This window comes from Phyllostomus hastatus, unplaced genomic scaffold (genome assembly GCF_019186645.2).
Source record: "Phyllostomus hastatus isolate PE091 unplaced genomic scaffold, TTU_PhHast_1.1 phas_scaffold_55, whole genome shotgun sequence".
Lineage (NCBI taxonomy): Eukaryota > Metazoa > Chordata > Mammalia > Chiroptera > Phyllostomidae > Phyllostomus > Phyllostomus hastatus.
Genome location: NW_025334035.1, coordinates 8403419 through 8691776, shown reverse-complemented (window position 1 = coordinate 8691776; position 288358 = coordinate 8403419). Strand labels below are relative to the sequence as shown.

Sequence of the window (288358 nt, the reverse complement as noted above, 5' to 3'; positions counted from 1 at the left end):
CTGAATGGCCAGCATCACCATTCTTTCTCCTTGAGGCCATTGTTTCATTACCTCTACAAGCAAAACAAAACATATCGTATCTTGCCTTTGCAATTATATAAATAAATTAGACATTTTTAAAAAGCAAACTCTATGAATGATTGGGTCATTTTCAACTGCATTGAATCAATTGAAGCTCACCTTAAAAATAAAAAACTCCCTTTCCACTGCCATTCAGATCCTGCCATGTTTCCCCTTCTCCTTCTCAGAGACCTGCTGAGAGGGTGAGACATGCTCATTTTCTCACCTCCATTCTCAAACCCTCTCTGATTTGCTTTTATCTCCATCAGTCCAAGAACTGTTCTTGACAAATATGCTGATGATTTCTATTTTGCCAAACCTAGTGGACAGTTTTCTGTTCTCATCTAACACTCTAGAAATACCAGAGAGGTTAATCATGCTTGCCTCCTCTTGGACTCTGTGTTCCTACATTATCCTTTCATTTCCTCCTTCCTCTTAACTTACATGGCTCCTACTCCTCTATGCAATCTCCAGATATATAAGCCCTTCTTCATTCTTTCTCTGTTCTCTCTTCCTAGAAGAGCTCATCAATTTTCATGGTTAAAATTATCCATGTGCTATTAGTGTCAAAATAGATCTTTTCATCTCAGAGCAGTCCTCTGAGATCCAGGCTTGAATATATGACCAGCTCTTTGTCCACTCTAATATATTACAAAATCAAGTATGCACTACCAATCATATGCATCTCTTTAAATGACACCACATTCTACCCGTACAAAGCCCAAAGCATATCCTTGGTTCTGTTCAGACTCTACTTTTTAATATGAAGTACATTAGTAAGTCCTATAGAGTCTAACTCCACAATATATCCTAAATCCACCTTCTCATCTCTATGTCCACTGCCTCTGTGCTGGAGAAGGTCATCAAGAGAAAGTGACCATCAGCTCACCCCCTAGCTGAACCCAGACAATGAGAGGCTTTTTACTGCCTTCCTCCTAGAATGGACATTTTTCCCACCTGCCCACAGCAGGAAATCCTCTTTTCAAGGAGGTACCCTTAGAGAAGAATGTGTTGCTGAGACCATCTGGGCCAAACACATGACTAAACCCAGGTAAGACCTCTGTATAAATTTCTAAGATGCTGGCCAGTGGGTGCAGAGATCTACCAGTCCTGCAGTTGCCTAAGACAAGCCTCCTAAGAGTTCCCTTGTCATTAAATCTGCTACCTCTTAATGTGGAGTGGGCTGCCTTTTTCTGTCTCTCCTTGCAGGGACCCTGCACATGCAGGGACCAGTTTCACATTCCATGCGGGGAACTTGGGTTTTGAAAGAACACCTGGGCTCAAGACTGATCTTCCCAGTTCCACCCTTTTCCCTTTCCATCCTTTCTCCACATAAGAGCAATAGCAATTTTAAAATGTAAATCAGATTGGAACACTCCTTCTCCATAGAATTCTTTAGTGGCTTTCCATTCATTTAGAACAAAAATTTCAATTCTTCGCAATGGCTCTACTTAACCAGCTCCCATCTGTCCACACTCTCCAGCTGCATCACACCCATTGTCCTCCAACTTGCTAAGCTTCATCCCTCTGCTTGTTTGATTTCTTGACTCCTCAACTCTCTTTCCCACCTGTGGAAATAAGTGAAGAACAACCAAATGAGAACAAGCGAAGACTATTAACTCAGAACTTCCTCTAGCAAGAGGGTCAGCCAACTGCACTTGCATTTTGGCACAGGCTCAAAGACAGACAGAGGAGTGAAAAGGACTTACAGTGTGAAAAGGTTCAGATGTGCTCTGATTGGAGGCTGTTGGCATAGAGAAGAACAGCTAACTACAAGTAGGACAACCATAGTGATTGGTTATGGGCTCATGTTCAGTTTTCTCCAGTGGATCCTAAATTGGAAGTAGGGACAAAATGTAAGGGAGATGTTGGTTATTAATCAATTTTGGACCAATTATTATTGCTTGGCTTCCTATTAATTTGCTAGAAATAGTAAGTGCTCTGATTTCCTACATGTCTGACTTCTAGATAGCAGGCTGGCATCCTGGGCTGGTCACTGGTATTGTAGGGGTTGGTTTTCTGGGCTGATTGTTGCAGATTGTAGATCAATTCTATTTTTATATACCGTCTGGCCATCATCCATTTGTACATTCAGTCTTTCATGCCCCAAAGCCTTTGCACATGTTACTTTCTTTGCATGAAGCTCTTTTCTCCCATTGCTTATTATTTGCCCCTCCCCATGTTTCAGGTATCAGCTTAATGAAGGTGATGACCTACTGACAGTGGCTGTCCCAGACCACCCTGTTCAAATCATACCCCTTGTTTTTTCTCTATCTATCTCTTGCATATACTATTGTTGTTCCTCTTGTAAAACTTGCCAAATTTGTCATTATTTTATTTATTTGTTTATTTTCTTAACAGTTTTGTTCTGCTTAGAACTGAGGGTTATCAAAAATATGCCACCCAAAAATATGCCATTTTTTGGCATAAGTATTATTTTTAGTGGAAGGTGACTGAGAATCGTTAGATGTAGAAAGGGTTCTCTGCCTTCATTTTTTTTTCCAGACAGCAAGGTATAACTCCCTTTTGTCACCAGAAAGGAACTGGGACTAAGGCAGGTATGCCGTGGCACAGTCTGGAAAGTGTGGATTCTTAATTGGTGCAGGAAAGATTTCACAAACCAGTCCAGATGGTTTTGAGATTATATTTATTAAAATTGGGGACAGTGAAACAAAGAAAGGGCTTAAGATGGAAGAGGCAAGATCACAGTAACAGGAGTGAGCCTGGGTGAGCTGCCTTGGCGCTTTAGAAAGAAAGTTATGGAGGCAGGAGAAGTTAGCCAGCTGGGCTGTGGGGACTTAGGAAACAACTCACAGAGGCAAAAGGAGGGCCTTGGACACAAGTTCAAGGGGTTAGCCTGGGACAAGCTACTGCTGCTTGCTGCTCCCCTGGTTGCAAGTCTTGTGGGGACTTTTAGAGCATAGGAGAAAGAAAGCAAAAATACACACCTGAGGAAGGAAAAGTGGGGAAAGGTGCAGGCATGCTCAAGGGAGAGCACACATTGGGTCCTTTGTGTTGAGGGTTTGTATCAGTTTTATAAAAACGAGAATTTAAAGGTCTCAGTCAGACTATTCATCAGCTTCCAGGTGTTATATTCTGATGCATCAAAATGAGTGTATAGAGTGATCAGGGTCATTCCCTGGTCAGTTTCCACTTCCGAGAATGCACTGGAGAGGGACTGGGACCAGGACCAAAGCATATCTGCCCCAACACTGTCTGGAATGTGTAAATCATTTGCTCCTAAGCGTCCTTGGATAGCGAAGATAAGATCTTGCAATTTATTAGCTGGCTGTAAATTGCTCAGCTGTCTGGTCAGTTATCTGTCTCAGTTTCCCTATTCCACCAGAGAAGGAATTTTTCTAACTTCTTACTAACCTGCTGCACTTTGATTAATGTGTTCCCTATACCAGAGAGAAAAGTGTGACTCTTATCATTGAAGACACAAAATTGACAAAAACATAGATTTACATAGTAAACTTTATTAAAATATCCCTTACATTTAGTTGGGGTTCCTTATATTTCCTAGTCACTTCCCCATAATTTATCATCCCTGCAAGCCCAAATCTTCTTTTCATTGTCAAAAAGGCATATCAACCTCTGAGTCTAATCTCTTTTTTGAGTAACATTTATTTTCTGTGAACTCCTATGCATGTAAATATTAATAAAAATGATGTACTTTTCCCTTGTTAATCTGTCTTTTGTTTAATTCCCAGGATCTGAGGAACTGAACTTAAGATGGGAAAGGAAAGATTTTTTTCTTTCCAACATAATGTAAGGATTTTCCAAAGATTAAGGTTGGTTGGGAGTCAGAAAAGGGAGGCAAGAGTCAGACAGATTACAGAGAATCTTGTGTGCCCTGCCCAGGAGTGGGAGCCTTATCTTGTGGGCCAGCAATTTTCATTTTTCTCAGAAGGCTGTCTGCAGCTGAATTATCTAAGTTCTGTTTGTTATGCAGCTTCCTGGGCTTCCTTCCAGATCCATTAAATCTAAATCTTTAGACAATGGGGAGCCATCAAAGCCATTTAAGATGACAGGGTCACCTTTGGGATGAAACTTTAGATCAACATCATCCAGAGTAATGGAAGTAGTTGTAAAAGTTCTGACCAGAAGGAACAGTCCTATAATTTGCCTCTCGGGGAGAGGAAATCTCTTCAGTACTATTAAACACTGTACAAGGAAGGCTTACTTGAGACAGGGCATTCGTTTCTTTCTATTAAAGGTTATCGCCAGCCTTCTATGTTCAGTTGAGAATGTTAACAAAATGTTAACTCTGGCCCCTATTCTCAAATTCTGCCCTAGATAAAACAGTTTGGGGAAGGCCTTGTCTCCAAGGCCTTTATTTATCTTAACTTGAATTGGGAGATTTCCTCCCCACACAGCCAAGAGAAGAAGCTGTTTCTATGAGGCCCACGCATCACCCTCCTTCTGTCTGCTTCGACCTGGTGTGCCTTGTGCCCAAGACTGAGAACTAAGAATTCCCAGTTCAGTCAGAAAAAATGATCATTTATCTTTCAACAGCACAGTGCAAATTTATTTTATTCATTCAATAAATATTTACTGAACATCTACCAAGTGATAGCTATGGGTAAGCACTGAACATATAATGAAAGACACTGTTGCTACTGGAACCATTTTAAAGTCATTTGACGCGCACTCACTGGCCTGCAGTGAATGTGGAACGCTGTGGACGGCTCGTCGACACACGAGAAAAACATACACAAAGACAACCAGGTCCTGTGGGAAAGTAGGAACTGAATGGCCACTCTCTCTAGTGGGGAGCACCCCATATCTATTCCCAAGCAGATTTTCATTGAGAATACAGGCTTAGTTTGTGGAATCACAGTCTGGCAGAAAAGATCTAAAGAAGTAGGTGACTTACAAAGGTGCAGACAGAACCCCCACTGTGATTCTGGGCAGAGCTTGGAATTTTATCATTTGAAAGTTCTAACAGGGCTCAAAGGGCTAGTTTTGGTTTCCTGTTTGTGCCTTCAAGTTCTAATCTAATAACATCCTCCAGCAAACAGATCTCACAGGATCTTGCATATTCTATGTCCCAGGCCTTATTACCCCTGGGGTCTGCCATTTCTGGTCTGGGCTTCACTGCCCCTGCTATTTCTGCAGGCCTGAATTAACAGAGGAGACAAAGCAGCCAGGAGACTTGGATTACTCACTTCTAAGAACAAGGACTCAGGCTTTGACAAAGCCAAGGGGGCAGGGGTTGATGTCCATTACCCCTTCATTTCCACAGCCCTGAATCTCTTCCCAGAAGCATCCACGTGATCATGCCTGTCTTAGGCAATTCCCTCCATGGGAAATCTTACCCGTCATTGGCTAACTGATCAAGCTTAGGAGGTTTAGGCACAGAACAGGCAGCGTTCATGCCAGGGAAATAAGTTTTTTCTCCTTAGTGGCTCCTGGTCTGGAGGTCTCTCACTCAGCCTAAGTCACAGGGCGTTACAGCTTCCTGAGACCAGGCAGGACAGTCACCAACAGTCATTTACCATATAGATTGTCAACTGTCAGCTCCCTAAAAGACCACAAGGGAATCCCTAGTTTGTTAGATCTGGGGCAGATCCTGGTAGGGTTGCTACCAATTTCATTTGCCCAGGCCCCTACTGTGGGAATATGGTCCCTCAAAAGGACTCTTTGTCCTTCCAAGGGTCCTTTCTCCATTCAGCATCACTGTGCCAACAGTGAAACTGAAGCTGAGTGTTCAGCAACATTAGCTTTTATTCAATGGCCAGAGAATTGAGCAGCCAGAGGCAGACTCCCAGATCAACTGCCCATTCTAGAGAAGTCTGGGGGGATGACTATGGAGACAACATGAGGGGTACACATGTGCATCAGTTTTCAGGAATGGGTTGGTCTCTTCCCAGTATTGGGGCACCACCATTTCCTTCCCTATACGGTCCTTGTCAAATCTGTCACGGTGCCAGTAGGAATGTCAGACAGCATGATGATGTGTTATAATTGGGGTGAGATAGCCAGATCCAGCACCCTCTTGGTTCAGCCTGACTCTGGCTGGTTCTTCTTATTGTAGCTTTCTTCTGTCTCTGGCTTTTCCTATAACTGAAATGGAAACATAAGTACACAAGGTTTAAACAGCCAAAGGCCAGTGGCCCTGGTGACAGTGGAGAAAGGAGAGAAGGATATTTATGGAGTTTTAGAGCCTAAGCCAAGTGATTTTAAAGGGACTCTTTCCAGCAGAGAATAGGTGGGGATCAGGCGGAACTTTGGATTAGTAGGCATGGCAAAAGGAAAGAATTGAAGCAAGTCTTGATGAGCAAGCTGTTACTGCAGATAAGGACATGAGAATGCTGTATAGTTGGCTGTCAGTTACCTTGAAGGACAAGGTATTTTCTAGAGGAAGCAGTTGGGATATTTTTGTTTGGTCTCTATATTGTTTAACACTAGAAGAAGGAATTATGTTGGTTTCAATTCTCAGCATAATAAACTAAATTAAAAAGGTATCTAAGTGTTGGGAACTGCCCTGCCTGGTTTCAGAAGCTGTAATCCCCTGTGGCTAAGGCTGAGTAAAGGCCCTTGGGACCATAGACCACTTAGGAGACAAAGCTTATCTTCCTTGTAGGAGCACCTCTGCCCCCTTTCTCTTCACCCTGATTGGCCCCGGGTGGATGACTGGTTAGCCAATGATGGGTAAAATTTCTCGAAAGAGGGATGACCTAAGATAGGCACGGTCACAAAAGGGTCCTCAGGGAAGGACTTGAGGGGCTATAGAAAAAAGGGTAATGGACCCTCACCCCTGGGCTTTGACATAGCCTGAGTCCTCATTCTATCTACAAAAAGTCTCCTAATCTCTTGGCTGTCTTACTCCCCCTGCCCGACTTAAACCTGAAACAATGCCAGTAGTGGGTGCAGCCCTGTGCTGGAAAAGGCAGGTTCCTTAGGGCAATCAGGCCTAAAAGAATGCATAAAATCCTATGAAACCTACTTTGCTAATACCCTCAGTTTAAACGATAAAGGTCCAAGTAGGATGTGACTTCGTTCCCCAAAGTTTTATGGCCCTTTAACTATCTGACCCTAACTCAGAATAAGCCCTCAGAGTTCTTTGAATGTTATCTACTGTTTGATCATTTCTGCCTGACAATGATTGATGAGCTTTACATATACACCCTGTATTCTTATGTAAACTAAATTCAATAAAAGCTTGTAGAGGCAAGGGTGGAGGCACTTTCCCCTGGAGAGAGTGGCTGCGCCGTTCTTTTTCCTCCACAGGACTCAGTAGTCCATGTGAATTTGTCTCGTGTCTCATCCACAATGCCTCGGACCCCAGGAGCCAGGATCTGTGTCATCTAAGAATATACTCTGACCTATATTTGGAGATGTGCTTAATTATGTTAATGGTCCCATTTTTCACTCTTCCTGTATCCACACCCTTTGCCATATTATCTTCCACTATGTGCAGGACCCATTTTCCTCCTCTGAGCTTGTTTTGGTCATTGGAATGTTAGTAGTCATAAGCAGCATCTTGGGAAGGACTTACATGGTTGAGTTTGTTCACTTTTTCACTTCTGCCTACTGTAGGAAGGACATGCCCAGGCTAGCCTACCAGTCCCAGGAGAAGGAGAAGCACATGGATTGGAGCTGTTCCAACGATGGTGCCCCCACCTAGCAGCGTAGGCCAAGGACCTCAGCTGAGCCCTGAATGACTAGCCAGCCCTGGCAAGGCCAGCAGAATTGTGTACTGTGCCAACCCAGCAGAGCTGAACCCTGCAGACTCTCAGGAAATAGCTACTTATTATTGCATGCCACTGAGGTTTTGTAGCTGTTGTTATACATCAAGAGATATACAAGTGGCCTCCAGGAAAAAAGGGATACAACTTAAGGCTTAAGGAAGGGATGCCAGGAGGAGTGCCCAGACCGGGAAAGAACAGCACGTGCCGAGATGCAGATATCAGCCAACAGTGTACAGAGGAGACAAGTAACGCAGAGTACCGAGTGCTGTGGGAAAGTAGAGTTCCAAGTGGAGAGGAGGCAGTTGAGGCTGAAGGATAAGCAGGGGACAGATTAGAGTCTTAAAAACCAAACGAGTGATTTTTCAACTGTGCACTGCAAGAATTTTAAAACGTGCGATACCTAACTGTTTAGCTCAGGGCACTGACCTTTTTTTCTGTTAGATTGTCAAAAAAACAAATGACAACAGCCAACACAACAAAGCCACCCAGTGTGAGTAAATCAAAATTATACTTATTTTTTGTCAGATTGGCAAAAAATATATTTTCTGGTGTACTGCAGAATTCTAGTAGTTTATGTGTGCCATGAGATGAAAACTGTTGGAATTCTCTGAGCCACACTAATGCAATCTACCACTCACTGTCTCCCTAGATGGACCATATTCACACAGCCCCACTGCCCTGTTGGTCTTGTGCCTTTCTCCTGCTCTCATCCAGCCCCTGCTAGGGAAACTGGCCCATGGACTGGCCCCACTGTCTCAAGATTTTTGAACTAAAAAATAACAGAGACTGGGAGAACTGGTAGCTTGCCACATGAATACAATTAGGTTGTGTTTAGCATCCAGCTCTGGGAGTGGTGATGAAGTGGTGCAGAATCCTGATTTGTAGCATTGGCTGATTTCGTGATGTAAATTCTCCCACCATGGCCAATGTCAAGCTACCAACATGACCTCCCTAAAAATTGATTTGGGAAGAGAAGTGCACAGTCAGCTCTGGTGGGCCAGTGCAAGGTGGTGTGAGCTGGTGGTGATATATTCTCCAGCATATTTGGAACAGGTTACCAAGTTATTGGCTCTGGATGTGACAACCAGAAACCAGATACTTGACCATGTGCTGGGAAGATAGAAGACTGAGCTGAAGAGGTGAATGATGCCATCAGCTGCAGGCTTTTGGGGAAAATGGACCTTTGGGAAGCATGTGCCAGAGGTTGAGCAGATACATGGAGAGGTGAGGTGGGATGTCACTTCTTACCATATCGAGGGCGTTAGAAAAGGTTACTCACCATTGGTGTCAGAATACCCCTCTCAGGGGATATAGAAACACCTGAGGGAAAAACCTCCCTCTCTAGAGATAACAGGCTCAGACTGCTAAAATCCAGGTTTAAAATTCATCTTCCCTGTTGCTTGGAATTTTAGTGACTAAACAACTGAGCCAAGATTCTTCCTCAGTAAAATTTTAGGAGACAGTGAATTTTGACCAGTGTAGTGGGGGAGGGGTGTATCTTCTGGGAAATAAAGGCTGGGGAATCTGATCCTAACCTCATTGAAAATACTTTCCACTGTACCCTCATTACCTGCTCTGACCTAAACTCTCACTAGGATACTTTTAGGGGCTGAATTATCTCTCCACAAAATCCGTATGTTGAAGTCTTAACTCCCAGTGCTTCAGAATGAGATCTTATTTGGAAATAGAATCTTTACGTGGGTACTCAAGTTACAATGAGGTTATTAGGATGGACCCTAATTTGATACAACTGGTATCCTTATAAAAAGAGGAAATTCGAAAACAGACATACACACAGAGAGAACACCACAGGAACACCACAGGAGGGAGAGATGGAGTGATGGATGCTTCTACAAGTCAAGGGAGGACCAAGATTGCCAGCAAACCACCAGAAGCTAGGAGAGAGGATGGAACAGAATCTCCCTCCCTCATGGTTCTCAGAAGGAATCAACCCTGCTGATACCTTATCTTGGATTTCTGGCCTCCAAAACTGCGAGACAATAAATTTCTGTTAAAAGCCATTCAATGTTTGGAGCTTTGTTGCAGTAGCCCTGGCAACCTAATACAGTTACCAAAGCATGGCCACAGGGGTTCTGAGCCAGGAACTTGGGATACCCATAGAGATTTGTGACTGAATACATGAACCCAAGAATGAGAGGACCGAGGCTCTGGGTGACCCAAGTCACAGAATGTCTGTACATAATTTGTACTGGATATATGCATTGCTTCCTTTGCTGTGAGAAATAATCCCTTTCCCACTTATTGTGTTCCCAACAGTATGGAAATCATGGTACCTACTTTCCCATATACTGCAGTGTGCCCTGGGCTGGTAGATCAGAGAATCGTGGGCTTTAGGGATTAGTTCAGAACAGGTATCTGTTGGAGCTTAGCGAGAAAGTCTTATTCTTGTCCTCAGGATTTTGACATGGGGAAGATGGGCAGTTAGAGCCAATGGTAGTCACCTAACCCAGTCAGTGTTCACGCAGGTTGTTCATCTATAGGATAAGGGAAATTGTTTAGCACACTTGTCTGTAACTGCAACCTCTGGTCTTCACTGAGCCTGGGTCAGATCAACCACTGCTTCTTGCTTATAATAATTAATAAATTTCCTGTTCTGCTTAAGCTAGCTTAAGTTATATTCCTGTCACTTTCAGGCCAAAGAATACTGGGAACACATTATTGCTTTTAATTTTTCTGACTTCAGAAAGAAAGAGAGAGGGGGAAGGGGTAGGGGGCATCGATTTGTTTTTCCACTTATTTATGCATTCATTGGTTGATTCTTATATGTGGTCTGACCAGGGGTCAAACCTGCAATCTTGGTTTATTAGGACGATGCTCTAAGTGACTGAGCTCCTCAACCAGAGCATGATGTTGCTGCTTTTAAGAACAGCTGTCAGTAGAGTGAGCACATCTATAACTGTAGGTTTCTTAGTAACCCCTTCCAGAGGCATACAATATACCTGAGTTACTAACTTTTTTCCCTTCCAACTATTTCCACTTCACATGTGGTTCAAATGATATACAGAAACATTCCATTGTCCTGTGCCACACACAGTTTATTTTAACCCTTACTGTCATCTAACTAACTGTCATGTGTTGGGAATTCATGCAAATTTGTGGCCGGAGCGAAATGGTTCCACAAAATGGAAGAAAATCCTTTTTCTTCTTTGGCCCTTCTTTCCAGTCAGAATCAACACCTCTTCAAACATACATGGAAAACTATTGATTTGAAGATGCCCGCCGGCCTCAGATGAGCCCTGCTTGAACAGGGCCTCGGGGGGCACCTCGAGAAGAGGTATGTTGTGGATTCTGGGCCTCCACCTTCTATTCAACCAGGGAAGCTCTTCTTTAAATTACTTTATATATCGGAAAATATAATTACAGTACTTAATATTAATATATTGGAATATACTATAATACATTAAAAGAAATAACTGTTAAAAGAGAGTTTCTTAAGACCCCCAAGGGCAGCAGACCCTAAGAAGATATGTACTGCATTAGTAAGTAAATGGGCAGGCCTTTGAGAACTGAGGTTAAGGCCCATAGTCCCACGTCTCCTGCCCATTGTGCCAGCAGAGTGGCTGTCGCTGCAGGTCTGACACACGCTGCGCAGAGGCTGGTCACAGGGGGGTTAGGGGAGTAACACGCCTGCTGAATCCAGCTCTGCTATGAACTACTTATGTGACCTTGGACAAGTTACCCAAGTATTATAGCTTCCTCTGCCATCAAGTGAAGGATAATAATAGCAGCCCTGACCTAAGACCATCAGCAGGACTGAATTCCTCTAAACGTATAAAATGTTGACAATGGTGCCTGGCACTCGCAAGGCCTGAGGGAGACCCACAGCAGCCAGGATCCTGGCCAGCACACCACCGAAAGCACTTTGCACCCCGTGTGTGCTCAGAAAAGGAACGCTGAGAAACCAGAAGGAATGCCCATCACACACACATCTGTGATCGGGTAGTGTGGGACTTACTCCCCTGCACACATTTCCTATTAAAAAAGAAAAGAAAAACGAAAAGCTCTGGCACCATCCAGTGTGTCCATCCCCTGGGTTTTGGGTAGGGAAGGGTTAGCAATGACTAATCTAATATCAGAGGTAGCTTGACAGCCAAGGACTTAATTTATGAAGTGTTTAGTGCATTCCTGACAAAAGTTGGCTCCAAAATATGGACACACGTTCATTCATGCCTTATGGTTCCCAGCTGCAGAGCTGTGGCCATAAACACCCGTTGTTGGGAGGCTGGTGGGGACTAGGAGTGGATTTCCAGGAACGACTGTTTCTTCGCAGTGGGCTGGAGAGCAAGGCTCCCCCAAGAGCCCAGGGCTTAGAAGACACCAGCAGCCCACTGTCAGGGGCAGGCCGGAGCTGGAGACTGGGTGTGGTCTGTTGGAAGGAGCTCCTCACAGTTCACTATCTCTGGAATTCCACTGCTGACAATGGGGGCAAAGGGCAAAGGTGATTTATTTCTCTCCAATTTGTAGAAAGAAATGCAAAGACCTAGGACTTCATGGAGGAAATTTGTACAACAAAAGGTGTCAACCATTTAACAGAAGGCAAATGCATAAAACGTGTTTTGAAGGCAGAGTGGGATGGAGCCTTGCACGGGCTGGGGAAAGGTGGCTGTAGTGGAGGAGTGTTAGCTTGAGCTACCTGAGTGGAAATAACTGTTGAGTATCTGGTTAATAAGTGAGTAACTTAACAGATCTGTGCAAGTTGCTGTTTGCAAGGACACTGAAGTGTTATGGAAAGCCTACTAGGCTGGGAATGACAATATATGAATTCTCAGATTGCCCAAGACATGTCCTTGTTTTGTGATGTGCCAAACTTCCATTTCCTTCACTGTGGAATAAAGCAACGTATCCTGACTATTTCATAGGTTATTGTTTGGCTCAAGTGAAATAATGTGTATGGAGCCCTGGCCAGTGTGGGTCAGCTAGTTGGAGCATCCTAACTCCATGGTCATGGGTCAAAGGTCATGGGTTCGATTCCCAGTCAGGGCATATACTGAGGTTTGGGTTTAGTCACTGGTCTGGGCACATATAAGAGGCAACAGATTGATGGTTCCCTCTCTGTCTCTCTCTACCATCTCCTCTCTCAAAAATCAATAAGCATGCCCCCCAGTAAGGATAAAGAAAAAAATGTAATGTGTATGGAGGCACATTGTCAACTATGATGCCAAATTCCAATGTGAGGGAATGTGATGCAGGTCAAATCCAATCCAATGCCTGGGTGAAATTCTGGGCCGGCTGGTGGCAGAGGCGGGGGAGCAGGCAGGGGTGGCCACACCAGCCAAGGGAACTCAGGACACTGCCAAGGGCAGAGTTAAGCTCAAGTAACAGTGAACCCATGATCAGGTTGAGTAGGTACAAATGAATAGTTTTAATTTAAAAATGCAAGATATCTTACTGGCCTCGCGTGTGTTGAGTGGGCATCTGAAATATAAGAAATTGTATAAATGATAGAGAGATTGTAAGGTTGTGATTAAATCTTCCTTGCTTTTTACCTTCTGTTTTTTCCTAAATTGCAGTAAAGTAAATTTTTATTGTGCCCTGACTTTTTTACTTGTCAGGGATCTTGGTGGCACTAGAGAATTTATGCAAGGCTACATGGAGCATTATAAAGAATTAAAATGAGGCTGGGCAAAATGGGTGTGAGATCAAAAAGTAAACATTTCCAGTTACAACAGGGATGGAATGGACAGCATGGCGGCTATGGTTACTACTCTGTGGCGTATTTGAAAGTTACTAGGTACAAGATCTTGAAAGTTCTCATCACAGGAAAAAAATACACTTGTAAGTATGCATGGTGATGGATGTTAACTAGACTTACCGTGGTGATATTTCACAATATATACAAATATTAAATCATTACACCTGACTTTTTTTTCCTGGCAGGGATCTTGGTGGCATTGGAGAATTTATGCAAGGCTACAAGGAACATCATAAAGAATTAAAATGAGGCTGGGCAAAATGGGTATGAGAGGTCAAAAGGTAAACATTGTATACCTGAAACTAATTTAATTTTATGTTAAATATACCTCAGTAAAATAAAGGAAAATAAATTATTTTTTAATTGAAAAAAGAAAAAGAAAGTGTCTAGTGTGGGTTCCCCTCTGCCCCAAGTTGAGCCTGAGATGGCATGTAGGTGTCAGTGGTTTAGTTGGGGGGCGACTCTCAGGCAGTGTGAGAGGGCAGGGCAAGTGGGGCTGGGGAAGGAGAAAAGCCAGTCACTGAGCCCACAACTGAGAGTGTTGCTGCTGTGGCAGAGGGCTGAGGGCCTCTAACAGACTGTGTGGAAGGCGCTCCCAGCCTGTCCCATCATGAAGTGAGAAAGCGAGGCATTTATCCACCCACTCCCATTCATCACTACTTCAAGTAGTCTTCTAAGAAGTAACTCCTGCTGCTCCAGTTACCTCTAGCATAAACTGAGAACACTCCAGAAGCCAGATGAAACCCTCAGGCAGAAAAAGATAGGGTCTTAAGGAGGAGGCTTGAAAGCTATCCAAGAACCATCCACGGATGATGCAGGTAGAGATGTAGAGATTTCCAGGGTGGGCCACAGTCTATGGGAGGGGCAGCAACAAAGTCTCCCACACAAAGGAAACAAATAGGGGAGGGGGCAATCTTAAATTATCAATGAGACTGATAACCTAATAACAACTCCTGATCCCAACTGTGACTTCCCCTAGAGTCTAATGGTTCTGTGCAACATAGAACCTAAAACTAAAAACTGCAATTTAAAATACCCAATAGTTGCCCTGGCTGGTTGGCTCAGTGGAGTGAGCATGGGCCTGCAAAACAAAGGGTCACCAGTTTGATTCTCAGTCAGGGCACATGCCTGGGCTGCAGACCAGATTCTCAGTAGGGAGCACATGAAAGGCAACCACACGTTGATGTTTCTCTCCCTCTTTCTGGCTTCCTTCCCCTCTGCCTAAAAGTAAATAAATAGAATCTATGAAATAAAATAATGAAATAAAAATAAAATAAAATAAAATAAAATACCCAATAGCCCTGGTTGGTGTTGCTCAGTGGATTGAGTGCTGGCCTGAAAACCCAAGTGTCTCTGGTTCAATTCCCAGTTAGAGCACATGCCTGTGTTGCAGGCCAGGTCCCCAGTTGCAGGTGTGCAAGAGGCAACCAATCAATATTTCCCTCTCATATCAATGTTGCTCTCCCTCTTTCTCTCTCCCTTCCCCTCTTTCTGAAAACAAATGAATAAAATCTTTTTAAAATAAAATAAAATAAAATAAAATAAAATACCCAGTTAATGACAGTTTCTTCCCTTTCAGCTCAGGATCTCCTGCTTCAGAATCACCTGGAGGGAACCTATTGAAAATCGATATTCTTGGGCTCTACTCAGTCTTGTCAAATGTGACTCTGGGAGGTGGGGTGCTGTGTTGTCTGCACTTACAACAAACACTGAGTGATTCTGATAAAAACTATCTTACAATCTTTGGTCCAGCTCTCCATAAACCTTTGATAGCTCCACAATCACTTGACATTTCACCTGAGCAGTGGAAGATGACGTGTGTCCAGAGACACAGCTTCAGGGACTTAACCCCAGGAAGGATGCTACAGCCTCCCAACAGCCCAGAGCACCTTCCACCAGACAGATGTGATGCTCTGAAACCCTCCTTCACACAATGCCTTCTGACCTGCCACATCACAGCCAAGGCCTTTGTGGGACCTTCCCAAGCCTCAAACCCCGCTTTGCCCCATCCATGCCTTGGTGGGGAGAGGCTGGAGAGGTAGCCCGCAGGGAAGGGCCTGGCACAATGTGACACATAAGGCGTGCTCAGTAAGAGTCTGGTGAATAAATGAATGAGTTTCTATGTGCCCTCTGTCTTCTCTATCTCCTTCTCCCTCTTAGTCTCTTCACCTCCCCTTGACCGCTCTCCTGCGACATTCCTTTTCATTCCACCCCTCATCCTTCTTCTTCATATGACGATAATGTACTCAAACTATAGGTTGGTGTGTTTTCTTGTTAAATGCAATTTTCTCTTTCCTTAATTTACAAAGTGGATGTGACATTTCACATGTATGTCTTTCTCTCAAACAAGTCTGCTTTGACATCTTAGTTCTGAAAGGTTTTCTTTTTAACATATAAAGTTCTCAATATATTTCCCCCCAGTCACTGGGCATTACTAGAAATGCTTCTGAATATATTACTGGGTGAAAACACACACACACACCCTGAAAGGCCATGGGTGGCACCTATGTGGATCTCGGGTCAAGAAACATGAACTCTTAGTCTTGGTCTCACCAACTTGTTTTCGCATTTTGTCTTTCACCCTCCAATTTTACATTTAACTGAAGATGAGTAAGAGATCACATTGAAGAGATTTCTGTTAAAAAACAGAAGAAACTGATACTGCTTTTAATTTATGTGGGGAGGTAGAGGAGGGAACATAAGGATCAAGCTTGATTCCATATTACAAGCTTAATCTCCTCTGAACCCTATCCCAAGCTGTGGGGGAATTATCCTTTACTCGTGTGATACTGCTGCTGATTTGAAGATTAATGTAAAGAACGGAACATCATTCAGAAATGTCCATTTATTTATAGCTCTCCTTACGTAAAAGTCTATAAATTAAGAGGAGTTGAGGAGGAAAAGAGGGATCTGGGTGGGAACATAAAATGTGAGTCATGATGCCATTTAGACATCACTTTAGAATCCAGTGCTGAGTCTTTGGTGATTTACAGCTTATAAAATAAGAAAACAATAGAGCCAGGAGGGTTTAAAAAGGTCCTGTTGACCCACTGCCTGTCATTTGAGGCACTTAGGAACCCAGAAACTCTGGAAACAAGACAAAAGTTCTCCCAGGTCCACCCCTCTCTTCCACGGTGTTATCTGTGGGTGCACCTATTTTAGAGAAGGGGAAACGTAGGATCGTAGGATCAGGAATGGCTGTGGGAACTACCTGCAGGAGGTCCCCTTGGCTTTAAATTCTTGGTTAAATTTGGAACCTAAAACTAGCAGTGCTTTGGTAGCCAGTTTTAAGGGAGCAATAAAAAGACATCCTAGATGATGGGAGAGAAGATCAGGAGTCGTGGGAGGTGACATCGCCACTTCAAGTGGGGAGCTCAATTCACCTGGAACATCTTAAACCGTATCCACCCACTCTCAGCCACCCACCTCAACAAGGGGAAAAACAGGACATGCGTGTTAGCAAGACCCCTCCTTCCCATGCAAAGTCAGGAAAGGGGGCAGGAAAGGGACCTTATTGGACAAGCAGTGGTGACACGTCTATGGCACTAGGGCAGACAAGGAGTGGGGAGACTCCTGGCCTGAGGCTTGTCCCTTGTCTTTCAGGAGGAGGGAAAGGACATTTTGGCATAGATGCAATTGCACTCATTTTATTTTATTTATTGGTTTAGACATTCATTATATTATGCTGCTAAAATTTATTATTTTTTTACTTGTACTGAATTTATTAGAGTGAAATTGGTTAATAAAATTATATAGGTTTCAGAGGTACAATTCTATTATGCATCACCTATATATTGTACTGTGTTCACCACCCCAAGTCAAGTTTCCTTCCATCACCAGTTACCCCCTTTACCCTCCTCCACCTCCACCACCCCCCTTCCCTCCAGTGACTGCTATACTGTTTTGGTTTTTGGCTTGATCCCTTTACCTTCTTCACCCAGTTCCCCTACCCTTTCTCTCTGATAGCTGTCAGTCTGTACTTGGTATCCATGAGTCTATTTCTATTTTGTTTCTTAGATTCCACATATGAGTGAAGTCATATAGTACTTGTCTCTGTCTGAATGGCCTATTTCACTTAGCATGATATGCGCTCATTTCAATACCAGGCCCCATCCACTCATTTGGCCCTCAGAGCCACACTGAGAACACACACACACAAACCATTCACACATCCAGGACATTTAAAAAGGGGAATGGTGGAACAGAAGCCAGCAACATGGAGCTGATTCACAGGTTACATTGTCTTATGTGACACTTCGTGCAAATCAGAAAAGGCACATGGGCACATCTTGGTGAGCAGCAGTGTCCCCTGCTCGGAGAAGGATGCCTCTTTCTCCATGTGGCCAGGGCCCACAGCAGAACACAGGGGTGTCAATAGCACAGGCTGAATTCTAACTGCAACTCCCCTTTGCTGGCACTCTTTACAATGTCCAAACTGCACATCTGTACCTGCAGCCTTGAGCATCTGGGGACCAGATCCAAACTTCACCCGGCTGTCTAGCCTTGCTCTTTTCAACATTGCTCTGTCTGTCTCTGCTTTCCAAAGGGCCTCAGCCTGACAATACTTTTGCCTGAAATCAAGTCATCCATTGGTCTGTCAATGTACCTCTGACCCCAGTGCATGCAGTAGGGAGGTAGAAGGGAACCAAGGAAGAGGGCAGGGACTTTGCTAATGTTAGAGAGGCCCTCGCTTCCATCCTGCTTCACCGTGAAGTCCTCTGGGGTTTATTACACTAAGGTCAACAGATGCACATGTGTGCATCTCACCCACGGGCTGAGAAAGCTTGTACTTGAAGCAAGCCACAGCCCCAGTCACTCCCTCACTCACTCCACAAATGGGCACTGAAGCCCAGCACTGTGAGAGACCCCACAGAAGGAAAGGGATGCTGACGCCATCTTTGCTTCTAGAGTTGGCCTCAGGTTTAGTGTGACCCTAGGGTGGACCAAAGAACATTTCTCTGCCCTGGACCACAGTGCACACCTTTCCTGGTGTGGACTCCAACCTGAGCCACGTGATCTAGGGCAGCTCTGGGCAGCTCTTGACGAGGATTTCTTTGCCGACCCATTTCCCATCCCACCAATAATGAGGTGGGAGATGCCAGAGCAGAGTGGAGGAATCAGATGGGTGTGGGAGGATGTGGGAATGTTCCTATAAAACATCAAAAACTTATCCCAGCCAGAAACAAGAATGGGTGTTAGGGGCCTTTACTCTGATGTGATGAAGTGGTCCTCCCCACCGGGAAAGATGTTATTTTTCCCCCAAACGAGAGTTAAAGGCATCTTGGGAGCCCCTTCCCTTTTCATTTTGAGGAATGCTGGATACTGTTCAAATCAAATACCAGACCAAGAGGAACACTTATGAAGGCACTGGGAAAGGTGCTTGGTCCCTGTCCAGAGGCCAGGGTCAGGGACACTCCAGGTCTGAGTTCAGTTTGGGTTTCCTGTGTCTCTGCTTTGCTTCCAGACTTAAGGCTGCTGTTGCTACCTCCTACCAAGAATCTTTCAAACACATGCACTTACCATGTGGCAGCCAATTTTCCAGTAAACAGCAGGCAAGTCTAGGAAATAATTCACACAGCTGCCCACCCAGTCCCTTCTCACGGTACTCCAAGTTCACAGCCATCGGGCTGCGGGAAAATCAATATCACATGGCCCTGGATGTGCATTTCACCCCAAACACCCCAAAGCAATCACTACTTGGGTGCACACACACATGCACACTCTCACACATAGAATGTGCCCTTTGTGTACATTGGGTCCTTGGCTATTCCTTAATGGGAGGAGTGGGTGCTAAATTGGATCCTAGTTTCCCTGATGTTTTATTCTTGGTAAATATCCAGTGGCTCATAAATAAGACACACTAGATTGAAAGGGAAAGTCCACGAGGAAGAGAGGCAGGGAGTCACCTGAGCTGCAGATGCACGTGCTGATTCTGGAGATGCCTCACTGACTTTCCTCCACCACACCTTTTTTCTTTGTTGGACAGCTGTCCCGAGAGCCCACGTGCAACCACAAGAAGCGCATTAAGGCTGACCTGGCTTCCAGCCCCAGTCTGCCCACTGTGTCAGGCGGACTTCCAGTGGTGCTCGCTGAGATCCCTGCCAACGCGTAGGTTTTACGAGCCTGTGATTACCTAAGTTTCGTAAAACTGACAGTGGGTCTTTTATGCACATAAAAAGAAACAGAGCCTTTAGTTCAACAACCCCACTCCTAGGAATTTATCCTAAAAAGATAATCTACCATGTGTGCAAAGCTGTAGGTGCAAGAGTGTTCACCACTGTGTTATTTATGGCAGCAAAGATTGGGAAACCTCAGAATTCAGCAACAAAGGACTGGTAAACTCAGCGTGTCCCAAAGTGTGTTCTAGGATGTAAATGGGTGTAACTAGGGGGAAAAAAAGAGGGGGCTGTGACATTCCATGGTCCAAAATTTTAAAGAAACATCACCTCAAAGAACAAAGTTAAAAAAATATGTCTTTGATGTAGAATTTCATTGACCTGTTATGCAGCACTTAATAAAATCTGTTGAATGATTGAACAGAAAATAAATGTTTATAGTGAGAATAAAAAGCTTTTTCCTTCATTTTTAAAATCATGGAACATTACGCCTCCCAGTGTGGCCATTTATACAATATAAAGAATAGAGGGTATATGTTTATTTCTGTCTTTTTTTATTTTTGGCTTTTTTGCCCCCAGGAAAACAGTTGGAGTTGATGAGCAGGGGATACACCGTATAAAGTTCCTGAGGTCAAGAGGTCCTGCCTTGGGCACTCTTCAGTTGCAAGACCCAGGCCTAAAGGGCAGATGAGCAACAAGGGAATACTGTTCATGCACCTCTCCAAATAACCCCTTCTGTTCCCTATAAAAATGACTAGTTTAAACTGAAAGTATATGTTTGTTTGGAATCCCTGATCTCAGAGTCTTCAACTAGCACCTACTGACACTGCAACTTTTTACAAGCTATGTGGGCATTCTAAATAAGAGGAGGGGTGTTGATGTTATTTATGACTACAAGCCTTCACTCCAAGACTCTTCCCCAGAACCAAACTTGTAGTGAGCCAGGCTGGATCACGTGAGTTAGAATGACTTCTTTGTGCCCTGGCCCAAGATGGAGCCTGAAAGTGAACATAATGTATGGCAGAATCAAGAGTTTATAATCATCTTCATAAGCTGAGCAAAACACCTAAAGCAAAAAAGTTATTGGCCACAATAATAATAGCTAACATTTATTGAGTGCTCAGGATTTGCCAGCATTGTTGTAAGTGGCTTTATGTGGATTAGCTCATAATTCTTACAGCAATACTACAAGGTAAGTACTATAGTTATCACCTGTTTTACACTTGAGGAAAGCTAAGGAACAGAGATGTGAAGCACCTTACTCCAGGCCACACAGCAATGATAGAACTAAGTTTTACACATAGCAATCTGTGTACAGAGTCCATGTACTTAGCTACCATATGATGCTGTCTATTAAACAGCATTAATTTTTTAATTGTATTATAAAAATATGGAAGATTTACAGTAAAACTTGATGACTTTCATAAAATGAACACATCTTTTTAGCTACCACTCAGATTACAAAATAAAGCATTTGCTGCAGCCCAGAAGCCTACCTGATTATGACCTCTGTGATCATCATTATTTTGACATTTATCATCATAAATTAGTTTTGTCTGTTTTTGATATAAGTAAAATCATAAAGTATATATTCTTTCTGGTATGGCTTTTCTTCCACTCACCATTATGTCTATGAAGTTAATTCATGTTGTTGCTTGTGTGGCACTTGTTAATTTCTCATTTCTCTCCTGTTTTTATATAGCCCATAAGCTAAGAATAGTTTTTAGATTTTCTTAATAGTTGAAAAAATTCTAATACTTTGTGATGTGAAAATTTTATATGGGATCCAAATTTCAGTGTCCACAGATAAAGCTCCAGAAATGTGGCCCTGCTCATCTGTGCGTGGGCTGCCCGAGACTGCTCTCTCAGCACCGCAGCAGAGGCGCGTGGCAGTGACAGAGGCTGCAAGGCAGCGAAGACTCAGACATCTGCTATCTGACTCCTCAGGGAGAAGTTGTGTTGCATTGTTACTTTTGTCAGAATGTCTGTGTTGCCTAGATTTCATATGTGAAATTCTCGTGCTCAATGTGATGGCATTAGGAGGTAGGGCCCTTTGGGAAAGGCTTAGGTCCTGAGGGTGGAGCCCTCCATAAATGGGATTAGTGCTTTTATAAGACACCTCACAGAGCTCGCTACCCTCCTGCCATGGAAGATTGCAGCAAAAATATGGCCACCTGGGAAGTGGGTCCTCACCAAAGATGGAATCTACTGGTGCCACGATTCTGGACATCTCAGCCTCCACAAGTGTGAGAAATGTGTCTGTTGCTTATAAGCTACCTGTCTGAGATATGTTGGTCTAGCAGCCCAAATGCACCAAGACAACTGCTATGTAGTGTTACACAGTCTGAATTTAATCTACACTAAAGTTTATTACCCATTCAATTGTTGATAGGCATTTGGATTGTTTCAGTTGGGGAGATAATTAACCATAGTATTAGGTGCATCCCTGTGCATATCTTTTGGTCTGCATATATGCACATTGGGGTACCTAACTATGGAACTGCTGGGTCATTGAATAGTCAGATGTTTAATTTTATTAGATACTATGTTTCCCAAAGTGGGTGAACCAATTTACACTCCAACCAGGAACATAAGCAGCAACTTTGTTATAAGTTAGGTGATGGAGTATGTGTGAATCTGTTTCTGGACTCCATTTCATTGGTCAGTGTGCCTCTCCTTACAGTAGCAAATCACAATCTTAATTATTATAAGTTTATATTATCGGTATCCTTCTCCAACCTTGACTATCTAAGAATAGCCCTTGCCATATCCATGTAAATTTTAGAATAAGCTTATAGATTCCCACAAAAATAAAACCTGCTGGGATTTTGACTGGCATTGTATTAAACATATAAATTGATAATAAAACAAAATATTGTAACAATTTTGAATTTTTTAATCCATGAGCATGGTATTTCCTTCTGTTTATTGTCAGTAGTTCTGTGTGGCGTGTGTGTGTGTGTGTGTGTGTGTGTGTGTGTGTGTGTAGAAGTCTTGAGGCATTTTTCTTTCTTTAGGCATTCCCTAAGTATCTGAATTTTTTATCCTTTTTTGAATGAGATCTCTGCATGAATTCTCCAATTCCAAACCTTTCTGATAATCACCATTTTGACCTATAATCATCCATTAGTTTTGTCTGTTTTTGAAATTTAGATAACTAACAATGTGGTCGGCCCTCACAGATACAATGGTGAGTCGGGGAAGGGCCAGAGGGGAAGAGCATGTACTTGGAGTCCACGGATGTGAGATTCAAAGCAGCTGTCTTCACTGGTGCCTGGGCTGCTAGGCCATCCTTCCCGAAGGCTTCTCAGCCTTTCTCTTCTGAGATTCCCTCCTTGCTTTTCCCACCTAAGGATTTAAATTATGCTTGAAAGTCATGAAAAAATTCCATCTTTTACTTGAAATCCTCTAAGGTCTCTCCAGTTCTTCAGTAATGCTGCTGCCCTCAATTAGTGCAGCTGTTATCTATATTGCTTATTTACCAATTAATGATCCTCTGCACCTTGGCCTCCCTTGGGAATAAATACACACACACACACACACACACACACACACACACACACACAAACTTTTGATGTCTTGTTTCCCAGATAAAATGTAATTCACTGAAGATAAATATGCATTCTCTTTCCCTTAGCATTCCTCAAATACTCCTGCAGAGTGCCGTGTTCAGAAGTGCTGTGTTTCAGAGTGCTGTGTTCTGTGACGCCGGCTCCCTGTTTGATCCGTCCTAAATTCATTTCCCTGAACGTGCTTTAGCTGGAGATTGATGTGAGCCGGTTAGCCATTGCCTCTTCTTTCTGTAATTGACTCATACATCATACACATAGTAATTTATGTGTTTAAAATCTTCTAATGCTTTAAAGCTAAACTTTTCAGTGAATTAAGAGGAAAGTAGTTTTATTTTTTCTTTTTGTTTCTTCCTTTTTGAAGAAAGAGGTAAGCAGCTAGTTCAAAACGGGATTGAGAGGAACTACCATATGTTTTTGTTTTTGTTTTTGTTTTTTTTTAACTTACAAAATACTCCTACTGAATGAGGCCATGAAATGATAGAAGATGCAAATCTGTTATCCATATTTTGCAGTTGTTGACATGCAAGACCCCCTGTGTGTATTAATAAATCAGTTTTCAAAATGCTAAGAAGCATTTTTGGTTCATAAATAGTGATGGTGGCCTGTCTGACCCAAGTAATTTGTTTCCTCAATTGGGAAATCCTTAGATGTAGCCAAGCAAGTTTAGAAAAGAAGAAAGCAGAAATGGAGGGAGGAGTCAGAGGAAAATGGCCAGATTGTGACGGGAACCTGTTGAACCCCCACATGGGCGCACATGCATTGAGATCGCCCCAAATAATGAGGGGATGAAAGTCAGAAAGAATGAGCTTCTGACAGAGGGGATTTTGTGGAAAGTCTCTACACAGATCATTTGGGGCCTATGTTTTGTTTTTTAAGAAAAATCACACCGCAGCCACCAGCCAGAGCCCTCCAAGCGCTCCCAGCAGCTGTCTCCTAGAGATAAGACAGAGGTATTTCACAGTCAAAAACTAATCACATCGCAGCATTTCCAGTAATACTGGACCACACTTTAAAAAAAAAAAAACATACTGTTTATATTTAAGTTCAAAGCAAGAACTTATTATACATGTAAAAATTCACTTGAGTCTAAAATACAAAACAGAGGGAGAAAGAGTGAAGACCCAGCATGAGGTGGGGAGGAGAAGTTAGAGGGAGGACTCAGTCTCCTTCCCACAGAACCTGGTCACTGACATTGGAAAACCCCAGGCCACTCTGGCTGATACCCGCAGGAGGCGAAAGCCACGTGAACGTTGCTGCCAGGCTGCCAGGCTGCCAGGCCCCAGGGGTAGGGAAGTGGAATTCAAAGGCCAACAACCCCCTAGGATGTTCTAGACTCTCCCAAAGAGGAGGACCCAAGGGGGAGGAAACAGATACTGATCCCGAGGAGCAGCTTTTCCCTTGACCAGCCCTCCAGGCCACACCCCCGCCCTTTCAGTGAGCAGCCCCACAATGCCACTCTGTGCGTGCATCCTTTGCTTAGACCATCTTTGGAAAAGAAGCTGTAGACTGACAGATGGCTCATTACTGATTAACTTCTTCCCAGTCTTGTTCATGCTAGAGGTCTCACATCTTTTCCTTCATATATGTTAGATCAGGTATAAATCAGTGCCTTCCAGCTGAAAACAAACATCCTTAAATTAGGTCAGCCTGCAGGTAATCAGCAGTTGGTCATCTTTAACTCTACCCTCTCCCACTATTCCAGCTTTTTCTCCCGAACTATTTCATGAAACCCCATTTCCCAATCGAGAATCCACCTGGGATCAAAGGATGGAAAAAAACCTTCTCTGCTAATCCACTTTCTTGACACACAGACAAAACTTAATGCCTTTCTACCTTTCTCCATTGTGTTCCTTCAGAGGTCTGAAGTGCCTTCATTTCTGTCTGCTTTTTGAATTTCTGGTTGTTTTATTCAGAGCTGTGCCAACTATTATCTTGCCAGTGAAAATGTTCCTAATTCCTAGTAAGAAAAATCTCTTTCAGCCCTCACCGTACACAACAATTGGGACACTTGGCAAATAATCAAATAATTATGAAGCCATTCAATGTCCATTCCTACTAGACAGTGAGCAAAACAGGAGGAAAATTTATTTCAGGAACAACACTGCACTCATAACATCCAGCTGTGGTTGGCACAGAGTGCACGCCCCTTAAAACACTGGATGGATGGATGGATGGATGGATGGATGGATTGTTGCTTACGTGGAATAGAGGTGTGGCAGGAAAAGAAAATCCCATAAGAAAGTTTGCTCTTTGTATCACTTGCAAATGTTACAATGCCTTTGTTTTTGTATGACGGGGAGCTGAGTAGGAGCTGTCACCAAGGTTAACAGTTATCTCAAGGCCAAAACACTGACCTTGGCTTCTGCTTTCGTATGCCTGCTTCTGCAGATGACTTACCCACCCCCCTTTCTGCCTGTGTATTTAAAGAAAGCCCCAGCCCAGCCTTTTTGGGGCTCAGAATTTGGGATTCCCCTCTGAGCCCCCCGGGTAATAAAGTTTGTGCTTCGTCATCTCTCCGCGAGTGAGTGATATTCTGCAACAGAGGAAGATTGCTGTATTAATTTTCTACTTGGGGGGGAATAGAATGTGATGCCATTTCTTGACATGTGACTGCCGACAGTATTTGAGCATCAGCCACCTGTTCCTTGTCTGCCCCACACCTGGGCAAGCTGGTAACAATGTCTGGGAGCCCTTTCCATGGGTGTTAATGGTAAGATCAAATCATGCACATGAACTTTCACCCAGTTCCCACCTCCTAACCACCACAAATCCTCCAAGGCAGTTTCCTTGCCTGATTTCTCAAGCCATTTTTGGACAACTTGGGAGCCACCCTGAAAGTCTCATTATGTGGGTAACAAACATTTTCATACCATTTTCATGTGTGTATGACATTATCAGTTTCAAATTGGTAGTGGGGGAGAGCTACCCTATCTCTGAGGGGTACCTATAACATGCTATAATAAATTACCACAAACTTATTGATTCAGCACACAAACGTATTATCATATAGTTCTATAGGCCAGAAGTCCAGCACAGCACATCGCTGGCCTAACATCAAGGCATCTGCTTGCTGGTCTGCCTCCCTTTCCGGAGACTGTAGGAGACAATCCACTTCCTTGTCTTTCCCAGTTTCTAGAGGCTGCCTGGATTCCTGGGCTCTCAGCTTCATCTCCCATCTTCAGAGTCACCCAGGTAGCATTTCTCCAGCAACGCTTCCATCATTGTTAGGTCTCTTGCTCTCTCTCTCTGACCACTGTTGAGGAAATTTCCACCTTCATGTGATTAGATGAGGCTCACCCAATAATCTAAAATAATCTTACAATCCCATGGTCTATACCCTTAATCACATTGGCAAAGTATTTTTCCCCATCTATCATAATGTATTCACAGGTTCTGGAGATTAATGTATAAGCATCTTTTGTGTGGTGACATTTTATTCTACCTACCACACTAAGATAGATAGATAGATAGATAGATAGATATAAGTACTTGTTAGTCACGTGCTCTGGCTATTAGGTTAATCTTTACAAAAATAAAGCAAAATTGGGATTGAAAGAATCCAGGCCAACAATAACAAAAACTCCAAGAAACCAGTAGGACAGATATATAGAAATCTGCTGCAAGGAATTGGCTCCTGTAATTATGGAGGTTGAGAAGTCCCAGGATCTGCCATCTGCAAACTAGAGATCCAGGAGAGTGGGTGGCGGGACTCAGTAGGAGCCTGAAGTTCTAAGAACCAGGGGAACTGATGGTGTAAATTCCACTCTGAGGACAAGAGATGACTACTGTCCCAGCTGAAACAATCAAGCAGAGAGGCGGAATTCACACTTGCTCCACTTTCTGTTGTGTTCAGGCCCCTGGTGGACAGGGCGATGCCCACCCACACTGAGGAGTAGTCCTCTTCACTCAGTCTACCAACTCAAATGCTAACCCCTTCCAGAAACACTCGCAGACACACCCAGAAATAATGTTCAGCCAAAAATCTGGCACTCGGATATTTGTTCTCTAGTCAGGTTGTCAATGAAGGTAACCACCACAGGCAGCATGATGGAGTTGGGTTTTCAGGTTGTTACATTCTCTTAAGGATAATAGGTTTGTCCTGGCCAGTGTGGCTCAGTTGGTTGGAGTGTCATAAACTAAAAGGTCACAGTTCAATTCTTGGTCAGGGCACATGCAGGAGGTAACTGATCAATGTTCCTCTCTCACATTGGTGTTTTTCTCTTTCTCTCTCTCCTCTTTTCTTTCCCACTCTCTACGTATTCTTGGGTGATGATTAAAAAAAAATGTTACTTCTCAGCCTCTGCTTCCTGGGATCAACATATGAGGTCTGTCTGGAAAAATTCCAGCCATTGTTAATATAATGAGAATGATTTGCACTACACTGATGTAACCTGGCAACCAAGGAGAGTGGACTGGTATGCACATGCGTGAACAATGACAGCTTCACTGTACTAGTCAGTGGGGGCAGTAGATGCCATTGAGTGAGCATGTGTACTGTGTGGCCATTCAAAATGCATTCAGAATGACTGAGCAAGTAGAGCAATGAATCTGCTTCAGTTTTGGCATTAAGCCTGAACGTTCCTCTGTGGAAAACTACTTGGATGATTCAGAAGGCCACAGCTGTGAGCAACTGATGATTGGCAGTTTCATCAGACAATGTGCACCCTCATGCATCATGTTTCATGCAGAATTTTCTGGCAAAACGTCAAATCACCCAGGTGACTCAGCCCCCACTACAGCCCAGATTTGGCATCCTTTGACTTCTGACTTTTCCCAAAACTAAAATCACCTTTGAAAGGGAAGAGATTTCAGATGATCAGCGAGACTTAGGAAAATATGACAGGGCAGCTGAGCAATTGGGAGAACTGCGTGAGGTCCCAAGATGCCTACTTTGAAGGGGACTGAGGCGTCATTGTTCTATGTACGTTGTTTCTTGTATCTTGTATCTTCCTCAAGAAATAGCTCTATTTTTCATAATACATGGCTGGATACCTTCTCGACAGACCTTGTATAATGTGAGAAAGGTGAAGGGGTGAGGGCAAAGTCTTTTTTAGGGACTTTATTAATTTATTTTTAGAAAGATTGGAAGGGAGGGAGAAAGTTGATGGGTGAGAGATACATCAACCAGTTGCTCTCACACACCCCCCATCTGAGAACTTGGCCCACAACCCAGGCATGTGCCCTGACTGAGAATAGAACTAGCAACCTTTCAGTTCATAAGCCAGCACTCAATTGACTGAGCCACAGAAGCCAGTGTAAGGGAGTCTTGTTTGGAAAATTATTGTGTAGCACTTGCATCAAAGTAGTGCTCCTGGCTTGAGAGTTCTCATGGTCAGCCAAGCCAAAGGCTCTGCACACCTGGCTTACAGAATGCCTACTTGCTGGCAAACAGTGTGTTGCCAGGTAAATATGCATGGCCCCTCTTCACCTCAGCAGCCCCATGAGTCAGATAGTCTAACATGCCAATTTTACAAATGAAGGCACAGATTAGAGAGGTTAAGTAAACTGCCTAAGCTTACTCAGCTACTAAGTGATGGTTCCAGGGTTCAGACTAAACCCTCTGACTGCAAAGATGAATGCTTTTCCCTACCCGGCCACAATTTTGGAAGACACTTTGAGCACTCCACAAGGCTAAAGAGTGATGGATGCTTTTCACACCACAGCGCTGAGACTCAGACGCAGTGTGGAACAAAGTAGACTTCACAAGGAGACAGGAAATCAAGGTTCTTCTTGCTCTGTCCCTTTTATTTATAAGATCTTGGGTGGCATTTTTTTCTAGAGGTGAGGCCTTAAGACATGGACACATCTCATATTTCAAATCAGAAGGCCATGTTAAATAGAATATGTCAGTTCCTTACAGCTCTAGGCTTTGCTTTCCAGAATAAGATACTGTATATTGAAGGCCCTAAATTATGTTTTTTTAATAGTACAATCTCTATCTGTAGAACTTTTTAAAAAAAGGCTTAGAACAAACCCTCACAGGGACTCACCCAGTCTGTTTCAGTGCAGGAAGGAGGTCAGTGTGCTGGGTAAGAAAGGGTACTGGCCGTAAGCCAGAAAACCTTGGTTTGAGTCTGTCATTCCTGCACTATGTGCCTTTGGGCAAATCACGTAGACTCTCTGTGCCTTAGCTGCCTCATCTATAACGTGGGGGTAATGTTGGCCTTATCTCTTCTTAAAGTAAAATATAAGATCCTCATCAGTGCTGTAAGATATCCACCTGGCCATGAAATCTGCTCCTGGAGGGGGTCTAGCAGGAGAGGACAGGGATGCAAGGAGAAGAGAAAAGACTGAGCGAACATGGAGAAAATCAGTCGTGCCTTGGTTTTTTACCTAAAAGTATAGAATCTTTCAGTTCCTTATTTTGTTCCCAATCTTTTCCCAGTGAAATCTACATTAACTTTGCTTTTTATTTCTCCCCAGTAAATATCATAACTATGAATACTAACAAGGCACAGTTGTTTTCCGTCTTTACTCTGTTGGCCTCATTAAACCATCCAAGGCTTTTCTACTTAAAGAACCATACAAATGTAACCCATTGGTATTGTTGTTGTTGTTGTTGTTGTTGTTGTTGTTGTTGTTGTTGTTAGAATCAGAACAGTGTGATGGAGTAGAAGGAACTCTGGACCAGGCATCAGGAAACCAATCCTGCCAGTAACTAACTGGACGATCTTGGACAAATCAACTAACCTCTCTCTGCATCACATCTTCTGTATCCAAGAGGGAGGTTAACCACATGATTTCTTGTAGTCTCTTTTAGCTCTAAAATGTTAGTCTTCAGCATTGAGTAATTTTCAGCATGTGTGGTCGCCCACCTAAAGTGCTGGTTCTCTGTCTTGCGTCCTGAACGCACTTGGTGCCACACCTGTTTTTAGTTCTGGTGGTCTTTCTGATGTGCATGCTCAGCAGAAGCACAGGGCAGCAGCAGCTGCTTTATCCCCAGGGCTGGTTACGCGATCAGAAGACCTCATCCAGCACCTGCAGATCTTGGTAACCACCGTTTCATGGCACTGAATGCTTGTGTTCAGAAAGGCAGACCTGGCCACTCCCAAAGACTATTTCTAGAGAATGTCAGCATAATGGGCAAAGCAGAGGGTAGGGTATGAGCTACATCCCGACTAGGACTCCTCAGGAGATCTGGGATTTGGGACCTCCATCAGCTCTGAACCAGGACCACCTTCAACTCTGGACCCACTTCTCTTCATCTAATTTAATCTCTCAATTGCCCTATGTGGGATTTATAAATTTTTACCATAAAGATGAAAGAGATAGAGGAGGAAGTGGGGGAAGAAAAGAAAGAAAAAATGGAAAGCCAGCTTCCACTGTTCCCAGCCACAAACACCTGACCCACCGTTTGATGGGCTCAGTCCCACTATTTAGTGTGCCCCCTGTGCTATCTACAAGGTAATGAGCCTAACACCTTCCCTCAAACTGGGCATACGTATAAACATTCTAGAGAGCAGAGCCCTGTGGTTCACCACTGCAGACAATCTCCCAAATTGAAGATAATCTTTGTTCTCCATCTTTGGACCCAGGTGCTCGATAAGGTACAATTCTTCCTAGTTGTAATATCATTCAGTCTACAATTTTTTACCAATCTAGATAGAGAAACAGGATACCTTACTCAAATTCAATGAATTAGTTAACCAAGAAGCCAGTTAAGATATACTAGAAATGGTGAGAGGTGAGAGGTGGGAGGAGGGATTGGTTGAAGGTGGTCAAAAAGGTACAAACTTCCAGTTAAAATGTAAGTTCTGGGAATATAATATAGAACAATAATGACTATAGTTAACAAAATTCTATCCTATATTTGAAAGTTGCTAAGAGAGCAAATTTTAAAAGTTCTCATCGTAGGGAAAAATTTGGTGAGTAGGTGAGGTGATAGATGTTAAAATTTATTGTGGTGATCATATTGCAATATATTCATATATCAAATGATGATGTTATTCACCTTAAACTTACACAATGTTATATGTTAATTCTATCTCAATAAAGCTGGGGGGTACCAGAAAAAAATGTTAACTGAATATACATTAGAATTGCAGTATATCACTGATGGATCTAGTCTAGTATCCCATCACAAACAAAGAGCAAGTCCAGACTGGAGTCACAGTCATAATAGTACTTTATCTGTATGTATGTCAGTCCAGTCCAGGATCACACTGGTAATGAGTATTTTACCTGTATGTATGTCGTCTGTGCCTGTGAGCATTCTCAATACCGCCCAATGGACTGGCAGGCCTGATTGAAAGCCAGGTGCATTTTAGGCCATGCCTGTGATCTGGGTCTTGGGGCTGAACACTGTTTGAAGCAACCCCTCTTGAAAATTGGGCACTTATTTCTCTCCCGTTTTCTACTTTCTACCCATTTTCCACAATCCATCAATGTGCACTGGGAGCAGCTTTGTTCCACACACCTCCATGAAGTTCAGGGGAACAGGCTGAAGTTTCAGAACAGGATCAACCCTAAATTTTTACTAGGCCTTCAGTCAGGAATTTTGTGTATAAGGACTGAGGATTAAGCTATTCAATGTAGAGGTGGAGAGATGGCAATGAAATTTCTAAGAGATTTATTTGGTACGAAATGCTTTTCACAGATGTAAATATTGATCAAATTCACATGTGAAGGATCCAACTTGCCATTTCTGTTTGCCTGAATCTTCTCGAGGTGCCGCCAGCCCCTGGAAGGAGACAGAATTGCCTGCAGCTTGGCACACACGGAGCTGGCTCCCAGGATAGCTCAGGGTACAGCTGGCTCCTGGGTGATGTTAACCAGAGTTGGCTGCTGGGATCTTAGAGGATCAAAAGGAATTCTTAAAAATTGTACATGAGCCCAGAAGAAAGCCCATAAAATCATTTCCTTGTGTCTGTGGGTTCCACCCATTAATAACCTGCCAAGCCCAAATACCTGAAGAGGAAGCAGGCTGGAGAGAGAAAGAAGGAAAAGCTCACCCTGGTAGACAAACGAATCCATCTCCAAATTCTGGATTCACCAGCACATAACAGAAGCCAAGGCAATACATCCTTCCTATGTACACCATTTGTGTATGATTTTAGGGGGAATGTTAAATAATCTTCTTCTATGACCCCTCGCTAATATTCCTCATCAGTATTATAAGAAATTCACCCAGCCTCGCCCTGACCGGTGTGGTTCAGTTTGTTGGGTGTCATTCCCCCACAAAGTGAAAGTTTGCAGGTTTGATTCCTGATCAGGCCACATGCCTGGGTTACAGGTTCAGTCCTTGGTTGGGTGCATGTGAGAGGCAACTGATTGATGTTTCTTTCTTACATTGATGTTTCTCTCCTTCCCTTTCTCCCTCCCTTCTCCTCTCTCTATAAAATAAATAAATATAAATTTAAAAAGAAGAGAGGTGGGGAGAGAGAGAGAGAGAGAGAGAGAGAGAGGGAGAGGGAGAGAGAGAAAGTCCAGCCAGCCTAGAAACCTGCTGTTCAGTGAAGGTTTGGAGAGAAAGACAAGGATAGAAGGAGAAAAATAGAGACCAAGCTAATTCAAAGAAAATTAGTATCTCCATTGTTTTCACCAAAAAGCAGTAGATTCTTTCAGTCCCTCATTTTGTCCCCAGTTTTTTCCCAGTGAAAGCTACATTTACTTTCTTTATCTTTGTTTAGCCCCAATAAATATTATGACTATGAATATTAACAAGGCACAATTGTTTTCCTTCTTTATTCTGCTGTCCTCATTAAACTATCAAAGATAAGCTCCAACTTATAGACAGGCTACTTCAAGTTGAATTTAATCACAAAGTCCACCTACTTTCAGTTAAATGTCACTGTAGAAGAACAAGTTATTTGGCAAGTTAGGCCCGGGCCTTGGGTGTGTGCCCCAATCCCCTTGTGTGAGTGTCCCCCCACTGCATTCCTTTTCTCTCCTACCCACCTCATGCTGTGACTCAGCCAGTCCTAACTCCAACCACCCCTGTGGGCCTGTCTCCTTCCCACTCCACAACAGCCCCAGCCAGCAAGCCCCCTGCCTCCCTGCACAAGTACTCCCCTCACTACGGTCTCATGACCTTCACATGTTCGTCTGGGATAATGCTCCTTACGCTTCTGGTTTTCTCAACTATAACTGACTCAAGGGTAGATTCCTCATCTTACTCATCTCTTCATTACTAGTATCATTTACTAGTATTACTAGCATGCATTTCATTTAAGTGATGGTTGAAAGAATGATCTTTCATCAGAAAGCCAGCTCCATCCTTTATCCCATTACAAATGCTGGAGTGGTAAGAATTGAGGCATATTAAGTAAGAGATTCAATTCATTCTCAATAAGTGATTTTGAGTGAATTCATTGAATGATGGCATGAATGAATAAAATCAATATGATTAGGAGCAAGTTTGCAAGATATTGGAGTAGTTTTCTGCAATTGTGATGATAAATGTGTTGCGAGGGGCACAAATGCTTAATAAATGTTAGTCACAGTGATCACCTTCACCATCAACATTGTCATCAACAGTCTGGTGTTTCTGTTTAGCAATGACTATGTTACCATTACAGCCCGATGTCCACGTGACAGTGCGTGTTTGAGGTGCTGGGAGTTTCAGCGAACGCAACCACACAGCAATGATAGCGGCTGTCTGTGTCTCACAGGATGCATTTCATTTAATCCTCAGAGGATCCTTCTACAGTACGGATCCTTACCCCTTTTTCTAACTGAAGACACTGGGCCTCAGAAACTGGGTGAACCACAGGAAAGTTTGAGTTAATACACAGTGCAGTTGGACTTTACTCCAAGTCCATCTGTCTGTCTGAAACAGCTATGCTTTTCTAGTATTGTGCTATATAATATTGATCTATATTAAGAAAAAAAAATGAAAATTCTACATATTAACAAACATTTCTCTAGAATAATATGAGTATTTCTTGGCAAAGCCCAAGATATTCAACCTAAAAACTATTATAGCAAATAAAAAACATAAAAACTATTAAAGCTAGTTTCAAAATAAATATTTAAAATTTATACTCTATGTACCCCCACTAGTATGTTCAAATTATTATGGTATTTGAAGATCTCATTCACAACAATTTTTAATTAAATTATTTCATTGCACATTTCAGTCCAAGGGATCTGCTTTCTAGTGTGGCTCCCAGGAAGTTCGCCCTCTGACCCCACCCCTAGAAGCCAAGGCCTGGTTCACCTCCATGACGACAACTCAGCCGAGTTCTTGGCAAAGTCAGTTGAAATTCATATGTGATATCTAAGGCCTATATGAAGGAAACAACTAAAAAACTTGACCAAGACACACACAAGGATGAGAATAAATTAAAAATATATACCATGTTTCTGGATAAGATTTAATACTGATACAGTATTTTTTCCCCACAAATTTAGTTTTACATTAACAATGCCAGTAAAAACTCTACCAAGATTATTTCTGAAATTCCAAAAAAATGGTTTTAATATTCATATGGAAGAAATAGGTACACTAGAAAAGTAAAAAATATTTTGGAAAGGAAAAAGTTACACAAAAGACTCACCACACAAATATTTACATATGATATATACTACAATAATTAAAGCAATATGTTTTTGTACCAAATGGTAAAGACAGAGTAATAAAATAGAATATGAAGTATAATAGGAAGCCCAAATATATATGTGTAATTTTGATAAGGGTGAAACTTAAAGTTAGTAGAAAAAGAATAACTAATACCCCAAATGGTTTGGGGAAAAGTGTTTAACCATTTAGAAAGTACCTGGAAATATTAAGCTCACACAACACCCTAAATAAACTCCAGATGTACTAAAGGTTTGTGTTTTTAAAAAGTAAAATATAGAATATAAACACTTATGTATAATTTTTAACAGGGTAAAGATAGCCTGTCTTATTAGCAAAGGCAGAAATCTAAAAGAAAAACACTGAGAGAATTGACTAAGTACAATAATTCACTTGTAAATTTTAAAAATTTAAAGCAAATGACAAATAAAAAAAAAGCTTTTGTAAGTCATGAGGTAAAAGCCTGATCCTCCACATATAAAGATCTTCTATGAACCAATTTAAAAGAAATAAACACATCCATTAAAATCTCAGCCAAAGCAAGTTCCAAAAGAAATACAAGTGGGTGTAAACCCTACTAAAAATCCAAGAATAGCAAAGCAAAACATCCTTGAGGAAAATACTGCTTTGACTATCAAAATGATAATGATTTTCTAAATTGTTGCTTAGATTAGAGTAAGAGGCCCTTTCATGCCTTATTTGTGAGGAGTATAAATTTATGCTGAGTTTCTGGAAGGTAATTTAGTAAGTATGAAAAAAGCCTAAAAACTATGCAAACTGCTCTAGAAGTAATAGTAAAAAAGTAACTGTACATTCAGATAAACATTCAGATTTTAGATGGTCTGCTGAGTCGTTGTTACCGTCGTGACCACATGGAAATAATGGGAATTTTGAACTTTAGAGGAATGGTTGTGGACAGTGAGTGTGCCCCGCAGGATGGAATGCCACGCTGTCGTTGGAAGGGAGACAGTGCAGCCACAGTTTACTGCAGGAAAGACATCGACAACCAGCGAGAGGGAATCGCAGGCTGCAGCTACCATGGGGCTGTCTGTGGAGCTTCCTGTGTCGACGGAACTGTTGAACGTCTGCACTCCTCCGTACACTGTGTGATACTTCAAATGTGACTCGTGCAAGTGAGAAACTGCTTTTTTCTCTTATTTTAGTTAATTCTAATTTTAACAGCCGCATGTGGCTGGGGGCGGTCATAGGGGACAGATGGATAGTTTGATCCTATGTTTGTCAACAAGGCGTGTGTAGCAGTGATACACAAACCTCAGCGTGTGCAGTGGCTGTCACTGAGGAGTGGGTGTTTTGTTCAGGTATGTTTAAATTCATTTGAACATGGGTGGGGGGGTGTTGTCTTCCAAATAGGACTATAACATGCCATGAACTGTTCTGAAAACACTTTTGTGTGGGGAGACTGGTAGAGACTCTGGGCCTCTCCCATGGTCCCTGATGCATGTGCCTGCCCCCAGATTGAGTCATGTTTCATGGGAGCCCCCATTATATTTCCCAGGACCATTTCAGATGTCACTGCTCTGTACCCCAGCACACCAAGAGTCACTTCCCCAGAGTCACAGCCCTGGATTTGGTCACTGTTACTTTCCTAACCGCTCCCTTAACTGATGGGCAGAGATGAAGAAAACCTCATGTGAGGAATGGGGCGGGAGGCCTGGTTTTAATAGAAGCCGTGCCGCCAGTGTGCGGACCAGCCCTGCTTGCTTCCACTTAGCACTCCTTATCTCATCCACTGTCAGGGCTTTTCATCACATCCTGCTTCCCAGTCAGGCAGCTTGGCTTCTATTATGGCTCCAGCCCAGCTCCCTGTCCCAGGAGCCAGGCCTAGGCATGCCTCCAGGATGGCAAGTCTCCTAAACTGCTGGGACAGCAGAGAGCTAATACCCTCCCTGTGGGTAGTCAATGCACTTAAGAGCAGCTCTGACCCTGAAGGGACCACCACAAGAGGGGTTCTGCCCGATGCTTGGATCTTGGGCTCCTCCAGAACCCTGGGGGGGGGGGGCTCATATAATACTCCTTTGGTCTTCGTTTGTCTCTGCTTCACCCCAAGACCAGCACAGAATAATCAGGCATGACATAATCTCTCTTCCACCTTAACTGTGACATTGATCAGTCCAACAGGTCCAGGGAGCCCTCAGCATCCTTCTCGACACAGGACAGCCAGCAACCAGCAGTCTGAACCGATGCACCAAGAGGAAACCATGAGGCCCCCAGAAATTAAAGTTGTCTCATTGTCTCACAGCAGAACCCCTATCAATGAGTACTTTTGGATCTGAGACCAAATAGCAATTTGCTGATAACATCTTATATCTGAGAACTGTTCTATAGTGGGTGACGTGCTCTAAGTGACATCTGAGTATCTCAGTCACCCTGTGAAATAGGAAGGGCCAGTCTCAGTTTCCTGACAAGGGGTAGGCTCTTATTCACTAGCTACTACAGAAATGTAGGTTGGTGTACTCTCATTAGGGCCCTTATCTTAGGTTACCTGACTGAAAACTGTGTTCCCAGCCACTGTGGAAAGCAGTGTGGAATTTCCTCAAAAATTACAAATGGATCTGCTTTTTGACCCAGTAATCCCTCTGCTGGGAATATATCCAAATGAGCCCAAAACACTAACCTGAAAGAACATAAGCATGCCTATGTTCATTGCAGTGTTATTTACAATTGGCAAGGTATGGAAGCAGCCCAAGTGTCCATCAGAAGATGAGTGGATAAAACAACTCTGGGACATTTATACAATGGAATACTACTAGGCTGTTAAAAAAGAAGAAGAAAATTTTACCCTTTTCAACAGTTAGGATGGACCTGGAGAACATTATGTTAAGTGAAATATGCCAGTTAGAGAAAGACAAATACCATAGGATTTCACTCATGTGTAGAATCTAATGAACAAACTGAACTAACAAGCAAAACAGAGACAGACTCATAGATGGAGAGCAGGCTGACAGCTAAGGGGGGAAGGGCAGGGGGTGAAGGGATTGAGAAAAATGGAAAGAGGACTCACAGACATGGACAACAGTATGGTGATTGCAGTGGGGGTGGGCATAAGGGGACTAAATGGTAATTGAAAAAATATAATAAAAAATGATATTATACCAGGAAAAAAATTAAAAAATAAAAGGTGTTCTTTCCATCCAAAGGCACTGCCCGCACTCATCCCACAGCCAACAGCCCCACAGCACCTCAGGCCACCGTGTCCAGGAACATAGTAGGGGAGTGATGATTAGCTGGTCACTTTCTAGCCCTGGGCTCAAAACTTGGCTTTACCACTTACTAGTGTGTGACCTTAGAAATTTCTCAGACTTTGTAAGTACCAGCTACCCCAGCTATAACACGTGGATAATAAAATTATTTCCTTCCCAGAGTTGTTGTGAAAGTAAAATAACATTGAGCACACAGCCTGAGCACAGTAAGTGTGTGGTGAAGGGAAGCTCCTACCATCAGCCCAGTTACTGTGAGAGGAGCCCCGGCAAAGGGACCTGTCTTATAGAAAAGGAAGAGGATTTTTGCTTAGTGACACCCCAAGTGCATTCCAGAAGAGGCTGATAACCACCTACAGGAGAAGGACCAGGGATTTGATCACAAAGAAGGACATAGCTTCCTAGACTGAAGTCACTTTTCAGGTACCTGCTAAGGATTGGATGTACCTGTTACCTTCAGATCAGGGCTCAGACCTCAGCAGTAAAAGGGGACCCAGCGTGCTTCGAGGTGTGTGTGATGCACAATGACTGCCTCAGGAAAGCTAGTCTTGACTTACCCTCCTTCTCACTGGATTATTGTCGGGAGCCCTTGAGTGTTGTATTGTATCTCTGCATTGCATTCGGAGGCAGCAATTTTTTCCCAGGAAATTGGGACTTTTGACAGTGTGCCACCCCATGGCCACCACTGGTAATTGCAGTCTTACAGTTAGCTGAAGCATTTTCATTCCAGGAGGCCAGCAGGCAGGAGAGCAAAACAAAATGGACACTCTTTAACTTTTTACTCTTATAATGATGACATTTCCAGGAAAACTTTGTGGTAGCAAGTACAGGTGATTTATATCCTAGTTATTGTCTCACTGAATTCTCTTACGTTTACATTTGGCAAGAAATGTACTGCTGTGAGAGGCAGTGCACCACCGCCAGGGGCCCTGTGTCCCTGCACACACTCACTGGGAACGCCAATGGTGTAGGGGCCTGAGCACTTTGTGCCTGGTCCGTGAGTCAGAAAGCAGCCTTGAGAGAGGACATGCCGCGTCCTCCTGCCCAGAGAGCTGGTGTGCTTACCACTCACAAGGGAAACAGCCATGCCCCCAAGCTCTGTGTTCTCCCCCTTAATTCATCCCTCTGCATGTGAAGTCCCCTGCATCAGGCCTAGGGGACCTGAGGGTTGTGGGGAACTGACATTACACCAGAGGCCTTTGTCTCTGACCCAGGAGGCTTCTGCCAATACCCATGAACTACTAACAGATTAGCTTACTAGCCTACAAAGAGAATAAACGTGCAGACCCTTTATACTTCTTAGTACATATATATTGTCTCAAACAAAATGGCTTTCTCTTTGTGGAATACTGTCCTAGACAGGATTACCACGGTGCCTCTAACCCACAGCCCCTCCTAAATCAGACTGTCCAGTGAATATGCACCAAGATACAGGCCAGGTGACAGTGCCCCCCAGTGGTGACAGCTGACTAGACCTGAAGTGGGCGCTGGCATAAAGGGATAGCCCATTCCTGAACTGTCAGCACGGTGTGTGGCAGACTGGCACAAAAGCATGGGCTGGGCACGTCCAGGGCATCCAGAAACATGCAGTCAGCCATGCCAGCTGAGCTGAGGTAGAACTGTAGCCACCAGCTGAAGCTATAAGGAAGCAGATGCTATGAGTGAACAAAAGCCACAAGTTAATGGAAAGATATGAAGAATCAAGGGTTGGAGTTAAATAGGAGACATCAGCCATGAGAAAATTAGCTGTTTTAGGATTAGTGGTGAGAGACTGAGCAAAGTTTCACCAGCTCCAGCCATGAAGTCCACTGTGTCATGTTGGGGTCAGAACTACCCACAGCTTCCTGTTCTTGGGGACATCTTGTTTGGCCTTTGCTTGAGTTCTATGCTTGGGTACACTTTTTTAAAAAAAAAAACTCACATTTTTTCATTGCTTTTAGAGAGAGAGAAAGGGAGAATGAGAAACATCAATGGGAGCGAGCAGCACTGATTGGTTGCCTTCTGTATGCACTTGGACTGGGGATTGCACCCGCCTGGACCAGGGACTGAGCCTGCAACCTAGGCATGTGCCCTGACTGGGAGTCAAACCTGCAACCACTTGGTTACAGGATCATGCTCCAACCAACTGAGTCATATCAGCCAGGGCCTTATGTACCTTCTAATAAACCACCATTACTTGACATAACTGAAGTCCCCAGTAAAACAAACATGCATCCACCCCCTCACCATTCCTTTGCGTGGTTTTGTTTCTAGAATGAGGAGAGCTAGGCTAAGCTAACAAAATGCCTTGGTTGCTGAGAGTGCTCTCCCAGCATGGGGTCCCACCTCCCAACTTATGCTTACCTATGTGCCTGTCTCAGGAATCCATCAACACAGGTCCCCAAAGGAACCAACAAACTCTGAGGCCTTCTAAATGCCTTCATTATTTCATGGTGAACCCTGGACACCAAACCTCAGACACAAAACAATATGGTACCAATTTAAAGGTATATTTTTGTGGGACTGTTTTAAGCAAATTTTAGAATAGAAAGATGGAAATTACTTAGTTATAATGCTATCTCTCATACATGTTTTTCAAAGGATATATAGTAAGTTTTTGTGTACATGTGTATGATTCTATGAATTTATATAAAAATTTGTGCCCTGGCTGGCATAGCTCAGTGGATTGATCACAGGCTGTGAACCAAAATGTCGCAGGTTTGATTCCCACTCAGGGTACATGCCTGGGTTGCAGGCCATGACTCCCAGCAACCGGACATTGATGTTTCTCTCTCTCTCTTTCTCCCTCCCTTCTCTCTCTAAAAATAAATAAATAAAATCTTTTTAAAAATTTGTGTAAACAACTCTACAATAATGATACAAAATGATTATATCCTCTCAAAAAAACTTTCATGTTGGGAATCGCCCTGACTGGTTTCAGAAGCTGTAACCCCCCCATGACTAAGGCTGGGTGAGTGACCTTGGGACCATAAGCCACTGAGGAGACAAAGCTTACCTCCTTGGCAGAAGCACCACTTCTGCTCCTTTTACTTCATCCATAACTGGTCCCCAATGCTTGGGCAGTTAGCCAATGACAGGTAAGATTCCCCAAAGGGGGGAATGACCTAAGCCAAGCACAATCATGTGGGAGGTCCCCAAGGAAGGACTTGGGGAGCTACAGCAAAAGGGGGTGATGGACCCTCACCCCTCAGCTTTGACAAAGCCTGAGTCCTCATTCTGTCTGCAAGAAGTCTCCTAATCTCTTGGCTGCCTTACTTCTCTTGCCTGACTTAAACCTGAAATAATGACAGAGGGTGGTGCAGCCCTGTGCTGGAAAGGGAGGGTTCCCTGGGTGATCAGGCCTAAGAAAGAATATGTAAAATCCTGTGAAAACCTGCTTTGTTTAGAATGCTCTCAATTAAATGATAAGGATCCAAGCAAGAAGTGAGTTTGTTCCTCAAAGTTTTATAGTTCTTTAGCTATCTGACCCTGACTCAAAAATAGGCCCCCAGAGTTTTTGTTATCTATTGTTTGATCCTTACTGCCTAACAATGATTAATGAGCTTTACCTGTATTCTTGTGCAAACGAAACCAATAAAAGCCCATTGAGAAAAAAGCTCTTGTCCCTTCTCCTTTGAGAGATTGGCCACCTTTCCTCCCCAAGCAGATCATGTCTTAGCAGACTTATTCTCATCCATGGTGGCCAGGGGGGCCCTGTGGGCGGAGCCCCCCCTCACCCTCAGGTTGCCACTTCAGTCAGTCACATCTTTACCTCAGTCCTCACCTGTTGGTGACCACTCCTCTGTTGTCCTGTAGTTTGCCTTTTCAGACTGTCATGGAAGTGGAATTACATAACATGTTTGTGACAGGTGTCTTTCACTCAGTGTAAGGCCTTCTAAGTCTGCCCACGCTGTTGTGTGTGTTGTCCATTCATTCCCATCTGTTGGTGAGCAGTGTTCCACTGTGAGGCTGTACCAGCGGTTGTCAACCTAGTCACCTTTGAGGGCTTCCTTCCACCTTCCCTCTGACACGGTGGTGATGTTTTCTGCCATCCACCCCTCCTATCCCCTCAGGCAAAGGGAGAACTAAGATGGGAAGCCTCAGGGTGTCTGAGCCTCCGAGAGGCACTGACTGGGCCCCTAGAGCTTGCTTCCCCATCCCCCACCCCAATCCCGAAGCACTCCTCCCACAGAGAGGGTGGTAGGCTGCCCAGCCACTGTACTGGAGCTCTTTGTCTGCTGGATTCTGTTTGTTCCTGTAAATGTGAACCCTGTAGTGGCTTCTCTTGTTTCTGTGTCACTTCCCACCTTTTGGATCATGTAATCTAAAACAAACAGACAGCCCTGGCCAGGTGGCTCCAGTGGTTGTAATGCCATCTCACACACCAAAGGTTGCAGGTTCCATCTCTGCTTGGGGTGCATACAGGAGACAAGCAGTCGACGTTTCCCTTCTCTCATCAATGTTTGTCTTTCTCTCTCTCCCTGCCCCTCTCTAAAATCAATAAACATATCCTTGGGTGAAGATTTTTTAAAAAGGGAAATATTGATTCAAACAGTAGCAGCATGTGGCACATTATTCATGGCAGCCATAGCAATGACTGGCATTCTTTTTCAATGGTCTCATTTTCATCCGCTGCAAGCTTCTGTCCTACATGCAGCGTCATGTATGACAAACCACATCGGCACAGTTCAGTCCAAACCACACATCACTTGAGGGCAAATTAATAACAGCCTAAAGTAAAATAATAGCAGTGTTGAGTACATAGCTAAGTTTAAAATAATTTTAAATCATTTCAATTGAGAAAGTCAGCAAACCATCATGTGAAATCAAGCCCAGGAGGCTGTGAGGAATTGGAGTAAAGGGTTTTGCGATCACTTTCTCAGAAACGTGGACAAACCTTCCGGGTTGATCATAGGCCCTCCTGGTTCATAATGCAGGCCACACCCCTTGAATATGAAGTTCCCTCCCAACCACCACAGAGCACAGTTGGCATAACATTCCAGGGCCAATGCTAACATCTCCCATTATGCTGTAACCACCTGGGCTTGAGATTTCCATCATTCTCCAGACCCCCTAGACCCTCTTTGATGAGCCACTGTCAAGGGACACTGTGTGCTTTTCTGTGTCACAGTGTCTCCAAGGCTGTAAATGTGCCTGTGAAGCACATTTTCTCCTCCAAAGGAATGGCTAGCAGGCTTGACTGATTGTGGAACCAAATCAACATTTGATGGACTGCTGTATCATCACAAAACAAAATGAAAACTGCTATACCCTTTATACACACCCACAGATCAACAAGGGAGGGGCGAAATCATTCTTTCAAACCCATGCCACCTCCTTAGCATTTTAATTGGGATTAAACACTCTGGTTTAGTGTCACTTTTCTCATTGCAAGGGATCCCACTTCTGGAGGAGGAAGTCTGTGTTTTACAAAGTCTCCTCTCCCCAAGAAGCACTGCTTATTCTCACTGATATTAGGACTAGGCAGTATAGTAGAGGAGCATTCTACTCAAAAGAAACCATTGAGGATTAGCAATTGAGAATTAGCCTCTGGAGCAAAATAACCTGGGTTTGAACTAGCTGTGTGACCCTGGACAAAATATTGAATCTCTCTGGGCCTCGGTTTCCTCAGCTCTAAAATAGGGATAACACTATTTGACTCACAGGACTGGGGTGAGGATGAAGTGAGCTATTAACGTAAATCACTTAACTGAGTACGTGCAACATGGGAAGCATTTGGTTGGTTACACACCACACAGAACACCCTCTTCTGGTCTTACCACCCACACTCGGGCATGTCCAGGTCTCAAGAGATCACAAAGAACCATCTGCCACTTAAAGAAAGTGTCTCACCGGCTTTTCCCTCTCTCCTGTGCAGGTCTAAGGACCCCGGAGTAAGAACCACCGATGCAGACAGAGAAGAGAACCCCCAGAAGGGCCGAAGCCCACTGTGTCTAGACCTGATGATGCTGACGCCCCAGGGGCAGCGCCAGAGCTCGGCCTTGCCTGGTTTCCGGTCACAGCCACCCCAGAAACGTGCTCTGTAACACTGGCCAGACATCAGGGTGCTGCCAATGCCACTTAACCTGACCTCTTGTACACTCTACTTCTTAATTAACCTTGGACCAGGGAAGCAATATCTGTTCTCCAAATACAGTCATATTTTATGCAAGCAGTGACAAGCTAATTAAGTTAATTATTATAACACCTATCTGTATAATGAAACTAAGGTTGGATGATTCCAGCTGCTTCTCCTTAAAGTGCGTCGCAGTGATGATTAAAAAATAATTAATATTTCACCAAAGACAGGAACAAGAAGTTAATTAAAAGATGGAGATGCAGCCTTAATGAAACATGTCCAATTGTGTCCGCCACAAAGGTTTACAGCCAAACCCTCCTCAGAATGCAGATGAACGTCCTGAGCACCAGGGCGTTCCTGAGAGCTTTTAGAAAACACTAACATCTTCATCTGCCCCATCCAGCAAACATTCTGGAAATTTCTTTTTGCCTTTTAATGAGATAAAAGAAACCTATTTATTTGGGCAAAGTCAATTGGCTACAATGAATCCAAATGTGGACCAGGAATTGCCCTTTTGGGGAGCTACCTCACCTACACCATCCCCTCTGCTGGTATCAAAGACACCCCAACTGGTCTCAACTCCACAGGAAAGCTCTTACTATTGCCCTCTGTATCCAACTAATCGTCCTGTCTTCATAAAGGAAAGATTACATTAATTGTCATGGTTGAGAAAATTCAGAACTGTGCTTTGCTTCAGCTAGTTCAACTTACATCTCCTACATTCCAGACTCTGGCTCTCATATGGATGCCTCCCTTCCCTGACTGGCCGGGATGCCCGGGGCCATGTCTCCAGCCTGCAGAGTGGTCTGTTTGCTGGGCACGTGGGACAGGCAAACAGAGGCGCAGCAAACAACTGAGAGGAGAACTCCAGGGCCCCAGCCATACTCTACACCAGCCAAGTACGTTGCTCCTTAGGGAGGTGAAGGTGGAGTCGCTGGCCAAGGGGTGGGTCAGAAATTCGTAAAGGTCTATTTCAGCCAAAATCGCAACCAACAGCCAGTGCCTCGCACAGAGGAAGAGCAGTGTTCCCATCCTCATTCAGTCTTCTGTTCTCAGGACACTGCATCTTTGAGCTTCTGCATTCTAGTCAGTAACAAAAAGTGGGGGGACCTAAATTCTAACTACAGTTCCTTTTAATGCTCTTATTCTTTGGATCTAAGATACCACCTTAGAGAGCTTTTTGAGGTTGAAATGAGAGAGACTGATATTATTAAACCTAATTTACAGATGAAAAACTACTACTCATAGATCTCCCAGAACTTTGTTCAAGTTTCTTAGTCTCCTTCCTCTGAACCTCAGATTTCAGACTAAGCCCCCGATATTCCAGTTCCTCACGGAGGGCCCGTTGTTGATGCTTAAAGCAATGCATCTACTCACAAAGTCCCCAAGTTCTTCCCTCTGCAGATCCCCGCCCTACACTGTCACCCAGATGCCTGGGTAACCCAGGCAGCAGACTGCATTCCTGCAGCAGAGCAAAGGGTGGGGTTTGCTTTGTTTGTTTTGCTTTGTTTCCTTTCCTAGGGTGGGATGCTCCCTCACAAAGGGGGAAGGGACCCCACTAAGGGCCACATCCCCATAAAAAGCCACTTAATGTAGTCAATCCAGATGGGACTCTGCTGTAGTAACAAATCCTGGGGCGCTCATCATTAACACCTCATTTGCAACAGGCTCTCTGGATCTTCCTCTCAGGAAGCAATTACACACACATGGGCTGCCTGGAAATTTTATCCTGGCTTCGGTGGCCGGGGCACAAGCAAAACCTGGAGGGAAAGGGTTTCTTTCTCATTTGTTTGGAATGGGGGATTTGAGTGCTGGTGTTCTGTGAAAGGCGAAGACATTTTAGAAAGAGCTTTGGTGACTGAAGAGGGATGCCTATGGAGGTGGGGGAGACTCTTCAGTGGGGCCACCCAGCAATCTGAATGGGATTCTATTTAAATCCAGGCTGGGAAATGCCATCGTTTTGAGGGCTGGAATGCAGAACAGCTTGGCATCCTTCAGGAGCTCTCTGCTCCTGGTCTCCCAGGGCTGACGGCCCTGGTTCTTTAGAAAGTCCTATCACAAGGACACAAGGACAGTGAACCTGCGTCCTGTGGTCCACATGAGATGTTCTGCCTGTGCATGCATCCTGGAGAAGGAAGCGCAGTGGGACTCAGGAAGGGTAGGCATCTTCTCACGGCCTCCCACCCTCAAAGCTCACAGTGGTCACAGCCAAGGACACTGGACTTTTGAGACATGACGTTTTGTGTGTGAGGCACTCATAGCTGCCAGCTCACCTGGGCCCCACACAAATGCAGCAGCTAGCATCATTATCCCCCTGTTACAGATGAAGAAACAGAGGCTTAGAAAGGGTAAGTGGCATACAGCCGATGTTACACTGGTTCTAGGTGCCCAGTCCTGACCTAGATGATGGCTCAAATTCGAGCACCTCTCCAGGAGCCCCAGCCTGCAACGCTCCTCTCCCCTCACTGCACTAGTTCCCCGCTGACGACCCAGGAGTCTGCTCCATCTGGTGCAGGAATTCGAGACACTCAGGGGCCTTTGGAACCAGCAGTGCTGAGTAGATTTGGCACCGTCCCTGTATCAGAGATCAAGATAACCAGATCTATTAGGGTGCTGGAAAATTCATTTTTTGCTTACCTAAGAAAATTACGTTTTCCTTTCTGCAGGAAATCCAAGCCCTCCCTACTCCCCTAAGCAGCTCTCTAGGCAGACATTTTCCCTCCTTCATATCTTAGACCTGTCTTCACGTGGTGCACGGAAGGGTCCAGATCGGCAGTCAATATAGTCAGCATGTGCCCAGGAGCAGAGCCCGCTGAGGAAGAGCCTGGGTTCTGGGTCAGGGCCAGGTTCACAGCCAGCCTCCCCAGGTGGTACATTGGCTCCTCTCTCTGTTCCTCAGTGTCTTCCTCTGTGAAAGGCAGGGAATACTGGTCCCTGTCCCCAAGGGTTATTCTGAGAATAAATGAGATGAATCCCAGGACACCGTCTGGCTACAGGAGGAGACCCATCATGTTAGCTGCTGCTGTTGGATTTCCACAGCAGCACCTCGTGCAGTGCATCGCTCATGGATGGATAAGGCAGAAGTCCTGCCTGCAGGGAGCTCACAGTCCAGGGGCTGAAACAGCACAGGGCAGGGCACTAGGCTGGTGGGGAAGACCCACCAGAAGCCCCAGCGGGGGAGGTAGGAGAGGTGTTAAACACAGGCCCTCCTGCGTTTTGGTTTTGATGTGCACATTGGGCCCACCCCCAGCATTTCTGATCCAGTAAGTCTGGGATGAGGCCTGAGAACTTCTATTTCCAGAAAATTCCCAGGTGATGCTGCTGCTGGGGCTCCAGGGACCGCACTTTGAGAACCGTTGGCATGAAGAAAAGAACAGGCTCTCGGAGCCCCAAATCCTGGTCTGCCCTGCGCAGCTGCGTGACCTTGGGCACGTCCTCATGCGATGCAGCTTAGCTCCCATTTCTGCTCTTATAAACATGCCTGAAAGGGTTAATGGGGAGAATGTATGGGACTGAGCAGTCAGCCTATAGGAAAGAGGGACCTCGCTGTTGGCCCACACTTGTGTCCCTTCAGCCTGCAAGGGTGGAGACACTAACCCCTGCTGGGAGGAGGCCTGGGGAGGAAGTTAAATTTGAGTAGGATCCTAAGCAGCTGGGAGTCACAGTGAAAGTAACATAAATGCTTTGAACCCTTGAGCAACAAACCCTGGGCTATTGTGTAGGGCAGCGATTAGAGGCATATTCAACAGTATTTTGATTGACTTTGACCCTTCTGAACCTTGAAATGTGAATGATGGCAAATAGCCAAGAGGCACCCAATTTTTTCCACCCATGATCCACATGTAAAGTCTTCCATATACTGTGACTTCACATGACATCAGATTTATACTGCATGTGGAAAAGCACCAGGAATTGTTGTACCACACCAAGTAACTTTTTAAAATTAAAAACTGTTACTTCTCTTACCTAAGCTTGCTCAGCATTGGCACCACAGTCCATTTCACTCACTCATTGTTACAATTCAGCACTTCACTCACTGGCAGTTTGAGAATGTTGATGTAAAATGTGGCAGACATTTCCTGAACACACCAGAAATTTGACAACCGCTTCCCAGGAGAGTCATTTCAAATCGCTCAACGTCCCTGCCCACCACAGAATCCAGGGCCCCAGGTTCACACTGCATTTCGGTGGCTGCAACCCTCTCCCTCGTGGACATTTGCCTGGATCCTGAAGCCACAGAATAAGAAGCAATTTGACATCTGGCAGCTCCTGCGGAAAGCAAAGATTCAGGCGGAAAGAGTGGGGTGGAGGAGGAGCGGGCTTTCAGACCCAAAGACAAGAAAAGGGGTGGGGGTGGGGAGTGGTCTCTGGCTGTATAGATTATAGATTGTGAGCTTCCAGACGGCCCAGAGAGCACAACCCAGAGGGAGGTCCTGACCCTGGAAGGGAGCCAGGGTCGCACACCTGGGACTGGGCGGCAGACGCAGAGAGCGAAGGAGCCCAGACAGGAGTGGAAAAGATAAGGTTGTCTGCCTCCAGCCCACACCCCCTTCGGCAGGTCACTGCCTGGAGGAACGGTCAGCCTGTGTCCCCCTCCAGGAGCAAACCAGGCTTTCTAGGGATTTCCCTAGTGCTCATGAGCAAGAAGTATTTGGAGCGCCTGTCATTTTAAGAAATCAATATCACTGTCCATTTCCTTGAGACCACAAACCAGATGTCTACAGGCATCTATGGGCAAGTTCCTCTACGTTTGCAAACTCTTCTCTCTGCACTTGTTACCCATTTTGGTTTTCCTCCTTCAGTCCTGAAGAGAGGTAATCATGTGGGTAGGCATGATCTGGTTGGTCTCCTCCTCTCCTTACTCGTGAACCCCACAGCTCTCTACGTGCAACAGGTAGGGCTGAGCACAAGCATGAGTTAGAGACGCAGCCCTCCCAGCTCCTGGCACGCACGTGAATCACACGGGGCTCCTGTTGTAGCCCAGACTCTGGTTCGGTGATCTGGCATGGGCCTGAGCCTCTGCCGCTTGGACACGCTCTCGGGAGATGCTGGCTCAGCTGCTCTGCAGGTATGCTTGAGCTACAGCACGTGGTAGAGGAGCACAGGACCTGCACTGATACCAGATCTTGAGTGCGCTGTTGCTCTGGGTCATCCACGAGGACACGGTGTGTGGGCCGGGCTGGGAAGAGGTAAATGTGTGAATCTCATCTTAGTGATGAGTGAGTTTCACTTGTGCAGTAGCTGCCAGTTATCATGTTAAATTTAGGGTTTATGGATTAGACTCTGAATTATACTGACAACAAAAGGAAATTATTAGAAATGACCTGGGTATGGCAGGGCAGGAACCTGCACTGGCCTTGGACGTAGAAGACGTGGTGTGAATGTCAGAATATCAACCTTTTGCCATCACTAGTGGGTGCTGAGCATGCTGCTTAACCATTCGAAAAATGGCAGGAAATGGAAACTACCCTACTTCACCTCACTGGGCTGCTTTGAAGATCAAACTAGATTAAAATGGGGGAAATTTCAATGCCCTTTAAATGATAAAGTCTTGACAACTGGGCTCAGCGGAGGATTAGCAAATATGGGAGGCAAACTGACCCTTTGTAAAGAAGGCCACACATGTCTCCACTGTCCCATACAGTGCTGCTCGGCCCTAGATTGTACTTTAATGCACTGCCCCCATTTTATTACCCTTCTTACAGGATAATAGTGGCTCTTACAGCTAGAAAAGACTTTGTATTATCATAACAACACTCACGTAAAACATAAAGTGATCAAAGAATCGGGATCATTTTCTTAATATCATAACAGTGAAATTACTAGAAGTCTGCTTAATTCAAGCTTGGCTGTGTTTCCAGAAGAAATGCCCCCGGAAAGTGGCCCTTTTGAAAAATGGCTCACTTTCACCTCCTGTGACTTCCTTTCTGATGTCAGCCCTTAAGGGAATAATTACTGAGAGCACACCAGCCAGCACATCCCAGTGTCCGTCTCTGCTTGCAGGATGTCACATTCCTGGAAACCTTCAAGAGGACCTTTGGGAGAATGTGAGGTGATTCATTTTTGGAACTGGCCATCTTAAAAGAAATCTGGCTCCATGACACTGAATTAGATCTCTTACCCTGGCTGGTGTGGCTCAGTGGATTGCGTGCTGGCCTGCGAACCAAAGGGTTACTGGTTCAGTTCCTAGTCATGCCTGGGTTGTCCCCAGTTGGGGGCATGTGAGAGGCAACTGTTCCTCTCTCACGGAATGGTATTTCTCTCCATCTCTGTCTCCTTCCCTTCCCCACTCTCTAAAATTTAAATAAATAAAATCTTAAAAAAAAAGAAAAATTAGTTCTCTATGACAATAAAATAATAATAATCCCTGAATAAGCATTTGGGCCCAAGATCCTGCGTCCAATTTGTATCACATTTAGACAAGTGATGTTACAGCACCGGGCCTGTATATTATGCAATTACAGAAACGTGATTTTCATTATGTTATTAAAGTGCTAGTTGTTCGCTGGCCATACTCTCCGCAGATGTTCCTCTCAGTGGCATGGCTGTTGCTGTCGCCACTGCTGCACCAATCGAAATTTCCCGGTCTCAGTGCCATGCATGCCCTGCTAATAGAGAGTTCTATTGGGGTTAACAGGAAGCCCTCCTTGGCCCCCTGGATTGTTTTTGATTGGGCTCAACCTCTGGGAGAAACTGGACTCCTGCAAAGCCCAGCCAAGTAAACAGAACTCTCCTTCCCTCTTGTCATTAACCCTTTTCTCAGCAGGCAGCAATTCCCACAAATGTAAACCAGATGGGTGAGAGTCTTTGCAAGGCAGGGGAATATGCGTTTTTATAGGCTCCACATGGAAAATGAGTAGGGTGCGTTTCATGCATCAGTCCTATGTTTCAGGAAATCTGCACTGAATATCATGAGAAGTTGGAAATGGCTGAAGGTTCAGACCTGGTGGGAGAAGGCAGATCTCTACCAGCCTTAGCTAATGCTGACCCCCTTGACCATCCTAACAGCCTTTGAGGCCAGGATGTTGCAGGTCAGACTGGGTCGGCTACAAATCAAAACTTTGGTTGATAATATCAGTTTAATCACTCAGCAACTATTTATTGTGTATATTCAGTGCAGAAGGGTCAACTGGCTTCGGACATGGTTCAGCCCCAGAATATGAGGACAAGGTCAGGAAATGCCACCCTCTCAAACTGAAGCTAATAAGAAGTAACATGCAATTGAAGCAATTAGCCATCTGCAGGGTAAACGCCTTTCAGCAATGTACTGCAGATGAGACTGGGGTGTGCCCTAAATCTCCACCAAGAATGGAAACCCATAGGCCTTCATAGCTGGTCAAGAAGAGTAAACTTAAGGAATATAATGCAGATGTTTTTGTGAGCCTCTCAGAACGGCGGCAAGGGGCTGCTCCAGCTACACCCATGGCAAATGGTGTCCCGAGAGAAGTATCACAAATTAAGAGGGGCAATTCATTTAGTTACCCAGCCTTAAGGGGGATAGCACCAAAGAACAACCAATGCCATTTGATTAATTCTATACTCAGCAAGCGAACTATCCCCACTGACTGATACCCCGCAAACAGTTCTGTGATGAACTAATAAATTACCACTCCAGTAGATGTGACTTGCCTGCCTTTGAGGAACAAATTTACACTAATTAAGTCTGACTGTCCTGGATAGAATCATAAAACTGAAACCTGAGCCAGGGAGGACCATGCCCCAAGTCAGATAACTTTATTCATTCTCTCATAAATTCCATGACATGATAATAGTGCCATCTCTGCACTGGGTATTGTGTTAGACACGAGGAATGCCAAAGTAAATGAAAATGTTCCTGCTTTTAAGAAGTTTCTAGTATATTGAAGAGTGCATTTAAAACTATGAGTTCTGATCAAGTAGAGTGTTATGGAATCAATTTAGTTGGTTACAAATAGCACTTTAAAAAATTGAATATAGTATAAAAACAAATACAACAAAAATTTAGAAAAGACTATAATAATATAAAAACTGTTAGTGTTTGTTGCTGTTTGTCAATTTTACACCAGCAACAACACCCACTTCTCCCTCTCTCTGACCACCAACTGGTGTCCAATGATTCAGTTCAATTCTCACACTGAATACCTGGAGTTACACAGATTCCATAGGTGAAGGGCTCAGTTCCACAAAGCCCCCCACTGTAGATGCCAACCACAAATGGGGTCCCCCGACACCTGCACTTCAAATAGCCAACTACAAATTTGGACTTTCCCATGATGTCCCTCAAGTTTGATCATTTGCCAGAAATGACTCACAGAACTGATTAAAAAAAAAAAGTATGTGGACGAAAAAGGGGTTCTGTGGAAAGTAACCTCACAGGGTGATCTGATCATAAATTCCTACCTGAACAGATCTGGTGAGGGGGTTGGGGGGCAGTCACGCCCAGACATTAACTTCTTAAAAGGCTTATATTTGCTTTAAGCAAGTCCTGTCCCTTGTTTCAGTGCATCTAGGTTAATACACCTTAGAAATGAGTCTTTTTTTGTTTGTTTGTTTCTTCTTTAAAGAAAGGCAGACTGCCACGTGCAGCCCCTCATTTGGATGTGTCTGGAGTCTTGGAAGCTTGACTGCCCTATGTTCCCTTTCAAATGGACCTTGAGAGCTTGTTTGGAGGTTCTAGCAGGGGAGCACAGCTGCTCGTATACCTTTGACTGAAGAACAGCCCTCTCCCCTAGTTGGGAAGGTCGTCCTCTTCTACTGAGCACAGCTTCGGGAGGGATGCACATGGATCGGTGAGGGAGGAAGGGGACACCTGCCTAGCCATCCAGATCAGCCGAGCCAACACTGGCAATCAATGGGGTGACAGGCGTCACAGCCAGATCACCCTCACATCCAGAAACTCGTCTTCTTAGACCTTTGTTCTAAAGTGTGACCGCCCTCAAGGGACTACATAATCTTATTAATAATCCTGTAATCCAGGGGTCCCCAATCCCCGGGCCACAGATCAGTCCTGACACATGGTCTGTTAGGAACTGGGCCGCCCAGCAGGAGGTGAGGGGTGGGCAAGCGAAGCTTCATCTGTGTTTATAGCCACTCGCATTACCACTTGAGCTCCACCAGTCGCTGCTGCCAAAAACGTTGGGGACTGCTGCTGTAATCCTATCCCCACCTTGCTTTCTACAACCTCCATGTAGTCTTCCTTTTGCTCCCTCCTTAATTCCAAATACATAAAAAAAACTATAAATCTGTTATTCCCCAGAGCATTTAAGATCTTGTTTCCTAGTAATTGTTTTTGGTTTGGCTCAAATAAATGTTTATAAAAATTCCTTACAGGTTTGGATGCTTCTTATATCGACACTTACTATTACAGTGAATTAGGAAGGGTATAAATACATAGCCAGATAAGGAAGTTCGTAGGCTGAGGTCTGGGGGGACTCCAAGAGCAGGAGCCCCCTTCCTTATGGAGCTGGTATGCACCTCGCTCCTGATACATGGATGTGTTCACCAACCCAGAGGCTCCTCCAAACAGTCGTTCTGAGTTTTGTATCAAGGTTCCATTAGGTAGGCATGTTTGATTAAGTCATGGGCCATTGGTGATTGATTCCATTTCTAGCCTCTTTGCTCTCCCAGGTCCCTGGAGGTCAGACGTTGGAGGTGAAAGTTCTAACCTTCATTTGGTTCCTATGGTAACAAATCCCCATCCTGAAGCTATGTAGACGTGCCAAGTTCCCAGTAGCAGCATAAATTCAGGTGTGGTTGGAGGGGCTTCATGTCGAATAACAAAAGCTACTCCCACCCTGGCTGGTGTGGCTCAACAGATAAAGCACTGGGTTAACTGAAAGGCTCCCAGTCAGGGCACATGCCTCAATTTCAGGGCAGATCCCCAGCTGGGGATGTGTGAGAGGCAACCAACCGATGTATTCTCGCACACTGATACTTCTTTCCCTCTCTTTCTCCCTCCTTCCCCTCTCTCTAAAAATAAATAAATAAAATCCTTAAAACATTATTGAAAAATTCTAGCATTCAGACATGGCTGCCTCCCAAATTGCCATGTGGCCAGTTCTGTGAACTCTGCCACATGGGCTGTGCCAGGGCTTCGGAAATGTTGGCAGTTCCCTGACCCTTCAGTGTCCCTCTGCAGACCTTCCCCTCCTGGTTCCCCTACAACATGCAGAGTCTGGGCCCTATAACGAATTCCGTATTTCATTTGTATTGACCTGTGTCCAGTACTAGGGGTTTTACTAAAACATGTAAAGCACACGAAGAAAGCCCAGGCAAGAAGTGGCTTTAACAGGCAGGATAAGCTTCTAAGATCTTAAGAACTAGATCTTAAATGACGAGCAGCCCCCCACCATGTTAAAGAAAAAACTATGACCCTTGTTAGATACATGAGGACAACTTTATCGAAGGGACCATCCTGATAGGCGTGGGGATGCTGTGAGGGGTTCTGCTGTGGGGAAAGACGTGGGGCTCAGCTCCAAATCTGTCCGTGTAAGAAACATTCAGACTTCTAGAGGACTTTTGTGAGTTCGTTTGGGCCAAACTGACAATTGCCGGCAGCAAAACATCAACAGATTGAGGAAATGAGAGGGAAACTCAAGAGTTAAAGATTTTATCTGTAGTTGTAGTTGATAAGCTTAAGTGATTAATGCAAGGGGAAAGCTGTTATTCCCTGTTCCCAAAACTGGAATGCTCCACCTACAGGACTCCAGGTCCACAGGCAATTTAACCTTGTGCCCCAGGGCATCTGCAAGCCATTGATTGAGATGGTATCTGAGCCATTGTGCTCTAGGGAGGGATGCAGATAAAGAATTGTTGATCAACAGATAAAGAAGTACTAGGAAAATCCTTTCTGGGGCTGCAACTCTTATTTAATTAACCTTTTTTCCCCCCAAACCTCTTACCTACCCTTTCTTCTCTGTATAGAAATGGCAGCTTGCCCTGGCTGGTGTGGCTCAGTAGATTGAGTGCCAGTTCTGTGAACCAAAAGGTTGCTGGTTCAACTCCCAGTCAGGGCACATGCCTAGGTCACGGGCCAGGTCCCAGCTGGGGACATGCGAGAGGCAACCTATCCCTATTTCTCTCACACATTGATGTTTCTCTCTCTCCATTCCTCTCTCTCCAAAAGTAAATAAATAAAATCTTTAAAAAATATAAATAAAAAGGTCTGCTTGAGATGAAACGTCAAGATGGTTTTTGAGGACACATAACCAGCCATCTTCTCAGATCACCAGCATCTGAATAAATCACCTATAAAGATTCACTCCCTGCCTTTACTTGTTCATGGTGGTAATGACAGGCAGCACAGGCACCGATTTTCCAATGTCAGTTCCTCAACATTAAAGGCTTTAAAAACAGACACTGATTTCTTTTAGGGCAACAAGTCTACTGACCATAGAAGAGAAAACTGGATGTCTTAGCTTGGCTCCTCCATAAACAGACTTTGAGACGGGGAGTTGTGTGCAAAAGGTTTATTGGGGAAGGCAGGAATGAGCAAGGGGGAAAGTTGATACACAATGTGGCTGCACCTGAGGCTTCCGTCAATCTAAGGGGAGCTCTGCATTTGAGGTTGCCAACCCATGTCAGCCAGCCATTGACTGTGAGCTCAGCCTTGGGAGGGCATATGACCTTTGTTGAAGCGGGTCCCTATAGTGCAGCCATTGGCAATGCTCAGTGAGACACACAGCTGTGAGCCATCACAGCCATACACAATATTCTCAGGAGCTAAGAGCCAGGTACCTAGGTCTTGAAAAGGGCACCTGAACACTATATTCTGGGATCCAACACAGCTTGTGCTCCTTGTGGAGTTTGGTTCTAAATTGGCATGGGGCTTCCTGGTGAGCTGGCCTGGACACATATAAGCTGCAGGTCATGTTTTGCAAGGCTAGACTCTATACAGCCCATGTGATTCCTTTACTGTCAGGACGCAGAACTCAAGGAGTATGAACAAAAGAAATATAGCCTCCCAGGCAGGGATATATACAAAACCCTCCACAACAGAAGAGGTGTATATCAAAGGCCAATTAGAAAACAGACAGCTGACCTCAAAAATGACCAGTGCCAAAGAGAGTTTATGAAGAATCATCTATCATTTTTGGATGCCCAGAGGTCATTTCCTCCTCTGATGGTAACATCCTCTTGATTTTCCTTTGGAAGACCATTATTCCTTTCCCACCATCAGTCTATGAGTTTCAGATGGGCTGACCCTTTCCTTTTACTCTGTATGTGGGCCAGTAAACCAGTTCCGACAAATGAGAGTGGTGCATTCCCAACCCTGGGATTGGCTGAGAGCTGAGTATGTGATTAAAGCTGAGCCAATTTAAGCCAATGAGCATCAGCTCCAGGATTTTTATTGGAACCTTTGTGAACAAACTATTCTTTTCCTGTGGGGGGTCGCTAAGATAATATAGACCATCTGTCTAGCTGTGGGTGGCCATCCACTTCCTCTGGGTAGAATCCATCTGAGAATGAGGCCAACAAAGGGAAGCATGATGCTCAAAAGTAGAGAGTGAACCAGGTGTCCATGACACCTTTAGGGCACCTAAATCCAGTTCCAGCTGAAGATTTCTTACCAGATCTGACTCTGGACTTTGCTGGTAGTTGTGCTAGTAACTGTGGTTTATAAACTAATCCCTGAAAGAGAGCTGGTCCTCTTGCCAACTCCTCTCCCAATCCTCTCCTGCCTCACCCATCCTAGCTTTCCACCCTTTGTATGAATAATCCTCTTGCCCTTCAGGGCAAGTGCAGATGGGAGGGGAGCCCACAGCTTCCTCAGGAATTGTTAAGAAGGAGTGTAGATCTGAATGTGGTCTTTAAAAGTAGCCTGGGTAAACAGGGAGGAGATGAAGAATAGAACATGTGAAAACTGTAGAGAAAGACTTTTCCTCTATTCTCTCAGGTTCTGTGGCTAGGCCTGATAATTAAATTGACAAATGACAGATTAACAAGAGAAAAGCATAAATATTTTATTGATGTTAATATTTTTATTTGTACACAAAGGCCTTCATATTCTGTAAGAAATGAGAACTCAAAGAAGCAGGCAGGCTTGACAGCTCATATACCATTTCAACCCTTTTATTATGGTATAAATGCTATACCACAATAATACGGTAAAGTGGTATAAAATATACCATTTTATCCAGTGATAAATTGTGGAGACATGCATGAACATCTGGCTGTTCATTTACAGGTTTACAGGCTGACAAAGATACAAGATACAAGAGACACTGTACATAGGATAATGATGCCTCAGTTCTCTTTGAAGTAGGCACCTTAGGACCTCACATAATTCTCCCAACTGCAGCACAATGTTCCTTCTGCTCTAGTAGCAGAAGCTGCGGAACTTTGCCACACCATGTTTCACACCAAGATCCTGTGTCAAAATCTTAGACGCAGTAGTTTCGGGAACCCCCAGATGAGTTTCTAGTTCTCACAGTGCCAGTCCCTGATTGTTGTTGATTGCAGCCCATACATGTTCAACATTCTCAGATGTTCTGCTTGTTGCAGGCCTTCCAGAACGTGGTCACTGTCAACAGATCCTCGACCATCTTTGAAATGTTTGTGCCACAATTTTACTTGCAGTGTACTCATTGCATCATCCCCAAAAGCCTTCTAAATAATACAAATAGTTCCCGTGGAGGAATGTTCAAGCTTAAAGCAGAATTTGATGCAGATGTGTTGCTCTACTTGTTCAGTCATTTTGAATGCAAAGTTCACACAGCACACATGCTCACTCAATGGCAACTACCACCCCCAGTGACTAGTACAGTGAAGTCGTCATTGTTCATACATGAACATTCCAGTCCACTCTCCTTGGCTGCCAGGTCACATCGATGTCATGCAAACCGTTCTCATTATATTAACGATGACTGGACTTTTCCCAGATAGACCTTGTAGTTTGGCCATTATACCAGGCTCACAGCTCCCAAAACTTTATGAGTTTTCTAAGCAATAAGAGCAATGAGAGCATCTTTTGTCATATTTGGTCTCTTGTACTGAAATCACTTCAGAGCCATAAAGGTCAAATTATTTCATAAAAATCGCTTCTCAACTACAACTCAGTCTATGTTAATGAGGTGACTTTTGGAAATTTCATAAAGTTTGAAGTCTGTTTCCCTGAGGAACCAACCATTATTTGAGAGTATAGCATTCAGTCCCAATCCCTGACCTCTTGGGAGTCCATCACCAGCAGCCAATAGCTGACTCAATCGTGCCTGTGCAATGAAGTCTCCATAAAAACCCCAAAAGAGAGTTCGGGGAGCCTCCAGGTGTGTGGGCCAGAACACGTCCATGTGCTGGGCCTCAAACTTTATAGAGACAGAAGTTCCTTCGTTCCACATTAGACCCCACCCTCTCTATCTCTTCATCTGGCTCTTCATTTACGTTGTTTAACATCTTTTGTAATAAACCAGTACTCTATTAAGTAAACTGGTTTTCTGAGTTCTGTGAGCTGCTCTAACAAATTAATAGAAGCCAAGGAGAAGGTCACTGGAATCTGTGACTACAACCTGTTACTCAGAAACACTGGTGACAACCTGAACTTCTGATTGGCCTCTGGTATGGTGGGGGAAAGGGAGGTAGTCCCTTAAAACTAAACTATCTCTGGGTATATAATGTCAGAATTGAGTTTAATTGTAGGATACCCAGCTGGTGTCAAAGAATTGCTTGGTGGTGTGGAAAAATGAAACACATCAGAATTGGTGTTAAAATCATACTTTCTCATGGGAAATGTATGGTCTGCCTTAAGGTTGAAAGGGGGTAGGTCAGCAAGCCCTTCCTGCATCTGCTGATTCTCAGTTGCCTTCAGGTCAAAATTCTCAATGTGCCAACACAGCATCTTTGTGGTGCATGGTCTGATCCCCTCCACAAGCAGTGAGGAAACTGGTCCCTAGGGCAGTGCTAAGAGTCCTGAAGGAGTGTTCTGAAAAGGCCATATGAGTTCGTGCAGTGGTTGGCTGGAGGCACACCAGCATTAGCTTCCCAGAGGTAATCCCTGCTCTGCTTTAGCTGTGTGACCTGGGACACTTCTGCACACATTTAGGGTCTCCATTTTCTCAACTGTAAAAGGGGGAAATAAAGGACACTCACCTCATACAATTGCTATGAGGGTTAAGGGAGGTAAGGGTGTATAAAGTGCTTAGAACATGCCTGGCACATACCAAATGCCAAATTCATATTAGCTGGCATAATTTTTTATTTGAACAGGGAGAAACCCTCTTTGGCTTGTGTAGGAGGAGTGGAAAGGCAGACATGGCTGAGCAGGTGGACATGGGCCTAGTGATGAAGGGCCCAACCTGGAAAGCTTGGTTTTGGGCTCGAAGTCCCTCCTGTGCCATGTGAGGGTGATGAGCTGGAGAGTAGCCCCCAAAGATGTCCATGTCCTGCTGCTCAGAACCTGTGAATGTGTCACTTTATGTGGCAAAAGGAACTCTGCAGAAGCATTATATCAAAGACCAAAGAGATAAGATTAGTCTGCATTATCCCAGGACCTAACAAGAGGGAGGCAAGAGAGTTTGAGCCATGAGAGTCAGGGCCAGAGATCTGAGGGCTGAAGCAGAGGGGAAGGGTGACACCAGCAGATCAACCTAGGCCAGCAAGCAGCACTTGGAGGCTGTCAGAGGCCAGGGAGGGGATGCCCCCTGGAGCCTTCACGGAGCACAGCTCTGCCAACCCATTTTAGACACTGACCTCTGGAACTGTAAGAGCATAGACGTGTGTTGTTTTAAGCCAGTAAGTGTGGGGCAGTTTGTCACAACAGCAATAGGAACTGATATGGTGCAAACTGAGACCTGAGATTTGGTGCACCAGCACCAAAGATCACCAGGGATCAAGGGCAAGTGTCCCACGAACAGGCACAGACACCCACTTAGGGGAGGTGAGCACACTCTACGTCCTCACCGCAGTGCATACTCAGGGGTGTACCTGTGCGAAACCTCACTAACTTGCATGTAAAGGGGTTAAGATGGGTGACTTCCTGTATGAAAACAATACCCCAATGAACTTGAAAGCAAGTGTTTTCAAAAAGAAAAGTCCCTTCAGCTTCTCAAAGTCTCTAATTCTCCCGAGGACAAAGGCAAGAGCACTGGCTTCTGATGTTTCATGGGGACTTGTTGGGAACCTCCCTGAATGGTATCAGAAGCTGAAACCCCCACCTAGGTTAAGGCTAAGGGAATGCCCTTGGAACCGTAAGCCAGCAAGGAGACAAAAGCTTATCTCCCTGGCAGGAATGCTGCTTCTGCTGCTTTATTCATAACTGAACCCCAAAAAGCTTGGTCGGTTAGCCAAAGATGGGTAAGATTCCCCATGGGGGGAATGACCTAAGACAGGCACGATCACTTTGGGAGGCCCCCCAAAAGAAGGACTTGGGGGGCTGCAGCAAAAGGGGGTGATGGACCCTCGCTCCTCGGCTTTGACATAGCCTGAGTTCTCAGCGTCTGGGAAAAAAACCCTCCTTGTCTCCCAGTTGCCTTAGTTCCCTTGCTCCACCTAAGCCTGAAACAATGACAGGGTGGTGCAGCTCGGTACTGAGAAGTGCGGATTCCCCGGGGTGATCAGGCCTAAGAAAGAACATGTAAATTACTGTGAAACCTTCTTTGTTTAGAATGCTCTCAGTTGAATGAGAAGGGTCTTAGGAGGAAGTTATTTTGTTCCTCAGTCTTACAGCTCTTTGACCCCCAACTCAATAGACCGGCAGAGTTCTTTGTTTTCTATGGTTCCTTACTTCCCCCTCCCTAATGAGTACTGTACTTTACCTGAATTATTATGCAGAATGAGCCCAATAAAAGCAGGTATGGACGGTAAATCGGCACGCTCCCCACTAGGGGGGGTGGCCATTTCGTCCCTACTTCCCCACAGAAACTAGTCTGTCTCTGTGCATGTGTTTTTTCTCGTGTGTTTATCGTCAAGCCATCCACAGCGTTCCGTGGTCACTGCTAGCCAGTGACCCACACATCAGGGACTCAGCCCAAGGACCTCACTTCACAGGTACGGCAATGAGGCTGAGAGGTGAGGAGGCTGCCCAGGTCACACCTTGGTTCTTCCTGAGTGGGAACAAGAGTTGAGGGTTTTATTTCCTACCCAGGGTTCCCCCTGTTCTCAAAGAGCCTATGTGGTCCCAGACCAGCATCCTAGCATCACCTGAAACTTGATCGAAAGGCAATTTCTCTGGAATCAGAAACTCTGGCAGAAGGGTTGGCTATCTGCATTCTAACAAATGCCCCAGAGCAATCCTAGCAACCGAGGCTTGAAAAACTGAGGGACAGGTTTATCTTCCCCCTTTGTGAGCTACAGGTCCCTTCCAGAAGCTGACTCAGGCCAGCAGCTCTCCCAAGAAGAATATACAAGCAAAGACTTTTGCATACAATTGAGGGGGAAAATGTTCAAAGGCCTCCATGAAGTTCATTTAAGAAAAATCTTGCCCTGGCTGGTGTGGCTCTACAGTAGATTAAGTGCTAGCCTATGAACTAAGAGGTTGACAGTTCGATTCCCAGTCAGGGCACATGCCTGGATTGCGGGCCAGGTCCCCAGTTGGGTGTGTGTTGAATCTTGTGTACATCGAGGTTTCTCTCTCTCTCTTTCTCCCTTCCTTCCCTTCTCTCTAAAGTAAATAAATAAATCTTTAAAAAAATTTTGAAGAGTTGGGGGTCATCTCAATAAAGAAGTGGTTAAAAAAAAATAAAAGTCTTAAATCTTAAGATTGCAGTAAAAGCGGCAGAGAATGCCCACTCTGCCTATAGGACTCTATGCCCATTCAAGGCCTTTGGATTCGGACCCCAGAGAAGACAATGTGTTCATCATCTGTGTCATTCCGGGGCCTGGAATCACCCTGCCAAGTTCCCTGCTGCAAAGCAGGCCCTCAAGCCTGCCTGTCTGCATGCATTCAGCCCCACCCCCACCCCAGGGCTTCCACAAGATTGTCTTAACACTGCGCTGCCCTCAGTTTGACTGATTTCCAGAAGAAGGAGGAGGAGAATAGCCATCAGTAACCATGTATTTTTGAAAATCAAAACCTAAATTTAAGTAGGGAGGAGGAAGAGCAAAGGGCACAGCAACCACTTTCACCAACAGATGGTGGTCATGGAGACAAATGCTCAAACAGCCCAGTGTTCTAGGGGCCCCAACTTGGCTTCCAGGCATCTTCTTCTTGGCCCATAGAGTGTTTTTAAGTATTTCTGGAACTTCACATAAAAATCTAGATTTCAAGACTCATTCACAAAACAACCTCAAGAACTGGCACTGTGTGGGCCTGCATCTCTGAGCAGGACTGCCCCTTTTGTTACAGAACATACCCACACAGGGCCGAGGGGGTGGTGTTACACCAATATATTATTACCAAAAGGACCCCCCAGGTTTGTTATGTCCACTGCCTATTAGGAAAGACATCTCTTAAAGGCAGAGATTTGTGAAAAGGAAAGGAAATGTTTATTTAATGCTATACAGACTTAAAGTAGTGACCTAATGTCTTCATTAAAATATCAAAGTCCTTTAGGATACCCACAGATGCCCACATGGCTTTCTTCTCCCCCTGCCCTAGTTCAGGGTACCGTAACTTAGGAAAAGAAGCAAATGTCCGTGATTCAGGCTCCTGACACCGTCAGCTGTGTCACTGTCCACCATCCCCACCCCTTCTGGTCACTCACTGGCTTTACCAGCCCAGCCTCTGTACACTGCCCTGTCCCAAGAGCCCAAAACCACCAAAGAGGGTTTTGCGTGAGGCCTACAGGTGTTTTCACACAGTTACTGATTCAGATCAGCAAAATGAAAGTTGAGAAAGGCCAGCACACGTTTTTTCGTTCTAACATTTTACTCCTCGCTTTGGTTTTTCCTGTCTACAGCCCCATTTCTCTTCTCATGCCCAAAGCTGGGCAAGGTGCCTCTAATATGTGCCCACATAGCACGCTACAGGCTTCCTCCCCTGGAGCATCTCCAACTACCCTGTGCCCAGGTTTACACTCTGCCTTCCACTAGTTTGTAAATCCTGCGATGATCCACCTGGCTCTTCAAAGGAATTCATTATCGAGGCAGGGAGGGGGAGGAGGGGAAGGTGGCATCTGAACCTCCTGGAGGGCTTGTCACAGCAGCGCAGCCAGGCCAGCGTGCCCTTCCGGGGGTTCCTGACTCAGGCCTGGGGTGCAGCCTGAGAGGGGATCCAGGAACAAGTTCTTGGCGAATGCTGGTGGCCCTGGACCCCCATTTGGAAAACCTCTACTCTTGATGAATTTTTTTCAAAATATTAAGCTTGTATAAATAGTTTACAGACTTTTAATAATTCTCTCGTCTCCATCTTTTTTATTTTAGAATTTATCAGGTGCTCAATACATGAAAGTGACACATAGAGCAATAGCTTCTATGCTCCTGCCTGCTGCTCTCTGGAGGAAGGGGGCGGCTGCGGAGATCGCCTGCGCCTGCGGCTGCGGCCCAGCCGCAGACAGTGTACCTGTGCGCAGGAAGGAAGGAAGGCTCCCTGCCCTTTTTCCTGCGCAAGAACTTGCTGGACACAGAGCATTTGAGAAATGAGGGAGGGAAGGAATATAAAATATTCTTCAACGGTGCAGACCACATCGGGGTGGTGCCACATACCAAGCATCCCTTTTGCTGTCCCCAAATCAGGTGGTGAAGGACAGGGTGGCAGGCATGGCACAACAGGAATGCTAGTCACCCACTACGGCACCCTTGTCCTCGGGCCTGGATCTCGGGCCAGTCAACACAGCACCCTGAGGGGCCGCTCTCACCCGTCTGAGCTGGCACACAAAATGGGACTGCGCTCTCTCTGCCTGGTATCCTGCAAGAAGCTGCTGGAAAAGAGATTCCAGAAAGGAAGCCCCTGTGCTTCGTAAGTCCTGGACCCCAACGTTGGAGGGACAAGGAGAAATCTGCGGTGTTGGCCAGCAGACCATAGTGTCACCAAAAGGCTGGGTGAACTCCAGGTTATCAGTCACAGGGAAGCAGTTGGCAAAGGAATTTTGTGGACAACTAAGTCATGTAAGTCAAGTGAAGCCCCCAGAGAACAAAGCCCCATCTGGGTAGGAACTCTTCCCCGGTTGGCTGCTCAGCTGCTAAACAGATGCAGAAGCAGAGCTGCCTTCTTCTACAGAAACTTCAGCCCCCTGGGAAAGTGGGCGCACAGTGCCACCACGTGGTCACGGCTGGCAACACCCCGCGGCTAGGGTAAGGACCGGGAAATGTCTGCATAATGGATGTCTGAGAGGACAAAAACTATACTTATTTTATTTTAGTCTTTTACAGGGAACTGAAACACATATTCCCGTTTTTGTATGTGTACAAAACACTGGGAAAAATAGCATTGAAAGAGTCAAAATCTTTAAAGATCCCAGACCAGATATTGCTGACCAAGAAAAAAATAGATGAACTGGGAATTCAATTCAGGTCCCTTGGATCTTATCCAGATGTTCAACCAGCTGGCCACACTGAGTCCCCTCCAGTCAATTACTTTTCTTGATGTTTCCAATCAACAGTATTATATATGTGATGCCATAAACTTTTATATTTAATACTAGCTCATAACTCAGGATCCTAAACCAGATGTTTTGGGTGAGAAAGAAATTGATGATTCATCAGTAGATGGAGCCCAGGCCACTGGCTGCTGTCCAGGCACTTCACCAGCTGAGCTGTGGAGCAGGGTGGTTGCTACCAGCTCCCCTTTAGGCAAAGAGGGAAGGAGGGAGGGAGAGAGGGAGAGAAAGAGAAATGAAAATAAATATGAACATAAAGCAGCATTCAAGATCTTTTATGAGTTTTTTTTTCTCTTGTAAAACAGGAGCTTGTACTGTTGACTTAAGTCAATAATAGTCAGGTATTTGCAGTCCCCTGGATACACCCCCTCTGCGGTATGAAGGGGGAGGTGAGGGTGGAGGGGAGAAGAAAGTAGAATATATAACCAAGACACGCTGACATCTGGGATAATGTCTTTAAACTCCTAACTGACTTTTCCTCCCAGGGATTCCCGCCTTTGCACGTCCCCATCCATAAGCGTCCCCATCCATAAGCGAGGCCCACTTGTGGGAGGAGCCAGGCAGACCGGGGAGCAGAGAACAGAAGCCTCCGGGCTTCAGATTCAGCACCTGAAGCAGAGGGACTCCTGCCCCACCGTCCCTCTGGAGAAAATCCCCCAGTCTGAGGACCAAGGGGCAGATTTACTTGAGGGTCCTGAGAAAGAGGTTCTATAGCTGACGTTGGGTCAGAGCCCTGAGGAGGCAGAGACCCCATACAGGGCTGGCTGCTTGCAGGCCCTGGCCAGACGGGGCCAGAGTAATCCCAAGTGAGATGCTCCTTGAAAACCACTTAGCAGGGTGCCTGGTACATAGCAAGCACTCAATAAATTGCAGCTATTACTGCTTTCATTAGGGTTTCAGATGCTTTTAGTATCACCAAAGCCAAGTTCCCTGTGGATGCTACCTCAACAAGGGACAGCCAGCACAGGCTCCCTACCCCCTTTCCACCTTTCCTCCTATTATCAGATGAGACTGCTTTTAACACTGTTGCCGAAAATGAGTCCATTTGACCAATGTGTGATGGTTCATTTTCTGTGAAAACTTACCTGGGCCAGGACATCCAGATATTGGTGCCAAACACTATTCTAGGTGTTTCTGTGAAGGTACACTTTAGATGAAATGAACCTTTCAATCAGTAGACTTTGAGCAAAGCAGAGGGCACTCCATAACGTAGCTGGGCCTGCCCCAAGCAGCTGGAGGCCTGCAGGGATGGAAGACTGGTGTCCCAGAGGAAGGCGGAACTCGGCCCACGTGTGGTCGTTGGGACTCAGCCACGGCTCTGTGTGTCGCCAGCCTGCTAGCTTACCCCGAAGCCTTGAACTCGCCAGCTTCCACATCACACGAGCCAATTCCTTAAATAAATCCTTTTCTCGAAACATGCACACACACACACCACACACATATACACACATGCCCAGCTGGTTCTCTAGAGAACCCTGACCAGTGTACATGACCCACAAAAACAGTCCAGAGCCCACGTCATATGCTTCCCTCCCACGCTGGGGTGCCCTGCGGGGCCGGAAGGCGGAACACTGCACGGCTGCTGGTGAAAGGCTGTGACCGTGCCTCTCTGGGACTCAGTTTCTTCATCCACACAATGAGGAGACAGGTGATAACAGGAAAGGCAAACAGACTTCATTTACACATCATCTTTAATTGGTGAGTGGTGGCATCTGGGGTCAGGGTTGAGGAGGAATCTGTGGCAGCATCTGTGGGAAGGTGTGGAAGGGGTGGGTGTGCTGTGACCCACGGCAGGAGCTTGCAGAGCAGGGACAGGGCGCCCACTGGTGGCCCTGCTGGTGTTCTCTTCAGTCTGGCCACTCAGCGCTGTTTGCTGGACTGAGTTTGCCTGTTTGCTAAAGCTCTTTCTTGTCTGCACTTTGAGGCTCCACATTCTAGTGGTTTTGTTCCGACTCAGCAGAGACTCCTTCCCCTGCTCAGGCTCTAGTTTCCCTGCTCAGGTTTTCATGCTGGGCTGTTGCTGTGCCTCGGGCCGGGCCAGGGCCATGTTTTCTTTATTACATGACATACTCTCCGCACGGGATCACGACTAGTGCCAGGGCTTTAAATGACTTCTGAACAGTAAGGGATCCCGATTTCATGTCACTGGCCCTAAATTCTCCCAGACTTCAGGGCCAAGTACGCAACTGACTACTTATTACATCCACCCTCTACTGGCAACCCAGGGTAACATGAGGAAAAGAGAACTCTGCTTTCACCCTCCAGCCTCTCTCCTCTGGGTTTTAGTATCCCCGCTAAAGGCACCCCCATCTGCCTGCTTAACCTAGTCAAAACCTGGAGTTACCCTTGACTCTGAACTTCCTCTGTCCTCCACTCCGCCTTCCCTTATCAGCAGATTCTGAGAATGCCTCCTCAAACCATGTCCTGATCTGTTCACTTCCCTCTGTCTGCGCCATCCCCACCCCAGTCCTGGCAGCAACCTGTCTTCTAGAAGCCTCCCCATGGCCCTCTCGCTCCCCACCCAGCCATCTCCACACAGCAGCCAGCAGTAGCCGCACTTGCTCCACCACAGTGTTCCTCTGTTGGCTTCCCATGCTCTAGAGCATGAGGTGCCAACTCCTCTCCCTTCGCCTCTAAGGAAGGCACAGTCTAGAGGGAAATACCAACAAGTGCAGGATGACAGTCAGTGTGGCAACTGCCCTAGAGGGGGGTGCAGGGCCCCTACCTGTAGCTAGTGAGGGAGATGGAGAGAAGGAGTGCAGGTGGGGTGGGGGCTGGGAAAGGAGAGCAAGGGCAGGGGTGGGTGACGGGGAGAGAGAAGGAGTGAGGGGAGAGACCACTACGGACCATCAGGACCATCATCGCTTGCTTGTTTCAGGGCTTTTCCTCTACCACATCCTTTAACACTTGCACTTCCTGGGGAGCGCGTTCAGAGAAGCTAAGAAACTGGTAAAGCTTACCTGGCTGGTCCAGGCCAGGCCCCAAACCCCGAAGTCCACGGACTCCTGACTGCACCTTGTTGCTTCCAGAGATGCCAGCAGCACTGCGGGCACCCCTCCTTCCTGGACACCTCCTGACACCCTGGGCCATTACTGGCCCCCACGCAAGACACAGTGAAATCTAGCCCCTTTTGTTCTTCTACCACCCTTGAACCCACCCCAGCATAAGATCCTACAGTGGTATTTCCCAAATTTGAGTAACATGACAAACCCCATTAAATGAAAAAATATATATGTTGAAGTCCCTGAGAATATATCCATGAACTCCATCCAGTCTGGCTTAAAAATTACATATTGGTAGCAAACCCGGGTCCCTTGGGACATCATGACTAGAAATGCAGCTGAAGTGGGTGGCCATTCCTGAGGCCTGGGCTGACTGCACTGAATACGTTCGAGTACCTTCAAAGGAAAGCGACAAGCTGGAGAATTCTGGAATTCTCAGGTCCCCAAGAGTAAATCAACAAACTCAGGAATCTGAGATTCCAGGCTGAATCATCCTGGACTGCCCGCTAAAATCAAAACACCAGGCCCTGCTCATGGGACACGGGCCTGACTCCCAGGCACACCCTGCAGAGGGGCCCTACCTCACCCCGAGTCCGTCCTCCAGGAATAGCAGCTGCTCGAGGAGTGAAGTTGTGAAGTGGGAGGGAATGGAGACCGGGGAACCGGGTGGCCTGGGCTTGCATCCTGACTCCATTACTTGCCACTTTTGTAGCCTTGAGCAAGTTAATTTCTTTCTGCCTCCATCTTCTAGATGAGAAAATGGGTTGTAATGGGATGTACCCAGCAGAGTCACTGTGAGGATAGATGATTACACATTTATTTTTTTAAAGATTTTATTTATTTATTGTGGGGGGGCTCCGCTCGCAGGGCCTCCCCTCCGGCTGCCATGGATGAGAATAAGTCTACCAAGACATGATCTGCTTGGGGAGGAAAGGTGGCCAATCTCTCAAAGGAGAAGGGCCAGGAGCCTGTTCCTCAATGGGCTTTTATTGGGTTTGTTTACACAAGAATTCAGGTAAAGCTTATTAATCATTGCCAGGCAGTAAGGATCAAACAATAGATAACAAAGAACTCTGAGGGCCTATTTTGAGTCAGGGTCAGATAGCTAAAGAGCTGTAAAACTTTGAAGAACAAACTTACTTCTTGCTTAGACCTTTATCATTTAATTGAAAGCATTCTAAACAAAGCAGGTTTCATAGGATTTTACATATTCTTTCTTAGGCCTGATCACCCAGGGAACCCTCCCTTTCCAGCACAGGGCTGCACCACCCTCTGTCATTGTTTCAGGCTTAAGTCAGGCAGGGGAAGTAAGGCAGCCAAGAGATTAGGAGACTTCTTGCAGACAGAATGAGGACTCAGGCTTTGTCAAAGCTGAGGGGTGAGAGTCCATCAGCACCTTTTGCTGTAGCTCCCCAAGTCCTTCCTTGGGGGCCTCCCATGTGATCGTGCTTGGCTTAGGTCGTTCCCCCCTTTGGGGAATCTTACCTGTCATTGGCTAACCGCCCAAGCATTGGGGACCAGTTATGGATGAAGTAAAAGGAGCAGAAGTGGTGCTCCTGCCAGAGAGGTAAGCTTTGTCTCCTCAGTGGCTTATGGTCCCAAGGTCCCTCCCTCAGCCTTAGCCTTGGCGGGGGTTACAGCTTCTGAAACCAGGCAGGGAAGTTCCCAACAATTTATTTTTAGAGAGGGGAAGGAGAAAGAAAGGACGAGAAACATTAATATGTGGTTGCCTCTTGTGCACCTCCTTCTGGGGACCTGACCAGCAACCCAGGCATGTGCCCTGACTGGGAATCAAACTGGTGACTCTTTGGTTGGTAGGCCAGCACTCAATCCACTGAGCCATACCAGCCAGGGCTGATTCACAAACTTAAATCCATGGATGTGTGCCTACCATGGAGTCAGCACTCTGTGAGCTGCTCTGTGTAGCTCTCTGTGTATACTCGTCTTTCAGAGCTCTGTCCTGCTCCCTGCGGCTGGGATGCCTTTTCGCACCTTGCCATTCCAGAAATCAAGAATTTTTTCAGAGCTCTAAGCATGCCATATGTTCTGAGAGAAGCCTTCCCTGACACCATTCTTCTGTACCCAGAGTATACCTCTATTAACACATATCCTCAAATCAGTTGCTTAACTGTATATTGGATATGACTCCCAAAGAAAACATTGGCTGTGTAAAAAAACATAACTATGTTTCTAATACCTTTATTTGAGCCATTAAGGTGCACTGGAAGAAAATCCAGACTCTATTCCAGGGTCCCTGGGACCCCAGGGGCCATATCAGGTGCCTGGGGATGGGCTGAATTAGCTTGTTCCTGCTGCCAAAACAAAATACCACACACAGGCAGGGGGCTTACACAACAGAAATCTGTTTTCTCAGAGCTCTGGAGACTGGAGGGCCAAGGTCAAAGTTTGGTTTCTTCTGAGGCTGCTCTCATGGGCTTGTAGGCAGTTGCCAGGTTGTTGTGTCCTCCCCCAGTCTTTCCTCGTACAGGAGCATCTCTGGTGTCTCTCTTGTGTCCTGTTCTCCTCTTCTTATAAGGAATTCCCACACTACAGCCTCATTTTAACTTAATTACCTGAATAAAAGCCCTATGTCCAAATGCAGGTACATCCTGTGGTTACCAGGGGTTAGGGCTTTGATACAGGAACTCTGGAAGAACATAATTTGGCCCACAAACATGGGGTACAGAGGAAGTCCACACAGTGTCCAGGCAAATGGACAATCCATCTGGTCCTCAGCCACTGCACCTGGGATACTCATCACAGAAACACCCAGGTGCCCGGGCAGCCCTTGCACGCTGCAGTCCCACAGCCTGCAGAGGCTCTGCCCAGGGGACAGGGCACAGGTCCCCCTGCCCTTCCACCCTCTTTGCCTTTGCTCACTCCTGCCCCTTGGTCCCAGACAATCCGTCCCTGCTGCACAGAGTGTCCTCTCTCCCTTTACTGTTAGCCAAGACACTGTGTGTCCAGCACATCCCCTCTCCCCAGGAGCTGACGCTTTTGAAACAAAAGCAAGGAGGACCCCAGGGCTACTCCTACTTGATTCACCACCTTGCCCTTCTCCTGAGACATTAAGGGTAGCTCACTGGCTGCTTGAAGTGGGGGAGGGGAGACCCAAAGAAGAGGAAAATATCTCAAAATGATATGCCTGGCTTTGTTTGAAATACATAAAAGATAACACAAATGGTTGGATGGACAGAGAGACATGACATGCAATAAAGTACATATAGTGAATGTTAATGGTGGTATCTAAGTAGTGGGTGATGAGTGTTCAAGGGATGTTTGAAAAATTTCAGTATAAATTGGTAGTGGTGGGGGCAATACTAAGGTTCACATTTGCCAGCCTCCTGCCAGTCCATAAGTTCCTTGACTAAATGCGCTGGCTTTTTCTTACTGACAACTCAGCGCTTAGCACTTCGTAGCCTTAAAAGTAAGCTCTAAAGATAGCTGGACACTGAAGGAACCGCAGCCTCGGAAGCCCAGCATTCCCCAAGCTGGGGCACCACGGAGCCCTCTAGTGGTGAGGGCGCTCACTGCACTCCTTGGGGACCGGTTTCGCGGACCGGTTTCGCGGACCGGTTTCGCCGCCACAGGAGACCTGGAGCCACCAAGACAATACATCAAGGATGTGAGAAGAATCTAGAATGTGCCCTGAGAGTTGATAAGACTTAACTGCTCCAGCCTATTGCCAGTTGAGCGCACCTACTAAATGAGTGCCTAGCACCCCTTCAACCTGATGAGAATACTCTCATCAGGTCAAGAGGGAGTTCGTTGCCTCGCAGCCTAGCCTCTCTCTCTCTCTGTCCCTGGGCAAGAGTCTGTGAGGAACCAAGACCCCTCATTTCAGGCTCCAGTTCAATTGCCAGCTGGAATCATAACAGAGAGCCCCTGCAGTTAGTTCTGACCTCTGAGGCCTGGGGCAGCAGACACAGGGAAAGCGGGGGTGTGCTGGCTGTTGAAGGGCTGGAGGAGGAAGGGATGGAGCAAGCGGGTTTGGACTGAATTGTGTCCCCTCAAAATTCATATGGTGAAGCTCCAATGCCCAGAAACTCAGAATATGACAGTGTTTGGAGAGAGTGTGATTAAGTTAAAATTGAAACTGGAAAAGCCAGAGTTCATGCTTCCTGTCACTACCAGAGCCGATAAATCAAGGGTGTTTGGCCCCGCACGCAGCCTGCAGCCTGCGGGCCACACCCGGGCCCCCAGTGGCTATGAATTCAGTCCAACACAAAACTGTGAATTTACTTAACAGATTATGAGATTTTTAAAATTATGTGTCACAATGTATTTAATGTGTGGCCCAAGACAACTCTCCTTCTTCTAGTGTGGCCCAGAGACACCAAAATGTTGGACACCCCTGCAATAGGCAGAGACAGGGATTGAATCTTTATGAGCACTTTATTCATATGGCCAGCGATCTGAAAAGCCAGCAGGTTATGTGCCCTAACACACCATTTTAAATTCCATTTCAAACTGACCCTTTTTATAAGCAGAGAAGTGTAGGTAAGGGGTTTGGAATTCTGGGAAAAAGTTAATCAGATAAAAGCTGCAACATTCCTTATCTGTGTCCTTGGCAGTGGGCATCTCCCCTGGAGCACAATGGCTCAGATACCATCTTGATTGCTTGAAGTCCTCCTGGGGCAGAAAGGTGGAACTGCCTAAGGTCTCCTGGGGTCAGGGTGGGTCCTACCTTCAGTTCCTGGAATGATAGCTTTTTACATACATTGATTACTAGCTCATTAGCTATTACCTAAAAATAAAATTTTCCAGCATTTGAGCCTCCCGTCATGGGGACACTTCTGTCTCTGTGCCTGTGATCTACCTATTCTTTGGGAGGTACCAGTCAGACCATCCCCTCTTCTGATAACACATTCCTTCCTGACTTGATGGAATTTGGGGCCCTGCCAACTGCAAGGACCAACCTAGGTTGAGCTACTCAGCTCTTCCTAATTCCCTAACATTAATTGCTTGCCACCAGCCCAGGAGGTAAGGCTTACAACAGAGATCCAGACCAACAAGCCCTGCCCTTATGGAATTTACATTCCAGTGCAACCTCAGTTCAGGGAAGCCTTAGCAGTCGTCTTCTCCACACACTAAGCAAAAAACATGACCCAGAGCATCAGTGCAGAAGAGCATTCTGTGCCCTGGAAACTATAGCCACTAACTGTCCTGAGCTTCACATAAGTACAGGAACAAAAGCAGTTCTTCCTATATTTTTAAGGTATAAATGGTCTGGGATTACCTGACAGAAATGAGCCTGGGAACCACTAAGACAGAAGAACCAAATTTTATTTTTTTTGCATGGAATTTAATATTTCTTTTAAAAGGATCAAAGTAGTCACCAAGGGAAAAATCATTATTGTATTGTACTTCCTAATATCTTTTTTACAAGTTTTATAGTGTTTTTTATTTTCCTCAGTTTTATTGAGATATAACTGACATATAACATGGTATAACTTTAAGGTGCTACGATTTATGTAAGTTTATATAGCAAAATGACTACTGCAATAAGGTTATTTAATACATCCATCACCTCACTTTTTTTTGTGTGGTCATAATCTTTAGGATCTACTCTCTCAGTAACTTTCAAGTGTGCAATACAGTATTATTCACTATAATCATCGTGCTGCACATTAGACCCCCAGAACGCATTTGTCTTATAACTAAAAGTTTATATCTTTGACCGCCTTCATCAACTTCCCATAGCCCTGAGCCCCTGCTAACCACCAATCTACGTTGCTTCTATGCTTTTCTTTTTATTCAATATAAAAATGAAATCAAATTGTATTTGTCTTTCTCTGGCTTAGCGCACTTAGCATTGCTAATCTTAAAATAGAAGGCCAAACTGAGAGGCAGCATGCATTTATTTGTGAGCAAAGTTCTGATTAGGAGACAAGGCAAGCGATATTTATGAGATTACATCAATAGAAGGAAGGTGTTTCTATAGGTGCAGACAAGATAACAAAGTGATGTTAATTCCAGGGAATGTTCTCAATTTTCATTTCAGTAGTCATCAGTCAGGTAGTGATAATATTTGCTTTCTCATTTGGGGCTGCAATGTTGCTCTAGGTCCTGTCCAAAAATTATTTTGCCCCTTTAACATTCCAAAGGTTTTAGCAGGAACTTCCTCAAGTTCGTCTGGAACGGCGCTCCTGCTCCAAAATTAAAGTGGGTCTGTCTATATTATTTTGCAGCATAATTCCTAAGGTTCATCCATGGTGTTGCAACTCCTTATTTATTATGACCGAATAATAGACCCAAGACTCCTGCTCCAGAGCTTGTTATGTAACCCCAACTGCTATTCTTGCTTTTCTTTCCAAAAGCCAGTAAAAGCAGTCATTTGACACATGTATTCGTTCGAATTACACTAACATTCTCTATAATTTATTTCCTCACAAGTAAATCTAACACAACCACAAGCAAGATCAAACGAAAGAACCAGGGCACTGACTTGCTTAAGAGGACAGCTCACAACTGCCGGCGTCGGGGCTCGAACCCCTTATAAGAACTGGAAACTCCAAAGACCAGCTCCTGAGCTGGTAGTGCTTTTTCCGTCCACGCTCCCCAGGAAGCCCCACCCCGGGCGAAGGACGATTTCCGTGAAATATTGACACGGGGAAAGCCGGAAAAAGACAAGAGGCGGGGTCAATCAGGGCGCTCTAGCATCCCCCGACTCTATGGCTACCGCCAATTGACAAGTCCAAGAGGCAAGGCTCCTCAGTATTGGACGCGCAGCCTCGTGTAGGCGGGCAGCTCGGTTTGCGACATGCTGATTGGCTGTATCTACCATGAGGTCGGAGGGGCGGGGCACGAGGCGTGCGGACTAGGTGACCGGTTGCATTTCTCAGCCTGCGTGAAAACTGGCGCATGTGGGCTCTCCGCTCGCTGCTGCTGCGGTCCGCGGCCAGGCGCACCATGTCTCAGGGACCCGCCCGCCGCCAGCGTCCGCCTAAGGATCCGCTGAGGCACCTGCGCACGCGGGAGAAGCGCGGCCCGTCCTGGGAGCCCGGGGGTCCGAACACTGTGTACCTGCAGGTGGTGGCTGCTGGCGGCCGGGAGGTGGGCGCGGCGCTCTATGTCTTCTCCGAGTACAACCGGTAAGTGAGTCGACCCTGGAGTCCGTCCGCTTACCGAACCCCGCCCGGCCCTCCGTGTGCGGGCCCGTGACACGTGGGATTTCGCCATTGCCTTTCAACTTTGTCTTTGGGTGGGTGGGGCATCCTAGATCCCTTACCTCCCACGTCCCTCTCGTTTCCCGGAGTCCCTGAAGAACATCAGACTTGGGTATAAGCGTCCTCTTTCCTACCCGTGGGCTCCGAGTGCCCCCTTGACACTGACTGTACGCAACCCCTCCCGTGCACACCAAAACGGGACCTCAGTTGGTGTGTGAGGTCGACAGGCCTGGTTATAGGGAAAGGACCTGTCTGGACCGCATCCCCAGCCTGCACAGCTCCCAAACCCCACCTCGTCTCTGCTAGAACCTCTCAAAACCCAGTATCCTAATAGCAGAAGTGTGGCCAGGTAGTGCAACATGGATTTTTAGGTTTGGGTTTGTTTTTTTTTTCTTCCCCTGAGTGTACAAAAAAACATCTAAACAGTGGCAGAGATTTTACAAAATAGAATCTGCTAAGTAACTTCTATTATGTTTATTCTGTAGGTATCTCTTCAACTGTGGTGAAGGTGTCCAGCGACTCATGCAGGAGCACAAGTGAGTCAACTGCTTTCTTTTGGGGCGAGATAATTATGGGCTTTGAAAGCTGAGGTGAGAAGCAGGAGTGTTTTTATAGCAGAAGAAAGGGTCCCTGGTCGATCCATTTTGTTGTGGTCAAATGTTTTCTCTTTCTCAGACTGAAGGTGTCTCGTTTGGACAACATATTCCTGACCCGAATGCACTGGAGTAATGTCGGGGGGTTGTGTGGTGAGTATACTCTTTCCAGGGCCAGAGACAGGCAGGATGTCTGTGGGATTTTAACCTGCCTTGCCCTTTTTTTTTTTTTGCTTATCTTCTGAGACCAGGGCTGATGGAATTCTTTTTATGCTATGCCAGTCAGCTACAGCATAGAGATCATCAAAAGCAGTGACTCAGTATAGAAGAGTTTAATGTGGATACTGCCCTCAAATGGTCCCATCCACTCGTTTATTAAGTTGCTGGACTGGAGATGTGTGACAGTAAACTGGAACATGTCCTGATGGTGATTATAGGAACTGTGCTTACCATCAAGAATGTCAACAGCTACACAGATACCCACTGTCCAGATTATCCCATTATTAATGCCCGCCTGCTATGAAGGTCAAGATTGTGCTGCCACCAAATTCTGTAAGCCTTGTAATGCGGATAGGAAGGAGTGTAGTGTTGTACTAGTTGCATTTTCAGAGCTGAGAAGAATGAAGCAAGAAGATGTCTAGGCTGCAAAAATTTAAAACCATTCTTCACCTGAATGATTTCATACCTGAGGTGACTGATTGTCTCACCCCAGTATCAGTCCTGTTCATTCTAAAGGCATCTAAGGGATATCTGGTGTCCCTCATACCTCTGGCCAGCGTCACTTCTGCTGTACACATGTTCTTGATCATTCACAGCTGGAATGAGCAGAAAAATAGCTGGTTTTTAAAAAGTTCTCCTGCTGGTGGTGGCTATAGGTCAGAATAGTGAGAGATTTGATTTGTCTTTTTCAGGAATGATTCTTACTTTAAAGGAAACTGGGCTTCCAAAGTGTGTACTTTCTGGACCTCCACAACTGGTAAGTCTCTCCTGACTCAGGTTTCAAAACTAACCACACACTTTAAAAGTTACAACAAGCATTTTCATGTTTTCATCAGTCTTCTGCTCTCCAGAGATTATCAACAGTGGAGTAAACCCTTTACCTTTCAAGATAAAGAGGCCTGAGTCTAAAACTTACTAAATGTATAACCCTGAAGAAGTTACCTCTTGGAGCCTCAGTTTCTTCATCTATAAAATGGCTGTCACGTTTCATAGAGTTGTGAAAGATTAAATGAGATAACACAGATAAAGCACTAAATCTCTTAGCTGTTTGGCACCAAGTAGGCACACAATAAATGTTAGCTTTTATTCTTAGCTATTTACCAAATTTCAGACATTTCATATCTTATGACTGTTGAGAAGTGTGCATGTGGTTGTAACTGTTGAATAAACAGTTCATTTCCCAGTTCTTAAGATGAAGGCAGCCAATCACCAAGTACCATTAATTGTCTCCAAAGTAATGTCTCGAATCCATCCATTTGTCTCCATCTCATTTGTCTTCATCTCTGTCAACTGCCCCCGCCTATTGGGAGAGCTTCCTATATCCAGTCTTTCCTCTCTGTAATCCACCCACCACACCGTAGCCAAGGGAACTGCTTTCAGGCTTAATAGCAGAAAGTTACTTTCATCCTAGAAGCCTCCAGTGGTTCCCCATTCACTATATTCCAAACCCCTTGTCTGGCCCACAAGTCCTGCAAACCTTGGCCCTTGCCCACACTGGCATCCATATCCCAGTACCAAGCTGGAGCAACACAGGCCAACTCTTAGCCACACTGCGCCCCACCAAAGCTCCTTCCCATCTCAGGGTTTTCATCCATAATCAAGTTCCTTCTGCCTCCTTTCATCTCTGCCTCAGTCTTTCTGAACTTTCAGGGCTCAGCTAAAGGTCATTGGCTCAGGAGCTATCCCTGACTCTCCAGACAAGTTATATCCCAGCCCCCAGCATTTTTCCTGTCTCTTAAAGAGCACTTAGCACAGCTGCCACTACCTTGTTGTTTGTGTTGTCATTTGTTTCATTTTTGTCTCCTCCTCTGACTCAAAGTTTCCTGAGGGCAAGGACCCCATCTTCCCCTCACTGCTAACTCCTTGGCATCTAACATGGAGTGAATACTTGGTAAATGTTTGTGGAGAAGAAGTTTAAAATAGTTATTCAAGGTCATGTTGATACCTCTTATGTTCTTGAATACATTGTTGCCTTCTGTATTTACGCAGCCACTATGGCTCACTTCTTTCTCTTCATTCTTTTTTGTAGGAAAAATTCCTAGAAGCTATCAAAATATTTTCTGGTCCATTGAAAGGAATAGAGCTGGGTATGTCCCCGACTCCGCCTCATTGTCTCTCATTTCTTCCTCATGTGTGCCCCAGTCTGTCAAATTAGAATCCATAAAGATTTATGTAAATTAAACCTTAAAATGAATCCTTCATCAACATAGATGCATTTTAAACATCGCCTATTACACTTTCTAGGCCCCCACCTCATATCCCCTAAATAGAGGCTGGAGATGGTTCTCAGAATCCAATTACCTTGGATTCCTAGCTGTAGGCAGGAAGGGTGTGAGCAGAGAGACCTACAGGTTTTGTCTCCATCCTTTTACACTGACCCTTAGTTTTGACTCTGCCACATGGGGCCTCGCCACAGGGAAAGGCTGACCCAGGACGGTGCAGGCCCTGTCCTGGAAGCTGTGTGCTCCTCCAGCTTATTTGTGCTCCCCTTCTGCAGAAATACCAGTGTCTTGTTTCAGAAGCCATACTTGCCCTTACAGTTGAGATGGCAGATTCTCTGGCCTCATGGTGTTTATGTATTAACATGTGTCTCTTAAATTTGAGTATTGCTTTCTTTTTTTAATGCATAGTCACCAGTGATCATAATATATCTTTTTGTTTGGCCATAGCAAATATATTATTTATTTTGTTATTTAATCTTTACTGTATTTTTTCCATTACTATTTAGACCCCTTATATGCTTCTCCCCCCAAGTAAATATTATAACTGAATAAAAATACATGTTGCTTCTTTTGCCCAAGTTTTAATTTACCCAGACATTCTGGTTTTAGTGCAGATTCTCACAAAAATTCCAAGGCAGTTTGGTTGCTTGTGGTTGCTGATCTGTAAAGCTCACCTTCACGCACATCTGTGCTAATGCGGTTGCTTTCCTGATACCTCTTTCATGCAGCGGTGCGGCCCCACTCTGCCCCAGAATACAAGGATGAGACCATGACGGTTCTCCAGATCCCCATATACAGTGAGTGCGGGAGCCATGTGTCCTGGGGGCGGGGGGGGGCACGCAGGTCCTGGGCACAGGGAAGGTGGCTGAAAAGAGAAACTGCCTGAACGCTGGCTTGGTGTATACCCAGCTTTATTTTCTGAGCATCATTAGGGAATTGAACTGAGCTATGGTTCCTGCCCTTAAGGACCTGATGATCTTAAGGACAAAACATTTAACTCACATGTAATGACAGTGCCTGTACTTTGGGGTACTAAGTACTTCAGGTGCTGGCAGAAAATAATCAGTACAGTGCTTATAGATTTGCATATTAATTGCTTGGGGTTTATTTGCCATGATGTAAATACCTCCTTTGCTGTGAGGATTCTGGAGAGGTATACATGATACATGTTTTTAAATACATAGCAACCTAATAGAATGTTGTCAGAAGGTCAGAAGGTCACAGGAGGGCCTTTTCAGGCCCCAGGGCCAGATGATGTGGCTTTGACCGAGAGAGAAAGACTGCTTGCACGTCAGGCCCTGCTGTGTCAGCATCATCCTTGCATCTGGCTGAGCACACTCCGTGTCAGCCTTTCCAGACTGCCAGGAGAATTCAGAGTCATTTCTCTGACACTGCTAACTAGTGTGATGCTTGCCAGGTGCTGAAGGCATACAAGTGAGAGCCTGCAGCAAAGGCCAGAGTGGCCTGAGACCTGACCCCAGCTCACTCCTGCTCATATGTCTTCCCTTTTCTGACCCCCATCCCCACCAACCCTCCACTGTTTCTGTTTCTCCCTCCCCAGCACGGGGCAGTTCACTTTCACATGTATTTGTGTAACCAGCATGAACTTGCTCCACCGGCCGGCATAGCTGTCCTAGTGCACAGTCAGCACTGAGGGACTGAGCATGCCAGAGGAGCTGGGCACTGGCTTCCTTGAGCAGCATTTCTTTCTTTCTTTCTTTTTTTCTTTTGATTGTGAGATTTAACTGATTGCAAAATTATGCCCCTTCTCAGGTAGGTGGGTAACTTTTGGGCCTAGGTCTGTTTATCGAGAGTGATAATAATGAATAAACTAGCCAATTACTTGCATGCTTTTTAGTTAACAAACCCTGTTGAGTTCCTAGTATAGCCAAGGCTCTGAGCTGAGCAGAAACGTAAAGACAAGTACGATGTACCCATGGCCCAGAGACCAGGTGGGGAGGTGGCTGGTCCTTGCTGTAAGAGAAGGCATGCTGTTCCCACATGTGAACATCCAGGCCCTGCCTGGGAGCTCACCTGGCGTGGTAGGTAACTTGATTGTTTCCCATCCTCACCAGGTGAGCAGAAGTGTGGAAATCACCAGCCGTCACAGAGTCCAGAAAGGCTCAGTCCGGAGCAGTCTGCAGACTCTGCACCAGCTGAGAATGAACAGCGCTTTCCGGATGGTAATGCTAATTGAACAAAACAGTGCGCTGTCCAGAGAATTCTGTTTTCTTAGTCCATTGCCACTTCGTGCCCTAAATGAGAACCCTCATCACAGGAAGGCTGCCTGTGTAAAACAGACTTGTTACTTTCACATTAGGACGTGGCCCATGGGGGGCTGGGAAAGGGCGATAAATGTGGCAGTGCAGGGCTTTGAGGCCCATCAGCAGCCCCTGGTGTGCCCCAACTTTTGTGTTCAGTTTACCTAGAAGCAAATTGATTCATACAGAGGCTTTATGTTTTTGATTACTACGACATTGATGCAGATTAACTTTTCATGAATGCAGAAGCTGTAACTGCTTAGCTGTAAAACAGTCAGATCAATGGGTTGATCTGCACCTCTTGTGTCAGAGAGGCAACCTACTGAGAAACTGAGTTAAAATGCCAAGAGGAGATATATCAATGGAATTGGACTGCTTAAGGATTCTCTGGGCGAGGCTTGATGAGTTTCCTGTGCACCCTGAGGAGTTCCCTGTGCGCCCTGAGGTGGTGGCTGTCTGGTGGCTAGAACAAGGCTGACCCTGTCAGCACCCTTTCTCGGGTGGCTCGGGGGGAGACTGGCACCCAGTCTTTCTCTGTGGGCCTTTTAGGTTTTGTTATTTCACATATGCTTGTTGATACTTATTTATAAAGCACCTTGCAACTTCTTTTTGATCACTCCTCCACTCCTAGGTAAAATATGTCATTTTTATACTTTTCACTTTCCATTCTGAGCTTTTCTGGTTGGAGTTTTTACATTTTTCACTTGCTCAGATTTCAACATGAGTAGGAAAATCAGAAGCTCTGATTAAAAAAGAATACCATTGCTTCCTTCAACCTTTGTATTGGAAGGATTACATCTGTTTTATTTTGTGTAGAGTCAAATTAGGTACCAGCTGATCATTGATCTGTGAAGCCTGTAAACCTTCACATGTGTTATAATCAGATTGGTTTTCTTCTCAGATGTGAGCCAGAGAAGGGGTGGCAGGGACCCTTCCTTGGTCGTGGCTTTCGTCTGTAAGGTAAGCATCTTCCCCGTGGGCTTTGTGAGCGTGTGCATGGTGAGCTAGTGCTTCCTAGAACTCCCGGGTAGCACCTCCTCCGCCACCTGGGCCAAGATGAAACACGGATGCCCCTGTATTTCCCAACATGCCACCTATGCCATTATATTCTTTCAGATTTTCTTCCATTGTTCTTTTGGTCTGCCTATATGTTCTTTTAGATTTGGCTATGTTTCTGAAGTTCAAGACCATTTTTTAGAGAAAGTTTTATTCTTTTTTTTTTTTTCAAATGAATCAGGCCTTTATTCCCCTCTCTTTTAGTTTGTATTATTTAACTGCTGACATTGGGACTAATTTAATATTGGCTAGTGTCCCCAAAGACCCTGATTTGCAAATCCGAAGGTGCTCAGAGTCTATGAGAATGTTATTACAAAAAGGCGTTTTTCAGGTCTGACTAATGGCCTGTTTTTAGTATGACTTTGCATTAAAATTTTATTGTAATCTGCAACAGACAGTGTTGTCTGACCTGTGGTCAGACACTGTTTTGTTGCATGTGTTGGAGGGGGGGCTTTGATTTATTTTTTAAAACAAGCAACATTGATTTTAAAACATATTTGTAATTTTCATCCAAATTCTAACAAGTGGAAACAATTATGAAAGGTCAGTGGTGATATTAGTTATTAGTTGAAAGATCATTGTCAGTATCACCTATCAATTTATTTGAATAATAACTATAATTCTTATAAAAGTTAAATATTGCTGATAAGCTTAGTTGTGTATTTTTTGGGTTTTTAGGAAGCAGAATAATGTTTTTGAAAGTAGTTTATGTGGTAAACTGCCTGGTGGAGTGGATTGCGTAGAGCGGGATGGTATGTGTTCTGACGACAGGCCTCACCCCTACCAGCCCGGGCAGCTGGTCCGCCCCAAGGCCCCAACCCCGAGGGCCACAGGCTGCTGCTTGGGCCTGCCTCCAGCCTGACTGTCCGAGGCCGCCTCCAGGAGCTGCTCTCACTGGCCCAGCCTCTGGCCCCTTTTCCCTCGTCTAATCATTTGCTGTTTCTCTGCTAAGGGTTTGGAAGGCAGGAAAGCTGAGCTCGCTCAAGTTATGGGAGGTTGGCGAGAACAGGGCCTGTATGGAGAGGGCCTGACCCGAGAGCTCAGGTGCCCGGCAGCAGTGTACTGCTCGGACTCTGTGGGCCTGCGTTCTGGCTCTCCTCTGTCTTCCACATGCTCTGCTCCCCTTGCGTGGGAGCAGCTTTCCTTGTGGGCTGAACTCAGCTTATAGTAAGGGCATGGGTTTTACCTGCCTAAGGTCTGCACATTCCTGTTAGACATTAGAAGCATTCAGTTTTCATCTTCAGATGCATTCGGGGCTGTGTGGAGAGTGCTCAGAGCAGCGCTTGTTACTGTCACTGTCTAAAAGCATCATCTCAGCTCTGTCATCTTTGTGTTACACGCACACACTTAAAGCTGTGATCCCTCCCCTAGAGTAAGGTTTTCAAAGACAGAAAATTCTAGAATCCTAAATAGGGTTTATGATCCAAATTGGAGACTTTGCCCTACGAGTAATTTCTTAGCTTCAGGAAGTTAAAATAATATGCAAATGGTTTATATAAAGATTTAAAGAAGAAAATGAAAATCAAATATAATTGACTACCCAAAGACTTACTAACACTTTATGCCATTTCTGTCTTTTTTTGTGCTCTTACTATGTTAGAAATGTAGATACCAAAAATGCCTGGACAAATTTTTAAGTACAGAATGATTATGAGGTTTTGTGGTAGGATTATTATTTTCTAATATAATAATAGCATATTAGAAATATAACAGCATTTCTCCAGTATAAAAAAAAACAGCATTATAATGCCAAACATGTGAAAAACAGAGGAGAGCACTGCCCGCACTGTGCCCTCGCACCGCGGGGGGACTGCCATGCCGCACGGTGGCTGCACTCGCCCCCGCAGGCCCGTGCCCTCAAGATGCCCCTGCAGCTCTCCACAGATGCGGGCAGGACAGCAACACGGAACGAGGGTACTTGAAGGATCCTCTTTATTTGCTATAAAAATAGCAAGTGGGTTACATTTTATTAAATTTAGAAGGAATTAATGTTGGGAAATAAAGCGCTGTGTTTTTCAATCATTCAGCTTTTATCACTAAAGCATTTCAAAATAAATAACTTCTTCAGAATAGAGTATACTTTATCAGAAAGCAATAACCTAACCTGCAGTCTAATGAAGTATTATAAAATAACAGTAATTAAAAAGTAAAACCAGAAAGATGCACTTATAAGAAAATCGATTAAAACCAAGCTTCTTCATTAGTCACTGAAATTACATTTGGGTTCTTTTCATTCCAGCTTCACATGAAGAAAGGAAACTTCTTGGTGCTCAAAGCCAGGGATCTGGGCCTCCCGGTGTGAGTGGCAGGGACTGTGGCTGCCAGGGGTGGATGGGTCCCCTCTCACTTGGAAAGCAGATCTCACAGACCGCCTCCTCGTTTCAGGGGGACAGCTGCCATCGCTCCCATCATCGCTGCTGTCAAGGACGGGAAAAGCGTCACTTTTGAGGGAAGGGAGGTGAGGTGCCCCACTGTTGTTAGGATTTTTCAGCATCTACAGGGAAGGTTGCACAGAGCCGCTGTCTGGCTCAGGCCCTGCAGAGTACTTCTGAGGGAAGTGGAGCAGCTTGGATAGATTGCATCAGCTGGCTAAGCAATAAAATGAGATCTGTTGTCTAGACTTGTGCATATCAGTGCTGGCTGTGTGGGGTGTTTCTGTTGCCCATTTAGGATCTGGGGGTCCTCCTCCTAATAGGGTGGACTCTTTCTCTTGTCCTTGAGCTCAGGGAAGACCCCCATGAGGATGGACTTTGGGATGGCCCAGAAGACTGCCGCCATATTCTCGACCAGGATGTTTTCTCTAGCATGTAGGGATTTTAGGACCAGTGGCCACGGACCTGAGAGAACCATGCATGCCACGCCTGGCTTTCTGGCCACTGGCAATTTGAAACACCCCCTGATAGTCAGGTGCCTGCCTGAGCAGGAGCAGAGGGAGCAGGAAGGATGTAAGAGGTAGTCCTTACAGGGGGTCTGTCCTGCTCAGTGGGGCTTATGCAGCATCACAGAGGACTGGAAGGCTGCTGGGTGTATTTGCTGGACTGCTCTGGGAGAGCCTCATGGCCCCAATGATTTTGCAGATTTTGCCTGAAGAGATCTGTACTCCTCCGGATCCCAGCCTTGCTTTTGTTGTGGTTGAGTGTCCAGACAAAGGATTCATTCAACCCATCTGTGAGAATGCTGCTTTCCAGAGGTAATATGACAGGTCCTGGGGGGACAAGTGTGAGCCGGCCACTGCTCTCAGAGCCCAGCAGCATTAACAGGGCGTCCTCTGACCTGTGGTTGCTCCTGGCATGGAGCTGGTTGTCTGGGAAAACTCACTGTCTGCCTTTCAGAGGGTTGGTCCCATGGCAGGATTTATGCAGTGACTGGCAATGATGGGCTTTGTGGGTTTCCCAGCCTTGACATGAAGTTAGAAAAGACGGAAGAGCAGAAACCTCTGAGGACTAGGAAATTATGGGCCAGTTACAGTTCTGAGTCCAGGGCAGGCCCTGAGCTTGCCGCACAGAGGAACCCTGGGTCAGTGCTGGGGCTTCAGTGTGCTCAGGCACGTCTGGGGGCAGCTGGGACCAGCCTGGCTGGGGTGCACCGAGGGGCGCCCCTCCCTGGCTGCCCAGTCCCGTTTGTGGACATTTTGAGTTTGTATCATTTCATAAAGCAAAGCCCTATCCTTCCTCCCACCCAGGTTCCAAGGAAAGGCTGATGCCCCCGTGGCCCTCGTGGTTCACATGGCCCCGGAGTGTGTGCTTGCGGATAGCAGGTACCAGCAGTGGATGCAGAGGTATGGTACGAGCCACATTTCCACCCTCCACTCTTTGAAGTGCCTCCTGCCCTTACTTCTGTGCCCACCTAAGCTCAGGGATTCCTGCTGTCCCGGAATCCTGAGAGCAGCTCTCAGTATCCCTCATGTGAAGAAGTGTCACCGCTAGGGGGCACAGTGTGTGCACTTGTCCCGCCTGTGTGGGGCTCTCAGTTCACATCAGCTTTCACGGTCTGCAGTCAGCATCTGAACTTGTGCTGCCTTGTTGTTGACAGTTCCGTGCATAGAGCCTAAAGAAGAGACTAGTGAGTTTAAAATAATAGCTCCAATTTATTAAACACCCATGCCCTCCAGTATGTTAAATATTCTACAGTTTGTTTTCTTTAATCTTCCTAACAACCCTGTGAGTCAGATGATCTAGTAGCCAAATTTAGTCCCTAGAAGGGGAGCACATTTTCCTGTTGGCTTCATTGGCTGGCCAGCACCACGTGGAAGGAATTATTTGCATTGAACTCACAGCGCATAGTGATGTGGGTGGCCTTCCAGCCTAGCCTACGTGTCCTATATCTTCCCAGCGTCTCCCTTCATCTCTTCCCCCATGAGCCTGGCCATCTGTCACTGCTCAGCTCTCTTCGTCCTCTGCTCCTTCAGAGTTGAGTCTTAACACTCATTATCTCTTTTCCTCTTACTAGGCTTTTTATTCCGTCCTTCACTCCACTTTGTTTCCAGTCTCTAGTGGTAGGCTCCAAACATTGTAACTTTCCTTATTTTTTTCTGGTATTTTTTTTTCTGGTTTGAATTTGGGGAAAAACTAGACTTTGATATGAGAGAAGTAGGGTTAAGTTTGGCCATTTAGCAGCAGTATTTCTGGCCAAGCCACTCGCTCCCTTTGCACACTTCCACCTGCACCACCACCTCTGGTCTCCAGTGCCACCCCTGCAGTGGGAACGCCCCCTTAAGGATGCCGGGAATGCACAGTCTGTTTCTTCGTAGGTTTGGGCCTGACACCCAGCACCTGGTCCTGAATGAGAATTGCACGTCTGTTCACAACCTGCGTAGCCACAAGATTCAGACACAGCTCAACCTCATCCACCCCAACATCTTCCCGCCACTTGCCAGTCTCCACTGTAAGGTAGTGTCATAACACGGTCCTTGTTGGCCTGGTCCCTACCCTTTTCTGTCTCTCCAGGGAGTGTGTTTTTCTCTCCTGCAGGAAGAAGGCGCCGCCATCACTGTGCCCACAGTCCGCGGGGAGTGCCTCCTCAAGTACCAGCTTCGTCCCCGGAGAGAGTGGCAGAGGTCTGTGTGGTGCTGGGCCTGCAGCGCCATCTAGGTCAGGGCTTGGCAAGCCTTTCTTGTGAAGGCCAGGTAGTAAATACAGTTTTAGGCTTTGCAGACTGTGTGGTGTCTGTCAGAACTAGTCAACTGCCACTGTCCCACAAGAGCCAGCAAGAGACACACATAAATAAATGCATGTGTGTGGCTGTGTGCCAACACAGATTGATTTGCTGAGACAAGCTGGCTCTGATTTGGTTGGGGTGGAAGGTGGGGTCCAGCGATGACCCTTTTCTGCACTTGTTTCCTCTGAGAGTAACAGGGTTACCTGCTCATTGTTTTACAATGTGGAAAATCAGAAGTGCCTGGTGAAGAAAATCAATCCCCCATAATCCCTTCTTCCATACAGGAGAGTAATGGTTAACAAATTGTTTTTTGAACTTTGAGTAAACGGGGTGTAGTTTAAAAAGAGCATGTGGATGTGCTGCATATATACATATGACACTGTATTAGTGTGTAGTCTTCCCTGCATCGTTATGTAGTCTCCAGCATGAGGTTTCACTGACGTTCCTGATAGGGATGTTGGTTAATTTGAGACGTTTCCACGTTTTTGCTGTTTTAATGAAACATGAAATGTCTTATGTAGAAATCTTTGCTAGAACTCAGTTCCCTTAGGGCATCTCTTAGACACAAGGTACCGAGTCAGTGTGACTCTGACCCTTCAGCAGGCACTGGGTAAACATACGGCCACCCAGAAAGGCTCTGCAAGCTGCCTTCCACCCAGTGACCTTAGAGGAGCTTGCTGCCATGCATCATCACTTGTTAAGATCCGAGTCTTGCATAGCTTGAGGTTTCCGGCCGTCTCCGTAGAGTCTGTGTTAGAACGGACCAGGCTCCTCCAGGTCATCACTGGACGCTGAGTGCTGCTGTGGAAGAGGCAGTGGCAGCATGACTGGGGCCCCCAGACCACGTCTGGAGAGTGAAGAGCTCATGGTCCCTTTGTCAGCATCTGCAGACAGTTTGTAAAGCCGTGATTTACAAATGTAGCCACTCCCCCAGCTCACCTTGTACCTGTGGGAAATAGAATTCCCAAACCTGCTGACTTGGAATCTTGAAAGCTAGGCCTGGGACTCCGTTCATAAGTTCCCAGGTGATTTTAGTGCTCAGTAAGGTTGAAGGGCCACTGACCCAAGCCTTGCTGCATGGTGTGGCCAGGACCAGCAACACAGCGTTATCTGAAGGCTTGCTAGAAATGCAGTCTCAGCCTGCACCCCAGAGCCACTGAGTCAGGCCCTGCAGCTGGACGACATCCCCAGGAGGTAACTTGTGTGCACTTCAGCTTGAGAGGCCGTGCTCTCGGGCTGTGCTGATTAGTGGCAGTGGTTTTTCTCTCTCCCCCTCCTTTCCCCCAGCCCTCTGGGGAATGCTGGAGGCCGGGGGTGTCTACTGAGTAGAGACCAAGGATGCTGTACAGGACCCAGCCCCCATGCCAGATGTCAGTAATGCCAAGGTTGTCAGGCTCTGAGCCTGGAGATGTTCTGAGGAGCTAGAGCTGGGCAGAGCTCACTTGGAGACGCCCTGCAGCTGACAGAGGTGCCACATGGCAGAAGAGAGCTGCCCAAACTCTCAATTGCTTAGTCTTCAATCCTGATGTGAAACAACTTTCTGCAGACTTTCTGTACACATGGATTCTGGATCTCCAAACTGGTGTTTGTTTGTGGCCATATGCCCCTTTTGGTCATCTGAAATACGTTTCTCTTTGCAGGGATGCCCTCATTACTTGCAATTCTGATGAATTCATAGCTGAGGCCATGGAGCTCCCCAATTTCCAAGAGAGCGTACAGGAATATAGGAAGACGGCTCAGGACGGCCCAGCCCTGGCAGGTGAGGGAAGGACCACAGCCCTCTGCACTCCTGCGGGTGTCTTCGCAGTGCCAAGTAGTATCAGCGTGGCTCACTCGGACAGGCTGCAGTCATTCATGCAGCCCACTGCTTCCCTGCTTTCTCTTTAGTGCCTGCCCCCTTCCGGACCAATGACATTGGAATGCTTGGTGATGGCACACAGGCATTCTCGACAAGACACCTGCTGAGGGCAGCAGTTCTGGAAACTCCAGTGAGATGCTAGAAAAAGCTTTGAACCGGGACTTGGCCTGATTGGGATCTAGTCCTGGCTTGGCCATAAGGACCCACAGAAGGTTCTGGCCACATCCCCCATCTTGTTGGGCTTTCACTGCCCCATGAGGAAAAGTAGTTAGGGGCAGTACCTGACCCCTGCTCCAGTGGTTGTCCAGTGCCATCTTCGAGAGATGACAGAGATAGAGAAGGCTGGAGTGGAAGGCAGGTTTGGGGTGCTCATCGAGTCAGCACCAGGCAAGTGGAAACCTCACTTCCTCTAGTCGCAGGCACCCAGTGCTTGGGGAATACTGCCTCCCCTGGCCTCACTGGCCTTGGGGTTTGTGACTGGATTTCTGGTTCCTGTGTTCAAGACTCCCTGAGATAGTGCTTGCCGACGTGCGCACGGTGCCTGCCGATGGGAGGGGCTGCGGAAGGGTCACAGGGGGCAGAACTGGCTCTCCGGGTTTCCACTCTGTCTCTGCCTTCCTCTCTGGAGAGCTGACCCTTGAGCCCCTCTAGTCGCCACCCCCCCCCCCACCCCCCACAAGCAGGTTGCTGCTGGGCTGTGTGAGCACACAGCAGGAGGTGCCAGTGGTGCTAAGAGCTGCTTGGAGATAGCACCAGCCCCTTGAGGTAAATGCTGATTCTAAGCACAGAGAATTCCCCTTTGTAATTTAAAAACTTAGAGCAGTTATTTTGAATTCATTTGCTGCACCTCCCAGACAGATAGCCTTTTTCCCACAAGCAGCCTGTGGCCCCTCTCACAGTGGCCCTTACACACAGGCGTCCTCCCGAGACTCTGGACTTACTCATGTCAGGGCTGACTGCTGGCTCACACTCGACCCAGGGAAATTAACTCTGTATGTATTTTTCCATAGAGAAAAAAAGCCAGTATCCAGAGATCATCTTCCTGGGAACAGGGTCTGCCATCCCGATGAAGATTCGAAATGTCAGCTCCACACTTGTCAAGATAAGGTAGTAGTGCTTTCCCGGGAGGTGTCTGTCCAGTGAGGAGCGCTCTGGTCTTCTAGACAAAAGCTCCTCTGCACACATCAAGTTATTTTGAAAATGTAACACACACTGTAACACCCTGTGAGGTTGTCATCTTGCTAGAGTGTTCCCAAAGAAGGGTAGTGGCCTAATGCATTTTCTAGTCTCAATAGCTGACTTAGACTTCTGGGAATCACTGAAATTTGTCATCCATATACTTTTTGATAAAAATATCCCATTATGCCATATACCATGCAACTTCCTAAAAAATTACCTCACTTAATTTTCACATTAATCCTATGAAGTAGTGACTACCCATTTTATTGGTGAATAAACTGACACTCACAGAGGTTACCTGTAAGTGACAGATGCAAATGTGAGCTGGTGTCTTAATCCCTGCATTGCACTGTCCCCTAGCTCCGTGCTGCTCGAGTGTGACACAGCCTCTGGGCTGGCACATGGGTTTTGTGTTCAGCCCTTTGGTTGGATGGCTTTTAGTTAGTTGATTCTGTTGGGTTTGCCTAGTGTCGTTTCTCTGCAGAGATTAATTGAGGGCATTCCGAAATGTTCATGGTGTACCTGTGAAAAAGTGAGACTCAAGGACCAGGTTTTAAAATTTTGCTTTGACATCTTAGGTGTCAGTGGTGGATGATACACAGCAATTAGAAGATGCACCCTGGTGTCAGATATATATATATAGATCGGGGATTATTTTTTGTATAACCAAGGCAGTGCAGTAAAGCTGCTGGGTGTGGCCAGCCTTTTGGAGCTGAGAGCGGCTCCTGGAGCCCACAATGGTTCACCTGAAAGGTGCTGTCACTGGCTTGTGTTCCCCACTGCACTTTATTCCACAAAGGGGTGCAGGACGCTGAGGCTTCTCTCTGAGCATGGGCGCAGCCATCCTAGTCTCCCAGCTCTCCCCAGGAAGGAAGAAGGCCTGCGGGAGGCCTGGCCCTCCCACCCCGGTCACGGCTTCTAAGACAGCTGCTCCTCCAAGTAGCCAGCAGAGCTTGTGGAATGAAGTTCCCCGAGTCCTGCCTGAGGCCAGGTGAAGTGAAGCTCCAGCTGGTGGCTGGGAGCGACATAACTTTCCCCCAGGGGAACATCTGTGGCCTGTCCTGCACTGGCCACCTTTGAGGACATGGGCTAAGAAAACCAGACCTGCTTGGAAAGGGGTGAAGCAGCCCAGGGCAGCCAGATCTCCTACGTGCCCAGTGCCCACCCATGGTGTTATCCTGGATGTGGTGACACCAGTGGGTGTCGTCACATCCGATCTGAATCTTCAGGGACTCATTGTTAGGATTAGTAAATGTCTTACCCTCTTATTCCACATAAGCATCTTCTTGAGGCCCGGCGTTTGTGTAGCTCTGTGTACTTTTCATGATCTTTAAAGGGCCTCAGGGTCCCGTGGATAATTTTCCTCTCTAAGAATGGATGTTACAGCGGCCTTCATGTTGGAGACGGTGCTCAGGGAAGCAGCATGGGAGGCTGGGGGAGCCAGGCCGTCCCACAGTGGCTTGCCCCTCTTCTCTCGAAATCAGCCCCCTGGGCTGTCGGGGGCCCTTCATCTCAGCGCCACACATCTCCCTCCTCTCCGTAGCTCCGACAGGGCCCTGCTGCTGGACTGTGGTGAAGGCACGTTCGGGCAGCTGTGCCGTCACTACGGAGATGATGTGGACAGGGTCCTGGGCAGCCTTGCCGCCGTGTTCGTGTCCCACCTGCACGCGGATCACCACACGGTGAGTGTGGGGCAGGGGCGCCCCCGGGGGGGGCTGCTGCTCTCCTTCCCTCTCGCTCCCAAACACGCCCAGAGCTTTGGCTTGTCATCTCTCTAGGTAATGGTCTGTCACAAACCCCAGTGCAGTAGTTCTGCCCACAAGAATGTATTGTCTTTCTGTTTGCTCTGCTGTCCTGTAGCAATAGGGGCTTTCGCCTTCACCCAGGTTGTCTTCAACCTTCTCACACGGCCTGGTCAGGGGAAACTGAAGGCTGAGCTGGGAGGCTTGTCTCCGTGGGGCAGCTGGGCCCCCAGCCACTCCCTTCTCTTTTCTGACCATGTTGTGGTGAGATTTCAGGACACGGGTCGGCATGTACCAGCACCCACTCCAGCGGTGTTAGAGGATGGTGGCCAACAGAGAGCTGGGAACCGCCGCAACGTGACCCGATGACCCCAGTACAGGGTCAGGTTTGGAAATGTCTAACCCGTGTCTCCTTTCTCCTTCCCAGGGTTTGTTAAATGTCCTGCTGCAGAGAGAACGAGCTTTGGTGAGTGTGGCACTTGATTTTATTGCCATTTGAGTTTGCTTGGATCATATTGGATCCATAAATAGCTTTACCTCCTGCCACTCCACAGTAGTTTGATTGCAGTGTCTGCCATTGATTTGATCCTGGTTTTGTTGTTTCAGGCATCACTGGGCAAGCCCTTTCACCCTTTGCTGGTGGTAGCCCCCACCCAGCTTAGGCCCTGGCTGCAGCAGTACCACAACCAGTGCCAACAGGTTCTGCATCACGTCAGGTGAGCTGCCAGGCAGCCTGCACCCCCAGGCTGTAGTCTTCCCCCTCCTCTGCATGGTGGGGGCAAGCTCCAGGTTGATCTGAGGCAGTCCGTGATATCCCCAGCACCTTCCCTTGACCTGGCCGCAGACGGCAGAGGCAGGGGAGAGATGCTTTGACTCAAGTGTAAAAACTGTTAGATGATTCCCACTTAAGTGTCTGTTTTCTTGGCTGTGTTTCCTTGTAGCCCTCATTTCAGGTCTGATCTAAGCTTTAGACTTTTGCCAACACTTCTCCATAAAATAGTCGCAGGGCCAAGCGCCCGCGTGTTGGCGAGCACAGAGACTGTCCACGCCAGGTGGGTGAGTGGCAGGAGTCAGCCCTGTCCTCACCTTGTGGGGAAGGAGCCCATGTGCCTGGAGCCCAGCCAACCTGCCTGGGAATGGCCTGCGATGGCCTTTACTGGGGGCAGCTCACCCATTAGGTTTTTTTCAATGGCTGGTGGTTTGGTTTGGTTTGGTTCTTTTTCATAGACTACATTTCCCATCTTAGTGACTGTGATTTAAATTGTTTTTTTTTTTTATAATGACTTTGGGCCTTTCCAGCCAGAAACTTAAACTTTGATTTAAGTTAAATTTTTAAAAATATTTGTTTAAATGTTTTATTTCTCACAGTATGATTCCTGCCAAATGCCTTCAGAAAGGAGCTGAGGTTTCCAACCCCACAGTTGAAAGGTTGATTAGTTCACTGCTGAGCACCTGTGATTTGGAAAAGGTATGGACAGCCGCAGGTGGCGGGGAGGCAGGGAAGAGGCAGGGAGCGCAGCTGCAATCGCTCCCCTGCACCTTCAGTTTCAGACCTGCCTGGTCCGACACTGCAAGCATGCTTTTGGTTGTGCGCTGGTCCACACGTCTGGCTGGAAACTGGTCTATTCAGGAGATACCATGCCCTGTGAGGCTCTGGTCCAGATGGGTGAGTAGGGGCAGCCGATTCTGGTCCTGCCTGGCGGCCTCTGGTTGTCATTCCTAACATGCAAACATGCCACAGGGTAGGGGAGCGAGTGCTGGCCGGGAGCCAGCTGTGTGGACTGGGGCCGAGTGCTTTGGCAGCAGAGGACACTGCTTGACGCCTGTGCTTACTCCCTAGGAAAAGACGCCACCCTCCTGATACACGAGGCCACTCTGGAAGATGGTCTGGAACAGGAAGCTGTGGAAAAGACACACAGGTAGCGGAGACTGCTGAGCCGTCGTCACGCACGCCCTTTCCCTCCCCCCGTGGCAGTGAGTGCCTCATGTCAGTCCTGCAGAAAAAGACTGTCCTCCAGTGGCTTGAGGCAGGCCCGCTTCCCCCCAGAGCACTGTGTGGGCTTCTGATCCATGGTAGCAGTTTGCTGCTGGGCCCTTCTGCCTTATTTCTGTGGAGTTCCGTAGGCACGGTTCTCAGAGCAGCATAACTTTAGAAAGAATTAGAAATACACTGGAATCAACTGGAGCCACTGAGGGAATTAGGAGGGGAAGGGGGAAGGTGGGGCTGGACTTAGCAGGGGAAGGTGCGGCTGGGGACAGGGCCCTTAGGCCTGCCTGCTTTCCTCGCCTGGCAGCACGACCTCCCAGGCGATCGGCGTGGGGATGCGCATGAACGCGGAGTTCATTATGCTGAACCACTTCAGCCAGCGCTACGCCAAGATCCCCCTCTTCAGCCCTGACTTCAACGAGAAAGTTGGAATTGCCTTTGACCACATGAAGGTGTGTATGGGGTGGGCTGCATGGGGTGGGGCCGAGGCGGAGGGACAGCGCTGCTCCTGCACAAGGAGGCATGGTCGGGCTCGGGGCCAGCCTGCCGGAAGGTGCCCGTCACCATGCTACGACCGGCCCTGGGTTTGCAGGCCAGCCCGACCTTCCTCAGGCCCTTCTAGACAGACATCAGCGTCGATCGCTGGAAATTACTGAGAGCCTCTTGGAGGCTCACTGTGTTCCCACCATCCCATCACATGAGCCTGACCAAAGCCTGGAGATGGGATGTCCTCCCCTCCCCTCTCCTCTCGTGAGTGGGAAAGCCAGGCCTGGCCCCCGGCACAGGCTGGGCCTCCTTATGAAGAGCTTGATGCTCAGAGCGGGAAAGCCTTGTGTTTTTGAGGCCTCTTCAGCTTTGCTGCCCTGGCCTGGCAATGGGGATCTGTGCCTTCTTTAGTTCCCTCCCTCTCTCCATGGAGTTTCCTTTTCTTTCCCAGTTGTGGTCTGTTGACTCCAGGGTTGCTGGGAAGGGGACCTGGTGCCTGCAGTGTGAGCACATGTTTCCCTACTCCCACTCCTGCCCCGCCCGCCCAGCCCTTCTGAGCTGTCCTCCGCCTCCGTCCTGCCTTCCAGGTTTGCTTTGGAGACTTCCCCACGGTGCCCAAGCTGATTGCCCCGCTGAAAGCTCTGTTTGCCGGTGACATTGAGGAGATGGAGGAGCGCAGGGAGAAGAGGGAGCTGCGGCTCGTGAGGGCGGCCCTCCTGTCCAGCGAGCAGGTGGACAGCGAGCCCCAGCAGAAACCGGCACATGCAGAGGAGCCTCAGAGCCCACAGCGCAAGAAGGTCAGGGCGAAGTGACAGCCAGGAGTGACCCTGTACTCGGAAGGCTCACATCCTCCACCCCGTGCATGGGCACCGTGTGTGCGCCCTTTGCCTGGTGGAAGCCAGAGGGCGCCGTTCCGCAGGGGGCACAAGGGAGTAGGCGGTGTGAAGCTGGGCAGGGACTGGCGGACTGGTATGCTGGATGTCTCTCAGTAATGGGGCCTGGCAGAGCCGTGGACAGAAGGCTGCTGAACAGAGGAAATCAAGGGTGACTGGAATCCAGTGCCATTGATACTAAAGTCACATGGAAAAATGGCACACCCAGGCCTTCTCTGGCCAAATTATTCCCTCTGTACACCAGAGACAAGTCATTTCCCAGGGAACATCGGGTTGTGGCCATGAAGTCCAAGTATCCAAGACTCGAGGAGACGTATTTCCAAAGACAGAGAATGCAATAAAGATTCCGTTTGGAACTCGAGTGCTTTGTTTCATCCTGGTGCCACCTCTGAGCAAGAGTCTCCCTCTGCCAGCTCCAGGGCGAGACCCCCAGGAGTGGCTCTCAGCCCGGTGTTCTAGCGAGGCAGGCTGTGCTGGCTGACAGCGGCCTGGTTCCCACACCGGCCACTGCTGGGCCCACATAGGGTCGGGACAGCACAGCCTGCCCTTATCCTGGGAGCAGCGCGGCCAGTCGATGGGCTGTTCCGTGGCCAGGCGAGAACGACTCGCTTGCCGCCCTTCTGAGCACTGAGGGGTAGCGCGATATAAGGCTGTCTTGCCCTCCTTACGAGATTTAACAACACGAGGTTAGTGCCTGAGAATTAAAAGAAATGTTAAAGGTAAACCCAGTGTTTATTTGTATATTCTCCCTACCAAGGAGAACAGAGACACTTTAACAACCCGGGTGCTGAGGGAGCCGCGAGGGCAGGCTGGGCCTGCCCCTGGGCTCCTCCTGAGGCAGCAGCTGGTGCCGCGGCCCTGCCCCCACATGTCCCTTAAACAACCACAGCCATGCTCAGGGAGAATAAATCTATTTTAATAAGATGACTTTTGACAACTATTTGTACATGTTTTTAAAGATACTTTCAACCCCCGGGCTTCATTACAAACTGGGTGCTGAGCCGCCCCGGCCAGGAAGTGCGTGAAGCTGCTAGCGTCCAAGTTGGCCGGTCCCACAGTCAGAGAGAAGCGGCTTTACATGGTTGGGAAAAATAACTAAGCGTTTAAATGTCTCATTGTACACCTGTACATTGGTTTAGATTGAATGGCTCAAATTAAACAAATATAGAGAAATTTCATATGTACAAATATATCGTGTATAGGTATATCGTATCTATTTTAAAAGGATAAAACTGTAGAGTCGGACTTGGCATGCACGGCCCGCACGTTCCTTGCCGCCTCCACCCCAAGCGTGACAGGCTCGCCGCACCGCGGGCTGCGGCGCTGGCCCGGGGTCTGAGGGCCTGCGCCACCTCCGGCCGCCTGCTCTGGGTAACAGTTATTGCTGTTCACCTGTGACCGCCAGAGAGGTGGCGGCTCCTGGACCCCACACACCTTGTGGGGCTGTCATGTGATCAGATGTTTGACGGGGGTGCGGGAGCTACCTTCAGGCCCTCTAGACATCCTTAAAGTCAGTTTTTAAATTCGAAAGTGTAAAACAATAAGGTAGAAACAGGAGCTTTCAGTCACAGGGTGTGGAAAAATGAAACTTAAGAAGTGAAACAGATTTTGTTTTAAGCCATTTACTTCAGACCCCACAGTGACGGGCAGCCTCCCCTGGCAGCAGGCAGCCCCAGGGCGCCGAGGGTCCCGGATCTAGTCCCCCAGAGCAAAGAGCCCCTGCTACCCCATCTCCCTGCTGCAGCCACAGAGCCGTTTGCCGTCAGAGCCGGTGGTGGCCCCAGGCCTAACCCCGGGGACAGCTCGGCCTCCCTCACAGCCCCACCCTGCAGACAGTTCCCACCAGCGGGCCCTTGGGTGGGGAGGGCTGTTGCTGGGCACGGAGGCCGAAAGTGGATCAAATAGGCACAAAGTCAAAAGGCAAAGATCAAACAAAAGGCCAAAGTCACCATCCAAAGGGAACAAACAAAATTGGCACCACCGACATTTGCCACACAGGCTGGAATTGGCAGTTTTCTGCAAAACTCCAGCCTTGTGTTAGCAGTGACACCAAAGAGCCAATGGAGGACCCTTGGCAAGCCCATGGGCGCTGGCTGTGTGCTGGTCCGGGCCCAGGTGTGTACACGCGTGTCAAAGGGCGGTGCTCTCAGACTCCTCCTCCGAGTCCCTCTTCTCAGTCACCGAGGGTCGCCGTGCGTGCTCCAGGGGACTCAGGCGGAGCGTGGATCCAAGCTCTACGTGGATGGAGGGGACATCAAAGTGAACGAGATCTGGAAGTCAGCAGAGAGAGAGGTGAGAAGGGGCTTTTTGGCCAAGGTGAGGGGTGGCAGGCTACGAGTTGCGCATTGCGTAAAGAAGTGTAGCAGATGAGCCAGTGCAGGGCCAGCCTGCACTTGGGGGCCGGCTGAAGCGTTTGGGGGGTCAGGGCAGGGATGGGCCGCTTTGCTTCTATGGACAAGCAAGCCTGTAGGACCAGCATCCAGATTCCTCTAGGGCAGCTCACAGAGGACTGTAAGGACAGCTCCCGGCTGGCCACCATACACTCCCTGCCTCTGGGCCGGTCCCAGTGACAGCTTTCTGGGGATTTCAGGGCTGCAGTTAGCTCTCTGAGGTCTGCAGACAGTGGAAAAACACCCCTTTTCCCAGTGAATGGGAGCCCTCACTCTGAGGCCATGAACAGTATACTGCAGATGCTGACAGGGCCAGGCAGAGGGGTGCCCTCAGGAGCAAGAAGCCTGGCAGCAGTTGTAGCAACTTGCTTCCCAAATGTAGGAACCCCCTCTCTCAGCCCTCAGGAAGCAGCTCACTTCCAATGCAGCCTTGTTTGGGCACTACAGGTCATTCTCCCTGCGAGGTGATCAGGAAGAACGTACCTCTGGCAACAGGGCTCAGGGTCTGTGGGGTCGGAGGCATCTGTGGCGTTGAAGTGGCAAAGCTGACCTGGAGATCAGGCAGCTTGGCCCAGGTAAGGACATGTGCTAGGCCCTGGGGCTGCTCTGTACCCTCTTCACAGGTGCCCTGGGCCTCAGGACTGCACTGCCTGAGGCAGGGGGCAGGGGCAGCAATAGGAGGCTCCCTGGAAGGCTGTGGAGCCTGGAGCCATGGACCCTGGGCCCCTTTTCCTCAGTCATGTCACCCCCTTCCTTGGCCTGTTCAGTGTCTGCCTCCACTCAGCCTGGCTGTGCCCTGGGCCCGGGGCAGCCCCTGGGTTGTGGGAGGAGCACACCTAGGAGGGAGACGGCCCTGGGCCAGAACCAGGAGGTGGGCATTTTGTTGCCTTTTTGTTGGCCTTTTTCTTTTTTTTAAAGTAAAACATTTAGCCCAAAGAATGTCATACCAGGTAGACAGACAGACATCTGGACACGGTCCTAAAAGACATTATACAGACATGGAAGCTTTCGAACAAAGCTCCTTCTCTCGCACCCCACCCCCAACAGTCATCAGATCGTCATCCCTGCCTGTGTTCATCCTGCTGCCTTCGGGAGCAGAGATTGCGGGGTCTCAGCTCTGCTAGTGAAGGCCACTCGCTCCTCCTCCTCCGGCTCCAGAGGGTGCCTGTGTCTCGTTCTCACTGCTGGGGCCCATCCCTGGGGGCCGAGCAGCCACTCCTGGCCCAGGGCACACCCCGCCATCCATGCCTTCTTTCTCTGTTGGGGAAGGCACAGGCCCTGAGGCTTGGAGTCCAAGTCCCACCTCTGCCACCAGGAAGAGTATAGCCTTGGACAGGTGTCTTCCTTCCCTGTGCCCCACAGACAGACGGGCACACCAAATGATGGTGACAGGTCTGTGTGACAGAAACAGAGCAGGTGAAGCGCACCCAGCCCAGAACAGGCACTGACTGGGAATGAGCAGTCAGCTGTTCTCCTGGCTGTTCCCTCAGAGACTCCCAGGATGAGGGTGGGGAGGGCACGGGGAAGAGGCCCCACTGACAAGGCAGGGGGTGCGGAGGGCAGGGTGGCTTGTTTCTTGTTTCCAAGGAAGCTGCAGAAGTTAGGAGACCCATCTGTGGGTGCTGGATGCCCTCCCACCATGCCTGTCACTGGACTCTGCGGCTCTCGTGGGGGACACCCACCCAAGGGTCCTCCTCTGGCTCACTCTGGTCGCCCCTTCTTTTGAGCATCTGCTCTTTTGAGCATAGGAGGAGACCAGGCAGAAACTGGTATAAATGTTCCAAAATATTGATTGTACTGGGGTGGAAAAAATGAGCTCAGTATGTACTGTGATACTACTGAGTCCTCAGGATGTGCCAGCTGTCTCAGCCTACTCAGCCTAGGGGATGGCAAGCTAGGCTGTCTAAAAGTGGAGACCACTAGTGTGCACTCACATGAGGCAGGCTGCACCTGCGTGGTGGGGACTGGCAGCGGGCAGGCCCTTCCTCAGACACGTCCTACACTAAGGTGTAGGTGAGGCGTTGTCCCTAGACATGGGACACAGAAGTCTTCAGCAGGCATGCCAATGATAACAAAAGTTCATCATGCGAAGAACAAGCCTGTGACCCTTCAATTCTCAACCATGGGGAGAGGAAGGGATGGTGGACTAGGTGACTGGCTTTCTCCCCCATCTCCTACGGCCAAGAGAGTACAATCAAAGACATGGCCAGAGATCCCAGAAAGCCCAATGAGCTCGCAGCCTGGCAGCTCCTGCTGAGGCTGGGGAAGCGACAGGGGTGAAGCCGCTGTGCGAGTCTGAGCCACATGCAGGAGGCGGGGCAGAGAGCGGTGGCCACTGGCTCCGGCGGGAGCACAGGGCAGGCTGGGGCCGCTTACCCTGAACATCCCCTCACACGTATCCAACACTGCGGCACACGTCACACAGCTGCAAGGACACAATGACAGGATTCGGAGAAAAGAATAAACATGACAAAACAAGAACGCAACAAAAAAATATGCCAAGTTTCACAGTCAGGGGACCACATCAAATCATTGCAGCTTCTGCTCTGGCCCCAAGGCCTGTGCACCCGAGGACAGAACCAGGTTCTGCTGCCACGGAACATGCAAACAGAACAGGCATGTTGGGGGGGGGGGGTTGTGATTCAGTCTGTAAGTCAGTGGCTCAGACGGGGGGGCCACGGAAGGGGGTTGTGCTATTCCTCCCCTGCTGGCGGGTGCACTACCTGTCCCTCAGTGCCTTCTCCTGCCCACTCATTGTCCCCAAATTTCTCCTCATTCTACCTCACAGATGCTTCAGAGTGATAGCTGTTGCTCATTCTGTTGCTTCCAGTACCAGCAATACTCTGCGTCCCTTCCTTGGGTTGGCTGCAGAAGTTGGCAGGCTGAGGTGTGAGGAGTGCCCCCCCAGACAACTTGGGGTAACCACGACTGCCAGGGTGTGGCCGTGAGCCCCGAGAGCAGTGGGCCTGTGATCCCTCCCAGCAGGGCTCACTGAGGACACACGTCATCACCGAGAACCACCAGGGGGAAGTGGTGCTCTCTGTTGCTGTTCAAGTGAGAATTTCCTTAACTTCTTATAAGCCCTGGTAGACGACAGAGGCTGGACCTCAACATTAATCACATCCAGAAACAAGCCAAATCACCAGACGGCTGCCCCTCACAGTATTTAAATCTCACCCGTCACAAATACTCACGTTGGACTAGACTTTTCACAGGCAGCAAGGAGCCGAACCACCCAGGCTAACCCAGCCGTCTAATTGGGAGTCAGCCTTGGAGATGGCCATGGGGGCCGCAGGTGGCAGAATGCCCACCTCCTGAGAATGCCCAGTCCCCTAGGGCATCACTGCTGTCGTGTGTATCTGCAGTATGTGCATCTGTGTGGTGTGTGTACATGGATGTGCGTCTGTGGCAAGTGTGGTGTGTGTGGGGGTGTGGGAGTGCTCTGTCCCCAGTTGCCTCACCTTCTGCTAATGGGGACAAGGCCAGCAGATGTGCTCACGCCCTGCTGCCTGGTGAATGGGGTAGGGGTAGTGGGGTGGAGGCTGGCTCTATTCCGAGACACAGCCCGACACCTGGCCTGCCTCCCTGCAACAGGACAATGCTGTGCTGGCCCCGGTGGCCACAGCAGATGTGCTGAGTTTCTAACTTCGTGTGGTCCGTGTCCGGGGAGATGTTCCAAAAATGTCATCTTCTTCCCATCTACAAATGGCTCATGCTACTTGTGTGCTATGGTTTCATGTTTTCATATCTTCCTGGGGGGAATAGCTCCATCTTTGATTTTAAATTTAAAGCAAAACTAAACTTCGCCATGTGGGCTTGTCTGTCCGATTAGCTCCTCTGAGAACCAGGAGGACACCCACCTTTTCTGAAACTGACCCTTGACTAAATATGTATTACTAGAAAAACATTTTTCTAATTAGGCTTATTAATTAATACCAAAAAATGTCTTTGGTTCTGAGCATCTGTTCTCCAGCTGTGGGGGTGTACCTGTCGAGAGGCTTGGGAAAGCCTCCAGGCTCTCACTGCACTTTGGGGCCCTCGTCTGTGATCAGCACCCAGCCTCCAGGCTTCTCTGAAGGCCCCACCCTAAAGAACTCAGAGCACTCAGTCCCCAGCTCAGAACAGAAGCAGAGCCCTGGGTCACCAGCATTCACTTGGAGGAATCCCCTAAGAAGCCCCTCTGCAGGACATCTGGGGTCCATCTCGAAAGGCTCTCCACTGGCTGATGGGGTGTCCAAGGAGCCCTCTCAGTAGCTGCATGTGGCACTGGCCTGGCTACCCCACTACAGGTGGAGATTGGTTAGCGGGGGGTGGCACCAGCAGTCCCGGCACTAAGCCCATTTTGCTGAGGTTCACGGAGGCACCTGAGGAAGCTGAGGCTGGGTTACCTGTAGACATGCTTTCCCCGGGGGACATGCCGTCGAGCACCGGGTGCTCCGTGGACTGCGGACTGGAGGCGGAGAGGTTCATCGTGGGCGGCTGCGGAGGCGGCAGGGTGGGCCTCTGCCGGGGCTTAGGGGTGGGCCGTGATTTGGTTAAAGTGCTCGTGAAGCTGGAAGGGGAGGCCAGAGGGGGTGCTGCAGCAGCTGGGGAGAGCTGGCCTGAGGCCAAGGGGTACCCGTGAGGGTAGCTCAGTCCGTAGGGCGACGGGGTGCTTGGTGGCGTAGGAGACAGGCTGAGTGGGGAGGGCTGGCTGGGGGACTGTTCCATCACAGCGCCTGGCTGGCCGAAGGGAACCTTGGGTGGAATCGGGGCCAGCTTTTTGGAAACTGGAAGGGAAAACAACACAACAGCAGCAACACACAATGTTAGGTGAATCCTGTGGCCCATGTGGCTGTTAGCACACCCTTCACCACCTCCTGCCCCTGGCCACCCCAGCTCTTGGTGCCCTGAGAGCAGGCCAGGCAATTTTTTGAAATTAACCTAGAATTGCATGCTTTTGTATCTTCCTGTCTGTTCACTAATTTCTCCTCCTCATCTCTGGATGCCTGCCATGAGCTACACGCATGCTTGCACACGCACACACTTGCACGCACACAGCCAAACCGCAGAACACACTCCCCTCCACGGTGGCGGCTGAGTGCCAGCATCCTGCTACCACTCCTGAGCGGCACTGGTGTCGGAGGTACACTGAGGAAGACTGAGTCCGAGAACAGGGTCCGACACAAAACAGTGAGAGTTCAACCTGTGACAGTGGACCCTGGACGGGACGACAGTCCCAGAAAAGGGAATGCTAACTTCTGGCTGAACCTGTCCAGGGGCCAAACACTTGGACCACAGAGGCCCATTCCTTGGTGTGCCCTCGGTCCCTTCCTCCTTCTGGCCCCAAAGGTGTTTTTCTTTTAAGAATCTCGCCCTCTGGGTGTAACTAGGCACAGAGGCACCGATGCGCTGTTCTAAGCACAGCACTGCCCCAGCCTCCTCCACAGTGCCTTCATTTTCCTTTTTGCTTGCTTAATCGTGCTAACGCATTATATGACAAGTGCATTATACTTTTTATTGAAAATGAACCGAGAAAGATGAGAAATTCAAACATTCAGGGTAAACATTTTGAGAAAGTGATCACTCATCTGTTAGACTTAAGGGAGGGCTGGCTGTGGGTACCCCAAATTCTAGAAGAAATGGCCCCTTAAGCCTCAAGGAGGCATCGGGGACCGTTTTCTCCCCTCTCCGTGGAACTAAACCTATCCCAGTCATGCCTCATACCCTTCCCTGGCTTCTGCAGTGCAGACAAAAAGGGGGCGAATTCTTCGGGGTCCCACCTAACGGGGCTCAGATCCCTCCGCGGCCCACCCACGGGACGCCCCGCGGCAGTGCACTGAACGCCCTTCCCCACAGCACACTGCAATCACCGAGTGGGACCACGTGTGTACAGTACCATGTCCCTGTGACTTAACCAAACCATGTTTCAGCTATGCTGGCTGAAGCGGGGTGACTCCACCGTGAGAAGCCAGTGGATGGACACCCTGGGAATCATGCTTGAATGGGTCTTCTCCTCCGTGATGGGAGAGGGAGGACACAGTGGCATCACCCACTGTTCAAATGAGTAAACTGGGGACCAGTGATGAAATGACCCCTCTTGGGGTTGGCTAACTCCCCAGACCTCAAATGTCTGTGATGATGTTTACCACTTCTGGGCAGTTATAGGGCGAGGGCATGGGGTAAAACTTTGGGCATGCTGTCTAAAGTTGAGGGGTTAAAAAAAAAAGCTAAGTATACCATGCGTGGGCAATGGTGGAGGGTGAAGAAGAAAGTTGGATCTTTCAAATGATGGCTGGGCTACTGAATGTCACTGGGGAAAGGGACCTCCGTGGCTCTGGGCTGCGCTGCCCGCACAGGTCCAGGGTGCTGTGAGAACTCGAAGGGCCAAGCTGCCGCTGGCACTAGGAAGCTGCTGCCTTTGGACAGAACAAGGGCTTAGCCATGACCCTGCTTGGTTGGGCTGCGGGGGAGGGTTAGAGGCCTCACACACAAATATGGCCGAGGACCTCTACCCAGATGGAGAGGAAAGCCTGTCGGTCTGGTTTGGGGAAAAACTCTGGAGCTCCCCGCATGACCCACAGTGTCTAGAACAGTGGCTCTGCCTGTTGCTGTTTGGCCCTTAGAGCTCTGCACACAGTGGGGGCTACTACTTGTGAACGCAGAAGGCAGGACCAGGGAATGCGCAGGAGGGGCTGGGGAGAGCAGACCCAGATAATGGGATCGCACAGCAGCCTGGAGCCAGGGAGGCTGGAAAGGCCCCATCAGGAAGGTATGAGTGCCCAAGGCGAACCAGCCCTGTCCCGAAAGTCCTGGAGCTAAAGCCACATCTAGAAGCTGGAAAGGCCTGAATCGAGAGCAAACTAAACATTATGTATGCTATTTTAAACAATTTAAAGCCTTTGCAAAGCAATGACATAAGGTAAAAACAAACAAAAAAGTCTCGAATAAGCACACATGCCCTGCGGCTCCCCATTTATGCAATGTCACCATGGAGCATGTCTTCAGCTTTCAGGAGGCATTTCAGAGAGGATAACTGGGCCTTCTACAGTGGGTTCCAGTGGCAGATTCTGGGCCAGGTGGCTCAGAGGTCAGGGTAGAAATTCTTAGAACTTCTAAAGCAGAAATATCAAAGGGCGGGGCTCCTGTAGAAACAATTCAATTCCTTCTTCTCTGTACCATTCTTCAAACAACCCCAGGGGCAGGTGGCTGTGTGAGGTGCCGGCTGAGGGGCAGGGGTCTCCTACAGAAGACTCCATACACGTCTTAAACCATGTCATGGGGCCTGGCAGGGAGCGTGGAAGACACGTGTCATCCTGCACAGCCACTCTGCACAGAGGTCTCGGTGTGTGGGAAGGCATACTCTGTACATGCCCCTAATGAGCCCACCGTACAAATGAGCAAACTGGGGATTAGCCATGAGATGACGCCCCCTTGGGGTGGGCTATCTCCCAAAACCTCTAAGCACGGACCAGGAATGTCTCACGGTTTCTAAGTATCCATGTTAAGCGAGGGAAATGAGTTCTCAGGACAGTGTGAAGCTATCCTAGCCTGAGACAACAGGTGTGGAGAGAGGGTGGTGGGGACATACCTTTCCGGAGAGTGTGAGGGCTCTGGTCTGCAGGCGGCTGGCTGGGGCTGGTGCCTGGCTGCATCCCTGGTTGCGTCCCCACGCAGGGTGCCCCTTGGCTGGAGCCCGGAGTTCCCTTCTGTCCAGACCCTGGAGAAAGTTCCTTGCCTTTGGAAGTGCTGAAACACAAGCACGCAGGACAAAGCAGAACCCCTGAACTTGGGCAACTTCAGGACCAGCACATGGATGGTAATGGCTGTTCTTCAGGGCCAGCTCTGCCCTGTCTCAGGCCCTTCCTAACATCTTCAGGTTGCCTCCAGCGGTGACTGTCCCTTCTCGGGGCTCTGAGAGCCCCCTCTGTGGCCCTCACCTTCAGCTTCCTTTCAATGCCTCTACCCTCTCTCCACCAGGAGACCTGAGTAATGGGTGGCGGGGCTCCTGAACCCCCTCTGTACCCTGTGATCAACCCTGGGACTCTTGGACATCCTGAAACTGGAACACGTTTAAGTGTGCTCATCCCTTCCATAGCCCCAGCAGAGCAGAGCAGGAGGACTCGCTGGTGTCAGTGTGCCCATGAGGGCCGCAGGCCTGGGCTCCCACTGAGAAGCTGCATGACCATGGCTCTCTCTGAACCTCTGTAACATCTCAGAGCAGGGACAAACTGGGGGCTCCTCCTCAAACTCAGGAGGTCCCAGCAAACCACAGGGTTAAAACAGACCCTGGCTGTATTCCCAAATGTGGGCCAGTTCAAGTCCCAGCCCTTCAGCCTTGGATGGGGGATCAGGGTCAATGGCACTGAGGGTCTCTGGAGTCCCTCCAACTAATAAAAGGACACCCTGAGCTACCAGGTCCCAAACAGGGCTCATCCCTCACTGCTGGCTCTTTTTCAGGCATTCTCCTAAGGATCGAGTACATGTTAAGAGACACTCTGTTTGACTCCACTCCGCAGACCAGGGATAGCAAATATGGGGCTGACTCCTCACCCCCTACCATCCCCTATCATGCCACCAATGGCAGACATTAGCAAGCGACCTCCATGTTTCCCCTCAGGGTCCTCACCTGTGTTCAGTATAGTGCTGCAGGAGCCCCTGGGGAATCAGGGCGGTGACCTAGGGTTGGGAGCTACCTGTTGTTCTTGCTAGAACCTACATGGACTCTGGTGCCCTCAGGTAGGAAACAGGAAACATGGAAACCTAAATCCTCCACATCGGTTATTTCTTCCCTGCAAACGCAGTGAGAACCCATTTCTTCCCTGAATGAGTCTGGAAACTCCAAATATGAAAAAGCTAAGAATATGCTACTCACTCCCCTGGGGTGTGGCGAGAAAGGCTGGAGGGGTCTGAGACTGAGCAGCAAACACCATCCAAGCTCAGCTAGTTTTCCCCACGTTGGGGAGGGAGGGGAGGCCTTGTTTGTTTGAGGCAGCAGTACACACTCCCCTTCTCAGGGTAAGTGTTATACCACCCAAGGGGAAGGACCATTTCCTCAGAGGTCCGGGAGAGCATTCATTCCTTTCTCTGTCTTGTGAATAAACATCACGAGCCCTCACTGGTGTGACTCAGTGGATCGAGCACCAGCCTGTGAACCAAAGGGTTGCTGGTTTGATTCCCAGTCAGGGCACATGGCTGGGTTGCAGGCCCAGTCCCCATTGGGGGGGGGGCGGCACATGAGAGGCAACTACACATTGATATTTTTCTCCCTTTCTTCCCCTCTCTCTAAAAGTAAATAAATAAAATATTAAAAAATAAATAAACAGCAAGAACGACAACCCCTTGCCTCACTGCCCCTGGCCTCACTCTGGCTGGGCAAGAACTTGTCTTTCACTCCTTTTCAGGCCCAAGTTGGCCAGGCACTCAAGGCACTAATGCCTAATATCCCTCCACTCTTCTGTCATCTCTGCCTCCCGCAAGAGAAAGGTAAAATAAAACAATAAAACAATAAAAGAAAACACAAGACAAGCAAACAAAACAACTGCTTCTTGAGGCATAATAGACTCTTCTTCTTTCCCCTAGATGGACAAGAATCTAGGGACCAAGGAGTTCACCCTTCTTTTCTCTTCCACCTAGACCTGCCCCCACAGCAGAAACAAGAATTCACCTACACGGCCTGGATCCTCTCCCCAGCCCAGGTGCAGCTTACCCAGGGGGAGAGGTGGGGTGGAAGCTGGTCCTAAGGGGTGCCACATGGTTGAGGCACAGTTACAACATGTTTGAGGACAGGTTGATTTTGGGGCACAAGACTCCAGGAGCTGGAGTGCAAAGGGGCAGGAAGCAGAGTTTGGGGTCAGAGTTAATGCCAAGCAGATGAGCAGGGTGCAGAGGCTGAGCCTGGCTAGATAAAGCCACCAGCCTGGAGGGAGAGGGGATGAGGGGCTGGAGATGGCAGGGAGTGGGAGATGGGAGCAAGTCACAGGGAGGTAAGGAAGGGCCGTAACAGGGATCAAGCAACTGGAGGAAATGCCATCGGGGCTGCAAGTGTCCAGAAAACCGAAAAAACAGAGAAAGAAACAAAAAGCAATGGAACACTGGTTTGCACTGGGAGGAATCCTGTGGGGAGAGTAGGAGAGTGGGACAAGGCAAACAGGGACAGGACAGCCAAAGGAAGGCTACAGGACTGGCTATTCCCGGAAAAGGGGACAGCAGGACTACAGAGCAATGAGAGAGAGACTCTCCAAAGCCATCCATCTATAGCATCTGAGAACATATCAGGGCCAGGGGAAATCCATCTTTGAGGGGCCTTTTCTAGGATTATCATTTATATGTCAAATGTTGTTTGGCACCAAGTCTCCGTTATAAGAGGAAATCAGGATGAAGCCAGTGAGTGTCTGTAAAGGGAATCTTGCCAGCAAGTCTCCTGTTGGTCTACTTCCTACCTGTCTGCCTTGCCAGCCCACAGCCATCAGCCTTTGCTTCTCCACTGAGCTTGGTCTCCTGTCCGCATCCCTCTTGTGGGCCCGCAGCCTGGTGAGCACCCCTCCAGACCCAGCTCTGCCCGTCCCCTGAGTTGGAGCCATCAGCAGCAACCCAAGCACATCCAGTATCAGTCCCCTCTCCCAAACTGTCACTGTCCCCTTTCCCTTTCTCATTTCCCCATTACAGTAAAGTACCCACAATACCTTCATTTGGGGTGTTTGTGTGTGCATGTGAGTGAGCATGAAATCAAAGATTGGGTTAAAAGGTTCAGCCTCTCATGGTCCCCAATTTTTCACTGCAGTGGACATGGAGGGATGCCGCATCCTCCAATGACAATTCACAGTGATATCTGATCTGACACAGCCTTTCTAGTTCTCTGGATTGCTATTTGAGAACACATAGAAACACACGAACAGAACAGCAAAGTAGTTTGCTGTGCACGTCCCACTTCTAGAAGCCACCCCTTTAAGGAAGGGCAGGTCCAGCCTCCTTCTGCGGAGACGCTAGGTGTGACCACGTGCCTTAATCATCCTGAGCATCTACTCGCTGGAATGCGCACCCCGAGAAGGCGCAGATCGCATGTTTCAGCTTTGGATAGACACGGTTCTCTGTAAGACCTCATGAACCAGTGATGAAATGAGCTTGTCCTCCGTCTTTCTTCTCCCCTTAGGAGAATGGAAATACAACCATGCGGCCAGCTGCAAAGTTTGCTGGGCCAGCATGACCACATGACCTTCACCCCTTCCCTGGTTTACACCCTTGTTAGCAGTAAACATGGCTCCACAAATCTAAGGGTAGAGGAGAGGAAAGGAGAAGTACTGAAATTCGAAATTGCAAAATAGGGAAGTCATTATGGCAGAGGGAGGGGAAATGGAGAGCCAGGAACTGAGGTTCCCCATACCTCTGTACAAGTTGCCTCTGGGTAAATTTGCTGTCTGCTAGGGATGTTCTTCTAGGAGAGCCTGGCCTGCATCTGATAGTTCAGGGAGCTGTGGTGACTTCCTGAGCACCAGTATGATGTGGAAGGCCAACGTGAATGCATAGAAATGGGGGGATGATGGAATCCAAGAGGCTGGAAGTGGGTGCAGGGAGCCCCGCCACCCCCCGCACAGAAGGCAGCCTGCCCGGGCTTACCTGGTCCGTTCAGCCCCAGGCTGGAGGCCCAGGCTGGATGGAGAAAGCGAGGGCACTGTGGGTTCCTCTGGGAGCTGCTCCGGAAGGGGCGAGGGCAGAGGTGCGGCCAGCTCTGCTGGCGGGGCAGGGGGCTGCGTGGAGGGCGGGGCACATGACCCTTTCCGGCCTGCCGAGGAGCCTCTTCGAGCCACCCAGGATGTGTCCATCACCCTCACGCCCATGCTGGTGAGGGACACAAAGACACATGCTTATCCACGTATGGCAGGTGACAGGCTCCCTCCCCCATGAAGCGGACACATTCAAGCAGGTCAGTGGTAGAACAGCAGCGCAGCCGTAGCACCCTCCTGGGCCCAGGGAAGCAAGGAGGTGTGGGCAGGGCTCTGCAAAGTGATGGGCCACTGTGGGAGCCTCCAGCTGCCCCGCCGGTCTCACCCCAGCGGGCAGCTGCGCTTCCACCCGCTGCCAAAGCCAGCTGATCTTTCAGGGCAGAATGCAGTCTGTCTGGCGGGCACTCACTCCTCCCAAGTGGGGGAGAGGTGGGTGAGCAGGACAGGGACAAGGGTAGCATGAGACTGGAACAAGGCAGCGACCAGCAGGAGACATCTAAATACCTGTGCTAGCCCCAGGACCTGGCCAAGCCTCAACCTCCGCAGGCCACTCCCACTTGTGTACAGGTGGGAAGGGGCCACTTATGCCTACAGTCTCTCTGCTCTGGTTCCATGTCAATGATGGGAACACAGTCAGCCTCAGGTCAGTCGGCCAAGCAACCAGACACGGCACATTCACCCTCTGGCAGAGCTCACTAAGGCATGGCTCACTGAGTTCCCAGAGACTGAGCATGGCCTATAGCTACCCGAGGATACCGTACCTTTGGATTTTCCTAAGGCTGCAGAGACAGAAACATACAGATATTAGTGTCAAAAAGACTATGCCTCCCTTTGGACATACAAGTTGTCTCCTGTCAAGGTCAGGGTCTCGGTGTGGGGCTTTCATCGTGCCAAGAACTAGGTTCCATTTTGTTGGTCTCCTAAAGTGGCTCTTCTATTTGTGTGGGTGAAAAATCTTATCCTACTAAGCTCACAGGTGAACAGAGAGACTGAATGGTTGATATCAAGGTGTGTAGGGGCGGGGGTGGGCAGGAAAGGGCATCAAAAGGGAGAAAAACTGATGGAAGGACAGTAGTCATCTGCCTGGCTTACGAGGCAATTGATGCCCTTTGCTCTATGAGGTACACAGGCAAGGCCTTCACTGACTAAGGCAAGAGCTAATGTTTCCAGTATTAAGGACAGATGCAGACATTCACTTGGAAAACACGTGCTCCCAGCCAGCATCTGCCTCTACCAGGCACATGTGTGGTGGGGTGTGGGTATGAGCGTTACCTTGTGTTTACTCTCACCTCTTCACCCACACTGGTCAGAAGCACAGAGCTATCACGCCATGAAATCCTGCCTTCCAACAAGGTCAAATGGACCTTGTAGAAGTGCAGCAAAATTTTTTTAAAGGGGTCAAGTTTGGAGATTGTAGCAGCCTTTGGGTCCTTTAAGGAAATATGCCTTAAGGGATGCAGCCGGCAGTGATGCACACAGTGAAGGGCTGGGGCTGTAGGCTGAGTGCACCCCACCAGGGGGCAGGGACAGCCTCCTGACACCCCCTCCTCTGCAGGGTCACGAGGCCTCTTTGAGTCTCGTGTCAGTGCTAACCTTCCAATCTCCCCTCTATGGCTCTGAGGAGGCACCTTGGTGGGGGGGGTGGCGGGAGGGGCAAGTGGGGTCAGTCTCTTTCCAGGACCCACTTGCTTTCAACGTTATCTTGGGTCTAAAGACCCTCCACCAAGAAATAAGCAGCTTCTGTAGGGGATTCGGAACCACTCTCAGAGGCCACCCAAAAGTCTGGGACCGGGTATAGGCACATCCCAGATGTTTAAAGAGAGCTGCAAGGAAGTATCCAACTCTGCTCTTGGCCTTCAGAATTTATTAGGATGCAGAGAGGAAGAAGCTTAATATTCATTCCACTCAGGGGATACCACTAAGCGGCCATGGTCAGCGAGATGGCAAAGATGCATGATATCTCCCAAGGTGGTCAACAGAAGGGTGCCTAAAGGATGTGAGTCTCACCCTGTTTCCTCTTCCTTATGGATTCTCTTTCACTTAGGAAGACCTTTCCCACTGGTGGGGGTGCAGAGGGGGAGAAGAGGCTTGGGATTTAGGACCAGGGCCGGTGGGACATGCAACTACTTCCAATGGCACCTTCCAACACCAGCAATCTCAGAGAGAAGGCTGCCTGGGGCACACAGCATGGACAGGGCGAGACCTGTTGGGTGTCAGTGGCAAAATGTCAGCAACCAAGAAATAGAGGCTGAACATGCGCTTCTGCCTTTACAGAGAGACTGCCTTGCTCTACGTAATCGCCACCTGAAATTATTGTCTTATGGGAGGCAGCGTCACTTGTTCATGATGAGTGTGCCTCAGATGTCCACTGGCATTTTCAAAATGGACAAGGAGTCAGGGTAAGGAAACCAGGGGCTAGTAATGCAGAATTCTTGCTGGCTCATTCATGGGATCCATGTGGGGTAGGCCAGGTGACAAGTTCTCACCTTGGCAAGGCAGTCCCATTTAACTCCTCCCAGTCTACCAGGACCTTTCATTTGTATGGAACTTATCATAAGGCACATTGGTATTTTTCATGAGATTATATCCTGGAATAGGTTCTGAAAGGATCCAAGCCACATGACCCACCTAAACCATTCACTGACTCAGTGAAGCTCCCTCCTTATCTACAGAAGGAGGCTAATACCTCCCATCCCACTTCCAGCATTTCCATGAAGGGATTTTTATCAATTACTGAGTGCTAAGATATATTTAACATGCTAGGCCATTACCCAGGAGAGAGCTAAGTCCCCTTTCCCTACGCTCCTTAGGGGAGGGAGCCGAGTAGTCATGCACTGGGTTGTGGTGGCGTGAATGATGGGAAACACAGGCTGTACCCATAAGCAGTCTGTCTAGCTACACAAACAGAACTTTATGGGGTTGACCAGTTGGAGGTGCAGAGAATCATATGATATCTTGATGGAGGAAAGAAAAAGGCTTGGGGCCTGGATAGCATGGAGCTGGAGTGGCAATTCCATCATGGGGTGACCCCACTCCCTGCCCTGCTCACCACGAATCTTCTAGGGAGCAGCATAGTCCTGTGGCCAAGAGCAGGGCTTTGAAAGGAGGACTTTGGTGTCTGATTGACATTTTCTCATTACTGTGTGATATGGATGAGCTACTTACCATCTACTATTCTCTGAGCAACACCATCTCCCTTTCCTCAGGGTTGTTGTAAAGAACAACTAGAACAAGGTGTATGAATTACTAAGCATCTACTAAGAGATCAGGAAGTGGTAGCCTTGACTAAGATGATGCTCTTTCCTGGGAGGTACCAAGTACAGATGATTTTAAATGATCTTCGTGGATAAATACGTAGAGTGAACCCCAGTCTTAAACAGGTTGATCAAACAGGGAATGAGGATATTGTGTCAGTGAATCAGGCTCAGTATGAGGTGAAAATATTGAAAAGACACCATCTGGGTCACATCAGCTGGGTTTATAGGTCTACCATCAGATTTCTTCCCTTCCTAACACTGTCTTAAACGTGAAAAGATTTTGGGGTGGCTTCCCTGCTAGAAGTAAGGGAAACAAAAATAAGGAGAGAGCTGAGTCCCCTTTCCCTACGCTCCTTAGGCTTCTAGGAATCTCTGAGTTAGATGGGCCACAGTGGGTTTCAGAGGATGGGATTGCAGGAAGCCTACATTGATGATTCTAGGCTTAAGGAACAGAAAAACAAAGGGGGATCCCCACAAAATCACCAAGTCTCACTGCCCAGCCCAGGTCATCAGGGTAGGAAAGAAGGAAAGCACCAGGCTCATCTTGGCTGACAGCTCCTCTGGGGAACAAACTATGACAGGGGGCTGGAGACTCAGCCAGGAATGGCCAAACCCTCCCCACCTGCAGAAAGTCTCCCATGTCCCAGGGAGCCCCCTGCAACCTTCCCCTGACCCCGGCCAGTCCACTGGGCTGTAGTATATGTTGTGCTTGCAGAAGCAGCCCAGTCCCTCCTAGGAAGGTGGAGACAGAGAAAAACACTCGAGGTGTTTTTAGTGAGATGTCAAAGAATGGGTTGGTCGGGGCACATCATGCGGAGAAAGTGCACCCAGCCACATTACTGTCTTAAAACCGTAATTAAAAAGTCTACTGTGTCTACTAAATACAGCTAACATTAACATATATCAAGCACTGTTTTAAACACTTCATAAGTAAAATTTTATTTAACGCTTAAAACAAATCTAAGGTTGTTGTTTACTATTATTTCCTCATTTTGCATATGAAGAAACTGGAGCAATCAGAGGTTAAGTAACTTCCTCAGGTCATGTGGCCAGAATGTGAACTCAGAAAGCCCCATGCCAAAGCTCACACTCTGCATTTGCAAAGGGCTGTTTCCCATGGGGTTATTCTTCTTGAAAAGGTGGGTAAGGAAAGGATGGAGAAGGCTAGATCTATGAATGTCTGCTGATGAAGGAAAGAAGATGGCCTTCTTGCTTTAAAGTCTGTAATCTGGCAGGCCACACAGGGAAAACATGAGATCCAGAACCTTAAACATTAAAAGAGACAAAGGCCTGGCCCAGCAAAAAATAGAAATAAAAACCAAAATCTGAAAGTTGGAAGATCCAGGTCTAAGAAGAATAGGTGTCTACCAAAATAATACATTCACCACTGAACAGAGTTTGCTGTAGACCATTCTAGGAAGTCAGCTGTCAAGGGTTAGTGGATTTTTCCCCCCCTCTGTAGGATAGATATCTGCAGTCCTATTTCTGAAGCCTGGTTAGGTACATTGTTAGCTAGAGGTGTCAGCCAATGTTTGGTTTTGAAATGTTTAAGTCTATAGAGATCTAGAAGGTTTTAATTTTTGTTCTAGAGATCAGTTACCTTTGGCAAAGGCCAGGAGAAGGGAGAGAAGAAATGGGTTAACCGTCAGATGCAGACCCCAGGAATTTGGGTAGCTCCCCAAATGTCCATCAAAGACTTGGAAGTTCAGAGAGTGTTTAAGGTGCACTTGGAGTACGTGTAGCAGTGGCAGGGACCTCTGGAGTCTCTGTATGGTATCCTCGGTAGCCAAGGTGAGTGACAAGGGACCTAAACACCTGAAGACTTCGTTTACCCCATACTCACACAGAAAGACCAGCATCAGGTAATTTCTAGCTCCTCCAGGGATAATGCCTCTCTTAAATATATGATGACAATGTGTCTTTGCCTCCTCTGTGCAAGTAAAGGCTGGGCTCAGTCTCGCCACACCTCACAGACCTGGTTGCAGCATCTGTGATGGGCGAACCTGGACATTTGGAAGCTGAGGTGGGGCCTGGGCTAAGAACATACCTCTCAAGGGTCCATTTAACTGATCCAAACCCAAAACAAAAGTCAAATCCTCCACTAACATGTGGGATGACTTTCTAGGTCAGCATATCATAGGTTCAGGCCCTACCTGAAATAGGGCAATGGCACCATCTATCCACGGCATACGGTCCCTCCTCCCACTTACAGAAGTGAGTCCCTCAGATCACTAGTTCTGATTGTTTTGTAACAACAGTCTCTACAATCAATAAGTCTGGAACAGGATGCATGCCACAGCCACATTATGAAGACTTGTGGCAATGTAACCAAGGGGTTCTCCTCAAACCCCCAAGTCTTACTGCCCTAGCCAGGTCATCAGGGCAGGAGAAAAGGAGAGAGTAGAGGTGTCTTTGGGAAAGGAACTGTGACAGGGTGCAGAGGACTCATCCTGAATGGCAACAACCCCTCCCACCTACAGAAGGTCTCCCCTACCCTGGGAAGCCTTCTGCAACCTTCTCTTGTCCCCAGCCAGCCCACTGGGCTTTAGTGTATTCTGTGCTTGCACAATTAACTTGATTGCTCATGGGAAAGTGGACAGAGATAAGAACTCTAAGAAGTCATATTGAATACATTACAGAAAATGATTTCAATGTGTTGAGTCATGTATTTCAGCAACTCATTAGATTCCAGATTTCCATCCTCCCCACCGACCCCGTATAACCAACAGTAGAATTAGTATTCCAAACAGTGCCATTCAGATTACCCTTGGACCTTCCAATTAAACATGCCTCTTCCAAGTCACCCATGTTAAGATCTAAATGGTGGGGCCAGACCTGTCCCAGAGCAGCACAGGCCGAGGAGGGGGTCACATGCCCAGCTGAGCTCTCGGGCAGATGGCTGGCTCTGCTCCACTGTCCTCATAGCTTTTCTGGGCTGCTGCCAGTGGGCCCAGGTAGAGGGTCTCTGAGGACCAGCCCGCTTTGGAGCCAGGGAAGGGGTGCAGGCACACAGGTTCCGAGACCGGAAAGAGGAGCTGCATGCTGGTCTTCTACACAGAAAGAGCCAGACTCATCGGATTTCTGTGAACAGACTGCCATCCCATGGGGATTCAAGGGTCTGTGGGCAGCTTCACAGATGCTGCTGGGACTTGTCACCAGTGGGGTTAGGGGAACAAGAGACTAGAAATGAGCACGGGCAGGGGGACAGGTGTGTCAGCCAGCAAGGCAGGTGTAAAGAATATAGGCCAGAGCCAGGAAGTGGCCAACAGGCAGGAATAAACACAGGCAGGTGAGGTGGGGAGGGGGCAGTGGCGGTACTGGCAAGGTCTGCCTGAAATCTGAGGCTGGATGTGGGCCGGGAGTGGGGGCAAGAGGAGTAGGAAGGGGGGATGATAGCCACCGGGAGGGTAGAGATGTAATGTTAGCAAGGACACTTTATCACTGACGTCTTTCCTATTCTTGCATTTGGGCGTCTCCACAGGTCCTTCAAGAATCCCTGTCAAGTTTGTTCAGATGCTGCTAGGGGCACGGCCCGAGAATGCACCCGACAAACACTCAGGGCCCACGAGTCCATCCTGATCCATGGGCAAGAGCAGACATCCTGGCTAACTCTTTCAGGGCCAGTAGGTCTTGCATAAAAAATATCTGATGTAACCATGGACAACACTTCTGCCATTGTCAGAAAAATAGAAGGAATTTGCAAGTTTACTTTCGTTTATTATTTGGGACAAATGATCCAAGAAACAACTATCACTATTCTATAAAACTAACCAAAAAGAAAATACAAACAAGGCATTGAAAATACATGATAAACTGCACCCTACGATTTCAGTGGGAACTGAGGGAAGTGCAGAGAGCACTGGCGTGACCTGTTAATACTGTGTCACTCAATGGCTACAGTAGGAAAGTTTGGAAATGTTTTTAAAAATGGTATTATTGCCAAGTTCTAGAATGGCAACGGTTTTCTTTGATTCAGTGGTCTTCACCCCTGGATGTGCATTAGCATCATCTGGGATGCTTTAACAAGTATCACTGCCTGAATCTTAGCCCAGGCCAGTCAAGTCAGATTGGAGGAATGGGGGGTGGGGGAAGTAGGACATCAGTATTCTTTTTTAAACGTTTGTTCTGGCTACCTTTTGTTGCCTAACAAACAACTCTCAAAACCTGGTTGCTTACTTATCTAGGTCACAACTCCACAGTTTTGGCGGAGTCAGACAGGGACAGCTTGTCTGCGCTACACAGGACTAGCTGAGGTTGCCTGAGTTGGCCTAGAAGACTAAGATGACTCACTCTCGAAGCCTGTAAGTTGGTGCTAGCTGTCAGCTCGGTGCTTGGCTGGGGATGAAGGCTAGGGGTTTCAGTTCCTCTCCAAGGGGCTGCTTGGACTCCCACACAGCAACATAGCTAGGTTCCGAGAGTGAGTGTTCCAAGAGACCTGGCATAAGCTATAAGGTTCATTCTGACCTGGCTTCAGAAGGCACAGAACATCTCTTCTGCTATGTCCTGTTAGCTAAGTGAGTCACGGAGGCCAAATCAGAGTAAAAGGGAGTATAATCAGATGTCAACTCAATGGGAGAAGAATCAAATCCCTGCTGCCATCTTTACCATGGAGCTGTTTGTTGGTGTGTAGCTGTGGAGACACATGGACTGGTTTTTCGTGGCTGCTGTCACAAGTACCACAAAGTTAGTAAACCACAGAAATATATTCTCCCCCAGTTCTGGAGTTCCAAGTCCAAAATCAGTATCACAGGGCCAAAGTCAAGGTGTCAGCAGGGCTGTGTTCCCTCCAGAGGCTTCAGGGGAGAGAATCCTTCCCTTGCCCCTTCCAGCTTTGGAGGCCGTCAGCATTGCTTAGCTTGCGGCCACACTGTCAAATCTCTATTCCATGTGCACATCTTCTTCTCTGTGTGCGCGCGCATGTGTGTGAGAGATCTCTGCTGCCCTCTTATGACTGGTGTGATTGCATTCAGGGTCCACCCTAACAATCCCGCGTTATCGCTGTATTTCAAGATTTTTATTTTAACCACATCTGCAAAGACCATTTTCCCAAATAAGGCAATATTTACAGGTTCCAGGGTTTAAGAACTGATATCTTTGGAGGGGCATTATTCTGCCTACTGCAATCATGAAAAATGTATAAGTGAGCTAATAAACCTGATCCCAGGACTTGCTATAGAAATTCAGTTTCCTGTGTCATTATGAATCAGAAAGGCCGGGAGCTGGGATTGGGGAGAAACTACCTTCAGTGATGTCTTGGACATAACAGCCATCAATCCAGGAAAATGTCATCCATTTTTGTTCCCCAAATTGTCTTTTTTCCCCCTAGGATTTTATTTACCTACTATTAGAGAGAGGGGATGGGAGGAAGAAAGAGAGAAAGATAGAGAAATATCGATGAGAGATACATCGATCTGGCCTGCCACCCAGGCATGTACCCTGACTGGGAATCGAACCAGTGACTTTTGGGTTTGCAGGCCAGCACTCAATCCACTAAGCCACACCAGCCAGGGCCAATTTTTTTTAAAGTAACAGCTTTATTGAAATATAATTAAATATATTCTTTTTTAAACCTGATCAAAAACCTCAATAAAGTTAACTTTGTCGAGTGTTTCAAGTGGTTAGAGATAGTTTGAAAACTTTGAAATGTGTCTCAAAGATTTTAAAAACTCAAAAATTGGGACCAATGTGGAGAATTCCCCTAATATTGCTAATACAGGGACTCAACTGATACAAATTCCTTTTCTCTTGCCCAAAACACCTACCCAAAACTTTAGGTTTGTATTTCCCTTAAAGCTAGTTAGGAACTGATCATCTGCAAGCTCACTGTACCCTAAAACATATGTACTGTACCCCAGACAACTCAGTGAGGCTTATCCTAAGCTGCCAGTATGCTCTCCAAGTAATTAAAAGTTAGGACAAGTTTTAAAATACATAAAATATATTCATTTTGTGCACAACGGTATTTAATGTAGTTCATCTTCTACACCCTTAAAGTGTATGGTGGCACCTTCAGCTTTCAATCAGAACATCGTGCAGAACATTGTGCTATATTATTTACATAGTCCCTGAGCGAGAGACCTTTCTCAGAGAAGAGGCACCTGCCTAAAATACCACCATTTGTGCTTCTCCAGCTGCCTGCTTGCTCTGGGGCCGGCAGACTCTAAGTGCCCCACGAGTCTGCAGTGCAGCTCCCTCAGAGGTCATCTAGATTGCTTTTGGAGGGTGCTGAGGTCAGATGAGGTCTGGGGAGGACACATGAGCACACCTCTGATGCAGAAACAATGGGACCCGCTGAGTGCTCTGTCGCCCAGCCAGGACTGAAGCTGACTCCCAGGGTGTCCTTCTGCTAGAGACACCTCACAGAATGGAGTCGCTTTAACTGAGTTTTACAAACCATTCCAGTGCACTTGCTAGCACTTTCTGTCTCTCTCTCGCTCTGTCACCATCTGTGTCTCTGACTTGCTCCTCATGATGCAAAAATCAGACCCTAAGTGTACTCTTCTTTTTATAGATTTAAAAAATTTTCCCTCTGCTCTCTTCAGTTTCAAAGAATTTCCAGACTTTCTTTCCCCACTAGCTAAAAGAACAACAAACAACAACACAGAGCAGATAAACAACCCTCACTGGCCTCATAGGTCAAGTGTCTGGTGGTCCAGTAACAAGCAGGGACACTGCCCTTGCTGAACCTTCCTCCCTCGTCACAGGATGCAGTGTAGGTCCCCAGTGCCAACTTGCATTCAGAAAAGGAAGAGTCCTGAGTGTTTGACCTTCCCTCTGAATCCTTTAGGCCATACGCATGTCAAACAAATAGCTTTCCGGTCACCTAGTGGTATGAATGGGAAGCTGAAGGTTGCCGCTGCTATACTTTCTGCTGAAGAAATTTCTGATATTCTCATTAGGTGCTTTATGCTCCTGTCTATTTTAAAGCAGCAGTTGCTAAATTTTATGTCACAGTGGTCATTTTTAATTCCTAACCAAAATTTACTCAACTGACTTGCCTGATCAAGCAATGCATGCATTTCTTCTGGAAGACACGCTGGCTGACACCTTCAGCTTGCTGTCCATCAAAAGTCCACTTAGTTCAGATACCATAGCTTATGTTTACCATGAATTGGCTGTGCTTGTTATAAAACCTGTTTATGCTCATTTTACTTACTATGGGATCATAGTAAACAATTACAAAATCTGTAAATTGATTTAACAGGAGTGGGAGAGTTGTTCCCATGTGAGTTCAGTTGAGTGCTTTCAGGAGTCTTGTGACAGCTGCATCAGAGCAGGTGCAGGTGTTAATCACAAAAGACGAGGAAACAAAATCTTACAAATTATAAGGAGTTTACACTCAGATGGCTTTAAGCTTTAGGTTTTCTGTTTTAAACTATACATGACAGGTGCTGTTTAATGTTGCCAAAAAATGCAAATGAACAGGTCTATCACAAAAATAAAACCATTAAAGATTTGAGAATTGGCATTCATAAATTTTGAGTCAAAATAAAGTGTTTATATATATACATGTATATATTATATTTATATATATTAATCCCCCTGTGGACCAATTTTTTTTCTTGTCAGGAGAACTAATCAGCCCCCGATGACAGTGGTCAGCTCAAAAGGCTCCACCTCCAGGGACGCAAGCCGAGAGACTGCCCCCAGGGGCACAGATGAGAGCACAAGACTAGGGAACAGATTAACTGCTGCAAGTGCCCTAACTGCTGCTGCTCAGGGCAGCCTTCCTGGCCATCTTGTGTTTTGTTACACCTCAGCCCTCCCCTTATCCAATCCCCAATGCTGAGAAAGGGATGCCAGCTCATACCCATCCTTTTTGTAAAACTCCAGCATCATGTTGTCTGTTGCAACGCTGAGGGGCCGGCGGACCTGCTCGGGCTGGCGCCGGTCAGCGGGGTCCATATCTGGGGAGGGCATTGAGCTGTAGTTGGCGTTGTGGTTCACGTGCACTGGACTCCCGTAGTTCCCTGTGATGTTGAACTCTATCTCTGTGGGGAAGAAAGAACAGGGTACATGCTCTGTTGGGCTGTCACAGCCTTCCTGGGCAGGACAGAGACGAGCGAGCTGGCCTCTCCTTTGTACTCCACACCCAGAAAATTGTGTTCTTTGGTCCAATGTTTGGTCATCTGCTGATAATTCATCTTAATATAACTTATCACAATAGTAATAGAATAGCCCAACTATCATATTAATATGATGGACATGTAATAAAGCAATTTCCATTTGTGATTAAAAAACAAACTTAATTAAATGGATACAGGGGTGTATTTTCTGAAAAAAGACAAAATCAGCCAGCTCTAACCTCATGGTTAAGAGGGAAACACCAGAGTGTCTTAATCAGATCAGGTGAAAGAGCAATGCCCACTTTCGACACTGCTAATGCTGTTGGAGAAGGGCCAGCCAATGGAATTGGTCAAGACAAGAAAACAAGAGGCAGTGTTATTACTTATAAATAATAATGTCTTCCTGGACAACTGAAAAGGGTTAGACCTGGAGACTTCACTCAGGCCACAAAGGCTACTGGCTATTGGATGGATCTGTGGAAATACTCATCCCTTCCTTTCCTACTAATAATCTGTTCATCTGCAATGGCAATGAACTAGCTTGTCCACAGAATGTGCAAAATTAACTGTACCTTCAACTCCTTTCTCCTTCATTTCTTTATCCTGATTTCTTACCCTCACCCGACCTTGTGTCTTTTATTAGAACTCTCATGAGAGCAGAAGTTAGGAGCTTTCACAGTCAAAACACATGGCATGAAATAAAGGCAATCAATCTTAATGTATTAGAGCAGCACTATTGATTACTTTTGATAGGCAGAGCACAGAAACATTAACATTAAATGCCCTTAATGTTTACTAAACATAAAGTAGGATACCCCTTTTTTAGAAGGGAACACAGAATTTGGTGTAACAACTGCTGTCTCTTCAAAACCGGTACCACTGAGTCATATGCTTGTGCAATGGTGTTCCCATGGCTAAGAGAACATTTATGAACGTCCATCTGAGGTAGCTGCCTCTAAAGTCTAATTTCAAACCAAGTACAAAAAAAGTTCTCATCACCTGTGAGCTCCACCTTTACATGCTGAGAGAAGCTCAGAGGACACAGGTGAGAATGACAAAGGATGGTGCCCAGGTGATCCACAGCTCTGGACAGAAGTTCCCTTCATCACTGATTTAGCCTCCCTCTGCAGCTAGGAAGCAGAGGATGTCTCTTTCCTTTCTGTGCCAGCATTTCAAGGTGCATGGATTTAAAGAAACTATGGTGTGGCTGTTAGACTCATCACATCCATGGATGTGGCCAGCTAGTGTAGGCTGTGGATGTCCTCAGGTCAGAGAGAAGGAAACTGCCATGACCCTGCTCATACCTGAGTGCGTGAATGCGTATGCGTATGTGTGTGTGTGTGTGTGTGTGTGTGTGTGTGCGCGCGCGTGTGTGTAGATGGATTAAAAACAAACAGGATGCCCTGGCCGGTGTCACTCAATTGGTTGGGTGTTGTCCTGAAAACCGAAAAGGTTGCCAGTTCAATTCCCAGCCAAGGAACAAGCTTGGGTTGTGGGTTTGCTCCCCAGCCGGGGCGTGTTAGGAAGGAAGCCAACTGATGTTTCTCTCTTATATCCATGTTTCTCTCCCTCTTTCCCTCTCTCTAAAATAAATAAATAAAAATGTTTTAAAAAATAAAATGTTATTTCTAAAAAACAAACAAAAAAACAAGACAAACACCTTTTGGCAGTGGGACTATGTTTCAGAGGTGCAGAACTCACAGCGATGCCTTCCCAGCCACCCTCACCCCAATAGATGCCACCACGTACCCCCAGGGAAGAACCAGTCTGCGTGCTGGATGATGGGCTCGATGATCCCAACAATCTGCAGGGAAACGGTGGTCATCATCTCTGTGATGTTCCTGCAGGCCCAGAGCAGAGGAGTGCAGCATTGAGTCAAGGTCGAGGCACCGGCACCACAGTGCGGGAAGGCGCCCTGGCCTGGGAGCCTGCAGACCTAGTTCTGAGAGCAGGCTTTCTCTTGGGAAGAAGAGGTTCACCTTCCTGAACTCCTTGTCCCCATCTACAGAATGAAGGCAACCACAGAAGTCCTCCTTACAGGAGACATGCAAGGATATGAGTCAGGAAATGAGGAAGTTACACAAATCGGCAGGCACAAGGCACATTTCTACGGGAGGCATGATTCTCCTCACGGCCAGTCTCATCCTCTTTCTGACTGTTCTTTCTTTCGAGACAGCCCTCTGCCCCTCTGGATCCTGACACTGGAATGTGTGCTCTTCATGGAGTGTGAGGACAGCCTGAAAGAGCTCACCCTGCCTAGTCCACCGTGCCCCCACCCTCCCATCCTGGCACTGCCTTAGATTAGCTCAGAGAAGACCCTCCCAGCAGACCTGAAGCTCTAAGATCATCAGGGGAAAGATCTGCAGAATTCTGGGCCTCCTCCTGAGCCTAAGAAGGGAGCAAGCCACAAAAGATATAAGACTGGAGAAGGAAATGAGTGTGGTGGCTCTCTGGGCCCTGGCCATCCCTTCCCTGACCCATGGTACCCATGTGCTTGTGCCTCTCTGTACTCACCCCTCTGCTTGTGGCCATAGGAGGTTGGGTCCTAACACAATTGCCATGTTACTGGGAGTCATCTTGTTTACATCTTGATATTCTGACAACTTCGATAAAAATTTGATCAAGTATCTGAAAGGAAGTTAGAAGGGCCTGTTTTAACTGAGCATGCAACAGCAGCCATGTTCCCCAAGCCTGGGTAGAAACTTCTCTCTTGTAGCATATCTTACTGACAATGAGACTCACACATTTTGCAATGTGATGAAAACGTATCATGTGTCAGGACACAGAAATGCTCCAAAAACAGACAAAGTCAGATCTCACTCTGTTCAATGTTAACATCTGGCCAGAAAAATTCTCCATCCTTCTTTTGGACTTAGTGCAAAATGACCTAAAGTTCCTTCTTTATTTCAAACCTCTGTCACCTCCCATCTTCCCTGTGTGCAGAAATGAGAAGCAAAACATCTAGGTGTCATTGGGCAGGAGGTTTACCTGCTAGGAGGGGTATCTCCTTATCCCTTCAGAGCCCCCCTCAGTGGGGCTTTCTGGAGAGATCCAAGGAAGGAAAAACTAATGACTTAGCATATGACCCTGCAATTCCACTCCTAGGGATACACCCAAGAAAAGTAGGTCCCCACAAACTTGCAGCATTACTCGTGATAGTCAAAAAGTGAAGACCACTCAGATGTCCATCGGGGATGGACGCATAAATAAAATGTGGCCCATCCACACAATGGAATATTATTCAGACATGAGGAGGAATGAAGCTCTGACACAAGCTACCACATGGGTGAGCCTTGAAGCATCATGCTGAGAAGCAGAAGACCACGTGTTGTATGACTGCATTCCCATGAAATATCTAGCACAGGGAATCTATGGCGACAGAGACAGGACGTGCATGAGTGGCTGCCAGGGGCTGGGCTGAATGAAGAGTGACTGTTCATGGGGAAAGGGTTTCTTTCTGAAGCAGTGAAAATCTTTTAAAATTAGTGCTGATGGTCATATAACTCTACAATTATACAAAACCTCCACACAAAATCGTATACTTTAAAAGGGTACAATGGTATGTGCATTATATTTCAATAAAGCTATTATTAAAATGAATTAAAAAGAACTAGTGCAGAAGCTATTCACAAAACAAGCACAAAAATAGCTCTGGCAAATCACACCAAAAACCTGCCAGGCTCTGACAAGCACCTTCAGGGCACACGCTTTCTCCTGGACTCTCAGCTACACAGGGCAGCGATCACCTTCCGTAAGCCAGCAGGAAGTCCACAGGCTTAGGGTCTGACCACGGAGTCCCCAAGCTGGGTCTGTGCTAACTCCACCCACAGCCTCTCCTGACCACGTCTCCCTCTCCAAGAGGCAACATGCACCTGGGCCAGAATGTGGTACCTCAGCTGAGGACAGTTGAGCTGCAGCTGCCCAGTGTCCTGGGCTATAATAGTCAGCAATACTCGATGTGTGTTATATCGGTCTGATTCTTGCTCTTGAGAGTTTTAAAAAATTGTGGTAAATATGTACACATCACCATTTTAACCATTTTTAAATATACAGATCAGTATCATTAACTACTTTCACACTTTTAAGCAACTATCACCGCTATCCATCTCCAGAACATTTCAACTAAAATTCTACCCATTCATTGATACCCTCCTATCTCCAACTCCACCCCCACCAGCCCCTGGAAACCACCGTTCTACTTTCTGTCTCTAGGCGGAAGACTATTCTAGGTGCCTCACGGGAGTGACTGGCTTTTATCACTCAGCATAATGTCCTAAGGTACATCCACACTGTAGCATGTGTCATCATTTCCTTCCCTTTTCAGGCTGAATATTGCATTGCATGTGCATTTTGTTGATCCACTTATCCACTGAGGGACACTTGGGTTGTTTGCTCCTCTTGGCTACTGTGGATAATGCTGCTACAAACGTGGGTGTACAAATATCAAGCCTTTGCTTTCTAATATTGTGGCTACAGAGCCAGATGTGGAATTGCTGGGTCAAGTGGTAATTCTATGTTTAATTTTTTGAGGATCTGCCTTACCACCCCACTTGGGATTTTTTACAGGAAAACAGAAAGAATCAGGCAGATGGCAGCAGCAGCTGAAGCTGAAAATCTGTATCTTAAGAAACAGTGAGAAGAGGTGTGGGGCCAGGAGCAGCGCCGGCGAGGCACGGTGGTGAGGAAGCAGAGGGTGTGAAGGGGCAGATGCCAGGGAGAGGAGAGATCTGCACAGGAGCAGGCAGGAAAATCTCGTGTGGTGGCAAGAAAAGTGAGAGACAGACGTGTTTAAAATAGCTGGTGAACGGTGGAGCACCAGAGAATATTCTCCCGGTGGACCCGCTCAAGGACACACAAACCAACTCCAGCTCCAGGTTTGGTTAGCTTTTCCAGGTGTCCACGAATAACTATCTTTGCAATAAATCCCCAATGTCTTGAAAAAACTTGAACTATCCTTTGCTTTTTGCAAATCAAAGACCTTAACTGAATTAGCCAATGTCTAGCTAGGCAAAGTCCAGTCATCTACTATGTTTCCTCATCTGTAAAATGGTAATTAACAATTTCACAGGGTCTGAGGTTGCAAAGAGACCATGCATGTTAATAATGCTTTGGACACCATAAAATTCAGTGCATGCTAGTGACCATGACCTTTATCCAGGAAAATGTGTCTCTGGGGCTTGAAGAACAGACCCACGTGCCTCCAGTGTCCCCTTACCGGATGTTGTTGTGATTGGCCTTGGGCAATTTTTCACAAGCATTCCACAGAGCCTGAAGCCTCTTGTCTTGCTCCTGGATGCTGGGGAATGAACAGGAAAAGCCACTGGTTGAGGATGACTCAATGAAGCCTCACCAGCAGTCATATTAACCATCACTGTAATGTTTGAGAATAAGGAGATAACCACGTGACTGACCATGCCAACAAGCTATTATTATTCAAATGTTTGATTACTCTTACCTTCCCCTGCTATTATCCTCTGCTATTTTAATAAAACTTCCTCTGCCCATGTCACATATCCCAAGGTCGTAGTTGGGAGCGGATGGGCGATCTGTGCTCTGGAGTGAGCAGGGCCATGGTGTCATCAGGAGGGTGATTCTGGCACAGAACCAGGATACGTGGCACCAGGCAGGGCACACACACCCTTCAGGGGCCAAAAAAAGGCCTTGCGTTTCCCTGGTTCCAGGACACTGAGCTCTGAGGCTTCAGGATCATTATTTCCCATTTCCTGTTGGAGACCCACGTTTACCAATGAGGGGGAGGATGTCCCTCAGGGAGATCTTGAAGCAGTGGGTCATCATCCCCTTGTCTAGCTTTATATCACCAAGATCGCTGAGACACTCAGTGACTAAAAGGGACAGTTCCCGTCAGAGGTCACGTTCTCACTTGTCTCCATCCCCAGGAGCACAGTGGTAGTTCACCCGCCCTCACACCATGGTGGCATCTTGCTGTCCAGTTCAACAACCGTTATTTAATGGACATTCAGTCAATCCCTCCGAGTCAGTAAATTTTATAGATGAAAATCTGATCTTTCAAGACATGACTCAGAGATGTGTAATTCCCATAAAGAAAAGATTCTCCACTATACAAAAAGATCTGTTTTAAGGGTTTCTTTATTGATAAGCCATCTGAGAATTTTTAAAAAATTACCCATAGGATTACAGTTTTTAAGATTTTTTCATGAAAATCTACATCAAGGCTGACATGTGAGGAAGGCCAAAGCCCCAGAAAACCGACCCGGAAAGCCCCGCTGAGGGAGGCGCCAGCTCTGACCTCAGCCCGGGGCCTGGGCAGGCAGTGGCCACCACCCACACGCAGGCTCCAGAGGGCCCCCTGCAGATCTCGGCCATGTGAGAAAAACCTCTTCCCTCCCTTCAGCCTGAGGGAGTAGGGAGTATTCGCCAGGGGAACTTCTGCTAGGCAATGGACGGGAAAACCAAACCTACCACTAGAAATGGAAAGGTCACAGCTCATATTTGTCAAGTAGTCAAATCTGGCCAAAGTCTGGCCAAGAAGGCTTTTCTGTCTGGAGGCCAAGGAGACTCAGCTCTATCCTGGCTGTGATCCTGGGCCAATGATTTAATCTCTGGGAGCCTCACTGTCCTCATTATAAAGGGGATTAATAAGAGAACTTGCTCTGTAGCATCCATGTGAGTGAATTAAAGGAGAATCATACAAAGCACTTGCTCATGATCAATGTCGGCCTTTGCAGCCCCCGCAGTTGTCTCCACTCCCATGTCTGCCAGCAGCTAGGGTGTCCCTGGTGACACAGAGCCCCATCTGCTGTCCTGCTCCTCAATCCTTTCTAAGGTAGAGGGGCAGATGCTGCAAAGACCTTGCATTCAATACAACCCAGCAAACACACACTGAGCACTTCCTGTGTATCGGCACTGTCCTGAGGGTTGGGAAGCCGTGGTCAACGAGGAGGGCACTCTCAAGGCTCCCAGTGTGATTGTGACCCAGACACAGCTGTGAGCCAGGCAGTCAGAATGAACAGGAGGGATGGGACCCATCAAGACTGCTGGCCACTTTACCTCGGCTTGTCAGGGATGAGGTTACATTTAAGGTGGGGCCAAAATAACCAGAAGCAGCTCTGGGGCAAACATTCAGGGGCCAGAGCAAAGGTGAAGGCTTGTCCACCCTGTCCTATGACTGACTGGAGCTTCAGTCCTTCCTGCATCCTCTGCCAGGCGTCTCTGGGCTAGCCTGAGTCTCCACTCTGCAACTCCTCCACGGAAGCACTAATTGACGTGGCTCGCCTGCTCATGCCCTTTTCGTTACTGGCCGCCTTGCACTGTCCTGGAAATCCCTAGCTGTTGTTCTGCTGCTCCCCTGGCTCCCCCTACAGCTCCTGGATGCCCCTTCCATTTGGAGCCAGCCAGGCACTGTGTGTTTGCCCAACTGGTAATCCCATTAGGCTTAGCGTGGCTCTTCAGTGAGATTCAACTTCACCAAAGGTCAATGGCTATCAACCTAACAGCCTTGGGAGTTTTGAAACAAGGAGTCCAGGCCAATTAAATCAGAATCTCTGGGAAGAAGGTCCAGGCATTGATATCTTTTCAAAGCTTCCCAGGAGACTGATGTACACAGAGGACTAGAAGCAGCTGTGCTGCAGAGTATGTCACAGTGTAGATATACCATAGCTTATTTAGCCACGCCCACATCCCCATTTGCTTTTGCCTGGAATAGCAAATAGCAAAAAGCAGTAAAGCTGCAGTCCACATTTTTGTATATGCCTCTTTGGGCACGTGTATAAGCATGACACATGTTTCTGCCTGCTAGATACCAAGAAACAGAGTTGCCAGATCACAGGTTATATGCTTTCATAATTTCAATACATACTTCCAAATAAACTCCAACCCACAAGATACTCCAAAATGTGGTGTACTCACTTGGAAGCCTGAATCCACTCGTCATAGAGTTCAAAGGTCATAAGAGGTTCTGGTAACTCTCGGAGGTAAGATTTCAAAGCTCCTGGGCACGAACACAATATCAGCCGTGAGCCACTTTGACATGGCAGAGACAGGTTTCCCGAGCCAGCATCACCCTGTGGGCCACGTCTAGGATGGGCCCACTGACCCAGACAACAAAATCAAATGGTGGCTCCCATGTGAATGGATCCGAGGCTCTGGCATGGCAACGGGACCTGGGCGGACAACCACACTGGCCTCTAGCCTTATTTCCCACCTTTATCTCATCTTCCATTGGCACATTGGGGAGACCTTCTCCCAAGGAGTCATAGCAACCAGGCCCAACACTGGGCCCTGAGTGGACACATCTAAAACCTGTCAGGAAGCCACGGGCTCAAGTGTCTGACATGTAGCCACACATCCTCCATGCTTGCCCCTTCCCTGGGAGCCTCTATGGTACAAGGGACACCGTGCTAAGAGGTTGGGGGTACCCACCTGCAATTGCATGGGGGTCTGCAGAGTATTCCTGCACATCCACCACACAGCAGTCGAGGGCAGCTTTCAGCTTCTTCAGCTTGGAGGCGGATGGGGCTACTCGGAAGAGTCCCTACCAAGAGGACAGAGGGTCAGTGGACAGCCCTGTAACTCAAAGGCACAAAAGCAAACCCAACAAAGTCAGGAAACCTGTCCACTCCTTTCCTCCGAATTCTCCCAGAGGCACCTTCCCAGCCTCACTTTTCAACAGTGTAGCTGTTTGTTTGCCAAATGCTCTGGTAGAGCAGGGACTGGGCCTCCCCCACTGTTGTGTCCCCAGGGCTTCGTAGGGGTGACTCATTGTTCTGTCATCTCAGTAGGAGTAAAAAAAGTAAAACCCGGACACTCAGATTTCTTGTTCTTGTATATTTAAAGTACATTTTAGAGGAGACTTTGACTGAGACCTGGTTAAATTTGGAGGGGGAGTCCAGGAACTTCCATGTGAAAAGATCTCCAGGGTGTGTGTTTGTGTGTTGGGAGGGACCGGGCCATAAGCCCCCTATGAGCCTCAGGGTAGGGCAGACAGGGTGCTTGCTTGTGAGGGATGCCTCCTTCGGCCCATCCCTGTTCTGTTCTTAGAGTCCCTCTTGAGACACTGTTGTCTTTTCCAAGTGAACTGCTCCACCTTGTAGAATGAAAGTAAACTGTGAAGAGACAGAGAAGCAGCAGACAGGGGTGTGTGCAGAGGTGACAGATGCAGGTTAGAGCTGGAGAGGAATGCCCAACTGAGACAGGGAAGTTTTCATGAGTGGAAGATCTACTGGTTTCTGTTTCACCTCCTTAGCTCCTTGCATTCGGTGATGCGACCCACAGGCCGAGAAACAGGCTGGCAGAACACCCCTTGTTCCTTTAACCATTGACAGCTATTCAGCTTCTCAAGTTCCTCTAGAAGAAGATGTTCCTGGTCTGAGTTCTGGGCCTGCTAAGATTGTAACTCCCTTCTCAGCACGGGGTGTCTCAGACAAAGAGATTCCAAAGCTCTCTGGCAAATATGTGAGGAAGCTCCCGAACCATGTTTGGATTAGTGTGCAAGCACAGCTGCTATGACGAAGAGAGCAAGTGACGGTGCACACGAAGGAGAGGGCTGGATCCTCACAAACACATGCCATAGCTGTGAAGGAAGGGCAATGGTGTTTGGTGATGGACAACACCAAAGAGAAGGGAGCAGAGTCGTCACACAAGAGCTTCAGAGTTCTGACTATGTAGCTGAGAAGACTGCTCCAGTGAGAGACACAGAAAAACCAGAAGGAGATTGTGACTGTTCACATGGCCAGTGGGTCCAGGTTTGGGGGTGTTAGAGAAAAACCCCATGGAAATGCTGAAGAAATGGCAGTGAACATGGGAGTGGGGCCCAGGGAAGGGGTGAGGACCCAGGATGCTCACTGAGGTTGAAGCAAAGGTCCAGGAGAGGATGGTGACACTCAGGAAAAGATTAGAGACAGTAGAGGGCAGGGCTGGGCAGTGCTGAATGGGTCATCGCAATGTCACCGATAAGGGCAAGGGGCACGAGGGAGCACAGTGGGTGCTGATTTCAAGGGTGGCTCCAGCAGTAACATCGCAGGCGGCCAAGTGGCGAAGGAAGCCAGGCTGAGGCCTGGGACTGGGCAACCTGGGGGTCCCCGGGGTTGACAGGGCAGGTTTAGTCTGGTGATGGGAGCAGAAGTGGCTGTGCCAGAGACAGAGGAGTGAGCAGCGCTACGGGTGCACAACCAGAAACGCTGTGAGTTACCTGAAGACTTAGGTAGTACAAAAACCAAAATCCAACTGGTCGGGGAAGGGGTATGAGGCTGTGGTTTAGCTGAAAGAAGACCTCTTTGTAGGCTAGGGGAAACCTGAGTATATTGGTTACTACAGATGCAAAGTAGGGAAAAGTGCAAGGGGGAGCAAGAAGGTCTGGCGGGTGGCGGAAGGGCCGGAAGAATCCGGAGACAAGATGGGAGATGCCACACCATCTGATGCCTGTTCTTCAAAAACTAGTTTGCACTGAGTAGAAATTCTAAGATATTGATCAATTCGTTTTACTTGTATGTAATAATGTTCTAGTTCTATTTAAAAACATTCCTTATTTTCTTGAGAAACTTGCTGAAGTATTATAGATGCAATGATATAATGTCTAGGATTGGCTTCAAAATCTCCGAAGCAGAGGTGGGGCAGGAAATGGAGGTGTGGATGAAACAGGACCAACCATATGCTAGGTGATGAAGCTGGTTATCTTATCTTTAAGTGTCTTTTTCCATAATTCATAAAAAATGATGGGGAAAGAAAAGGCCCAGTTTACCTCCCTCTATCAAATCATCCCTCAGGCATTGTAAACTTCTTTCCCTCTTGTGATTGATAGCGCAATTTGGTGAAAATGCCTGGCACCAAAATATGGTAAGAAAGACCTATTCTCATCTGTTGGAACAGCCCTATCCAGAGCAGGCCTGACACAGGCACGCAGCCAACATGCATCAGAACCTGAACTGGCTTCCTTCTCTTCGGAAGTCCTCCCAGTTTGCCCCAGGTGACCAGGTGCTGACTTAAAGACTATTTTGGATTAATCAGATTAATTAACTAATTAATCCAAATTAATAAATGGGATGCTCACCTTCTCCAATAAGCTTATAAGCCCCCATTTGACTCTTTTATACTTTGCTGAGTAATAAATGCATAGCAGGCCCTACTTAAGTATTGATCCGCTGATCAGATCAAAGGAAGATGGTGTGACGATTTTAAAACAGCCAATAAAAGAAACCAAAGAAAGTTCTAGCTCTCAGGAAAGATTTACACAGTAATAAAAACAACCGCCACTCATTTCTCGTAGACCTTTTATACATGTGGCCCTTAAGAACTATTTTCTAATGTTGCTATCAATCATATTTTCAGGATCTCTATAAAAGAGTTATGATCAAAAAGGTTAAAAGGTCCATTTTTTATTTTTATGAATTTATTGAAGTGACATTGGTAAACAAATTATATACATTTCAGGGGTACAATTCTATTAAGACATCATCTGTATATTGTATTGTGTTAACCACCCCAAGTCCCTCCTTCCATCACCTTTTATTCCTCTTTACCCTCCTCCACCTCCACAAACTCCCTTCCCTCTAATAATCACCACACTGTTGTCTCTGATTTTGCTTTGCTGTTTTGCTTAATCTCTCACATTTTTCACCCAGCTCCCCACCCCCATTCCCTCTGAGAGCTCTCAGTCTGTTCTTTGTATCTACGAATCTGTTTGTTTAGTTCTTTTGGTTCCACAGGAGTGCAATCACATGGTACTTGTCTCTGTCTGACTGGCTTATTTCACTTAGTATAATGCCCTCCAAATCCATTCATGCTGTTGCAAAGGGTAAGATTTCCTTCTTTTTATGGCTGAGTAGTATTCCATTGTGCAAATGTACCACAGCTGTTTTATCCACTCATCTACTGATGGGCACTTAGGCTGCTTCCAAATCTTGACTATTGTAAATAATGCTGCAATGAACATAGCAGTGTATGTATTCTAAAAGTTCTATTTTTAAAATCAGAGAACCTTTGAAGGAGGAGGAGGAAAAGGAAGAGGAAGCAGTAGTAGATTGCCAAAATAATTTTAAACATGAAGAAAGAATGGCCAGAGTATGGCTCTAAGTTTGCCATGGCCAGCAGTACCAGTCTCCCCATAAAGTGAAGGTTCATAGGAGAGAGCAGGACCCATTTGTGTTCTGTAGGAGAGGAGGTTGTACCCCATCTTACCATGGTTAGATTTGTAGGAGCCACAGTGGGGATGGCAACAGGGGTGAAGATCTTGTGGTCTGTGCCTTATGGAAGAGGACACCTGCTTGGGGTCCTGCTTGGGGTAGGGCCTGGCTATGCCCACACCCACCTCCTCCTGCATCCTGCACTCCAGCGGCATTGTCACACATGCCTCAGACCCACCTCCCCTGGCATCCCACACTCCAGAAGCATCATGTCATACACCCCAGACCCACCTCCTCCTGCATCCCGCACTCCAGCAGCATGGTCACACATGCCTCGATAGGGAAGGCGATCTCCCGGCCGCTGATGGTGAGGTGTTCCTCCAGGGGCTTCCCAAAGGAAGGCTTCTCCACCCAGGCCTCTGATCGGGAGGAGCAAGGAGGGAGTCAATGGAAAGGATTATGAAGGTCACTCATAACCCTTGCTGGAGTATGTCATGTCATACAGATTATTCTAAGACTACGAAATACATGGAAGCCCAGTGGAGTCTCCATTCCCATGTTTTGGGGAGGACTAAGAGGTCTGTGTAGGGCAGAGGCTAACCAGCTGTGTCAAGAGCTGCTGGATTTCATGTAACACACACTTGCATACACATCTGTGCGCACACACCTCCCCTGACTCATCCCCTTAGGGAACGGTATGTTTGAGTGGGCTCTGCTTCACTGCAGCTGAATCAAGGCACCAGCTGGTGAAGTCCAAGCTGCTCATGCAAATGTGACCCCTGGGGACACATAAGGATGGATAAAAACATGGGGCACTGGTGGGATCTGGGAAGGCAGGCAGACTGTCTCCAACCTTCCCCAACCAAGGAGGGTAACAAGGAGGGTTACCTTGTTGTGCTTTTATCTGAGGCAGCACCGCCTGCAAGAGTGTCAGTGACTTCCTGTGGTATTCAGCTTGTACTTCTATTAGCTGAGAAAACACAAGAGCAAGCATTAGTTCTTGTCAAGGGTTGGAGACACAGGCTGCTGTGCCACGTGGAGTGCTCTGCACAGAGCAGTTGCCCTGCTTCCTCTGTAGTCTCTGCAGCAACAGTCACAGATGGGGGTTTGGGAGGCAGGAGAACCATGAGGGGTTACAGGGGCTGCCCCACAGCTGGGGCCTGACTTAGAGAGCTTGCCTTTGCTGCCATTCTACCTTGCTAAGCACCCTATCAAAGCAAAAAGTAAAAGAGAAGTGAATCAATAGGAAAATATATATGAAAAACACATTTATAAATCTGTATGCCTACAGGAGCCAAATGCTATTAGCCTGTACATCCATGTACGTACGTACACACACACACACACACACACACACACACACACACACACACATCTTGTTTTCTGCAAAGTGGGTTTAAGATATAACTGGTCAAAAAACTTGCAACGAGATCTACAATTCTCTTCAAGTACTTCAAGTACCTTGGGAGGCAAAACTGCTTTAGTTAAAATAATACAGCTCAAAGAACAGATTCCTTCAAGATGTTCTATTTTTCCCATCCCACTACCACAAAATCTGCTGAAATGCTGACAAGGGCAGGTGAAATCCGAGAACAACGGTTACTTCGTTCATTTTCTGAACCCCTCCTCCACCCTCACAGATTGGCCATGGATGAGGGAAGGGGGATGAGTCACTGTTTAAAGGCTTGGCATGGAGGGTAGATACTGTCATCTCCAAGTAAAACAAAAATAATTTTTAAAAATTAGAATATTGAAATAAACAATTAGGCAGCCTAATAATGTTTGGAATGCTAATAATTTCATTAGTTTTAACAACTCTAAAATTGGATATTACCTTCACAAATAAAGCCAATGAAATATACTTAGAGATATACCACTAGTTTCAAATAAACTTTCTGAGTTGGAAGGAATGCATATCACTCCTTTTTTAGGGTAGAAGAAACTCCCCCAAATTTCTGGTCCTTTGGTGAAAGTGTTGGAAGATTGCTAATAGTGGACAGCTTTTCTACATACTTATCAAAGCATTGTCAACAATGCTTTTCAGGATTTCTCCTCCTTTTCTTCTGTCTTCTTCCTTCCTTGTCATCCCATCACTTCCCTATTTTTAATTTGTGTTTTTCTCAGCTCAGACGCAGTCTTCCCTGTGGCATGCTCAAGTCGTGTGCACACTCCTTGCTGCCTGCCCCACAATCTCGCAAACAGGCTTTGAGTTGTTTCATCTTCGTGGACACTTACTGTTTGAAAGTAGTTTGCATAGTCAATTTCTTTGGCCACAAAACTGTACATGTCCGCTGAGAGCTGGTCCTGTGGAAGGTAAAAGACAACTTCACAAAATACATTGTAAAGACAGCAGAGATGGCTAATGCATGGGCCTCAACATCAGAAAAGAAAGAACCTTAATCATTTTCAATCTCTTTCTAAATAAAACCCTCAATGTACATATTCTGCCATGGACATTTCCATGTTTCCCAGCCATGGCTCTAGAGATCGAGTGGGCGTGAGAAGAACACCGGTGCCAGTGGTTCCTCAGGGATTCCAGCACATGGGCCTGGTCTAGAGTTAGGGAAGCCTGTGTGGGGGACTGATGTGCAGATTACTGCCACACACCTCTGCAGCCTATTCGCCTCTGTACAGAGCCCTCCAAATACAAACTGCGCTTGCGCTCTCTTCATGCTCTCATTCTCTCTCTTTGATCATTCTACTGCTTTGTTGTCTTTCATTCCCAATACTGATAGGCTGATAACAAGCCTATGCAGGAGACAGCAACAAACCAATTTCGAGAAAGTTGGATACAACAGGTGGGCAGGAAAAGGGCTGCTGATTCAGAACACATCAAAACCTAGGCGCACCCAACTTCACACACAAACCTCATAGTGTTGAGTCCTGTGCTTTCCAGTTGTCCATGTGATGGGGACAATGGCCCACTGCTGGGTCTGAATCTGGAATGTGTTTGCCTCAGCGAACAATCTTCAGTTCCACAGAAACATCCATAGCAAGGTACAATAAAAGTTCATTCTGAGCAGGATGCAGACTCTGTCACTAACCATGTCTTTGAGCACATCACATGTCTGGACTTGTTTGCACAAGTCCTATGATTTCTCCAGTTTCTCCTTGTTGGGTTGCCTCAGATAGGAGGTGTTTAGAAGAAATGCTAAGCTGAGAAGAGAAGAGTCTATACTGTCCTGTTTGAGGTAAACGTGACACCAGCACAAGAGAGATGATCCAGATACCAAATGAATTAAAGCAGGCAACCACACACTTCAGAAAGAGCCTGTTTCATGGACCCTGAGCTCCTCAGCTGCCAGTGCAACCCATTCTCAGTGAGACCACTAGAATGTGAGGGGTGATCTGTTTTCTTCGCGTCTCCTGGTCGGCCAGCCTTTGTGGAGAGCATCCTTCAAGGGCTCTTGTACATGAGGCCACAGAGGTAAGGCACAGAGCTAAAGGGGAAGGCTGCTCTCTGGAGAGCTTTAAACACAGATTAGTTCATGCTAGCCTTGGTCCAGTGTCAGGGAACGAAGAAAGGGGAAACAATGAATTAACATACACTGAGAACAGTCTAGGTACCAGGCACAATGTCATGTGAAATTCTCATCTCTCTTAGGTGTTGAATTTCTAGTTTCAGATGAGTAGCTGCCAAGACTTCAAGGATCTTATCTGTCTGTCCTCCACAGTCTCAAAAGTGCTTCTGATAGTCAGGGTTTAGCAACTATTTGCTGTAAGAATAAGGGAAGAAATGGAGACTCAGCAGTGGTAATGGTCCCTGAAAACAGAATGGACTCTAAACCCACCCACCTCAGCTCCCTTTCAGCACAGCATCTCTACAACTACTGCTGTTGCAGGCTGCCCAGCCTGTGAAAGGCTCACCAGAACATTGACCTGTCTGCCATCCCCACATCAGCACTGCTCAGGACACATCTGTCACCAGCAGGGCAGTCATAAGGGACATACTTCAAGTCAGAGAAAATCAAAGAGCCGAAGCATAAAAATGGCTCTGCAGAGAGAGGAGAGGAAGAGACCCCACAAAGGACTAAGTGCCCCATCAGATACATCTTCGATGGCTCAGCACCGAACTTCACCAACAGGTGATTTTAGAGAAGTCAGAACACCTGTGTGCGCTCTCAGAAACATAAAGACATTTAAAGGTACAGTTAGATTACTGCCTTACTAAGTAAGCAGTATGGACTCTGAATACACCACAATGTGAGAAAAGGGTGAAAACTACAAATAAAATTTACCTAATCATCAGTGAATTTTCTTTATAAAGGAAAAAAAGACTTTCATCAATAATCACCAGTTAAATGTGTATAAAAAGTCACTTGTGTTCTGATTTTGCAACAAATCCACATTTGGAAAAATACAAAGTAAAAAACCACATTCTCCTATAACTCCAACAGCAAAAATAATGGCTATGAGCTCAGCAATTTGCTGATGTTTGCTAAGTTGGCAGGTTTTACATGATTACTAGGCTTACAGAGTATGGGACAGAATGCTTTGTAGCACATTTACCCCTAGATAAACATGTTTTATAATGGACATGATATTTAACAAATGGATGGTGTTTCTATTGTTGGATATTGTGTTCTTAATTTTTTACATTATAATGACATTTGAATAAACATCTGTTCATACAGATTTGTACCCATCTCTTGATTATTTCCTTAGGATAAATTCTGCGATTAAAATGAATCCTGATTATATAATTACTTATAGTTAAACTTAGAAATATTAGAAAGATAATAATAAGTTGGGACATCAGAAAAAAACATTTATATTATGAGCATTGATCCATAAGTATTTTGTTTAGTTGTTTTCTACAGTAACCTTTTAATTCTTATTAATCACAATCAAATTTAAAGAGAAAAAAGTATGTTCTTACTTTGTATTTTGTTTTATCAAGAGGTTGGCTTTCTTCTAAATGCATTGCCTGTCTGTGTCTCCCCCTGTCATTCCTTGCGGGCATCAGGCCCTCATGCGGAGTCTCCACCTAGATCTTATTTACAAGATTTGTAAGAATTCTTTGGTTTGATGAGATCAATGGCTTTATCAGTAGGTAATGTTTTCCCCATTTTTCCATTTATCTTTTCATACTAATTATAGCACATTTTGGTCCTGCCCTTTTTTTAATAGCTTTTCCATGTGGTAGTATCTATTGTATTTTTCCCTTTATGATTTCCTCCTTTGCTAATCTGCTTAGGGCATATCAACCAACAGTATAAATATCCATATATGTGTGCAGTAGAGAATATGACATTTAAATCTTTAATACATGTGGAATTTATTTTGGTACTTGTACCAGATACAGAATTTTTTTTTAAAGAGCTAACCAAATGTCTCAAAATCGTTAATGAATAAAATAGATTGTCCCTATAGATTGGAAATGTCATAGATATAAAACTTCTTACATACTTGGACTTTCTATTGATTGGGATATCTTTTTTTTCCACTGTTCTATTTATTTTTTAAAATAGTATCTAAATTTTAATTAAGTAACTTCATAATATATCATAAAAGACAGCAGTTCAAAGCTCCAATAATTCTCTCACATTAACTTTAGAAACCTTTATCACCCTTGGAGGCATTTATTACAATTATACTGATGCACCACAGTTCTGATCAAATTAATTGGGGGGAATTCAAATTTTGATCACACTGGCTCTTCTCACCCAGGAACATCCCCAATGTTATAGTCTTCTTTGACCTCTGCATTTCTATTTTATAATTATCCTATATTACATGACATTATTGTAGAATTTTGAATATTTCCATTGTTAAAAACTCCCCAAGATATTTTTAAATACTTCTCTCTTAAATATTTTTTCTTGGTGGAAAGTATAACCTTGATTTTTAATATTGACTTCTAGTTTCCAGTCTGGCATATAAGTAGATTAGAATTCACCATGTTAAGAAGTCACACTAACAATATGTAAAAAGCTGAACACATTGAAAAAGCAACAATGCTTCTTTGATTCATCAGAGACGTGAGGTCACATGGCAAACCACTGTACCCCAAAGTACAGAGAGAGACAGGAGGGTATGAGAATAGCAACCCAGCTGGGCAGAAACCTTCACAGAAACCAATGCTGGGCTGGGAACACCTGAGCTGCATCTGACGAACTGCTGGGGGCTCAGTGTGTGCATGTCTGAGGGTTAAAAACTCTGGAGATATCCAGTCATTGAGGTAAAACTCACAAAATCACTCTTACCTCCTGGAGTTCTACAAAGTACTCACAGTGAATATCAGAGAAAAATCCTCCCCTGCTTTCACAAGGGGGAAGGGACAAGGAACCATTCTGAAATGCACTTGAGCATTATATTCCTCTTATCAGGGACTGCCCTCAGGAGCAAAGACTGAATCTGAGCCGAACCCACTGGGGTTTCACCAGAGCCTTGCTCATCTGGGTCTGGCCTTCCACACGTTGGGGAAGAGAAGAACCCAATTCCAGCCCCCTCTAGCCATCCTGTTCTACCTAAAATGAAAACTAAAATCAACCAACCAGAGAATCTGAAAGTAAAACAACTAATAACACTGGGACACACTGGTGAAGTTCTCGGTCAGGAACACAGGCTTCCCTGGAAGGCTGAAACCTGATCATAGGACCGCCGAACCCTTTTACCCCTGCACACCTGACCACCACTTCTGCCACTTCCTCCTGCCCAGCACACCACATCCACCTTTGAGAATTGTAAGGCATACTACATGGCAAAATCACAGATTAAAGAAATAAAACAGGCATCACATCAAGAGCCAGATATCACAAAAATGTTGGAATTACCAGGCTATAAATATTTTTTAAGAGTATGATTAATAGGCTACGGTTTTTAACAGAAGGAGACAACGCACAAGTACAGATGAATAATATAAGCAGAGATATAGAAATTCTAAGAATCGACAAGAAATGCTGGAGATCAAAAATGCTGTAAGATAAGTGAAGATTTAAAAAAATGCCATAAGTGAAGAATGCCTTTGATGGGACATGACTGAAGAAAGACTCTGAGCTAGAGGATATGCAATAAAAAATTTCAAAACTAAAAATCAAAGAGAACGAAGATGGAAAAAAGAAAACAGAATATCCAAGAACTGTGGGACAGTGTGAAAATGTGTAACATATGCGTGGTAGAAATACTAGAAGGAAGAGAAGAAAAAAGGGAACAGAAGCAACATTTGAAGAACTAATGAGTGAGAATTTCCCCAAATTGATGTCTGACCCAAAACCACAGGTCCAGGAAGCTCAGAGAATACCAAGCAGGATAAATGCCCCCCCAAAATATGCACAGGCATATCATATTCAAATGTCAGGAAATAAAAAATAAAAAACAAAACAAAACAAAACAAAAAGTCTTGAAAGAAACTACAGGGGAAAAACATAATACCCACAGAGCAGCAAAAAAAGGAATCATATCTGATTTCTGCTCAGAAATCATGCAAGCAAGAAGAGAGAGAAGTGGAATAGTTAAAGTGTTAAGATAAAAATATATTAGCCTAGAATTCTGCACCTTGAAAAATTATTCTTCAAAAGTAAGGAACTAAAGACTTTCTCAGACAAAAATATTGATGGAATTTGTTGCCAGTAGACCTGCCTTGTAAGAAATGTTAAAAGTTCTTCAGAGAGAAGGAAAATGATATAGGTCGGAACCATAGATCTACGTAAAGAAAGGAAAGGAGTCCGAGGACGAACAAGCGAAGATAAACTTTTATTTTTCTTACTGTTAATTGATCTAACAGATAAATTTGTTCAAAATAATAGCAACAGTATATGTATATATGTATGTATGTGTACACATATGTACATCTATGCTATGTATGCTTATGCATGTGTGAAATGGATAGAATTAGATATATTTTGTTACTAAAAGGCACCCGCAGTATGTGAAGCAGAACAGTGTTACTCAAAAGTGGAACTGGGTTAATTGTAAATATATATTGCAAACTCTAGGGCAACAACTAAAAAAAATGAAAAAAAAAAGAAATGTAATTGACATGCTAAGAAAGGAAAAAAAACACAAAGCACACAAAATGCTCAATTAACAACCTCAAAAGGCAGAAACTGTGTAGAAGACAAAAGTAGTAGCAAAGAAAAAAGCCAACAAGTAGAAAACTAGCAACTATGACAGATATTAAACCAACTAAATCAATATCTCTTAAATATCAATGGTCTAAATGCACCAGTGAAAAAGCAAAAATTGTCAAAATAGATTAAAGAAGACTTCCAGACTTCCAGCCAAGATGGAGGTGTAGGTGAACACACTGTGCCTCCTCACACAACCAAAATTAAGGACAACAAAAATTTAGAAACAAAAAAACAACCAGAACAGACAGAAAATTGAACTGTACAGAAGTCCGACAACTATTCATCAGACTGGTAAGAGTGTTGGAGTTGGCGACATGTGAAGAGGGGTTGAGACAGGAAAGCGGTGGCTAGCAGACCTGGGCACACAGGACCCAGGCAGCAGTTGGTGAACCCTAGGCACGCAGGTGGTGGCTAGAGACCCCAGTGACAGACCCCAGGCACCGGGAGGCAACAAGCAGACCCAGTGAGGCTCACAAGGCAGCGTGCTGTCCGCAGTCACACATTTGCAGGCAGATAAACCAAGTGAAAACGGGCAGCGACACAGACCGCTCAACCCAGGGACCCAGTGCTGTGAAATAAGCCTAAAAGCACTGATTGAAAACACCTGTGGGGGTTGAGGTGCCGGGAGACACTCCCAGCCTCACAGGAGAGTTCACTGGAGAGACCCACAGGGTCCTAGAACATGCACAAGCCCACCCACCCAGGAACCAGCACCAGAAGGGTCCAATTTGCTTGGGGGAAGCGGCAGAAGGGACAGAAATCTGAGAGAGAGCAGAGCAAGTACCATTGTTCCCTCTCTGACCCCACCCCTACATATAGCATCACAACCCAGTAACTGGGTTGCCCCACCTGGTGAACACCTAAGGTTCCACCCCTCACTACATAACAGGCACAACCAGACAAAAAATAAAAAAGGCTCAAATGGAAGAACAAATCAAAGCCCCAGAGCCAATACTTTTAAGTGACCAAGAGATACCCCACCTATTAGATACTCAGTTCAAAGCACTGGTGATTAGGATGCTCATAGAATTGGTTGATTTTGGTTGCAAATTAGATGAAGAAATGAAAGCTACACTAAGTGAAATGAAAAAAAAATGCACAGGGAACCCATAGTGATGGAAAGAAAACTGGGTCTCAATCTGTACCAGAAGGGCCCAATTTGCTTGTGAGTAGCAGGGAAAGTGACTGAGAGACAGCAGAGAGCTGAGCAAGTGGCATTGTTCCCTCTTGGACCCCTCCCCCACATACACCATCAGAGAAGAGGTACGCCGCTCTGGTAAATACCTAAGGCTTTTGTAGTAAATACCCCTTACTACAAAACAGGGGCACTAAGACAAAAAAAATATGGCCCAAATGAAAGATCAAAGTTCCAGGAAAAAATAGAACTAGATGATGAAGAGATAGCCAATCAGATGCAGAGTTGAAAACACTGGTAATTAGGATGCTCACAGAATGATGAGCCATCCTAAACAGGATGGTTCAGTATGGTCACAAAATAGAGGAAAAAGTGAAGGCTATGCAAAGTGAAATAAAAGAAAATGTACAGGAAACCAACAGTGACAGGAAGGAAACCAGGTCTCAAATCAACAATTTGGACCAGAAGGAAGAAAGAAACATTCAACCAGAACAGAAGGAAGAAGCAAGAATTCAAAAAAAATAAGGACAGGCTTAGGAACCTCTGGGACAACCTTAAACATTCCAACATCTGAATCATAGGGGTGCTAGAAGGAGAAGAGGAAGAACAAGAAATGGAAAACTTATTTGAAAACATAATGAAAGAGAACTTCTCCAGTCTGGCAAAGGAAAGAGACTTCCAGGAAGTCCAGGAAGCTCAGAGAATCCCAAACAAGTTGGACCCAAGGAAGCACACACCAAGACACATCATAATTACATTACCCAAGATTAAAGATAAGGAGAGAATCTTAAAAGCAGCAAGAGAAAAGGAGACAGTTACCTACAAAGGAGTTCCCAGAAGACTATCAACTGAGTTCTTCAAAGAAACCTTACAGGCCAGAAGGGGCTGGAAAGAAGTATTCAAAGTCATGAAAGGCAAGGACCTACAACCACGATTACTCTATCCAGCAAAGCTATCATTTAGAATGGAAGGGCAGGTAAACTGCTTCCCAGATAAGGTCAAGTGAAAGGAGTTCATCATCACCAAGCCCTTATTATATGAAATGTTAAAGGAACTTATCTAAGAAAAAGAAGATAAAAATACAAATAAAATGACAACAAACTCACAGCTATCAACAACTGAACCAAAAAACAAAACAAAACAAAAACAAACACAAAACAAACTAAGCAAACAACTAGAACAGGAAAAGATTCACAAAAATAGAGCTCACATGGAGGGTTATCAGCAGGGAGGGGGAGGAGGGAGAATGGGGGAAAAGGTACAGGGAATAAGCAGCATAAATGGTAGGTACAAAATAGACAGGGTTAGGTTAAGAATAGTATGGGAAGTGGAACAGCCAAAGAACTCATACATGACCTACCGACATGAACTAAGGTGGGGGAGATGCTGGGTGCTGGGGGTGTGCAGGGCAGAGGGTAATGAAGGGAAGAAAAAAATGGGACAACCTTAATAGCATAATCAATAAAGTATTATTTAAAAAATAGATAAAAAAAAAACCATGTCTCAGGGGATTGAGTGCTGGCCTGTGAACTGAAAGGTTGCTGGTTTGATTCCCTCTCAGGGAACATGCCTGGGTTGTGGGTAGGTCCCTAGTAGGGGGCATGCAAGAAGCAACTGAATGGTGTTTCTCTGACACATTGATGTTTCTCTCCCTCTCTTTCTCCCTCAATTCCCTTCTCTCTCTCTAAAAAGAAATAAATAAAACCTAAAAAGACCCAAGTATATGTTGTGTATAAGGAACTCAGTTTAAATATAAAGATAATATCATAATCTATATACTAGGTTCAATATATAGATTAAAAGGGATAGAGGAAGATATATCATACTAAAGCTAATTAAAAGAAGTGAGATTAGCTATGTTAATTTCCCCCAGAGCAAGGAAAGTTATCACAGATAAAGAGGAATGGCAGTTAATGGTAAAGAGGTCATTCCTCAAGCAGATACTTGTGAAGTGTGGGGCTTGTCTCTTTTTGAAATATGGAAGCAAGGCAGAGATTGAAGAGACTCCTGAATCAATGCAGGCAAAGAATGTTGTACCTGCCCATCAGCTGGAGGTTTCAGCATCTTCTGTCTTATGGAACCCACCTGGACTTGGTTTTCCTGGAAGGCTAAAGCTCTTTGGGTCCCAAAGAAAGAGGAATCAGATTGCTACTTTGCTCACCTGAGGCCCACAAGTTTTCATTTTGCTGGATTACCACAATGTAAGAAACCCTAAAGATTTGTCTTGCCTGCTGAGGAAATACAAAACCATGGAGATGTAAGGTAAAATGATCCACTTAGGGAAACCCAGAGACAGGAGGGAAGAGGACCACAGTGGATATTTGGAGCAGCCGGCAACCAGTGAAGTAGAAATAAGAGTCAGAAAAGAAATTTTACAACAGTGCACACACTCAAGGGGATCAGCTCCGAATATAAACAAAGCTGCCCAGAGCCCGCTACTGCAATCACTGTGATGGAACAGAGGTCATGGACCAGGCAAAGCAATGATGAGAGCCAGTGGGGTTATCTCGCTGAGTGTTACAGTTGCTCCACAGTGATTAGATAGAAATGGTATAGAATTACCCCAGGAACAGACAGGTAGACGGAATGCAGAGACCAGAAATGCATGTGAGGACTCATCAGATGACAGGATTTCTCTTTAGGGGGAGCTGGCTTATTTAATAGATGGTGCTAGCATAATTGGCTACTCATCTGAAAATAGATCAGCAAAACTCCACTCATACCATGTATAAAAGTAGGTTCCACGTGTACTGAAATGCACAAGTGTAAAAATACCTTAAGAACATTAAAAGACAATGAAAGAACAAGTTAGATGAACACAGTGAGAGATGCCCAGTGGGCCAGCCAGGATCTCTTCCCACACGGAGGAGGTGCATGCATGCAGTTGAGATTTTCATGGCAGATACCAACATCAGCAAGGTCAATAGACAAATGGAAGACTGGAAAAAGTGTCTATTGCACAGCAGATGGAAGACAGTTTAATATCCTTAATACACAGAAAGCTTAGATAAATTGATAGTAAAAAAAAAAATAGAAATACTGGTCCAATTGCCAATATAGATAGGCAATTTCCCAAACTGGAAATGCCTATAAATCTATGAAGGATGTCCAGTAAATATGTGAAGATATACTCATCGCTACTAACATTCAGAGAAACTAAAATGATAATAACAGAGAGATACCTTTTGTCCCCTCACCAGGCTGGCAAAAACTGAGAAGGGGAACAACACGCATTCTAGGGAGAGAGGAGGGGGACCGGGAAGTTCTGCTTACGGCCAATGGGAATGTGGCTGACAACGTCCTTTTCAGGGAAGAAAACTATCAATACCTATTAAAATGTGCCCATAATCTCTGATCTAAAAATATCACTTTTGGGAATCTAGCCTAACAGGAAAAAATTACCAACTTATGAGAATATATATATATAATATGTATAATATATATAACCAAAAATTATATAATTTTCATATAAAAATGACCAAGGTATGAGAAGAATGTTGACTGCATCATTTTTTATATCAAAACACAAAACAACTAAAAAGACTGGTTTGAATGTCTATTACCAAGGAAATAGCTAAATAAACCACAGTGTATATATACCCCTACCATGGAATGTTATGCACCTAATTAAAATGATTAAGTTAGATCTATAGCATCCAATCTGGAGAGATGTCTAGGACGTATTATTGAGAAAAGCAAGTGGTAGATTAATATAAACAATATTACTACATATAAAGACATACATTTATGTAAAACAAGTAACAGAAAGTGCTATATATGAGTGTATTGTTTGTATGATTATAAAGAAAGGGATGGAAGGTTATATGGTTCTCACACAGGGTTCCTTATCCTTATAACTTTTGTGGCCACTTGGCATGTGACAAAGTACACTGTCCACAACAAATCTTATTTATTTATTTATTTATTTATTTATTGGCAGAGGGAAAGGGGTGGAAAAAGAGAGGGAGAGAAATGTATAGTTGTTTATTGCATGCCCCCACTAGGGACCTAGCCTGGAACCCAGGCATGTGCCCGACCAGGAATTGGACCGGTGACCCTTCGGTTCTCAGGTCAGCTCTCAATCCACTGAGCCACGCCAGCCAGGGCTGTTCACAACAAATCTAAATAAATACTAGTACGGAAGAAAAACTGGGCACCATTCTTTAGAAACAGAGGGGTTGGTTGCTGGGCTGGAAGCAGGAGAATTATTGGTGATTTTTGGATATATTTTCATATTTTTTCACTGAATATGGTTAACATGTATTACTTTTGTAATATTTGAAGGGGAATTTAATATAGTTTTTGGTAGAAAGAGCATATGTAAGAAGCTATAGAAGAACAAATGAAGCTGTTAAACTTTTATTCTGATGTATTTGGAAATGCACATTATGATCCCCTATTAACACCACCCTTCCATGTCTGCTGAAGAAGTGATTCTGTAAGAAACAAAATTCTTAACTGGAGAAGGTGACTCCATGGTAAATGGGTAGAGAGCACAGAGGCAAAGTGGACTCAGCACAAGAGAAGGGCTGAATGCACTCAAAGCACCAGCTTGCTAGCTGCATTCACACAGGCATTCAAACGGCAAGTCAGCTCGACTCTCGATGGGTCTTGGATCTGAAGTACTGATCTTACTTTAGCTGGTTGCGCGATACTGCAGGCTGAGGTAAGGCATTCTTCAAATATTTTTCAGTGCTTCTAATTCCAGAGAAAAATTCCACCTGAGTCTGAATGTCACCTGCATGCAGGGTCTAAGTCACCTGCATGGGTGATCATAATGGATAAGCTGATAGACAAGCTAACAAGACTAGATGGGGCCACAAAGAACAGAGATGTCTGCATGCAAAGTAGCCACTCTCCTTTACAACTGCAATTAAGATAACAGGAACCCAGTGTAATTCCAGAAGCATGAGATTGCTGTTGCAGGGACTTAAACCCACACCAACAGGTCGGCAGTATGTGCAGATGTACATGTGCACAGGAAGTGCTGCTAACGGTATTGGTGAATGGCACTGTTGACTCAGCCCAATACACATTTGTGGGGAAAGTGGATGGGACAGCCTGGGCCTTGTGTAACAAAGGGGCTCTGTTAGCCCTGCGTGCTGAGGTGCGTTTCTTAGGCGGAGGCGCTCCACTCAGCTGGTGGGAGTTTCTCCTCTATAACTGTTTCTTGGCTAGCATGTCAGCTTCATAGGTAAGGGTCTCTCCCAGCAAAGGATTGATATAAAGTGGCTTGGAAATATTAAAAGGCACACACCAGAAAACTTAATATCACCAGTGTGTTAAGACTCATTTACTGTCTAAACTGTTCTCAACTGTTCTGTGTAGCCTAGAAACTATTGGCTGCAGCTCACAACTTACAAAAGCTTCAAGTAGACCCCGAGGTCATCTCCTCTTTGGCTACCACCAGGAACACTGTGAACACCAGCCACTGCCCCATCAAAGCCCCAATGCTCCAGACTCGTCCTTGGCCCTTAGGGGATGCAGGCAAGCAAGCTTGGGGTCTGTTAGTTAAGCAGAGGCTCACTCTTAGGGTTTCAATAGAACTCCAGTGAACAAAAAGAACTCCCTTAGGGCACCCCGTCTGTCTCAGGAGAGAGGAGCAAAGAGGGGTACCCTGCAAATCTCCACTCGGTTGGCAGCCTCCTCCATTTCTTCCCTGAGGGCATCGGCTTTGGCACCGGCAGGCTGTAAGCTGCTGGACAAACCTGAAGACTTGGAAGTCTGCTGCCACCTGATGGAAAACAGGAGAAAAATAGGAGAGGTGTGAGACAGGCAGAACCCTGGGCATACTGTGGGTTGCCCAGGCTGAGAAACAGCTGGTTACAAATACTACCCGGTGGACACCACGCTGACCATCAGCTGCTGCTTCAGGCAGGGCACCAGCCCCAGTTTGCCACCATGTTCCCTCCTGTCTTCTGACCACAAAGGCCAAATGACAGCGCCACTGTGCTCTTTGAAGCTCTCAGTCTGTTTCATTCCCTTAAACTCCCTTCCTGTCTGGTGGGCATTTGAGTTTGGAAATGTTCACCTACTTGGGTAAAGCCAAAAACGTAGGCTACGTGACAGGATACATCACTAAGGAAAAAAAAAGTCTGAAGGCAAAACTCTCCATGGATGAAGCCAAGGGTCCTTATGATTAAATTTAGTTTTAAATCCTAGCTCTAGAACTCCTCTCCCTCTCCCTCTCTCAGATCCGACCAATCAGCTTCCAGCATGACCCCTCACCCCTTACCCAGGGTGTCTTGTAATTCTTCCTTGTATAATCTGTAAGCTGCACATCAGTGAGGAATGCATTCCTGCTTTGGGGCGTTAGCTCCCCGTTCTCCTCGGTGTTGCCTTTCATAATAAAATCACCCATCTTTCTCCATTGTAGTTCTTGGTGTTTCATGTTTGGCTCTGCTCACACTGGGTGGATAAACTGTTCTGTAATTCTGGTGAGCACACACGCACACACACACACACATCCCTAGCAACATTTAGATACCTCATTTATATATTTTTAAGCATTTATCTTTGTGCAGGCCTTCTGAGGAAGCTACTCCAGAAACTTTTACGGGAAGTACAAATATTTCTGGTTGCTGTGTCATCATCAGGGACGCACCAGAAGCACGCCCTGGAGGAAGGCTGCAATTGTGCAGACAGGAGCAGCCACAGTGGGGAAGGGCAGTAGGTTCTCGTCCATTCAGCCTATAAACTCAATGGCAGATAGAGGTAGGTCAGCAAGCAAGAAGAATAAGCCAAACGGGTCATTGTATCAAAAACCAGTCCATTCGATCCTTTATTTTCTACTTGTAATAACGACATGAGATATGTAACTATTTCTAGCTTTGATAAAAACGCTAGTGTAATGAGGATGACAAGAGCAGCGGATGCCTGGCTGCAGTCTCAGGAGGGCAGGAGGGACACCTGGGATGGGGACCAGGGTAGGGCTGCTGTGCAGTCTAGGAGGCAGCTGCTTCTCACAAGGCCGATGAAGCTCAGGCAGAGGCTGGATTGTGTGTTTCTGCATGTTTCCATTAACAAGAGAAGCTGGAAATTGTCATGTAAACTCTCCAGATGAAAGGTAGCAACAGATTAAATAGTTTCTTTTAAGTGCTCTGCTGGTCAACAACATACAGAGCAAACCACACAGCTCCTCAGGCTCCATCCAAAGAAGAAAGAAGTGCAGCGTTACTCTGACTTTGAGAGTCAAGAATCTGATCCCTAGGTGTTTTCTCTACACATTTTTTTTTTCCTTTTGGTTATAAGCAGGACAAAAAGTGCAAGACTCTATGATACAAAAAAGAGAAACTAAAGCTATCTTTGCTATTAAAATTAAGTGTTGTCACTTAAAAAATGCACTCATGAGAAAATTACGTACAAAAGGCATTGAGACATTAAAGCTGTATTGATACCCTAAAGACAGACACACTACATATTTTGAGAAAGCAGCTCTGGCCAGGTAGCTCAATTGGTTAGAGCATTGTTCTGACACACTAAGGTTGCAGGTGTGATCCCTGGTCAGGGAACATACAAGAGAAAACCAATCAATGCACAGATAAATGGAACAACAAATAGCAATGTTTCTCTTTCTCTCTCTAAATCAATTAAAAATGTTTCAAAAAAAGAATTCAAGGACAATTAGAAAAGAAATATTTTCCTCAAAGACATTTTAAAATCTAAGCTAACAGATAAAGATTAATAAAAAGTCCTGGGCAATTCTTTCTTATAATGATTTGCCTTACAAAAATGTTATATGTCTTTAATACCTCCCATGTTAAACCATTTAACACAAAGTATTAAAGTGTTTTGGCATATTTTATTTTAGTTTTTTACTTTTAAAATTATATTTTGATTATGCTATTACAGTTGTCCCATTTTTTTCTCTCCCCTTTATTCCCCTCCACCCTGCACTCCCACTCCCACCAGCATTCCCCAACCTTATTTCATGTCCATGGGTCATGCATATAAGCTCTTTGGCTTCTACATTTCCAGTACTATTCTTAACCTACCTCTGTCTATTTTGCACCAGCCATTTTTTAAAAAGATTTTGTTTATTTATTTTTAGAGAGGGAATGGAGGGAGAAAGAGAGAGAGAGAGAGAGAAACATCAATGTGCGGTTGCTGGGGGCCGTGGCCTGCAACCCAGACATGTGCCCTGACTGGGAATCGAACCTGCGACACTTTGGTTCGAAGCCCGTGCTCAATCCACTGAGCTATACCAGACAGGGCTTGCACCAGCCATTTATGCTTCTTATTCCCTGCACCTCTTCCCCTATTCTCCTCCTGCCCCCTCCCCACTGATAACTTTCCATGTGATCTCCACGTGATCTCCAATCTTTTCCTGTTCTAATTGTTTGCTTAGTTTCTTTTTGCATTTTTTTTTAGGTTCAGTTGTTGATAGCTGTGAGTTTGTTGTCATTTTATTTGTATTTTTATCTTCTTTTTCTTAGATAAGTTCCTTTAACATTTCATATAATAAGGGCTTGGTGATGATGAACTCCTTTCACTTGACCTTATCTGGGAAGCAGTTTACCTGCCCTTCCATTCTAAATGATAGCTTTGCTGGATAGAGTAATCGTGGTTGTAGGTCCTTGCCTTTCATGACTTTGAATACTTCTTTCCAGCCCCTTCTGGCCTGTAAGGTTTCTTTGAAGAACTCAGTTGATAGTCTTCTGGGAACTCCTTTGTAGGTAACTGTCTCCTTTTCTCTTGCTGCTTTTAAGATTCTCTCCTTATCTTTAATCTTGGGTAATGTAATTATGATGTGTCTTGGTGTGTGCTTCCTTGGGTCCAACTTGTTTGGGATTCTCTGAGCTTCCTGGACTTCCTGGAAGTCTCTTTCCTTTGCCAGACTGGAGAAGTTCTCTTTCATTATGTTTTCAAATAAGTTTTCCATTTCTTGTTCTTCCTCTTCTCCTTCTAGCACCCCTATGATTCAGATGTTGGAATGTTTAAGGTTGTCCCAGAGGTTCCTAAGCCTGTCCTTATTTTTTTGAATTCTTGTTTCTTCCTTCTGTTCTGGTTGAATGTTTCTTTCTTCCTTCTGGTCCAAATTGTTGATTTGAGACCTGGTTTCCTTCCTGTCACTGTTGGTTTCCTGTACATTTTCTTTTATTTCACTTTGCATAGCCTTTACTTTTTCCTCTATTTTGAGACATACTCAGTCATTTCTGTGAGCAACCTGATTACCAGTGTTTTGAATTCTGCATCTGATTGGCTATCTCTTCATCGCTTAGTTCTATTTTTTTCTGGAGCTTTGATCTGTTCTTTCTTTTGGGCCATATTTTTTTGCCTTGGTGCACCTATTAGGTAGTAAGGGGAAGAGCCTTGGGTATTCTTCAGGAGAGGGCAAACACCTCCATCACTGCATTGTGGCTCTGTATATGGAGAAGGGGTCAGAGGGAACAATGCCACTTGCTCAGCTCTCTGCTGGGTCTCAGTCACTTCTTCTACTACCCACAAGCAAATTGGGCCCTTCTGGTGCTGATTCCCAGGTGAGTGGGTTTGTGTAAGTTCTAGGACCCTGTGTATCTCTCCAACAAACTCTCCTGTGAGACTAGGAGTTTCTATTGCTGCTGCAACCCCCACAGGTTTTTATAGCCAGAGGTTTTTGAGGTTTTATTTCCCCATGCTAGAACCCTGGGTTGTACAGTCTGTCTCACTCCCCATTTGTTCCTCCCAGTTTATCTGCACAAAAATGTGGGACCACCAGGTCCTCCAGCCACCACCTTGCTGTGAGTCCTCTCTACCCAAGCTGCCTATCTCTGCCCCTCCCACTGGTCAGGATGAATGTTTCTTCTTTAACTCCTTGGTAGTTGGACTTCTATACTGTTCAATTTTCTGGCAGTTCTGGTTATTTTTTGTTTTTAAAGTTGTTATTTTCCTTCTTTTTGTTGTGCGAGGAGGCAAAGTGTATCTACCTACGCCTCCATCTTGGCCAGTAGTCTTTATTTGTCTAATAAACTATGAGATGCCGTGGCTGTAATTTAAATCTCAGATAATAAATACACCTTCATGACAGATTGTGTGATCAGGCTACAGCTGCCATCTGGCAACCTGAAGGAAAAAACAATTAATCTATATATGAGTGTAAAAAAAATAAGTCAAGTGAGTATAAACACTGATTTGATTTTTATGGTTTTATAGATTTGGATTGGATTTTTAAAAAAATTGAATTATATTTAATACATGTATATAAAGTGAAGACATTTTCTAAACTTATCTCTTTCTTTTTTTGTTTATCCTCTCCCTGCCAATTCTATCCTTTAGTGGATAACATGGTAGTTAAAAATCATACAACTTTCCCCTCCCTTCACAGGGAATTTTATTTGTAATATATAAGTAATCTATTTTGATACTATAAAATTATAAGATATTATAAGATGTCCCAAAATGGTCTCTTTGTGGTAATAGCATAACAAAATATCAGAGGAAGCTTGGAAAAATTGGTCTAGGCAACATCTGCTAGGAAAAGGACGTTAATCATGAACTTCAAGGTCTGGTGGCCTTTTCAGTCAGTTGTTCTACAAATAAACTCAAGAGCTGTCCTGCTCTGTTCAGGGAAGAAACAGGGATTCTGAAGCAAGAGAAGAAACAGGGATTCTTATCCAATAAGAGTCTGGGCTTTAACATTTGAAGAGTAGAAAGGTCACTTGTTCCCACTGAAATAGCTGTTGTGACAGCCTCATTCTCTGGGAGGGATGCTGTCACTACATGAGCTGGGGGAGAGGAAGGCAGAATACAAGCTTTGATGGAGGCTGAGGAGAGAAAACAGTCAGAAATAAGGGGAAGACATGTCAAGGGTGAGGAGAAGAGGGAAAAAGGTAGATGCAAGATAAGTTCAGGGCAACAAGAAGTGCAGAAGAATTTTTGGGAGGCAAACAGGAACATTTCTTTAGTAGGACATTCATTGTCCCATCTATCCAGACTGCTTCCCCCTGTCACAGCATCCCCTGACTTTTAAGGCTCTGCCCCTCTACTGCTCTCAGGGGCTGGCCAAAGGCTCTGCAGTCTGCAAGGCTCCAGCCTGTGGTCTGGGGGAGGGCACCAGAGGCCAGCCAGGCCCATGCCCCTCTTCATCACCTTGCCAATTGTGAGGCCAAGGAAGTAGCTCATCACCAACAATCAGGCAAGTGAAGCCCCTCCTCTACACATTTCCAACTGAAACAAAAGAGAGAGAGCTCATGCTGTAGAGACCTGAGCCTAAGGGTCATCCAGTCAGTATGCAGACAATGGACCTAAGGAAAGGATGCCTGTGTGCAGAAAGAAGCAGGAGTGGGGGATCTTCCTGGTGGCAAAGAGGCCCTGCCGCCAGGCTCAGGATACTTAGAATGGCCACAGCCCTGAAATTAACTCCAGGAGCTGCCCACCGTGCTCCCCCAAACTCTCCATTTACCTGTGTTAGTCCACTTGCCTCCAAAGAATGTAGGTGGCTTAGTCTGCTGGGACTGCCATAACAAAACACCACAGGCTGGGGGCATAAACAACTCATAGTTCTGGAGGCTACCAGTCCAAGATCAAGGTCGCAGCAGGGTTTGGATTCTGGCGAAGGCTCTCTGCCTGGCCCGCAGCGGTCTTCCCTCTGACCCTGTCTTCACAGGGCTTTGCTCTGAGTGCTCGCAGAGAGAAGCAGAGGGCGCTGTCTCTTCCCTCTCTCTTCCTTTTCTTCTAAGGCCACCTTTTCCTATAGGACCTCATTTAACCTTAATTACTGCCTAAAGGCCCTATCTCCAAATATAGTCATGTTGGCAGTTAGGGTTTAATGTAAGAATTTTTGGTGGGGAAGAAACACAATTTAATCCCCAGCAGTAGGACCCAGAGGCAGGTATGCAGCAGAAACATAAAGTGTCCTGGACCCAGGGGGTTCACCTTGAGATATATGTCCCTGAAAAAGTGAGGCAACTTTGGGAGCAACTGGGGCTCCTTCCTTAACCATTGTCAAACCAAACCAACAGCAGAAAAGACATTTGTGTATCATTCACATTCACTTCATTTCAATGCAATTCACTATTTTTGAGTCTGTATAAAGCTTCCTTGAGTTTACCTCCACTCTTCTCATGTATAATCTTTTATTCATCTTCTAAGCTTCAGTATTATCTGAGGATATTAAGGTTTATGTAATTGTCTTTTGAAGCAGAGAGGTCAGGTTTACTTGAATAGTGGGAAATGTATCCACTAGATTTTGCCCTAAATAAAACATTGGATAAATTTGTTGGTTTTGGCAGTATCCCCAGAGCTGTGCTAGATTTCAAAGATCCAGTCACAGGACTATTGATCAAGATGTATGGATAATACACAAAAAGATCCTGTCTTTCTTCAAAGGGAGAGCATGTTTCTCCCTATTTCAGAGCATGTCTCTCCCTAGAATACACTGTTTAGTGTGGATAGTGTAGTTCATGAAAGACAGAACAGGACTAAAGAAAGCTTTGGTATCCAGAAGGAGGATGGCACAGGAATAGAATCTACCACATGCAAAGTTGCTAAGTGGGGAAGTTGTGTGGGGTAGAAGTGGGGGCAGTGGGAACCCAGCCTTTCCAAAAGAGTGGCTGGTGATCCCTGCTACTCAAGAGCACTGCATTGGCCTCACTCACACTGCTGTATGTCAGGATGCAGGCCCCATGCTGCCTACGAGTAGGGGGCTGGGCGAAAGGGCAGGAGGCTGGGTGAGCTGGTTGCTGCTTGTGGCTTTCAGTGAGGTCCTACAAGATGTATTAAGTCAACTAGCAATGGTTCTAGTCTGGGACTGAAGTGGGAAGAAAGAGGACCTCTTGTTAAGAGAGCCCCTCTCATTCTGAAGCCTACAAATTGAACTGATGAAAATCCATAATTGAGGCCTGGGGTTGGATCCCCACCACAGTTACTGAAGCAGAGACCCAAAGGGAAGGTAACTAAGTTTTCGAAGGGCTGAACTGCCAGTCAGCTCCCTCCAAAACAATCCTTCACTCCCAATCTCACAACTGCACAAGAGGGCTGTGAATAACCACCAATATGATAAAGGAGACAAATCAGGTTTACCTGAGAATCATCTAAAAGGATGTGGGGTATCTTTTTTTGGTGTGAAACAAAAAAGAATTGTAGGTCTGAATTGAAATTTGGAGAGGGGAGGTAGAGATTCCCTTACCACATTTTAATATACAAGAGAGGATGAGCTAAAAATATGGAAAAGTTGTTCAGTCATGGATTAAAGTCCCTAAGGACACTTCTCTGAGGTTCAGCCTCCACGATGCACTTGCTGTCACCATGGGCAACACAGCACAAGACTGGACAGCCCATGGCTGTCACCAGGAGAAACTCTCTTTCTCACCAGAGGACCAACGGCAATGGTGATGATGAACTTTGAAGCTAGCAGCCACCCTTCTGACCCAAGGCTCTGTGCTGGGCATTGGGGTCTTCCTCGTCAAAGCAAAGATGAGACCTCAGGGCTAAAAACCCAGGTCCCCACAGAAGGAAATCACTCAGCTAACCCAGGAGCATGGTGTCCACTACCCTCCGAATACCAGGACAGCCAGCACTTCTTCAGTCATCTTACATGCCTCCCAAAATATGGGACTTAAACCCCGTCCCATATTAGGTTACAGGACAGGTGTTATGGCAGGCAGTTTTAAGTGGCACAAGAACACAGCAGTAAGTAACCCTAAGACAATACTGCCATGCAATCTGCTCTCCATTCTCCCAAGTCCACTGAAGAGAGACCCTCAGATCTGGGTCAGAAGCACTACAGAAACTTTCCAACCCCTCCTCTTCCTTTGTAACAAAAGGGACAAGCTTCTGGAACATAGCTTTCTGTAGGCAAGAGGATCTAAAGTCTAGTAGCACTGGCTTTGCTTCATCCTGTTCACTTTCATGGTTACTTGGTATTTCTGGCAACAGACACTCCTGTTCCATTTACGATGGTGCTGCAATATTTCTTTGATTCATTTTGAAAAAGGAAATCAATTTTTTAAAGATGTGTAAGCACAAGTGGCAAAAATCATTCAAGTGGACTGATGTCAGGGAAACATCAAGTTAACTAAAGAAACTTTTGTTTTCCTGCAGATCAAACCTATGTTATTTCTGGTTTGGAGGGACTGCCTAATACTTTTTATTGGCCCAGAGGCAGAATTCCAGTGTCCCACCTAGTTACATAGCAGCTTCCTTGCACAAAGCACTTGGGAAGTGCTGTGATAAACATGATCTCATCTGACATACAAGACGGCCTCCCTGGGAAATCACAAATGTTGTTACTACCTGTCTACAGGTGTGCAAGCCAGTCTGGGAGGTTAAATGACTTGGCCAATGTAATGGGTCTAGAAAACAGGTGACCTTGATCTTGGTACTTCACTTCTGACTCCTAGTTCTCAACTCTGTCCTACATCTCTGAGCCCAAGTACATTGTTTTTGTTTCTTTTTCTCAAGAAAATTAAAACAAGATGCAGAGATTATTAAAATTGACCCACAACAGGCCTAAAGTAGAGCCCAACAGTTAAATCCATGTTAATATTCATGACCCTGCATTCTTTCCATTGCGGACTAGGCAAACACACATACACCATTATAAACAATGAAGAGGCACATATGTGCAGCCCTGGTGCACACCGGCCATAGTAAAAGCCATCTCAAAGCCTCTGGCACTCCCCGGCTGTGACAGGAGTTTCCTGGCGGACTCTAGGAGACAGGTGCAGAGAGTCGCCCTGGTGGAACTTCACTTTTCTTATAGTGGTCTCAGGTGTTCAGAGAATGGCTACAGAATCGACATACCTGCACTGCCAGCTTCAGGAAAAGGCAGACTGGTCCCCAGAATCTGAAACTCCCCCCTCACTACAGACAGGACACAGCATCCATCCTACTACTGTGGTCTCTGATCCCGCTACCCTCCCCTTTCCTTCTACCCCAGCCACGCTGACCCTTGTTCAGTGTCCTGAACGCATTGTTCTAGTTCCACCTGAGGGCCTGTGCCTTTGCTGTTCCCAGTGAGTCATCTCATCCCTGCCTAATGCTGTTGCCCCTTCCCCAACATCCCCTCCCAGGATTATCCTGTGCTATGTTTACATGGCTCACGGCTGCCTGAAATTGGCTGGTGTGCATGCTCACTTGTCTAGTGTCCACTTCTCAACCAGACCAGAGGCTCCATGAGAGTGGGGCACCCATATCTCTGCCCCCTGCTCTTATCTCCAGTGCCTGACATGCAGGGGTGTTAAGAAAAACTTGGTGAATAAAAACATACACACAGCCATAAACGAGCTCCTACCCTCACCCCAAACAGGACCACTATTCCTTAGAAGAAGCAGAAATGAAAGTGAATATGCCCTATGCTACCTTGTTCGTGAAGAATCCATGTCCAGCACCAACTTTGCTAAATGTTTCCTCTGTTTTTGAATATTTGGGATTTCCACCTGTAGTGACAGATGAAAGACACAGTCAAATTGAAGCTCAAGATAAATTCTCCAAGAACTACTGACAGCCACACAACAATCCTTATTTGAATTTTTAATTCAAATTCTTGAAGCCTTTTCCTGAGCTAAACCCTGCACTTTCTTCACTGGACATCACCAGGAACCATCTTGGAGGTTTGCACCCCCAGCTCATGAGGCTTAGTCTCACTCCTGCTGCTGCCTCAGCCGCCAGAGCCAGGGCATCAGTCCTACTCCTCTCTACTGGCACAAGGGCCCACGGCGGGGAGGAAGCAGATCTGACACACAGACCTAATTCAAAACAGACAGCAGAAGAATGACAAGAACAGGTCTCAGGAGGACTGAGATGCTGTGGGCAATGCAATTAGGATGTGTTTTTATAGAAATAAGATTTTTTTTCCCAAAGTAAATAATAAATACACATTACCATGGCTTTTCTCAGCTCTGAGAAGTTCTTCCACAGGGGTTGTATGTGGATGCTCTTTTTATCTTTTTATTTCTAAAAATGGCTTAACTGAACATTCCAAGGGAGGGTTTTTGGTTCCAAGCCCAGCAAAACTGGGGCAGGATGTGAGAATTTAAAAAGGAAAATTGACCATAATTAAACCAGTCATCTCAGGCTGCGGCTTTTATAGAAGGAAAAATGTGAGGAAGATCCAGTGTGCTGTGAGTGCTTTCAATTCACTCCTTCAGGCAGGTGAGTAATGGTGAGTGCAGAGACTTCCAATGGGGAGGAGAAGGTTAGGCATCTGGGGTAGTCCCACATCATCAAAGAGCCCAGAGGCAAAGCTGGGGAGTCACAGTGGCATCTTGGTCATACAGGAAACCCCAGCACACACGTCACAACTGTCTGTGGGATCTGCTTGGGGTTAGTTGGCATGCCAGACCATCTTTATGAGGAACAGAGGGTTTCTCCTGAATGTTCTAGGCTGGGCATGACCGTAACAGGATGCCGTCTGGGAGTCTAGAGCTGGTCCATATCAAAGACTCATATCTAAGGTTTTCTCCTTGAGTGCTTTTAGGCACTAAGGTAGTTATTTACCCATGCATTCTGCCCCAGAAACAGCGGCAGGGTAGCTAGGGCTGCTGGGAGTGGTCCAGAAAGGAAACCAGACATGGTCCAGGGTATGCTGTCCAACATGGTAGCCTCAAGCCATAGGTGGCTATACCACTTAAATTCAAATGAACAAAAATCATATAAAAATGAGTTCCTCAGTCACATTACACACATTCCAGGAGCTCAAAAGCCATAGGTGGCTGGTGGTTACCACACTGTACAGCTGTGGAACTGTGTTGAAGGGGAACTATGCAGATGTGGAGCTGTGGAACTATGAAAATGTGAAGCTGTGCAGATGTAGAGCTGTGTAGATGTGAAGCTATGTAGCTATGGAACTGTGCAGCTGTGGAACTGTGTAGATGTGCAGCTGTGGAACTGTACAGACATGGAACTGTGCAGCTGTGGAACTGTGTAGATATAAAGCTATGTAGCTGTGGAACTGTGCAGACATGGAACAGTGCAGCTGTGGAACTGTGCAGCTGTGGAAGTGTGCAGATGTAGAGCTGTGTGGATGTGAAGCTATGTAGCTGTGGAACTATGCAGATGAGGAACCGTGTAGAGGTGCAGATGGGGAACTGTGCAGCTGTGGAACTGTGCAGATGTGAAACCTTTCCATAGTTGCAGGCAGTTCTGTGGGACAGCACCAGCTAGGTTTTCTATGAGCAATGAAAGGCAACTGGGAAGAGTTCCCATGTTCAGGGCAAATAAAATTCCTCCACTATTTCCTTTCTTACTTGTTTGGAGCTAGCAAAGTTGACACATAAACATTAAGGTTTCTTTTTAATAAAAGAGTTTTGTTAGTGTTCTTTAAAGTCCAAGAGAAGGGACCCATATAAACCAATGGCAAGAGACCTTTCAGAATCTCTGGGATACAGGTCCCCAGTCTCCTGGAAGGAGGGGTTGCTGTTCGTTTCACTGCGGACTTGAGATGGGTGGCAGGCTGGGGTGGTGGCAGTGGCGACCCTGGTGGAGAGGGGGGAGATGCTGCCAGCTGTGACTCTGCCCTCTGGAATGCCAACAGAGAGGAAAGTGGGTAGGAGGGGGACAGCAAACACTGAAAGGGCTACCCTGTCGGGCAATCCTGCAATCCTGACCATGCGGTTGCATCATGGCCCAGATGAGAAGCAGTGTCACAGAGCGGGGGGAGGGAGAGCCACAGTAACCAGAGTGGAGTGGAGCGACTGCAGGGCCCACTGCTTGGCCCTTCCCTGCCCACTCAGGCCTGGTCTCATCCACTGCTTACCTCAGCCAGCAAAAATAGGGGCTCGATCACATCTCTCTCCACTTGCAATTCAAAGTGGATCAGCTCCTGTGCCAGCTTGTCCTCTGCCTCTCCACAGAGTTTCAGCATCTTCCTGCGACAGAGGGGAAAAATCCACACTGAATACCCTGGAGGGCACGGTGCCACTGTGTCACACTGCCTTACCTCCCGGCCAGGTACATTGTCATGAGCCGGTGCTAATAAACTGTCGAGTGCCACAGTGCCCTATGGACCAACCTGCTCCATCCATTTTCATTTCCGAAGTTATCAGTTTTTTAAATGATGCTGAGTACCTACAGTGTGCATGGGGTAAAGGGGACATGGAGGGAAACATGGCAACAATGTGGGGAGAAGAGACTTACACACGTGGAATCCCCAGACGCTTCTGTTTCCCCTGAGGGCCCTGGAGAAATTGGCTAAAATCGGTGCTCGGATAAACCAACACCTTCAAAAACACACCAAAAACTTGGTCTTTTTCCAACAGGCTCAAATAGAAAAAAAAAAACCCACAAACCTCTCCTAAGCCATAAAAACAGGATGAACAGACAATTATCCAATGTAAAGTTGGAATGAAAAAACCATTCCAAAGTGTATTAATAAGGACCAAATAAAAAAAGAGCTGAATGAGTAGAAAGTGATACCATATTCCTAGGTGACAAAATATATTTCAAAGGTGTTACTTTCCCCTGAACGGCATCCAGGCAGCCCTCCCTTTTCATGGTGCCACATTAACTGAAACTCACATAAAAAGTTTTTACAAATCAATAAAGGGTGAGAAGAGGCCGTTGCTATTCTGAAGTCAGTATGTACTTCTCCTGGCCATGCTGTCCACTTCCTACTAAATGTGTGTGCTCACACAGAATACATAATGTTGCATCACTTAGTTTAAAAAGTCTACATAATGGTTTCACACCGAATCTATCCCTCTATGACTTGCTTTTTAAGTTCATCATTATCTTCGGGGCATATCCATCCTGACACACAGAATTAGACAGTTTTGCCATCCAGAATTCCATCCATGAGTACACCACCATTTACGAGCCTTCCCCCGGTCGTGACAGCAACGATCTGGGGCTGGAACATGCAGGCCCACAGCACATGTGCTTGTACAGTCTCCTGTCACATGTGTGAGTTTTTCAATGCAAAGGAGAGAAGGCGTGCATACCTGTAACCTTACTGGAGACTGCCAAACTGCGTTCGAAACTGGACTTCACCCTCACTGGTGCAAACAGGAGTTCCCACTGCTCTGCCCTCCTGCCCACCCCAGGTACTGGTGGAAATGTTCATTTCTGCCAAACTAGTGTATACAAAATATGATCTCATCCAGGCTTTAATTTGCATTCCTTGACTCCTGGTGAGACTGAGTATCTTTTTTATGTTTTGGGCCATTCAGGATCCCTCTTCCATGAAGTGACTATTCATATTCTTTGGCTATTTTTGTATTGGGATTAGTTATTTGAATTTATTTGTAGGAGTTCTTCACATACTTACAGATATACGTATGTGGGTGCAGAGGGGATTCAAATTCTTTTTCATATCTGCTATAAATGTCAACTCCCAGGCTGTGAGTTTATCTTTGTAGATTTTTAATGGTGTTTTTAATCTGACTTTTCTGTTACTTGCCTCCATATTTCTAATGTTACTTCTTACATTTTTTCCTAATTGTAAGCATTAATTATTAACTGTCAACTATGGAAAATGAGGATTTAGCTATCTTTACATTTCCTCTCCCACCATTAATTCACATCAGCAGATGTTTAGAATTTACACATTTTGATAAGATATGCTATTTGGAGTAAGGCTGGGTAGTGTACTATGATTAGCGGTCTTTCCTACACATTTATTTGGTCTCTCTGGAGTTAATGATTGCCTTGTTTTCATGTTTGTTCAGTTTTCCATGGGCCCAACTATGGAACTCAAAATCCTCAGCCACTTTTCTAACTTGTCTTAAGACCCTGAACTACATTGATGTGAATAAATTTCACCTTCTTGAATCAGCCTCTCCCACACCTGCGTTGTCAATCTAGCTTGAGTCTGCCTTCTATCCCTGGGCACAGCTGTCTTCCTGCAGCCTTCCCTCACCACTCCCTGGCCTGTTCTCTCTGCCCTGTGCTGAATGTCTTGTTTCCTACCGTCTCTGTCTCCCTTTCCTGGTTACTCCCTCATCATAGAGCACATCTGGCTTCAGCTGCCTGACACATTGGGTGGGGTGTCTGTTTCTGAAAACATACATGTCACACCGTTGCCCTGTACCCTTACAATGCTCAGGGTAGTGAGTTCTGTTCAGATCACCTATCCCTCCAAAAAGTTGACGGCATTGCCCAGTAATCATGTAGCCTCCAATGTTGCTTTTGGCAAGTCTGGAAGCATATGGATTTTTAATCCTCTTATGTGACAATTTTCTTCTCTAGAAGATTGTAGAATCTTTGATTTGTCACTAGTACACACTACTGGTAAGCCCTGGCATAGGTTTAATTTTTTTTCTACTGTGTTAGCTCAGTGGGCCCTTACATATAGAAATAACATGTCTTTCACATCTGGAACACTTTCAGATATTATTATTATTATTATTATTACTTCTACTACTACTACTATTATTATTATTACTATTACTACTATTATTATTTCTCTGCTTCCCAGTCCCTGTGGTCATCTTCTTGCTCTCTTTTCCAGATTCTTCTTTACTTTCCAAATCTACTGAGAATGTAATTTTTTTTTATTTCTATCAGCTTGCTTTTGATCTCTCATTATAGAAATAGTTTTATTAACATCCTATTTTAATTTAATAAATGCATTATTTTTTCTTCTCACTTGAAAACATAAGTGATAGTTTTCCTGAAATCTTCTCCTCCCCCATGTAATATCTATTTCTTCCTGATTTTACTTCTGTATTATTTTCCCAGTTGTCTTGGTATCTAGGTTTCAGATGTCTGGTGATCTCTGGTGCCTGTCTATATTTAAGGGTGGAGCCTAAGCAGCTTGGAAAATGTGAGTGGAGCTCATCAGCTGTGAGCTCATCTGCAGATGATCTAGCTGGGCCATTCATTGGAGTATCACCTCCTTCAATGTCTTTGGGTCTTTAGCTCATTCCTGTTAGGCTAGGGGCTGCATGGGTTGGGGAGACAGATGAAGAGTCTGAGCACCCAGTTGTATTAGATCACTTAGTCTCTTCTTTAATAACTGGTCCCCTTACGTGGCGTCCCCAGAATAAAGAAGTTATTTTACCCTCCACTCCCTAAAGAATAAAGCTCCAGAGTTCAGCTGGAATTGAGGGTAACAGGATGAGTCTCCCAGTGGTGAGGCAGGTTCTAGGTTTGAGCAATCCAAGTGGTACCTGACTAGCTTTCAACCTATACTCATAACTTCAATCACTTCCCTGCCCCCAAAGACCCACTATTGCAGAGATGCCTGTTGCCACTAATCCTGAGCCTTGTAAGCATTTCAAGGAGTAAATGGTATTGGCTTTGGGGATTCAGGTTTGGGAACTTGCTAAGGCAGTTCCCAATCAATCATATGTTTTATTGCTCACAAAATTTTGTTGCTGTTGTCTTTTCTCTTGTTTTTCCTGTATTTTTGGGTTTATGTCTTTTAAGAAAACAATCTCTTTGTTGTAGTGAATTTGGAAGGAACCAAAACTGGATATGTGTGTTCAGCCTGTCATCTTTACCTGGGTATCCTCCATCCCTTTACTCTCAACCTTGCTGTGTCACAATTTAGGTGTGACTCTCAGAAATAGCACAGAATGATTACATGCTTATCCACCTGAGATTCTCTACATTATTAACAGCTGAGTTTATTCCATTTACATGTCTAATGATTACAGATACATGCAATAATTACTATTACCTTCATTTTCTGTTTTCTATTTATTATGCTTTTCTTTGCTTAGTTTTTTTTCTTTTAACCCCTTCTAGGTTTTTTTTTTCCTATTTTATTTCCCTTTTTATCCTTTTACTAGTTTTGAAGTTTTCTATTCCATATCTATTCTTTTTTGTGGTTGCTTTTAGTCTTCTAATATGTACATTTACTTTAAATGCAATCTTTATCCACTTTTCAAACAATATAGAACATGAAATACTAATTTCCTTTCCAATGTTTCATGTTTTTATTTTCTAGTGTTTTAGTATCACTTTGCTTTACACTCCCACCAAAGTAATCATTATATTGCTACTGTGAACTTAATGCTTATTTATATTTATTTACATTGAAGGGTAGAAGAATACACCACCCCAAAACATGCCACAATGGCATAAGGATTATTTTGAGCTGAAGGCAACTGAGAAGAAGCAGATACAGCATAAGCTTTCTGTGCTGTCTCTTCTCCACTTGCTTAAAATAGAACATAAATCTGTAAAACTGTGCTTCTTCCCCTTTCTACCAGGAACGACAAAATTAACTTCCAGAGATAACTCTAGACTCTTATCAGCCTAGAGAAGGCACCAAAGAAATAACAAACTTTACTCATGACCTCTTATCTTCCATTAGTTTCGCTATATGTTTGCCCTCCCACAGTTGGTCGCGCTCGAAACCCAGGTGTCTTTTCCTGTGTCTTGCCACTTCTCTAAAAATTATTGTTTTTTGTTAAGAAGCTATATAAATCAAAGTTCTAGCCACCCCTTTGAGTTACTAATGACTGAGTTCTCCTATGCACACACACTGAACATGGAAGTACATTTGCATGCTTTTCTTTTGTTAATTTGTCCTTTGCCAATTTGATTTGCAGAGCCACAAAAAGGAACCCAACATGGCTAGAGAAAAAAAGAATTTTTTTTCATTTCTATACCACATTCACTATTTTTTAAAAATGCTACCTTGTTATTTGCATTTCATTTTTCTGGACATAATTTATTTCACATAAACCTAAATAGCTTTTCAGTGAGGATATATGAGTAGTAAATTCTCTAAATTTTTGCCTGAAAATATCATTCTTATCCCTTTATTCTTTTTTTTTAATTTTATTTATTTATTTTGAGAGAGGGAAGGGAGGGAGAGAGAGAGAGAGAGAGAGAGAGAGAGAGAGAGAGAGAGAAACATCAATGTGCAGTTGCTGGGGGTTATGGCCTACAACCCAGGCATGTACCCTGGCTGGGAATCGAACCTGCAACACTTTGGTTCACAGCCCGCGCTCAATCCACTGAGCTACACCGGCCAGGGCTTATCCCTTTATTCTTTAATAATAATTTAGTTTATCATAGAATCCTGTATTCTTACATTTTTGCTCAACACTTGAATATTTTCCTCCATTATTTCCTGGCATTTATTTTGGCTGATGAATAAATAGTATGTTATTGCTCTAATGGCTCTTTTATACATAATTACCATTTTATCTGTTTACATTTTTTTCTTTTTGATAAATAATTCCCAGTTTTACTACAATGCATCCATGAGTAGATTTCCTTGTGTGGATCTTAATGAGGATTTTTTGTGCTTCTTAAATTTAAAGGCTGTATCTTTCTTCAAGTCTAAAATCTACAAAAGAAAAATTCAACCACAAACTTTCCTTCTCCATATTATATTCTTCAGGCACTACTAGACATAGTTTTGTATTCTACCAACCATGCCTCTCCATTTAACAATGCCTGTATCGTTATCTCTTGTACTTCATTCTGTTTTTTCTGAGTGGCTACTTCAGATTTGTTTTGAAGTTCACCAATTCTCTATTTAAGTGCAATTTTCAGTTTACCTCAATTAAGTTTTTAAGTTGTAGTAAGCATAATTTGAGTTTTAAGAAGTTCTTTTGTTTTTTTCTTTGATTCTGCCCAATCTTTCTTTTTCATGTTGTTTTATTCTTTCATCAAGGATTATTTTGTCCTCACTTAAATTTTACATGAGGCATAACTGACATACAGCAGCATTACATTACTTTCAGGTGTACAGCACAATGATTCAGTATTTGATACATTGCAAAGTGATCACCACAACAGTTAACATTTGTCACCATACCTAGTTACAAAATTTTTTTCTTAAAAATATGGAATGCTTCACAAATTCATCCTTGCACAGTGGCTGTGTTAATATTCTCTGTATCGTTGCAATGTTAGAATATGTGCTGCCAAAGAAAACGACATCTCTAATTTTTAAATTTCATTTTAAACGTAATTATTTTACATTTTCTTTCATACTGTTCTATTATTTTTAGTTCTGAGGATACTGATTCTCTTATTCATTATGCATGAGGATTCTCTCTCATGTCAATTCTATTTTTAGTTTGTTTTTATTATGAGTTCAAAACCAACAAGGGTTGTTCTTCTGGGAATCCTGTAAGTTCTGACATCTGACATCGGAAGGATTCATATTTGCTTTTACTGGGGCCCTGGGGATTTCAATTGTCCTTCAACAATTTTATGTTTATTTTTCCCCTTGGGAGCTGCCTCGCTACATAGAGACACTAAACATGACTTTGGGGCCTGGGGATTTTGGTTTCTCACTGGCAACCTTTCCTCCCCCCACAAAGTCTGTGGCCAGACTAAAAGAGCCCACAGTGCTTCGCCAAGCAGTTCTGGTTCCCTTTTTATGGGTGGGGACTTACACAGATTTGTCAAACCCACACATGGTGTCACCTTACCCTAGAAGTGTGTCATCTCCCAGGATAGCTGACCCCTCCATCAAACACTGAGCCAATGTTGTTAAAGGCAATTTTTTCTGAAAAGGAAAGAAAGGTTGTCATGAAAACTACTTCAATAGTCATCTGCTTACTCTAAAACAGCAGAATGTTAATACTCTGCTATATACTATATTAGCTAAGAAACAAAATGACTTTAAAATATGTTTAAAACCTAAATATAGGATTTAACAATGGGTTAGATTCAGAGATGTTAAAATTCAGAAAATTAGAACTGAATTAAATCACCAATTTAGAAAATAAGCCTAAAGTTTACATGCTGCATTTGAACATCAAGTGGGATAACAGCAAGAAAAAAAATTCAAAATTATAGTAAAAAGATTTAAGCAATGATTTAATTTCCAAAAACCAATCTCTTACCAGAAAAGTATATTAGCCCCATTTTATAAATGAGGCAGATTATGGTCAAGACAGAGAAAAAAGTTTCATATTAAATTACAATACAAAGAATGTAAGCTTTAAGATAAAGACACACTCCAAATAAGATAACAGAATAGACAACAAGCACATGAAAAGATTAACATCATTAGTCTGTAGGGAAATTCAAATCAAAGCTACAGTGAGATACCACCTCACACTAGGATGACTATAAAAGTAATGACCTCATAAATATATATATATGTGTGCACGGGTGCGCACGTGTGTGTGTGTGTGTATTATTCTCACTTGAGAACATGCTTATTGATTTTAGAGAGAGGACACGAGGGGAAGAGAGAGAGAGAAACATCAATGTGTGAGACAAACAACAACTGGTGGTCTCTCATATGTGCCCCAACCGGGGACCAGACCCACAAGCATGTGCCCTGACAGGGAATCAAACCTAAGACCTTTTGGTTTATGAGACAATGCTCCAACCAAGCCACACTGGCCAGGGCAATAGTATATACATTTAAAAATAAGGAAATAAGTACTGGGGGACATTCCAGTGGAGACACTGGAAACTTCACGCATTGCTGGTGGAAATGCACAAACGTGCAGCATGGTGGGAAAGTCTGGCAGTATTTCAATAAGGTAAACAATTGTCATATGGCCCGGCAATTCTGCCCTTGGGTAGACACTCAAAATAACTGAAAACAAATGATGAGACAAAAACACGTGCATGGATGTGAATAGCAGCACTATTCACAATAATGAGAAGGTGGAAACAGCTTGACTATCACAAATGAATAGATAAACAAATGTAGTCTATCCACATAATGGAATATTATTCAGCCATCAAAAGGAATGGGGTCTCAACACATGCTACATGGATGAACTTTGAAAACATCTCACTAAGTAAGCCAGACACAAAAGAGCACATATTGTACAATTCTATTTATGTAAAATGTCCAGCAAAAGCATAGAGACAGAAAGTAGATTAGTGATTGCCTGAGGCTGGGGAGAAGGGACACAGGAAATGATTACTTGGTGAGCATGGAGTCTCCTTCTGGGGTGATGAGAATGTACTGGAATTAGATGGTAGTGGTAGTTGCACAAAATTGCGAATATACTAAATGTCACTGAATTGTACACTGTAAAATAGATAAAGTGGTAAATGTTATTTTCTGTGGGGAGAGAAGGAGGGCTGAAAGGAAGAAGCATGTTGCTGCAGCTGTGGAGCATGACCCACTCCCTCCCTCCTACCCATGGACAGGCCTGTCTCCTTACTGTGCCTTGCCATCCGTACCTCCAGAAAGCAGGATGAGGACTGCTGGCACGTGCTCAGGCCCTCCAGTGCACATGCTGCACAGACAGCCCCTCAGGTGGAAAGTGAGGCAGCAACCCCCAGCCCAGGGCCCCCTGCACGTTACACAGAAAGCCGAGGCTATAACGCATTTGCTAATCAGTATGTATGCAGTGCTCACCTGGGTGCTACACCAGCAGTGAGTAAGCTTAGAGCTAGAACTTATATTCCAGTGCAGGGAGACAAACAATAAATATGAAACTAGGAAGGAGATCATTTCAAGTAGCTGGAAGTGGTCTGGACAAGGGTGAGCCCGAGAATGGGTGGGGGCAGCTGTGGGCATGAAGCTGTGAGGGAAGGCCTCTCAGAAGCGGGCGGCACTTAAGATGGTCTAATGTCAGAAAATGAGTTGGCCATGCCTCAGGAATATTTGGAAAAGCTCATTCTGGGTAGAGGACATGGGAAGTGCCAAGGCCATGAGGAGGGAGAGGGCACGGCCAGTTCAGGGTCCCCAGGTAGGCCAATGAGCTGGAGCGCCAGAGGAACAGGTAGAGCTCCAGAAGAGGGTGGTGATGAGGGTGCATGGGGCCTCGTCAGCCGGGGCAGGCACTGGGGTTTCACTCAAAGGGCATCTGGGGACAACCAGAAGGCTTATTTAAGAAGAGTGTGATGGGATTAAAGTAGCTCCAATCCTGAGACAGACGAATGACTTATGAGAGGGGTCAACTTGGACCTAGATTTTTAGGGATCCATCCACTAGAACTTGAAGAATCTGGTTTTCACACCCCCAGGAGACCTGAACCCTCTACGGTATCTCCAGAGAAGAACTTGGGAGGTAAGTCAACCCCTGAGAGTGACAAGTTCATGTGGTTCCTGAGGTGGAGAGAGCCCAGGATACCTGTGTAGACAAGGCCTTTGACGGGTCTACAATATACCCTCTCCCCTGCTCTCGGACAGGTCCATGCCACTGAAGGCAGATGCCTTTTACTCAAGGGATGAACTTATTACCCCATCATTTCAAATAAAATGGGACATTCTTCTTGGTAAAAACTAGACCAAGTAATTCAATATTAATACATCGGAATTCAAACACTACTTTCTGATTGTCCTACAAAGCTATTAGGTACAAGTTTCCAGAGACTCAATTAAAGGCATAGGACACAGTATGTTAGGAGAGTATCTATCCCCACTTTACCTATTAAAAAAGTTATTTCGGGGTGACTGTGTCCCCCCAGGGACATTTGGCAATGTCTGGAGACATTTTTTGGTTGTCACACCATGGTGACCACTACTAGCATCTAGTACGTAGAGGCCAGGGATGCTGCTAAACATCCTACGACACACAGGGGAGTGCCCCAAGATAATGAATTACTCAGCCCGACACATAATGAGTGCAGAGGTTGAGAAACCTGGCAGAAGGAAAGGCCTTCAATCTACAAGTTCCTAAAATATCCTAATAATCAGCCGGTGAAAACACTCCTCTCCAGATGTCAGGAAGCAGAACCGTACGTAGGACTGCTTAGCTCACACAAAGTAGCCATTCTGGTTTTCGAGAGCATCCTGAGTCCTGTGGCCCAGCTTCAGGGCAGAACTGAAGCTGTCCTGAGTCCCTCAGAATTTGACAAGGAAGCCAGGTAAGAGAGGATCTTGCCTGTAACAAATGAAAGGGAACTTCTAATAGCCCAGGAGTTGACAGCTTTTAGAGAAATATATCTACCAGTTGGTAAGTGCAGTTTTGCTAAATATGGAAAAGAATGAATCCAATTAGTCCTGTCAGCGAGTCAAGTAGAAACTGTGCCCACTCGTGACTAAAGAAGTGAAGATCAAGACCAACAGAACAAGAACCGCCCCCAAGGACCATGGGGCTGGTCAGAGAGGATGGGGAGGGGACAGCCGAGTACCTGTCTTCCCAATTTAACACTGGGAAACCAGCTTGCAGGTGTGCAAGTGGAGGGCTCTCCTCCTGAGCCAGGGAGACAACATTCTTTTCTAGTCATTTCTAGGCACTTAGCACCCTCACTAATGATTCCGAGATCCTCTCAGGTGACAAAGAGGTGGCAGTAAGTGACAAAGTATCTCAAAATGAGAGTTATTTCTGCTTCAGTTGCCTTTTAATTCTTAACATTTGAACAAAGGGAGTAAGTTTTTCTTGTTTTTTATCATATGTAGCCTATCAAATATCTCTTTGTAACAAATGAATTAACTTTTCAGTAGAAAATATATTCACATGGTACAAAACTCAAAAGGTGCTAGCAGGTTGACAACAGAAAGCCTCCCTCCCGTCCTTAACTCTCAGCTACCTACTCCCCGCCACTGGTGAAGGTGTGTGTGTGTGTCTGTTTTCAGTGGGTACATTTCCCCCACACACAACCCACAAGTAAATTATGCCTCGCTTTCCTTTTTGTGTAGAGATATCTTTGCAGGTCATTTCCTATCATGACATATAGAGCTCCCTTGTTCTTTTTTTGCCTAAATGACTTCATAGCTCAATTGAAGGTGACAAAGTGTGCTGAGGTCCTCTACTGGCGGTGTGACTATCACAAACCAGGGCCTGTGCTTGTGGCGTGGTGACTCTCAGAAGGAAGAATTCACTCTGAGAGACATTACGGAGAGTGTGAGTGCTAGGAATCCAAGGGCGTGGGGTGGGGGTTTGTTGGATAAAACCCCAGTGGAAATTAATTAAAAGTTTTTATTTGTATAGATGCTTTAAGAATAAAAAAATTACAAGAAATCCACCAAGAAAAGAGGAAAGAATAAATGGATAAATGAGACATTCTGCAATCAAGGCAATAGAACAATTTAATAAACTGTAACCCAAACCACACTACAAATTATTTCTATTTCTAAAGAAATTCCCCGAGACAAAGAACAAATGGAGGGCTTAGTAGGTGCCGGGCGCTGTGCTGACCCTAATGACTGCCTACAGCTGAGGCATTATTTCCTCTCCCCACACTGGGCTCACCCCTGCCCACTGCACACATAAGGACACTGAGTCTCACTCACAAACACAGAGAACAAACTGATGGGTGTCAGCGGGGTGGCTAAGGGACTGGATGAAAAGGGAGAAGGGAGTAAGAAGTACAAATCGGTAGTTACAAAACAGTTATGAGATGTAGAGTAGAGCACAGGGAATATAGTCGATAATATTATAATAACTACGTACAGTGCCAGGTGGGTACTAGAATCTTACTGGGGGGATCACTGAACTAATATAAAATAATATCGAATTATCTACTGTAATTTAAAAATAAATAAATAAAATATGAAAAAAAGGATATTGAGTCTTAGAAGGATTACATTGCCCATAAATCTAGAAAAGCTGCTGAAGTCTGTTTCCTGCCACTGACAAGGGTCCAGGCTGAGGGTCACCTGATACAAGGGTGACATCAGTGCCCAGGTGAAAAGGCCTCACTTGGCAAACCTCATCCTGACTCCTGGCCAGTGACTTCTCAGGTCAAAGAGAGGCTATTAAAACCAAATTTTCCCTGATTCTAAGGGAAATTCCCCTTAAGAATGAGGGGAAGGAAAGAGAACGTTCTAGGGTTTGGAAATGGTCAATCTGACTTGTCCGAGATGACTGTTCCTCTGTAAACTTATCTTGAGCATAAGCAACACAGTTTATAGGATGACTCAGATAAAAAGCAAATTCTAATATCCATTCTGTTCCCCAAACTCACACATGAACACACACAACTCCATATCCTCCATCTCTGAACACTGCTCTTCTCCAACTCCAAGCCCAACCAGTTCTCCTGTGGATCACGCCTCCAGAGACACAGCCCAGATTTGCTGCTCAGTGCTCAGTAGTTCTCAGTGGTTGTTCTGGCCTAACAGTGAAGCCACAGCAACAGCAGCAGGTTATATTTCTTTAATATTTATTCACGTTATCCATTGTGCTAGGCACTTACATGCATTACCTCACTGAACTCTCAAACACCCTACTAGGTAGGAATTCATTATTGTTGTTACCATTTTCCAAATGAAGGAACCAAGGCATAAAGAGGTAACTGACTCCTCTAAGGTCAGGTATAACTAGGAAGCAGTAGAGCTGAGTTTCAAGCCAGGATAGTCAGGTCCCAGGACTTAAATTCAGAACCATCACGCTAGTTCTATAGAGAAGTATAGAACAGGAAGGATCCAAACGGCTTTCCTGATGTGTTAGGCAGGTTTCATGCCTAAAATACTCATGGGCCATCCATTTGTGACACAATCTATTTTTAGTATTGCCTAGCCTATGGCAGGATTTGTTCTAGCATTAAGGACATGGTCATGACGGAGAGACAAGATCCCTGCTCCCCCGGAGCTCACGCAGCAGTGCTGGGGAGCAGGCACATGAGAAAATGAATGCTCATGGTGATTTCAGACACTGATACATGCTATGAAGAAAATGAAGCAGGGTGCTCTGACTAGGGGATGGAGGGAGCAAACACCTCGGGTGGCAGGGCAAAGCCACATCCAGAACGTGACATCTGAGCTGAGAATCAAATAATGAGTTGCTGGCCTAATAGGCTGGGCAGGAGTATTCCATATGGAGGGTAGAGCACGTGCAAAGGCCCCAAGGACATGAACTAAGCATGTTCAGTAACAGCGAAGTGCAGCTAAAGAATGATGAATGAGGGGGAGGGGAGCAAGAGCTGAACCGCAAGATGCAGGTGAAGACATTTCATTAGGGTCCCAGGGCCAAGGTAATGAGCCTGGATTTGTTATATGGGGGGAATCCTTTGGTAGGTAGGATTCAAGCAGGAGAGTGGCATTATCTGGTCCCCATCTTAAACAGTCACTCAGGTTGTAGAGAATGGGTTCTGAGGCGGGTGGGCTCAGGTGGAGAGCCAATACCTGCTAGGAACTGCTGTGCTCAGGCAGAGGTGACAGCTGCAAGGACTGGCGTGGTAAACGTTGGAGCACATGGAGGAGGAGCCAGCAGGACTTGGTGAAAGACTAGGGGCATGGAGAGGGAAGAAGAAATGAGGGACGATGTCTGAGATTTAGATTTGAGCAGGTAGGTGGATTTCCAGTACCATTCTTGACTTCTGATTTTCTTGGCTGGATACTCCTTCTGTGACAGCTTAAGATACTGCAGTTCCTAAGGTTCTTGATTTAAGGACCATTTGTCTTCTCACCCTATATTTTCTCCCCAGGTAATCTCACCGACTCCCATGGACTCAGCAGTCACTCAAGCCACACCCTGAAATGGCTCTCCATTCCTCATACATGTCCATTCAGTTGCCAAGTCCTCCATACCCTGCACTCCATACCCACCACAGGTGGTAGTTCTGTCCCTCCTTGCTGGCCCACTGCCCCCACTGTGTCTCCCCTACTCGCATATCTAACTGTCCTTACTTCTGCCACAGCCTTTGCCCCACTGATCCATTCTGCACACAATTGCCAACACATCCAATCATGCTACTGAATCCAATCATTCAAACACTGGCTTCTCCCTGCTCTGAGGGATGAAATCCAAATCCTCACCATGGCCTACACAGTGAGATTGGGTCCCTGTAGTCCCATCTCTGCCCCTGTCCTTGTCACTCTCTCTACTCTAGTCACTCCGGCCACCTTCCCGTATCTCAGAAATGTCAAGCTCCTTTGTGCCTCTGGGAAACCCCCACTTGACATCCCCTGCCCCAGGCATGTTTATGCCTTTGGTGCTACAGTCTTTTGCTTGTCCCTCAGGGCCGCTCCCTCATGATTTGTGTAACTAATGACCTCTTGGGTGTGTGATGCTGCTTCCTTCCAGACCCTGAGCTCACAGAGGAAAGGGGTCCTGCTGAATATGCTCAGAACTTGGCATGTGTTCTACTTTGCATGCCAGACTTGGTACTTGCCAAGTGTTTGTTGCGTAAGGTAGAGAAATACTTATCCATCGAATAGTGTATTTGTTGAATGTGACTTCCCTTTGAGAAATGCAAGGATGGAGAACAATAAAAAAATGTGTTACATCAAGTATCTTTAAAAATCTATGAATCAACAAGCTATTAGCCTGGAGAAAGAAGACAAGTTTGAAAACTAAGTCATATCCTTTCTATTCACCACCCCACATAAGGAATCCGGTTTAAATCAGTACCCACCATCTAATACTGCTCTGGTCACTAAGTTAGTGGCAACAAAACCCCGCTTCTTGGCTCACCCCCATGTGGCAGCCAGCCCTGGCTTTCCAGGCTAAACCTGTAAAAGTGTATGGTAAAAGTTTTAGTATTGGAAACTAAACTGATAGAGAGGTGATGAGCTTGTTAAAACAGAAATGGTGAAAAGCAACAACTTACAGGTGCTCAAATAAAATGCAGAATACTGCCTCCACCCTGTTCGAGCGCCTTCCAGCCAGGAGACTCTCTGACCCCACCTGCTCACTTCAGCCGGCCCCACATCCTCTGAGAATGGCCGACCCCGGACCCTCTCCAACGCCCGGCTGCCCTGGCTGGTGTTTGCTCACTTGTTCTATCACCGCCACCACTCTTCCTGTCCTCTCTCTCTCTCTGTTTCCCTCTTTATTCACTTTATTTTTATTGCATTTACTGGGGTGACACTGGTTAATAACATCATGCATGTTTCAAGTGTACATTTCCAATACATGATCTGCACACTGTATTGTGTTTCCACCACCCAAAGTCAAATCATCTTCCATCGCCCTAGACTTGGCCCGCTTCAGCCTTTACTACCCAGGAACCCCTCCCCTCTGGTAACCACCATGCTGTTGTCTGTGTCTATGAGTTAGTTTCCCCTTTTTATCCCTTTTCCTTTTCACCCATTCCTTAGATCTGGGCCCATCTCCTTACCAAATAATCACAGAGAACTAGGCATATATTCAGCATTTGAGGAAATTAATAACATGTTCTTATTACATCTCTCAAAGTATCACTGTAAAAAAACCTGAAAAATTTAGCCTTGGAAATTTTTTCCCTGCTAATCTGTGATCATTAAATATTTTAAGTAGCTCTTTGATTTTCTTTTCAGCCAGATCATTTATTCAATCAGAGGTGGATAAAAAAAAGACTAATCAGGTCAAGAAATCACCGATAAAATGAAGCACTTGAAATCTGTGAGGTGAAACCACTGGTCTGTACGTGCCTACTTCCACCACAGACTTCTTCCAGGTCAGCTGAACAGGTGCCTAGTTTCTATGTTAATCTCTGTCCGAGGCTGTAGCCTTCAGGGCCTGGCCAGGCACAAGCCTGTCTTCCCTGCTTACAGAAGCCCACCTGTGTGTGTTCCAGCAGGTGAATCATAGACAGTCATTACAAACCCATTTCTCTCTGATGCATACTCACCTCTCAGCCTCCCTTGCAGATGGGTAGGGAGACATAGAAGAAAATGTCCTGGGCAAGATTTGTTTCTCCCTGATGAAGAATTCTCTCACCACCCTCACACTTCCTGCCTTTGATGTGGTTATGTGTGGACAGGATGCCTGGAGCTGTAGCAGCCACATTGTGACTATAAGGGCAAGTCCAAGCATTGCAGGGATTCTGAACCAAAGCTGACAAACAAACCTGGGGTCAACTACTTCAGAAAGATAGGAAAGATACTAAGTGCCTTTTTGCTGAAGTTACTCACTATTAATCAGTGTATTTAATTAACTATGTTTTTTATTTTTTACATTCTGAGGCTTTGACATCAGGGGGCCTTGCTATCCCTGGAGGACTGCCCCTCCCAGGGTTAGCCATTCCTAGATATAGTAACTAACTCTCTCTTGAGTGTGCCTTTCAAATGCAAATCAACCAATCCTGGGCCCACACCCCAACCACCTCTTTCAGGAGCTCTCACACTCCAGGCCATCCTCCACCTGCCCTAATCACCCCAAATTCCAGACAAGGACACCCCTGTGTCCCACAGCCTGCTGAAGTTATTCAATCTAGCCCATCATATGCCTGCTTACCCTGCCTCACCAGTTTCTTCCCCTGGAAACTGCAATAAAGGCTATTACCCACGTTTTCCTCCCTCTGCCTCCTGACTGCCCTGGGTGCTTCTCAGGGTGGCCCTAAGCAGCATGGTGCACCCTCTCCTCTGTGGAAATGTAACAAATTGCCCTTTCAGAGTTGATCTTCCCCTGACCTGCCAGCCTCCTGTAGCTCAGGTAGCTAAATGCCTCCTGACTCAGGTAACTTGTAAGACCCTCACTCCAGTGAAGTCTCTGCAAATATAGGCAACTGTACCTTATCCCAGAAACATAATGTAGTGGTCATCAATACCAAAGGCCAGCTTCAAGCCTCAGGAGGTAACATTCAGACACCACTCTTGGTACCAAGAAGTACTGTACTGTAGAAGATGGGTTACTTTAAACACAGTGCTTCATGGAACAAAGGAGGTGGGTCACAGGCAGGCCTGGCTGCGGGCCCCACCCACAGGCACTCCTGGAGTCTTACACTAGAGGGTTCTGTGACTGAAGGGTTTCATGTCCAAGACTATTTTGCAAACTCCCCCTTTAGACTGTCCAGGTTTCTTCGCTGAAACTCCTGATAGATGCGGAACTGTTTTCACAGACATTGTTCAAAGCTGTGAACAGTTTATTTCTACCACAAATACGTGATTCCTGCTGGGAATGTTAGGAAAAATAAAAGCAGGCTGGGAAGAAAATGGAATGGCTGATAGGGCCCATGGAGCAGGTCCTGGTACTGCAGCATGAGGTGTGACAAAGTGTCAGGCAGGGCACGTTACATGACAGTCAACAGAAATGGGCCACCAAATGGTGTGTGTGCAGGGGGTGCTCTGGAGACCACCAGGAAATGAAAAGTCAACAGTAACTCTGGGTCAGGAAAAACTCAGATATCAAACATACCGCTTGTAAATGATTGTTTATGGGGAAAAAGAAAAAACCTCCTAGACTGCCTATTTCCTGTTGTAAAGCCAAGGAAACGTCTAAGAATATCTGTTCATCTTTGGTGGGAATTAGGGGGCTTAGGGCAAGAGGAGAACTGGCAACCTCTGTTTGCACCAGGGACTATCCAACAGAATCACATTATGCACCACCTGTTATTACTAAAGTGGGCTAGATACGAAGACATTAGAGTACACCAGTTTAGCATGCTTCCTACACTGTTTCATTATAGCAAAAACAATTTTCAAGGGCCTTTTTAGGTGACTTATAACCTCCAAAAGTGCAGTATAATTTTTTCCATGAAATCTTAAGATGTTATTGATCTGTGGAATGTTATTCCATCTGCATGTGGAATCTGTGAATGAGCTGAAGCAGGGGTTGGCGCGAGGTTAAAAGCCTCTCTAACAATGGGATCTCAAGCTCGCCTCTGTAAGCCTCCAGGTAGCTCCAGATGGAGGAGGGCGAGGGGAGAAATTGCACCTTGCTTGGTGAAGGCACAGGATGTTTCAGTCAGGGTTCAAGGTCAGGCAGGGGCTGTCACACTGTAGAACTATAGGATCAGAGTCGATTCTCAGACATAGAAGTGGCTGTGTAAACAGCCACACCAAAACATGGCCCCAAGTGTGGGACCCCAGTCATCAGTAGGCAAATTTTCAACTGCCTGGGGCAAGGAGGGCACTTACTGAGCGCTTGTCAGCCTCTGCACCTTGCTGGCCCTGCAGACAGGCGGTGAGCTTCTTGTGTGTGCTGTGGGACACCTGCTTCACCAGCTCCAGCCGCTTCTCCACCTGCAGAGAGAGCAGTGGGTGACAGTGCTGGGTAAGGATAGGGTGGGGAGTGAGATCACAGGTCTGAACAACGTGGAAGAGTGCCTGACCCATGTTTCTGCAAAGGTGAGGACCTCTGGGGAGACAATACCCGATTCTGGAGGGCTGGAAGGGGAAGGGACTCAGACTATGGGACTTACTGCTAACCGTGCAATGCAATGACTTTAAATGTCCCCTAAAAAATCTCACCCAACCTGGTATTCAAAATGCAAAGCTCTGTTGTAAACGATACAAAGTTGTGTGTCTAAATAGATTTGGGTGAGGATAGCTGGGACAGTTGAAACAACATTGGGAATGGCTTGGTTTTAAAAGGGATGATATCTTGTTGTCTATCCGCAAAGGGCCAGCACCACCCTTACCTGAAGAAGGTCTTCACTCAGAACTTCAGTCTTTTCTGCCCTAAAGAGAAAAATGAGAAACATATCAGTCAAAAACAAGACAAAACTAGGAACACAGTCTCATAGTTAACTCCCCACTGTCTCTACTGATGGAGCAATTAGAAAAACAGATATCAGGAGCAAAAATTTCTAAGAGAAAATATAAAAAATCCTGAAATTTACCAAGGACCTTAAAATAACTGCAAACAAGAAACTCTGAAGCATCTCCTGACACAGACTGAAACCTGGATGAAGGAAAACAAGCATTTCTATTCTTCCCAGACTTTTTTTTAAGTAACAGCAGTAAGCAGGTTCTCCCTCCTGCACCCCAAACATGAAAACCTGCAAACACAGAGGCAGCACTGAGTCCTGGTGGCAAATGAGAATGACAGCACCAATTCTGGCAACCAGTGTAAGGCCCACCAGCCAGCAAGGAGCTTGACTTTGAGATGAACACATTCAGGGAAAGAACCTGGATGCTGGCTGAAGCGGTCCTGCTCTGTGAGCAACCCCAGCCTCACATCAGAGGAAAATGCAAGTCTTCTCTGGAGAGAAGCATTCCCAACTTAGTGCCTCGAGGTGCTCGGAGATAAGGCTCAGTCAGTGATTTCTCTCACACACGTGCTCCTCCTCGTGCTCATGCTCCTTCTCACAAACACTCACACACACAAATGGCCAATTCACATGAAAACAAATCATCAAGACTAAGAGTGCAGAGAAAGATGTAATACATACATAGAGTCCAAATGACTGCAACTATCAAATATGGTAATGTATACAAAATACCAAAGAAAGAATGACATATTTACAAATCAGTGACAGGATTCCTGCTTCTAGGAATATGGAGTAAACATTTTACCCATTCCTCTAAGTATAAACAAAACCTGAGGCATTATATATAAAACAAACATAAGGAAACTGCAAGGCAGAGTTAACAGGTAGACTGGCTAGGAACCTCCAGACCCAACGAATGGAGTAGTAGGGATCTTTTGCTTCCCATATTCCAAACTTGGAGCCAAAGTGGCTGTGACCTGAAATACCAATGGTTGCAGACAAAACAACAAACAAAAGCCTGGTCTCTGTAGTCGAAGAACCAGGAAAGTGAGTTATTTACAGACAATAACTGCTCATTCCAGCCAAACACTACAGAAAAAAACTGTTTTCCTAGCCCACCCACACAAGCAAAGGCTGAACAGGGAGTAGGGTGTAGCCACCCTCTCCAGGCTATGACAGGGCATCCCACCCACCTCCTGCCCCACAGCCAGGGCACAAGTGCCAGAGAGATGAACACAGAGCTGGGACATTCATCACTGCTAGGCAGTGACAATTGAAACTGCAGGGGTAGTCTGGCCATCACCCTCACTTGGTGGTAACAAAGTGTCCCTCCCCTCCCCATGGAGGTGGTGCCACCAGGAGCCCAGTGGGAAGTCAGGACTTCACCACCAGCACCCCGTGGTCACGAGGCCACCCTCTCCCATGGTGTTAATGGAAGCCAAGTGGGAAGCAATAATGAGGTACTCCTAACCCTCCCAGCCAGAGAGGTATCAGAGATGGCCTACTGGGGAGCCAGAATTCCCACTCCCACCCAGCAGTGATGTGGAGAGCACTCCGTTCCTGAGGGAGTGGGGACAAGGAAGGCTGAGCAGGAAACCTAGGTTTCTACTTCTACTTGGCAATAACAAAATTCTACCTTACCCTGCTGGGTTTGGATAAAGCCAGCTAAAAGAGCAAGTTTAAATAATATCCAGAGTCTCATAATATAATAGTCACAATATCCAGGCTTTGATAAAAAATTACTCATTATACCAAGAGCCAGAAAAACCTCAAATTAAGTGAAAAAAGACAATCAATGTGTCAACAGGAGGAGGAGAGATGTTAGAATTATCTGACAAAGGCTTTAAACATTCACTATACAAATGCTTCTATGAACAATTATGAACATATTTGAAACAAAAACAGAAAGTGTCAGAAAAGAAGGTATAAAGAAGCATGAAATGAAAAATTTAAGTGTCCCAGGTTCGATTCCCAGCCAGGGTACATGCCTGGGTTGCAGGCCATAACCCCCAGCAACTGCACATTTATGTTTCTCCCCGCCCCCCACTCTCTCTCTCTCTCTCCCTCCCTTCCCTCTCTAAAAATAAATAAATAAAATCTAAAAAAAATTTTAAAAAAAGAAAAATTTAGAGCTGAAAAATCTGATAATCTAAATTTAAAAATCCCAGTGAATGAGTTCAACTGCAGAATGGAGGAGGCAAAAGAAAATATCAAGGAACTGAAAGGAAACACAATAAAAATTTCTTGGTCAGAATAACAGAGAAAACAATAAAAAGGAAAATATCAAGGAACTGAAAGGAAACAACAATAAAAATTTCTTGGTCGGAATAACAGAGAAAAAAACATATCAAACAAATAAATAAACAGTCTCAGGGTCCTGTAAGACTGCAATAGAAGATTAAATATTTATGTCATCAGAGTCCCAGAAAAAGAGAAGAAGGTAGTGCTGAAAAAATACTCAAAGAAGTAATGGCTGAAAACTTTCCAAATTTAGCAAAACACATAAACCTACATACTGAACAAGCTGAGCAAACCCCAAACAGGATAAACACAAAGAAACACTCACCAACATTCACAGTCAAACTTCTATAAACCAAAGACAAAGATAATCTTGACAACAGTGAGAGAGAAGCGATACCTTACTAATGGGGGGAACACTTGGAATTAGGGGTTTCTTTGAGACACCATGTAAAAGAGAAGGAAGGAGAACACTATTTTTCAAGTGCTGAAAGAAAATAACTGTCAATCTAAGATCCTATACCCAGAGAGAATATACTTCAGGAATGAAGAAGAAATCAAGATATTCTCAGATAAAGAAAAACCAACCAAAAGCGTTATTAGCTGTTGCTAAAGGAAGGTTTCTAAGCTAAAAAAAATTGGTAAAGAAAATTACCTCGATATATAAGAAAGGAAGAAAGAACATGGTGAGCAAAAATGGTAAATACAATAGTCTTTCTTTCTCCTCTTGAGTTTTCTAAATTATGTGATGGTCAAAGCTAAACTTATACATTGTGTGATGTAGTTCTAAATGTATGTAGAGGAAATTTTAAATACAATTATACTATAATTGGTGGAGGATTTTGATAGGTTGTATGCAAATAGGTAAATAATTACACCAATAGACTGTGATAAGTTACGTATATGTAATGTAATACCTAGAGCCACTACTAAAAAAGCCACACAAAGACACACTAAAAAAACTACAGATAAATCAAAAGGTAAGCTAACCACAGAAAAGAAAGAAAAGAACACAAAGAAACAAAAAAACAAACATAAAACAAAAGATAAAATGGCAGACACAAGCCTTAATACATTCATAATTATTAAATATAAGTGGTCTACGTATGGCAATTAAAAACAGATTGGCAGACTGGATTATAAATATGTTGTCCACAAGAATTTCAAATATAATGATATAGGTAAGTAGAAAGTAAAAGAACAGAAAAAGCATCCTGCGCGGCCAAGATGGAGGCAAAGGTAGATACACTATGCCTCCTCACACAACCAAAAGAAGGACAACAACAATTTAAAAACAAAAAACAACCAGAACTGACAGAAAATTGAACTGTATGGAGGTCCAATAACCAAGGAGTTAAAGAAGAAACATTCATCCAGACCAGTAGGAGGGGCAGTGATGGGAAGCCGGGTGGAGGGGACTCGTGGCAAAGTGGTGGCTGGCAGACCCGGGCACACAAGGCAGCAGCACGCGGACCCAGCGAGGTGGCGGACTGTGGATAGACGCAGCACGCAAGGTGGCTGGCAGCCCAGGTGGTCCCATATTCTTGTACAGATCACCAGGCAAAACTGGGGAGCAACGCAGACCACCCAACCCAGGGTTCTACCTTGGGGAATTAAAGCCTCAAAACACTGATTGAAAATGCCTGTGAGGCTTGAGGTGCTGGGAGAGACTCCCAGCCTCACAGGAGACTTCGCTGGAGCGTCCTAGAATGTACACAAACCCACCCCCCGGGGAATCAGCACCAGAAGGGCCCGGTTTGCTTGGGGTCAGCAGGGGAAGTGACTGAAATCCAGCAGAGAGCAAAGCAAGCGTCATTGCTCTGTCTCAGACCCCTGCCCCACATACTGGGTCACAACCCAGCAACTGGGTTGCCTTGCCCAGGTGAATACCTAAGGCTCTGCCCCTCACTACATAACAGGCTCATCAAGAAAAAAAAATGGCCCAAAGGAAAGAACAGATCAAAGCTCCAGAACAAACACAACTAAGAGACAAAGAGATAACCAAACTATCAGATGCACAGTTCAAAGCACTGGTGATCAGGATGCTCACAGAATTGATAGAATTTGGTTGCAAATTAGATGAACAAATGAAGGCTACACTAAGTGAAGTAAACGAAAATGTATAGGGAACCAAGAGTGGTGGGAAGGAAACTGCACTCAAATCAATGGAGTGAACCAGAAGGAAGAAAGAAACAACAATTCAAAAAAAAACAAGGAGAGGTTTAGGAACCTCCAGGACATCTTTAAACATTCCAAAATGGGATTATAGGGGTACCAGAAGGGGTAGAGGAAGAGCAACAAGTGGAAAAGTTATTTGAACAAATAGTGAAGGAGAACTTCCCCAATCTGGCAAAGGAAATAGACTTCCAGGAAGTCCAGAGAGCTCAGACAGTCCCAAACAAGTTGGACCCACGGAGGAACACACCAAGGCACATCATAATTACATTACCCAAGATTAAAATGAAAGAGAGAATCCTAGAAACAGCAAGAGATAAGGAGACAGTTACCTACAAAGGGGTTCTCATCAGACTGTAGGCTGTTTTCTCAAAAGAGACCTTGCAGGCAAGAAGGGGCTAGAAAGAAGTATTTCAAGTCATGAAAGGCAAGGACCTACATCCAAGATTGCTCTATCTAGCAAAGCTTTCATTTAGAATGGAAGGGCGGATAAAGTGCTTCTCAGATAAGGTCAACTTAAAGGAGTTCATCATCACCAAGTCCTTATTATATGAAATGTTGAAGGGACTTAATCTAAGAAAAAGAAGATAAAAAAACATGTACAGTATAATGACAGCAAACTCACAATTATTAACAACCATACTGAAAACAAAAACAAACTAAGCAATCAACTAGAACAGGAACAGAACCACAGAAATGTAGATCACATGAGGGTTATCAACAGGGGAGTGGGAGGAGGAGAGAGGGAGAAAACGTACAGAGAATAAGTAACATAGATGGTAGGTAGAAAATAGACAGGGGGAGGGTAAGAATAGTATGGGAAATGCAGAAGCTAAAGAACTTATAAGTAAGACACATGGACATGAACTAAAGGGGAGGAATGTAGATGGGAGAGGGTGTGCAGGGTGGAAGGGAATGAAGGGGGGAAATGGGACAACTGTAATAGCATAATCAAACTATATTAAAAAAATAAACATATAATCTAAAAAATACAAATAGACATTAAAAAAGGAAAAGCATCCTGCAATTGTTAATCAAAAGGAAAGAGATGTGGCAGTACTAATATCAGATAAAATAGACATCAGAACAAAGAAAATGATCAGAGAGAAACACAATACAATGATAAAAGGGCCAATTCACCAAGAAGATATACCTTAAATGTATATGCATAAACAACAAAGCTACAAAACATGTGAAGCAAAAACTGATAGAACTGAAAGGAAAAATAGAGAAATCCACAATTATAGTTAGAGACTTCAACATTCCTCTCTCAACAACTGACAGACCAGTTAGTTATTTTTAAAAATCATCAAGAATATATAAGAACTCAACTATTCCATTAAGCAATAGAATTTAATAGATATTTATAGAACACAGAAGGGTACATCTCAACTTGATAAATAACATCCACAAAAAAAAAAAATCCAACCCACAGTTTACATTATAGTTAATGGTGAAAGCCTAGATACTTTTGCCAGTAAGACTGGGATCAAGGCAAGTATGTCTGCACTCAATACTCATTCAGCATAGTGCTGGAAGTTTGAATCTGTGCAATAAGGCAAGAGAAGACAAAAAATACAGGTCTGAAAGGAACAAATAAAAATGTCCCTATTTGCAGATGGCATGTTTGTCTATATAGAAAATGTCAAGAAATCTACAACAGAAATCCTAGAACTAATAAATGAGTTTGGCAAGGTTGCATGATACAAGGCAAACATGTACAGCTAAATTTTATTTCTATACAATAGTAATGAGCACATGGATACTGAGATTATAAATAAAATACCATTGCAATTGCTTTTAGGTATAAGTCTATCATATACACACAGAATATGCATGCTGAAAACTGCAAAATGCTTATAAAAGTAATCAAAGGAGATCTAAAATGGACAGACGTACTGTGTCACAGGATTGAAGGACAACATAATAAAGATGTAAATACTTACAAAATTAGTAATCCCAAGCAAAATTTCAACAGGATTTGTCGTAGATACAAAGTGATTCTAAAATTCATATAAAACTGCAAAGCAAGTAGAAGATCTAAAACAATTTTTATAACAAAAAAATCTGTAGGACTCACCGTGCAATATTAAGGTTTTATGATAGTGAAAGGACAGAAAGACAAATCAATGAGACAGAATGAAGAAAAAAACCTAGACAGATATAACCAACTGATTTATTTTTAATTTTTTTCATCCTCACCTGAGGCCATTTTTTCATTGCTTTTAGAGAGAGAGGAAGGGAGAGAGTACTGGAGAGAGATATATCTATGTGAGAGAGAAGCATCAGTTGGTTGCCTCCCATATGCACCTGGGCTGGGACTGAACTTGAACCAGTAACCTAGGTGTGTGCCTGAGTAGGAATCAAACTCGCAACTTTTTGGATATGGGACAATGATCCAACCAGCTGAGCCACGGCACCAGGGCCCAATTAATTTTTTTTACCAAGGTGAAAAGGCAATTCAATGAGGAAAAAGAGACTTCGTAACAAATTGTTCTGGAACAACTAGCTATTGATATGAAAAAATATGAACCTTGACCCATACTTTAAATAACACATAATTGGTCATAGACTTAAATATAAAACATAGGACAATAAAACTTTTGAAGAAACCACATGAGAAAACGTCTTTGACCTTCAGCTAGGCAATGAGCTCTTAGATATATCAAAAGCGTTATCCATAAAAGAAAAAACCTGATATATTAGATTTCAACAAAATTAAAAGTTTTTGCTTCGTGAAAGGCAGTATTAAAAGCTAAAAAGACAATCCACAGAAAAATATTTGTAGATCACATGTGATAATTATATACAGACTATGTAAAGAATTCTCAAATTCAACAATAAGAATTCTATTAAAAATGGGCAAAAATCTAAACATAAACTTTATGAAGGAAGATATATAGATGGCAAATAAGCACGAGAAAAATTACTCAACATTATCATTTACTGAGAAACTGAAAATCAGTACCCAAATGAAATAAAACTATTAATTCAGAAACATAAAAGCAACCCCCGCCCAAACCTAACCATAGCAAGTTCTGCAGAGGATACAGAGTAATTGGAACTCTCAGACACTGTTGGGGGTGACAGCACTGCCAAAGGGAAAAGAGTTTGGCAGCTTCTCATAAACTTGTACATATTCTCGCCATGTGATTTAGCAATTCTGCTCTAGAGAAACAGAAATGTATGTCCACAAACACATTAAAAAACTCATGAATGTTCACAGCGACTTTATTTGTATAACAAAAAGCTGGAAACAGCTCAAATGTCCTTTAACAGGTGAATGGATTAACAATAGAATACTACTCACCAACAAGGAGGAAGAGACTGCTGACACAGGCTACAACACGGATAGTTGCCAAAAACGCTATTATGCTTAGTAAGGAAATCCAACCTCAAACGGTTAGATAATTACCGAATGATTCCATTTATAGGAGATTCTGGAAAAGCAAACCTACAAGGGTGGGAAGCCGCAGGGAGGGATACAGACAGGAGTGGGAGAGGGGCTGACTCCAAAGAGAACTGTTTAAGGCAGTGGATTGTTCTATCTACCTTGTGAGTTTGTGTGATTACACAGATCTATGGTTGTGCTAAAACTCACAGAACTATACAGAAAAAAGTGAAATTCATTTCATGTAAATTTTAAAAGCAAAATAATTCAAGATAGAACTAAGATATTAGAACAATAACATGCAAGTCAAGAAGGCAGAATGACTGGAATGAATTATTCTAAGGTCCTAGTATTGTTTGTTAGAGGAATTAAAACAATAATTTAGATTTGGTTAGGCTAAAATATGACAAACATATCAAGGGCTACAATAAAAAGTAGTAATAGCATGTATATCTTCCAAACCAACAGAGGCAAAGTAAACAAAATAAGAAAAACATAAAAACCCACAATAAAAACTCAGTGAATCACACCAAAAGGTAAATAAAGACAGTAGTAGGTAAAGCAATGTAGAACAAAAAAATAGGAACTACAAAGTAAAATAGTAGATAAAAATCAAATATATCATTAATAAAAATAGACCAAATGTGCCAGGGAAAAGGTAAGGATATTCAGTCAATTTAAAAATATAAAAAAATCTAAGTTTGTGCTACTTATAAGCACTGTTATCTAAAACATAAAGAATCAGGAATATTGAAGATAAAAAAAACGCATAGCAGGCTATTTCTAATTAATACTACATTAATGTTGGCCAAAAGAGATGTTGAGGCAAATGAAAGAAAAAGACAAAAGAAGATATAGTAAGGGAGAGAGGATCACAATATAATGATAGAAAAGTTTAACTCAAGAGACTTCTGCTGAAGAATGTAAGTAAACACAGCTCACCTTCTCACACAACCACACCAAAAATTACAACTAGACTATAAAGCAAACATCACCCATTGTTAGAAAACTGAGCTGTATGGAAGTCTGACAACTACCGATTTAAAGAAGTCATCCAGAGGGTAGGAGGGACGGAGATGTGGAGATACTCAGAGAGGCACAGATACCTGGAGACACACTTGGGCCCCACACCCAAGTGTGGTGAATAAAAATCAGAAGGGATACCTCAGGAGTGAGGGTCCTAGCCCCACACCCAGCTCAGGGTTCCAGTGCCAGGAATATAAGTCACCATAATGCCTGGCTATAAAAACTAGTGGGGGTTGGAGCGGCAGAAAAACTTTGAAATTCTCAGGAGTCTCCTCTTAAAGGGCCCACAACAGACTTAGGACTTATGTAGACCTGCTTTCTCTGGGCTCCAGCACTGGTGCAGCAGATGGAAGGGCACCAGTGGCATACAGGGAGAAACTGAAGTATCTGGCATCAATACAAGTGCTGGGGGACAGCTTCCTCCTGGGCAAAACTCCAGAGACCAGGCAGCAGCATTGTCCCCTCTCTGAGCTCTCCTCCACACAGAGCCACAGAGTGCCGACCGACACCATATTGGAGACTCCACCAACCTGGTTCACATGGGTTGCTCCTCCCTGCCAATGACCTAAGGCTCTGCCCCATGCAACTTACTGGTATGCTTTTCTACACTAGGCCATTCTGCAAAGTAGCTCTACCTAATACACAGAAAGAAACACCGGGAGGCTGCCAAAATGAGGAGACAAAGAAATATGGCCCAAATGAAAGAACAGAACAAAACTCCAGAAAGACAACTATGCAAAATGGAGACAAGCGATCTATCAGATGCAGGGTTGAAAACACTGGTTATCAGGACGCTCAAGGAACTCATTGGGTACTTCAACAGCATAAAAAAGACCCAGGCAGAAATAAAGGTTACATTAAGTGAAATAAAGAAAAATTGACAGGAAAAGAACAGTGGAGTAGATGGAGCTGAGAATCAAATCAATGACTTGGAACATAAGGAAGAAAAAACATATTCAATCAGAATAGCAAGAAGAACAAAGAATCTAAAAAAACAAGGATAGGCTAAGGAACCTCTGGGGCAACTTCAAACATAGCAACATTTGAATCTTAGGGATGCCGGAAGGAGAAGAGAAAGAGCAAGAAATTGAAAACATATTTGAAAAAAATAATGAAAGAAAACTTCCTTAATTTGGTGAAGGAAATAGACATACAAGTCCAGGAAGCACAGAGAATCCCATTCAAGATGAACCCAAAGAGACCACACCCAGACACATCATAATGAAAATGCCAAAGGTTAAAGACAAAGAGACAGTGTTAAAAGTAACAAGAGAAAAGCAGATAGTTACCTACAAAGGAGTTTCCATAAGACTGTCAGCTGATTTCTCAAAAGAAACTTTGCAGGCAATAAGGGACTGGCAAGAAGTACTCAAATTGATGAAAAGCAAGGACCTACAACCTAGATTACTCTACCCAGCAAAGCTATCATTTAGAATTGAATTACTCTATACAACAAAGCTATTGATTAGAACTGAAGGGCAGATAAAGTGCTTCCCAGACAAGGTAAAGAGTTCAAGCTAAAGGAATTCATTATCACCAAGCCCTTATATAGAATGTTAAAGGGACTTACTTAAGAAAAAGAATAAGATCATAACTATGAACATTAAAATTGCAATAAATTCACAACTATCAATAATTGAATCTAAAAAACAAATTAAGCAAACAAGCAGAACAGAAACAGAATCATAGATATGGAGGATTGCAATTTAGGAGAGTGAAGGGAAAGAATGGGGGAAAGGTAGGGAACCAGTCTGTGTGGAATGGCAAATGTAGCCCAGCTCTATTGAAAAGCCCAGTAGGCACGTGACAGCACACAGGACGCCAAACCCACAGATCAGTTCTCCCATGGAAAATCAGGCCTGCATTATACCTAGGTTGCTTTGTGACTTGCTCTTGCTAAAGCTCCCTCACCCTGAGTTGAGGCAGCAAATGCTTACTGCATATCTTTAAAGTAACTTCCTGACATCTGTGCTAATTCTCCCAAGGACTGAAGTGTAACCAGATTAATTACTCTTCCCTTGCATTTGCAACATTTTTTCCTTGTTAGTCTGTAGGAAGTAATCAGTAACATCCTTTCCATTGCTATCTGTAAAAAGTAATTACCTAAAGCAAACCTAATATAATGAATGACAACCTTCTTTGATATATGCTATTAGAAAGGCAATAATAGCTTGCCAAGGCAAGGATCGGTGAGCTCTCGCCTTGAGAAAGTGGCCATGCCGTCTCTTTTCTTCCACAGGACTCAGTAGTCTGTGTGAATTTGTCTCGTCTCATCCACAACACTGTGGACACTGCTGGCCAGTGTCTGCATCATGCAGGGATTAAGAAGTACAAATTGGTAGGTACAGAACAGACAGGGGGAGGTTAAGAACAGTATAGGAAATGGAGTAGCCAAAGACCTTATGTGCATGACCCAGGAACATGAACTAAGAGGGGGGATTGCCAGATGGAATGGTGGGTAGAGAGGGGCAAAGGAGGAAAAATTGCAACAACTATAACATAATCATAAAATAAATTTTTAAAGAGATCAAAAAGTTTAACTTATTGAGAAGCTATGAGAATTCCAAATTTGGGTATATGTGATAAGAATCACAAAATATGTAAATCAAAAGTGATAGACTCTCAGAGATTATAGATAGAATATAAATTCTTTTCATACATGCTATAATTCATTTTCAAAAATTAACCACTTATGAGGCCATAACGAACATTTTAAGGAACATCAAATGACAGAAGACACACAAATGATGTTCTCTAACCCCTATGTAATTTGAATAAAGTCAACAACAAAAAAGTTAAAATTAAAAAAAGAACAAATTTGGAAACTTTTAAATAATTTTAAATTGCTCACAGGTCAAAAATAACTGTTAGAAATTTAAAATATTTAGATTTGAGAAACATGAAAATACTGTGTATCAAACTTGTCAGATAGCAAAGTGATACATAAAAAATATAGAAACCCAAAATGCTTATATTGGAAAGAAGAGAGGCTGAAAATACTTAGAATAAATATAAAGAGAATAAACTTAAAGAAATGAGAACAAAATTAAAAAGGGAAGAGATCAGTATAATACAAAAATATATAACTGAATCAACAAAGTCAAAGTTAATTCTTTGAAAAGTCTGACAAAAATGGCAAACCTCTATAAGATTAATTAGGAAAAAATGAGAGAAGAAATAGACAAACAATAGGAAACAAAAGTGGAATATAGCCAATGATGCTGCAGAGATTAAAAAGATAAATAAAAGTTATGTACAACTTTATTTGAAAACTTAGACAAAATAGCCAAATAGCTAGAAAATTAAAGCAAGCCAAAAGTGACTCAGGAATAAACAGGAGGTCTGAATAGTCCTATAAACATTAAAGAAATTAAAACAGTAATTAAATATATTTTCACAAAGAAAACAGAGGAGCGAGTTGTTTTACAGACACATTTCCAAGAAAGGTTTCTTTGCAAACATTACATAAACTCTTAAAAAGAACAGAAAAAGAAGCAACACAGTGCAACTCACTCTAAGGGACAAGAATATCTTGATTACAAAAGGAGACAAAGAGACATATAAATCAGCCTAATATATTAACAATGATACAAATATCCTAAATGAAATAAATTAGCACTATGAACAACTTAGATTAACTGTTGGAATGCAAGAGTGATTTTGCTTTAGAAATTTGCAAGTATAATTCATCACATTGACAGATTAAAGGATAAAACATAACTCTCAAAAAACATAACTGCTACTGTCAGCACGTAGCTAATTATTAATAAAGGAATGAGAGCAAAGGGAATTAGAGACATTAAGATTAATAAACTGGGGAGCACAAGCCTGCTTGCTTCACCAGGAGCACCAGCTTCACACTTCGAGACCACAGAGTTGCGCTCTGCGGAGGAGATTACCACTCCTCCCTTTCCCGCCCTGGTACCAGATGGCTGAGGCGTGCCGGAGGGAGGTGCTTGACCTTAGAGGGCTTTCAGATTGTCAGGTAGGAGCAGGGAGAGACAAGCACAAGCACAGAAGTCAAAATGGCACAGGGGGAGGTGCTTAACCAAAGACGCCAGTCAGTCTAACTAGGGGGCGGGCCTATCAAAAGCCCGAGAAAATCTGGGAAATGGATTAGTTCCTTTGAAAACGTTTCCAGTCTTTTCCAAGACTGAGATACATAATCCTAGGGGAACAAAGAAGGCCTCCCTTTCTCACCCAATGACCCGCTCTCTCACAGCACACTCACCTGTGCTTTCCATGGCCAGGTAGCAGCCTAGCAGCGCACAATCCACTGCCATGCAACTCCACACTCAGGCTCCAGCAGGGGGTATGAGCACTGAGGCAAAGCAATGAGCTGCAGCTGGAAACACACGCTAAGCTGGCCAGATGCTGCGCTGGACTGTGCTTTCATATGGAGCAGAAACTGTGGGCGGTGACCTTCACCCTGGCCCCAGTGAAGACAAGGTTGGACCTTTTCCACAGCAAAACAGAGATGGGACATTGCAAAGTCAGGAGGGGAACCTCTTTAACTTTCCATCATCAGTCAAGTTTACCACAGAGCCCCCTCCTCCTGTGCGGATCTCAGGACACCACAAGAACTCCACTTCTACTGATAACATAACTGTCTCAAAAAAACTGCAGACAAAATATTTAATAAAATTCAATGTCTGTTCCTGAAAAATAGAAAAAAATAAGTAGAATCCTTATACTGATTTTTTAAAAATACCTATAAAACATCATTCTTAACAGAAATATGTTAAAACTATTCCCTTAATAGTCAAAAATAAACAATGATGCCTACTATCACTGTCTATCCAGCTAAGTAAGCAAGTGCAATATGAGATGTAAAAACCAAAAAGGAAAAACTAAACTGACATAATCTATAAATCATTAAAAACAATGAAAGTTTAGAAAAGTAGCTGGAAATATGATCAATGAAACACAATCAATATAACCAGTAAATACTTAGAAAACCTAATTTTAAAAGATCATCTAACATAGAAAAGAAACTTGGAACACATTTACTTAAAAATAGGCAATATCTATGTCAAGAAAAATTTCTCAAACTAGTAAAAGACAGTAACAATGTTCCCACGGAGCACCGGGGCAGGAAAGAGAACCCAGAAATAGACGCACACAGAGGGAAATGACTGTGATGCTGAGGTGAGGGGTTCAGATCAGGCCTCCCCAAGGTGTGCTCCTTTGGCACGTGGATAACTTTGAGCTAAAGGTAATTGAGACCCTGTGGGCTACAGAGAAACTTTTACTTCTCCTATAAAGAATTTACATTTGGGGCCTTGCCCATATTAAGAGTTATCACCAGATAGAACTTTTTATGACCTATCTATAAGGCAGGGCAAACACTAGTTACTGAACATCTTCTCTTCTTATTATCTGAGAGTGGCCCTCCTCCTTTGTGAAGCCTCAGAGGTCCTATCTTATCCTTAGCTCAGGAGGCTCCACACACCTCATTTCAACTATGTCTCTGAGCCCCTCATGTGCGTGTGGTCTCTGACTCTCACAGATGTGGGGCTTCTTTACATGTGCACAAAATCAAATTTGGTTATTTTCTCTTGTTAATCGGCTTAGTGTTCATTTAGTTAGTGTTCATTTGTCAGAAGTACAGGAGACAACCTAGAGTTGTGATGAGTGAGTCTGAAGTCCAAAGAGGAGGTTGTGGGAACCTCCAGTCTGTGGCAGGTTGGTCAGAAACACAGAAGTCTGGGCAGACCACTGGCTTCAAATGGGGCTGGGTATGGGGGGGGTATGGGAAGTCTTGTAGGGCTGAACCATTAACATACGGAATCTGGCGCTCTCTCTAGGTAGACAGTGTCAGAAAAAGTTAAGGTCTAGACACTCTGCTGGTATCCAGGGACTGTTTATTATTGTGTGAAATCCCCTTTCCCACCCACTGGGATTGGGCCCAGGAACAGCTATTCAATGACAGACAGGAGGGCGTTGTCCCAGACTGGGAAAGAGGAGGGAAGAGAAAATGAGTATTCAATAGGTAATGCCGGGTCATTGTTTACCTGCATGAGAAAAAAAAAAAAAGAAAGAACTAGAGTTTCTACCCAACACTGTGCATAAAATCCAAGTCCCAATGAAGTAAGCACTTAAATGTAAAAGGCGAACATTAAAACTTATATTTCTGACCATGGAATGAGATCTTTGAAAATAAAACACAAAGATTAACCAAAAAAGAAAAGAATAATAAATACATTTACATGAAAAATAACAAATTCTGTTATGGTGGTCCAAAAAAAAAGGTGAAAAGAAAATCAGAAACTAAAACAAGACATGCATAATAAATGCATATGCCATGGAACTAACATTCAGACTGAGTCAAGAATGCCCCTAAGTTAACAACAACAAAATCCCACCTGACCAAAAAATGGGCCAAAGACTAGCACTTCTTAAAAAAGGAAATTCTAATGATTAACAAACATAAAAACTTGGTCAACCTCATTAGTAACCAGAAATATACAAATTAAAACCACAAAGGCATGCCGTTGTATACCTACTGGTTTAACAAAAACGTGCATCTGACCATTCCCAATGGTGATGCTATGGAGTGGTGGGAACCTCCCCAGACCACGACTACAGGTGTGAACTGTTATAAGCACTTAGAAACAATGTGTTATCTTCCTGGTACATTTGACATCAAAGCTCAGTATCCAAACGAAATATCTTCTAACGGAACAATACTTAGAATGTTTGATGCACACTAATATTTTCTACTATATTCACTAAATTGATGTCATCATCACTGATGGGATGGGGCCTGCATTCAGAAAAACACTGTCCTAGAGAAATTCCAGCACATTTATAAGAGACATTTACAAAACATAGTTTTTTTCTTTTTTTGTAAAACAATTAAAATAAAAAGACCATTAAGCAGAGTATTAAAAAAAAACTGGACTATTTCACATGACATGTCATGCAGTAATAAAAAGTAATGAGACAAAATTTACCCAAAACCACATGGGTAAATCTTACAAGCATAATATTAAATGAGGGTAAAATTTTATAAGTCTGATTAAATTATACTGTTTTCATAAAGCTCAAAACCAAACACCACCACAGAACATATTGTTAAGGGAAAATACACATGTATGTAAATAAGAAAACACTATAAACACAAACTTTCAAACCGTGATGTCTCTGGGAAAGGAAAGGGGGGCTGGGTTTCATAGGGATATGCATGCAGCTTGAACAAAATTGGTCATGTTTTGGTTCTGCATTTGTGTTGCAGATACATGCCTTTTTTAACATGGTTCAGAACATATATACAGGAATACAAATAGGTAACATATGTAACAAAAAATAGATAATATAAAAAATTAACAAAACAAGCACTAAGTATTAGCATAAATTTACAAAAATGATTCTAACATATCATACAATACATATATTTTTTCTTTAAATTGTTTACTACTTTTTGCTTAAAGATAAGAGCCAGACAGCTAGTTAGAACAATTATTCACATACCAACCTCAGGCAAATTAAAAAAACTAATAAATTGTATCTATGCAGCTGATAAAAAGGCAACAAGCTCACACGTTGGAAAGAAAAGGATCTTGTGCTGGAGACAAATTCAGCTCTTTAAATGTGTTCTTAAAAATCTGGGGTTATTGCGCTGGCTGGGTATCTCAGTTGGTTGGAGCATCATCCTGTACATTGGTTGTGCGTTGAATTCCCAGTCAGGGTACCTGTGGGAGGCAGCCAGTTGATGTTTCCCTCCGACATCAGTGTCTCTCTCTCTCCCTTCCCCTTCCCCTCTCTCTAATATCAATAAAAGCATGTCCTCAGGTGAGGATTAAACACATATATGGGCCCTGGCTGGTGTAGCTCAGTGGATTGAGCGTGGGCTGCGAACCAGGCATCACAGGTTTGATTCCCAGTCAGGGCACATGCTTAGGTTGCAGGCCATGGCCCCCAGCAACCGCACATTGATGTTTCTCTCTCTCTCTCTCTTTCTCTCTCCCTTCCCTCTCTAAAAATAAATAAATAAAATCTTTAAAAAAACATATATGGGAAGGGGGGGTCATAAACTTACTTGAAAATCAAAAGAATTTAAGAAAATTCTATCACATGTCTTACTGACTGGAGAAAAGACTCATCAATATTGAATTAGAAGGAGCACTGGAGGTCCCTTTGCCTAACCCCCACTTCTTAGAGATCTCCCTCCATCCCTCCTGAAGTACTTCAACAGAACATTAAAGACAGACCCACAGACATCAGTAGTCTTCAAGGAAGGGAGGTGGGCTAACAGGTAAAGCCATTTTTAGGAAGGTTGGTATTTTTGGCCTCATCTCTGTAAGTGAAAGACAGAGCATCATTCACTATTAAGACAATGAACACAATCCACTATTTTCAGGGGGTGAGTCATTCCGCAGGATGACAGGCGCTGTGTAGGTAACAACTGGTTACAAGTCATGTCTTTTTTATCTTTTTACACTGACACACTAAAGCAAAACAGAGCCTTGGCAAACGAATCTAAAAATTGTGCATTGCTTTACTTATGAGCTTCAGGTGAACAGTTAACAATCCCCACACAATCTCGGCTGTCACCAGTGTTTCACATCAGATAAAGCACAGCAACGTTTCTCAAACTCTGCTCCACGAAAAACACAAACTCAGAAGACACTTTGAAGGTAAAGGTTCTGTGGAAAACACATTAGGAAACACTATTTTCTGCATTAACAAAGTCTCATTAAAATGTGAAAGGGTCTGAGAAGCCCTGTGGTAAATAAAGTGGCTTAATTTTTACGAGCCCGTCATTTCCCAAAGCTACCAAACTATGAAAGTATATTTCACCAATCACCAGCTAGATTCTGGGCGCTGAACACACTGTAGGAAATGGGCAGCTGGAGGAAACGTTCTCGACAGGACACCTTGGAAGTCTTTCCTAACCTGCTGCCTGGAGTTCTGGCCCGATCACAAAAGGACACTTAGTTGGACTGAGAGCTAAGCAATGAAGACTCTTCAGCTGCCATTGCAGAAGTCACTCAGGGAAGCAGGGAAGTTGCTTTTGAAGCAGATATAGTTTCGTCACAAACATTGTCAGATAATAAACCAATTTGCAACACCCAAGGAGTTGCCAAATCCTCTTAATTTTATACTACTAATCTTTTCAGCAGTGGTTGCACCCTTTCTATTTGCACAGTGCCAGCCTAGGCCCATAGAACGGCCCTGTTCTCTGAATTTTTCCCCAAATGCCTCTCTGATGCCCTTTTGCCTGAGGCCTCGGTGTTTGGCCAAGTGCTTTACAAGCATTGTATTACTGTTACATAGATATGGTAGGACATGCAGATGTGGCACTGCCTGTCATGAGAAAGAAACGTGTACTCACAGATTCTCATCAGGGGGCACAACACACCCTGCAGGGCCACAGCGGGCAGCAGTAGGGCCCATTGGGAGGCAGAGGGAGCAAAGGGAAAGTGGACAACAGCCTTTGCTGTGACTTTCATAGGAAGGAAAAGGTGAAGCAAGGTAAGTAAACTGAGCAGGTTTGGGACTGGATAGTCTGAAAAATTATGGTGTGCTCTGGGCTACAAAGGTGGTCCCCAGGTGTCCAGTACTGGCCCTGGGGGAATCTAGGGCGGGAGGATAGTACCCAGACTGCAGGGGCCTGGTAAGAGCGGGGTGGAGGTCTGGCCTTGGGATTGGCTGGTTTGCACATCAGAAATGGGCTCCCAGACAAGCTGTTTGCTCTTCTAAAAATGAGCTGACCCTGGAGGGCAGTCTCTCCCTGGCCAATGAAGCTTCAGGTGCCACAGCATCAGAAACACAGAAAATAAGAAAATATAGTTAAGTCAATCACTTATTCTTTAAAAAATACCCTCTTTTTTTAAAGGAGAAAATAAGGCTACTATAAATTGTCACTGCCCTAGACCTACAGCATCAACATCACTTCAGAACTTATCTGAGCCAGAAATCCTGGGAAAGAAGTTTAGCAGTGTGCTTTATGCTGCCCTCCAGGTGATTCTCTGATGCATGCTAAAACACACTAGTGTGCAGAACAAAATCCAAATCCCTGCTGGAAAATCCACTTTGAGTCAATAAACTTCTCTCTTCAAGGCCCTCCAAATTGTCCCCATGCTTCTTATACTCACAGCCATCTAGGCCATGAGACAAAAACTGAGTCTTCTACAGTGTCATCTGGGAAAGCTTTGCTTTCCTGATAAAAATTAACAGGACACAGCTGTCAAGCTCTTTCTCTTCTTCCTGTTTTGAACTCAGATACAATGGCAGGTGTGGCAGCAGCCATCCTGTAACCATGAAGGTTTGGTGACAAAAAATGTGGAGATGTCAGACCTGACAGTAGGCGTTCATTGATCCAACTCCAACAACAACAACAACCTATGACTGGACTTATTTTTGAGACAAATAATTCTTTCCAAAGCCACTCTAAGTGGATTTTCTATTACTACAGCTCAGTAAAATCCTAGCTTAATGTAGAGGAAACTGAGGCTCTCATCCCACAACTAATTTTATTCTGAGTAAAGGCATAGTTATTTGATATTCCTGAAATTCCCCATTGTTATTCAGTCTTAAAATCACTGGAGCAATTATTAACTTTCTCCTAGAGGTCTTCATAGAACACCAAGCTGTACAGGAATATACAACAGAGGAGCATCTGCCGAGTCACTGAGCAAGGCTTCCTGAGGAGGTGGCTTTGGCAGGTATCAGGGGTGGGACAGATTTGCCAGGTAGTACCTGAGAGAAAGTTCCAAATGGCAGAGCAACCACAAAGGGCAACAAAAGGCTATTTAAATAACAGAATTGGGTTAACAAAAGGAAGGTTATCTATCAGTTGGGAACTAAGGGACAAGAGAGAATTGAGGAGAAACAACTAGTAAAAACATTCTAATGTTGGACAAATCTGTACTTGCAAAATAACACTATGGCAAAACTGACTGCTTTAAGGTACAGACAACATTTAATTAAGAACCAAAAATACATTATTAACTAATTTCTTCTGAGACCTCCAAGAAGAAAAAGATACCTATAAGACAAAAATGTTATGAAAAAAGAACAATTAGAACATAGGAAAGACTTCTGAAAGTAAATTCTAATAGAAGTGCCTGGGGGAAAACAGAGTAAGATATTAGGGAGGGAGGAGAGAAATTTTCCTAGAAATGAAGATACACACAGTCCTCAAACTGCAAGGGCCTGAGATGTGAAAAGGGGTGAAAATGAAGAAATCCTGAAAAGCTTTCACAGAGGAGCAAGATACCAAGTGACAACAATCAGACCAGCAGTAAAAATTATCAGCAATTATTCATGCTGGAATAAAACAGAAAATCCAAAGTTCTGAGTGGAAAGTCATTTCTTTTATTTTCTTAAATTATTTTATTGTTGTTCAATTACAGTTGTCTGCGTTTACCCACCACCACTCTCCTCCACCCCAGCCAAACCCCACCTCCCTCTCTTGCTTCCATGCCCCCTTGGTTTTGTCCATGTGTCCTTTAAAAGTTCCTGAAAACTCTTCTCCCCTTCCCCCTATTTTCCCCTCCCACCTGCCCTCTAGTTACTGTTTGATTGTTCTTAATTTCAATGTCTCTGGTTATATTTTGCTTGCTTTTTTCTTTTGTTGACTAAGAAAGTCATTTCAATCTAAAAAACTTTGTTATACTAAGTTATCAGTCAAGTATCATGGCAAAATAAAATCACTTTTATAAATAGTAAAGATGGCCACCTCTCTTTCTGAGCAAATTCCTTGAGGATGCACTCCAGAAAAACAAGAACAAAACTCTGATCCAATAAGAACTAACAGAACGAAACCTGAAACCAGCAAGAGGAAATCCCAGATGTCAGACCTACAATAGGCTTGGAAAATTGTAAACCTAAGTCAGAATTCAGTACCTTCTAAGATGAAGAGACCAATCTAAGTAACGAATGGGATGAGTAAGGTGGAAGGTATGAAAAAATATGATTCTCCTGGCAGGAAAAAAAGATAATTCATAGAATATCAGGGAAAATATGCTCCCCAAATAGGATTCAAATATGAATTAAAGTAAAGCGATGCTTGACTGAATAATTTTTAGAATGCTAGAAAGAAGAATCCATTTGGCCCTGGCACTAGGGACAGTCTCCTCTATGTGAACAGCTCTTTATGTTAGAACTGCAGAGAAGGAAACACAACTGAAATATTACTTGGGTGATTTTTGAACTTTTAGAATCAATCTAGGGACAAGGCATAGAAGACCTAATTACCATGGTTACAGGAGAGAATAAATGTATATTTCATCAATCTTTAAAATGAAAAAAGATTTAAAAAGAGATATAAAAAGAGGAGGGGAAGGGAAGGAAATAAAAGAAAGAGGGAGAGAAAAAGAAAACAGTTGACAGAAAGAGGAACTGGAGAGGGAGCAGTGACGATCCTCACCAGAGCCGCTGAGAGAACCTGCACCATCCATGACAACTGCAGAGATACTTAGATATAAGAAGTAAATCTTCAACAACTATTACAATCATTTTAAAAATGGGTATGGAAGGGAGATGTGGGTGGTATAACAGAATGAAAACCTCCTCTCACCAGCATAAAGTATTGTGTACGTGCATGCATGTGCATGTGTGTGTGTATACATGTGAAAGAGAGAGGGAGAAAGAGCAGTATAAGCATATTATTTAGACCTGCAGGGGCAAACCATCAGAGGAACTAAGAACAGACTATCTCCCAAGAGCAAGACAGGGAGTCAGATCAGGGTAAAAGGCCTGACACCTTTGCATTATAAGTCCTTCCCTATAACTTAATTTTTAAAATAAACCACGTCCACCTATTATTTTGAATTTTTTGAGGAACAATACCCCAGGTTGCTAGATATGAAAAATAAGTGTACTTATTCACAACTGTTGGAAGCATTAAATGGTACCATCTTTCTTGAAAGTACTTTGCCAATATGTTTTAAAAGCCTAAAAATATAGAATACCTTTCTCAAAGTAACTTAAATAAAGGAACTCATCCTGAAGAAATAATTGAGGATGTAGACAAAAATCTAACTGTAAGAAAGGTCCATTAGAGCATTGCTTTGTGGAGGTCTACATTTGCACATAATCTTTTGTGTCCAGCCCTTTACTGTATGAATATATTGGAAAAAAACCCAAAGATTTCCTCCAGAATTCAAAGGAGATTGTTTAAATGAATGGAGTTTCATGTAAATGTTAAAATGACATATATTTCATATATAAAAGTACTGCAGATATATGAAACAAAAAGGGGAAAGCTACAAATCAGTGTGCACAGTAAAAAGTTATACATATGACTGTACAGATACAGAATAGAAATGTTATGGTTCACATCAAAGTGGTACTAGCCAATCCTCTGTTCTTCCCTCGCTGCATTAAAATTCCCAGTTCTTCTACAACAGACAGTATGTGTGTGGTAAAATGCTGGCTATCAGGCCCTGGGGGAAGGAGGTAGGAGCTATCGTTTCATGCATGCAGAGTCTCAGTTGTACAAAGTGAACGGATGGGTCTAGGGACGGATGGTGGCACAAAAAGGTGACAGACAGTACTCAATGCCATTGAATTGCATCGTTAGAAATGGTTATGATTGTAAATTTATGTTGTGTGTATTTTACCACAATTTAAAAATAAAAATAAAGAAGAAGTTTGAGGCAATGAAAATGTGCTGTATATTACACTGATGAAGACGTGTGTATATGTACATTTGTCCAAACCCACAGAACGTACGGGACCAGGAGTGAACACCAAGGTAAACAAAGGACTCTGGGTGACTACGGTGTGTTGGTGGGGTCCGCGTGTGGTGACGACAAATGCACCATTCTGCCGAGCGGAGGGTGGGGCCTGTGTGGAGACGGTATGTGCGGCATTTCCCTGCCTTCCTCTCAATTTTGTTGTAAATCTGAAACTTCTCTGAAAAATAAAGCCTTTAAAAATAAAATAAAATAAAATAAAATAATAAAATAAAATAAAATAAAATAAAATAAAATATAAAATAAAATAAATTACAATATAATGTAAACTGAAACATGTTTATGCAACATATTATAAATTTATGGACACACCAGGTTATAAATGACATATCTTAATACTACTAAGGTTAATCAAATAAATACATTAATAAAGGACTTTTAAAAGTGTTGCCTGTATTTTATAGTCTCTTCAGATGTTCCTAGTCCTTACATGGGAAATTGTCCTGCTGGTCCCAAAATATCTTGGCATTATTTTAAAATCTCTACTATAAATCCTACCAATTCTTCACTGCAATAATACATATATATGCATAATAATAAACACATTATATATTAATAGTTTGATAAACCTATTAATAGAAATTATTACATAGTATATTCTTATGCACATATATGCATTATTTCAAATGTCCTTTTTTGGTTTTTGTTTCTTCACTCTCTCATAATTTATGATACATAGACCAGGGCTGTGAAGAATGCAGATTTCCCCATGATTTTGGAACTGGTTTCGGGGTGCAGGTAACATGGTCTGGTGTTTATCTGATCTCTGGTGCTACTATGGGCTAAGTCATGTCCCCCTCAACAAAATTCATGTTAAAGCACTAAGAGCTAGCACCTCAGGATGGGGCTGATTCAGAGACAGGGCCTTTACAGGGGCAATGAAGTTAAAATGAGGCCATTGATGCAGGCCCCAGTCCGATGGGATTGGTATCCTTATAAGAGATAAGGACACAGGCATGCCCAAGGGAGTAACTATGTGGAAACACAGGCCCAAGGCCCACCACAGGCCCAAGAAAGAGGCCTCAGCAGGAATCAACCTTGTGAACACCTTGAGCTCAGTAGCCTCTGAAATCCTGAGAAACAGTCTCCAGTGTTGCGCCCTGGTCTGTGGCGCCAGTGTGTCAGGGCAGCCCCAGCGAACTCCCACGGCAGTGGCGTCCTCTCCTTCCCTCCCACGGTCTCTTTCCCACTGTGGATTCTGAAGATGCTGGGAACTCTGTGACTTGAAGGGTGGAGCACAACCATCTGGGAGCCACAGAACAGAGGCAAGGGTGTTGCGTGCACTGTCCCATTATCCCTCTGCTTGTGGCTTTGGTTCTCGATGGTCAGGGACCATGGCTCTAGTGTGGGACAACAGAGCAGGCCAGGTGCATAATCGCCAGAGAGACTTCCTGCAAGTTGGGGGGGTCTGACACTCAGGAAGAACAAATCCCAGGCCCTCCTGCAGGTTATTTTTCCTGATCTTTGTCACCAAAGGAAGGTTCTCTGGAGTGAAGTTGAAGAGTGATTCTCTCTGAACTGTAAGGATAAACTCAATGACTTGCCAAGGTCTTTTTTTGGTCTATGGTTCTGGGCACGGTTTTAAAAATAAATCTATGATCTTGTCCAGTGGAAAGTGGCTTGTTAAGTATATATCCCCAAGATGCAACTCTGTGACAATGAAAATGACAAAGTGTCCTGGGGCAAAGCTCCTGTGTGACTTGCAGATTTTACCTTGGGAAGCCTGCCCCAGCTCCAGTAAGCAGGACTTTGGAGACAATTCACCATGGTGAAAGGACTAGAGCCACAAACTTGGACTTAGTCTTCACTCGCCTCCTGGCCTGGACATGTCTGGTAGGGCAGGGCTCAGAGAGACCAGTAAGTGTAATTTTGCTAAAAATATCCTGACTACCTCTCTGAGAAGGGAGAAGAGTCCTCAGCTAGACAAGACCTTGATGTCAGTGACAGACTTCTCTGGTGTCCTTCCCTATCCCCCAGGATGCCTCTGGGCAACTCTCTGTCTGCCAGTTCCTTCCTGTGAATGTCACCGCCCATGTTTCCCAGTGGATGAAAAACACACATTCCAGATCACTCTCCCACTTCCTGCAACTCCACATGCTCTCTCAGGTGGGATTCAGTTGGTCTCCTGGTAAAGGCCCCCTAGTAGATAGGCAGCCTCCAATGGAGCTTGGCAGACAGGGGTCTAGGCTGGGGCTGTGGGGTGGGGAGGCAAGGGTGCCGGTGCTGCTCCTGAGGTTAGGGCTTACAGGGAAAAGCTTCACCAGCAAAGTAACACAAACCTTGATTTGTCTGGGGTCAAAAATATGAAGGTTAACAATGAGATGCACACCCGCAAGGTATGTGCTAAAAACCAGCTTTGTCTCTATTGTAGGGCAATTACCAGGCAGAGGAGAGGACAACCTTAAAGCATTCACAAAGGAATTAAACACCCCTGAAATCATAACTAAACCTATTCTTTTCTATTAATGTGTCGGTAGAGGATAATGATCCCCCCCACCCCCATCATGTGTTTTACTCCCTCGCTCTTCTCCCCAGATCTGTGAGGAAACATTTAGAACATGTGTATTTTCCAGGGACCCTCTCCTATGCCTGCTCCCATCCTACTCCTGACTTTGATGGAGATCTGACTTCAGTCTATTATTAGTTTTTTCGCCCTGCAGTTTGTTGCAATAACCATTACCTGCTAATAATCATTACTTAATTATATACCATGGATTCCTGGTTAAAAAAACATCCCATCTGTTTAGGCTAAACTACATATTCATCATAAGAGTCACTGTTCACGACTGTTTTCTGTCCTCTTACCTCCCAGTTTTGGAGATCTCTATCAAATTCGCCATCTTGTTTTCCCCAGCTAAATTACATGAATAATAACCCTTAAGGCCCTTCATAAGTCATATGAGTAATAAACAGGTAATTTTCATGAGTATAAATTCCAAGGCCTTTATGTGTTAACCTTGTAAATAAACAGTAATTGGTTTTGATATAGGAGTTTTGATCATAATCTTTTTGTCCCAAGTGTCTAAAGATACTGCTCAAAGGTTTTCTTCTCTTCTAGAACTGCTGATAAGAAGTCTGATATTAGTCTAAGTCTTCTGGTTCTATCTGTCCAGATGTATAAAACTTTCCCTTTATGCATAAAATTCCAGAATTTCACCAGGAAACATTTATACATGTAGACTAAAATGGTCCTTAACCCTGCCTGACTTTCAACTTAGAGAAATTTCTTTCTACTTTTATTTAACTCTGACTCTTCAATCTGCTACTTCTCCTCTGGATATTCATATTAAGTCTCTTGAATCTGATCTCCAAGTGTCTTAATGTTACCTTCATGCTGCTCACCTCTAAATGTCTTTGCTCTGTGACATGAGAAATTGGTTCCTCTTCATCTTCCAGTGTAGTAATTATGCTCTTAGCACTATTTTTTAATAGTGCATCCGAAAAAAGCATTTATAACATGGACACAATGCTTTTAGTTCCATAAACAATGGTTTTTTTTGTTTGTTAACTTGTTTTTTTGGTACTATACTCATACTTCCCTGAGAGTCTGTTGCATTTTGTTAAAGTCCTCTTCCCTCTCTTTATTCTGTTCTACTTCTGCAGGAGCTACCTTTTCTAGTTTGGAGTTTGCACCCAAAACATCATGGCACCATGGCTTCTCGGGGGGCTGTGGCATTTCTCACAGTGTAGTTGCTCAGACTGCACAGGCCAGGCTGCTGGCACTGTGGCCAGGGGCAGGAGATGGTGGGGACAGCTTCTGGTAGGCTGGTGCCACAGTTGGCAGGTGAGGTACTGCAGGGCTGTGCATGCAAACAGTCATCACAGCCTACTCACAGGGGAGGGGCCGTTTGGCTTTCCAATTCCATCCTCTGCAAATCTCTTAGGGACCAAAGTATCAGATGGGTCTTGAATGACACAGAGCACTCAGCCTACAGCTTGAGGAGGGATCAGCCTATACCATTCTGGCCTCTCAATGCTTACCAGTTGGCAACAAACAAACAAACAAACAACCAAACAAGCAAAAAACCTACTAAACACAAAAACAAAAGCTGAGCCCAGCCCCACTTGCCATTTCTGGCTATATCAGGTAAATAGTGGCTTCAGACATGACCTGTTCTGTCATATGGCTAGTGGCATTTTCCAAAGTGTCAGTATTTCCAGTCCCCCGTGCCCTGTGAGTGCCCCTCCACTGCTCTGCCAGGAGGAGAAATTTATTTGCAGCCCCTTGAACCTGCGAGGGTGTCTGTGCTGCCTCATCAGATAATTTGTGACGGATATGACATCTCAGGCTGAGTTGCAGGGATGCTCAGTCCTGAAGCCCAGCTACCATGATGTGAGGAAGCCCAAGTCCCCTGGGGTGGCCACTTGTGAGTATCTGGCCAACAGATCCAGCTAAGGTCCCAGTGAATGGTCAGCACTGACCATAGCAGAGGGGTGAGCAAGCCTTTGGATGAGAGCTGCCTCAGCACCAGAACGATCAAGGATGCTGCTGAGAGCAACAGAAATGAGTTGCCCCCCGAGACCTGCCCAAAGAGCAGATTCATAAGGAAAATAAACGTCATTGTTGTCAAAAACCAGTGGTTTGTTACACAACACTAGGTACCCAGAACAGCCACCACTTAATGTTCACCATGCTAATACATGGAAGGAACCAAGGACGTGAATTCAAATCAGCCTCTCCCTACGAGCCTCCAGGATTTATGCTCTGATGCAGACTTTAGTGTTGCCTCTGTATCTCTCCTTGGTCTTTAGAATGGCTTTGAGAAGATTCTAGAATCATTTAACTCATTGGTACTACAATGACTGTCAGAGGTAAAATGGAGGAACTGGCATAATGTAATAATTCTCATAAAAATACACTTAGAAAAGATGACATGCAAATATTATGTCAGTTCTCAGGTTGAGATTCAAATGTCTTAAGTTATTTCAGTGAATGACATTAGACTTTACACATTTACAGGGGAAATACCTGTAGGTAAATTTACTCCGAGGCTGGAGGAATTTTAGAATGGTGCTGTAACGGGATTAGTTGTCACATCCTTGTTTCTCCCTGAGCTATTTCCAGCTTTTCATACCCATCGAAGCCTCTTAGCTCCTCCAGGCCTCAGTCCCCTCATCGGTTAAGTGAAGAAATTGGGCTCAGTGACCTTCAAAAGGATCCTGTCAGTTCAGCCAATCTGTAGGAGTGTAATGAATATTAAATATGTAGATACAAAGAACATACTGTCCACCCAAGCCCATCATTTCACGGACACAAAAACTGGTGCAAGCCCAAGAGGTTTGGAGGCGCTTGAGAAAGTAAGACCCAGGGAAAGTCAAAACCGGAGTTTCCACCCCTGGAACCACATGCTACCATTACACTACACTTGTGGTGTAGCCATTCAGATAATCTCAATACACAGCTACACCCTGTGCCCCAAAGAGCAATAAAAGAAGGGAGTCGTTCAGGCCCTGCCCATGTGGTCTTTGCTACCAGTCTTACCAGGAGGAGACACATAAAGAGAGGGGCAGTGAATGGGCTGATTCGATGCCTAAAAATCCTGAGCGGCCTTTAGTGGATCTGAGGTCATCATCAGGGTGTGGCCTGGCTCCCCGTACCATTCACATCTGTTTTGCTCAGTGTGAGCTCTGTCCTCTGGCAAACTCCCCTCTGAGTTCTGAGAGAGCAGGCAGCAACTACGTGTAGCGCCCCACTTCTCAGGAATCCCAGCCGAGAATGAGTTTCCTCCCCATGGGCCAGGCAAAAGTAGGAGAACAGAATCTCACTGACTGTGGTGGGCAGAAAAATAGCCCCCTAAAGGGGTACACATCATAATCCCCCAAATCTGGAAACCTATGACCTTACAGGGCAAATAGGACTTCAGAGATGTGATGAAGGGCCCTGAGACTAGCCCAGATTATCCCAGTGGGTCCTTCAAAGCCGAAGAGGAGGCAGAAGAGAGATCCAGAGGGAGCTGTGGCCACAGAAGAAGGGACAGAGTGATGCAATGAGAGAAGACATGGCTCACTGCTGCTGGCTTTGAAGAGGAGGAAGGGGCCAGACTCGAACCCGTGGGTAGAAGCCTGGAAAGTCAAGGAAGTGACTCCTCTCCCATCCCACACCCCAACTTTGCCCTGGAGCCTCCAGGAAGGAACACAGTTCTGTTAACACCTTGATTTTAGCTCAGAAAGACCTGTGTCAGATGTTAGATGTCTAAGCTCCAGAATGGTAAGATCAAAAACGTGTGTTGTTTTAAAATCACTAAGCTTGTGGTAATTTGTTAAAGCAGTAACAAACAATTAATACAACTGATTGGTCCAATCTGGTTCACCTGCTCTACCTAAACCAATGATTTGGCCAGATCTGAATCACATCCCACCCTATGCTCTGAGGGTGAGACCCATCCCATGTCTACCTTGTGGAACGAGACCTGGGAAGCAGGCAGGAGTTCCTCCTGGGCTAGTACTGGAAGAACAGATAATGGAAAAGAGACAGGAGGAAAAACAGACACCAGGTCTGCATGGCGACACGTGGGAGGGCTGACGAAACCCCAAGGGTACCACCCAGCTGGAATTGCTGGGAAGAAAATTTAGGCTACAGGTGGTAGGTATTTCAACCTCACTTTCCCCTGAAGGACACAGCTTTCAAAGAGAGAAGAAATACAAATTAAACAGTAGGGCCCATGGATAGATGGTATTAAATAAAAATACCGGATTTTGGGGGACATTCTTTTGACTAGAAGATATCTTGCAAATGCTAAAGAAAATGTATTTACCAGGGCCTTGTTAATTTGATTAGGAATTCTTTAAAGTGTAAGTTGGGGGTAGGAGTGGGAAAAAGCCATATAAAAGTACACAACTGGATACTGTCGATATATTAACTATGTTTGCTCATTTTTTCTGTATTCTTGATGATCTGGCATCAGGGGCCTGTGAACCTGAACCACAACTCACCTTCCAGCATTCCTTTGACCATAGTTGTTCTGTTGTTCATCAAACCAACTACCATACCCCCACCATTCTCTACTTACCACATGGCTACATTCTGGGACACTGTTCTCCTGCCCTAATTACCCAGGGCCAGGTATGGACAACGAGGGACAGAACCCGGAGTCCAGAAATGTCACTCAAACTATCCAATCATAAGTCGATATCACTTCTGCCTTTGCCTGTGAATAAAGGGCTTCACACTTCAAGTGAAATAAGGGCTCCTGTCCCTGGTGCCCCTCCCTCTGCCCATTGTCTCCCTTTGGTGTTTCCCATGGGGCCCCACAGGGCTTGCTGTGACTCCCGTTTCTAGGGGACTCTGAGCTTCATGAAAAACGTCTTCCTCATGGCAATCAATCTTTGTGTCCCTGAGGGTCTTATTCTACCTGCTCAAAACAAGTCCCAGTACATTTTCACAACAGAAGATGACAGATACGATTCAAAACGAACAACAGGGGACATGTCAGGAAGTATTAAGAGAGAATAATAGAGCAGTCAAGGGGCCATGTTTAGGCCCTGGGTGTTAACCCAAAACGTGGGGAGGAAAACAACCCGGCCATTTTAGTGTTGATGAGAAGAGACTCCTGGGTTGGAGCAGAACATGTGGGGTGGTGGGCTCACACCAGGAAGAGAGCAAACCCTCTCTGCTAGGACTTCTGAAAAGCCCAGGACTAGTTTCCTGGGGCTGCTGGGACAAAGTACCGCACATTGGGTGGCTCGAACAGCAGTAATGTGTGGCCCCCAGTTCTGGGGGCCAGAACCCTGAGACCAAGATGTGGGCAGGTTGGTTCCTCCTGAAGGCTGTGGGAGACCCTCAAGCTTCTGGTGGACTCAGCTGTTCCCTGGTTGGCAGATGGTGCTGTCCGTGTATCTTCCCATCTTCCCTCTACTCACCCATATCTGTCTGTGTGTTCAAATTCCCCTATTTATAAGGACATGCACAGCCACTGGATTAGGGCTCACCCTCCTGCCTTATTTTAACTTGATTATCTGCAAAGAGCCTATTTCAATAACATCTCATTCCCAGGTGCTGGGGATTAGGACTTCAACATTTGGGGAGGAGGGGGAGCGAGGACATAATCCCACCCCTAAGAGCTCTCTGTCCTTTGTTGTTCTTTTTCTTTAGTTCATCCCAATTTGCTCCCATTTGCTACTTCCAAAGTGAAACCCAAAAGGGCAGGATCACACTGAGGGCTTGCACTATGGGAAAGGAGGCTGCGAGGCTGCTTTTGTCTGGCCTGGTGTTAGCGGTGTGAAGAGATTCCCTGCACTCTGCAGGATCCCAGCCAATCAGCCACTCCCTGAGCAGCAACCCCCTGGCCCTCCTTGTCTTCCCTCCTGGGCACCTGAAGTGATGACGAGTGGGGGACTCTGCTTGGGGGATTGCAGAGTCCCACCTCAACTAACAGAGGGTAGCACAGGGAAAGGAAGGAAATGGCCGTGTGCACATTTCCTCTATTCAGCTGACCTGGGTGTTTCAGAATAGCACACTTCGCTGAAACTTTCCGTTTATAAGGTTCCTGTGCCCGCACACTGGGGAGAAACACACAGCCAAAGGCTCACTACAGACTTGGCATAAGACTTCCCCCTGCTCCTCTGTCCAAGTGTGAGTAAATGCTAGCATCTCAAAATGTAGAGATGTGGGACCCTATGGGGTCCCTAGCACAAGTATTATCAGTGGCATTAGTACACACATGGTCAACGGCAGCAAGCATCTTGACTCTGGCCCCCAAAACAGATCTGTCCCAAATCTGACATAATCTTTAGCAATGACTGATGATATTTGCTGAATAAATTTATAAGACCCTCTTGACAAGGGGCAGGGTATAAACGAATACACAACATGAGCAACTGATACAGGTAAACTTTGTTAGCAAATAGGGTGCCCCAGTATGGAAAAAACAGCCACAGGTCATCACCTGGAACAGCCAGCTAGCTCTAAGCCCTTCCACTATTCTGGAACGTCCTAACCAGGACAGCTGCCTGTCCCCATCTGTCATAGTCCATCCAGGTTACTAACATAAAGATTATAGACTGCGTAGCTTATAAACAACAGAAATTCATTTCCCAAGGTTCTAGAGGCTGGGAAGTCCAAGATCAAGGTGCCAGCCAAGGAGGTGCCTGGTGAGGATCAGTCCCCAGCTCACAGACAGCTGTGATTTTGTTGTGACCTCACATGAAGGAAGAGGGAAGGGAGCTCCACAGCATCCCTTTCATGAGGGCACTGATCCCATCCACGAGGGCTTCACCCTCCTGACTCCACCACCTTCTAAAGGCCTTATCTGCAAATACCAACACCTTGGGGGTTAGGATTTAACATCTCAGTTTTGGGGGGATACCCACACTCAGTCTACAGCCCCCCTCAGTGTAAGCGGGGAGGGCCACAACCTACTGTACCCTATTCTGGGCCACAGCCAATTCGCCACAGTCTGGTCCCCGGTGCTCACACAGGACTGTGGGCCAGGTACTGCCCAGATCTTGGCTGAATTATACAGACAGCCTGGAGCACTGGTTAGAAGGAACCCAGTGAGCTAGGGCATTTTTTATAAATATTACGTCTAACTTCCTAATCTGAATATTGGTGATATAGATGTCATCTGCCCTGAACTGCAGGTTCTCCGAATCTCTCTCAGTCAGGAGGCTGGATTCACATTTCATTAAGCTCCTGAGTCCCATGTGAGGCGACTTTCGGTATGTCAAGGCAGTTCACTCCTTGCCTCTCCCAGATGCTGGGAAGCAATGTCTAAAATACCACAGTGAAACCTTCAGTCCTTTGGTGGCTGTACAAACCATCTGCTCTTAGATGTCACTGGCCACATGGGCCTGCCCTAGGAGGATTTAACCAGGTCCTTGCATGTGGACAGGAGATAGATCATAAGGGACTTGGGAAAAGAGTCTGTTCTAGGCTTTGCTACCTAATTAGCATCATGATTATCAAGGTCCAGAGAAGTGAGGCAACTTTTTTTTCATACAATCTGGAAAGAGATGGGGGAAGCTTAAAATACACATGGTCATTATACTTCTAATGATACATTATTTTCAGAATACATATTACTACAGAAAGTAAATTATTTTCAGAATACAAATTACTGCAGAAAGTAAATCTCAAAATCTGGGGAAGGCATGGGGACATGAACAAAATGCACAAGCAACGCATAATCAGGGGCAGCATTTATTCACTAAAACCACCAAAACAAATGTCTATTAAGCCAGCACTGGGTACCCTGTGATGTGTTAAAACTTGACCTTCATTTAACTTTCACAACAACCCCCAAGGTCAGGACTATTAATAACATCATTTTATTGATAGGGAAATTGAGGTTTGTTGGGTTTACATAAGTCACCCACAGTCATGAAGCTCTGAGAGGCAGGCTAAGAATCCAGTCTGAGCTCAGAGCCCACTTTCATAGCCTCTACAATATCACAGCTTTTTAAAAGTTTAGAAATGCTGGCAATCCCCAAGGTGTCTCCCAAATAGAACTGCCTATTGTGGAAGGCTACAGTTGATATATTTCTATATATAGTCTTAGTGCATTTAAAAAATAACAGAGAATCATAGCTCTGAGAATCATAACAGAGAATCAGGTTACCATAGGGAAGCAGAGAGGAAGGACATTTATCTTCATGCCCAACAAACTTCTGTTTTCATCTGCCCTAAAATCCCTAGAAGCAGCCAGCCCATAGACAATGTGACAACTCCCATCCCCACAGTAGGAACTGATCAAGAGACATGACTCATTAGATTCCCTCAGGGTTTTACAATAGGAGAGGACACTCAGCTGGGACCACATGTAGAGACTCTTGCAGGAGTGGAAGAGGGTGGGCAGTGAATCACAGGGTAACGGGGGCTATAGGCCCTTGCTCCCACTGCAGCTCATCTCTCGCTACTGTGACACCCGGCCATCCCTAGGGCTCAGCATCACTGACTGTGCGGCCCTCTTTGTAATGCAGCTGGGGAGTCTTGGTCTTGTTGTATTTTGAATTTTGTAGCCCAGGGCTTTGTCCAGAGCTCCAGAACAAGTAGGGCGTTTTTTATTCACACACCCCACCCCAGGCATAGCAAAACCCTATGGCTACATTCTTTCTGCTATTTACGTTTCTGTGTTATAACCACTTTCATTAAGTGCCAGGACTACGTTAGATACTTCACAGTGTCTCTCAACTGTTCAATATCAATGGACCACTTAACTGGGTGTCTGCAGAAAAAGAGACCCACCAACTGTAGACAAATTTTAATAAGCAGTCCAAGCGCAGATGGGAATTTGGAATGTATAAAATTGGATCCATTGGTTGTCCAATGAATGGTGTTGGAACAACTGGACATCCATTTGGAAGCATTCTGTCACTCAGACCACACACAAAAATAAACATCAAATGGAATAAATAATCAGTTGTAAAAAATAAAATGATGACAAACTCAGGGGGAAAAATGAAGGCAACGTATAATCTTAGAGTGAAAAAGGACTTCCAGGCAGGATGCCAAATTTAGAAATCATAAATGTAAAAAGATTTTGTGACACAAATTCCTTAAACTGCTACAAAAAAGACATGACAATAAATAACAAATGACAGACTTGAAGAAAATATTTGCAATATATTATGTAACAAAGAACTAACTTCTCTTTGCAAAGGTTTCCACGGCATTTTCACAGCACATGGTGAAACATACTAGGTTGGCCAAAAAGCCCATTATGATTTTTCCGTACGATGGCTCTAGTAGTGCTTAGTTGTTTTTAACTTTATTTGAAACAACGTTGTTAGATTGTATTGTGACAGCTGTCATATCAGCATGCATTTAAAAAAACTTATCAAAATTGGTGAATTTTTGTACAACTATTTTAATATTGAAGATAGAAAAAGATACACAACATTGTCAGTCTATTATGCTTTATTATTTCAAGAAAGGTAAAAACACAACTGAAATGCAAAAAAAAGATTTGCGCAGTGTATGGAGAAGGAGCTGAGACTGACCGAACATGTCAAAAGTGGGTTGTAAAGTTTCTTGGTACTACTGACATTTTGACCAAATAATTCTCTGCTGTGGGGCTGTCTTACGCATTAGAAGATGTTTAGCAGCACCCCTGGCCTCTACCCACTAGAAGTCAATAGCAGGAGAGAGCCAACATACTCAATCCAAATCAATAAAGTTATTGGTGAAAATGAGAAATGTGTCTTTCATTTTATGGAAAAAAATGTAACAGACTTTTGGGCCAACCCCAAAAAAGCCCTTTCTCCCATCTGCCTAAACTTGAAGCTCTGCCCCAGAGGAAGCCCTGAAATCCCCATCCTGTCCTTTTTCTGTACATTTATACACACATACAGATGTGTAAGTTCAGAGACACACTTTTTCCTTTTTATGTAATTGGTTTGATAGAGTCTGCACCTTTGTGTGACTTGATGTTTTCCAAATAACATGTCTTAAAGCTCTTTCTATGCATCTACATCTAGGTCTACCTAACTTTCCTTATGGGCTGTGTTAGATATCACGGATTCTGTTATCATTTAATCAACCCTTCTCCAACTGATAGATATTTCAGCTGTGTCCAGTGTTTCACTATTATAAATATATACCTACCAATATCACATACATTCATTTATCTTTGTGCATATCTGTCACAACATTGTCAAATGGAAAAAAATGACAAATTTATGTATCATATTATCATACCACAATTTTAAAAACAGCTACACACATATGTACAGAGAAAACAAATTAGAACAAACACTCCAAAATTATTACTAGTAGATATAACTTGAGCATTGGACTGAGTAGCACGTTTCCTTTAGACTTTCCTGGGGTTTATAGTTTTTCCACATAAACACTATACTTTATTCACGGAAGAAAGTTTTGGTATGAGTAATAAAGTCTGTATGGCAGCATGAGGCATCACTCTCAGTTTATAACAACGACGATCCTGGAAAAACTGTGTCAGAGTAAGAGCAGGATGCGTGTGCTCATGTGCACGCCTCAAACAAGGTCAGAACTGAAAAGCCATGATGAATTACCTGGTATCAGTGCACCTGTGAGCACAGGACAGCACAGAGGAAGCATGCCTGGCTGCCCTTTCAAGAGAAATGAGGAGGCGGCATCTTTGAGCAAACTCAGTGTCAAAGCTGTGGGTACAGAAAGGACCAGAGTGAAGGTCAAGAGTTGGCTTGCAAGACCTGGAAAGAGCACTGTAAGCCTTTGTGAAACTGGGTCTCCTAGGAACATTTTGTGCTCCTCACTCCAAAGGAAAATGAGAGCAGAGGTACACCTTGCTGGTGGTGCTGGGTTTGGTTCCAGTCCTCCACAATAAAGTGTGAGTTGAAATAAAATGAGTCATGTTCTTTTTGCCAGAGGGGAGTCTTGCCTTCTATTTATAAAAACCGCAATTTCTGTGAAGTGCAATACAAAAAAGGTGCACCTGTACCAGGAGGCAGCCCTAGCGGGTAAGATTGCAGAGGCTTTAAAAGCTATTATGTTAATCATATGGACATAATTAAGTGCACAGCTAACCCACATCCCCACATACTCACCAACCCGACAGTTCTCCAAACCCCGTCCTTCTGGGTTTTCATAGGCTTCCTTACACAGGCACAATTGATCAAATCATTGGCCACTGATAACTGATTCAACCTCCAGCCCGGGGTGGCGAGGTCAGGGGAAGGTGGGACTGAAAGTTCCAACCCTCTAATCACATAGTTGGTCCCCCTGCCCCATCCATAGATGTTTTCCAAAAGTCACCTCATTAACATAAACTCAGGTGTGGTTGAAAGACTTTTGTTATGAATATCAAGACACCTTTAGTTTTCTGAGAAAATTCCATACTGTTTTCCACAGTGGTTGTACTAGCTTGCAGTCCCACCAACAGTGCACTAGGGTCCCCTTTTCTCCACAACCTCTCCAACACTTGTTGTTTGTTGCTTTGTTTATGATGGCCATTCTGACTGGTATAAGGTGGTATCTCATTGTGGTTTTAATGTGCATCTCTCTGATAGCTAGCGATATTGAGCATCTTTTCATGTGCCTCCGGATACTCTGTATGTCCTCCTTGGAGAAGTGTCTGTTCAAGTCCTTTGCCCATTTTTTAATTGGGTTGCTCATCTTCTTAGAGTAGAGTCGTGTAAGTTCTTTATACATTTTGGATCTGCCTTTTAACCCAGCAATTCTACTGCTAGGATTATATCCTAAGAACCCTGAAACACCAATCCAAAAGAACCTATGCATCCCAATGTTCACAGCAGCATAATTTACAATAGCCAAGTGCTGGAAGCAACCTAGGTGCCCATCAGTAAATGAATGGATCAACAAACTATGGTACATTTACACAATGGAATTCTATGCAACAGAAAGAAAGAAGGAGCTCCTACCCTTTGCAACAGCATGGATGCAACTGGAAAGCATTATGCTAAGCGAAATAAGCCAGGTGGTGAAAGACAAATGCTATATGATCTCACCTTTAACAGGAACCTAAACAACAAAACAAAGAAACAAGCAAAATATAACCAATGACACTGAAATAGAGAACAGGCTGACAGTGACCAGAGGGGAGAGGAGAGGGAATTTCAGGGGAAAAGGGTAAGGGTTTACAGGAACAAGTATAAAGGACATATGGATAAAAAACTAGGGGTGGGTGGAAATGGGAGGGAGGAGGGGAGGGCTGGGTGGGTGGGCTGGGATGGGAGTAAAAGATAGAAAATTGTACTGTGACAACAATTAAAATAAAATTTAAAAAATAAAATAAAAACAATGTTTAAAACAGTAAAAAAAGACACCTTTATAGCTCTTATCACTTAGGAAATTCCATGGGTCTTATAAGGTCTGTGCCAGAAACTGGGGTGAAAATCAAATATATGCATTTCTTACTATGAATCACAATATCACAACTGACCAAACATGAAGTGGAAAACAAAATCCAGTTATTCTAATTTTCACCTCAGTCCCACACAGTTATATGCAGGATTCTCAATGGCTACAAGAAGTTTCTATCTTTAACTAGATTCTCGTTCATTCATTAATTAATTCATTCATTCACCAAATGCTTTTTGAGCACTTGCTATGTACCAGAAGCTGACCTAGACCTTAGGGACACAGCAGCGTCAGCTCCAGGGGGAACTTTCCGGGGGGAACCCAGGTAGACAAGGATCAGCCTTGATGTCCCCAGGCAGACACAAGGTGGAGGTGATGTGGGGAGTGCTGGGGGCACTGGGGGCAAGGGAAGGAGCCAGAGACTTTCTGGAGTCTCAGGGCACTTTCTCCACTTATCCATGTGACATGGAGGCCGGAGAAGAGGTGATCTTCTCTAGAGCACAAGACAGCCCCTCATGCTCTCCTGACCCCTGTCCACAGATGTGTGTGTGGGCTCAAAGAAAGGTGCAGTCATCCCCCCTTCTTCACAGGAATACATTCCAAGACCCCCAGTGGGTGAATGAAACCACAGATAGTACTGAGCCCCATAAATACGATGTTGTCTCCTACACATACATACCTGTGATAAAGTTCAATTTATAAATTACCCACAGTGACAGATAAACAACAATAATAATAAAGAAATAATTATAACAATATACTATAATAAAAGTTATATGAATGTGGTCCTTTCTAAATATCTTGTTGTACTGTACTCACCCTTCAGACCTCTTGTGATAATGTAAGATGATTAAATACCTAATTAAGTTGAGAAAATTCACCTTTTCACTTAAAGGAAGCACTTCACAGCTTCTCTTTGGCACTCATGCACTTTGGGGCCATCAAGTAAAAAAATAAGGGTGCCCGGAGCCCAAGCACTGCAATACCTCAACAGTTGATTTGATAACTGAGTGGACTGCTGAGTGACAAGTGGGCAGGGAGGGCCCACAGCTGGAGATGCTGCACAAAGGGATGATCCACATCCTGGGCAGGGCGCAGCAGGACTTCGAGATCTCGTCATGCTCCTCCGAACAGCAGGCGACCACGGGCAGCAAAGCCATGGAGCAGGGGAGATGACTGTGGTCTCAAGACGGTTGTGTTTGGCTTCTGCACACAAGAAGCCCAAAGATCCCTTATAGGTCAATGCAGCTGGGGAAGGCAATTGCAGTTTCTAAAGCACTGCGCCCTCTCCTTGGGTGCTCCTTCTAGTTAGATCCCAGCAGTATGTCATTCCTGCAGTGAAGAGCAGTTCGTTATGCAGTTTTTTACCCTGAAGCCTGACTTGGTCTAAGCTCCTTATCAACCAGCACTGGGCTACACCTTGGGCAAGTCACTTTATTCTCTATGCCTTCATGTCCTCATCTGTAAATGGCACTGGCTGGAACATTCTCTCTTGAAGTCTTTTTTGACTCTAAAATTTGATCATTTTATATTTATATTTGATTTATCCCTTGACAAGTCTTTAAATGCCAGTGACATTCAACTTTGGCAATCTTACCAACTTCCATCACAGCAGGCAAAAGCGGATCTGGGGCCTTGAACTGAAGCATAAGCAAAATCTGAATGCTTTTTATGGCCACTTTTTGGTCTGGGATAAAACAAATATTTCAATGGCAGGCGAACTGAATCATCACAGAGTCACTTTTCAACCCGGCACTTCCCGGACAAGCGTGTCGTGTGGTCAGGCAACATCAAGTGCTAAAAACGAAGCACTGTTATAAATGAGAACATGCTGCATAGCTCCATCATAAGTAGTGTTATGTTTTTGGACGTGGCAGGAACTAATGTTTTGGAAAGCTGATAATTAGTGAATACTATTAAACTTTACCACCAGAACTTGTAAGGGCCTAGGTCTGGGCAACTCCTACTGATGAACAAAAGCAAGATTAATTGGGGTCAGACCCATCCAAGGTGTAAAGACTAGAGCCTAACAATAAAAAAGGACAAAACCTTCCCTTCTGACTTGAAGGGAAGACTAGGTTACCTGACTAACGTCAGAAACCAGACGGATCAGGTTCCAGGTAGCCACCACAGTTCAAACCAGCAGCAGAAAAGCAGGTTCGGGTTAACAGGCAGAGCCATGACTACAAACGTGTGTGAAGAGTGTCCAGCAAGCACCAGCACAGACTCACAGACTGGTACTGGGCCAGGCCGGAAAGGCAGCTGACCAACAGGGAGAGAGAAAGGCAAAGAGGCAGCCTATGCACTGGTTACGGAGCTCTGCTGGCCCAGATGCATTCGAAAAGACTCTGAGAAGAGTTCGACACAGGACATGAAAAGTCTACAAAAACACAAGTCTCAGGAGAAGATCTCTGACAGGCAGGCCCTAGAAAGGACTCGTTCTCGTCATAACATAAGAGACACATTTTCATGCTCTCTGTGCCTGGAATCTGAATGTTCTTTAATGAAGTAGAATTCGAATGCCAGAATCTAGTTGACATTTATTTTGATGAACAAACATGTATCCTGTGTTCCTTCTAAGAACATATGATACTGCCCCAAAATAAATGGTCTCTGCCCTTTAAGGGTCTTAGAAGTGAATAGAGATGGTGAAGCAAAGCCGGGATATCAGAGGCACGTAAGTGGCCTGGTGTAGGTTTAACAAACATTCACAAAGAACTTGGTAATCAATTGCCAGAAATATCTTCTAACTTATTTTAAAAATGCAAGCTTTGGCATGGATTACAGGAAAAAATGTCTTAGTGGAATACTTGAAGGATCCTCTTGTTTTATACCCAATCAACAAATTAAATAAAAAGTGAGAAATGTGTGGGCTGATGCCGACAATGTGACCAGAGCAGTACAGAGCGTCTCCAAGCAGAAATAACAGATAGCAAGGGCTGGAAATCCACACCACACTAGGCAGTGAAGGGAGTCCCCAGAGAGATGGCAACTTGAAAAATGGCACTTTCGCTCTTCAATTGGAAGTTATTACAAACATTATGTTTAACAGAAAGATAGTGAGGCTACACGTTTTCATCAAAATAAACATGGACATCAGTTTTCACATTTTCCATTCTGTTATTAAAAAGTAGCAGATGACAAGAAAGAAGCTGATACCTGTCTTCATTCAAGATCACATTCTAAGTGACACACGTTTGCTTATTTGATCACGTCAATGTTATTCATAGCTACATGATACGAACATTCCTGTTGCATGTTCTCCTGAATGCTACTGCAGTATGCCACACAGCACCCTACAGGAGAAAGAGTGACAGTGTGGTTACAGGACACACAGGGCCGTAAAAGCCTACCCAATGTTATGACTAGAGCATTAATATAAGCAATAGCAATTGTAATAAAGCGTTCCCATTATAAACCCTAATAAATAAACAGTCCCTAGCAGAGTTGCAAAGCCCCATGAAACCCAAAACGTTGTTTTAAAAAAGTTAAATAGGTTGTTAGGTAGAAATGTTTATAAAAGGTCACACAGTTTGAAGGAAGGGGTGGGGAAGACTGAGCCATAAGTAATGGAAACTAGAGAAAGATGCACAAAGATCACAGGCATGTCTTCTTCCCTACGTCTCCCACCAAGCACTTACGAGGAAAAGCACTTGGCCAAGGGAAAGAACGACATTGTGCGTGGTGGCTCGTTCCTCCATACCCAGGTGTGTCCAACTGTGCTAGGGTCTTTTGTGTCCAGCCCCCGTTACCTGGTGTAAGAAACATCAACATGCTGGAAAAACTGCAACTTCCCCTTCCTATTGATGTCATTCTTCCCTGTATCACATGTCAATCACTTATCAATCAGCATCTTCAGTGTGTTCAAACATACTTTGTAGCGAAGCAGTCTGTACCATTATCCCTAATTATTATTTTAAAGAACTTGATGTGTCAAGTCAGGTAAATCCAATTGTGCTACTTCATGCAGAACTAAAGACAGGGAAAACCATCATTCAGAACGGGCTGCAGCACAGCAGACGGCACACGCCACGTTGATGACTCGGTCAGCACTGTGTTTGTTACTCAGTGGGTCAGCCTTCAGCCACCAAAAATGCCACAATAGAGAATTCTCAGCTCCACTCTAGCACCCTGAATGACAAGACCCTTAAAACTACTCAATAGCCTGAGTCAACACTATGACTGATGTGCAGTCAAAATGAATTTCAACTGTCAAGTTAAAGGAACCAAGGAAACAAATAATAAAAGTGTTCCACAGCTGAAATCATTTTAAGTAGTCATGATTTAGCCTTTTCACTAAATCTAAGTCTGTCTCTTTTACTCATATATTTACCTTCAAAATGTCACTTTGAAAGTCATGGCATTTGATGCTATCTCAGGTTGTCAAGGTAAACAAAAACACTACAAAAAATTAATTTGAATTACTATTTCGTTGACAGATGTTTTTTCAAGCCTCAAATGACTTTATTTTCAGCATGAAATGTTCTGTGGGGACTGGCTGAATGCACTGTAACACACCTGTGTAATGAAATACTACAGTGATAAAAGAGCACTGCACACCTGTATGGGCTAATTTACGTAAGCTGCACAGAGCACAGATGTGAACAGTATGTTCTCATATGTTTGCCAAAAAGGGGGAAGGTACACACACACACACACACACACACACACACACACACACCACACTGACTGTCTTAAGTACTGTTAAGGGTGGTTGCCTTTGGAAAGGGGGGCCCGGAACCACAGAGTTGGGAAAATGTTTACATTTTTAATTTGTACTGTTAAAACCACTTACAATGTTTGATTTTAATTTCTGCTACATGGATCTAAGTCTGCCTTCCTTTAGTTAAGCCTCCAAGTGTCCTTGAATTCATCCATCCATTTGCTGGCTGAATGTTTTCCCTAGGAAGATCCCTTCTCTCTAAACCCTCTGAAAACAGGATGGAAAACTGAATTTAAAAACATGGTCAAAAGTTTTCACGAGCATGTTTTTAGATAGCATTTTTTTAAATAGATTTTTAAATCCAGGAGCCCGTCTTCTATTCATTCCCAATTGTCCTCTGAACCTGACCTCTTGCACAGCTGACAGTGCCTAGCTTCACCTGACACTGAGCAAGTGCTGCACCGAGTCTGCTGCAGTGAGAGGAGAGCTTCCAAAGAATTAGTAGCTACACTGGGTAGGAGAGAATCTCAGTATCTGGCAGCTGTGAATACAGTTACATTGGGAATAAAAATGTCATAAACGGAGAGGTATTTAACCAATTCCAACCTTCCCAGGGATGGATATATATCAATAGCCTATGATGTGAAAGACTTAGAGCAGGGGTGTCAAACTCATTTTCACCAGGGGCTACATCAGCCTTACAGTTGCCTTCAAAGGGCTGAATGTAGAGCTCCTTGCCTCTAGTTAAAAAGTAGTTACATTTATACAGTCCTAAAATTACATTTGGCCCTTTGAAGGCAACCACAAGGCTGATGTGGCCCTCTGGTGAAAATGAGTTTGACACCCCTGACTTAGAGGTACAGAACATAAAACGATGAACAAGAAAAACAACACCCTAGTTCTCATGGGTTTATGTTAAGCAAGGAGAGACAGATGATAAAAAAGCAAACAAACACACGAGACCATCAGAGAGTGACAAATGCTATGAAGAAGAGAATACTGGGTGATAGGATGAAACTCAGGGAAGGGGAGGGTGTAGGAAGGATTTTTTTTTACCATGCAATTAATTTTCTGCAGACCCTACAAGATTCAGGACTGCACAGAAGCTCTCTATTCTGAGACCAGAGTAAACTCAGACTGGAACGGAACTGAATGTGAGCCCAGCTGTCCACAAAGATGGCCCTCAACTTAATGTTTTCTGATTCTTGACAAATCTCGTAAAAAAAGTACACATAGGTTCTACTTCTGGAAATGGTGTAGTATCTAGACTCACCTTCCCACAGATAACTATAAGCTCTGGGCAAAGCAAATAAACAAAAGCCACCTGCAGTCACAGGAGGAGCAGAGAGGGCAGAAACTGTGGGAAGTTCAACACCTGAAAGAAGGAAACAGAACTGAGTGAGTTCTCATTTGTAGGGTTTTGCCTAAGGGTATGCTGCAATCCACACAGAGAAGGGGCGAAGGGGCAAAGGGGCAGGTAACAGGTGACCAACCTGTCAGTGCTCCTGTCTTGAGGAACTAGAGAACAGAGGTCAAGCCTGCCCCAGTAGCTGGAAGGTGAGGGGGAAATGAGGGATGGCCCCAAATCTGTACAAAGACTCCAAATTTCTGTCCAGCTCCCGAACAACACATGCACAGAGCAAACTCTAAAGAGCCAAGATAAGACAAAATAAATGGAACAGAAATTTCAGCTGAAGTTTGAATCAATTGCCTATGACAAGGAGATCAGACGAATGGCATCGTGAGAGGTTCCCTTGGTCTCTCTCCTTGAAATTACAATATGAACTGCTATAATTAATAAACCTCCCCAAAATGAAATGTCCAAGACAAGATGGCTTCACTAGTGAATTTCACCAAGCATTCAAAGATTTAATATCCTTCCCAAACTCTTCCAAAAAACTGAAGAAGAGGTAATACTTCTTAACACATTTTATAATGCCAACATTACCCTAACACCAAAACCTGGCCAAGATAACACACAAAAAAGAAAACTACAGACCAACATCTCTGATAAATACAAGTACAAATATCCTTAAAAAATACCAGCAAATAAAATACATTATAAAGACAATATATTGCAATCAAGTGGCATTCATTCCAGGGCACAAGATAGCTCAAAATATGCAAATTGATCAATGTAACACACCACATTAACAAATAAAGGACACAATCCTATGATTATATCAATAGATGTTGAAAAGGCATTTCACAAGATACAATATCCATTTATGACTAAAACACTCAATAAAATAGGTATAGAAAGAAAGTACCTCAGCATAGTAAAGGCCACACATGACAAACCCTCAGCTAGTACCATACTCAGTGGTGAAAAAGTAAAAGCTTTTTCTCTAAGGTCAGGAACAAGACAAGGATGCCTAATCTCACCATTTGGATTCAACATATAACTGAAAGTCCCAGCCAGAGAAATTAGGCAAGAGGAAGAAATAAAAGGCATCCACACTGGGAAAGAAGAAGTAAAAGTGGCATATTTTGTGGATGATGTGATTCTTTATATAAAAAACCCCTAAATACTCCACCAAAAAACCTACTAGAAACAATAAAAAGTAAAAATATAAAGTTGCAAGATACAAAAATCAATGTTCAAAAATCCACTGCATTCCTATATACTGACAAAAAAATATTTAAACAATTCATTTTGCAATTCCAACAGAAACAATACATTTGACAAAGGATATGAATGCCCTATATACTGAAAACTGTAAAATGTTATTAAAAGAAATTGAAGAAGACATAAAGAATTAAAAAGCTATTCTTTGTTCATGGATTGGAAGAATCAACATAGTTAAAATGGCCATATTGCCCAAAACAATATACAGATTTAACACACTCCCTATCAAAAATTCCAATGGCATTTTTTAAAGAAACAGAACAACAACAACAACAACAACAACAAAAACCCCTTCAGATTTGTATGGAACTGCAAAATACCCTGAAATGCCAAAGCAATCTTAAGCAAAACGTACAAAGCCAGAGGTATCAGACTCTGTGACTTCCAATTTTACTACAAAGTGACAATAATCAAAACAGCATAGTACTGGTAGAAAAAAAGTTTATGCAAACACCAAAGGAACAAATTGAGAGCCTAGAAATAAATCTACATGTATATGGGCAAATAATTTTTGACAAAGGAGCCAAGAATATACCATGGCAAAAAGAAAGCCTCTTTAATAAATGGTGCTGGGAAAATTGGGAAGCCACATGCAAAAGAATGAAACTAGGCTGCTGTTAGTTCCCATAAACAAATAAACAAAAAAAAAGCATAAAACTCAAAATGGATCAAATATCTAAATGTAAGACTTGAAACAATAAATTTCATAGAAAAAACATAGGTACAAACTTATAGACCTTGGTTTTAGAGAGAATTTTATGAATGTGACCTCAAACACAAGGGAAAAGCAAAAGTAGATGAATGGAAATATATCAAACTAAAAAGCTTCTGAACAACAAGAGAAGCCATCAACAAAACAAGGCAACCAACTGAATAGGAAAAGATATTTGCAAACAACACCTTCAATAAGGAGTTAATATCCAAAATATATAAAGAACTCATACAATTCAATTACAAAAACCAAAAATTTCCATTAAAAAAAATGGGGAGAGGACCTGAACAGATACTTCTCCCAAGAAGGGTACAGATGGCCAACAAATATATGACGAGATATTCGATTTCACCAGTTATTAGAAAAATGCAAATCAAAATTACAATGAGATACCACCTGTTAGAATGGCTATTATCAACAAGACAAGTAATAACAAGTATTGGAAAGGTTGTGGAGAAAAACGAACCCTCATTCACTGCTGGTGGGCACGTAAACTGGTACAGCCACTATGCAAAACCGTATGGAGGTTCCTCAAAAATTAAGATTACTTCCGAGGGAAGGAAGATGGTGGTGTGGTCGGAGGGAGCAGATTCCACTCCTCCCTACTCATGGGAGAAAAACCTAGCCGATCTACGGAGGAACAAAACAAACAACCAACAGTACCACAGCATATATGAAAATCAGAGATCAAAAATTGTAGCGGACACTGAAAAACCAGACAGTAAGGAGAGTGCTTCAGGACAATAAGGGCCCTGGGATCAGGTCAGGGACCAAGGAGGCTGCAGCCTCAGGCCTGGCGCTGGCAGGATCTGACAGAGCTATTGGGAGAGAGCTGGGTCAACCGCTCCTTTCCCAGCCAAACAAGGACTGAGCAGCACCTGGGGAGGCCTGGTTGCTTGAAGGCACAGAGAGGGGAGGACTGAGTGGCAAACACACAGGAGCTGTGAGCACCCATGTGTCGCCCTGGGAAGAGTGCGCGCCCCAGCCCCTGTGACCAAGGGCAGCCTGGCTGCAAGCCCGTGCTCCTAACCCGGGGAGAGTGTGCTTTGTGGAAGACCAGGGGTCCACAACCATAAACCCAGAGAAGGTGCGCGCGCTCCACAGGAGACCCAGAACTCACACCTAGGGACCCCATGGGGAGAGCGCGCTTGGGAGGGCCCGGATCCCACATCCAGGGCCCCGTGGAGAGGCACCGGGCTGGCTCTGCAGGAGGCTGACTGAGTGCTGAACAGGAAGGGAGAAAAGCGAAACCAATCGCCCCTCAGCCTGCTACAGCCAGCAAGACAAGAAAAACTGGCTTGGCCAGTTTGAAACCAACAGGAGGTTTTGTTTGTTTGTTTGATTGATTGATTTTGGTTTTTTAAGTAATTTTTTATTTTGTAATTTTTATAATTTTATATCTCTCAATTCCTTTTGCCTCTCCTTCTTTCTAGTTTTATTCCTTCTTCTTCTCTTTCCTATTTTATTTCTTCTTCCTTCCTCCTTCTGCTTTTTTCTTTTTTCCCTTTTACTTTTTTCTTTTTAAATACCCACAAGTGAGACAACAAACGCTGAAACTGTGAAAAGACCAGAGTTGGACCCAAACAGGCGGCATCCCAACAGCTGAGAAAGTGGGACAAAATTCACTTTACTATTACAGAGAACCTGCATATTCTCTGTAATTGGAAGTTATTGCATATTTATATTATTATTTTTTCATTATTCTTACACCTTTTATTTTAATAGTATTTTTGTATTCCTCCTCTTTCTGTATACTTTGCTTGGCTAATAATATTGTATCATTTGACAGGTTTCCCCTGTTAGCTCATTCACAGTGTCTTGCTAATTTACTGTCCTTCACTTCATTTGTGTTCCATTAGCACACTACTCAAGGTTCTATACTCCCTATTCTTGTTATCTAGATCTCATAGACTCTGCCATATGATTGTTGCTCTAATATTATTGTAAATAATAGCTATTCCATACAATTGTAAACACTACACAACATCCCCCCCACCTTAGCCCACCTCACAATTTACTGAAATCTATTACTGTAGTGGTTAACTCTGTTCTCTCATACACTACACCTATTTACTATCCTTTACTCTCACCTTACCTCAGAATCTGGCCTTCCACAACCTCACTGCTTTCTAGATCCAACTCACAATCCTTCCCTCCCCAACAAGAGTCTTACCTTCTTTCCATCCTTTCTAAAAAGTTGCCAGTTAGGTGGAATATCACAGTTAACACTATACATAGCCAAAGGATCTCCTATCTCTTCTCTACTGGCTGCTACTGTAAATATCATATAATACTTTCTTGCTGTCTTAAACCATTTTGCCCTACACCTCCAATTGATCACAAAAAGCAGTAGGTGGAAGCTGTAAACACTAGGATACCCAAAAGAGACTGCACCACTGAATCTCAGAGGTATTCTACCACAGAAGTTCACACCATAAACCTAGGGAGCCAGAACAGATCAATTTAAGAAGCTGAGGCTAACAACAAGAGTCTCACAAACAATGGGAAGACAAAGAAACAATCCCCAAATGAAGGGAAAGGAGAAAGCTTCAGAAAGAATGCTAAATGAAATAGAGGCAACTCGACTATCAGATATTGAGTTCAAAGCAATGATTATCAAGAAGCTTAATGAGTTCACAATGAGCTACCAGAAACTACAGGGAAACCACAATGAACTAACTCACTGCAAACTATCTCAACATGAAAAAGGAAATAGAAACTATCAACAAGGGCCAAGAGGAAATGAAGAATACAATTTCTGAACTGAAGAACACAGTAGAAGGAATCAAAAGCAGGATTGAGGAAGCAGAAGATCGGATCAGCAAGCTAGAGGACAAAGTCGAGAAAAACACCCAGAAAGAGCAAGAAAAGGAAAAGAGGCTAAGAAAGAATGAAGAGGAATTAAGAGAAATGCAAGACAATATGAAATGTAATAATATCCATATAATAGGGATACCAGAAGAAGAAGAGCAAGAGATAGAAAACCCATTTGAAAAAGTAATGATGGAAAACGTCCCTAATTTGACGAGAGAAAAAGCCACACAAATCCAGGAAACACAGAGAGTCCCAATCAAGAGGAACCCAAAGAGAGCCACTTCAAAAAATATAATTAAAATGGCAAAATACCAAGACAAAGAATCTTAAAAGCAGTGAGGGAGAAACAGGAAGTAACATAAAAAGGACACCTGATAAGGTTGGCAGTTGACTTCTCAATGGAAATGCTCCAGGCCAGAAAAGAATGGCAAGAAATATTCCCAGTAATAAGAACCAGAGGTCTGCAACCAAGGCTACTTTACCCAGCAAGGCTCTCAATCAAGATGGAAGGCCAAATAAGGAGCTTCCCAGACAAAAGAGGTCTAAAAGAATACACTTCCACCAAATCGGCTCTACAAGAGATGCTAAAGGGACAAGGAAAAAGGAAAGGAAAGGAAAGGGAAAGGAAAGGAAAGGAAAGGAAAGGAAAGGAAAGGAAAGGAAAGGAAAGGAAAGGAAAGGAAAGGAAAGGAAAGGAAAGGAAAGGAAAGGGAGAGAGACAGAGAGGAACACAGGTATGAAAATGGCATTGAATAAGTACCTATCAATAACAGCCTTAAACGTAAATGGATTAAATGCTCCAATCAAAAGACATAGAATAGCTGAATGGATAAGAAAGCATGACCCACACATATGCTGCCTACAAGAGACCCACCTTAAAACAAAAGACCTACACAGACTGAAAGTGGAGGGCTGGAAACAAATTTTCCAAGCAAACAAAAAGGAAAAAGAAAGCCAGGGTAGTAATAATCATATCAGATAAAATAGACTTCAAAAAAGGGCCATAAAGAGAGACCCAGAAGGCCACTTCATAATACTCAATGAAAGAATCCACCAAGAAATACAAACATTGTAAATATATATGCACCCAACATAAGAGCACCCAAATACATAAAGAAAATCTTAGAGGGTTTAAGGAGAGATATTAACAGCAACACAATTATAGTAGGGGATTTTAACACCCCACTGTCAAAAATGGACAGATCTTCCAAACAAGATATCAAAAAAGATACTGTGGCATTGAACAACACCCTAGATGAAATGGATTTACCTGATATATACAAAGCCCTACATCCCAAAGAAGCTAAATACACATTCTTTTCAAATGCACATGGAACATTTTCAAAGATAGACCACATGATAGGACACAAAACAAGCCTCAACAAATTCAAGAAAATTAAAATCATACCAAACATTTTCTCAGATCACAAGGGATTGAAACTAGAAACCAACCCCAAGGAAAAAAACCCAAAACACTCAAAATCATGGAGATTGAACAGTATGCTATTAAACAATGAATGGGTCAAGAATGAAATAAGGAAGAAATCAAAAAGTTTCTGTAAACAAATAAAAATGAACTCACAACAATCCCAAACTTATGGGACACTGTGAAGGCAGTCCTGAGAGGGAAGTTCATAGGGATACAGGCCTACCTAAAAAAAGACAGAAACATTTCAAACAAACAGCCTAACCCTACGTCTACAAGAACTCGAGGAACAACAACAAAGACAGCCCAGAGCAAGTAGAAGGAAGGAAATAACCAAGATCAGAGCAGAATTAAATAACATAGGGACTAAAAGCACAATTCTAAAAATCAATGAATCCAGAAGCTGGCTCTTTGAAAAGATAAACAAAATCGACAAGCCTTTAAGCAGACTCATCAAGAAAAAAAGAGAGAAGACCCAAATAAACACAATCAGAAATGAAAGAGGAGACATTACAACAGATACCACTGAAATACAAAGGACTGTAAGAAATTACTATGAAGAACTGTATACCAAGAAATTTGAAAACCTAGGTGAAATGGACAAATTTCTAGAAAAAATATAATCTTCCAAAACTCAATGAAGAAGAAGCAGAAAGCCTGAACAGACCAATAACAGCAGATGAAATTGAAGCAGTAATCAAAAAACTCCCAACACACAAAAGCCCTGGACCAGATGGTTTCACAGGAGAATTCTATAAAGCATTTAAAGAAGAGCTAACCCCTATACTTCACAGACTATTCCAAAAAATCCAAAATGATGGAAGACTCCCAAACTCTTTATGAAACCAGCATCATCCTAATTCCAAAACTACATAAAAACACAACAAAGAAAGAAAACTTCAGGACAATATCACTAATGAACATAGACACTAAAATCCTCAACCAAATATTGGCAAACCGCATCGAACAATACATTAAAAAGATCATAAACCATGACCAAGTAGGATTCATCCCAGGGATACAAGGATGGTACAATATTCGCAAATCAGTAAATGTAATACATCACATAAACAAAAGCAAAGACAAAAATCACATGATCATATCAATAGATGTGGAAAAAGCATGTGATAAGGTACAGCACCCATGTATGATAAAAACACTTAGCAAAGTAGGAACAGGGGGAGCATTCCTTAACATAATAAAAGCCATCTATGAGAGACCTACAGCCAATATCATACTCAATGGGCAAAAATTAAAATCTTTTCCACTAAGATCAGGAACAAGACAAGGTTGTCCACTTTCACCACTTCTATTCAATATAGTATTGGAAGTTTTAGCCACAGTGATCAGACAAGAAAAGGAAATAAAAGGCATCCAAATCAGAAAGGAGGAAACAAAACTGTCACTGTTTGCAGATGACATGATAGTATACATAGAAAATGCTACAGACTCAGCCAAAAAACTGCTTGACCTAATAAATGAATTTGGCAAAACAGTGGGATACAAAGTCAATATCCAGAAATCAAAGGCATTTTTGTACACCAACAATGAAACAGAAGAAGCAGAAATCAGGGAAAAAATCCCATTTGATATAGCAAAAACAAACATAAAATACCTAGGAATAAACCTAACCAAAGAGGTAAAAGACCTGTATTCAGAAAACTACACAATACTGAAGAAAGAAATCAAGGAAGACACAAACAAATGGAAACATATACCGTGTTCATGGATTGGAAGAATTAACATCATCAAAATGTCCATACTACCCAAAGCAATTTACACATTCAATGCAATACCTATTAAAGTACCAATGGCATATTTCACAGACATAGAACACTTTCAAATTTATATGGAGCCATAAATGACCCCAAATAGCTGCTGCAATTTTGAGAAAGAAAAGCAAAGTAGGAGGGATCACAATACCTGATACCAAACTGTATTACAAGGCCACTGTAATCAAAACAGCCTGCTACTGGCATAAAAACAGGCAAATATACCAGTGGAACAGAACAGAGCCCCCAGAAATAAACCCAAGTTTCTTCTATGGTCAATTAATATTTGACAAAGGGGGCAGCAACATAAAATGGAGTAAAAATAGCCTCTTCAACAAATGGTGTTGGGAGAACTGGACAGCTATGTGCAAAAAAATGAAAGTTGAGCACCAACTTACACCATACGCAAAAATAAATTTAAGGTGGATAAAAGATTTAAATATAAACCATGATACCATTAAAGTCCTAGAGGAGAACATAGGCAGGAAAATTTCTGATATTACATGTAGCAACATTTTTACTGATATGTCCCCTAGAGCAAAAGACATAAAGGGAAGAATAAACAAATGAGATCTCATCAAAATAAAAAGCTTCTGCATGGCTAAAGAAAACAGTATTAGAATAAAAAGAGAACCAACTGTATATAAAAACATATTTGCCAATGATACCTCAGACAAGGGTTTAATCTCCAAAATATATCAAGAACTTACACAACTCCACTCTAAGAAGACAAGCAACCCAATTAAAATATGGACGAAGGACTTGAACAGATACTTCTCCAAGGAGGACACGCAGAGGATCCAGAGGCACATGAAAAGATGCTCAATATCACTAGCTATCAGAGAGATGCAAATTAAAACCACAATAAGATACCACTTTACACCAGTCAGAATGGCCATCATAAACAAAGCAACAAACAACAAGTGTTGGAGAGGTTGTGGAGAAAAGGGAATGCTAGTGCAATGTTGGTGGGATTGCTGACTGGTACAACCACTGTGGAAAACAGTATGGAATTTTCTCAGAAAACTGAAAATGGATCTGCCTTTTGACCCAGCAATTCCATTGCTGGGATTATATCCTAAGAACCCTGAAACACCAACCCAAAAGAACCTATGAACCCCAATGTTTATAGCAGCACAATTTACAATAGCCAAGTGCTGGCAGCAACCTAGGTGCACATCAGTAAATGAATGGATCAACAAACTATGGTACATTTACACAATGGAATTCTATGCTGCATAGAGAAAGAAGGAGCTCCTACCCTTTGTGACAGCATGGATGGAACTGGAAAGCATTATGCTAAGTGAAACAAGCCAGGTGGTAAAAGACAAATGCCATATGAACTCACCTTTAACAGGAACCTAAACAACAAAACAAAGAAACAAGCAAAATATAACCAATGACACTGAAATAGAGAATAGGCTGACAGTGACCAGAGGGGAGAGGGGAGGGAATTTCAGGAGAAAAGGGTAAGGGTTTACAGGAACAAATATAAAGGACACATGGACAAAAACTAGGGGGGGGGGTTAAAAATGGGGGGAGGTGGGGAGGGATGGAAGGGTGGGCTGGGATGGGAGTAAAGGACAGAAAACTGTACTTGAACAATGATTAAAATAAAATAAAAAAATAAAAAATAAGATTAAAGTTAACCATATAGCCCAGCAACCCCTCTTCTGGATATCTACTGGAGAAATCTGAAAACATTTATTTATAGAGATATGTGCACCCCTATGTTCATCGCAGCATTATTTGTTGATTTCACCTTGTTCTCCCACATCCAAATGTTATACTACTTCTGAGAAAGTCATCTTCCTTGGAAAACAAACTGCGCAAGTGAAAGAACTGGGTTTTATCCACACTGCCAACACAGTACTGGAGACACAGTAGACATTTATAAGTTGAATGAATAAGTGAAACTCATAATGTGATATAGGACTTTAGCTTCATATGACTGGCTTTGCAATGCTGTGTAAATTCACAGCAGCTATATTCCCCATGCAGGGAATGCAGACCTATTACATGTGATTAGTAAGGAAGGTGCATGTTATCATTCAACTTTTGGAAGAGTGGGCTAGGGAGAAATCAACATGAGACAGCAATGGCTGACTGGCAGGAGCAAGAAGAGCAGGCTGGCACAGGAATGAAAAACAGCTCAGGACATTTAATAAATGCTGAAAATTCTAAAAAGGAGGTGAGATTAATGGAATTCCAAGAGGAAGATGAACAGACCAGATGGTAATCCAATGGACCAGTGGCAGGGCCCATCACAAAAATCATCGTCCTCAAGGAAACTAGGTGTGCAACATCACCCTAAGGAAACAAAGTCTGTAAGGTGAAAAAGAAAAAAACAAAACAAAACAAAAACACAGAAAAGAGTTAAGAGAATCAAGGAGGATTCGAGTTTAAGTTGGGAGGGGCATCAGCTTCCCAACTATAAAATGTAGTAATTATGCCTCCACATCATCACATCCCAAGGTTATGATGAATACATGCAGACACACTTTAATCTAAGCCCATGGATATGAACTCTTTTTAGAGCTAAAACTCTACACACATAAAGAACACTACTCTAGGCTGCGCAGCATCACCCTTGGTAATTCTGACTCCTTCCTCTTCTCTCCTCAGTCTGTGCTCCCACCAAGCTGCACAGCCCTCTTGCAACAGAGACAAAAAGAACACTACCCTAAGCTCATTGCAGAAAAGACACTGTTGCCAGCTCTGCCGCAGCCTGGGAACAGAGTGGAGAGCCCTCAAGTACTGGGTCTTAGACACAGAAGCCACGAGTATAAAAAAGAGTGAAATAGTATATTGTTATGGGTAGATGGTGTGCCTGGAGTGCTGGGGGTGGGGGGGTGTCACTGCCCATCAGCCAAGATGGTGGCAGGGCAAGGTTCTTACACTGAGTGTGCAAATGTCTAGCAAGATAACTGGATAGAAGAAAAAGCCCCCCCACCTTCCAGTACTGGATTGGGGGTGGAACCAGAGGAAGGCAGGCGCATGTGTCATAGAAGTCAAAATGGTGCAGGGGGTAGGTGCTGAACCAAAGAGCCCTGTCGGCCTAGCCTGGGGAAAGAAGGGACTGGTTGGAAGGTGGGCCCACCCAAAGTATGGAAAGTTTGGGAAGTTGATTGGTCATTTTGAGAAAGGACCTGGTCCGTACTGAACCCAAGCTAATATAATCCCAGAGAAACAAAGAGGTTGCTGGCTGTGGCTGACTGGCTAGTGATCTAAACTCACATGGTGTGCTCACTTGCTTGTGACCTCCATAGGCCACATGGGAGATATCTCTCTCTCTTGCCCACCTATTGATACACTGGCAGGTATGTTTGTGTGCTCTTGTGGATGTAGCAGCTGCATGGCCTATGGCCATGTGGACTCTACATGCAGGCTCCAGGAGGAAGCTTGAAATGGGCAGTAGCTAGGAACAAGCTAAGCTACCAGGAAGGGGACTATGACTGCTTGGCAGCCGCCTGCAGACTCCAAAAGGCTCTACTTCAGATTGGAGCAGTAACTCTGGACACTGGCTTTTGTATTGGTTTTGCTGGAGATGGGCTTTGAGGAAGGAGTCTGCCATTCTCTCAGATTGCACAGCACCTGAATAAATCCTCTTTCCTTTTGCACCAGCATCTGCCTCACAAGTTTGGCTTTTGTGGTGACAGATAGCCAAACCTCCATATTTTTTTTGTTCAGTTATATTATGAGGGAAGGAAAAGGTCAGCCATTGGAGGCCTGATTTCTATCAGAACAAGGAAGACCTGTGATTTTTATGACTTGGCATCAAATTTATTCAAGAACCTAACTGTGGGCAATCCAAAATGATCTTCACACACTTCCAGTGCTTCAACTTAAAAAAGAAAATAGAGGTGACAAAGACCCTCAACTTGACAAAACTTTAGCCAGGCTCCTCTAAGTATTCTTCTCAACCAGGCCTCTGCCTTAGACTATAAAAACTATACTCTCAACACAAATGATTTTGTCCACAAACCATGGCCCCACATTAAAAGACTTAAACAAATAGTAACATAGTTTCCAACAGCTCAAGGCCTCTTTCCTGGAATGACACCCCCCCCCCCCCCAGGTATAGTGCCTGTTTGAGAAAGCTCAAGGCTGCACGAAGAATTTACTATTTACTCTAGCCAACACCTGACCAGAGACCTTTGACTACCTTATCTTAGAGGATTTGCTAGAAAGGGCTTGGCATTGTGAATCTTTTCTCTGACCCTCTAAGATGTATATGTGTCTCCTGTAACTAGCAGTGTCTTCCTGAAGGAACTGAAAGCCACTTCTTAAAATGTAATCAGCAGGAAGGATAAGCAGTGCCTCTGTCTCCCAGTCCCTGAGGGGGACAGAATCCTAATTTCTACCATTGGCACCTAATAGACATGGTTGGCCTGATCAGCATTTACACTGACCAACCTTTGCTAACCTTTCTCTTCCTGAGTCCACTGAGACCCTGCTCATTCCCTCCCTACTCCCCAGTCATCCCTTTAAAGTGCACAGTCATCTCAGTACACATCCAAGTTCAAGTCGGTTCAGGCTGGACCCTCTTCTCTATCACAGCAGTTTATAATTAATTGAAACCTGTCCATATCATTTTACTTTGGGGAAATGAAGGAAGAAAGAATTCAGGAAACGACTGGGCAGCTGAGACTGACTGCTGGTCACTGACTAGCTGTGATCTCAAGATTATTTTCCTAAGGCTGCAAAGGGAGACTCCATGCCCCAGCTCACAAGAGCTGTTGAAGAGTAAAACAAGATGAGATATGGCATGAATTTAGGATCATGTCTGGAATACGTACAGTCAGCATTCAATAAGTAATTCCTAAAAGAGCTAACAGGAAAAAATTTCTGGAAGGGTTCATGAGAACTGTGAAAGTGGGCAAAGCCTCAGACAGGTGAATGTAATACATTTAAAGAAAAATAACTACAAAGTCAGGAGATATGTCCCCAAAGGAAAGCAACTTTATCCTCATTTCTCTGCTCTGATACATGGGATAATGTCCCTTTAAATAACCTAATGAAACCAGTTTCTGAAAGCAGGCAGTTGCTAAGTGTTGCCAAGGGATACAGGCTAGGCTTGTGGGTATATTAATCATTGTGTGCAAATTAAGGAAAACACCAGATGAGCACTGTCTGGAATAGCTCCCTATCAAAAGAAAAAAAAGTAATAACATATTTCATAAATTTTCTTTATTTAGCTACAGAAAAAAAGAATTTGCAGGGCACCTAATCTGATTTCTGCATTTTGTAGCAGGGAACTGTTAAGCCCCAAGAGGATAAATGACTTGCCCAAGGTCCCAAGGCAATTAAATTAGTAAGCAGACTGGACATAGAAGCTAGTATCACCACTGATTCCTCATAGTAACAGCATGAAGGAAAGCATAATGTTGAAGTAGAAAATATCCCTGACAAAGACAAGAAACATGACTTACAAGACATTAAATTTAAAACAATCTTAAAAGTGAATTTAAAAATCTGAGAAATCAATCCTCCCTCATCCCCAACTTAATCTCAATGGACAGAGCTGAAAGGCTGATTGCAGAGCAGAGAACCAGGGACAAAAATTGAAGCACCTCTCTTGTTACTAGCACCAGAGGGCATATAAAATGTTCTCAACAGAACACCTAAAGACAGAATATAAATTCCTTGGCCTAAGAGAAATTAGCAATCAGAACAAAAAGACTCATAGATGTTTTAGGCAAAGAAAGAAAGCATTTGGTAACACTATCTGAAAAGACTTCAATCCTCTTGCAATCCCAACCCTCCAGGGACTATACCAGCAGTACGTCTTTGCTGCCACATAGTGGTAGAAAGCCTAAATTGCAGGGAAAATTCTCTAAAAATTTTATTTACAGTTGCCCCTCCCTATATCACAGACGTTTTCTCTTAAAAAACAAAAAAAAAAACGCAATACAGTGAAGCCACAATAAGCGAACCTCGATATAGCAAGGGATGACTGTATACTTCACTCGTGAGTACCCACATAGAATTTTATATGTTGTTAAAATTATGTAGGTTTAAGAGTATAGAAAGGGTTTAGAGCATATGAAGTGTTTATAAGAGTGTGGGAAAGGTTAATAAGAGTGGGAAAGGTATATAGGAGTGTGGTAAGGGTTTATAAAGCCTTAAAATATATATAAATAATAAAATAAATATAATGCCGCTACTTCAAGGGTTTTCACCTATCACAGGGGTCTCTGGAACATAACTCCTGCAACAGGTGAGGAATCACTGTATATATATTTTTTGCCCATGGCCACAGACAACAATGTGGTGAAGGGCGGCAACAAAAGGAGGGAAATGGAAGACATCTGTAATACTGTCAACAATAAAAAAGAAAAACAATTTTACTTTTCAATTTCCCCAACCTGGGATTGAACCCACAACCATTTTGGTGCATGAGACAATGCTCCAACCAAACCAACTGAGCCACCTGGTCAGGGCATGATCATATGAGTTTTGTCCTTCAGTTTGTTTATGTGGTGTATCACATAAGTTAATTTGTAGATATTGAACCAACCTTGCATACCAGGAATAAATTTTACTTCATCATGATGCATGATGTTTTTGATGTATGATGTTTTTAATTTATTGAATTCTGTTTGCTAATATTTTGTTAAAGATTTTTGCATGTATGTTCATCAGGCACACTGGCCTGTAATTTTGTCTTTTTTGTAATGTCTTTACCTGATTTTGGAATTACAATTATGCTGACCTTGTAAAATGATTGGGAATCTTCCCTCCTCTTGAATTTTCAGAAATAGTTTGAGGAGAACGGGTGTTTATTCTTCTTTGAATATTTTGGTAAATTCACTTGTGAAGCAGTCCAGTCTAGAACTTTTGTATGTTGGGGAGTTATTTTTTTGTTTTTTTTTTTATTACTGCTTCAGTTTCATTGGTTGAATTCAGTCTGTTCCGATTTCTTGTTTCTTTTTCATTCAATCTTAGAAGATTATATATTTCCAGGAATTTTTGGGGGGAAGTAGGCCTCTATTGCTATGAATTTCCCTCTTAGGGTTGCTCTGTTCCATTGATTTTGGGTTGTTGTGCTTTGGTTTTCATTTTTTTCAAGGTATCTTTGGATTTCTTCCTTGACCTTATTGTTAACCCATTCGTTGCTTAGTAACATTATTTAGCTTCAATGTACTTATATGTTTTTCAGGGGTTTTTTTTCTTTTGATCGATTTCTAGTTTCATATCATTGTAGTTGGGGAAGATACTTGATATGATATTAACCTTTCTCAATTTATTGAGACTTGTTTGGTGGCCTAATATGTGGTCTACCATGGAAAATGTTCTAAGTGCACTTGAAAACAATGAACATTCTGGTGCTTTGGAGTGAAATGGTCTAAAATTATCAATTAAATCCATGTGGCCCAATATGTCATTTAAGCCTGCTATTGACTGTCTCTCTGGATAATCTATCCATTGATGTTAGTGGGGTGTTAAAGTTCCCTAATATGACTGTATTACTGTCAGTCTCTCATTTTATGTTCATCAATATTTGCTTTATATATTTACATGCTCCTGTCTTGAAAGTGTAAATATTTATGGGGGATGTATCCTCTTGTAGGATTGATCCCTTTACTATTATGTAACATCCTTTTTTTTGTTTCTTATAGCCTGTTATGAAAGTCTATATAAGTATTGTTACCCCAACTTTTTTTTTCATTTCCATTTGCATGGAATATTTTTTTTTCCATCCCTCTACTTTCAGTCTGTGTGTCTTTTGATTTGAAGTGTCTCTTGTAGAAAACACATACATGGCTTGTTTTCTTATCCATTCAGCTACCCTGTCTTTTGATTGAAGCATTTAAACCATTTAAATTTAAAGTGATTATGAATAGGTACATGTTTATTGCCATTTTATTATATATATTTATGTTTCTCTTTTTTCTTCTTAAAGAAATCCCTTTAACATTTCTTGTAATACTGGTTTTGTGGCGATGAACTCCTTTAGCTAGTTCTTGAGAAACTCTTTATTTCACCTTCAATTTTAAATGATAGCCTTGCTGGGTAAAGTAGTCTTGGTTGTAGGTTCTTGCTTTTCATCACTTTGAATACTTCATGTCAATTCCTTCTGGCCTGAAATGTTTCTGTTAAGAAATCAGCTGACAGATGTATGAAAGCTCCATTGCAGGTAACTTTCTCTTGCTGTTTTTAAAATTCTTTTGCTGTAACATTTACCATATTAATTATGATGTGTCTCTGTGGGGACCTTTGGGTTCATCTTGTCTGGGATGTTCTGTGCTTCCTGAACTTGTGTTTTACCTTTACCAGGTTAGAAAAGTCTTCAGTCATTATTTCTTCAAGTAGGTTCTCAATTTCTTGCTTTCTCTCTTCTCCTTCTGGCACCCTATGATGCAGATCTTGTTATACTTGATGTCACAGATGGCCATTACACTATTCTCATTTTTTTTTGTTGCTTTAATAGGGTGTTTTCTGCTACTTTGTCTTTCAAATCACTGATTCAATCCCCTGCTTCATCTAATTGTACTGAACCCTTTGCTTCATCTAACTAGCTATTGATTCATGCTAGTGTGTTCTTCATTTCTGTCAGTGTATTCATTTCTGTTTTTTATGGATTCTTTGTCCCTTTTTTATGCTTACTGTTTCTTTGCTGAAGTTCTCATTGAGTTCATCTATTCTTTCTCCAAGTTCCTTGAGCATCCTTGTAACCACTGTTTTATATTCTGTATCTGGTAGATTGCTTGGTTCCATTTCACTTAGTTTTTCCTGTCTTTCATTTGGGGAATGTTTCTTTGTCTCCCTATTTTGTTTCTGTGTATTAGATAGCTCTGCCATGTCTCCCATCCTACGACTTGGCAGGATGGCCTTACATAATAGCTGTCCTATGTAGCTCAGTGGTGCAGTCTCCTTGATCACCCAAGATGGGTGCTCCAGGTGTGTCCCTTGTGTGGGTTACGTGAGCCCTCTTATTGTAGTTGAGTCTTGACTGCTGTTGGCACATCCCTGGGTGGGGCTGATCCTCAGGCATGCTGACAGTAAAAATTGATCCCAACCAGTGTATGGGCTGCTGTACAAGAACAGACTGCATGAAGCAGCAGGATCTGGTGCCTACCAAGACCCCGCTTTGGGTGTTGCCACTTGGGAGCTAATCGGGTCATGTTCTGATGAGGTCTGAAGCTGGCCATTGGGTGTCTGTTCTGGGGCCTCTTGGGTGGGACTCTGGTGCATGTCACTGTCAGGCACTGCCCATGACAGTAACAGGGTGCAGCCAGGGGCCCCCCAAAAAGGGATTTGTAATGGGGTCCAGAATGTAGGGTGTCCAGAAAATGTTAAAAATACAGGATATTCTCACCCCCACAAGTCTGAACTCGGGGATGGGACACACAGAGCAGGGCCATTGAGAGTTGTTTTGCATAGCAACAGTTTTGCAAATAACCTCAGGCATGGTCATTTAACATATCTATAACCTTTAACTGGTTTCATAGATATGTTAAATAGCTGTGGCCATGCTTTCAGCCAGGGAGATGGGAGGGACTTTGACCCATGATGTAACTGGGAGGCAACTCTCCCTGGTTACAGTGCCTGTGTAAGAGCTTGGAAGTGATTGGCTGCATGCCATGGGGCCACACCTGCCTGGACTTAATATGGCAGCCCAGAAAAGCTGGAAAAATATGGGAATGCTGACAGGTGTATGTGATTATAGGAAAGTTGGAAATGGGGATGCAGAGGAAGACTGGCACTAGAATTTAAAACCCAGGTGTAGCAGACATGCAAGAGGGGACCACGTGGGTTTGGAGGTCCCTTTGCCATGCAGCTTAGGAAGCTGGAAAGCAAGACATAGCAGTGATGCAGAGCTCTCTCTTAGCAGTTTGGAAGAATGCAGAAGAGATGCTGTGGGAAGGAAAGAGGTGAAAGGACTCTTGCTGGTGGGCCAAGAGAAGATGCCACGAGGGTTTGGATTAAGAATTGGAGATCCAGCCCTGGCTGGCATAGCTCAGTGGATTGAGCGCGGGCTGGGAACCAAAGTGTCCCAGGTTCGATTCCCAGCCAGGGTACATGCCTGGGTTGCAGGCCATAACCCCAGCAACCGCACATTGAAGTTTCTCTCTCTCTCTCTCTCTCCCTCCCTCCCTTCACTCTCTAAAAATAAATAAATAAAATCTTTAATAAAAGGAAAAAAAAAGAATTGGAGATCCCAGAAACACAGCTGATGGTGCTGGGAACCAAGGGAGGCCTACCAGCTAAGCATGAATTACTGGGAAGAACCAAAGGCTACCTGAGCCAGGGACTTCTTTTTCCTGAGATATAGTACCCTGGACTGGGTAGGAAGGGGGGAAGGAAGGACTACGTGTGTTTGTGGGTGCTTTAACAGACTTTGAGATTTTAATGAAGACATTAAGTCATTACTCTTAAGTCTGTATAACTTTTGAATAAATAAGTCCTTTCCTTTTCACCAATCTTTGACATTGAGAGCTATAACTCCCTGGAGGTGGGCAAGGCGAACCTAGTACAAGGGAACCCTGGGAGAAAAGAGGATCCATTCGGTAAGAGTGTATTGTCACCACACAGGTCTGTTCTGTAACATGACCAGCCCAAGGCTACTGTTCAGGGGCTACAAGGCAGTTTATGGCTCATACACATGGGAGAGGCCAAGGTACAACACAAGACTGGTTGCTACCAGTATCGGACCTCAGACATATCAATAGAAAGTCCAAGGCACTGAGACCTGCCACTGTCTACTAGTTGCCCTTTAGGCTCAGCCACTGAAAGAGCCTTGGGCAGTACTCAAGTTGTGTGAAGCTGGTTCTCAAGGAGTCATCAAATAGGGAAAAGTGGTATTCAATAGGTTAATACAGACTCAAACTGAGCCCAGTGCTGGGTCTGAGGCCACTCAGCAACAGGCAGTCTCAGGATACACCAAGGCTAGTTGCCACCCACTCAAGGCCTGTGCACCTTTGTGGTAGTGCAGGTTCTCAGGGTATCATCAAGTTGTAGCCAGTAGAGTTCATCAGGCTGAAGTGATTAAGATTTGGTTGTGTGGATGGAGGGCTCTACATAGGAAATATGTCAACTGTCAGGTGTGGCTGCTGCTTTAATAGCCCACAGATGTGCAGGAGCTTGCCAAGGCAGGACCTCAGCATGGGGCTATTGCAGCTCCCCAGGCTAATGTCAATGGGCAGGGAGAGGGTCCAATACAGGAATTGTGGTGCCTATGGAGCTCATTAGGGAGGGGGATAAAACAGCCCTTGTCCTAAAACCATACAACTCAATCTTTCCCTATGTGTCTCTGGAACCCCTTGAGCTTGCCTAAAAATCCTCAAAAGTTTGAGAGTTTACCATAAAAGACTGCAATGTGGACCCAGGTTGACAACTGCAGGCAGATCCCACAGCCCTGTGGGAGCTAGGCAGGGTGGGACCTCAGAGGATGAGGCTAGTGTAGGTCCCCAGGCTAATGCCCTATGGGGGAGTGCTCCACCCAGGAAAGATGGTGTCCATGGGCTGTGTGGGAGAGGAACTCTGCACAGGACTCTGGTGGCTATTCCTTCAGCAGTGTCCCCAAAGCCATACAACTCAGTCTTTCCTTGTATGACTTCAGCACCCTCTGAGCCACCATCCCTTCACCAGAGCCCAGGGTGAGTGCCTGTGAACAAGATATTGTGCACAGTCCTTTTAAGAGGACATCTGAGTTTCCAGGAGTTTCTCATCTTACCCACACAGATGGAATACCTGCTGATTTTCACAACCATATGTTACATGGACTCTCCTTTCTGGCACTGGTGCTCCAGGCTGGGATCCCAGCATGGGGTTGAGACCCCTCGCTCCTCAGGAGGAACCTCTGCAGCTGACATATTCCAACAGATATCTCAACCACTGCATGTGGTTGTGCAGCCAGTCCTTTTCGTGCATCTGTCCCTTCTATTATTCTCCATGTGTCTTCTTCTGTATATCTTTAGTTATAAAACTTCTGTTTAGCTAGTCTTCAGATGGTTATCCAGGAAAACTGTTCCATAGTTTAGCTGTAATTTTGACCATAAAAGACTGCAATGTGGACCCAGGTTGACAACCACCCTTGTGGTCACGGGAAGTGGTAAGTGCAACTTCCACCTATTCCATCATCTTGGATCCCTCCCTGCAGGCAAATCTGTAATCCAGGCTGATGCATTTGATTTTATTCACTATTCTAATATTTATTGAGTGCTAACTATGTTTTTAGACACCAAGATATATCAGTGAACGAAACAGACCAAAATTTCTGCCTTTCAGGACCTTACATTGCTGTGGGGAAGAAAGAAAATAAACTTAGTACATGTGGAGAGTAAGTAGGTGATCCGCGCCATGGGGAAGAAAATAAAGCAGGACATGGGGTGAAGAGCACGAATGCTGAAGCAGTGAGACTGCAACTGCAAACAGAGGGTTCAGGAGAGTCTGCATCAAGAAAGTGACATTTGAATAAAGACTTACTAAAGGCACAGGAAATGCTTGCAAGTATGAGGCAAAAGAACTTTGCAGGGAGAGAAAAAATACTGTGCAAGAGCCTTACAGTGAGAATAAGTTTGGTGTGATTATAATAATGAAAAGGTCAGTTTGAACAAAGGTGGGTGTGATGCAATCAATCACTGTCAACAACTCGTGCTTATTATAAAATGTAGGCAGTATGTTTGAGGCTTGAAATCTAGGTTTGGTGGAGGGGGGGGTGTGGAAGGGTCCCAGATGCTCCTATACATGAAGATAAATAATTATGCATGCAGCTAGTGCTGAGGGTCAAAAGAGTGAAGGAGACAATACATGCAATAGGAAGCCAAAAACAGGAGGGTCACTGGAAGGCTGGGAACTTCAGAAAGGGTGATGCTCAGGAATGATTTCGGATATATTCTGGGCCTTAGAGGGTATATCCAAGAACACAAGGGTTAAGGATAAGGATGAGAAAATGGGTGAGCTAGACAGAGGAAAAGGGTGAGCTAGGTCAAGTAGAGCAAGAGGAAACATGCTGAGATAGAAACAGGAATGATGATGGGACAGCTTGGTTAGATGGCAGGGTGATACAGAAATATGGTCGAGGTTAGGGCAGATAGGTAGTTTAGACCCCAAGGCCCAACAGTTTTCAAGTATGTTCTGCCTTTCAAGAGACAGTTAATACTTACCTTATACAAATTGCTCCAGAAAATAGAAATGAAAATTGCCTAATTTATTTAACGAGACTAAACTTCACAAATTTGATTCCTAAGACACAAAATGATTATAAGAAAACACAGCTATAGGCCCATTTCCTTACGAATGTAATACAAAAATCCAAAATAAAATATTAGCTAAATAAATTCAACTGTATATTTTAATAATATATAATTTAGTAGTGTTATTCAAGTAATAGCAGGATGATTCATCATAAAAATAATCTACCAATTTCATGTATTACATCTATATATAATAAAGGAGGAACATTACATGGTCATTTCCACAGATACAAAAAGAGCATTTGATATGATTTAACATCTATTGGTGATTTTTCAAAAAATAAAACTGAAAATGTCTTAATGCAAAACAGGAAAAAAGAGAAACTTTTAAGACTTGATTAAGTATCTATACATGAACCCAAAATAAGAATATTATAGTTAAGAGGAAAATTGTAAGATACTCATTATCAGTGCTACTTAACATGGTCTAGAAGTTCTGAAACATCTAGAGAAAGAAAATATAAGGAGTAAGTAAAAGAAGAGAAAGCAACTATCATTTATTAAGTTGAACCATTTGAAATTATACTTTTTGTTGGCAAAAAATGATCAAACATCAGCCATGTCATAGAGTTCAATGTTTATTAAGTTGACAGACAACTAACTATGAAAGTCAATAGAGACTTCAAGGTTGTTCACATATGATAACTTACAAAACATCAATCTCATTACTCTACAGCAGTAAAGCCCAACTATAAAATATAGCATAATAATGTATACGATGACAAGAGCAATACTTTCCCCTAATACATTAGAGAAAAGTAACAAACTCCAATAAATACAGATGATGATGTGAATGGAAGAGAAACTGTAATTAGAAGTGTTGGGCTACACGTTCACACTATTGTAGACGGACCTGAGAAGCAGTGGTATGTGTAAAACAAGAAATGAGATCTAGAGGATAGTTCATGTAAATGAAAATATCCAAACTGCAATACATATTTTATAAAAACATAAACAGATGAAATACGATACATTCAAACTGTTTCTCTGGGGGAAAGAGAGATAGAGAGTCAAATAAATAATAGAACAGGCTTACACAGACCAAAGATGATATGTGCCATGATCTGAGAAGCAGATTAGCTTAACCCTCCATACTAAAGGTCCAATAAAGAACAGAAAAACAGTTCGGATCCTCTGGTATGTAAGGAGGACCACCAGAGAAGTTTTAAAGTGGTGAGTGTGTGTTGGGAATTAGGAAGAAGAAAGGGTACACAAACTGATACTTAGCTTCATTTGACATTGCTTGCTACAGTTGGTTGAAGTTGGAAGAGTTTAGTGGTAGAAATTACCAACAATAAATCTATGATCATATATGAACCCATGAGGGCTTGTTGGAAGAAATGGAAAAATAAAAGGATCGATTTTGAGGAACCATATCAAGAAAGAATCAAGAAACTCTTGTAACTGAATAGGAACGGTGTGGGTAGAAAAGTCAAGAATGACTTCCAGGCATTCTTGTTTGTCTGGCACCCATGACAGAAATAGAAAATGCTGGAGACAGGGCCAGGATGAAAAGTTTGGTTTTAGAAATAGAAAATTCAGCACCATGTGTTGCTGTAGCCAAAATGGCCAATAAAATTTAAGAGCATTGGGAAATAAAAATGCAATTATCTCCTCAAATAAAGTCACAGTCCAATTACACTGGGAACAAAGTTGGCTCTGGTTACTCTACCCAAGAAAACAGGAAAAAGACACAGAGAAGACAAGAAAAGAGCAAATCAAATGATTAAGTCAATGGCTGATAGGCTTCCTTATGAGACTCCTTAAGATACTTTGTAAAGAAAAAATTTAAGAGGGACTAAATGAAGCATAAAGAAGCAAATTTGTAAAAAATTAGAGATATCTCGAATCAAAAAAAGTATTTATCAACAAAATATTTTAGAATGAACACAAAGAATGACTCTAAAGAACAGTACATGCAGCCATCAAAGACATTATCCTCATGAACGTTGGATACAAATAGAAAACTAGAAATCTAAGTCCCAAATCCATATGATCAGCATTTCTGAATGCCTTCTCCATGCCATGTACTGTGGTAGGCAATGAGGATACAATGATGGGCTAAAACAGGTGTGGTCCCTCTGATGGTTAGTTTCATGCGTCAACTTGGCTCGGCTATGGAATCCAGTTTTAGGTCAAATGTCAGTCTAGAGGTTAATGTAAAGGTATTTTTTAGATGTGAACAGCATTTAAATCAACAGACTTTAAGTAAAGCAGATTACCTTCTGCTTTAGTCCACTTGGGCTGCTCTAAGAGAATACCACTGACTGAATGGCTTATAACAGAAATGTATTATTTCTCACAGTTCTGGAAGCTGGAAGTCCATGATCAAGGTGGCAGGTGAGGCCCACTTTCTAGCTTACACACAGCTGTCTTTTCCTGTACCCTCAAGTGGTGGAAGGTGATAGCAATCTTTTTTATAAAGCCACTAACCCCATTGTTAATGGCTTTGCCTTTATGATCCAATCACCTCCCAAAGATCCCACTTCCAAATACTATCACATTGGAGAATAGGTTTCAATGCACGAATTTGGGGAGAACACAAACATGCAGTCTATGGCACTCTCCAAAAGGGGAGCGGGCCTTTTCCCGTCAGTGGAAGGCCTTCGCAGGTAAGACCCAGGTCCCCTGAGGAAGAATGAATTCTGCCTCCACACTGTTCTCAGACTCAAGACGGCAACATCAGCCCTTTCCTGGGTCTCCAGCCTTCCAGCCTGCCCTACAGATTTCAGACTTGCCAAATGCCACAATTGCATTAGTCACTTCCTTAAAAAGAAATCTCTCTCTTGTATACATATATACATCCTTATTGGCTCTGTTTCTCTATGGAACTCTGACAAATGCGATCCTCTGTGTCACAAAACATAGCAATCAAATTAATCTATAAGTAAGTGTATATTTGGAAACTAAGATAAACCTACAGAAAGGAAAAAATTCTGATTCTACAAGAACATAAAGAGAATCTGACCTAAACTGGGATTAAGTGCCATGGGAAGTCTTCACCAAAAATGATACTTCAGCAGAGATTCTGAAAGAATAGGAGACAGGGAGGCAACAGTGTTCAGGTGGCGGAGAGCAATACCAACTGAAGGCAAAGCAGTGCAGAAGCCAAAGGAGGGAGGCAGGAAAGGAGCTGGAAAAGTGCATGAAGAACCTCGTATGCACATGTTAAGGTTCTCAGTCACTGCCCTCACAATGATGTGAAAGTGCTGAAAGCACTTAGCCGGGGCTGACATCAGATTTGCATTTTAAACACTACTCAGGCTACTGTGTAAGAACCAGAATGGAAGAGGGCCAGGGTGCAGAATGGTGAATTGGAAAGAAAGGATGGTGCTATGGGCTGAATGTCTGTTCCCCCCACATTCACAAAGATGATGGTATTAGGAGGTGGGAAGGGCTTCGGTCAAAAGGGTGAGCCTTCATGAAAGAGATTAACATTCTTATAAAAGAGACTCCAAAGAGATACCTAGCGCCTTCCACCATGTGAGGACACAGCAAGAAGGTCCCTGGCTATGAACCAGGAAGAGGGCCCTCACCAGAACCCAACCACACTGGTACCTTGATTGGACTTTCAGCCTCCAGAACTCTGACGAATAAATTTCTGTTTTTTATGATCTACCCAGTCTGTGAAATTTTATTATAGTAGCCTGAGTGAACTGAGACAGGTGGGGGTCGAAGTTTCTGACTTGTCAACTGGATGGCAGACACAACCATAGGGAAGCCTAGGTAAAACATCATGAATTTAGGCCTTGAAAATGTTGAGTCTGAGGTCCCTTTAAACACCTACCTGGAGACTTCCCTCTAGACCTGGTCCCCATGATTTCATTTCTAGATACTAGCTTCCTGAGGGGTTTCCCTGCTTCCACTCCTGCCCCTCTGGTATTTACCTGGCATACAGCAGGAGAAGTGATCTTTTAAAAATGTCAGCCAAGTCAAATCACTCCTTTCTTCAAAATTCACACTCTTTTCCCTAGTGTATAAGGTCCTCTGGATCTACTGTCTGCAGCTCAAAGAGGGCTTACAAGAAGTACCGTATTTTTCAGACTATAAGATGCACTTTGCCCCCCAAATTTGGAAATGGGGGTGCGTCTTATAGTCCGAATGTAGCTTACCTGGCTAGTAAATCTAGTTTACATTTACATTGGTGAAATATTATGTTATTTATGTTATAAAATATTTTATCACACTTTTTGCTTCAAAAAATTTTCCCCTATTTTCCTCCTCCAAAACCTAGGTGCCTCTTATGGTCCAAGAATACAGTAAGTGTGAGTCATCTGTTCAGAAAGGTCACTGGTGTGAAGGGCATGAAGGAGATTGTATGGGGAGAGATTAGAGAACAATCCACGATGAAATCTATTACTTCCTCCTGCCATGAAGACAGATAAGAAATGGCCAGAAAAACAGGAAGAACACTATCAGAATATGGTATCATTGAAGCCAAGAGGGAGAAAAAAGCCTTTCCATAAAGTGATTAATGATACCAAATGCTCAGAGATGTCCAATGGATTTAGAATATGCAAATCCATGCCTTTTTGGTATCTTACTGAGTTCAGGCAGAGTGATTTGGGGAATAAGGCCAGAAGGTGGGATATAAAGTCAATGTGAGGCAAAGAAATGAAGACTATATACAAACAAGTCTCTCCAAAAAAGTCTGAAAAGAATTAAGTGGGGGTTGGGGAGTGTTAAGGGAGGTTTTGTTGTTGAGATGGAAGGGATCAAACATGTTCAAATGTAGATGGAACCAACTATTTGAAAGAATAGTCGAATATACAGAAGAGAGGATGTATACTTGGTAGCATAAAAAGGTTCAGGTGGAGGTAAGACAGATGGAAGGATGGCAAGAAGAGAAAGAATACCTCCATCAGAACACCTTCCTTTCCACATAGAAAGACAGGTGTGCTTATTGATATAGGTGGCCTTCTGACTTCATATGGAAAGGTAAACTCATCCCATCCATCTGACAGAGCTTCAATTTTCTCTAGGAAACAGAAGGTGAAGTTGGCAGTGAGAGAGAGGGCTGGGGAGGCAGAAGTTTGAGCAAAGTAGAAAAGGGAAGTACTATTGTCCTGGAAAATGAAAGAACAAGCTGATCTGACAAACAGTAGGATTCACAGGCAGCCATAGTAGCCCATTTGAGTTGGACGGTAAAGAAGTCTTAGTGGTAAGAACCTGCCTTGTAGAGTCACTTCCTCCAGCAAGGTTTACCTCCTCCAGTACAGGCACAGAAAAGACAGAAAATACCACCAGACAGTTGGATGTTCAGCAAGTTGATTAAAAGTAGTAAGAGAACCTAGGAGTGTGAAGATTCATTTTATCATAAAGATTATCAGGCCCTCCCAAGACACATACATGGTGATATCCACTGTCAAGACAAACTGCCAGATATAACACTGCATACTAACTCTAGACTAGTCAGAGGTTTTACTAAGGTGATTTCTGAGTTATGACACCGCAACAAAAGAAGACAGGAAAGTGCTCTGGCCAGGTGGCTCACGTGGGTAGTGTCATCCTGATGACAAGCCAAGGTTTTGAGTTCGATGCCGATCAAGGCACATAGGAAAAAATAAACCAGTGAATGCATGAATAAGTGGAACAACAAATCAATCTCTCCCCTGCCTTCCTCTCTCTCTCTTCAAAAACAAAAAATTAAAAAATAAAGAAGACAGAAAGCAAAGTCTATCTGTGCACACAGCAGATAAGGAGAAAGGTCTCCGAGTACCACCACCACCTCTATACTTGAACAAAAGCCAGTGTGTCCAACACTACGTGTTGGCTTTCACATCAACTTGCGTAGCAGGGAAACTGCCCTTTTACAGACTTCACGTTCAACTCCAGGTGCAGAGTCAGATAGGGGCCTTGAGAAAAAGAGGATGGTAGAGTCATCAGACAAGCAGGACAGCCAGGAAAACCAACATTGCATTATTTGGTGCACCTTCTATATGGCTCTGTTGCTGGGCCGGGCTGTCTTTGTTCAGCTCTCATCATTTCCACTCAAGGCCTAAGGTGATGAGACAATTCTGGTTTATGAACAGCTTGCATTCTCGACTTTGGTTTCTCTCCATGAATAATTAACAGCAATGGTTTATTAAGCAGAGATGGCCTTACTTGTGCCCTATGAACCACTTGGCATTGAGCTCCCCAAGGTACGGAGGGTTTAACCCAGTTGTCCAAAGGAACGCCACCACTCTCCCTCTCGAGCCACAGGACATCGATGGCAACCTATTGCAGGGTCAGCAAACTATGACCCTAGTGCCTCGGCCAACCAGCAATCAACTGAGAACCGGCACCTACAGCTGATGAAACCCCAGAGCAGTTGGAGCACCAAGACATCTTCTACTCATACTGTTAGAGTGATCCTGGGAGCTGATATGCAAAACCAAAGCAAAAACCAGGACACCTTTACCTTTCACTGTAGCAAGTCAGTTGATCTATAATACAAAGTTGAGTGGGTTTATTCTCGCTGTTGTTATTTTCAATAAACAACATTGAAAGTGAACTAAAACATTGTGATTCATACTGCTCAGAAAACATCCTATAAGAAGGAAAGTTAATGCTTTGTTTCCTATCTTTTTTTTTTCTTATTTTCCCTAGTTGGTGTTTTTGGATCAGAGTTTGAGATCAACTGTCAGATACCTACTGCGATGGGTCCGGAGTTCATGTTAGGCCAGAGAAAGCTATTTGCCTCTTCAGAGTTGTCTGTCAACCCGTTTTCTAACACTGAATAATATACAATGAAACAATTTTTTTGTCTTAAAGATATTAAGGGCAACATGGCTGCACATATATAGCCATAAAAATTACCAGGTTCAAGGTAGGTTCGGAGCTCTTTGCGAACAACCTTGTGACCTGATTGTAAACAAAAACGAGAGTCCAGTCTCAGAACCTCAGTCACATTATGAATGCCATCGTCTATCATTTATATCCAGGTAAATGCAAACACCTGAAGGCATCACATCCTACTCATCATTATGTCCACATTTTTGCTTTTTGCTTTCAATCCTTGTTGAGTTGCATGACTTAGCTGTTTTGATTTGGGACAGATTTGCCCAGCACCTTCTGTTAGCCCACAATGTCACTTTCTAACTTGGCTGTCTATTCAAATAAATCCTAAATCCTCCAGATCAATACCAGTTTTTTAACATCCAAACTAAAATCCAATAGAAAGAGCATAAAGATTAGGGCACTTAACCCATTTTAAAACTTGTATGAGTTCTTCCTTTTCCTCACAGCCAAGAGACACGCATCCCTCACAGAGCTTTAGATCCGACCTTCAGAGTCCCCAGCTGTCACAGTGAAGAAAACAAAGACTCCTCTCCCCAGACAGATACATCCTCCTGTCTCCATAAGTACTGCACTGGTATAAAGTAACATCTTTCTCATTCAAGCCCCATTTACCACACTATACAGCTCCTTTTTTTTAAAGAATATGTGCATGGTGGGGCAAAAATAGGTTTATAATTGTGAATACACAAAGCAGAATTTATTCTTCTATTATTTATTAAAACATTATTTTCCATATGAACAATATAAATATACATTATATAATTACATAAATATAAATATAACAAAATATAAATACATATGAGCAGTTTTAGGTTCACAGCAAAAGAGGAAGGTATAGAGATTTCCCATGTGGCCCCATCCCCACAGAGGCACAGCCTCCCCCAGTATAACTATCCCCAGTTAGAGGGGTACGTTTGTTAAAACTGATGAACCTACATTGACATCATCATTATTATCCAAAGTCTACAGCTTACCTTAGGGTTCATTCTTGGTATTGTATGTTCTATGAGTTTGGACAAATGTATTGACATGTATGTATTATGGTAACATACAGAGTACAGTTATACCTCAGTCCTCGTCAGCTTCAAACTTCATCAAACCCTGTACTCATAGCATTTTGATGAGAAAAAAATGTTTAAGCACTCAACGCTTGCTCAGGACTCATTGTACTTGCTAGAACTTGTATGAGTCATGACGCTGCCCCACAAGAGAAAATGCTCCATCACTCCTCACCTCCCCAGTACTCCTTGGTTTTGGCATTCATAGCAAGTTCTGGGACAAATTAATAACGAGTACCAAGGTACCACTGTACTTTCACTGCCCTCTATGCTCTGCCTATCCATCCCTTCTTGCCCTGGCAAATCCCCGGCAACCACTGATTTTCTTTTTAACTGTCTCCACAGTTTTGCCTTTTCCAGAATATCATATAGTTGGATTCATACAGTATGTAGGCTTTTGCAGATTGGCTTCTTTGCCTTAGTAATATGCACTCAAGATTCCTCCATGACGTGCTAGCTCATTTCTTTTTAGTGTTGAATAATATTCCATTGCCTGTAGGTACCACAGTTTATTTGCTCACCTACTGAGGGACATCTTGGTTGCTTTCAAATTTTGGCAATATGAATAAGGCTGCTATCAACATCCATGTGCATGATTTTGTGTGGACATAAGTTTTCAGTTCCTTTGGAAGAATACCAAGGAGCCCAATTTCTGGATCATACGGTAAGAATATGTTTTGTTTTAGATTTATTTCTAAGTTTTTCTCATTTCACTTCTGAGTGTTCACAGCAAATATTTAAAAATATAATTGACTTTTATGTGTTCACTTTGCATCTTGAGACTTTAATAAGTTTATTTATGAATTCAAGGAGCTTTCTTAGAGATTTTTAGTATTTTATCCATAGGCAGCCATGTCTTCTACAAATAAGGCAGCTTTATTTCCTCTCTAATCTGTATATCTCTCTTTTTTTCTTGCCTTATTGCACTAACTAGGCTCTCTAGTACCAGATTAAATACCAATGAAAGAGAGTATCCTGGCCTTGGTTCCAATCTTAAGGGAAAAGCATTCAGTCTTTCACCACTATATATGATGTTAGCTGTAGAGTTTTCCTAGACATACTTTAGCAGACTTAAGTTCCTACTATTTCTAGTTTGATATTTTAAGATAAACAAATTTTAAATTTTGTTATAAGTTTTTGCTATACCAGTTGATATGAGCTTTTGTTTTCTCTTCATCGGTCACTTAATGTGGGAGGTTGCATTGACTGATCTGTGAATTTTGACAACCATACATTCCTGGGGTAAACCCCACTTGGTCACAGTGTCTTATTCTTTTTATATAGTGTTGTATTCGATTTGCTGATCTTTCGAGGATTTCCGCATCTACACTCATGAAGGCTGTTGGTCTATAGTTTTCTTGGAGTGTTTGTGGCTAGTTTTGTTATCAGGGCAATGCTGGCCTCACGCATTAGGTGCAAAGCTTCTTTTCTATTTTCTGAAAGAATTATGTAGAAGTTATGTTATTTCTTTAAATGTTTGGTAGAATTTTCCAGTGAAACTACCTGGACCTGAGCTTTTATTTGTGGAAAGTATTTAATTTCTTTATAGATATAAGACTATTCCAGGTATCTGTCTCTTCTTTGGTAAGTTTTGGTACTTTGTGGCTTTTAAGGAATTCGTACACTTTATCTAAGTTTTCCAATGCATCTGCAGAGTTGTTTTAGTATTTTTTAAATCCTTTTGATGACTTGTCAGGTCTGGAGTGACATCCTCTTTATTCCTTCTGTTAGGCATCTGTGTCTTGTCATATTTTTTTTTACTTAGTTTGGCTACATCAATTTCATTGATCTTTTGAAAACATCAGCTTTTAGTTTCATTTATTCTCTCAACTGTTGTGCAATTTTCTATCTTATTAATTACCATTCATCTCTTTTTTACTTCTTTCTTTCTGGTTGATTTGAATTTATTTTATTCTTTTTCTATTTTCTTAAGGTGAAAGCCTAATTCATTGACTAGAAACTGCTATTTTTTCTAATGTAAGCATTTGATACTAGTAGTGTTCCTCTAAGCTTCAGCTGTATCCCACAAGTTTTGATATGTTGTATTTTCATTTTCATTCAAAATATGTTTAAATTTGCTAAGAAACTTTCTCTTTGGCCTATGAATTATTTATAAGTATACTGTCCAACATTGGAATTTTCTAGTCATCTTTATATTCATTTCTAGTTGAATTTTACTATGCTGAGAGAATATACTTTGCATGATTTCATTTTTTTTTTTAATTTAAGATTTACTTTATCACCCAAATGTAAGATTTACTTTATGGTCAGCCTTGGTGAATGCTTCAGGGGCATGTGAAAAGAATATGCATTCTCTTGTTGCATGAAGTGTGCCATAAATGTTACCCAGATTCAGTGAGTGCACAGTGTTATTCAGCTCTCCTCTATCTTATTATCTGCTGGCTACTATTGCTGCCAATAACTGAGAAGGGAGTATTGAAGACCCCATCTATAACTGTGGGTTTATCTGATTCTCTTCTCAGTGTTTGTCACTTTTTGTTGCTTGTATTTTCAATCTCTGTTTTTGGGTACATACTCATTTAGGTTCATTATGTCTTTTTGGCAAATTGAACCTTTTGTCATTATGTGAGGTCTTTTAATTCCTGTAATTTTTCTTGATCTAAAGCCTCCTGTATCTGATACTATATATTTATTCCTCCTTTCTTCTGAATGGAGCAACCTTGATAAACTCTTAATAATTTTAATTATTATTTGCAAGGTTTTAGATTTTTCTATATAGACAATCCTATCTGAAAATAATGGTAGTTTGAAGCTTCTTTCCACTTTTCATGCTTTTGAACCATATTTGGGAACTATTTATGACTAATTCTCCTTAAAATAGCAGGGATGGACATAGGCATTGCTACCCTTGTATAATCCTACATCACATTCTACTGCTAATTTAAAACTTCCTTCTCTTTGAGCCCACAAGCTTATGCAGCACTTTTAGCAAAGAGGCACATGCTTACTTTTATACCTTTTTTTAAAATAATTTTTTAAAGATTGTATTTATTTATTTTTAGAGAGGGAAGGGAGGGAGATAGAAAGAGAGAGAGAAACATCAATGTGCGGTTGCTGGGGGTCATGGCCTGCAATCCAGGCATGTACCCTGACTGGGAATTGAACCTGCAACACTCTTTTATACCTTAATTGGTAAATATTGTGCTCCTTCCTCAAACTCACAGCTTCAAGATAAATAAAAGAGATACAGTTAGGAAAAAAGAAAACGATTACCTAGTTGCCGAAATATACCTAAAAATCCAGACATTTGGTCAGATCTGCCCTCTATTGGAGGTTCTCTTTGTTAGCCTCCTGCCTTTGTTGTAGTCTGTCCTTTTCAATGTACCCCATACACTCAGCTAAAGTACTGGTCCAAAACACCCACACCTACAACCTCACCACCATTTGCAACTGCCTCAAGGAACTCTCCATTGCCTAACAGATCACATCTCAACCCCTGTGTTTGGCTCCACAGCCCTGCAAAATCCAGGCTCCTCCAACACCTGACCTTCCATCAGTCTCCACAATGCCCACTTCCTCGTTAGCAGTTCCACAATCCAGCAGATTCTGAAGTGCGACGTCCATTCCCACCTCTCTGTACCTGGTTCCCTTCCTTCGAGCTGCCTGCACTTCTTCATCTGTTTCTGAAATATTCTTAAAGGCTCCCTTTCAAGTTCCACCTCCTCCATGAAGCCTCTCAAGCACCAAAGGAAAAGAGGTTTTCAGTATGTGGTGTAATTTGTATCTGGCCCACGTATGTACCACCCAATGGCCAGTTTGGAACTTGGGCAGCATCTGGGTTCACTGGGGTTCTAGTCTGTCAAATCTGGGCAAATCTCACTTCTCTTCTCTGGTTCATTCTCCTATAAAATGGAGTAATGGGGACTCAGACTGCACTGTGATGTATCATGGTCCTTAGTGACCATTCCACTCTCCCACCCAATGTCCTTCCGATCTGCTAGTCATTGCCTGCTTGTTAGAGGCTATGCTTTCTTGTTCACTATTGCAGCCTTTCCTACTCCACCAGGACTACTTCTATACTGTCCACTGATGAACACAATAAACATTTACTCAATAGGAGGGGAAACTGCTTACTTCTCTCAGAATGCTACTGGGTATGTTTGCAAGGAATACAACAGGCACCTGTGGGTAAGCATTCACATTTAAATGCCTAAGGCTAATAATCAGGAGGGGAACAGGCTTCTCCTCCCCCACTGGTATATCCACAGAAGCCTACAGATTAGGGAGAACCAAGAAAGGCAGGCAAAGATCTTTTTCAAAATCAAGGACCCCTGCGGCAGAGTCCTTTTATCCTCCCTTCTCTGTAAAACTGGGAAACATGAAATAAGGGCAGGGGAGGGGTTTCACTGGAAACTGAACCAGGGTTTCCAATGCAATGTGATGGGTGGAGTGGGGAGGGCAGCTAAGTGGTTTCCTCATAACAATCTAACTCTAGCAGTTAACCATGGTTTAGAATGTCTGCCACTTAAGATCTGTGGAAAGAAAAGGTTTGGTTGTTTTTTTTATTTTGTTTTGTTTTTTGTTGAAGGGCAAGAGAAAGACCAAATCAATATTAAAATAAGAGCAGGAGATAAAAGTAATAGAGAAAACAAGAAAGGTATCTAAGCAAAGCAGTGTATCAGGTGAATGAAGAATTAATTAATGTGCACATATATGCACACACATGCACATGTATGTATGCATGAGCTTCCTCATCTTGTACTCCAGCCTCACCTCAAGTATGGACTCAGTCTGCATCTGCTCAAGGTATAGAAAAGTTACAAAACCAGATTGGTAGGTTTATGCACTGTGACAGCACTGGGTGTGTGAATGTCCCCCCTCCCCGCCACCCATGGGAGGGGGCTTCAGAACCTGAAAGACCCCAAAGAGACAGTATGCAAATACGGGGCTTATCACAAAGGGTGTAAAAACCCTGAGAAACACTGCTGTGGATGACCACTCTCAGCCAGCAATGAAAGACCAAACTTGAATTGATAGCCCTGACGGAGGAGGCAGCTACTCTTTGGAATAGCAAAAAGAAATCCCAGAATCTGACACCATAGATTGTTGGGAACCGCCCTGACTGGTATCAGAGGCTGAAACCCCCGCCTAGCTAAGGCTAAGGGAACGCCCTTGGAACCGTAAGCCAGCAAGGAGACAAAAGCTTATCTTCCTGGCAGGAATGCTGCTTCTGCTGCTTTATTCATGACTGAACCCCAAAAAAGCTTGGTCGGTTAGCCAAAGACGGGTAAGATTCCCCATGGGGGGAACGACCTAAGCCAGGCACGATCACTTTTGGGAGGCCCCCCCAAAAGAAGGACTTGGGGGGCTGCAGCAAAAGGGGGGTGATGGACCCTCGCTCCTCGGCTCTGACATAGCCTGAGTTCTCAGCGTCTGGGAGAAAATCTCCTTATCTCTTGGTTACCTAGTTCCCTTGCTCCACCTAAGCCTGAAACAATGACAGGGTGGTACAGCTCGGTACTGAGAAGTGCGGATTTCCCGGGGTGATCAGGCCTAAGAAAGAACATGTAAATTACTGTGAAACCTTCTTTGTTTAGAATGCTCTCAGTTGAATGAGAAGGGTCTTAGGAGGAAGTTAGTTTGTTCCTCAGTCTTACAGCTCTTTGACCCCAACTCAAGAGACCGGCAGAGTTCTTTGTTTTCTATAGTTCCTTACTTCCCCTAATGAGTACTGTACTTTACCTGAATTATTATGCAAAATGAGCCCAATAAAAGCAGGTATGGATGGTAAATCAGCGCACTCCCCACTAGGCGGGGTGGCCATTCCGTCCCTACTTCCCCACAGAAACTAGTCTGTCTCTGTGCATGTGTGTTTTTTCTCGAGTATTGTCGAGCCATCCACAGCGTTCCGTGGTCACTGCTGGCTGGTGACCCACGCGCAACAATAGATCAAAAAGAGGTATTAAGAAAAACTGACAAGCGCGGCTATAGATAATTAAACTTTTAGCCAACAATAAAAAGACAAAGGGTACTCAATAACTCTGATGGAGAATGAAGCAACTGTTCCTCTGAATATTGAGAGAAAAATCCCCAAATCTGACGCCAGAGAGCTGAGGTCCACAATGCCAGTGAGTCTCAGCGGGGAGTGAGTTTGTGGGAGTCCCAGTTCCACACTGATGCTGACACTTGCCATGGCCAGGAGAAGCATCAGGCTCCTGTGGCATTCTGAGACTAACTGGCCTGGGGAGGGGGGCTGTGGTGGAGGGTGACCCACCTTCCTGTGACCATGCATTTGTGCATGTCGGATTGTGAGAGATGATTTCTGTAGGTTCTTATGGCATGCAATGCAAACTCATACTGTAAGATAGAGAGAAGACCAGCACTAAGGAGTCTGGCCTGATAGTGGCCCTGATGGATAGTGAGAAGTAAGGAAGCCTACTGCCCAATTAAGCAAAGGCCCCGGTATGCTCACGTGGAACCTGCCATTGTGTAATAGTGGGTAGAGAAAAGCAATACTTCAGGTAAGTAGGAATGTTACATAGAGTGGCTGTCACATCTCCAAGTCTGCAGCTTTTGTTTAGAGAAATAAGGTATTTCAAAATGCAAAACTAACAGAATACAGTCATGGGCCATTTAATGTTGGGGATTCATTCTGAGAAATGCATCATTAAGCAATTTCATCTTCAGGAGAACATCAGAGTTTATTTTTTTTAATCTTCACCCATGGATATGTTTACTGAGTTTATATAGAGACAGGAAGGTAGAAAGCAAAACCTCAGGGTGTATGTGCGTGAGAGAGAAAGAAACAGTAATGTGAGAGAGAAACATCAACCAGTTGCCTCCCGTATGTACCCAGGTCCAAGCAGGGATGGAGCCCACAACCAAAGTACGTGCCCTGACCAGGAATCAAACCGCAACCTTTCGGTGCATGAGATGATGCCCCAACCAACTGAGCCACCCAGCCAGGGCTGTGCTATACTTTTATACAACTGGCAGCACAAATTTCTTTATATTACCATTAACTCAAACGTGAATAATGCATTACACTACAATGTTATGATGGCTACAAAGTCACTAGGCAATAGGAAGTTTTCAGCCCAAGCATAATCTCATAGGACCACTATCATATCACATTCCATCACTGACCAAAACATTATATGGCGCATGGCTGTAGTAACTTGTTTAAAATAGTTGAGACTAGCTTACACATATAATGAGAAATGCAGTCTCCCTCCCTCTCCTGTTCCCAAGCCACCGAGAGGCGCTGTTGGCAATTTTGTGTGTTCTTCCAGAGATGCGTCACGCATTTATAAGCATGTTGACTATAGGTGTTTGGGAGCCTATTCACCTCCCATACCCTTTTCACAGAAATTAGGTCGAATATGATACTCAAGGTTCTGCATCTTACTCTTTTCGCTGCTCAGTGTACCTTGGAGATGGATGCATGTTGGCATGTTCAGATTTGATTCAGACAGTGTTTCATCTCTACATGTCCCATAATTTGAGTCAATAATTTTTGAAGAATAAACTCTATACACACCCAAACTAATGTCTTAGACTGGCACGGCCGCTTTACTATGTGCACTTTGCTACATTAAACCTTTACTTCTATTTTTCCCTCATCTCCATCTGTCAGAATCCCACGCTTCCTTCTAAGATCCAAATTAACCACCTTTGTTCCTTGAATCCTGACTCACTATTAAGGCCATAAGTGATTGTACTGTCCTCCCAATCATTTCTAACATTTCAGACTGTGTTAGGACATCAGCAAAAACCAGCCTCAAATAGCTGCAGTGTGTTCATGTCTCATTCTCACTGCTGGAGTACAAGCCCCTTGAGGGCAACATCATCTCACTCACCTTTGTGTGCTTCATGACCTCCAACACAGAGCCTGGCACAAAGCAGGTGGAACAAATGTCTATGGAGTGGGAAACATGTGCTTCATGGGTGTTGCAGGTTGAGCTGTGTGTCCAGAATATCTGACAAAGTCCTACCTACAGGACCTCAGAATGTGTCCTTTGTTGGAAATAGGGTTGTTGTAGATGTAATTAGTTGTGATGAGGTTGTATATTGGAGTAGGTAGGTCCGTAATCCAGTATCACTGCTGTCCAAATAAGGAGAGACATGAAGACAGAGATATACAGGGAGAATGACATGTGATGACAGAGGCAGAGACTGAAAGGATGTACCTCTAAGCCAAGAAACTCCATCAATTGCTGGCAGCACCAGACGCTAAGAGAAAGTTCTGACGCTATTCTCTGATACCAAGTAGATGTCACACAATTTGATTCCGTTCTGACATTAACTACCCAAAGTTAGGGCAGACACCGCAAGTTCAAAACAAAGTACTTCACAAGTACTACCCCTCATTCAGATGCCAGCCACAAGTTTTGGGTGTTCCCAAACCACCCATAATTATGCCCAGCTGGCTGTAAATTCAGAGCTTCCCATAACTCCCTGGGGTTCAATGATCCATTAGGACAACTCACAGAACTCAACGAAAGCATTACACTTACGATTATAGTTTTATGTATGTGGATAAAGGTTTTAACTTAGGAACAACCAAATGAGAGATGCACAGGTCAAGGTCCGGGGTAGGGAGGAGAGAGGCGCCAAGCTTCTACAAGCTCTCTTCATGAAATCCAGGTGCCTTCCCAAACAAAGGAACACTACTGAATTTTGGTGTCTGGAGTTCTCACATGGGGTTTCATTATGCAAACATGACGGATTAAGTCACTGGCCATCACTGGACTCCACCTCTATCTCCCCTACCCCCAGTGGACTTTAGGCTGGGCCAAAGTTCTAACTCTTTAATCATGTGATTGGTCTTTCTGGGGACCAGCTCCCACCTTAAAGTTATTTAGGGGCTCTCCATTAGTCACCTTATTAGCATAAGATAGTATGACTATCGCTCAACTAATTCCAAAAATTTTGAAGCTTTGTGCCAGACACTGAGGACAAGGGGGAAATGTTCTTTATTATACCACAGGAAGAAACAGATTCTTCCCTGGAAACTTCAGAGAGAATATGGCCCTGCCCCCACCTTGATTTCAAACTTCTAGCCTCTAGAACTGTGAGAAAATAGTTTCATGTGGTTTCAAGCCCCCCTGTTTGTGATAATTGTTAGAGAGTTGGTAGGAAACTGAGTGGATGGAGCAAGGTCTTCCCCTCTGGGTAACACTAGGGTTAAAAGGAAGCTTCAGTATATTCCCTTTGTTTCCACACCATCCAGTATTTCCTAACACCCCCTCTGGCCATCTTTAGCCCTCCTCACTTACACTCCAGTGCTTCACCCACCTGTGGAGGAGCCCCAACTCTATGACCTCTTAGGCCGCTCTCTCAGCTCTAGACCTTGACCCCAGCTGCCTGCTGGACTTCCCCCCTGGAACTTCTCATAGGCTCTTTCTCAGCGAAGAGAAGTCCACTCAGGTGTGACTGTCCACCCATGGTGCAAACCCAAACTTCAGCAGTAGCTTTACCTGCAACTGCTCCCTCAAGTTTCATCAAGGTCCCCTGATTCAACATCTTAAATATCCCTGGGACCTCTCCATATCTCACCTCCTCGTGGCTACAGATCTGATCCCAATGCCCATCATCTCCCTTGGAATACCTACTGGGTTTCCTAGTCAACAGCATCATCTCCTAAGTAGTTTCTCTGCATCAGGCTTTCTCCCTGCCATGTGTTTCTCCAACATGCCTCCACAATTACAAATCTAAAACCCCAATCTGATCTTGCTAACTCCCATTTAAAATAGTAACAGCAGCATCTTGCACTTACTGAAGGTTTGTTCTGTCCCAGAAATATTTTAAGTATTTTATATGTATTAATTTATTTTTAAAAATCATAGGGTAGAAAAATATCTCCATTTTGCAAATAAGACAATGGAGGCTTACAAAACCTAAGTGATTTTGCAGTTCGTAAATGATAAAAGCAAGACAATGAACCTATGGGAATCTGACATTAGAACGCACGCTCATAACCCCAAAACTACGGGGAGAGGTCAATAACCTATCATTGATCCTCGGGTAAAATCCAAATCTGCTGAATCATGTCTTATAAACAAGTTGAAAACACGACAGACCCAGGTTTCCACCTGCTGTCCCTGGCACTATTAATTATGTGATCACTCTCCGAAGTGTCCTATTTGGACAATAAATTAGATGGCCATCCTATTTATAACCCCCATGCCTACTCCGCATGACAATCTAAACATGGAGAACTTATTGTACATCCTTGAAGGAGCCACGCTCTATATTCCTTGGCATTCATGCATATCACCCCCACTTCCCTTCGTCTGCTGACAAGGCCTCACCTTCAGGGCTCAGCTTATAGGAATTCATCCCAAACTTAGTTACATTCTCAGGGTCCCATAAGCAACCCACCTCTTGTCAAAGACACCACAATTTGTTACCATGACACGTTTAGTTGCTTTCTCACTCACACATTTCTGACAAAGCACTTGGCACACAGTAGGGGTAGTGGACACCAGACTCCCCTTCAGGAACCCAAACGCCTTCTCCTGAGCTGTTGGGGATGCAGGCAGAGGACTGCCCTCAGCTGTCCACCATTTGGCTGAAGGTCAAGCTGTCTCAGGAGAAGCATGATTCCTCCAACTGACCAAGACAGCAGTAAAAAGGCTCTGTCCTTTCTCCCCAATTCAGGACTACTCTGAAGAGACACGCAAGCTCCGGAACCCAACACAGAATCAGCTGAGGCTTTCACTGTGACATCATAGCTTACCCTCTCCCTTTGCCTAGGCCCTCTCTCTTCTGCTCCCTTCCACAGGTGCTGATGCTAAGAGTGCTCCATATGAACGCATTCTGCATGGTATGCTCATGACCTACTTCCCAGGGACACACCCTGTGACAGTAGGTGATCAGTACATATATGTTTAATGAATAGCTTCTTTACTCAATAAGTTGTCCTCACTTACACATACCTCTTAGCATCTATAACTATTCAATGGCATAGGTGTGGTTTGCGAAGGGAGGCTCATACTTTTGAATTAAAGGCAACTTACTAAGGGCTAATTTTTAAAGCAGTGTTGTATTTTTTGCTAATATAGTAAAATCTGGGAGCTCATGAAGGAATTATTACAAGCCTACAGCTACAATATTTAGCATGAGAAACCTCAATTTAGTGACAAAAAATCTATTCTGATGCCTGTTGCAGCAGCACATACAGCCTCAGCTCCTCACGCACAGTAGGTTCCTCCTGCCATCTGCAAAGCACTGTGGACAACACAGACAGGAGGCAGAGGGGTCAGCCTGGTCCCTGCAAACAAATGCAGACTCCAGGCTAGTCAGAAAACAGAAACAACAGCCACAAGAAATCAAAGCAAGATGAAGTAAGTGACAAAGAGAATAGCAGTTCTGAAAATGCACAAGGGAGCAATAGGGGCACAGACAGAAAGGGGTGGCATCTAAACTGACCCTGAGAATGAATTTGACAAAAAGTTCTTGAGTCCCTTCTCTACTGGGATCTGTAGGCTACGAGATGACAAGACTAGGCAAGACAGAGGTGTGCAGAACCAGAGTGCAATTCACTGAGGATTTTTTTATACTTTCTTTCTTTATATTTAGACAGAAGGGAAGGGGCGGGGAGAAAGAAAAGGAGAGAAACATCAATGTGTGGTTGCCTTTTACGTGCTCCCTACCGGGGACCTGGCCCATACCTGGCCCACAACCCAGGCATGTGCCCTGACTGGGAATTGAACTGGCAACCCTTTGGTTCACAGGCCAGCACTCAATCCACTGAGCCACACCAGCCAGGGCCAATTCACTGAGTTTTATACATCAATATGAACCAGTGTTCTGGAATACAGAAGAATCATTCTGATAAATAAATAGAAAGGAGGCAGTAGTTTGATCAAAGGAGAAAACTTTGCCAAAGTAACATTTGAACTTCACTGACTAACATTTCCGATGACACATTCTACAAACTTGAGTTTGAGGATTGGGTAACCCATGAAACGTGGTCTCCACACTCAAATCACTGGGTTCAGCCAAGTTACAGTGGACACTGTTGAATGTGCAGCCAGAATGCTTTCCTCCTTCCTCGTTCTGACCAGAACTTGGATTTTGTCCAGGTATCCATCACTACTCCACAAACATCTCCTGATTTAGAGGGGCATTCCCCACCCCACCCCCCTCCTGAGGGGTCTGGACGGCTCTGAGGCGGTCATCATGATCCTACCTCCTCTGCCAGTGACTGGGTCAAAGGTGCAGGTGTAGCTTACTCACCCCACCATGTCCCTTCCTTCCAACTCACGTTAATGGTCAATGGTAAACAAGTGAAATAAATTGGCTTAAACTAGAGGAAAGGACTTTGATCTTATGATTGAGACCATTTGAGCTGTCATAATAGCATACCTAGCAGGTATGCAGGTGGCTTATACAAAACAGAAGTTTATTTCTCACAGTCCTGGAGCCTGGGAAGTCCAAGATCAAGGCGCCAGCTGATCTGGCAAGGGCCTGCTTTCTGGTCCATGCTGGCGCCTTCTTGCTATGTCCTCACATGGCAGAAAGGGCAAGGGAGCTCCCTAGGGCCACTTGTATCAGGCTGTAATCCCATAAATGAGGTCCCTGCCCTCACGACCTGACCAAAGGCCCCACCTCCTAATCCCATCCCCTTAAGGATTAGAATTTCAACATGGGAATTTTCTCCGGACACAAACACTCAGACCACAGTGCCTTCTTTGGGTTAAAGAACATGGATGCAAATTACCTCAGCTGCCTCTGGCAGCTGTATTTTGACCATGAAAAAGCCCATCTGAGGAAAAGCCAACACAGATGAAGGCAAAGTAAACTGGAAAGATCACAAGGCACCTGGACTCACCCTGCCTTCAGACGACCTGTTGTCTGAAACACAGTTTCTTTGTTGTTTAAACCACTCTGAATTGATATTACTTATAATATAATTAAGAGCATTCTCAGTGATACAAACGATCAACAGCTTTCTTCCCTGCATAATCTCTTAGAGCCTTAACCACAGGTTGTAAATTTGTAAGAAGAGTCTACAGTGTGCTGCATTTCCGAGTCCAAGGATATTTTCCCCACAGAACAAAACTTGATAAAGAAAAGAAAATGACATTCTTCTTTTCATGGATTAAAAAATATAGTCTGGCCTGTGTTGTAGGAAGTCAGAGAAGAGATTCCAGGCAAGAATACAAACAAATAGGGCACTGTAATTAACAGCCAAGGGTAGAGAAAGACTGTAAGTAAAAATTGGAAATGAAAAAAAAGACATAGATGAAACACAATTCAGAGACATTTTTGTAGTAACTGACTGCACATGGAGGACTGAGAAATGACTTCTCTGAATACCAGGAAATGTTCCCTCTATCACTGCTAAGTTCAAAGATCCCTGGCAAACTGATCAACACAGGGTCTTTGATGCCATTGATTGGAGTCTGGTCAGCACCTGGGAATGCTGACCAGCCACCATCCCTTCCCCATCCTCTGGGCAAAAGCCCCTAACCTTCCTGTTGGGAACTGCCTCTCCCCACTGCAGTCTGTGGCCTGGCAATCCAGAGAGCCTCCTGCTCTCCCATTGTCCCAAAGGGACTGTTGGGTCACACGAGCCAAACAAAACCAAATGGACTCTCTTCAGTGGCAGAATCCCCAAAGCAAGCCCATGACAGAAAACAATTGGGAAGCAAGCCCCCTGAAGAGGCAGGCTATCCTGTTGCCCTGCGGCAGGGGCACTGTCTGGTCACCCCACTGACTTTGTGAGCCACCTCATCCTCAAATCTCCGTTTCCCCTCCAATTGATTAGCCAGAGTCTACGCCTGCTGCTGCACCAGAGCACCCTATTTGGTTGTAGGAACCACTACTCCTCACTTCCAACCCATGCAGACCAAGTTTCAAAATGTTATGACTTTAAAATGAGCAACCCTACAAGGTTATTAGCATGTCATTTCCTAATAGCAGACCATTTATTGTATAAAATGAGATCTGACATCATGTCCTTCCCAGAGTGTGAAGATATCTCCCATGTTTGAAATTGAGAATTTCAAACTCATTTCTATTTAGACATTTCAGGGCCCCAAACTTAAAACACCATTATATGAAATTCCAGCTAGATTTTATATTCTAATATAAAATTTCATGTAGCCCCTTTGGTTTGAGTCCTGGGATGGTTTCTTGTTTGTTTGTTTTTTTTTAATATAATACATTTTTGTTTTAAATAATTTGGAAGTGGTTAAAAAGTAGAAGCAGCAAGAATTCATATTACTCATAATCCCACCCAGAGATAAACACCACGTGCTGAACTTCCAGTCTTTCCTGATTTCCTTCCAGAGTCTTTTCTGTGCATTTCAAACAAATATTGCACAATCTCGGCTCTGTGTGCACTTCTGTATCCTGTTTCCTTATCTTAAATTTTTTGAATATTGTAAAACATTAAGATCATTACCACTGTGTAGATGTTCCGGAACTTACTTAATCATCCCACTAACGTTAGACACAGTTTTCTACCTTTCCCCTACTGTAGACTCATTAAAGGGTACCTACCCATGCAGAGCATCAGTATCAGAGCCAGCAGATTTGGAAGCCGATCTCAACTGCCTTCCTCACCAACCAGCCCTGCCACCAGCAGCAACTACACTCTCATCTGCTCTGAGACTCGTGAAGAAAATGGGGGATGGATCAGGACGGCCTCCTAGATTTGCTGTGAGGATTAAACAGGAACGCCTGTAAACTGCTTTACAAGTAAGTGTCTGTCAGCAGACAAACTCAACAATGAACAGCACTGAAACCGAGGCGAGTGTACACACAGGTCTGCAATCTCAAAGGTGCACTAAGGAGACAGAGCTCAGAGCTCTGCCCTTTTCATATTCTGTATTTTTTAAGGTCTCTGTTTGAATAATGTGTTACGTAGGAGTCTGTAGGGCCTTTTGCAGATATAGAAACTACTATCTTTGCACACACAGTGTGGAGCTATAAAACACCGTCAGAGGACACTCTTACCCTTTCTGGAGAAACTGCAATGAGGAAACAAAGTGGAGAGCTTTCCATTGTCAGAAATTTCATTGCATGCTCTTTGCGGTCAAGGCTACATACAAGGTACTGGATTAACTTAAATAAATGTGATACCTATATTTTTATACAAGTCAGGAGCAGTTAATTAGCATCTTGAAACCGCCTAAACCAAAGTAATTTCAGGGATCTCAAGGCTGCAGAGACCCAGAGAGTATCTGGGTTTGACCTTGACCTGCACAGACCCAGCACCAATCTGGTTCTGCCTGTCTTGGTCTGCTTCTTCTACGGCTTCCATTGCCCATCTGTAAAATGTGCCTCTAAGCAGTACCCAATTCACTTAGATGTTGCAATGAGTCAATAAAAATGCCCATAAGTACACAACCCAGTGCTTGAAAACAGGTGACACAGCTGTGGCTTTTGTGGCTGTCCTCTCTCTGGGTTCAGGAAGGGACCACCTCTCCTAAAGTGAGGTATGGGACCATACCACCTAAAGTGAGGTATGGTCAGGTGATTTGCTTCAGTCAATGAAATGTGACTAGAAGTGCAAATGTCAGAGGAAACCTTAGGAGCCAGCATCCGATTCACTACATCCTTACCTACTACATGTGAAACAGATACATGTGGGCCCTTGAAGGGCTACTACCAGCCTCCTAGGTCAGCACTGTAAGCCATGGGGATGTTCAGGGTTTTTGTAACTGCAGAGCGACCTAGACCCTTCTAAGTAATGTAATAACTATTCATCACAATGGATTTAAAATGAGCAGGGCCATTAGTATTATTGATATCTCTAGATGTTTCACATTTGTGACTAAACATAGAAAAATTGGGTTTGATCTAAGAAAACAAGATAAACAGGTATAAATTTCAAGTTATAGTATCAGGAAACTCAGAATATAAATAAGGTTGAACAAATATCTCATGTCAAAGAGACTTTCAATTGCAAAGGAGAGTGATAACAATCATAATTTATTGAGTGCTCATTATTTCCCAGGGGTTATGCTAAAGATATTCTACTGTCTTATTTAACCCTGGCAATAATCCCATCGAGGAGGTGTCCTTCCAGTATGGTAGGATGAGAATTTCTCTTCTCCTCATTACTCCTCTCCCCACTGTGGGAAGGGTTTATTTGAAAAATGCATATATATATGTGTGTGTGTGTATATATATATACTTATATATGTGTGTAGTTATATAAGTTATATAAGTATATATATAACTACGTAGTATATATATAAGTATAGTAATAATTAGTAGTAATTAGTATGTGTATATATACTAATTAGTATGTATGTGTATCTCTCTCTCTCTCTCTCTCTCTATATATATATATATATATGCTAATTTTGAAGTGGATATAAGCAAGAGAAAAGTCTTATCCTAAAGACACCCCCCTCTGAGGGGATCTCTGAGAACCTACAGGCACCCTCCCACAGAGGCAAAGAATGACCTTCTCACAGCTGCACAGCGAAGGGTAGGGCAGGGCAGAGGGGACTGCAGTGAGCAGGAGCTCAGGGAAGATTTCCAAGATAGGCAGTGGGGCATGAGAGAGGTAGCATCCCTGGGTAGTCAACTGTGGCGCAGGCTCCCCATCCCCATCTTCAGCCACATCCGGGGAGCTTGTGACCAGTTCTAGCCAGTGGAATATAAACAAAGGTGATATTTGTAAATTCCAGCCCCAGGCATTTAAGAGCTAATATGCCATCTCTACATTCTCTCTTCACCTTTTGCAGTGACTGAAGCCACATACTGAGACTGGGCAAGGGGGTGGAGGGTGGATGCAGAGTGAATCCCTGAATCACACTGAAATAGAGGTGTCTTTGGGAGACCCCCCCCAACTCATATCACACTCCATGCACGTATAAAATAAACTTCTGTGTTAAACCACCAAGGTTCTGGAGCTCATGTGTTACCATAGCAGAGACTAACCTATCCTGACTAATAGAACATGGAAGAGTAAAGACTAGAAAAAGAATAAAATGAGCCCAAAGAAGTTAGGAGGAATTAATTTTTAATTAAAATTTTAAGAAGCAATATTATTTTGTTTTAGTTGAATGTAAACTGCAATGGTAAATTGATAAAGAGACTGATAATCCCAACAGCCATTAAAATTTTTTTAAAGCAGAATTTACTATGAGTAGAGCTAAAGAGAAAGAATTTAAAAAAAGAATAGATTAAACCTAAACCTAAGAGCTGATTCCACAGAATGTGGGGAAGAAGACAGTCTGGCAAAGCTAGTTATGGTGAAAAAGAGAGAAATGCAAATTAAAATGATACAGGAGATACAACTCAAATATATATATATATATATATATATATATATATATATATATTCAAATAGATTCTATTAAATTTAACATCATAATAAAATAAATGTTTTTCTATATAACATGTTACTTAAATGACTCTGGAAAAGATGGAAAGCATAAATAATTTAGTAACCACTAAGAAATTGGGAAAACAATCAAAACCACCTCCAAAAAAAGTCCTGGAAAAGTTGTTTCCAACTTTCAAAGAACTACTAATTCTTTACCTCATCATTATATAGAAAAAGTAAGAAGTGGACAATTCATTTTACACTGTTGTCAAAATTTGACAAGTATAGCAAAAGAAAAATAAATATTTTTCATGAATACTAAATGATGCTCTCATGTATGAATACTAAATAAAAATCTAAATAAAAAAACAATAAATTAAATCTAGCAGAATATTTAAAAAATTAACAAACCATATTCAAGCAAGATTGATTGCAGGAAAACAAGGAGAGCTCAATATTAGCAAATCATTAAAGTTCAAGGATCTAGCACACAAGCTCCTCGTGGGTAGGAACTCTATCGCTGATGTAGCCTCAGCACAGAAAACACTGCCTAGAACACAGTAAATGCTCGATACATATTTATGGCATAATTACTGAGTGAATGTATTAATAAATAAAGAAGGAAAAACATATGATTATCTTTAAAGACCATGATAATATAATCAAATTTTCTTTGGCATCAAAGAAAAACTTAAAGTAAAATAATAAAATTATGCATTATGTAACATGATTAAAAACCAAAATCTCTCACCCTGGCCAGGTGCTCACTTGGTTGGAGCATTGTCCCATAAACTGAAAGGTCACAGGTTCAATTCCCAGTCACGGCACATGCCTAGGTTGCCAGTTTGGTCCCCAGTCAGGGGCACATATGAGAGGCAACCAGTTGATGTTTCTCTCTTACATCAATGTTTTTTCTCTTTTCTCTCCCTCTCTCTCTCCTTCCTGTCCCCTCTCTCTTAAAAAAACAAAAACAAAAACAAAAACAAACAGTAAACATGTCCTTGATTGAGGATAAAAACAAAAAAAAATCTCTCAAATAAATTATCATGCATTTCCATGGAGGATAATAAGATGACATGGATGCCCACATATTGTCACATATTTTAACATTGTCCTACAAGTCCTAGACAACACAATTAGGGAAGAAAATAAAATAAATACAAAATACTGGAGAGAAAGAAGCAAAATTATTGTTTGCAGAAAATGTGATTATCTACCTAAAAAAATCCAATAGACTCAACTTTTCAAAAAGTACTTAAGCCTGACAGAAGTGGCACAGTTGGCTGGAGCATTGTTTGTAGACTGAAAGGTTGAAGGTCTGGTCCCCAGTCAGGGTGTGTACAAGAGGCAACCAATCAATGTTTCTCTCTTGCAAAGGTGTTTCTCTCCCTGTCTTTCTCCCTCCTTCCTCTGTCTCTAAAAAATCAAAAATCATGTCCTCAGATGAGGATAAAAAAATTGCTAAGAACAAAAACAAAATTACACAGTAAATGAACACAAACTATTTCATAGGATAATAAACAGACTCAAGTAAACATACTCTATTGCCGGAGGGAAAGAATTCTCATTATATTCAATGTTGTAAAAGTGTCCATTTTCCATCTTAATATATATACATTTTTTTTAAAATACTGAAGAAGAATAAACAAATGAGAATAGGCAAGAAAATACCATCAGCTCTCATTGATAAAGGAACAATTTATTGATTAGCTATGAGTCAGGCACGGCCAGATCCTTGGGCAAATTTGGTGAGTTCCAACTGCCACATGAAGGAGCTGCCCTTGATGAAACTGGGAAGAGGGGCCCAGACTGACTCCATTGCTCCTCCCACCCAAAGCACAGGACAAAGCAACCCACTGCACTCACCTGTACAGTGGAGCCCACCTCAAATTCCTGCCACAACTGACAGACGTGTCAGGAGAACAAACCAGAAAGCCCAGAAATAGATACAAACAGGTGAAATTGTTTAGTACATGATGATGGTGGGTATGAATTATATTATTCAATTTGATAGTAGGGTAAGTGTTTAATCTTTTAAAAAACCATAAATGTGACATCTAAGTCATATGGTACACCAAAATTAATAACTGATGAATTAAAGATCTGATGGTAAAATGAAATGACATAAATGGTCATGAAACTGTATAAATATTTATGTAATCTTGGGCTGAGAACAGTGTTCCCAAGTATAACATTTAAACACAAACTGTAAAGTGATAGACTAGAGATCACAAAATATTGTAAAATTTTAAAACAAAATATAAAAAATTACAGGGAACTGTATGTGGCATATGACAAAGCACACCCATATATACTTATTAAAAATTACCTAAAAATCAATAAGAAAACTGAAACATGACTTTAAGAAAAGTGGGGCAAAGACATGCAGGCAATTCAGAAAATGCAACAAATGTCCAGTAAACATTAAAAATGCTCAATTACACTAGAAATTAAAAGAGGAGAAAGGAGAGCTTTTTGTTTTCATTCATGGAATTAACAAAGTTGTAATATTAGTTGCTGTTGGGGTTGGGAGAAGAACTGACAATTCTACTGAGGATGGAAATATGTGTGTTCATATATACAAAATATACACTCACATGGTTGTAAAACTCACATACTCTTTGACTCAGCAAGTTCACTTCTAAGGTTCATCCCAAGACAGCAAACCCGCGATAAATATTTGCTGCATGATTAGCCAGAGCAAAGCCATTGGCTATAATGGACTATTACATGGCCTTGAAAATGATGCTGTAGAGGTATAGTTATTGATATGGAATGATAGTTAAGATATTATATAAAGGAAAAAAGCAGATTGGAAACAATATACACAGTACTGTCCCTATCTCTTTAAAAAATATAGATGCCTATTACAAACTTAGAAGACTATATTCACAATATGAACTGTAGTCTCTGCATAATGAGATTATTGGTTATCTTTTTTCTTTTTGTCCATCCATAAGTTTATAACTTTTCTACAATAAACAAATATCACTTATGTAACAAAAAAGAAAGTTAAAAAAAGTAAATTGAATTCTGTGGGAAAATAAACATTTATCCTAAAAATAAACTCTGGAAGTTGGAAAACGAAAGCAAAAACATCTGCTTCCTGGACAGAGAGGATGGTTTTAAATTGCTAGAGAGAGATGCACTCCGTGAGGGCAGCGGTGTTCCAAGCGCCAGCTCACTCAGGAGCCCTGCACCCAGCAGAAGAGCCCCAACCACCCTGCTCTCTCCCCACCTTCCATCTGACTTACAACTGACTCTGTGCATTGCTAAAGCATAATTGTATTATTTGCTCTCATTATCGAAATAGCATTAGAAATAGCCTTTTTGGATTATTAATAAAAAAGGTATTTACTAATCTCCTCTAAAAGGTACAACCATACATTAAATTACTATTTTACTCAATGGCTACTGATTTACTTTTTCTAGAGGAAAAAAAATGGCTTTTATTACCCATCATGAAAAACTATTAATGGATACTGATAAATTTCCTTGGTGGGGGCCAAGTGGGAGGGAAGTCAGTAACTGCTGTGGAAGAGAATGGCTCCCTCACAATGACTTGCAGGTCTAGGACACCCGAATTCTGTAGGAAATCCAGGCAGCCTCAGGCTGACTGCTGCGTGCAGCCCAGCAGAGTCTGACAGCAGGCAGATCTGCATAGTGAGGGGCTTAGAAAACGAGCAAAGAATATTCTCTCCAGATTTGCTAGCCCCTTCATCACTCAGTGAGTACAGTCTGTTACCTCTCACACATACACACCACAGCAGGTGGCAGGATACAGCTTCCATAAAACTCTAATGAAAAGCTTCACTCTGAGCCCTAATAAACATCCCCAGTGGTCTTCCGGGGACAGGTTTGGGCCTGCCCAGCCCTGCTGGGCTAACAGGAAGACATGGCAGGGCCTGTGTTGGTCTGACAGGGTCAGTGCACTGTCAGGAACATGGCAGGGGGAAAGGAAGCAGTCCAATGGCTAATGTGGAATTGGTTCTGCCTTTTCCTTGATGTCCTATAGACCAGGTCATGGCTTAAGGAGGCCTGCTGAGAGGCAGGGCAGTGTCTCAGGGAAACCTTCAAGGAAAAGGTCCTCACTGGCTGCTGTCAGCTGCTTTGGCCTGAGCAAAAGTGTCTGCAGCACTGGCACTTGTAAAGGCTGCTGCATCCTCAGCAGCTATCTCCAGCCCACGGGCCAATGCCTGGACCCTGCAACTGCATCCTGGGAGCTGCAGAGCAGCAGTGATGCTCAGCCAACTTGTGTACAGGAAACCAAGCCCGCTTGTTGTTGCCTGCTGCTGAGCAGTCTAGGAATGGGAAAGAGGCTCTGCAGACAATACTTTGTCTTCCACTCCCCAACTCATAGCCTCTAAAACCAAATAATCCAACCCAACCTGCCCTGCTCCCCCTCCCACACTTCCATAGCTCCTGGCCTACTGTCAGACACATGGAATATAACCAGTTTTTTGCACAAGAGCATAGAACCCATTTACAGGTAATGGCTATTGGAATCAGTGTCTACAAAGCCCTTGAAATTTAGGCCAACATTTTTGAAGGACTGAATGGGCAAGCAGAAGAGGAAAATGAAAATGAACTTCATCAAGCATTGGTTGAGTACTTGGTATAACCCGGGTGCCCTTTGACCTCGTAAGTGCCCTCTAGGGTGGGGGCTGATGTGACCCCTGCTATGCAGGTTGAAAACAATATTCTCCTCACCAGATCAAAGTGACTATTTTACTTCCCTTTTCTCTTTCACTTACAGGTCTTGAAATTCCAGCTCAGGGTTTTAGTCTACTCAACACAAACCAAATGCCACTTCCAAGTAAAACATTGTATGCCTTTCAGGGTGCTTCTCACTCCAGCAACTAATGAACTCTTGAAGGTAACAAAAAATGTGCCATAAATCAGGCATGAACTAATTCTTCCCTTAAATTTTGCTCTATCCTTCCAAAGTACAGCTGTGCCTCCCTTTTCTGAAACCCTATTCCCACTACCAAATGAAAGAGGCACAGTGTCAGGAGCCTCTCCCATCTTTGAACAGCTTTGTACCACTTCCCCATATATACGTGGATCTTTTGCCCACTCATTCATTCAGTTGCCCATGAATTTCAGAGAACCTGAATTTCAGGCACTAAGGCAGTTGCCCCTGCCTGCAAGGAGCTTAAAGTCTAGTAAGAAAGATAAATAATAAATATTACAATATGATATAACAATATTGTGCCTTTATAATACAGATTCCAAGAGTTCTCTATTGCAATATTCTGCACTGCAATATTCTCAAAACCAGAGCAGTACATGGCCCACAACAAGCATCCAAAAAATATTCACTGAATGAATGAATGAATGAATGAGTGAACAGTGCATGCCATAGAGCATATAACATAATATGAGAATAATAGTTATGACATCTGCCCAAAGATACTTGAAGCTACTACATAATAAGCACTTCGCAGTGCTGAGCACTGTTAGGCACTTTGTAGAGGTAACCTCACATCACCACTGTCACAGTTACCACACCACCACAGTAAATGTCTTAGTCCTCCCATTCTGCAGATGAGGGAAGAGATGTGCATAGAGTTAAGCTCAAGGTCCTATAGTCAGTAAGCAACAAACCAGATCTGTCCCACCCAAAAGCCCATGCTGCTCCGAACCATTAGGCACACAGCGGCCCAGTCTTGAAGGGCCAGGGCATGCTTCCCAAAGGACGGAAAAACGTGAAGGGCCAGGAAGAGGAAAGTTCAAAGGAGGATGGTGAGCAAAGGCTAGAGAAGCAGACCAAAGAGGACATGAAACTTTTTCCAGTTAAATGTAATGGATCTTATAAACTCTTTTCACAATTGCTGATATCCTCTCTACCAGATGTGAGCACTTCAAGGGAACATTCTGAACTCCACAGAGTGCATTCAAGCTCAGCAATTACATTGTGAAAGTGACTGGATCCCAACCCCAGCAGTTTTATATTCAGAATTCAGAACCTATAACTTGTAGAAGGGGACCAGGAGATGAACCATGGGCAGGAGCGGCCTTCAAGCCCACCTGTCTTCTCTAAAGAGAGGAAAAGTCCTTACTTCAAAGACATGTAAGGACCAGAGGGTCCTTACAAGACATGTAAGGACCAGAGGGTCCTTACATGTCTTTGTAAGCCAGTGGCTTGCTCAAGCAACTTCATAAAGTAACCTACCAATTCCACACTTAAATCCCAAACTTCCAATCCTGTTGCTTCTATTTCAGGGGAAAAGGGGAAGGGTTTACAGGAACAAGTATAAGGGACACATGGATAAAAACTAGGGGGTGGGTGGAAATGGGAGGGAGGAGGGGTGGGCTGTGTGGGTGGGTTGGGTTGGTAGTAAAAGATAGAAAATTATACTGCAACAACAATTAAAATAAAATTTAAAAAAAGGAAAAAAATTAAGAAGCAATGTTAGAATCATGCCGCGCTACATTCTCAATAAGATATAGTAAATGCTGCCCCTTTTATTTACCCACATGGATCCTACCAGTAAACTGTTTGAATCTTGTCAATAAACACAAATTGAGCACCAACTATCTATAAGGCATTGTGCTATATACACTGAGCATACATTGGTGATCAATGCATTCTAGTGGGGGCAAACAGACAAGAAAAGAAACAAATGAAAAATAAGAGCATTTCAAAGAGGAATGAGTGCTGGAATGAAAATGAACAGGAGGATGGGCTAGAGAGAAAATGGGGTAGGACAGCCTCTCAAAGGCCTTAGAGCTAAGACTGGGTGATGCGGAAGAGGTACACAGGAAGAACACATCCTCAGCCAGACAGGGATGTGGGGAGACAGCAAACATAAAGCCCCCAGATGGAAATGAGCCTGGTATGCTTGGGGCAGGGCAGGCCATTGGGGCTCAAGCACAGTGAAGGAGAAGCAGGTGGAACAGAATGAATGTGAAAAGACAAAGAGGGGTCAAGTCAAATAGGCCACTGGAGATATTTGGGACATGAGACGCCACTGGAGGCTTTTAACCAGCAAAGTAACATGAACTGATTTTTGCTGTAGAAGGTCCCTCTGAATGGCATTAAAATGGACACATAGTAGTGATACACAATAGTGAACGGGCCCTCACTTGACCTGGCACATGACACAACAGATGCCACCCAGTAAAGATAATTTATGCACATGCCAGCACCCACCAGAGTCCCAATAAACAAGTGGAAGGTAACTCTTGGTGACCAGCTGCTTGGACTTCCGAGAATATGCTTTCAAATAAGTAAGACCACTTATTCTAAAATTCAACGTCCCCTCTCCCTTTGTCATTCCTTCCACAGACAAAGATAAAAGTTTTATGCCCAAGGCTCGCAAATCTTACCACTTCTAAACAAGTCCTGAAAAGAGACAGAAGAGTCGTGTTTTGAGGCCAGGGAGGGAGCACAAACACATTCCAATTCCAGCACTGAACTGAAACGCCAAGACCCAGAGAGACCAGCAAACCAAGTCTATAGTCAAAAGCCTACTGATCACTTGGCTGGTCTGATGTGATGACTGATGCCAGCCTGCAGGGGGACATAGAAGTCAAGACGGTAATAAAGACCAGCTCAACCGTATCTGCTAAACCACCTAAACAGCAAAACACTATTTCAGCATCCAACACATCAAAAGGCAACCCACATGAGGCTATATCTGTAGCAAGATCATGCCAGAAACCTGGGCTAATCTGACTCTGCTATTCATAAATTCTGTCATGTTAGAGCGCATGTGTTTGGGAAAGGAAATGCATTCAAGTCCATTTTAGACATGGTAACTTGGAAGCCATCTGCAGTCCCTGGAAGCATAAGAAGTCACCACATGCCCTGCCCTCAAATGCCCACTGTAATTAGGGCAGTGTGCTTACGTGGGAATTCAGTGCCCCCTATTACTCAGGGATGTCCCCACCCTCACCCTACCAGACACTAGCTCAGGATCCACTTCCCAACCAAGAAAGGTATTTGGTTTCTTAGCAGACCTAGTGGAGAGTCCTTGAGGTGTTGAGCTTGCACTTTAATTGCACCCAAGGCTGAGTTCTCTGCTTTCCACTGGCTTTAGAACTGCACACCTGAATTCCTTTGCCACAGCAGCTACAGAAATCCCTCTCCAGGCAGAAGATGGATGAAAAATCCCTTCAACCCAACAATCCTGTGTTCAGAGCATGTCTAGTTTTGGAAGAGACCCATCAGAATCCTTATGTAACATGCATGTATGTTGGCACCCTGCAGAGCTGCTCCTGTAGACACTGGCCCAGATGCAGCCCATTTTCACTGTGGTGACAGTAGACTGGGTCTTGCAGTTTCCTAGGGCCTGGCTCTTTCCGATTGTAGGGATTCTGTCCCCCTCCCTTACCTGGCTGTGATCCTCTGCTTATCTCATCTTCCTGAGGAGTTGGGCCTCCCATTCTGCAGCCTCTCTCCCTCCGCTGAAAACAGTCTTAGGACCAGCTGACAGCAGCGCCATTCCACCAGCACCAGCACCAGCACCTTCCCTGCCCCCATCCCCGCCCCCCCCCCCACACCTCTTCGGATCCTCTCTCCACCACCTAATGCCTTGACAAACCTAGCCAGGAAAGAGATCCCGAATCTTGTACAGTCACAGTCCCTGAAAACAAACACGGCAGGAGGGAGGCTCAGCTCTGCCAAGCCGACCAGGCCCAACACTTGCCCTAGACCCCTGAGAAGCCCTGAACTCGGCGCAGGGGAGGAATACTTGGGGTGCGACTGCAGCTCGGCTGCCTCCAGCACAATCAGAGCAAACACCTGTTTCCAGGAAGCTTTATGAGCAAAGGGAGCAGAGAGTCCCAGAAAAAAGGCAGGGAGGACGAGGTGAAGGGGCAGCTGGGGACGCAGGTAAAGGATGCGTCACACTTTGCGCTTGGCAGCCAGAGCCCGGGAGCAGCAGGCAGAGCGTGAGAAAGACTCCGGGGTCTGGGAAGTTCAGAGAGGAAGGGTCGCGCCCGCCAGCGGCACTTCGACAGCGCCCGCCTGCATGGAAAAAGGACACGAGGCCCGACGAGCTCCATCACCTGCGCGTCCCGGCGAATGCAGCCTCGCAGGAGCGCACGGGCCCGCGGCTGCCAGCGGGTGACCTACCTGCCCACCGTCTGGTTGGCCAGCTGGCGCATGCGATTGAACTGCTTCTTCATTGTGGCCCCGCTGCCGCGCTAGCCCGGGAGCAGACGAAAAACGGAGCAGCCCGGAGCCCACCGCAGGGTTACATGGCTCCCGTGCTGAGCCTCCCGGGCGACGGCGGCGGCACTGCGGAGCCTCCGGGAGCCTCTGGCCCGTGAGCGGCTCCCTCCCGAGGGCACCACCGCCTACTCCTCCTCCCGCTGCGGAGCCTGCTGGTGCATCCTCCTCACGCGCTCCCCGGCGCCTTCATAGTAAAGCCCGGGGTCCCCTTGAGCGCCCTCCAGGTCTGCTGGGCTGTCCACCCCTAGCCCCAGTCCCGCGCTGGGACCCGGGAGTCTCCAGCAAGCTGGCGGGTCCGCTGGCGGGTGGTCCCCGTTGCGCCTGTGCGGACGATGCCGTGCATTCTGGGACTTGTAGTTTCGTGCCCCCGTGCCCACCTTCCCTCTGACCAAAGTTTGCAAGTACAGTGGGATGAGGAGGTAGCAGAAGGCTGTGTCCCCAAGAGCTTTGCACTTTAAGAAAGAAACATTTTCCTACATTAAAGAACTAGGACTACAAGAGCAAAAATAGTGAGCATCTGTCTTTCGCTGTATTTTAAGTGAATGTGAGGCATTGATGTTTTGGATTCACAGGAAGATTTATGCTAGAACGTACATAGCTCATGAAATTGCATAAGGCCACCTGATTAATGTTAAGGCACGAGGTTAAGCTTGGGACACAGGGGTTGATGGGCAGATTTTGAATCAGTCTTGGTATGCATCCCAGAAGGTTGAATCTAAATTTTCAACAAACCCAATAGGTAACCAGAAGTCAATATAGTAGGATATAAGTGAGAGTGTCATCGCACCTGTGGGCCATTTTGACTGGGACAACCTCCATGAATGGCTTAGATTCCAGTCTCAAAGCTAACCACATCTCCCATCCACCCCAGGAGACCAGGGCCATCAAGCTGTGGCAGGCCTGGAGTGTTCTACACAGCAGCATCCCTTTGGTATCCGTTGGCTCTCTGAAAAGGGGTTGTAACTTTCTGCAGGCTCAGTCCATAGGAAAATACAGGTAACAGCAATTAGGTTTTGCCATTATCTATCAAGTGAGAGCAGTATTGTTGAGTGATAGGGGCTTTGGATAAAACAGACAGGAGTTCACATATTAAAAGTCTAAATACCAATTGTATAACCTTAGGAAAAAATTGCATAACCTCCCTATGCCTCAGGTTTCTCACCTCTAATAGAGAAATAATACTACTCAATAGATGGAACAGATAGAGAACTATTTTTTAAATTACCAATAATCTAGTAACATAAATTTCTATGTAGTATATTATGTCATATTCACTTACTGCAAATGTAATTATAGTCAGCATAATAGAAACATGCTATACCTTCAACAGAATTACTAATCTGAAAAGTGAAAGGACTTTTTTTGAAATGGGATATTTTGCATGTGTTGATGGTAGCTGCAAGATGTCCTACATATGGCTGTAAGTCTCCTGCTGGCCAGCTGAACAAAAGATGGTTTGAGGCATGTCTTGGATGAATGAACACGAAATCTTTAATTAATTGTGAATTTAGCCTCTGCTTATTAGGTCAGGCAGTTCTAGCCAATTAATAAGTGAAGGCATTTTTTTTGCTCTTAACCAACTATAATGTCAATTTAATTATTATGCAAACTGAAATTATTTCCATTTTGAGATTTTTTTTTAAATCAAGGCATAGTATGAACGGCACTGTGTGACTTCTAGAACTGCAATGTCTAAAATAGTAGCCACCAACTATCTGTGGCTATTGCAAATTAAATTAATTAAAGTTAAACAAAATGTAAAACTTGGTTCCTCGGTCACTGTAGCCACATCTTAAGTGCTCAGTAGTCACACATAGTTAGGGGCTGCTGTGTTGGATGGCACTAGTCCTTGAGGACTCTGGCAGACAACTCCAGTGTCATGCCAGCCTCTGCCTTCACTCCCAAGATATTTTAGTTCTCAAAGGGAAATCTCTGCCCCTCCACAAAAGATAGCCCACCTTGCTAGAGTGCGGTCCAATAATATTTTATGAACCAATGGCTTCTTCCCATAGTTACTGTTCTCCAATAACCTTTTCCTTTATTCAGGAAGCAGCCAGCTTTCCACCCCAGGGAAGGGATGACAGTGCAAAAAAGAGAGAGAGAGGAGTCAAGCCTTCTCTTCATCTTTCAGAGCAGGCTTCAGAAATGCATGTGAAAGAGAAGGGTTTTGAGTTTCAAGAATATGGGCTTTGAAATTTTAATAGCCTATACCATAAATAGAGTTTGAAGAATATACTATGCTGCCTATTCCAGATGAAGAACCCATGGGCTGTGCGGTGTTGAAGATGAAGAGAGGCAAGTGGGACAGGAAAGAGAGAGGAAAAGTAAAAGATAAATGTGCTGATTTCATTACTGTTCATAAATTCCAAGCCCTCTCCCTATGGGAAGGAATTATACTTCATCTTTCCATTGAGGTCAAGATCAATCCTGTGATTTTCTTTGAACATGAGAATATGCACAAAAGTGCCTTATGCCACTTCTGAACAGAAGTCTTAGGAGTCATTCTGTGGTCCTACCCCCTTTCTTACTCTATCAAGCTAGGGGGCTACTGTGGAGCAGAGTTGTAGCCAACCAGCTGCAGTGAGAAATATACCTTTGTTGTACTCATAAGTCAGAGGTTTGGGGCTTCTTGTTACTGCAGCACAACTGAGTCTAAGCCTACTACTATAGTGGGTATCTCTTAGAAACTGACCTGTACCTTGCACTCACCCATGGTCAAAACTTGGGTTAAGGGCAGGCAGGTTGGAGACAAATATATATTTCAGGGGGATCTGAACACAATAGAGAGTCTTTGCATCACTTCTTCAGTGAAGGCTAGGACCAGCAAAGCCTTCCAAGACATCCTCTGCCTTCTAAGACCTAGGAGCATTAAAAATGTCCATGAGGAGTGCCTTAAGTGCCTACAGCACAGTCCTGTGGTGGCCCCAGACCTCCCTGCACCAGCCCCGTGCACTGATTGGTATGAGTGTGTGCCATGAGGGTTCACAAAAGTACCTGTTGGGATCAAAAGCTATTGGGATCACAGAGGATGAGAATACAGCCATGGCCAAGGAGTGGAATAAAAAGCCCTGAATTACCTGAATTTTAGTTTCTTCCATCAGAATAATAGACTAAAATTAAAATTAAGTGTATTTGAGGAAGGAGGAGGAAAAGGATGACAAATACAATTCTATTTCTTATATACCTGACTTTGACATAGGAGAGGATTACACTTTGTACTTAAATGTTGACCTATTGACCTTAAGTTTTATCACATGACTTGTTTTCACAAACAAAATATAAGCTTATTACTTGCTTCAACAATGTCATACTATTTATTTGAGACAAGATTCTCTTGAAATCTGCTAGCCCATTCAGAAGCCCCCCAGTTAGAGTGGTTTTAGCATCTTCACTCTGAGTCCAAGCATTCACTAGTGCTGCTCTGTCCATCTTGAGAGTCATTACAGACATTTGGTTATTTAATTTTAAATTAAATTAAATAAAGTTAGAAATTTATTTTTCTCAGCTAGACTAGCCACATTTCAAATACCCAATAACCATATGTGGCTCATGGCTACCATGTTAGACAATGTGAAATAAAACTTCTCTGTCACCATAGAAAGTTCTGTTGGATAGCACTGGTCCACAGAACAGAAGTCAGAATAGAGGGTTCAGTGCAAGGGCAAAAACTGAACAAAAGGTGACAAGCTCAGCATAACGATAGCCAGTCATTTGATTTGGCCTCTCCAGGTTACTCTTTTCTCACCTACCACAAGAAGGGCTATAGTATAATATCACTAAGTCATAAGTTTTGAGGAACCAACAAATCCACCAGTCTATTTTCTCAATAAATTGCTGTTGGCCTAGATATCCTTAAACCTTCCAGTATTTAATATGTCTAATATAACATTCAGTGCTACAATGTAACTGAAGGATATTACTTATCCTTTACAGATCCCAATTGCCTTATACCTGCAGGTATCAAACTTACACCATTAAAGGATATCTTTAGTCTGAGGTGTGTGTGTGGGGGGGGTGGAGAAGGGGAGAGCTCTGCCCACAGAGCTCCCTCTGGCCAAAGTAGATGAGAATAATTCTACCAACACATGATCTTCTTGAGGAGGAAAGGCTGACAAGTCTCTCAGAAGAGAAAGACATTCAGCCTCTCTCTCAATGGGCTTTTATTGAGTTTAGCTTGCATAGGGATGCATATCAAAGAAAGGAGGTATGGTTTACAGGTAACATTTCTGGGATCATGGGGGTCCTTTTGAGTCAGGGTCTGGTAGACAGGGTAATACCAACCAGATGTAAAACCATGGAAACAAACTTATTTTGTGCTTGGACCCTTAATATTTAAATTGAAGACATTCTTAGCAAAACAGTTTTCACAAGACTTTATGCATTCTTTCTTATGCTTGATTGTCCCCCACCAGGAACTGCCAGTTTGGCACAGGGCTGTACCCCCACTTTGACATTGTTTCAGGCCTGAATCAGGCTGGGGAAGCAAGGCAGCCAAGAGATTAGGAGATTCTTTATAGATAGAATGAGGACTCAGGCTATGATAAAGCTGAGGGGTGAGGGTTTTTTGTCCCTTCTCCACAATCCCCTAAGTCCTTCCCTGATGGCCCCTTCATGACAGTGCCTGTCTTAGATTGTTCCTTTCTTGAGGAACCTTAACTTGTCATTGACTATCCAGCCATCCTTCAGGGACCAAGCAGGGTGAAGTAAAGGGAACAGAGGCTGTGCCCCTGTGGGGAGGATAAGTTTTGTCTCCTTAGTGGCTTATGGTCCTAAGGTGCCCTAGCTGTAGGGCCTTTTCACCTGTCAGGGGTGGTTACTGCTCCTGAAACCAGGCAGGATGGTTCCCAACACTGAGGTGTCTTTTCAATATGGATGATACATGTTCCCATCTTTGGGCATTATCAACTCCAATTTTTCAGCCTTATCTTGGGCAGAATGTATTTCCTTACCTAGTAACTTTGGACTTGACCATGTGACTGCCTTAGCCAATGGCATGTGGGTAGAAGTGACATGTGCCCTCTTCACATTATGCACTGAGAAGCTTTGTGCATCTTTCTTTTTTTCCCCTTGGATCTCTGTTACCACTGTGAGAAGAGCTTCCTCCAGGGGGCTCCTTGTTTTTCATCTCGGACTCTAGGACAAACGCTTGTGCAGTAGGATCGAAACCGACCACACCTGAAATTAAAGGAGTGATTATTGATCATTAATTTTAGCACTAGTTATTTTAAAGGCTAGCTTAAATGCATAAATCCAAAGATAGGGAAAAAGGAAAAATAAACACAACTTTAGGAAAGATGAGAAGAAAGGATTTAATCACTGATGGAAAAAAATTATGAGAGAATAACTTCACAATTTTATGTTTACTTATTTTAAAATCAACCCTTTTATACCAGGCAAAACATAAATTACTGTAGGTTTTTCAAAAACAGGTAGCAAGCATGAGTAGACCAAAAATGCTGAAGAAGCTGGAAAACTTGTCACAGAACAACACTCCTCAAAGCAGTGTGACCCAGATGGTTTCATGGGCAATTCTTTCAGCCTCTAGGAACAGATAATTCCTCCAGTATTTAAAGTGTTCCAGAGCACAGAAATGAAATGAAACCAATCCCGTTCATGTTATGAAATTGGCCAAACACTATCACCAAACCTGATGAAGATAGCACAGACACAAAGCCAGCAAACTGATACCACTTTTAAGAATAAATGTTAAAATTATTAATAATAAAACTAATTTACTAATAAAATATTATTGAATAAAATCTAACAATTTGTGTGTTTATACATAAATGTACATATATTATAATGGTATTTACTAAAGAATAAATAAACCAAATAAATTGAAAAACAGAACCACATATATTTTTAGTAACCAATATAACATTATGAATTTACAGATATATTTTTAAAATGTGATCACACTGTTGTTAGGTTCATATTCTTTCCTACCTTCTGTTATTCTAAATATCTCTGTGACTAACATGTTGGTGGCTAAAACTTTGCACATAAACTTGTTTCCTTAAGATCGAACATTAAAGAATTAGAATTTCTGCATCAAAGTGTGTGATGTTTTCAGGCTTTTTGTTGTGTTGCCAAATTATCTTCTAAATTAAATTGGAAATATTTTGCAGGCCCACCTGCTGTGCATAAATATTCTATTTCCTCACATTCTGACCTACACTGAGTATTTCCACTTTTAATAATCTTGCCTGCCAAATGAATTGATGAGAATAGCATTATAGTGCTGTTTTAATTCATATTTTAAAAATCATTTTAAATATTTCCCCACATGTTTCATGGCTCTTTGTATGTCTTCTTCAGTTAATTAATTACTTGTTCATGTCCTCAGCCCATTTTTATCTTACAGGGTTTCATATTTTCTTATTGATTTTTAAAATCTCTTTTAGTTATATTAATTATACTAATGCCATGTGCCTTATGAAAAATATTTTTTCTAGCTTGGCTTTTCCCTTTTAAATATTTAATGTTGATTTTTATCTCCCAGGAATTTTATATTTTTAATATGGTAATATCTATCAATTTTCCCTTATGTTTTATGCCTTTGGTATAATGTTTAGAAAACCTACACTATCCCTGAAGGATAGAAACAGTCAACTATATTTTTACCTAAACCTTTTCTGTGTTAATTCTCTTTACTTATGGTAAAATTTAAATTCAACTTTTGGAAACATAATGTTAACTAAAGTTAGTAGTTTTGACTCATCCCTTCCTCCAATATCATTTTGAAATGACTCATCAAATGCAATAGAGAAATTCTATGTCACTCATGGAAATTAGAGGAAGGCCTCACAATCCTGGCAGAAAACGGCACGGATGATTTCTGAGTGAAGGGAGCGTTGGCCAGGCAAAATATGTCTGGTAACCTTCTGAGGGAAATTAAATGGGAACCTGTACCACCTCTGATCAACACCTTCCCCATCCTCTCAGCCACCAAATCCAGACTGACTAGGTGTCTCTCTGGGAGAATGAACAAACAGTAGTCTACTAGGCTAGTAAAGATGATGAAAATGATGATAATAAACTGTATAGCTAAATACTACCACAAGTACTTCAACATACATTCTTATTGAATCCTTAAAAGAACTCTGGGATGAGGATTTTATAATTCCCATGTAATAAATCACAGCTCAGAGGGTTTAGGTGACTGGCCCTTCAAGTGTCACCACTGGGATGCAAACCCTGGTTCAAGTGCCTGTGCTATTTTACAGGCTGTTGCTCCATAAAAAAAGGAGATGAATCTGAGCATTCATAGAAATGGCCTTCAGTGAAAATGCTAGATGAAATAAAGAAAATGTATTTTTAAAGCCTAATTTGTATTCTTGTTAAGAACTGAGAGTAGTACATTGCCTTAATATGACAGGAGCTGATTGCCATGAAAAAGAGTCATATTAAACAAGAAAGGGTTCTTGGATAACAAACACATGACTTCCAAACTAATGAAAGTCAATCAAGGCAGGAAATATCAGATGGCATGATCCAAATGGAACTGGTGCACTAGGAGATGAGCTGGAAGAATACTCTCAAGATTCAGACAAAACATATAGATATGTCCATGAAATGAAGAGAAGAAGAAAAGAGATATGGAATCTTCTTCAGATCATTCAAAAATATTTAATAGAGTTTTTAGAGCAGGTGGTGAAGAAGAAATAAGCATAAACATTCTGGGAAAACATTTTGCAGAGCTGAAGAAAGGTCCAAATCAAAATTAAAATAATTCACTAAGTGTCAGAAAACATAACCTCATAGTGTGTTGTGAGGAACTAGACGTATCTTGGTAAAACGTTTTTTCAAGTACAGTTGTCTGCCTTTCCGCCCCCCTCTCCCCCTCACCCCAGCCATCCCCACCTCCTCCCCTGATTCCACCCCACCTTGGTTTTGTCCATGTGTCCTTTATAGTTGTTCTGAAAAGGCTTTACCCTTTTCCTCCCATTATCCCCTCCCACTTCCCCTCTGGTTACTGTCTGTTTATTCTTAATTTCAATTCCTCTGATTATATTTTCCTTGCTTGTTTGTTTTGTTGATTAGGTTCTAGTTACAGGTGAGATCATATAGTATTTGTCTTTCACTGCCTGGCTCATTTCACTTAGCATAATGCTCTCCAGTTCCATCCATTCTGTCACAAAGGATAGCAGTGCCTTCTTTCTTTCTACTGAGTAGTATTCCATCATGTAAATGTACCATAGTTTTTTGATCCACTCATTTACTGATAGGCACTTATGTTGCTTCCAGTACTTGGCTATTGTAAATTGTGCTGCTATGAACTTTGGGGTGCGTAGGTTCTTTTGCACCCCAGTGGGTGCAAAAGATTGGTGTTTCAGGGTTCTTAGGATATAATCCCAGCAGTGGAATTGCTGGGTCAAAAAGCAGTTCCATTTTTAGTTTTCTGAGGAAATTCCATACTGTTTTCCACAGTGTCTGCACCAGTCTGCAACCCACCAACAGTGCAGTAGGGTTCCCTTTTCTCCACATCCTCTCCAACACTTGTTTGTTTATTTGTTTATGATGGTCATTCTCATTGATGTGAAGTGGTATTTCATTGTGGCTTTAATTTGCATCTCTCTGGTAGCTAGCAATGCTGAACATCTTTTCATATGTCTCTGGACCCTTTGTATGTCCTCCTCAGAGAAGTGTCTGTTTAAGTCCTTTGCCCATATTTTAATTGGGTTGCTTGTCTTCCTAGAGTGGAGTCGTGTGAGTTCTTTATATAATTTGGAGATCAAACCCTTGTCTGAGGTATCATTGGCAAATATGTTTTCCCATATGGTGGGTTCTTTTTTCATGTTAATGCTGTTTTCATTAGCTGTGCAGAAGCTTTTTATTTTGATGAGTTACCATTTGCTTATTCTTTCCTTTATGTCCCTTGCTCTAGGGGACATATTGGTGAAAATATTGCTACATGGAATATCTGAGATTTTCCTGCCTATGTTCCCCTGTAGGACTTTTATGTTGTCACAACTTATATCTAAGTCTTTTATCCACCTTGAATTTATTTTTGTGTATTGTGTAAGTTGGTGACTAAGGAATAGCCAAGCAGATGGCAGCATATACCATGTGCATGGATTGGAAGAATTAACATCATCAAAATGTCCATACTACCCAAAGCAATTTATAAATTCAATGCAATACCTATACCAATGGCATATTTCACAAATATATAATAAATACTTCAAAACTTTATATGGAACAATAAATGACCCTGATAGCTGCAGCAATTTTGAGAAAAAAGAACAAAGTAGGAGGGATCACAATACCTGATATCAAACTGTATTACAAGGCAACTTAATCAAAACAGCCTGGTTGAACAGACACAGTGAACAGACACATAGACCAATGGAACAGAATAGAGATCCCAGAAATAAACCCAAATCTCTATGGTCAATTAATATTGACAAAGGGGGTAGAAGCATAAAATGGAGTAAAAATAGCCTCTTCAACAAATGGTGTTGGGAGAGCTGGACAGCTACATGCAAAAAAATGAATCTTGGTAAAACTTTTGAATTTCAAGATACATACACACCGTATTGTTTGACAGTTGGTAAGAGAGTAGATCTTACAAGTTCTCATCACAAGAAAAACAAGTTGTAACTGTATAATGATAGATGTTAACTAGACTTATTGTGGTAATCATTTTGCAATATATACAAATAATCATTATAGTAGTACACCTGAAACTAATATAATGTTATATATATATGTGAATTATATCTCAATTTTCTAAGTAACCATAAAAAATCAAAGGTATATATGGTTGTCTCATATTTCATATTCAATGACAATAAAATTCAGAGTCACAATTACAGAGCTCCAATGGAAACAGGTTGTCACTCAAATGTAATGCAAAAAGTCTATATCTGGTCGAACAATCACAAACAAGGGCAAAAAAAGGTTATTTTTATACATATGACTGAAAAATTTTATCAGCTACCCATTCTCTAAAAAATATTACTAGAAAATATTCTTTTCAAAACAAGGAAGACAAAGAACAGAGAGAAAAATTTCTGCATGAACTTGGAGTAGACAATGATTTCTTAAAGATGACACCAAGAATTCTAACCTTAAAAGAAATGTTGATCAATTGGACTGCATAACATTTAAGGACTTTCATTTATTAGATGACACCTTCTCATTTTAGAGAATAAGGAAATAATTCTCATGGTGAAATAAGTTATTTGCAATGCACATAACTGTCCCAGGCCTCAGTTACAAAATACATAAAGAATCTGACATTTCAGTAGGAAGACTGATTTTGCATTATCAGGTAAGGCTTAGCAGTATGCATACCTCATGACAGACAATTTTACATGTTCAACAAAAAGGTGTACATATTTGCAACAAAGGGCATGTGCTAGAATATTTCTGTCAATAATATTTTTAATAGTTAAAAATCAGACACAGTATAAATGTTCATCAATAAGAGTGGATAAATAAAATGTGATATAGTCATACAACAGAATACTATATGGCAAGAAAGATGGATGCATTACTTTTGCACTGAACAATTGGTTAAAATGTGGATGAATCTCACAAACAAGGCTGAGCAGAAAAAGCTAGACTCAGAAGAGTACATACTATGTGATTCATTTACATATGACAAGTCAGTGGTAAAAGAAATCAGAAGAGTGAGTACCAGTGTAGGGGAGGAAAGGATACTAGAAAATGATAAAAAAAATAGTGTCCTTGCCCCTGATCTATGTCACTTAAATAACTGGACACAAATAAAACTGAATGGGTGTTCTAGATCCTTCAGGTGGCTTTTATTTAGGGTGGCCATTGTCCTGCTTTGCCTGGGACAGTCTTGGATATGCCCATTGTCTTGGCCTCCTACTGGATTTAGTATTTGTCCTGAGCAAAAATGTTCTAATCTAGATGATAATTATATGGCCACCTGCTACTGGCCTCTGTCCTTGCCAGGCCTATTCTCCTGTGGAAGTGGCAGTGTTAACCCTTGCCAGTTTGATGTGCAGGAGAAGCACAGAGGGCTCCAATCATGCCCTGGGGTTGGGAGAGTAGCAAGAGGACAGGATTCAGCATGCCCATCTATAGGGCTGGGTTACTCAAAGAACAGTTCCTCCCACAAAAGAGTCCTAGCTGACTTGGGCCTGAAAGTCCTTTGCCTGATCATGATACCAAGGGAGTGAGACCCCACCTTACAAGGAATCCCTAGTGGAAAGTCACTGGACTTCCCTCTCAGCAGCTGTGGCACCAATTTCTGGCCTGCAGATGAGGAGGCACCTTGGCCCATCTCAAAACAGCCCATCTTAGTTGGCATAGAATTATCTATTCTCAGAAAAGGCATTTGAGTTTCTGTTTCACAACAAAAGTTAGGAACAGTGGACCCTCCTTTCTATAACTAGACACAGGGGCATTCCTTGACATTGGGGGGGGGTGAGGTGGGCTTTGGGGTGATAAAGTGGACTTCCTGTTAATCTAGGCATGTGGGGAATCAAGGTTTCTACTTTGAGCCATTCCTGGGAGACCATTATTCATCTCCATCAAATAGTGATATGGATAATGGATACTCATTTATATTATTATTACAATATAATCATTATTAGTATTTGTGATGCTTAATATGTTTAAAGATTTTATTTTTATTTATTTTTAGAGAGAGGGGAAGGAAGGAAGAAAGCAAGGGAAAGAAACACCTAAGTGTGAGAGAAACATAGATTGATTGCCTCTTGCACACCCCTATCCAGGGATTTGGACCTCAACCCACGCACGTGCCCTAACTGGAAATCGAACCAGTGACATTTTGGTTTGCTGGACGATGTCCAATCCACTGAGCCACACCAGTCAGGGCTAATGCCCACATGGCTGGTAAAATATTATTTCTAGATGTGTCTGTAAGTGTTTCCAGAAGAGATTACATTTGAATCAGTAGATTCAATGAAGAAGACCCTCCCTCACCAATGTGGGTGGGCAACATGCAATCCATTGAGGGCTTAAATACAACAAAAAGGTGGAGGGAGGATAAATTCTCTTCTTGAGCAGGAGCAGACATCAGAGCTCTTGATTCTCCAGCCTTCAGACTTTGGGATTTATACCAGTGGCTCCCCTGGTTCTTAGGCCTTCAGACATGGACTGAATTGTCACTGGCTTTCCTAATTCCCAGCTTTCAGGCAGCATATTGTGCCATATCTCTGCCTCTATAATCACATGAGTCAATTCCCATAATAAATCTCTGTGTCTCAGTGAAGACAAATGGACAGGGTGGGCCAAAAGTAGGTTTACAGTTGCTTGTATCAAAAGTAATACAATAATTCATAAATTATAATACAAGAATAAACTTTTGTGTACTCACAAATGCAAACCTACTTTTACCTCACCTTCTATATCCACAGAGATATCTCTCTACATAAAGAAAAATGTAAATATAGAGACCTCTTGTCTATATATATATCTACTTCTATCTCCACTCTATATGTATATATACATATATCATATTGGTTCTGTTCTCTGGAGAATCCTAACTAATAGGGTGTTGCATTAATACTCAACCCGCTTCTACTTTCTTTTTTTTTAGTGTATTTTATTGATTATGCTGTTATAGTTGTCCCATTTT

General features: G+C 44.1%; 2 protein-coding genes and 1 pseudogene across 4 annotated transcripts; 1 reads left to right on the top strand and 2 right to left on the bottom strand.

The window, feature by feature from the left end:
* The first annotated feature begins 74204 nt into the window (after nt 1–74204).
* On the top strand, nt 74205–94579 carry ELAC2 (elaC ribonuclease Z 2). The gene is made up of 24 exons (XM_045824052.1): nt 74205–74495; nt 75056–75106; nt 75246–75316; nt 76075–76139; nt 77412–77469; nt 78333–78401; nt 79680–79787; nt 80767–80825; nt 83161–83219; nt 83307–83379; nt 83999–84111; nt 84604–84699; nt 85672–85810; nt 85892–85977; nt 87719–87837; nt 88947–89043; nt 90659–90797; nt 91285–91323; nt 91464–91573; nt 92226–92325; nt 92403–92523; nt 92698–92776; nt 93152–93296; nt 93918–94579. The coding sequence occupies exons 1-24, from the start codon at nt 74266–74268 to the stop codon at nt 94140–94142; spliced, it is 2451 nt and encodes an 816-aa protein (XP_045680008.1). The 5' UTR covers nt 74205–74265; the 3' UTR covers nt 94143–94579.
* Nucleotides 94580–95118: 539 nt separating this feature from the next.
* ARHGAP44 (Rho GTPase activating protein 44) lies at nt 95119–276070 on the bottom strand. Of its 3 annotated transcripts, XM_045824055.1 has the most exons (22): nt 275680–276070; nt 176916–176955; nt 176413–176517; nt 165201–165277; nt 158618–158729; nt 156223–156299; nt 146560–146677; nt 133972–134040; nt 132625–132706; nt 132028–132155; nt 128039–128150; nt 127526–127607; nt 124854–124934; nt 122153–122266; nt 121388–121479; nt 119383–119563; nt 109077–109094; nt 108209–108430; nt 104184–104341; nt 101002–101382; nt 98990–99038; nt 96356–96493 (listed from the first exon to the last, which is right to left on the bottom strand). In XM_045824055.1, exons 1-21 carry the CDS (start codon nt 275730–275732, stop codon nt 99031–99033), a joined length of 2310 nt encoding a protein of 769 aa, XP_045680011.1. In that variant the 5' UTR covers nt 275733–276070; the 3' UTR covers nt 96356–96493; nt 98990–99030. The 3 variants fall into 3 exon arrangements, with proteins under 3 accessions (XP_045680009.1, XP_045680010.1, XP_045680011.1); XM_045824053.1 differs by lacking the exon at nt 98990–99038 and having other exon boundaries at nt 95119–96493; XM_045824054.1 differs by lacking the exons at nt 98990–99038; nt 109077–109094 and having other exon boundaries at nt 95119–96493.
* Nucleotides 164601–164698, bottom strand: LOC123809525 (annotated as a pseudogene).
* Nucleotides 276071–288358: the final 12288 nt, after the last annotated feature.

Coding starts and splice junctions, on each gene's coding strand:
- ARHGAP44 (XM_045824053.1), bottom strand. CDS start 275,732: ATGAAGAAGCAGTTCAATCGCATGCGCCAGCTGGCCAACCAGACGGTG. Junction 176,518..176,915: donor TGAGTGAAGACCTTCTTCAG/GTAAGGGTGGTG, acceptor CTCTCTCTGCAG/GTGGAGAAGCGGCTGGAGCT. Junction 104,342..108,208: donor CCTGGGGCTGAACGGACCAG/GTAAGCCCGGGC, acceptor CTTGTGTTTCAG/CACTTCCAAAGGCAAGGAAC.
- ELAC2 (XM_045824052.1), top strand. CDS start 74,266: ATGTGGGCTCTCCGCTCGCTGCTGCTGCGGTCCGCGGCCAGGCGCACC. Junction 84,112..84,603: donor GAGAATGCTGCTTTCCAGAG/GTAATATGACAG, acceptor CCTCCCACCCAG/GTTCCAAGGAAAGGCTGATG. Junction 92,524..92,697: donor TGAGGCTCTGGTCCAGATGG/GTGAGTAGGGGC, acceptor CTTACTCCCTAG/GAAAAGACGCCACCCTCCTG.